This window comes from Lepisosteus platostomus, chromosome 10 (assembly GCF_059453375.1).
Source record: "Lepisosteus platostomus isolate fLepPlt1 chromosome 10, fLepPlt1.hap1, whole genome shotgun sequence".
Taxonomy (NCBI): domain Eukaryota; kingdom Metazoa; phylum Chordata; class Actinopteri; order Semionotiformes; family Lepisosteidae; genus Lepisosteus; species Lepisosteus platostomus.
This window is the reverse complement of record NC_142620.1, coordinates 32603350-32891707: the sequence shown is the minus strand read 5'-3', so window position 1 is coordinate 32891707 and position 288358 is coordinate 32603350.

Genomic DNA, 288358 nt, shown 5'->3' with positions numbered 1-288358 from the left:
TATCCGGCGTCGCCTTGTAAAACCGCCAGGGGGAGCTTAACCTCTCATGTACAGCATTTGAGCCTTTAATTTTGAACTGTGTATTACAGCATGTTAATCATCAGTCATTAAAATGTTGGTATATTTTATGAAAGCAAGATTGCTCAGTTGGACAAAAGTACACAACCTACCTTTATCAGAAATATTTATTCATCAAAGCCTTTACTGAAGATATTACTAATAGTATTAATAATGGATGACTTTGGACAAGCTGTATACTATAATTTCTTTAGCACATTTGTACAAGCACTTGGAATCTGTCCAAGCCATACTTTGTCAGGCATTTTGTTTTACTTCAACGGGGCATAAAAACTTCCTTGCTTTTAACAGGGCGTTTCATAATTTCTAGCTACGAAAATGATTTAAAATGCAACACCTATCATTCAACTAGAGCTTAAAATATCACAAGGAAAAATACACACCGGTATTCCATTTCTCCCTAAACATTGTAAGCTTCGAAGTCTTTAACTAACGTGATACCGGAGTCAACAAGCATACTTTTAGAATTTGATTAAAAGGGAATATAATATGGAATCGCGTATCTAAAGAATTTAATAACGGTATGATTATATCCGTGTACTGCGGCAGGACTGTGTAGGGCTGTTTCGCCTACCTGATCATGCGAGCTGTCTTGTAGCCTACTGGTCTAGGTGCGTGACTACCAACTGGCAGGTTGTGTGTTCGAGTCCAGCTGGTGCTGGACTTTTCATTTTTATTTATTTATTTTTTAATCGCGTAACATAAACATGTTACCGTATGCAAACTGTACTGTATACAGTATGTATATGTATATTTAATGTCTTAACTGTGCCCGTTTGCCTTACACTCGTTGGTTTAACGGTCCGGGTGTGGCAGGCTTCCAATGTCAACTCGACTCGATTAGAAGACAATGAACGTATTTTAGCCCTAAATGAATTAATAGCAAACATGGTTTACATAAAATACATTTTTCCAAGAAAGTTTATAATAATACGATCTATAGTTGAAATCTGAGCCTACTTTAAAAATAAAGGAAAAGCATTTTCAGAGAGCAATCACGCTGTGTTTATGTAGAAAAAGTGATTAGGTTTATGAGCAATCTAATTACTTATTCGTTTAAAACGCTATATAAAATAAAGTTTATTATTAATTTGCTGGACAGAGCGGTGAACATTATTATGCATAAGACAAAGATAACGATCCTGATCAGTTTAGAAATCTGTGTACGCTGTAAGGTTTTTACTTCTTAAACTTTTAAAATACACGTTTTGAATAGAAAGAAATCCTCTTCCTGGTAGTGTGTATAGCACACCAGCACGTCTTTTTTCTCCAATCAGAGGGGTGTCAGATGGTGTCAGCCAATCACCATTCTGCGTTGGGTAGCAACGGGTGACTGTTCTCAGGCGGAAGATGTAAACAGCTTAATGTTCGTGTTAAATAATTTTTTTTTTAATTCAATTAAACGGGCACAGTTAAGACATTAAATATACATATACATACTGTATACAGTACAGTTTGCATACGGTAATATGTTTATGTTACGCGATTAAAAAATAAATAAATAAAAATGAAAAGTCCAGCACCAGCTGGATTCGAACACACAACCTGCCAGTTGGTAGTCACGCACCTAGACCAGTAGGCTACAAGACAGCTCGCATGATCAGGTAGGCGAAACAGCCCTACATAGCCCTGCCGCAGTACACGGATATAATCATACCGTTATTAATTTCTTGAGATACGCGATTCCATATTATATTCCCTTTTAATCAAATTCTAAAAGTATGCTTGTTGACTCCGGTATCACGTTAGTTAAAGACTTCGAAGCTTACAATGTTTAGGGAGAAATGGAATACTGGTGTATATTTTTTTCTTTAAAGTACCAAGACCAGCCATATACTGTATGTTTACGTTCCAAAATTAATATCGTTTATGGCCTTCACACGCGTTACAGTATGCTCCTATTCTTTTTATGCTCAGCTACTAAGATTTCCCTTCAGTGGTAAAATTCCATATGAATATTCAATACTACAATGGGCACAGTAAAGACATTTACTGTAAATCTTTCTACGACAGACCAACGGACCACGAGTGCCCCTGTCGGTCAACCAATCATGTACTGCGGCACCCCGCATCATCTTGCATCACGATGCACGATGCCGTAGCCACTTACCTCCGGTACGTGTCTGTACCACGCACTTTGAATGGCTGCATCTGTATGCCTTGGGCTCCAACCAATAGTCCGACGTACTCCACTTGGGTCCTACACCACTGTCCCTTGGCAAGGGACAGTTTGGCCCCTGCACGGGAGAGCTTGGTCAAAACATGCCTGATCTCTGCCATGTGTTCTTCTCAGGTCTGACTCTGCATCAGAATATCGTTCACATAGACCAGGTTGCCCCGGGCGGCTGCATCACTCATGGCTTTGTGCAGGAATATATTGAACTCCACTGGGGAGTTGGAGTACCCAAAGGGGCATCGATTCCAGGTGAACTGCCTGTTTCCAAAGGAAAAGGCCAGTTTGTACTGGTCTGTTGGTTCTACCTTAAGGGTCCAGAACCCATCGTCCAAATCCACTGTGGTGAAATATTTCGCTGTTGTCATCTTGGCTAACTCCTGATCTAGGTAGATCATTGGCCATCGTGACAAACTAACCTATTCAGCTGCCGGTAGTCAATGGTCAAACGCCACTTACCATTGGGTTTCAGCACCGGCCACAGTGGGGAGTTATAAGTGGAGTAACACACTGACACTGTGACTGACAGCTCCCTCGAGCTGAGGCATGTTGTCAACCCTGCTGGCTTTAGTGGAGAACACTGCTGTTTTAGCAGATTTGCGCTCCGATGAAGCAGAGACTTCAGCTCCCCAGGCTTTCTGAGCCAACCTTCTAATGTTCATTAGAAGCCATTAAAGCCATTTTCATCGCTTTTGCATCAGCATACATCACAATCATTTTCCTGACTGAGGGATGCAGATTAGCAATGAATAAACCTTTGAAATTCACTTTCTCTTTGCAACCCTCTTCATTTCGCCCTGCAAAATAAGTGCGCCTAAGCCTCTCATAATAGTCGCGAGGGGCTTCAGCTTTTTTGTGCTTAATATGGTACGCAGCGGCCACAGAAGATATGGGATCAATAAAAGCCGAAAATTCTCAGATCATTGCCTGACATAGCTCTTCAAAGCTATTACAGACCTCTGGTCCTTGTCTGGACATCCACTTGTGGACCGCTCGGTTGGTAGTTTTTCTTACTAACATAGCCTTTTCCTGCTCTGTCACTTTGGCATAAACTGCAAAGTGTATTTCAGCTCATCGATGTAGGTCTCCACATTATTCCCTCACACTGACGGGTCAAACCTTTCTACATCTTTTGCTAGCTGTCTCAAGGAGTGGAGGTTAATTTTTACTGCTTCTCCGCGGGCAGGGAGACGGCATCTATGCCTGGATTGAATCGCCCTTGCGTCTTGCGCAGGACTCGGCAACCTCCCCCATGCCGACCCGACTACAGACCCTGGCCGAGAGAAACCTCCTCCCGGCACGCTGGGTGAGCGCTCCGAGCTCCTAGGTGGGCTGGCATGCAGGTGGGATCTAGCCTGTTTCGCTTCCAGTACGGCAGTATCTAGCTCCTTTTGTAGTCTCTCTCTCTCTCATCCCGACCACGCACAATCTCCTTTTGCCTTTCCTGGCTGAGCTCATTTAAACTCTCAATTTCTTTTTCCTGCAAGCTCGTTTCCAGGTCTCTCCTAGCTACCTCAGCCACAGTTTCTCTAGTAGACAGGTCATCTAATTTACTTAAAACGTCCTTGAGTCGGTCTTCACTTTCCTCATTTTTCACTCTCTTTTCTTTGATTACAGTGCCTTGCGAAAGTATTCGGCCCCCTTGAACTTTTCAACCTTTTGCCACATTTCAGGCTTCAAACATAAAGATATACATTTTTTATTTTATGTGAAGAATCACCAACAAGTGGGACACAATTGTGAAGTGGAACAAAATCTATTGGATTTTTGAAACTTTTTTAACTAATAAAAAAATGAAAAGTGGGGCGTGCAAAATTATTCGGCCCCCTTGCGTTAATACTTTGTAGAGCCACCTTTTGCTGCGATTACAGCTGCAAGTCGCTTGGGGTATGTCTCTATCAGTTTTGCACATCGAGAGACTGAAATTCTTGCCCATTCTTCCTTGCAAAACAGCTCGAGCTCAGTGAGGTTGGATGGAGAGCGTTTGTGAACAGCAGTTTTCAGCTCTTTCCACAGATTCTCGATTGGATTCAGGTCTGGACTTTGACTTGGCCATTCAAACACCTGGATACGTTTATTTGTGAACCATTCCTTTGTAGATTTTGCTGTATGTTTGGGATCATTGTCTTGTTGGAAGATAAATCTCCATCCCAGTTTCAGGTCTTTTGCAGACTCCAACAGGTTTTCATCCAGAATGGTCCTGTATTTGGCTGCATCCATCTTCCCCTCAATTTTAACCATCTTCCCTGTCCCTGCTGAAGAAAAGCAGGCCCAAAGCATGATGCTGCCACCACCATGTTTGACAGTGGGGATGGTGTGTTGAGGGTGATGAGCTGTGTTGCTTTTACGCCAAACATATCGTTTTGCATTGTGGCCAAAAGTTCGATTTTGGTTTCATCTGACCAGAGCACCTTCTTCCACATGTTTGGGGTGTCTCCCAGGTGGCTTGTGGCAAACTTTAGACGAGACTTTTTATGGATATCTTTGAGAAATGGCTTTCTTCTTGCCACTCTTCCATAAAGGCCAGATTTGTGCAGTGTAAGACTGATTGTTGTCCTATGGACAGACTCTCCTACCTCAGCTGTAGTTCTCTGCAGTTCATCCAGAGTGATCATGGGCCTCTTGGCTGCATCTCTGATCAGTCTTCTCCTTGTCTGAGCTGAAAGTTTAGAGGGACGGCCAGGTCTTGGTAGATTTGCAGTGGTCTGATACTCCTTCCATTTCAAGATGATCGCTTGCACAGTGCTCCTTGGGATGTTTGAAGCTTGGGAAATCTTTTTGTATCCAAATCCGGCTTTAAACTTCTCCACAACAGTATTACGGACCTGCCTGGTGTGTTCCTTGGTCTTCATGATGCTCTCTGCGCTTTCAACAGAACCTTGAGACTATCACAGAGCAGGTGCATTTATACAGAGACTTGATTACACACAGGTGGATTCTATTTATCACCATCAGTCATTTAGGACAACATTGGATCATTCAGAGATCCTCGCTGAACTTCTGGAGTGAGTTTGCTGCACTGAAAGTAAAGGGGCCGAATAATTTTGCACGCCCCACTTTTCATTTTTTTATTAGTTAAAAAAGTTTCAAAAATCCAGTAGATTTCGTTCCACTTCACAATTGTGTCCCACTTGTTGGTGATTCTTCACATAAAATAAAAAAATTATATCTTTATGTTTGAAGCCTGAAATGTGGCAAAAGGTTGAAAAGTTCAAGGGGGCCGAATACTTTCGCAAGGCACTGTATATCCAACTCCCCAGTGGAGTTCCAGCTGTTTAGCTAGATTTAAGGCGAAACTAGATAGGACCTGAACTGCATTCACAAAACCTCCTGTGTTAAGCTGGTTCCCTAACTTAGCTACCAAATCTAATTGCAGTGTAGCGGCGAGGCTTATTAATAAGACAGAATTAAGTGTTGTGGGCTTTCCCAAATGAGGCCTCATCTCTCTGTTCATCTCTGTGGTGCAGCCACAGAGAAACTAGTCATGCAGGCTGATTTAAGGTTCCTTTGATAAGGTTTCCTAGGACAGCTCCCAAAGGGGGATGCACTTAGCTAAGCCTGGCTATCATGATCAATGCTCATCCATTGGCGCCTATCTGTCTAGTGAGTGCCAGATGGACATCTGGACTGCATTCCTAAGTGTCAGGAGTAAGTGACTCTTATCTCACCTTGATCAACCAATCAGGGACTGGTAGGGCCGAGTAACCCACGTGGGACTCTGATACCCATGGAACTTTCAGCCAATCAACGAGCTGAAGTTCCTCCAGGTAAAAACAGGCAACACAGAGAGCCTGAGAGATTCAGTGGAGGATTCAGTGGAGAATTCTGTGGACTTTTCTAAAGGGAATTCAAAGGAGAATTCCAGGGCAGGACGGCCCAGGAGCAGAAGGCTCCCAAGGGCAGGACATTCTCGCAGCGCGCCTCCTGACCATCCTGAGACTCAGCCCGGACAACCATGGAACGGCCAGTGTGTCCGAGTGCCAGAACTTTCCTTTGTTCTAAGAGTCTAGAGCGGAGGTTGCCAGAGAGTAACCAGAGGATTCACCCGAGGTTAGCACCAGCAGCAGGCCTCGTAAACAGGTCGGAACTGTGGACAGCTGAATCACTATTCAGAACTAGCTCTTCATCAGGAACGAACTGGTCCTCTTCCTGACTTGCTGGGACCCACAGTCATCTTTTCTCCTGTGCACAAACTGTGCTAGTTAAAGCCAACACTAACTAGCCGGTCAGTGAACATCAGCAGCGCACCGTCGCAAGCCGCACAGCACAGCCTGGCACCGAGCCAGAGAGCGCGGATTGGACAGCAACAGCCTGCAACTGTTTCTTTGTGCCCGCAGGAGATCTGAATCCCCAGAGATTGGATGAGTATTCAACTTCAATGCATTACAGTTCAAGAATTCAATTGTTATCCCAACCAGTTGATATCAATTTAATTCCTAAGAGTTATGTACTTGTTTCGAGTATCTAATGTAGAAGTTATAACCAAGTTCATTTACGAAACGGTCTCAATGAATGATATACTGAATGTATGGCCTCTTGATATGTGTAACTCTTTGTAACTGACCGAATATACCTTTTGTATTCTGATAACCCTCTCGATAAGATCTGTTAGGTTTACATGCATATTATATATATTAATAAATGTATCCTCGTGTATTAGTACCTGTGTGTGCGTTGTTTGAGTTATGTCGCATGGTTGGATTCTAAAGCCACAAAAGAATCAACTTTGTGATTTACTGCTACGATTAATAATTGTCTCAGTAAATGCCCAAACCCTACAGAAGTGGTGCCTTCAGAGAGCCACTACATTTACATTTTGGCTATGGCAACATTACAGCAGCTTCTCAATATCATCAAAGTTCAACTTTTCGATACCGCTCCAGTAACCAGGATTGTCCTCGCTAGAAATAGTATCTATAAGCGAATCAATTTCAGACGTTTTAGTAGCCATTGTCATTATGTCGGAGAAACTTTAAGAGTATTACTTTTTTTCCACAAAATACAATATGGAATCTAAACACCCGAGCAGATGGATTTCCAATCCGCACACGTTACACTAGACGCTAAAGAGCAGGGGGATTTCTTTTCGCAGTTATCAGCACACCTTGTATTCTCATGTACAGGAACCGCGGTGCTGTGCTGAAATTGAACTCACAGCAGCATCAGTTATTCTGTGTGTTTGATTCTCATTTCACTCTAAAACTGCCCACCCAGAGATGCAAATAAATGTAGTGGTTTTATGATTTTACTGAGACAATTAATAATTGTAGCAGTAATCACGAGGTTCGTTGTGGCTTTTAGAAAATCAATCGTCAGAACAACTAACAACGCACACACACGGATTCAATACACGAAATACATTTATTAAACATGAATTGTGCACCAAACATATACCAGGCTGCCTTGATACAGGCAGCAGACCTTCCTGTGAGGGTTCTCAATATACAAGGTATATAATCTCGAAGAGATGCAAACACAAAGAAATACACAACAGAGAATATATTTCAATATATCGTTCGGCTATACCAAATCGCTAGTCAGTGTTATTACCCACTGTTACACTAGACTCGGAAGTAAATACATTACTCATGAATTAAATTGATAATAACTTGTGTTGAGGTAACAATGAAATTCTCGAGACGCAATGTAGAACATGGGGTTTACTTATCCACTATAGGGATTTGGATTACCCGGCACGAACAACAAACCAGCTGTTCCAGTGGTCATCCAATAGGTGTCTGTCTAGGCGTCCTCCAGCCAACCAATCAAGGTGCAGCTCGGAGTAGGACGGGTGGAGGAATCTAACTGCGGCGCGCAGGGCAGTCGTTGCTCCGAGGGAATCTACCAGCAGTCCGGCTGCCTAGTAGAAACTCTCTATGCACAGAGTGTGACCGCGGGTCCTCCCAAGTCACTCTTTTGCACGGGAAGAAACTGGTTCGTTCCCGATCCAGCGCTGCTTCTGAATAAGCTATTCAGGTTGTCGACAAGGGTCAACTGCTTTTGATCAAGCGGAGCATTCACGTTGGTCGTTGCAGAATTCTTGAGTATGTACGGGATTCTCGGCCTCGCGCTTATAACAAAGTCCAAGTCCCAGTGCAGACAACACCAGTTGTCACGTGATTGTCTCTGAGGGTGCGTGAAAATGGCCAAGGAGAGCCCCAACCTGAGCTTGTGCTACCTTTTTGACCAAGATACAGATGTGTGCTGATTGGTTTAGAGTTTGGTGGGCATGGGAGACCCACGTGGTATTACCACACCCTGCCAGTCCCTTATTGGTTGATCTAGGTAAGATATGAGTCACTTACTCCTGACACTTAGGAATGCAATCCAGATGTCCATCTGGCACTCCTCTAGACCGATAGGCGCCAATGGATGACCATCGATCATGATAGCCAGGCTAAGGTAAGTGCATCCCCATTTGGGAGCTGTCCCTTTTAAAAAGAAAACACCTTAAATCAGCCTGCATGAATAGCTTCTCTGTGGCTGCACCACAAAGTTGAAGAGAGAGATGGGGCCTCATTTAGGATAGCACAGCAACACTTAATTCTGTCCTATTAACAAGCATTGCCGCTTCAAGAGAAACACACTGACTTGAACCCTAGAAAACGACAAGTTTTAATTTCAGTGTTTAATTAATAATTATAATGAATTAATTTAGTTTATAAGCTTGTTATTTTAGTTGGTATTGTTACATTATTAACTTGGGTGTCTCCTCTTGCCAGAAAGCGTTAAAAGCACTATTGCATTTTGAGTGCTGTTTTTGACTTTTTTAAAATTGCAACCCATAAATAAAGCCATACGGATGATTTTAGGTCACATACCAACAGCTGGCAATATTTTCATGAATGTTCAAAAACATAATGACATGAGAAAGGGTTACCTGAAGGTTACCTGTGTAATTTGGGAAAAGCCAACAACACTTAATTCTGTCTTATTAATAAGCCTCGCCGCTACATATCCCCCCTTTTTGAAGGTCACGGGGTCCTGAGGCATTGTTGCCTTCAAAACAAAACAGAGTTAAGTGATGTCCCTTGCCATTAGAACATTAACCTTAAATGTTCACATTACTCCTCGAGAATTCATATCGGAACCATACCAGGAACCAGTTGGATCCAAACAGGATGAATAACATCTGGAGTATGTATAAACACGGTAGGAGACATTATCTCAGTCTAGGAATTACACATCAGGAAGTTCACTGTTAATATCTGATACCTCTGTGGTAGATATTTGGGGAGAAATCACTTCCTTTCTTTTGACATGCTACCTTTGACTCATTCATGCTACCCAGAGTACATCTTGATGCAAGAGTACAGCATTCAGAGTACACTGTCAGTCATGATCCAGCTTCCTGGCAGTAGTGTTACAATAACACCAGTTCCTGTTCCCAGCCCCCCGATAAACCACAACACCTGTGTTGGGTATCTGCTGGGGTGGTTTGGAGGTTTGTTCCATTAAAGCAAACTCAACTACCTGTACCTCTTCAGGGCATACTGTTTCGTGGATTTCTATCCAATTCAATAGTGTGGCACCTGAAGGCATCCACGACCTCAACTTTGGTCTTATGTTGTCTGGTTCTAGACAGTACAGTGTTAAGTTCAAGAGCACTGTGGCCTCCTCGGGAACTTGCAGGAAACCTATTTGGTTAGGTAGCTGCATTGTGGTAGCTGTATCATACCTGTCACAAGTCACAGTGTCAGTTAAATGTGGTGTGCTGACCGGCCATTTACGTCCCGCCTGCTCTTCATGGGGTTCATTAACCTCCCTCTGCTCGTTAGTAGCTTTACACCCTTCATTGGTGAATCGTTTAGACACAGCCAATGGATAGCTTTGGTAGCCGTACCCATCTCAAGATTTGGAACCGAATTCAATCTTGGATTGCCTTCTGGGTGAGCTATGAGCGATGGGGTTAATGTCACACACTCCTCTACTGAGAAGAGTGGAATCAAGTGGGTTGGGAATTGTGCCGTGGTTAGACTGGCTACAGTGGCACTAAACTCCCTTAACAGGTCTTGTGTCAACATTCTGGCCTGTTGCACACAAGCATAAACCCACTGTATAACACCAACAATCATGTCCACTGGTTGGGGAATAAGGTTTAAACCTGTTGCATAGGAAGTTGCCTGTAGGGTTTTCCCTAAGCTTTCCAACTTTTGCTGCTGTCGATACAGTCTGTCACTACCCTCTGGCATCTCTGACACCTGCCTTCTTGGGGCAGTCAGGGTGAGAGTGCCAGTAGCACACAAACCTACCAGAAAAAGACAACGTGCAACAGTGGCGGCAGCAATCAGTCCTCCCAAAAGTCTTTTCGGGTGGCTGATCCCAGTCATCTCCTTCTGAGTGACTGTTGCCTTTCTAAGCTGGCACAGCGTGTACATGGTGTCTTTCTCAGTATGCCCTGTGGCATCTTGGGCACCAACATCCTGGAAATCTGGGGAAATCTGACGCAGCTGCTGATGCCGCTCCTCCTTTTCCAGGGCATCTGCTTTTTCGATTTGTTCATGCCTGTGCTCTAGGAACCCTGCAGGGGGCGGTGCAGCGGTGGAGCATGCCTGACCCTCGGCTGAGTGGTCATCTGGAGCACCTGAGTGATCTGGGATTGTTATCCCATTCTCACTGTTCAGGTCCACCCTGCACACTTCCTGATTGAGAAATCCCTCTATCGGCATGTTTACAATTGTTCGCTGGGGGTAGGTGTAGGACACCCGCTCGCTCCCCCCTTCCCTTGCTAGGGGTTCAGGGAGCTGCCCCAGCACTGGGATAGCTAGTTCATTGTCTTTGAACTTACTATCACCCACCAAGCTCATGTCAGTGCAGGCGGGGATTCTGACACCCCTCTTTGCAATGTCCTGCACTGGCAGGCGGTTGACTTGACCATCCAGCTCCAGTCTGGCTGAACCACTGTTGGTCAGACTCAGACTGACAGACTGAGCTGGTGGCTGTAAGAAAACCGGCTCGGCTTTCATTCCCTGTCCCTTCTGGGGGACTGGGTGTGTTGGCAACCCTGCCGTTGAGGCAGGAACAATCAGGTCAGTCTCACTCACTACCTGGTAGTTGTGAGAAATAATGTTACCTGACTGCAGGTTCCCTGGGTCACAGCAGAGGGAATCGGCATCTGGGATCAGGTGTATCCACAGCGCAGTAGTCTCAGCGTCCAGCTGGACCTCCTGTCTAACCTGTGAATGTTGCACTAGGGGCACCTGGCGGTGGCCCCGTGACAGCTGCTCAAGCAGATCCTCACTAATAGAGGACCTCTCAGGGCTAAGGGCGAGGGCTACATCACCAACCTGCTCTCCTGCCATCTGGATCCCTTCCACCACTGCAGGGTGGTGTTCCTGACCCCTCTTGGGTGCCAGGGTGCACAGGGAAAGCTCCTTTTCATCTCCAGGTGGGGAGATCTGCTCCTCTTTAGGGATGTAAAAGGGGTGTGCTTTACCTGGTGGATCAGGCGGCTGCTTGGAGCACCGCTCCTGTGGCAGGGAGGCTGTTGTGACCTCAGCCGGGACACGACTTCCCTGTATATCCGGGGAACAAGAAAATATTTTTATTTCTTGTCCAGAGGGAACAGAAGGAATCTCCACATAGGCTTCTGTGTTCGGTGGGCACTGTGTGAGCACAGTCTGCCTCTTGGCCCCCCTTTCCTTCTGTACAGAAGGCTTAGGAGCCTTGACCTGTTTCCACACCTTGCCTTTCTGGCGATCCACCAAAGGTTCCACTCTGAGTCGCATGCCCTTTTCTTTTTCTACCCGTTTGAGCTTGCCGTGTGACATCAAACGCCTTTCAACCTCAGTGTCAATCAGTGTCTCACTGTGTAAGACATCTCCCATGGCAGCCTTGAGGTAAAAGCTTCTTGCTTTTCCTCTGTGTTTTACTGCCTGCTCTGTGACTTCAGGGGTGGAGTCAGCACTCACTTGGGAGTGGCTGAATTCATCCAGGCAGGAACCCTTCCGCTCAATCAGATAGACTGAGGGAGGGAGAGGGGGCGGGTCTCCGCCTCCTCCAGTGGAGAGTATCAGCTCATTCACGCTTCCGGCAGCCTTGGGGAGCGGTTGTCCCTGTCCTAATAAAGCTTGTTCAAGCCTGGCCAGGCGGGCGGCTACTGAATCCTTTTGTTCAGCCTTTTCTAGCCCTTTCCCTTCCCCGGTGTTCTCATGGCACTTAGGACGCTGGGTGCGGTCCTGTGTGAGTGCTTTGGAACGGGGCTTAGCCAGCTCAGGAGCCTGTGTTCCTTTGAGCAGGAGGGAGTTAACCCTGCTGGCTCTGACGGCAAACACATTCACTTTAACAGCTTTTTGCTCAGAGCGACTTTGGACATCATACTCCCAGGCTTTCTGCACGAATCTCTTAATATCAGTCATTTTCATGGTCTGTGCATCTGTATGCATTAAGATTATCTTTCTGACTGATGGGTGGAGATTCGTAATGAATAAACCCTTGAAATGTGTGTTCTCTTCGCAACCCTCATCATTTCGCCCTGCAAAATAAGTTCGTCTAAGTCTCTCGTAATATTCGCGAGGGGACTCTGCTCTCTCGTGCTTAATGTTAAGGGCGGCGGCTATCGCGGCAGTTGGGTCAATAAACGCACTGTATTCCTCGATAAGTGCTTGACACAGTTCCTCAAAATCATTACAGACGTCTTTCATCTGCCTAGCCATCCACTCATGTACAGCTTTGCTGGTAGTTTTCCTGACCAGAAACACTTTCTCCTGTTCTGTGGCGTTTGGCAGGTACTGCAGGTTATACCTGAGGTCCTGAATATAACTCTCGATATTATTCTCTGACACTGCGGGGTCAAATCTCTCTATGTCCTTCGCTAGCTCTCTCAGAGAATGGAGGTTTATTCTCCTAGCTTCTCTGCTGACGGAGATATGGAAGAGATCGTGGTCAGACCTGTCGCTGCTAGAGAGAGTGCTTAATAGCGACTCGAATTCAGACCTTTTAGCAACCATCGTTTAACTTAAAGAGTATTACTTTTAAGTACGAAATCACAGTTTTACCACAGAAAACCACAAGATCAAGTATGCAATCAACCTGGTAGATTGCAAAAGATCACAAAACAATCAAGCACTGCTTAAAGAGCAAGGGGAACTTTTCTTTTTTCCTTTCGGCTTTCAGCACACTGTATTGTCGTGTATGAAACCCGCGGCGTTTTATATGAATTATTCTGCTTGGTTGACTCATTTCAGTCTTGCCACGCCCGTCCAGGGATGCCAAAAATGTAATGTTGCCATAGCCAAAATGTAATGTAGTGGCTCTCTGAAGGCACCAGTTCTGTAGGGTTTGGGCATTTACTGGGACAATTATTAATTGTAGCAGTAAATCACAAAGTTGATTATTTTGATGGCTTTAGAATCCAACCATGCAATATAACTCAAACAACGCACACACACAGGTACTAATACACGAGGATACATTTATTAATACATAGAATATGCATGTAAACCTAACAGATCTTATCGAGAGGGTTATCAGAATACAAAAGGTATATATTCAGTCAGTTACAAAGTGTTACACATATCAAGAGGACATACGTTCAGTATATCATTCATTTAGACCGTTTCATAAATGAACTTGGTTATAACTTCTACATTAGATACTCAAAACAAGTACATAACTCTTAGGAATTAAATTGGTATCAACTGGTTGGGATAACAATTGAATTCTCGAGCAGTAATGCAGTGAAATTGAATACTCATCCAATCTCTGGGGATTCAGATCTCCTGCGGGCACAAAGAAACAGTTGCAGGCTGTTGCTGTCCAATCCGCGCTCTCTGGCTGTGTGCCAGGCTGTGCTGTGCGGCTTGCGACGGTGCGCTGCTGATGCTCAGTGACCGGCTAGTTAGTGTTGGCTTTAACTAGCAAAGTTTGCACAGGAGAAAAGATGACTGTGAGTCCCAGCAAGTCAGGAAGAGGACCTGAATAGTGATTCAGCTGTCCACAGGTCCGACCTGTTCACGAGGCCTGCTGCTGGTGCTAACCTCGGGTGGATCCTCTGGTTACTCTCTGGCAACCTCCGCTCTAGACTCTTAGAACAAGGGAAAGTTCTGGCACCCGGACACACTGGCCGTTCCGTGGTGGTCCGGGCTGAGTCTCAGGATGGTCAGGAGGCGTGCTGCGAGAATGTCCTGCCCTTGGGAGCCTTCTGCTCCTGGGCCGTCCTGCCCTGGAATTCTCCTTTGAATTCCCTTTAGAAAAGTCCACAGAAGTCCACTCTGAATCTTACTGAATCCTTCAGGCTCTCTGTGTTGCCTGTTTTTACCTGGAGGAACTTCAGCTTGTTGATTGGCTGAAAGTTCCATGGGCATCAGAGTCCCACGTGGGTTACTCGGCCCTACCAGTCCCTGATTGGTTGATCAAGGTGAGATATGAGTCACTTACTCCTGACACTTAGGAATGCAGTCCAGATGTCCATCTTTCACTCCCTAGACAGATAGGCGCCAATGGATGACCATTGATCATGATAGCCAGGCTTAGCTAAGTGCATCCCCCTTTGGGAGCTGTCCTAGGAAACCTTATCAAAGGAACCTTAAATCAGCCTGCATGAATAGTTTCTCTGTGGCTGCACCACAGAGATGAACAGAGAGATGAGGCCTCATTTGGGAAAGCTCAGAAACACTTAATTATTTCTTATTAATAAGCCTCGCCGCTACACCTGATAACTCTTGGGGTGCAACACTGGAAGTGAATTGCAGGATGCTGGAAAAACACAACTCAGTAGAAATGGCAAGCAGCTTGGGTGTGGGAGCACAGCATAAGCAGAGTTGATAATCTCCCAATGGATCTAGAAGACTTCCCTGAAGCATTTCTCTTGATCTGTGAATCTCTTTGGGCAAGACCCACCTCACAGGGGAATCTCAGGTGGTTGTCTCTACCTTAAGCACTGATGATGCTTAACATTTCAAGAAGCCACTGTCCTCCAAAGTTCATAAAGGACATTGAGGGTTTCCTGGAGTTCACTGGTTATTAAAGATTTATTAATTACATCACCACCTCTGGGCCCCTGTCATTGAACTCGCTACAAAAGGTAACCCAGACACAGATTAGAGGATGGATCAGTACCCTGATGCTTTCCAGACTATTACAGATCAATTCTGCCAAGTCTCAGTGTTGCAGTGCTCTGACCTTTTTCACCTCTTGAAGATGATGTATAGCTATAATGGTAATAGGCATAGCATAATATCTGTATATATAGTACTGTACCTGGCAAGCATTGTGGTGCAGTGCCTTTTTTTCATTTCCTTTTTTTCCTTCAGTTGGTTTAATTCAGGTTCAGTATATACGGTACACTGCACCACACCTTTACAGACCTTACACTCCATACCTATTGCTACAAATAGCATCTCAGGAACAGTAACAGCGTGTTGTTGATTCCATGTGAATATTGTTTTCAGATGTAATAGCAGTTAGTGTGGCCCAAACTTAAAAAGGAGGGAGATTTTCTTTGTTCAAGCCTAAGGAGTCTTGAGAGAGAGCACATTTCGTGTCATTGGTTTTCACTTGTGAAAAGAAAATGCCAGCCGAGTAGCATTTGGAAAAATGTTTATCTTTATAGTGACTGTTTTGGGTTGTGTGGGTAAATCTGGTTGTTGTTTACTGCTAGAATGATCTGAAAAGCACTTTTATATGAGCAATCCTGCTAACAGTACCTTTAGTTTTTACACGTACAGTATTTAGATCTCAAACAGTTTTCTGTTGGAATTAATTCTATTTAAATATAGTGAACACATTTTTAGAAGTTCAGCTTGCATTTTTCATTGGGCTGTTCTGAAACAGAAGTTATTTATAAAATGCTTAGTGTTATTTATCTCTGTGAAAACTGGTATCAATCACATGCAGGTGTAGCGGCGAGGCTTATTAATAAGGCAGAATTAAGTGTTTCTGAGCTTTCCCAAATTAGGCCCCATTTCTCTGTTCATCTCTGTGGTGCAGCCACAGAGAGACTATTCATGCAGGGTGATTTAAGGTCCTAGGACAGCTCCCAAAGGGGGATGCACTTAGCTAAGCCTGGCTATCATGATCAATGGTCATCCATTGGCGCCTGTCTGTCTAGGGAGTGCCAGTTGGACATCTGGACTGCATTACTAAGTGTCAGGAGTAAGTGACTCATATCTCACCTTGAGCAACCAATCAGGGACTGGTAGGGCCGAGTAACCCACGTGGGAACTGCAGTGGTGGAAGGGATCCAGATGGCAGGAGAGCAGGTTGGTGATGTAGCCCTCACCCTTAGCCCTGAGAGGTCCTCTATCAGTGAGGATCTGCTTGAGCAGCTGTCACAGGGCCAGGTGCCCCTGGTGCAACATTCACAGGTTAGACAGGAGGTCCAGCTGGACGCTGAGATTACTGCGCTGTGGACACACCTGATCCCAGATGCTGATTCCCTCTGCTGTGACCCAGGGAACCTGCAGTCAGGTAACATTATTTTTCACAACTACCAGGTAGTGAGTGAGACTGACCTGATTGTTCCTGCCTCAACGGCAGGGTTGCCAACACACCCAGTCACCAGGAAGGGACAGGGAATGAAAGCCGAGCCGGTTTTCTCACAGCCACCAGCTCAGTCTGTCAGTCTGAGTCTGACCAACAGTGGTTCACCCAGACTGGAGCTGGATGGTCAAGCCACCCGCCTGCCAGTGCAGAGCATCGCAAAGAGGGGTGTCAGAATCCCCGCCTGCACTGACATGGGCCTGGTGAGTGATAGTAAGTTCAAAGACAGTGAACTAGCTATCCCAGTGCTGGGGCAGCTCCCTGAACCCCTAGCAAGGGAAGGGGGGAGTGAGCAGGTGTCCTACACCCACGCCCAGCGAACGATTGTAAACATGCCGATAGAGGGATTCCTCAATCAGGAAGTGTGCAGGGTGGACCTGAACAGTGAGAATGGGGTAACAATCCCAGATCACTCAGGTGCTCCAGATGACCACTCAGCCGAGGGTCAGGCATGTTCCACCGCTGCACCACCCCCTGCAGGTTTACTAGAGCACAGGCATGAACAAATCGAAAAAGCAGATGCCCTGGAAATGGAGGAGCAGCATCAGCAGCTGCGTCAGATCTCCCCAGATTTCCAGGATGTTGGTGCCCAAGATGCCACAGGGCATACTGAGAAAGACACCATGTACACGCTGCGCCAGCTTAGAAAGGCAACAGTCACTCAGAAGGAGATGACTGGGATCAGCCACCCGAAAAGACTTTTGGGAGGACTGATTGCTGCAGCCACTGTTGCACGTTTGCTTTTTCTGGTAGGTTTGTGTGCTACTGGCACTCTCACCCTGACTGCCCCAAGAAGGCAGGTGTCTTAGATGCCAGAGGGTAGTGACAGACTGTATCAACAGCAGCAAAAGTTTGAAAGCTTAGGGAAAACCCTACAGGCAACTTCCTATGCAACAGGTTTAAACCTTATTCCCCAACCAGTGGACATGATTGTTGGTGTTATACAGTGGGTTTATGCTTGTGTGCAACAGGCCAGAATGTTGACACAAGACCTGTTAAGGGAGTTAAGTGCCACTGTAGCCAGTCTAACCACAGCACAATTCCCAACCCACTTGATTCCACTCTTCTCAGGAGAGGAGTATGTGACATTAACCCCATCGCTCATAGCTCACCCAGAAGGCAATCCAAGATTGAATTCGGTTCCAAATCTTGAGATGGGTATGGCTACCAAAGCTATCCATTGGCTGTGTCTAAACGATTCACCAATGAAGGGTCTAAAGCTACTAACGAGCAGAGGGAGGTTAATGAACCCCATGAACAGCAGGTGGGAAGTAAATGGCTGGTCAGCACACCACATTTAACTGACACTGTGACTTGTGACAGGTATGATACAGCTACCACAATGCAGCTACCTAATCAAAAAGTTTTCCTGCAAGTTCACGAGGAGGCCACAGTGCTCTTGAACTTAACACTGTACTGTCTAGAACCAGACAATATAAGACCAAACTTGAGGTCATGGATGCCTTCAGGTGCCACACTATTGAATTGGATAGAAATCCAAGAAACAGTAAGCCCTGAGGAGGAACAGGTAGTTGAGTTTGCTTTAATGGAACAAACCTCCAAACGACCCTAGCAGATACCCAACACAGGTGTTGTGGTTTATCAGGGGGCTGGGAACAGGAACTGTTGTTATTGTAACACTACTGCCGGGAAGCTGGATCATGACTGACAGTGTACTCTAAATGCTGTAGTCTTACATCAAGATGTACTCTGGGTAGCATGAATGAGTCAAAGATAGCATGCCAAAAGAAAGGAAGTGACTTCTCCCCAGATATCTACCACAGAGGTATCAGATATTGACAGTGAACTTCCTGATGTGTAATTCCTAGACTTAGATAATGTCTCCTACCGTGTTTATACATACTCCAGATGTTATTCATCCTGTTTGTATTCAATGCTGGTTCCGGTATGAATTCTCGAGGAGTAATGTGGACAGTTAAGATTAATGTTCTAATGGCAAGGGACATCACTTAACTCTGTTTTGTTTTGAAGGCAACAATGTCTCAGGACCTCGTGACCTTCAAAAAGGGGGGATATGTAGCAGCGAGGCTTATTAATAAGGCAGAATTAAGTGTTTCTGAGCTTTCCCAAATTAGGCCCCATTTCTCTGTTCATCTCTGTGGTGCAGCCACAGAGAGACTATTCATGCAGGGTGATTTAAGGTCCTAGGACAGCTCCCAAAGGGGGATGCACTTAGCTAAGCCTGGCTATCATGATCAATGGTCATCCATTGGCGCTTATCTGTCTAGGGAGTGCCAGTTGGACATCTGGACTGCATTACTAAGTGTCAGGAGTAAATGACTCATATCTCACCTTGATCAACCAATCAGGGACTGGTAGGGCCGAGTAACCCACGTGGGACTCTGATGCCCATGGAACTTTCAGCCAATCAACGAGCTGAAGTTCCTCCAGGTAAAAACAGGCAACACAGAGATTTCAGGAGGGTAAGATTCTGGAGAGGATTCTGTGGACTGTTCTAAAGGGAATTCAAAGGAGAATTCCAGGGCAGGACGGCCCAGGAGCAGAAGGCTCCCAAGTGCAGGACATTCTTGCAGCGCGCCTCCTGACCATCCTGAGACTCAGCCCGGACAACCACGGAACGGCCAGTGTGTCCGAGTGCCAGAACTTTCCTTTGTTCTAAGAGTCTAGAGTGGAGGTTGCCAGAGAGTAACCAGCAGCAGGCCTCGTGAACAGGTCGGAACTGTGGACATCTGAATCACTATTCAGAACTAGCTCTTCATCAGGAACGAACTGGTCCTCTTCCTGACTTGCTGGGACCCACAGTCATCTTTTCTCCTGTGCACAAACTTTGCTAGTTAAAGCCAACAGTGAACATCAGCAGCGCACCGTCGCAAGCCGCACAGCACAGCCTGGCACCGAGCCAGAGAGCGCGGATTGGACAGCAACAGCCTGCAACTGTTTCTTTGTGCCCGCAGGAGATCTGAATCCCCAGAAATTGGATGAGTATTCAACTTAACTGCATTACAGCTCGAGAATTCAATTGTTATCCCAACCAGTTGATATCAATTTAATTCCTGAGAGTTATGTACTTGTTTTGAGTATCTGATGTAGAAGTTATAACCAAGTGCATTTACGAAACGGTCTTAATGAAAGATATACTGAACGTATGTCCTCTTGATATCTGTAACACTTCGTAACTGACTGAATATATATCTTTTGTATTCTGATAACCCTCTCGATAAGATCTGTTAGGTTTACATGCATATTCTATGTATTAATAAATGTATCCTCGTGTATTAGTACCTGTGTGTGTACGTTGTTGAGTTATGTCGCATGGTTGGACTCTAAAGCCATCAAAAGAATCAACTTTGTGATTTACTGCTACAATTAATAATTGTCTTAGTAAATGCCCAAACCCTACAGAACTGGTGCCTTCAGAGAGCCACTACATTACATTTTGGCTATGGCAACGTTACATATTTGGCGTCCCCAAGCAGGTTTTCTTACACAGGAAAAGGTTGGATAATTAGACAATAGTGGATTAGGGGTGGCATGGTGGTGCAGTGGTTAGTATTGCTGCCTTGCTGCAATGGGGCCCTGGGACTGTCTTCTGACAGTCGCTGTTGTGAATGTCTGTAGATTGTATCTTATTTTTAGTTTTTGTTTTGTTTTACGTTAATTTTATAAGGGAGAGTGTCATAGATAAGACTCCCTTGCCCCCATCTTGATTAAAATACTTTTATTTTTTCACAATCTGGCAATGTCAGACAGAATTCACATTCGCTGTAGCCAAAGGGGCTTGCAGATCAGAAAATCAAGGAACGAAACAATTCTCGCGCCCGACTCCTCAATGGAATCGCTTTAACCTCCTAATGCGTCAAACACATTTACTGGCGTATTGAGATTTTTTTAAATACATTTTAGAAAAATGTAATCTATACTGAAAAGCTGTATTTATTCAATACCGCTTGATAGTTACATTAATAGAGATAACAATTCAAGTTGATACTGTTTAGACTTAATTATTTTAAACTGTATTACAACATCACAATGCACAATGCAACGTAAATCGCTACCTTTGTCTTGTGCATAATAATGTTCACCTCTCTGTCCAGCAAATTAACAATAGTAATAATAATGAACTTTATTGTATATAGTGCCTTTAAAGGTGGCTTCTCAAAGCGCTTTACGGGATAAAAACAACAATAACAACAACAATACTGTATTTCACTGCACTTTGACAGATCGTCTTTAAATCAATTGTTGTCAGAATTTCCAAGCCTCCAATCTAACAAGGGCTCTGAGAATGCCCCGTTGGCTTTTCACTGATAAACTTGTGTTAACAAAAACACAAGTTTGCTTAAGAGTTGTTAAACCGGTTTTTATCTGTTTTTCGGCACAGCCAGCCAGCTGTCGAGTGGTATTAAATGCAACTTTTTTGTATTTTGCTAAAATGTATTTAAAAATAAAAATGATTACAATTGGCATGCCTGTAGCTTTTTCACGAAACCTCCTAGAGTTACGAAAACACTTGCCTTGTGTCACATCGTGACTGTTTTCACAGCCTTCACTATGTCGTTTTTAAGCCATTTTTTTGACCACGCTCAAATATTCTTCTGTCCATTTCTTTGGAGGGGAAACACAGAAAGCCTTCAAATCAAATGCATTTTGAAGACCACGACTTGTGAAAATGTTCACAGCCTCCACATAAAACTATCAGTGAGCTAATTCTCTTTTTTTAAACCTCCGGTTTTTCATTGATGCGTAATCTCGCACTAACTGGAACCCGGAGGGACCGCTGCCCCCCCTCCAAAAACCCCGTAGTGTTACAATATCATTATATCTAATTTTTTATTTCTTTATAAAAATTTAAAAAATCGTTTGCGCAGCCTAAGAGGGGGGGGGGGGGTCTGCTCTCATTGACAGCTGACACTCCTCCATACACTCAAGTGAAAAATTGATAACGCCAATGTAAACGTCATATTTACAATTTGTTGATATAAAAATGTTAAGTTCTCTAAAGCTTTCTCAGTCAAGTATGATAGTTTACCCAGGGAGCTGTGTAAGCATGCGTAGGCAGCAAAAGAACAGCTAATCTGGGAAGATGCGACACCGAAGATATTATTAATAACTTTTTTAATCTGAAGGGAGATCTAAAGGGATCCCCACACGATACCAGTTCCTGCTTCTGGAGTGATTCAGACAGAAAGACAGTGATAAGTATTCGTTGTTATTAAAAAATGACAGATTCGAACATGTTGTGATATTTAGAACTATAAAAAAGTCAATTAATTGTCCATAATATTGCTATTTTATTTTTTCAAAGAAATGTTTGTTAAAAGAAAATTTGTGACACTAGCTGGAATTGAACAGCCGACCTCTCGCTTACATGTCAGGCACTTAGACCAACACACTACCCACACGGTCATATGATGAGTGGTGAAACAGCCAATGAATAGACATTGTATGTGTACAGTATATACTACTGTTTGTGTTGCAGTACATGAATATAATTATATCGTTATTAATTTCTTTAGATACTCGATTCCATATTATATTCCCTATTAATCAAATTCTAAAAGTATGCTTATTTACTCTGGTATCGAGCATCTTCGCAGAAAAGCTTAAAACTACCACTTTTCTCACAGAGTACTGTATACACATGTTATTTCACATGTTAGTTAAAGACTTTGATGCTTAAAATGTTTAGGGAGAAATGGAATACTGGTGTGTATTTTTTCTTTAAAGTACCGAGACCAGCCATATACAGTTTACATAGTACTGTATGTTTATGTTCCAAAATTAATATCGTTTCTGACCTTTACATGTGTTATGCTCCTATTCTTTTTATGCTACTAAAATTTCCCTTCAGTGGTAAAATTCCATATAAATATTCAATACTAAAACGTGCACAGTAAAGACATTTAAATCTTTCCACGACTGACCAACGCACCATGAGTGCCCCTGTCGGTCATTTTGGCCAACCAATCACGTACTGCGGTTTGATGCGTGATGACGCGTTATGACGTTGCCAAATGCCTGCAATACGTGTTTGTGCCGTGCACTTTGAATGGCTGCATCTGTATCTCATTGGAAGCAGGTTCCCAATATCATTGCAATACTCATATGTAGTTTTTACCAGGAAATGATTTCATTTAAGATGGTTGCAGCAAGGAGTACCTCATCATTTTGAGGATGTGACAAAAACTGGGAAAGAGGTCCTGGATCAGGATAGGAGCGGGTGGCTTTGAAGAGCCCTCAGTTCAGAAGCACAGCGGTGGTAACAGTGAGTCACGGTGGAAGTCCAAATAGCACAGCGAGTGCCAAATGAAACAGCTACAGTAGGTGGTGAATGTAAAGATATTGTATTATTAAAGGTAAGGGAGACAAAAACATATTCAGTAAATAAAAACAAGAAAACTGAAAATGGGTGAGAGAAGAGGCAGCCAGATGTGCCTGCATTCCCCCTCAACCAGAAAAGAACTCATGTCAGATTCAGCCATTTGTGAATGACTCCTGTATTAGTTGGAAGACTAATAAGACATGTGGATATTGTTACAAATGGGTTACAAATAACCGCTTACTTGTAAGTGATTTCTCTAGAATTTCCCAAGCAGTTGGTATAATTAGAGATACGTGAATTCCTTGTTTTCAGGTAAAGGTTTGGTGAAAAGAGTACTAATCCAGGCACACTTGGCTAAATAAATGTTTCTTACAATGACAAGACACAAACTACACTACATACAACAAAACATACCACACACAAGTTACTCTATGTACAGTATTTATAGACAAGGCGTAGAGGTCTAACATTCTAATCACCCAGAAAAACCCTTAGACTTCTACCAAGTATGACAGTCTAAAATAATGCCTACAAAGGCCAAATAAGAAATAAGCTGCCTTCTTAATAAATACAATACAACTTGCAGTTAAATATCTTTCTCTGCACCCTGGATGCCACAAAATAAATGGGAGCCTATCTCCCTATTCTATAAATGCACCCTAAACAGAAAAGACACTTCTAACTGAGGTATTTTTTACCTTGGAAACCCAAGTTCCTTAAAAACACAGAATAGCAAGCTCACTCTAGCAAGGTTCAAATACTTAGCTCCAGTCAGGTTTTGTTTGAACGATCATGAAGTAAGGGCTCTACTGGCACAAACTTCAAGTTCCAACTCTTCTCTTGTCTCTCTTCTCTTCTCCCTCTCCCTGTCTGTTCTTGTCCACTTCTTGTGGTTTCTTGGTGGCCCCTCCATTGGGGCCCTCTTTTATGAATGCCCCATCATCTCATATCTGATCACCTAATCTGCGCAACCTTCTTGTTCACAGCTCCCTTGACCACCATCAGCAACCATCCATACCAGGCAGTTTCCCTTGCAACAGAGCTCGCGGTATCACCTGCAAGTACACATCTAACACCATACTCATTCAAGGCCCCTCGGGACAATTCCAGATCACCCAGATGGCATCTTGTACTTGCAGCAACCTTATTTACTGTATCTCTAAATGCCAAGCCATCTACATTGGAGAAACAGGAAGGAGACTCGGAGACTGTTTCAGACTGTTAAGGCTGTGAAGATTAAAGATCTCTCCAAGCCCATTACTTCCCATTTCACCTCTGACAGCCATGACCACTCTAATATCTCCGTCCGTGTTCTCAAAGACAGTTTTCCGAACTCATACATCAGAAAGACTACAGAAACCAAAATTATCCTGCTAGGATCACACCTTCCCCCTTCTCTTAATGACAGACTACTTTTCTTCTAAATTTTCTCCATTCATTGGAGGTTTCATTTCACACCTCTCTACACCTATTCTGACTTCACACCTCTTGATTGGCCTCTCTTTCTGTCCCCTGCTCCCGCCTCTTGCTCCTTCTCTCTCCCAGCCTTTGTTCTCCTGCTTCATTACCTTTGCTTACTGCCTTGTCTTTCTCACACCTGAGAAACGGACAAAACATTGTGTTTTTCTTTCTTTTTTTTTCAGCATGGAATAAACCTATTACTTGTACTTTTGCAGCCTACACATGCTGACGCAGCTACCCACCTAAACTATGTGTTTATCTGTCTGCCTGTGATGGAGTGATACTCTGTCCAGGGTGTATGCTGTCTTGTGCCCATTGCTTTTCAGGATTTGCTCTGGGTCCTCCTTCACCCTGAATTGAAAATGAAAAATAATAATTATTATTATTACTAATAATTATAAATAATATGACACCCAAAGAAGACTCCACAGCTGAAACATTGTTTCTTTATTTTCTTCTCTTCTTTTCTTCTCTTTTTAGCATGGAATAAACCTTTACTTGTTCCTTTGCAGCCTACACATGCTGACGCAGCCACCTACTTGAACTATTATAATAATAATGGAGAAAAGAAGAGGACGAGGACAAAGAAGAAGAAAGTTCCTTCTTTTTAGTCTTTACTGTTAAGGGCCACAACACTCAATTCAGTGACTGTGGTAGTATTATTTTATTCTAATGTGAGTGTGCCAGAGAAAACAATCTGTATCATATTCAGGGTCCTGTTTTGACTAGAAATGCTGTATAATTGTTTACTACACTTATTAATCCACAGATCACGTACTGTACGTTGTTCACAGTTTAGCATCTGGGCAAGCATAATCTCACAGCTGTGCTAAAACTCTCTATGTTAAGATGTCTCAGTTTTGTTGAACTCTTTTGTTCCAGCTCATAAAGTGCAATATATATATTAAAATAAAAAATACAAATAATCCCAATCTATTTAATTTAAATTTTATTTTAGCAGAAACAGATTATACATATATATAAACGTGAGTGTTAAAAAATGTATTGTAAAACATTTTCAGAAATTACATTAAACATATAAAGCATATGAAATATAAATACTTTATCTACTGTATGCTTTGTTAATTATTACAATAACAATTACATTACAATTTATTAAACTTCTTAAATACAGTATTATACTATAATTTAACCTAAATCATGTTTTAGCCCAAACAGTACTCTAAATTCAGAGGTGATATATATATAGAATGAGTACAGAGATAATAAACACAAATTTGAGCTCTTTATTTTTATAATTGCCTTCCTGTGTGTTCAGCTGTAATACTTCTAAAAACAGTCATGACATTTTATTATCCATTATGTTACTAGTGTGATTCCCCCAGGAAAATGAAGCGGTGTTTTAGATGTTACAGACCCAAGAGATAGAGTGTGACTGTCCAGCGGGAGCCTGCTGCACCTGTTGGATCGCTGCACAGGGCACCAAATTCCATAGTTATCTTTAGTTCAGTAGACATCTTAGCATGGAGGAATCCAACCATTCAGGCCATGCGGAAAAGTAGAGGTTGGGGCGTTCCAACTTGAGGGCACAAGGAGCTGGCCAATTCGAGGTGCACACCCTTAGGGGCGTTTCCTGTACAGACCAGACCAGGCTTGTGCTGTCAGTACTATCTCCAAAAAGGTAGTCCTCCAGGGAAGCACTTGGAAGAGGACAGAACCCAATTTCCAGGCATCGTCTGGCCAGAGCCAACAGAGACATCCTTTCAGCTACCGGAATTCTCCAGTCCTCTCTCAGATACTGGAATCCTCCAGACAGCACACAACAGGCAAAGTTCCTAGGTAGAGACTACAAAAACTGAAAACTAGGAAGAAGAAGGATTCCTCTGGGGTGCTGGATGGTGGCTCAGGAGTGTAGTGAAGGATCACCGAGGAGAGGCTGAGCAGGGTTTAATTACACTCAGTGCACCTGCTATCAAGAGGTCTCTCATTAAAGCATGCTCTGCATTTGTTGTCTCCATGGCAATCTGGGCAGAGCAAAGGCATTACTGACAGCCACTGCAACTGTAACGTGCCCCACTATAGCACAGTAAAACTGCTGAGCCAGACGGGGCAAGTATAACACATTAAGAAAGTATTGAGACTGAACTTGAAGTAATGGAGAGTTTATAAATTTCTAAGTACACAAATTATGCCACATATATATTCATAAGATTTTAAACAAAGTTTACCTTTAGTTTGACTGCTCTGGGGGGGGAGTGTTTTGTATGTATATTCTGTAAAAAGAGTTAATATTTCCAATATTTCCAAAACAATGACTGTCAATGAGCAGTACAGGAAAACACCATATAAGATGAAATTAAGAAAAGGGGAGAGAACAAGAAGGAGAAAAGGACAATAATAAGGGGCAATAATAATGGGGTGGAGTGGTGGCACTGTGGCTAAGGATCTGCCCCTGTGGCTGGAAAGTCGCTGGTTCAAATCCTGCAGCTGGCAGAAGGATCTTACTCCAGTGAGCTCCTAAGCAAGGCCCTTACCCTAGCTGCTCTAGTGGTGCTGTATAAATGGCTGACCCTGTGCTCTGACCCCAAGTTTCTCTCTCCCCACCTGTGTGTCTCATGGACAGCAAGTAGGGGTATGTGAAAAGACAAATTTCTAAAGCAAGAAATTGTATATGGCTAATAAAGTGATCTTATCTTAGTAATAGAGAGAAGAGAGGAGTTGGAACTTAAAGCTTGTGCTGGGTGATCATGATCATCCAAACAAAACCTGACTGGAGCTAAGTATTTGAAACTTAACTCTAGAGAGAGCTTGCTTTTCTGAGTTTTTAGGAACTTGGGTTTCCAGAAGATGCCTCAGTTAAAAATGTCTTTACTGCTCAGGTGATACTAAATGATACTAAAATTTTTAGACTTGGGAAATAGACTTTTATTTATTTTGTGGAATCTGAGGTGCAGAGAGAGAGATCTAACTGCAGGTTATATCTCTTATTTGGCCTCTATGGGCATTAAGATTTTAACCTCTTCAAACTTGTCCAACCTCAACACAATATGAAAATTGCCCTGGTTAAAGATCTTACAATTTTCTTTCAATTTTACAATCTTGCAATTGAATTATGGTGCTCTTTCTATCCTTATTCTCCTCAACATCAGTGCTGCTTTTGACACTTAACCATGACATCTTACGTTCTCATCTTGATGTGTTTGGAGTTTCTGATACTGATTTTAAATGGTTTAAGTCTTACCTCACTGATCAAAGTTCATTTGCCTCTCTCAGCTGTTTCAGTTCTGAAATTGGACTCATTAAGTGTGTTGTTACTCAGTGCTCGATACTGTCCCCCCTGCTTTTCAATATTTACATATTCTCACTTGGCCAGCTATAAAGATCACATGGTCCAAATGATCATTTCTATACTGATGATACTAAAATCTACATCCATACTAAATTTGACACTGAAGTCGCTGTACCTGCTCTCTATTTGCATTGCTGGCATAAAAACATGGATGATTCCATATTTCCTTAATTCAAATTGCAACAAAAATTATGTCATGCTTATAGGTACCCACATCAACTGTGTAAAGCCAATGCAGTAATCCTATATGTGGATGGTACTGTACTTGAGTTTCAATCTAAATTGAAGAACTGATCCTGACATTCAAACATGATGTGCAATATATTGTAAAAAAATAATTTGTCCACCTCATAACATAACAAGAGTAAGTCCTATATTATTGCTGTTGCTGAAAGCTGGTCAACACTTTTATTTTGTCTTTAATTGATTACTGTAATGCCCAAACTACAGTTTGTCCAGAAGTTGTCAGCACAAATCCTGACCAAGTCTAGTGCAAGTGATCACATTACTCCTTTATTGGCATCATTGCACTGGCTTCCTGTCAGGTTTTGTGTCAACTTCAAAATCCTCATGCACACCTATAAGGCCCTAGATGTCTTGGCACCTCAGTATATGTCTAAGTTACTATAGTCCCCCCCACCTCGCAACCTTCAATTTATGTAATTCTGGTTTCCTGTATGCCCCTCAGGCCCATCAAATCTAAACTCAAAATCTTCTTTTTGAGATTTTTCTCTTCTAAGATGTTTTTTTTTAGAAAGGCGTTTATTTAACTGGTTCTGTGTCGGCCCCTTTACTTTCCTTCTGTATTCAAACCCTCACTGTAACTTTGTAATTCTGCTATTTCCTCTTGCTGTGTATTTTTTTTCTTTCTGTAAAGAGCTTTGAGAAACCACTTTTAAAAGTGCTATATAAAATAACGTTTATTACCATTATTGATACAATTGGTTATTCCAAATTGAATGGATATAAATTAAAATTGACAATTAAAAATTTAGAAAGTAACACCCAAACATGATATTTGACCTTATTTCACCTTTTTTAGCCTATTAGAGTAACTTAAGCAGTGTAACGCTATCATATTTTTAACCATGTCTTCATGGTTAAACCAGCAGGTAGATACATCTGTTCTGACCAAATTATCCTATTCTCCTCTTCACATGTCCAGATGGCACCCAGGCTGGGCAACATCTGAGTTGGTGGCGGCATCACTGCCATGGATCCAAGAGGGACATCATGGATATAGTTATCGTTTGGAGGATTTTGCTGGTCTACATAGTACTGACATACAGAAGACATGATGGATGGATTAATACCCTTATTCATTTATTCCTTTTTTTGAATTGTATAATGTTATCATGCCCCAAAGGGATAGGGCAGCCAGTTGACCTTGGACCCCTAAAGGTTTTTTTTTCTCCATACTAAGGAGTTTTTGGTTCCTCTCCTCCGTTGTCTTCTTGTCTTTTCTGTTCTGTATTCACAACATGCATGGTCATTTTCTTTGTTAAGCGACTTGGGACAACCTTGTTGTGAAAGGTGCTATGTAAAAATAAATTAAATTGAATTGAACACAGAGATGACTAATTCTAACTTAATATTTAGGATATTCTATATCTATATCTTAATATTTAGGATTCTTTTTTTTAGATGTGGAGATGTAGAGAGGTGTGTTGCTTATTGTGGAAGTTTATTCATAAATACAACAACATACTATAATAAATCTACAGTATTTTAAATAAAAATAAGAATGGCTATAGAAATCTAAATTGGGCTTTATTTGTTCCATTTATCATTGAAGAGAGATTACTGTTGTAAGAAATGAATTTCACACTCTTTTGCTATGAAAATGATTTAGCACCAATAACTACCCTTGAGCAACAAAGTAATAGGGTGAACAGATCTGTTTTTTAAGGAAAAACCTTCTGTCTCTCATTACATTTTTACCCTTATTTTCTTTTTATACAGTTTATCTTCCTTCATGTTCCTCCTAGAACTGGGATTTCCATCAGAATCATAAGTTCACAAGAAAACACATACAGTATTTTCACAATGATGAGCAGCACTGTTTCTTCTCCAACCAACAACTGTTTTTCTACAATAAACATCAAAGCAAAAGTAATTCAAATTGACAAGAGAATTTTAGTTTTATTTTTACTAAAGTCTAAGGTTTCTTTTTCTATTTAATAACAAAATATACTTTTTGTATATTGCTTTAGTAACAAGCATAATAGTTCGGCAAAGTCCAAAATCCAAAACTGGATTTTGCTAACACCATGGTTGTAATTAACAAAGGCTAAGACTGAATTAAAATTAAAACTACACCACTAATCTTAAAGCATTGTTCCTATACAGCATAGTAGCTATTAATTTAATTTAGGCTTTTTCTTTTTCCCTGCCATCAGTTCTGGATTTGCAAAATTGCAAACCTTTGATTTTATCCAGGCCACTGCAATAAACATACTAATGGAAATCTTGGCATACCACTTAAGGAAAAATAGCTCTTTTAAAGCAAATAAAAATAACAGAATAATGTGATTTATTGTCATACCCTCCTGATATTGACATTTCAATATGGAATTGTTACATATTGCACAGAGTATTTACAGATGCAGCCATTCATAGTGCGCGGCACAGACACTTACCGCAGGCAATTGGCTACGTTATCGCGGATCATACCGCGGTACGTGATTGGTTGACTGACAGGGGCACTCATGGCACGTTGGTAAGTCATAGAAAGATTTAAATGTCTTTACTGTGCCCGTTTAAGTATTGAATATTTATATGGAATTTTACCACTGAAGGGAAATCTTAGTAGCTGAGCATAAAAAGAATAGGAGCATAATGCGTGTGGAGGCCATAAACGATATTAATTTTGAAACATGAACATACAGTACTACAGTATGTAACCTGTATACAGTATGGCTGGTCTCGGTACTTTAAAGACAAAATACACACCAGTATTCCATTTCTCTCTAAACATTTTAAGCATCGAAGTCTTTAACTAACGTGAAATAACGTGTATAAAAAGTGGTAGTTTTAAGCTTTTCTGCGAAAACGCTCGATACCGGAGTAAACAAGCATAATTTTAGAATTTGATTAATAGGGAATATAATATGGAATCGTGTATCTAAAGAAATTAATAACGATATAATTATATTCATGTACCGCAACACAAGAATAGTACACACTATACAATGTCTGTTGATACTGTATCTGTAGGGCTGTTTCACCACGCCTCATGTGACCTTGTGGGTGGTACTGTGGTCTAGGTGCCCGATTTGTTAACTACAGGTTGGGTGTTCAAATCCAGGTGGGGCCATGACTTCTGTTTTAACAAACAATTCTTAAAAAAAATAAAATAGCAATATTATGGACAATTAATTGACTTTTTATATTTCTAAATATCACAACATGTTTGAATCTAAGTCATTTTTAATAACAATGAATAGTCACCTTCTTTCCTACTGACAACGGTTCCTGCTTCTGCTTCCTGCTTCTATCGTGTCGGGGGGATCCTTTTAGATCTCCCTTCAGATTTAAAAGGTTATTAATCATATCTTCGGTGTCGCGTCTTCCCAGTGTAGCTGATCTTTTGTTGCCTGGTTAACTATCACAAAGCTTTAGAGAACTTAACATTTCTATTATCAACAAATTGTAAATACGACGTTTACATTGGCATTATTAATTTTTCATTTCACTGTATGGAGGATTGTCAGCTGTCACTGAAACCAGACCCCCCCTCTTAGGCTGGGCAAAGGATTTTTTAGATTTTTATAGAGAAATGGAGGCTGTACAGTATGCGTTACAATATAAACATTTACTGTCAAACTTTAAATCAACAATTGATTTAAAGATGATCTGTCAAAGTGCAATGAAATACAATATTATTGTTGTTGTTTTTTAGTGTTGTTTTTATCCCGTAAATTGCTTTGAGAAGCCACCTTTAAAGGCGCTCATAAATTGTGCTAGGAAGAAAACAGATAGATGTTCTGAAAGGTCACATATAAACAGGTTTTCGATGGACAGAATGATAGTGTAACGTATTCGAGTTCGGATAGGACTGACACAAAAACTCAGACTTGCAGAGTTAAAAGCTGCCTTTATTTTCCTCTCCGTCACCACCTGCCAGCGAGCTCTCCCGTGCCCCGACCAGAGAGAGACACACGACAAGCCTGAGGGAGGGCGAGTGAGAGAGAGAGGAGGGGGGGAGGGTGAGAGACAGCTGCACTGGTCAGCGGCCTTCCTATACCCCGCCCTGACCACTTCCACTCCTGTCCTGCCCCTCACCGTGTACCCCAGCCAGGCACTCTTCAGCCGCTGCCTGGGGCGAATGCACTACAATAGATTAGCATACTGTAGAGGAAAACAGTATAGGCATCGTTGATATGAGGACTTTTGAAACCAAATTTCCCAAATTAATATATGCTTTTCTATATTTATTGTCAATTAATTGTCCATAATATTGCTATTCTATTTTTTCAAAGAAATGTTTGTCAAGAGAAAAGTCATGTCGTTTGCTGGATTTGAACACCCAACCTGTAGTTTACAAATTGGGCACCTAGACCACAGTACCACCCACAAGGTCACATGTGAAGTGGTGAAACAGCCCTACACATATAGTATCAACAGACATTGTACAGCGTGTACTATTGTGTTGTAGTACATGAACATAATTATATCGTTATTAATTTCTTTAGATACGCAATTCCATTTTATATGGATCGGAGATTCTAAAAAATTACTGTACTTTGCATGATTGGAAACAAATGCGTGAGTGGATCAATGAAATGCTGTGGTGTTACTTTTACAAAGACGGTCAATGAAAAAAAAAATGTGGACCAGGGCAATACTTTGCGTTTACAGCTTGTCCAAGGTCATTCATTATAAATACTATTAGTAATATATTAGTAGAATTTACTGATTTAATCATTTTAACAGTAAACTGTGTGCGTTTACTTTGGCTATTAGGAATCAACCAACAGAATAGCAAACAGTCTGCACGAAACATAAGTCATAAGTCTGGATACAAACGGCAGCTCTTCACGTTAGTTATTAAGATATAACAGATAGCAAGATTAAGAAAGAGACCCAAAAACAAGGTTCATTCATTTAATATAAACTTTTAAACTTGTTAATCAGTCTCATTAAATATATTCAACACTCTGATTCTCATAAGTAAATACTATAACATAGATAAATTAAATTGATATCAACATGTGTTAGGATAGCAATTGAATACTCAAGATTGAAAACATTGAACATGGAATTGTATTCATCCACAAAAGTAGTTACGTAACCTCCGCACAGATGGATAAAGGAACAGCTAACAGTGATGGGGTCTGTAAAGCATTGACCAATCCTTCCTCTTCTGGCTTGATGCCAATCCAGTCCTGGTGCAGCTCAGACTTATAAGGGGGAGAGAGACCAGTCCTGCTGTAGCAGTTTAGTAGGACTTTAGGGTTGGCTGAACCAGGACAAAGTTCTTACAAAGGTGACTGCTTGTCAGGGCAAGACACAAATGGGGGAAACTTGGTTTGCTCCTGACATAGTGGCTACTTCTGAATAATGATTTATTCAGGCATGCTGAAGAAAGTCTAACCATATTGCTCTGCTGATCAAAAGGATTGCACGTTGGTAGCTAGGTTGTGTTTTCTTTCTTCTTTTTTTCAGCATGGAATAAACCTATTACTTGTTCTTTTGCAGCCTACGCATGCTGACGCAGCTACCCACCTGAACTACTATATATTTTAAATGATGCCTTACTATTGAGCATTTAGCTGTTCAGAACATAGTGGTCACTCAGAAAACAGAGGATTGGATCATAAAGTCAAACTTAACAGAAAGTCAAACTGTTTCCTTTTTCAAGGAATATACAACTAAATATACAAATACAACTAAAGAGATGTGTAATAAACATGGACACTGATGTTAGACCCATCACTGCATTTCTCGATGAGATTCCACAAGATGTATTATCAAATAAGCACAGGTTGTGCAGCAGATATTTCAACCCAGAAAAGGGATTCAGAAATGTATGCTGACTGAACACTTTCAAATCAGCTGTTCCGGCTATGGCTAGAATTGTTACTAGAATTTATCTTTTAGGCTTGATTCACCATAAAAGAACCACCAATGTTGTAGGCATCCTTTCACGAGGCACCAGTAAATGTAGGGGTTTTGTGCTTAACTGGGACAATTATTAATTGTAGTCACAAAATTATTCTTTGACAGCTATTAGAATCAACCTTGCAGGATAACTCAAACAACACACACACACGGATACTATTACACGAGAATACGTTTATTAATCCATAAAATGTGTATATAAACATAACAGATCTTATAGTGAGAGTTAGCAGAATACAAAAGGTATATATTCAGTCACGAAGAGTTACAAGCCAAAAGGGACATACATTCAGTATATCATTCATTTAGACCGTTTCATAAATGAACTTGGATACAACTTCTACACTAGATACTCAAAAGCAAGTACATCACTCATAGGAATTAAATTGATATCAACTCAGGTTGAGGTAACAATTGAATTTTTGAGCTGTAATGCAGAACATTGAATACTCATCCAATCTGTGTGGATTCAGATCTCCCATGGACACAAACAGCGGCAGGCTTGTTGCTGTGTCCAATCGGCACTCTCTGGCTCGGTGCCAAGCAGTGGTGTTGCGGCTGGAGAGAAGTGGGAGAGATTCCTGTTGCAATGCTCTAGCAGTGGGCTCTCTGAAGACCGGCTAGTTAGTTCTGGCTTACTAGCAGAGATTCTGCACAGGAGAAAAGTGACTGCGGGTCCAAGCAGATCACACTCTCTAGACAGGAAGTAGACCGCTTTGTTCCTGATATAGCGCTAGTTCTGAATACTGATTTCAGCTGTCCACAGTTCCAACCGTAGTTCATTTGCTGATCAGGTGAGCTTTCGCTGGAGGTTCACAGGGCTTGCTGCTGGGCTAACCGCAGGTGGATCCTTTGGTTACGCACTGGAAACCTCCGTTCTCGACTCTTAGAACAAAGGAAAGTCCTGCTACTCAGACACACTGGCTGTTACGTGATTGTCCAAGCTGAGTCTAAGAAATGTCTAGAGGCGTTGAGTGGAGAATGTCCAGGAGGCGCCCGGAGGGACTCTGTACTGCCTGTTTTACCTGGAGGAACTACGGTCGTTCATTGGTTGACCCACGTGGGGTTAACATCCCCTACCAGTTCCTGATTGCCTGATGATGAGTAACAATGCACTCTGACCTTAGAGTTAGAAACAACTTGGGATAAGACTTTCCTTTGGAATCTCCCAGACAGTCAGGCGCCAGAGATGACCATTTATTAGGCTTGCTGAAGAATCTCAGCATTGGGAGTTTTTCCTTATCAGGACACTCTATCAGCTAGAAAAACACCTTAAATGTGAACCAAATGGAATGGCCTCTCTGTATCAAGCACCACTGAGATGAAGGAGAGGGGGACTGGCAAGGAAGCAGCAAACTTAATTCCTGTACTTTAATAAGCCTTGCCGCTACAATGTTAATGATAGAGCACTTTTGCAAAACTGATTGACCTGGGGTGATTGACCTGGTCTCCTGACCTGGCTTGAGAGAATTTTGAATAGACACCTGCAGTTGTATGTGACACCACAGAAACAGCTGAAAGGACAACATCATCAAAATTGGTTGGACTCAGACTATAAAAACCTCTGTAAAACTGTTGCAATTTGGGGCACTGTGGGAAATACACCTTTAGTGTGTCTCCTTCAGTATTCTCTGGAAGTGGCCATTTTCGTTACAATCAAACTAATTTTGTGTACTTGGTAGTTTCATTGTGATGTGAGATGTGCTCATCATTACCAATTCATTATGACCCAGAAATGTAAAAATAGTGCTATAGTTCCCCTTTAAGTCCCAAAGCATGGACAACAGTTGTTGCAGTCACGTGGTTCTGTTGTCAACCAGCCAAATTGTTTCAGTGGAGAGAATCAAGTTAGGAGAGATGAACACTGCTTTTTACATAGGGAAATTCCAGTTGTTGACTGGTTAAGAAGTCACCAGGTGGGATGGGTCTTCAATTGATTGGTAATCTTTTGGATGATTAACCATGACTTTAAGATCATCATCCAGATGTGCCTATGGCTCTCAGATAGACAAACTCATCTCCTTTACATTCTATAATCCCACACACAAACAGCACTAGATCATTCTGTGGATGAGATCACAGACAGGGACCTCACACATTACATAAGCATAGTTCACTGGCCAAAGATGATCGACAGGTAGCACTTGTGGTGCTTTAGATGTTAGTGAAACAATTGCTTTATTTAATCTGTTTCCCTGCTGTACTTCTAAATCCACTTGATATGGAATCTTATTATGGGACTACATATCTAAAGGGATATTTTGTAAGATTAAATTAAAAATAACAGAAATAAAATGTCTCTGAACATCATAAACAACATTAATTTATTAATATAAACATATTATACATACTGTATACACAGTAGTTGATAGTGGTTGCACAAAATTAAAAATAATAAAATACACAACAGTATTCCACCTTTTTCATTAACATTTTCTTTAACTTGGTCACTTACTGTGAATATTTTGGAAAATGTTTGACATACTCGTTCTAACCATATAAAGCTACATATATAAAGCTAGGATACATTTATTAATACATAGAATATGCATATAAACCTAACAGATCTTATCGAGAGGGTTATCAGAATACAAAAGGTATATATTCAGTCAGTTACAAAGAGTTACATATATCAAGAGGACATACGTTCAGTATATCATTCATTTAGACCGTTTTGTAATTGAACTTGGTTACAACTTCTACATTAGATACTCAAAACAAGTACATAACTCTTAGGAATTAAATTGATATCAACTGGTTGGGATAACAATTGAATTCTCGAGCAGTAATGCAGTGAAGTTGAGTACTCATCCAATCTCTGGGGATTCAGATCTCCTGCGGGCACAAAGAAACAGTTGCAGGCTGTTGCTGTCCAATCCGCGCTCTCTGGCTCCATGCCAGGCTGTGCTGTGCAGCTTGCGACAGTGCGCTGCTGATGCTCACCGACCGGCTAGTTAGTGTTGGCTTTAACTAGCACAGTTTGTGCACAGGAGAAAAGATGACTGTGGGTCCCAGCAAGTCAGGAAGAGGACCGGTTCGTTCCTGATGAAGAGCTAGTTCTGAATAGTGATTCAGCTGTCCACAGTTCTGACCTGTTCACGAGGCTTGCTGCTGGTGCTAACCTCGGGTGGATCCTCTGGTTACTCTCTGGCAACCTCCGCTATCGACTCTTAGAACAAAGGAAAGTTCTGGCACTCAGACACACTGGCCATTCCGTGGTTGTCCGGGCTGAGTCTCAGGATGGTCAGGAGGCGCGCTGCGAGAATGTCCTGCCCTTGGGAGCCTTCTGCTCCTGGGCCGTCCTGCCCTGGAATTCTCCTTTGAATTCCCTTTAGAAAAGTCCACAGAATTCTCCAGAATTCTACTACAGGCTCTCTGTGTTGCCTGTTTTTACCTGGAGGAACTTCAGCTCGTTGATTGGCTGAAAGTTCCATGGGCATCAGAGTCCCACATGGGTTACTCGGCCCTACCAGTCCCTGATTGGTTGATCAAGGTGAGATATGAGTCACTTACTCCTGACACTTAGGAATGCAGTCCAGATGTCCATCTGGCACTCCCTAGACAGATAGGTGCCAATGGATGACCATTAATCATGATAGCCAGGCTTAGCTAAGTGCATCCCCCTTTGGGAGCTGTCCCTTATCAAAAGAAAACATCTTTAAATCAACCTGCTTGATTGTTTCTCTGTGGCTGCACCACAGAGATGAACAGAGAGATGAGGCCTCATTTGGGAAAGCACAGAAACACTTAATTCTGCCTTATTAATAAGCCTCGCCGCTACATGAGCATAAAAATAACAGGAGCATGACATCTCTTAATGTCACAGTATTAATGTAGGAACATAAATATATTACGCATACTGTATATGGCTGGCAATGGTAGCTTAAATAAAAAATACAAAAGAGTACAATGGCCTGGCTCAGATTTTTGGTGCCTTTTGTTAGACCACAGCTTTTCAACTAAATAAAAACAAAATTAAGTGTTCATTATTCGTTAATCAAAATAAGCTCTTCAGTATGAACCATTAAAAATCAATCTTAAAACTTTAAATTAAAGAACTCTTAAAATGCAACAAAGGTACAGATACTGTTTTTAACATGATCTATTATAAAAGTAAGAAAATCTGTTACTTTTCTCTACTTCAAAATGACTTTGTTTGACGTGACTAAGACATACAGATGCAGCCATTCAAAACAAGCTGGTGATACCGCATTATTTTCCGGTGTGCTTGATGCAGTATACCGCAAGTTACGCTATTAATACCGTATATTCTCGCATAGCTCTGCATGATACCGCAAATAATATAATAGTATCCTGAATTTCCGCAAGGTGGAGCTAATAATGCTCAACCTCTCACGTTTGAGCTGTCGCCATCAAAGTCTTTAACGAAGATATTACTAATAGTATTTACAGCATAATGAATGACCTTGGACAAGCTGTAAACTCAAAGTATTGCCCTGTTCCACATTCACTATGCCTTTCACATGCTCATAGAAGATATTGATTTAGGAACATGTATACTGTACTGTATACAGTATGTATATGTATATTTAATGTCTTTACTGTGCCCGTTTAAGTATTGAATATTTATATGGAATTTTACCATAACGTGTGTGAAATCCATAATCGATATTAGTTTTGGAACATAAACATACAGTATGTAAATTGTATATGGCTGGTCTCGGTACTTTAAAGAAAAAATACACACCAGCATTCCATTTCTCCCTAAACATTTTAAGCATTGCAGTCTTTAACTAACGTGAAATAACGTGTATAAAAAGTGGTAATTTTAAGCTTTTCTGCAAATATGCTCGATACCGGAGTCAACAAGCATACTTTTAGAATTTGATTAATAGGGAATATAATATGGAATCGCGTATCTAAAGAAATTAATAACTATATAATTTGGTCTCTGTCAAAGCGCAATGAAACCTATAACTTGATTTTTATGGACGCCCGGTCCCGCCAGGGATTAAAGAAAAACATGGAATCGCGTATCTAAAGAAATAACAGTATACAGTAACTATGTTCAAATAGTTGGTCAAAAAAGGGAAATTTTAGTAGCTAAGCATAAAACGCAGAGGAGCATAACGAAGGTCATAAAGGTCATAAACGATATTAATCTAGGAACATAAACATATTATGTAAACTGTATGTTGCTGTTATTGGTATTTTAAAGAAAAATACACACCAATACTCAATTTCTCCCTACACAGGGAGGAACAAGCTGCCCAGCCTTGTGGAATGCTACAGAACCCCAAACAGGCAATACACACTAGCCAAATATTTGACCAAGATATCCAGACACAGCTGTATGAGCTCCACCAGTAAAACGCAAAGTATTACGCTGGTCCACACTATTTTTAATGACTTTATTTCTTCATCGACAAAAAGTAACACCCACCACAGCATTCCATTGATCTAACTAACAAGGATGGGACATTAGCTAGCCAATATGATAAAGGAATAACTTTTTTGTTTATTTCTTTAGCACATTTATTTGAACATTTCCATCGATTGTACAAGCACTGAAAAACTGTTCAATCCCTAGTTCATCAGGTATTTTCTTTTTCTATAACAGATATAAAAACTCCCTTGCCTTTAACACTTTTATCATTCAACGAGAGCTCAAAATATCACAAGGATCCTCAAGAGATCAACAAAGACAATAGAAAAAGATATGTGTACTGTATAAGATACTGTCCATGGGAATCCAAGCTTTTTTATCCACGCTAAGTAGTCTTTAAACTTTCTTCATTACACAGTGAAGTCAAAATTCTGGGATGTGCCTATATGTACACTGGGCAAACGTTCCGAGGTGAAATTCTTCCAGGACGGGGGTACCTTTAAAGCGGAGACGACGGCACCGAATATTTTTGGTGCGCCCTCTCTTTAAAGCCCTGGCCAAATATGAAGACAGGACGTACACTTATAATTCAAACTGAATTAAAAACTACACATCGCAGTTACCATGGTGGTGCTTGTGATCACTGCGTTTAACCAACAAAACAGGGCGAAAAATCAGTCACATGACTTTGGGGCTGAGTTTCAAAAGCTTAACCTATCAGCAAGACAGGAAAGACATTTTTCCAAGAAAGTTTAGCCTTTGTCACTAATGAAACCACTAAATAAAGACATAAATATAGAAATGGACAATGAATTGACTTTTATATTTCTAAATATCACAACATGTTCGAATCCAAGTCATTTCTAATAACAATGGGTAAACTGGGTAAACTATCACAAATTTACATTTGCGTTATTAATTTTTCACTTGAGTATATGGAGGATTGTGAGAGCAGCCCCCCCCTCTTAGGCTACATTTTTATTAAGAAATGGAGGCTGTAAGCATTACAATAAAAACATTTACTGTCAAACTTTAAATCAACTGTTGATTTAAAGACGATCTGTCAAAGTGCAATGAAACACAATATTATTGTTGTTGTTATTGTTGTTTTTATCCTGTAAAGCGTTTTGAGAAGTCACCTTTAAAGGCGCTATATAAAGGCGCTGATTCTTATGGAATGTGTTTTCTTTCTTCGTTTTTTTTCAGCATGGAAAAACCTATTACAGTACTTGATTCTTATGGATGCCTGGTTCTGCCGGGGATTCAAAATAAAACATGGAATCACGTGTAGCAGTATAAATATATCCATGCACAAACAGTAGCATGTTACATTATTAATTTGGGTGCCTCCTCTTGCCAGAAAGTGCAAAATTGCATTTTGAGTGCGGTTTTTGACTTTTTTTAAATAACAACCCATATATAAGCTGATACTGTTTAGAATTATTTTAAACTGTATTACAGCAGCACAATGTGCTTTTTCACGAAACGTAGAGTAACGGAATGTCTTGCGTTGTACAGCTTTTCATCTAAATATATTTATCACTTACACCTGACACTTGAGGTGCCCGACAAAAACCGGTTGAACAACTCTGTTGGAGGTTTGCAGATCAGATCAGATTCCCTTCCCTCCACAGAAAGACAGACTTATTAGTCGCCATTCACTGCGACTCCAATTTCAGGCATAAGCGATAGATCCCAGTTTAGCCGATCTTGTTACAGCATGTTACAGTTTACTCTTATTAACCATATTAATTTTAAGTGCTTAATGCTATTTTTTGACCACGCACGAATATTCTTATGTCCATATATTCGCAAGGGAATCAGTGCGAATTGTAATACTAATTAAATGACCGTGGGCACTTTCCACCCCCTCTGACAGCAGGAACATAACCCATTCTCAGCTCAGCAGCTCATTACAATATAGGGTGTTTGAATCTTTTGCTACCTTTTGCTGCCTCACAAAGCTTTAAAGAACTTAACATTTCTATTATCAAAAAAATGGAAATACGACGTTTACATTGGCATTACTAATTTTTCACTTGAGTGTATGGAGGATTGTCAGCTGTCACTGAGAGCAGTTAATTTAATGTATTTTTTGATTCACAATCAGACAAATGCAACATAAATTGTTATCTTTGTCTTCTAAGTATATTAGTAAACTTTCAGCATAGCTTTCTCCCTGTTTAGATTTATTTTTCTTGGGATTTTGGGATCAAACGTGGAAAGATTAGATTAGTAATCATTTTTATTTTTTAAATACATTTTAGAAAAGTGTAATCTATACTAAAAAGCTGTATTTATTTAATACCACTCGATACTTATATTAATGGAGTTTAGTTGATACTGTTTAAACTTTTAATTATTTTAAATTGTATTAAAGCATTGTATACATGCTTAAAAGAGGAGAAAACGCAAGCCTTCTTCAGGTGTGAGGGTCTTCTGCTCAGAATGAAACGCTAAAATGTAATGTAGGCTCTGAATGGGTTCAATTATGATTTGGGTTTGATTAAGGTCGCTGCCTTTCATCCAAAATCCTGCTTGAATCCTTCTAAACTAAAAATTAGACACGAGAAGGGGCTCTGGTGAAATTTATCTTTTTTTAATTTATCTTTTTTTGTGGAAAAATATCTTACCCGCTGCAATCCGGGCACAGAAGGATTAAAAGAAGCCAGACAGCCAGGGGGAAGAGTGAGTTCTAAATAAAGAGGTATCCAGGTAACAGTGAAGGTAACAGCCGCAGACGTGGCCTACTTAGCCCGCCAGGGTTACCCTACTCTCCCGGAGGAGAACCACCGTGAGATAGCGCTCCAGGTGTTTCTCTGGGCCCTGGCGCCGACTGAGGTGCAGTGCCACGTGATGCTGGCCGCGCCGGTCTTCTTGGAGCAGGCCCTGGCTCTGGCTGAGCAGGCTGATGCCGTATTCGAGGAGACCGGTGGGCACCAACAGAGGGGCGCACGGGGAATCAGATGGGGAGGAGGAGACGCCCAGCGCGGCGATGCTGGGGGAGCGACGATGGCTGGTCATCTGCCACAGCTGTTGGGAGAGGGGACACATCGCACAGGAGTACCGGGCGCTGGAGCCCCGGGGACTCCGGAGGCCATCGGGAAATGAGTGCGGGGTGGCCTAAAGAGGGGAAGGCTGCCGTTGAACAACTCTACCCCCACTCCGGAAAGCCAGAAAGAGGGCTTCACCCCACCTGCTGCCGTGGGAAGGGTTGGCCACAGCCGGGGCTTATTTCTTCCCTGCCTCATTGAGGGAAGACCCTGCCAGGCCCTCGTCAACACCGGTTCGACCATCACCCTGCTGCGGCCTGGTATCCTGCCGGGCACCAAGGCAGCCGGACCCTCAGGGTGCTCACCGTGCACTTTGGGGCTGCGAGGGTGAAACACCCCTTCTACAGTACCTTGCCCCAGTCCGTGAGGACTATATCCTGGGGTTGGACTGGTTGCAGCAGGTGGGTGGTTATTATCAACAAATAATAATCAACAAATCTCAATATCTTGTACGAATTATTCAGAATACAAACCAAAAATAGCCCACAAACTCTCTCAAATTCCTCCAATTATCATAATCCCGCCCCTTATGCACAACCAAACCCTCCTCCCATCCCAGTTTATCCTCTTTATCATAAACAAAATCCACCTCAATTTTCAACATAAAGCATTACACAAAATTAATACCTCAACACTCTATACTCAACAAGGATAATTCTCAAACAGCCAGAACATGTAACTCCACATTCCCAAATAGACCTCATTTCAATAGCCCCGCCAGTTATGCAAAACCAACATCCCTCCCCTGTTCTCTCTCTCCGCTGGCGTTTGTAATCGTTTTAATTTTAAATAAATTTTAACAAAGTCATGTATTTTAAAAATCTTAAGATTTCTATATTTATGTCTTTATTTAGTGGTTTCATTAGTGACAAAGGCTAAACTTTCTTGGAAAAATGTCTTTTATGTAAACCATGTTTGCTATTAATTCATTGAGGGCTAGAATATGTTCATTGTCTTCCAATGAAAGAAGCGTTCCTTTCGCTGTAGTTTGGTTGACATTAGAAGCTTGCCACACCCGGACTGTTACACCAACGCATTAGCATGTTAAAGCGATTTCATTGAGGAGCCTAGCTTTCTTAACTAGTAAGTACTGTACTTACTGGGTTTTGGAGGGGGGGAGGTGTCTTTCACTGGAAATTTCGCCCCCTTCTACTTTGAAAATAACTGTGAAACCGGTTTAATTCCACAGCCAGCACTCCCGCAGAGAGGGGGGTTGTACTTGCAGTGCATCGATATAGATGGGAAAGCCAGAGCCGACTGCTACGCCGCCCACATGTTATGCTCTTCCTTAATGTCTAAGCCGGAACACATCATTATATCTCATTTTGTATTTCTTTAAAAAAAATATCGTTTGCCTAGCCTAACAGTATTGTTGTTATTGTTTTTATCCTGTAAAGCGCTTTGAGGAGCCACCTTTAAAGGCGACATATACAATAAAGTTCATTATTATTACTATTGTTAATTTGCTGGACAGAGAGGTGAACATTATTACGCAGAAGACAAAGATAGCGATTTACGTTGCATTGTGCATTGTGCTGCTGTAATACAGTTTTAAATAATTAAAAGTCTAAACAGTATCAGCTTTATTTATGGGTTTTAAATATAGGCGATTTAAATGGAATTTAAATCAATATAAATGTGTATATTGTAACGCATAGGTGACTATTCATTGTTATTAAAATGACTTAAATTCAATCATGTTGTGATATTTAGAAATATAAATTTGTTTGGTGCGAGTGAGGTTTTATTTAATCTCTGACCAAGGGAAACGTTTCATTTTTTCAAAGAAATGTTTGTTAAAAAAAAAGTCATGGCTCTGGCTGGATTCAAGCACACAACGTGTGACGTAGGAGGCAGGAGCCTAACCCACAGCGCCACTGGCAAGGTCACATGAGGAAAAAGTGTTGAAAAAGTCCTACAATCATTATCAACAGACATCTTACAGCGTGTACTATTCTTGTGTTGCGGTACATGAATATAATTATATCGTTATTAATTTCTTTAAATACGCGATTCCATATTATATTCCCTTTTAATCAAATTCTAAAAGTATGCTTGTTGACTCCGGTATCACGTTAGTTAAAGACTTCGATGCTTAAAATGTTTAGGGAGAAATGGAATACTGGTGCTATTTTTTCTTTAAAGTACCGAGACCAGCCATATACTGTATGTATATGTTCCAAAATTAATATCGTTTATGGCCTTCACACACGTTGCAGTATGCTCCTATTCTTTTTATGCTCAGCTACTAAGATCTCCCTTCAGTGGTAAAATTCCATATAAATATTGAATACTAAAACGGGCACAGTAAAGACATTTAAATATTTCTACGACTGACCAACGCACCACGAGTGCCCCTGTCAGTCAACCAATCACGTACCGCGGTATTTTGCATCGTGAAGCATGAGGCCGTAGCCAATTACCTCCGGTATCTGTCTGTGCTGCGCAAATTTGAATGGCTGCATCTGTAAACCACTAATGGAGGTTGGTCTGAAGTGAAGATGTAACCAAGAAAAAACAATCAAGTTACTTTTATCCTAGGCAATGATGGGAATATTAATGTGTTCATGGTCTCTACTGATTGGAAGATAATGCTGGGTGTCTAAACCACATTGATTAACATGAAAGCTGCAGTTGTTTGCCTACATTTTAATAGGAGAGCTGAATTAACAAACTGGAGACCTATGTAATCTCACAAAAGACAATTCTAAAACAATTTCATTATAAACAAGCTTTAAAATGTAAAATAAACTAGTAAAATAAAAAACAACAACTTTGGCATGCCCTTAACTAAAAAACAAAACCCAATAATAATGATACAACATAAAACTTCAGTAAAGGACATGAAGCAAGAAAACAAATGTCAAAGAGGATATTGAAAAATAAAAAAACTAAAACTAAAACAGTTTGTATCTTACACTGAAACAAAACAACAATAACAACTGAAGACAAAAAATGTTAGGATATAAAAAATACAAAACTTGTTAAAGACATAACAAAAGTACCAGACATTAACATTTTGCAATAAGCATTAAATAAATCAGTCAACATAATATTCAGTCCAGTTCCTTATGTAGTGTGCTCTCTGGCTGGGTGCCAAGCTGTGCTGTGCGGCTTGAGAGAAGTTCCTGCGATGTGCTGCTCTCTGAAGACTCACTAGTTAGTGTTGGCTTTAACTAGCGAAGTTTGTGCACAGGGGAAATTTACTATGGGTCCCAGAGGGTCAGGAAGAGGACCGGTTCGTTCCTGATGAAGCTAGTTCTGAATACTGATTCAGCTGTCCACAGTTCCGACCTGTTCACGAGGCTTGCTGCTGATGCTAACCTCGGGTAGATCCCTTGGTTACGCTGGCAACCTCCGCTCTCGACTCTTAGAACAAAGCAAAGTTCTGGCACTCTGACACGCTGGCTGTTACGTGGTAGTCTGGGCTGAGTCTCAGAATGGTCAGGAGGCGCACTGCGAGAATGTCCTTTCTGCTCCTGGGCCATCCTGCCCTGGAATTGTCTCGCACCCCTGGAATTCTCCTTCAGGCTAGTCCTCTGTGTTGCCTGTTTTTACCTGGAGGAACTTCAGCTTGTTCATTGGCTGAAAGTTTCATGGGCATCAGACACCCACGTGGGTCACTTACTCCTGACACTTAGGAATGCAGTCCAGATGTCCATCTGGCACTCCCTAGACAGATAGGTGCCAATGGATGACCATTGATCATGATAGCCAGGCTTAGCTTAGTGCGTCCCCATTTGGGAGCTGTCCCTTATCAAAAGAAAACATCTTTAAATCAGTCTGCATGAATAGCTTGAAGAGAGAGATGGGGCCTCATTTGGGAAAGCACAGCAACACTTAATTCTGTCTTATTAATAAGCCTTGCCGCTACACTTACATCCTAGATTATCAAGCCAGTCGCTGGTTGGTCCTTTTTAACCAGACTCCATAAACAGTACCCTCATGTGAAGCCAAATCATTACAGACAGCTTTGATCTGCCCAGCAAAAGAGAAGGCCTGGTTTTCTTAAACAGCGTTAGGTCAGAGTGATATTGCTCTGGTCCAGATCAGTGCCCACTGTCTCCTGTTTGCAATGCAACTCCCAGATGACCTCAAATTGATGCTGTCCAACCTTGCTGCTAGAATTGGAAGAAGTGATAGTCAGGCTGGTGTTGTCTGGAGACAAGATGGGTTCGGTATCCTGCCTGTGTTCCTGCTGTTGTGCGAAGAATGTTTCAAGGATGAAGTCCTGGTTCTGTCTGTGACACTGATGCAGACAGAATAACTTGAACTTGAACTTAAAATTGAACTTTATTGCCATATGTAACCGGTACTGGTACAATGGAATTCTTACTTACAGAAAGTCTCTCGATTGTAAAACAAGTGTAAAAAACAAAACAAATTGCAAACAGTGCATCAAGACAATGTACAAACAAACAATAGACAATGTGCAAGTAAACATGTAGACAGTTTGAATGTAAACAATACAGACGTGTAAACAATGACTGGAGATGTGCAATAGATAAGAAATCATAAAGAGGTAGATGGTGATGGTGTAGGTGTGGTCCGAGGGGGATGGCTAAATGTGTTCGCCAATCACACTGCTTGTGGATAGAAGCTATTGAAGAATCTAGTGGTAAGTGTCCGTATGCTCTTATATCTCTTGCCTGAGGGCAGTGGGGTGAAGAGCTCATGCCCGGGGTGGTGACTGTCCTCTGTGATGGCCAGAATTCTACCACGGCAGCGGTCCCAATAGAGCTGTTTAATCTCGGTGAGACCGCAGCCGATGATCTTCTGGGCCATATTGACCATTCTCTGCAGTGCCTTTCTTTCTCGCGAAGAGGTGTTGCCATACCACACGGTGATCCCGTTGGTGAGGACGCTCTCGAAGGTGCAGCGGTAGAAGTTCACCAACACATGTATTGGCATCCCCCATCGCTTGAGGCACCTCAAGAAATAAAGGCGCTGCTGAGCCTTCTTCATGATAGAGTCAGTGTTCACAGTCCAGGTTAGATCTTTAGAGATGTGAATTCCCAAAAACCTAAAGCTGGCGACTGTTTCTTTTTTATCCAGATGGGATAGGGCAGTGTGTATGGCAATGGAGATTGCGTCATCTGTGGATCTGTTGGGCTGGTAGGCAATTTTGTACAGGTCCAGTTTATCTGGAATGGTGTCCTTAATGTTCCCCATGACTAGCCTCTTTAAGCACTTCATGATAACAGGGGTTAGTGCCACCGGGCGGTTGTCATAAAGGCAAATTGTCCTCAGTATTGGGATGATGGTGGTTGTCTTGAAGCAGGAGGAGACTACAGCTTGGGCAAGGGACATATTGAAAATGTCTGTGAATACACCTGCCAGTTGATTGGTGTAGGCGCTGAGTATGCGATTGGGTATGCCCTCAGGTCCAGAAGCCTTGCGTGTGTTCACTTTTAGCAGAGATCTCCTCACCTCATCTGCAGAAAGCGAGAGCACCTGGTCAGCTGTGGAGGGTGAAGCTCTGTTGACTGGTTCTGTGTTGCTGGCTTCAAAGAAGTTGGATGAAGGTGAGATTTACTTTCAGGTATTGCTCCTTCAGTTGCAAAGGCCCCTTGCTGTGGAGCTGGTGACTGTGTGGCAGTCTCTGTTTCGAGCAATGGGTTACTGAGCGCTGTCTTTAGTGTAGTAGAACATTCTACTGTGGATTGTTCTAGCCCTGACATTTGATCATCCAGAAAGACCAAAGACTGGACATTTCCCGTGCTTATCAATAGTAAAACAGCTCTTTCATGTTTAGAGAGCAACTCATTCTACCCTATTTCTGTTTTACCTATCTGGACAGGTGTAGGCTCACACAACTCCTTTTTGCTGACCACATTGACTGAAATATCTGTCTGCTCCTCTAAAGCTACTGATCTCTCCTATGATCTCACAGTAATTACTTCTACTTCTTCCAAATTTAAACACCATTTATCTAATTTATACCATAGTTCTTTGAGAATTATATTTATTTCATTTTCTAGCTTTTACAAGCTACTTTTCATTTTGGGTTACTAGTCTTTTTTCTGAGTTATCCATTTTTTCTAACCTGTTAAGAAACTGCTTGAGAAGATCACTTTATTGGCCAATTACAATTTATTGTATTAAGAATTAGTCTTTTTACACACCCTGACTTTCTCTCCATGAGACACAGACATAGAGACAGGGAGAGATGCTTGGGTTCAGAGCACAGGGTAAGCCATTTATACGGCACCCCTGGAGCACTTGAGGTTAAGGGCCTTGCTCAGGGGCGCAACGAAGTAGGATTCTTCTGCCGGCCACGGGATACAAACCAGCAACCTTCCAGCCACAGAGCCAACTTGCTGCCATATCTTAATTATATAGGCATTAAGTATATCCATATCTTTTTTTTCTGTCAATGCCATCTTTAGGTTAAAGCAAACTGTTGCTCAAATATAAAATCTACCTCTGTAAATTGTTATTCTTCTCACATAAAACTGTTTAAACCAGAGAATCCCATACTGACACCAACTGTTACAAAAGAGGAGTAACGAAAATGGTAAAAATCAGGATTTGACCAAGTGGTTTAGTCATAAAGTAAAATAATTATTCATAACCCCAACTTGTAAGTGATTTATCTAGAATACATTCGAGCTGCTGGTATAATTAAAGGCTTTTTGTTCTCTGGTGCATCTTTGATGAAAAGATAAATAATCCAGGCACACTTGGTATGACTATACTACCTACAACTACAACACTACACTATACACAACAAAACATACAATGCACTAGGAAAAAGTAACAGGTTTATTCCATGCTGAAAAGAGAAGAAATAAAACAACGTTTTAGCGGTAGAGCCTTCTTCAGGTGTGAGAAAGACATGGCAGTAAGCAAAGGTAATGTAGCATATGAGAATCAAAAGCTGGGAGAGAGGAGGAGTGGGAGGTGGGAGCAGGGGACAGACAGAGTGGCCAATCAGGTAGTGCAAAGTCAGGATAGGTAAAGAGAGGTGTGAAATGAATAGAGAGAATTTAGAAGAAAATTAGTCGTTTAGAGAAGGGGAAAAGTGTGATCCTAGCAGTAGGAATTTTTAGTGTGTTTGGGGTGAAATGAGCTATACAGGAGATAGTTGTGTGAATCAGTGGGTTTATAGTAGAGGAAATGGGTACAAACTCCAAATAGATAGCACTCCAGGCCTGAATTAAACTCTGGGCCCCAGCCCCATGAGGCGGTAATGTTAACCACTGTGCTGCCCCTACTATATCTTCTAGAAAAAAATAAATGTTACAATGATTTTTATCCTAGCTATATAAGAGATACTTTAATAAATTACTACTGATTTCTAAAAATATATTTAGAATCACATGTTAGGTTTTGAGGTTAGGCACTTCCCTGAGGTGAATTTGAGACAGAGTGATATCTGAATGACTAAACCCATCACTGTCAAAATACTGTACCACTATCGCTGTCAGCTAGCGATATAATGCAGGCTACACCATCTGTACTGTTACTACTTTTTAAGCCTTTTATTTATGATATTATATAATTGTAGTTCAAGTGGGTGGCTGTGTCAGCATGAGTAGGCCGCAAAGGAATAAGTAAAGGTTTATTCTGTGCTGAAAAGAGAAAAAAAGAAACACAACATTTCAGCTGTGGAGCCTTCTTTGGGTGTGAAGAAGTTCCACCAGAAGAAGAACCCAAAGCACTCGAAGAAGGCTCCGCAGTTGAATTATTGTGTTTCTTTTCTTCTCTTTTCATCATGGAATAAACCTTTACTTATTCCTTATACGATTGTACTTTATTGTTTACAATTACAGAAATGTGTCTTGCATTAAAAGCAGCTACAGTATGTTTTGCGAACAGAAGCTTACAAAACATACAAATAGTACAAGTAAACATTTCACTACATAACAGACATCTACACATACATTTTACACTACTACTATTGGAATCTACAGAACTACACTACAACCCTGTAAATGTACTGCCCACACAATTACGCTTATCCCATATACTGTAATTACATGTTGCATCTTTACTTTTACACATAATACACTTATAGCACATGACTATAAACCACTGCTCAATTATTGTGAACTAATTTATTTTCTAATATAAATATACAGATGCATCCATTCAAAATGCACGGTACAACCCCGTACCACAAGCAATTACCCACAGGTCACTACATTGTACCGCGGTACATGATTGGCTGGCCAAAATGACTGACGGGCACTCGTGGTGCATTGGTAGTGAAAAGATTTAATCATTTAATCTTTTTACTATGCAAGTTTTAATCTGCTTATTATTGAATATTTATATGGAATTTTACAACTAAAGGGAAATTTTAGTAGCTGAGCATAAAAAGAAGAGGCGCATAATGCATCTGAAGGTCATAAATGATATTAATTTAGGAACATAAACATATTATGTAAACTGTATGTGGCTGGTATTGGTAGTCTAAATAAAAAATACACAACAATATTCCACTTTCTTCCTAAAAATTTTAAGCATCAAAGTATTTCATTTGGTTGCATGTTGCTATTTTGGAAATGTTTTTTACATGCCCCTTCTGACTATTTTAAGTTTACTTACTTTGCAAAAAGTTATAATGTTTTAACCTTTTTTGCGTATGCGCTCGTTATTGCAGTTATCAAAAGCATACTTTTTAGAATTTGATTAATAGGGAATATAATATGGAATCGTGTGTCCAAAGAAATTAATACTAATATAATTATATTCATATACTGTAGCTCAAATTATCACAGTAGTACAATTTCTTTGTATACATCTGCTTTAGTTTCACTCCTTCCCACGTGATTACCATGTAATGGATTAAGCGTGTAACTTGTATGCCTCAGGACGGTGGATTGAACCCAGCAGTCACCATGAGATTTCTATTGACAAATTAAAAATTATTTGAAAAACTAAAATAGCAAATACACTATATTGACATTTTTTTATATTTCTAAATATCACAACATGTTGGAAGCTAAGTCATTTATTAATAACAACGAATAATTTCAAACTGCTACTACTGTTGTTATTACTGATAATAAATATTATCGACACTATATTGAATTTGTTGGTATTTCTAAATATCATAAAACGTTCAAAGTTAAGTGAGTTAAGTGATTACCATTTTCCATGAATATTTGCACTCATTATCGCAAGAAACTCATACTTTTTGGAATTTAATTATTGGTTTATATAATATGGAATCGCTTATCTAAAGAAATTAATAATGATATTAATTTAAGAATCTAAATATATGTATATGTATATTTAACGCCTTCTCGCGTTATGAAGTCACTTGCGCATGGGATCCGCTTTAGTTTCCCTGAGATTGCTCAAAAACGATATTCATTTAGGAACATAAACATATTATGTAAACTGTATCTGGCTGGTATTGGTAGTTTAAATAAAAAAATACACACCAGTATTTCACTTTCTTATTATACATTTTAAGCATCAAAGTCTTTCATTCGGTTACATACTGTGGTTATTTTGGAAAAGTTTTTACGTGCTCCTTCTGATTATATTAAATGTATATACTTTGTAAAAAGTTAGAATGTTTTAACCTTTTCTGCAAATACGTTTGTTATTGCAGTAAACAAACGCATACTTTTTAGAATATGATTAATAGGGAATACAATATGGAATCATGTATCTAAAGAAAACAATAACGATATAATTATATGCATATACTGTAGCTCAAATTATCACAGTAGTACACTTTCTTTGGAAATGTCTGCTTTAGTTTCACTCCTTCCCACATGATTATGTCTGTGGTGTAATGGGTTAGGTGTGTGCTTTCTGAGCTGTAAGTTGGTTGTTCAAACCCAGCTGTCTCAATTAGTTTTCTTTAAACAAATAAAAACTTTCTTTGAAAAACTAAAATAGCAAATATTATGGACACTATATTGACATTGTATTATTAGAATTGTATTAATACGGGATATGATATGGAATCACATATCTAAAGAAATTAATAACAATATAGTTACATTCATATACTGTAGCTCAAATCCTACTAAACTAAAAATTAGACACAAGAAGAATATTATTGGACAATGTTGTGAGGCTCTGGTGGAATTTCTCTGTAAACTGAAGAGTTATAGAGGAGACATGTTGTGTATCGCCTCTTTTTACATTTGTAAAAAAGACAATTCCGATGTTAATGCAACACGGAAGATATTATTAATAATGTAGCGCTTTCGGGTTCACATATGTATGCGCCCTACCAGCTGGAGGAGCTAACTAGCCCCTCACCCAACAGGGAACAAGTCAGTCGAGCTACAGTGAGATCTGCCCTCACCCCCCAACAGAGCAGGTCGCTGCTATTCACATGAAAGGTACTGACGTCACCACGCTGACAAGCTGGCTTGCACAATACCTGTAATACAGCGTATGCGTTACTGAAACTGAAAGTTTAGCCTTTGTCACTAATGAAACCACTAAATAAAGTCATAAATATAGAAGGCCCTACATTACAAACTCCAAGCGTTTCATTTTGTCTATTTTTCAATATCAACAGCAGTGTAGTTACAAGGAAAGCGTGTTTAATTAAATGCCTTTATTGATTCACAATCTGACAATGCAATGTATCAAGTGGTAGTAGTGGCAAGATAATATTGGATACAATATTATTTTGCAAAAATTCAGATATTTGTCAACATATTTACTAAAACTATGCATCTCAATATTTATGCATAATTAAAATATTTATGATGAAGGTGGAAGGTTGTGTACTTTTGTCCAACTGAGCAATCTTACTTTTATAAAATATACTTTTTCATGTTTAACGTTTAACAGGCTGTAATACAGTTTAAAATGATTAAAAGTCTAAACAGTATACAGCTTGAATTCTTAACTCTATTCATATATCTATCAAGTGTTATTAAATACTGTATATACAACTTTTTTGTATAGATCACACTTTTTTAAAATGTATTAAAAAATAAAAACGATTACAATCTAATCTTTCCACGTGTGATCCCATGAGGAAGTACAATACACTCCTGCTTTGTTTAACGATGGTATGAAAAATAAATCTAAATGGTGAGAAAGCAATGCTTAAAGTTAATTAAGGGACTTAGAAGACAAAGATAATGATTTGTGTTCCACTGTCAGATTGTGAATCAATAAAGGCGTTTAATTAAACACGTTTGCAATTTTAATCAAAATGTGGGTAATGGGGACTCCTTATTATTTCTCTATTTTTATCAAAACCCTCAACTCGTTCAACATTTTGACATGTTCCTTGTAACTACACTGCTGTCAATATTGTAGGAATAGACTAAATTAAATGCTTGGAGTTTGTAATGTAGGGATTTCTATATTTATGACTTTATTTAGTGGTTTAATTAGTGACAACGGCTAAACTTTCAGCTTAGTAACACCCTATGGCCGACATTACAAGTACATTACAAGCCGGCTTGCCAGTGTGGTGAGGTCACTGCCTTTCCTGTGAATAGCAGGGACCTGATCTGCCAGAGGTGAGGACAGATCTCTCTGTAGCTCAACTGGTGGATTCCCTGTTGAGTGATGCTGGGTCCCCGGGTTTGATCCCTCAGTGGTGTAGGGTGCATTCCCACGTGAGCACGAAAGTGCTACATTATTAATAATATCTTCCGTGTCGCATTAACATTGGAATATTAATAAGTGTAAAAAGAGGCGAAACACAACGTGTCTCCTCTATAACTCTTCAGTTTACAGAGAAATTCTGCCAGAACCTCACAACATTGTCCAATAATACTCTTCTTGTGTCTAATTTTTAGTTTAGCAGGATTTGAGCTACACTATATGAATATAATAATATTGTTACTAATTTCTTTAGATACGCAATTCCATATTATATTCCATATTAATCAAATTCTAAAAATGTCAATTTAGTGTCATTATTTGCTATTTTAATTTTTCAAAGAAATGTTTATTTGTTAAAAGAAAACGCATGGCGATAGCGGGTTTGAACGCCAACTTCCAGCACAGAATGTACACGCCTAACCCATTATCCAACAGCCATTTCCAAAGAAAGTGTACTACTGTGATAATTTGAGCTACAGTATATGAATATAATTAGATTGTTATTAATTTCTTACACGAGTATGAAAAGTATGCAAAAGCATAAAAGTATGCTTTTGTCAACTGTGATAAGGAGCGTATTATATGTTTATATTCCTAAATTAATGTCGTTTATGACCTTCAAACGCGTTATGCTCCTCTTCTTTTTATGCTCAGCTACTAAAATTTCCCTTTAGTTCTAAAATTCCATATAAATATTCAATTCTAAGTGGATTAAAACATGCAGAGAAAAGAGATTAAATGATTAAATCATTTCACTAACAACCAATGCACCATGAGTGCCCCTGTCGGTCATTTTGGCCAGCCAAATCACGTACAAATCACTGTGGGTAAGTGTGTGTGGTACGGGGTTGTACCGTGCATTTTTAAATGGCTGCATCTTTAATCATTTAAACTGAATATGAATATTTCCCTTTAGCAGGCAGTAGCTGCTTATTTCCTTTGCCTGCTAGGGTATATGAGTTAACACCAATCAGAATGGAGGTGAATATTGGACCAGACATTTCACATACAGACACTGTATTTGCTTAGGAACTCCAATTCCCATAAAACCTATTGGGCGGATTCCTGACTTCTGTGTCATGTCTCTTATTGTGGCCTCTTACTTTGTTCTCATATTGAAAATCACTTAGAGAAAACTCTTTTAAGGGCACCAAATAAAATAAAGTTCATTATTGTTTATTATTATTTTTTAGAAGACACTGGTGAATTTAAAACAAGTCAAAATCAGGATTAATGTTAAAAATCTCATTTTGGTCTAGTTTGGGACTAGACTCTGAAGTCAGTCTTATTTTATTTTTTGACCTGAAGAAAAAAGAAAGTAGGAATGAACAGAAAAGTGAGGAAGGGCGCCCAAGAAATTCGGACATCTTGCATAGCGTCCATCAACCTAAAGAAACCTTTTTACTCAGGATTTGGGGAAAAATAAAGTGTTAATAAATGTGACATTTTTTCCTTGCTTGAAACCATCACTTATAATGCAGAATCTGGACACACACACTGACATTTGTTTTCCAAAAACAATTAACCTCCCAGTATGTCTTAGGATTGACAGAACATAGAACATTCAAATCACACCCCAGGAACTGAAGCCTTTCAATCGAGCAACTTTCAATGGCACAAACTGAGAATATTAAACTGAGGAAGAGGGGCAGGAGACAGTTACTTAATGTATTATATTGACACTCCATAAAAATATGACAACACTGATTACAGATCCAGCCATTCAGAGTGTACAGGGGCTGGGGGAGAACCGCAGCTTTTTAGAAATACTCAGTTCTGGGGCTGCACTACTTTGTAAAGCACCAAGTGGAGCAGTGAAAGCTTAATATGGCATGTAGAGCATTTGGGCTGTCACCAGAAAACACCTGGTTTTGAATCCTGATCAATACTGAGGGACAATCTTTTACCAATTATAGAATTTAAGTTGTATACTGTTTAGACTTTAATTAATTTTAAACTGTGTATTACAGCATTTTAAATATTGAACTAATTAAAAAGCAGGTATATGTTATAAAAACAGGTTTGCTCAGATGGATATATAAAAAAGAATGTATTATTATACCGTAGCTTGTGAATGTGATATGCCTCCTTCAGGTTCAAGGTAAATTTTGGTAGCTGAAATTAAAAACAGTAGTATAAGGTAATACATACCTAATGTAGGTACACATACACAAAGTAGGTGAATTTGATAAACAGTTAATGTTACTTAAAGAATTTGAAATCTGATTGGCATTATACCTCTCATGTAATTTAACAGAAAGTCATCTTGCTCTTACAAACGGCTGTTAAGAGTTTGTGTTAACACACTTTACCCGTTTGAATGAATTTTTATTACCTTTATCACCTTTGTCTGTCTGGGGTGTGGGGGTTGTATCCCTTCCTCAGTTTAAAATCCGCAGTAAACCGAGAGACTACAAGCCGCTATCGATAAAACATCTGTCCTGTGACATTTCTCAGACTGTTTCAAAGTTAGGCGCAGAGTAAAATCTTCTAAACTGAAAGCCACGATGGACACCAGAATTACCCGTAATACAAACTGTAGTACCGTAATACATAGGACCACTACAAACTTAAACAACCCAAGTGCAGTACGCATGAACAAAGAAAAACAATATCAGCTCCACAAAACAAATCAAAGATCCGATCCTGAATAAGCCCCCAAATATGGTATATCCCCATTATAGTTATAATAATAATGATAATAATAATAATAATATAACATTACTTTATTAACCCTTTACAATTTCTTGCATTAGGAATTATCTTTTCGCATACCCCAGCTTACTCTCCATGAGACACACAGACAGGGAGAGAGGTCAGAGGGGTCAGAGCACAAGGTCTGCCATTGCACAGCGCCCCTGGAGCAGTTGAGGTTAAGGGCCTTGCACAGGAGCCCAATGGAATAGGATTCCTCTGCCGGCTGCAGGATTTGAACCGGCAACCTTCCAGCCACAGGTGCAGATCCTTAGCCACAGAGCCACCGCAGCCTATGGTAAGGTAAAAGTGGAAAGCTGATTTTTTAAACATTTTTTAAAGAAACTCAAAAATAAGAAACAATGACATGCCCCTGCCTAACTTAGACATTGCATGACTTTAAAAGCTTTCAAAAACATTTCTAGATATATTATAATCAGTTAATCATTACTTATTCTGCACAAAAAAACTGGTGAAAAAACTGGTGATCAGCTTAGAATCTTTGTGAACACTGTAAGTGAAATTAATTTTGCAAACGCAACATGAAACGAATGCACAAAAAAATCACGTTCTTATCTTAAAACCAGGAATCGAAACCAGGAATTACTTGGCTAAAGCTGCATCAGTGACTACTGGGAATGTGTATGGATTGAGAGTGAAATTACAGCTCACTTCTCTTCCCCCTACTGCAAGTGATAATGTGCTAGCTAGCTGGCACAAAACAATCCCTCCTTTCCGAGTATCCTGGAAATGGTGTGGAGGTTCATTCATTCATATTACTAAAAGACCTACTGATCTGCTTTTTTAGAAAGGAAACTTTGTTAGAAGAAAAACTCGTACCCTAAGCAGGTATTGAACTTAAATCTCCTAGATAGGGACCTATTGACAAACCCGGTTCACGGACTAGCCACTGGGAAACATGGCTGAAACGAACAAAGAAAAAATAAAACGTTTACAAAGAAAATGGACTAAGGTAATACTACCAGCTATATAAATATATTATATTTAGATCCTCAAATTATTATCGTTATTAATTTCTTTATTTACATGATTTCATATTATATTCTTTATTAAGCGGATTCTAAAAGTACACTTTTTTTACTGAAATAATGCCAGCAAGTATTCATAGAAAATGTTAAAACATTATAGCTTTTTACAAAGTATAAAAAATTAATATAGTCAGAACAAGCATGTCAAAAGTTTTCCAAAATAAAAAGTGACTGAGTTAAAGACTTTGATGCATACAATGTTTATGAAGAAAGTGGAATACTCTCTATATACAGAATGTATAATATATTTATATTCCTAAATTAATTGTTTCTGAGGATATAATGTTCAGAGACATTATGCTCCTGTAATTTTTATGCTTAGCTACCAGAATTTCCCTTTAGTTGTAAAATTCCATATTAATATTCCAAATTTAGGGGCTCTAAACATACACAGTAGAGAGATTAAATGCAGCAACAGTGTCACTAACAACTAATACACCAAAAGTGCCACCTGTCGAAGCAGTACGAACTCTATGGTTTTAAACTCACTGCAGGACAGTATGTTTAAAATATATTTTGAAAATAAAAATCTAAAATAAAATAATCTGTTTCCTAATTTATTTTTATTGATATTAACGTTAAGAATTTAATATCAATAAACTAATATAGATTAGTTTAATACATACTGTACGTGTATGTGTACCTGAAGAAGGCACATTGTGCTTGCAACTATAAAAATAAATTAGTTTTCATATGTCCTTGCTTTGTGAAACAGCCAGACTTTTATTTTTATTATGAATTTAATATTCAACATACTGTAATATGTATAGCCAAAACAATATAAAAATTAAAAGATGATGTCCATGGGGCTTGGCATTGGACGGGTTTCGAAACTAGACATTTTCACAATTCAGGGACTGACGAGGTTACCATACGTCATAATAATTTAAAAGATAAAATATGGTTTTAAGTATGACAGAGAGTTGCTGTTTAAACCTTAACAAGTGAAAATTAAACAATTGCATTTTCTTAAAAGAGGCTTTAACTAGCATGTCGTAATATTTTGTAGATGTCTCAATATTGTTTAAAAAATGAAGAAGTAATGTGTTTCATTGTGTTGTAGCGGTGAGGCTTATTAATAAGGCAGAATTAAGTGTTTCTGAGCTTTCCCAAATTAGGCCTAATTTCTCTGTTCATCTCTGTGGTGCAGCCACAGAGAAAGAATTCATGCAAGCTGATTTAAGATGTTTTCTTGTGATAAGAAACCAGCTCCCAAAGGGGGATGCACTTAGCTAAGCCTGGCTATCATGATCAATGGTCATCCATTGGCGCCTATCTGTCTAGGGAGTGCGAGTTGGACATCTGGATTGCATTTCTAAGTGTCAGGAGTAAGTGACTCATATCTCACCTTGATCAACCAATCAGGGACTGGTAGGGCCGAGTAACCCACGTGGGACTCTGATGCCCATGGAACTTTCAGCCAATCAATGAGCTGAAGTTCCTCCAGGTAAAAACAGGCAACACAGAGATTCAGATTCAGAAGGGATTCTGGAGAGGATTCTGTGGACTGTTCTAAAGGGAATTCAAAGGAGAATTCCAGGGCAGGACGGCCCAGGAGCAGAAGGCTCCCAAGGGCAGGACATCCTCGCAGCGCGCCTCCTGACCATCCTGAGACTCAGCCCGGACAACCACGGAACGGCCAGTGTGTCCGAGTGCCAGAACTTTCCTTTGTTCTAAGAGTCTAGAGTGGAGGTTGCCAGAGAGTAACCAGCAGCAGGCCTCGTGAACAGGTCGGAATTGTGGACAGCTGAATCACTATTCAGAACTAGCTCTTCATTAGGAACGAACCGGTCCTCTTCCTGACTTGCTGGGACCCACAGTCATCTTTTCTCCTGTGCACAAACTTTGCTAGTTAAAGCCAACACTAACTAGCCGGTCAGTGAGCATCAGCAGCGCACCGTCGCAAGCCGCACAGCACAGCCTGGCACCGAGCCAGAGAGCGCGGATTGGACAGCAACAGCCTGCAACTGTTTCTTTGTGCCCGCAGGAGATCTGAATCCCCAAAGATTGGATGAGTATTCAACTTCAATGCATTACAGCTCAAGAATTCAATTGTTATCCCAACCAGTTGATATCAATTTAATTCCTAAGAGTTATGTACTTGTTTCGAGTATCTAATGTAGAAGTTATAACCAAGTTCATTTATGAAACGGTCTTAATGAATGATATACTGAACGTATGTCCTCTTGATATATGTAACACTTCGTAACTGATTGAATATATATCTTTTGTATTCTGATAACCCTCTCGATAAGATCTGTTAGTTTAAGGCATATTCTATGTATTAATAAATGTATCCTCGTGTATTAGTACCTGTGTGAGTGCGTTGTTTGAGTTATGTCGCATGGTTGGATTCTAAAGCCATCAAAAGAATCAACTTTGTGATTTACTGCTACAATTAATAATTGTCTCAGTAAATGCCCAAACCCTACAGAACTGGTGCCTTCAGAGAGCCACTAACATTACATATTTGGCGTCCCTGAAACGGCTATGAATCACTACATTATTTGGCGTCCCTGGGTGGGCGTGGCAAGACTGAAATGAGTCAACCAAGCGAATAATTCATATAAAACGCCGCGGGTTTCATACACGACAATACAGTGTGCTGAAAGCCGAAAGAAAAAAAAAGTTCCCCTTGCTCTTTAAGCAGTGCTTGATTGTTTTGTGATCTTTTGCGATCTACCGGGTTGATTGCATACTTGATCTTGTGGTTTTCTGTGGTAAAACTGTAATTTCGTACTTAAAAGTAATACTCTTTAAGTTTAACGATGGTTGCTAAAAGGTCTGAATTCGAGTCGCTATTAAGCACTCTCTCTAGCAGCGACAGGTCTGACCACGATCTCTTCCATATCTCCGTCAGCGGAGAAGCTAGAATAAATCTCCATTCTCTGAGAGAGCTAGCGAAGGACATAGAGAGATTTGACCCCGCAGTGTCAGAGAATAATATCGAGAGTTATATTCAAGACCTCAGGTATACCCTGCAGTACCTGCCAAACGCCACAGAACAGGAGAAAGTGTTTCTGGTCAGGAAAACTACCAGCAGAGCTGTACATGAGTGGATGGCTAGGCAGATGAAAGAAGTCTGTAATGACTTTGAGCAGCTATGTCAAGCACTTATCGAAGAATACAGTGCGTTTATTGACCCGACTGCCGCGATAGCCGCCGCACTTAACATTAAGCACGAGAGAGCAGAGTCCCCTCGCGAATATTACGAGAGACTTAGACGAACTTATTTTGCAGGGCGAAATGATGAGGGTTGCGAAGAGAACACACATTTCAAGGGTTTATTCATTGCGAATCTCCACCCATCAGTCAGAAATATGATCTTAATGCATACAGATGCACACACCATGAAAATGACTGATATTAAGAGATTCGTGCAGAAAGCCTGGAAGTATGATGTCCAAAGTCGCTCTGAGAAAAAAGCTGTTAAAGCGACTGTGTTCGCCGTCAGAGCCAGCAGGGTTAACTCCCTCCTGCTCGAAGGAGCACAGGTTCCTGAGCTGGCTAAGCCCCGTTTTAAAGCACTCACACAGGACCGCACCCAGCGTCCTAAGTGCCATGAGAACACCGGGGGAGGGAAAGGGCTAGATAAAGCTGAACAAAAGGATTCAGTAGCCGCCCGCCTGGCCAGGCTTGAACAAGCTTTATTAAGACAGGGACAACCGCTCCCCAAGGCTGCCGGAAACGTGAATGAGCTGATACTCTCCACTGGAGGAGGCGGAGACTCGCCCCCTCTCCCTCCCTCAGTCTATCTGATTGAGCGGAAGAGTTCCTGCCTGGATAAGGTCAGCCACTCCCAAGCGAGTGCTGACTCCACCCCTGAAGTCACAGAGCAGGCAGTAAAACAGAGAGGAAAAGCAGGAAGCTTTTACCTCAAGGCTGCCATGGGAGATGTCTTACCCAGTGTGACACTGATTGACACTGAGGTTGAAAGGTGTTTGATGTCAAACGGCAAGCTCAAACGGGTAGAAAAAGAAAAGGGCATGCGACTCAGAGAGGAACCTTTGGTGGATCACCAGAAAGGCAAAGTGTGGAAACAGGTCAAGGCTCCTAAGTCTTCTGTACAGAAGGAAAGGGGGGCCAAGAGGCAGACTGTGCTCACACAGTGCCCACCGAACACAGAAGCCCATGCGGAGATTCCTTCTGTTCCCTCTGGACAAGAAATAAAAATATTTTCTTGTTCCCCGAATATACAGGGAAGTCGTGTCCCGGCCGAGGTCTCAACAGCCTCCCTGCCACAGGAGCGGTGCTCCAAGCAGCCGCCTGATCCACCAGGTAAAGCACACACCTTTTACATCCCTAAAGAGGAGCAGATCTCCCCACCTGGCGATGAAAAGGAGCTTTCCCTGTGCACCCTGGCACCCAAGAGGGGTCAGGACCACCACCCCGCAGTGGTGGAAAGGATCCAGATGGCAGGAGAGCAGGTTGGTGATGTAGCCCCCACCCTTAGCCCTGAGAGGTCCTCTATTAGTGAGGATCTGCTTGAGCAGCTGTCACAGGGCCACCGCCAGGTGCCCCTGGTGCAACATTCACAGGTTAGACAGGAGGTCCAGCTGGACGCTGAGACTACTGCGCTGTGGACACACCTGATCCCAGATGCTGATTCCCTCTGCTTTGACCCAGGGAACCTGCAGTCAGGTAACATTATTTCAACGACTACCAGGTAGTGAGTGAGACTGACCTGATTGTTCCTGCCTCAACGGCAGGGTTTCCAACACACCCAGTCCCCCAGAAGGGACAGGGAATGAAAGCCGAGCCGGTTTTCTTACAGCCACCAGCTCAGTCTGTCAGTCTGAGTCTGACCAACAATGGTTCAGCCAGACTGGAGCTGGATGGTCAAGTCACCCGCCTGCCAGTGCAGGACATCGCAAAGAGAGGTGTCAGAATCCCCGCCTGCACTGACATGGGCCTGGTGAGTGATAGTAAGTTCAAAGACAGTGAACTAGCTATCCCAGTGCTGGGGCAGCTCCCTGAACCCCTAGCGAGGGAAGGGGGGAGCGAGCAGGTGTCCTACACCTACCCCCAGCAAACGATTGGAAACATGCCGATAGAGGGATTCCTCAATCAGGAAGTGTGCAGGGTGGACCTGAACAGTGAGAATAGGATAACAATCCCAGATCACTCAGGTGCTCCAGATGATCACTCAGCCGAGGGTCAGGCATGCTCCACCACTGCACCACCCCCTTCAGGGTTCCTAGAGCACAGGCATGAACAAATCGAAAAAGCAAATGCCCTGGAAAAGGAGGAGCAGCATCAGCAGCTGCGTCAGATCTCCCCAGATTTCCAGGATGTTGGTGCCCAAGATGCCACATGGCATACTGAGAAAGACACCATGTACACGCTGCACCAGCTTAGAAAGGCAACAGTCACTCAGAAGGAGATGACTGGGATCAGCCACCCGAAAAGACTTTTGGGAGGACTGATTGCTGCCGCCACTGTTGCACGTTTGCTTTTTCTGGTAGGTTTGTGTGCTACTGGCACTCTCACCCTGACTGCCCCAAGAAGGCAGGTGTCAGAGAGGCCAGAGGGTAGTGAAAGACTGTATCGACAGCAGCAAAAGTTGGAAAGCTTAGGGAAAACCCTACAGGCAACTTCCTATGCAACAGGGTTAAACCTTATTCCCCAAACAGTGGACATGATTGTTGGTGTTATACAGTGGGTTTATGCTTGTGTGCAACAGGCCAGAATGTTGACACAAGACCTGTTAAGGGAATTTAGTGCCACTGTGGCCAGTCTAGCCATGGCACAATTCCCAACCCACTTGATTCCACTCTTCTCAGTAGAGGAGTATGTGACATTAACCCCATCGCTCATAGCTCACCCAGAAGGCAATCCAAGATTGAATTCGGTTCCAAGTCTTGAGATGGGTATGGCTACCAAAGCTATCCATTGGCTGTGTCTAAACGATTCACCAATGAAGGGTGTAAAGCTACTAACGAGCAGAGGGAGGTTAATGAACCCCATGAAGAGCAGGTGGGAAGTAAAAGGCTGGTCAGCACACCACATTTAACTGACACTATGACTTGTGACGGGCATGATACAGCTACCGCAATGCAGCTACCTAATCAAACAGTTTTCCTGTAAGTTCCCGAGGAGGCCATAGTACAGCGTGGTAACTTAACACTGTACGGTCTGGAACCAGACGATATAAGACCAAACTTGAGGTCTTGGATGCCTTCAGGTGCCACACTATTGAATTGGATAGAAATCCAAGAAACAGTAAGCCCTGAAGAGGTACAGGTAGTTAGTTTGCTTTAATGGAACAAACCTCCAAACCACCCTAGCAGATACCCAACACAGGTGTTGTGGTTTATCGGAGGGCTGGGAACAGGAACCGTTGTTATTGTAACACTACTGCCGGGTAGTTGGATCATGACTGACAGTGTACTCTGAATGCTGTACTCTTGCATCAAGATGTACTCTGGGTAGCATGAATGAGTCAAAGGTAGCATGTCAAAAGAAAGGAAGTGACTTCTCCCCAAATATCTACTACAGAGGTATCAGATATTGACAGTGAACTTCCTGATGTGTAATTCCTAGACTTAGATAATGTCTCCTACCGTGTTTATACATACTCCAGATGTTATTCATCCTGTTTGTATCCAATGCTGGTTCCGGTATGAATTCTCGAGGAGTAATGTAGACATTTAAGATTAATGTTCTAATGGCAAGGGACATCACTTAACTCTGTTTTGTTTTGAAGGCAACAATGCCTCGGGACCTCGTGGCCTTCAAAAAGGGGGGATATGTAGCGGTGAGGCTTATTAATAAGGCAGAATTAAGTGTTTCTGAGCTTTCCCAAATTAGGCCTAATTTCTCTGTTCATCTCTGTGGTGCAGCCACAGAGAAAGAATTCATGCAAGCTGATTTAAGATGTTTTCTTGTGATAAGAAACCAGCTCCCAAAGGGGGATGCACTTAGCTAAGCCTGGCTATCATGATCAATGGTCATCCATTGGCGCCTATCTGTCTAGGGAGTGCGAGTTGGACATCTGGATTGCATTCCTAAGTGTCAGGAGTAAGTGACTCATATCTCACCTTGATCAACCAATCAGGGACTGGTAGGGCCGAGTAACCCACGTGGGACTCTGATGCCCATGGAACTTTCAGCCAATCAATGAGCTGAAGTTCCTCCAGGTAAAAACAGGCAACACAGAGATTCAGATTCAGAAGGGATTCTGGAGAGGATTCTGTGGACTGTTCTAAAGGGAATTCAAAGGAGAATTCCAGGGCAGGACGGCCCAGGAGCAGAAGGCTCCCAAGGGCAGGACATCCTCGCAGCGCGCCTCCTGACCATCCTGAGACTCAGCCCGGACAACCACAGAACGGCCAGTGTGTCCGAGTGCCAGAACTTTCCTTTGTTCTAAGAGTCTAGAGTGGAGGTTGCCAGAGAGTAACCAGCAGCAGGCCTCGTGAACAGGTCGGAATTGTGGACAGCTGAATCACTATTCAGAACTAGCTCTTCATTAGGAACGAACCGGTCCTCTTCCTGACTTGCTGGGACCCACAGTCATCTTTTCTCCTGTGCACAAACTTTGCTAGTTAAAGCCAACACTAACTAGCCGGTCAGTGAGCATCAGCAGCGCACCGTCGCAAGCCGCACAGCACAGCCTGGCACCGAGCCAGAGAGCGCGGATTGGACAGCAACAGCCTGCAACTGTTTCTTTGTGCCCGCAGGAGATCTGAATCCCCAAAGATTGGATGAGTATTCAACTTCAATGCATTACAGCTCAAGAATTCAATTGTTATCCCAACCAGTTGATATCAATTTAATTCCTAAGAGTTATGTACTTGTTTCGAGTATCTAATGTAGAAGTTATAACCAAGTTCATTTATGAAACGGTCTTAATGAATGATATACTGAACGTATGTCCTCTTGATATATGTAACACTTCGTAACTGATTGAATATATATCTTTTGTATTCTGATAACCCTCTCGATAAGATCTGTTAGTTTAAGGCATATTCTATGTATTAATAAATGTATCCTCGTGTATTAGTACCTGTGTGAGTGCGTTGTTTGAGTTATGTCGCATGGTTGGACTCTAAAGCCATCAAAAGAATCAACTTTGTGATTTACTGCTACAATTAATAATTGTCTCAGTAAATGCCCAAACCCTACAGAACTGGTGCCTTCAGAGAGCCACTAACATTACATATTTGGCGTCCCTGAAACGGCTATGAATCACTACAGTGTCTTTTTTAAATAAATAGGCAATTCAGTGTTTAAAATTTCAACTTGTCTTTCAAGAAATGTATTTTAAAAGTTGTTTAATAGATTGTTGTGCATCTGTTCTATGCTTAGCAAATACATAAACATGGAAAAGTACCAGGGAATTTGATTTATATGTTTTGTTATGATCACTATACTAAGTTGACCTACTGTAAGAAGTTAATAACAAATCTTTAAATGTTTTTACAATTATACATTCACCCACCCATGCCTTTTCAAACTGTTTCATCCAGTAGAGGTTGCAGAGGGGCCAAAGCCTAGACGGGACATCATCGCATCGAACACAGTATAAGATAGATAAAAAGGAAAAAAAAATACTGCTGTTATCATTGTTAGAATGTTATATAAACAACATATTATAAAAACATTTTATCATAGTTGTTGTGGCAAAGGTGTGGTTTCCTTGAAGAAAAACTACTGTACAGCTCCAATGCACCTTAGAATACACAACCGCATACAGTACTAAGTCATTAAAGTCACAACTAACTTCTTATTTTAAAGGAGATTATTTGGCTTTAAATATGATGTTTTTAAAGCCTCTATGTATAATATTTTTATCAGTCAAAATCTAAAATCAAATTATCTGTTTTCTTTTTACTATTTACACACTCTTACTAATAATTCTGTATACTGTTGTAGTGTCCTCTCACGTGGCACCAGTAACGTAGGAGTTGTGCATTTACTGGGACAATTCTTAATTTTAGCAGTAAGTCACAAAATTATTATTTTGATAGTATTAGAATCCAACCTTGCTGGATAATTCAAACAACACACACACACACACGGGTACTAATACACGAGAATACATTTATTAATACATAAAATTTGCATATAAACATAACAGATCTTATAGTGAGGGTTCGCAGAATACAACAGGCATATATTCAATCACGAAGAGTTACAAATACCAAGAGGGACATACGTTTAGTATATCATTCATTTAGACCATTTCGTAAATGAACTTGGTTACAACTTCTACACTAGATACTCAAAAGCAAGTACATCACTCTTAGGAATTAAATTGATATCAACTCTGGTTGAGGTAACAATTGAATTCTCGAGCAGTAATGCAGAAAGTTGAATACTCATCCAATCTGTGTGGATTCAAATCTCCTGCAGATACAAAGAAGCAGTGGCAGGCTTGTTGCTGTCCAATCGGCGCTCTCTGGCTCGATGCCAAGCAGTGCTGTTGGCTTGCGACGTGGTGGGAGAGATTCCTGCGATGCGGTGCGCTGCTGATGCTCTCTGAAAACCAGCTAGTTAGTGTTTGCTGAAACTAGCAAAGTTTGTGAACAGGAGAAAAGCAGGTCCCAGCAGGTCAGGAAGAAGACCGGTTCGTTCCTGATGAAGCGCTAGTCCTGAATCCTTAGCTGTCCACAGTTCCGACCTGTTCACGAGGCTTGCTGCTGATGCTAACCTTGGGTGGATCCTTTGGTTACGTGCTGGCAACCTCCGTCCTCAACTCTTAGAACAAAGGAAAGTCGTGCATTTGGACACACTGGCCGTTACATGGTGGTCCGGACCGAGTCTGAGGATGTTCAAGAGGAGCCCTGAGGCTGAATGTCCAGCAGGCACGCTGCGAGAATGTCCTGCGCTTGGGAACTGTGCTCCCTTGGGAACTGTTCTACCCTTCTGAACTGTTCTGCAGGAACTCTGTGTTGTCTGTTTTGCCTGGAGGAACTGCAGGTCGTTCATTGGTTGAAAGTTTCATGGACATCAGAGACCCACGTGGGGTTAACCTGCCCTACCAGTTCCTGATTGGCTGATGCTGAGTATCCATGCCCTCTGACCTCAAAGTTGTAAACAAACTTTGAATCAGACTCCCTTGGAATCTCCCAGACATTAAGGCGCCAGATAACATTTGTTAAGGTTGCTGGAGAATCTCAGCACTGGGGAGCTGTTCCTTATCAGGACACTCTATCAGCTAGAAAAACACCTTAATTGTGAACCAAATGGAGTGGCCTGTCTGTATCAAGCACCACTGAGATGAAAGAGTGGGACTGGCAAGGGAGCAGAAAACTTAATTCCTGTATTTTAATAAGCCTCGCCACTACACTGTATTAAATTTAAAAAACAAAGAAATCTGTTAGTGTCAAAGTACAATATGATTAGTGCAGGAAAGCACTAATGGGTTAATACATATTTACAGATGCAGCCATTCAAAATGCGTGGGCGATACCGCATTATTTTGCGGTACGCTGTACGCAGTCTACCGCAAGCTACCGGTAAATACCGCGAGTTACCGTAAATTCTCCTATAATACGACAAGCAAAATAATAGTATCCGGAATTTCCGCAAGGTGGAGCTAATAAAGCTCAACCTCTCATGTTTGAGCTGTGGCCATCAAAGTCTTTAACGAAGATATTACTAATAGTATTAATAATGAATGACCTTGGACAAGCTGTAAGTGTAAACTCAAAGTATTGCCCTGGTCAACATTCTTTTTTTCATTGACCGTCTTTGTAAAAGTAACACCACAGCATTTCGCAATCACGCATTTGTTTCCAATCATGCAAAGTACAGTAATTTTTGAAAATCGATTCACCATGCCTTTCACATGCTCATAAAAGAGATTGATTTAGGAACATAAACATATTACCATATGAAAACTGTACTGTATACAGTATGTATATGTATATTTAATGTCTTAACTGTGCCCGTTTAAGTATTGAATATTCATAACTAATTTTACTACTGAAGGGAAATCTTAGTAGCTGAGCATAAAAAGAATAGGAGCATACTGCAACGCGTGTGAAGGCCATAAAAGATATTAATTTTGGAACATAAACATACAGTATATGGCTGGTCTCGGTACTTTAAAGAAAACATACACGAAACATGGTTTCATTATGACCAGAATTGGTCTTGAGATATTTTTAACTTGATTTACAGTGTTTGAGAGGTATGTCTTAACACCGATACTACAGTGCGTAAATACTGCTCACGTATATGTTTCTAGGTTTATATTATGCATTTCATACGGTCAAATTACTTTTGAGCAACTAATAAGAAGCGCGAAACGGTATGCGTTTTAGTTTCGTTTTGTGCTGGGACTCTGCCGTGGATTGAATGTCGCCGTTGATTGATTAGAGATATCAAGTACATACAAGTCATTTTTTAAATGTTGTAGTTCGTCTTGTAAAAATGTTACGAGTACATCATCTATCAACAATTACACAGGTTATGTTTCCATATTGCGGATTTTGGTTACGTAATATTATTTTCTAGATTTCACGTTGTGAATATATGATTTGGGCAAACAGAGCCGCAAAGAAGTACATTATGGGTTGTTGTTTTTTTTTTTTGCAGTTTTATCTAGAACAAGCGATGCTTAAACCTTTGTCTGATTCTTGTGAAACTATCCACACGACAGTTACAGTACCTAGGAGTTGACTTCAGTGATGTCACTGATGGGATGTTTCTAAAAATCCATCCTCTGTAAAACGTCTTCTCTAGTTGTCCTGCATATGTATTCTCTAATGAAGCTGTGTGTTCTGAGCCTGGATCTCTACATTTCTGTATGAACCAGCTTAGAGGGCTAAAGACAGCTTGTGTTTAAATTGAGTGTAAGGCAATTTATGCTTCTAAAGTCATGGTCAGCATTTATTATTGTACTGTGGTGTAAACTTGTTCTGTGCCTAGTCACATTATTTTATAGCGTTTTTATAGCGTTATTAAATCCGGTGGCGCTGTGTGTTAGTTTCCTGACTCCCATGTCACATGGTCTGTGATTGAATCCCATGGAACTATGACTATTTTTTAACAAACATTTCTTTGAAAAAATGAAACGTTTCCCTTGGTCAGAGATTAAGGTCGCTGCCTTTCATCAAAAACCCTACTTGAATCCTTCTAAACTAAAAATCAGTGTTAGTGAGTTCTAAATAAAGAGGTATCCAGGTAACAGTGAAACGGGCAGACAGTCTGGGGAGATCGCCCGTTTTCCATGTAAATAGTTCCCTGGTTCCGCACCCCTTGGTGTTTCTCTCGCTCTCTCTCGGGTCACCTGATCATTAGCTCGAAAGATTTGAGTGCTTTGTGTATATTCTAATGGTAATGGGGGCAGGGTGTGTGGGAACAGGTTTGGTTGAATTTGCATTGGAGATCTATGTTCTTCACACCTGAAACATTTTCTCTGAAAGCATACTAATTAAATGACCGCAGGCACTTTCCACCCCCACTGCCAGCAGGAACATTCCTATTCTTAGCTCAGCAGCTCATTACAAACCGGATTTTTTTACACAGCGATACAGCTTTGCGTTGTGAATCTGTTTTTCTGTGTTTACAAAGAAAGTGGAATACAGTGATACTACCTGCTATACAGATACATATGTTTAGATATTTAGACCCTTAAATTAATATCATTATTAATAATAATGATTATAATGATAATAATGATAATCGGCCAGTGAAAGCTCTGTTGTCCTTCACATCAATGCCTGAAACATTTTTTTCATAATGTCGACATACACAGTCGTGTAACTGACAGTTTGAGGTAGCCTATCGTGTGAATTTCGCTTTGTTGCTGATAGGTTAAGCTTTCGAAACTCTGCCCCAAAGTCATGTAACTCGTTGGTTAAACGCAATGATCACAAGCACCACCATGGTAACTGGGATGTGTAGTTTTTAATTCCGTTTGAATTATAACTGTACGTACTGTCTTCATATTTGGCCAGGGCTTTAAAGAGAAGGCGCGCCAAAAAATTTCGGTGCTCTCGTCTCCGCTTTAAAGTTACCCCCGTGCTGGAAGAATTTGACCTCGGAACGTTTGCCCAGCGTAGTTATAGTGGACATAAAAACAAGAGTTCGCTGGCATTATATAATTATACGAATTACATGAATATAATTATATCTTATTAATTTCTTGAGATACGCGATTCTTTTAATACAGTCTTTGCTGTGCTCTAGAGGATCCTTGTGATATTTCGAGCTCTGGTTGAATGATAAGTGTCGCAGTTTAAATCATTTTCGTAGTTAGAAATTATGGAACGCTCTGTTAAAAGCAAGGGAGTTTTTATGTCCGTTGCAGTTCTTTTGCAACATTAATATAATTATATCGTTATTAATTTCTTGAGATACGCGATTCCATATTATATTCCCTTTTAATCAAATTCTAAAAGTATGCTTGTTGACGCCGGTATCACGTTAGTTAAAGACTTCGATACTTAAAATGTTTAGGGAGAAATGGAATACTGGAGTGTATGTTTTCTTTAAAGTACCAAGACCAGCCATATACTGTATGTTTAAGTTCCAAAATTAATATTGTTTATGGACTTCACACGCGTTGCAGTATGCTCCTATTCTTTTTATGCTCAGGCACTAAGATTTCCCTTCTGCTTTGTGTAAGGATGGTATCAAAAGCAATCTTAAGTGGTGAGAAAGCTGTGCTCAATGTATTTAAGGGACTTAAAAGTAAAAGGAGATGCTTCATATTGCTTGACTAATTTTAAAAACTAAGTTATAAATGCAGACGCTCCCTCGGTGCGCTGCTCTGGTACGCCGGCTCTTACACAGTGCCTGTCGGCCGTAAGCGTTACAATATACATACCCAACACTGCTTGTACCCATCTGTCATGCAAATAAAACATCTTGAATTGAATTGAATTGAGGGGAGAGGGGGGGAATACTAAAGCCAATACTGGCTCAATACCCTCAATGGGCTTTGACGTGCTAATGCATTGGTTTAACAGTCCGGGTGTGGCAAGCTTCCAATGTCAACTCGACTCGATTGGAAGACAATGAACGTATTTTAGCCCTAAATGAATTAATAGCAAACATGGTTTACATAAAATACATTTTTCCAAGAAAGTTAATAATAATACGATCTATAGTTGAAATCTGAGCCTAAATATAAAGGAAAAGCATTTTCAGAGAGCAATCACGCTCTGTTTATGTAGAAAAAGCGATTAGGTTTATGAGCAATCTAATTACCTATTCGCTTAAAACGCTATATAAAATAAAGTTTATTTAGAGATGAATGATCAGTGTCGCAGTTTAAATAATTTTCATAGGAGGGCTTGGACAGATTCCAAGTGCATTTTTGCAATTTACGTTGCATTGTCCAATGTTCTGTTGTAATACAGGCTAGAATACAGTTACAGTAGTCTAAGCTTTATCAGCCTATTTAAAATATTTTTTTTGAATCCCCGGCGGAACACACTCCATAGGAATCAGCGCTTTTATACAGTATATCGCCTTTAAACACATATATTTAAACACGCGTTTACGATTTAAATGAAAACGCGATTCAAATCAATATAAATGTATATTTTGTAACGCATAGGTGACTATTCATTGTTATTAAAAAGACTTAAATTCGATCATGTTGTGATATTTAGAAATATAAATTTGTTTGGTGCGAGTGAGGTTTTATTTAATCTCTGACTAAGGGAAACGTTTCATTTTTTCAAAGAAATGTTTGTTAAAAAATAAAGTCATAGTTCCATGGGATTCAATCACAGACCATGTGACATGGGAGTCAGGAAACTAACACACAGCGCCACCGGATTTAATAACGCAATAAAAATGCTATAAAATAATGTGACTAGGCACAGAAAACGTTTACAGCACAGTACAATAATAAATGCTGACCATGACTTTAGAAGCATAAATTACCTTACACTCAATTTAAACACAAGCTGTCTTTCTGTATGAACCTCTAAGCTGGTTCATACAGAAAATGTAGAAAAGCATTAGCCTGATTATGATTAAAAAACACATAATTAAACACGCGTTTGCGATTTAAATCAGAACACGATTTAAATCAATATAAATGTTTATATTGTAACGCATACTGTACAGCCTCCATTTCTCTATAAAAATGTACTCTGTTGCACACACACACACAATAGAAGCAGGAACCGCTGTCAGAAGGGAAAAGGTGACTATTCATTGTTATCAAAAATGACTTAGAATCGATCATGTTGCAATATTTTGAAATATAAAAGTCAATTGATTGTCCATAATATCGCTATTCTATTTTTTCGAAGAAATGTTTGTTAAAAGAAAAGTCCAGCACCAGCTGGATTCGAACACACAACCTGTGCGTTGTTAGTCACGCACGTAGACCAGTAGGCTACAAGACAACTCGCATGAACAGGGAGGCGAAACAGCCCTACACAGCCCTGTCGCAGTACACGAATATAATCATACCGTTATTAAATTCTTTAGATACGCGATTCCATATTATATTCCCTATTAATCAAATTCTAAAAGTATGCTTTTTGACTCCGGTATCACGTTAGTTAAAGACTTCGAAGCTTAAAATGTTTAGGGAGAAATGGAATACTGGTGTGTATTTTTTTCTTTAAAGTACCAAGACCAGCTATATACTGTATGTTTATGTTCCAAAATTATTATCGTTTATGGCCTTCACATGCATTACAGTATGCTCCTATTCTTTTTATGCTCAGCTACTAAGATTTCCCTTCAGTGGTAAAATTCAATATCTACAACGGGCACAGTAAAGACGTTTACAGTAAGTCTTTCTACGACAGACCAACGGACCACGAGTGCCCCTGTCGGTCAACCAATCACGTACTGCGTCATCTTGCGTCATGATACGCGACACCGCAGCCAATTACCTGCGGTACATGTCTGTACCGTGCACTTTGAATGGCTGTATCTGTAGGCACAGCAGATTCTTGAGAATTGCAGTAATAGTTGTACAAATATTTCAGATATTGAGATATAATACCCCTGCCAAAATGTGTTATCATGCCAATGGAAAGTGGTTCATTGTGGAACAGATAGTAGGATAGAATAGGAATGATTATACTGTCTATTGAGTGTAATTAGACATCTTTAAAACAGATGAGATGTTGACAATTACAGGATTTAAAACATTATTTTGTAAGTAATTTATAAAAAATTGAAGATCAGATGTTTTTAAATATATTAATGCAAAATAAATGCAAAAAACTGTAAAAGATTTAATTCAATATTTTCAATAGGTATCAAACACAATCAAATGAATAATTAAGATAAATTTTGACACTGTCACATTAACAAATATGCAATGCTGGTATCAGGTATTAGCACTCTCCTCTCTAACACACCTCTAACTAGACTATATCCATTCTCCCTGTCCAGCAGAAGCCAGCTGGTGAAGTTGGTCTAGTAAAGGTTGTGATTTGTTTATTATATTAGCAAACTGGTTCCTCAGATATTCTATTGGACTAGTTTCATAAAGTGATGTTATTTCCCATGTATAACAGCAAGCAGGACCAATCCCATTCAATGGTAAATAAAAAATAAATACCTCTATTCCATAAGATGCCACCTCCCAAACAATACAGTCATTTTATCTCTCAGCTGTCAACATGTTACCTCTGAATGAGCATGGGGATGGTGAGCTACAATCATTCTGCTAATTTGAGGGTAATGTCTTCCAGTTGGAATTTCTTGTGTTCCAACCACCATTATCATAACAGGATTATACAAACAGGTCAAATAGCTGTGATGGTCCAGTACTACTATGGTAACCCTCTGCCTTCCAGAACACGGCCTGCTCCTTACATACCCAGTTCCCTGCCTTCTGTGGACTAGTTTAATGATTGTTGAATCAGATGTGTTAAAATCATGTTTTTTGGAATTGTTATTTTGCATTCTTAATCAAATTATCATTCTTAATAAACTCTATTTGGCAGTTTTAAAAACTCAGATTGTTAATTTAATGTGAAAACTACATTACTTAATTATAGTTTTTTGTCATATCAATGTCTACAGCTAGTCATTTAATCAACAAACATATCTGAACAGTGTTTAAAAAGTATTCTTCAGCTGGAGTCAGATTAGAGTTCCCTAAAAATTAGCAAGCTCTCTTAGCAAGGTTACAATACTTAGCTCTCATCTGTTGTTTTTTTTTTGTGGATGATCTGGATGAGTACCTATCGCCTGGCACACCTCATCTGTGTCTTTTGTTCTGTCTTCTCTTTTTTATCCTACAATTGTGACACTGTTAAGCATTTATCCAAAACTTAATTAACTAAGGTAAACCAGAAGATTCTTTTGAACAATGTGTCTCACACTCAACACAAATAAGCATACATCCATTGGTTTGAATCATTTTTTATCCTACAATTGTGACACTCTTAAGCATTTATCCAAAACTTAATTAACTAAGGTAAACCAGAAGATTCTTTTGAACAATGTGTCTCACACTCAACACAAATAAGCATACATCCATTGGTTTGAATCATTAGGAAGTGGAAATATTGACATTAGTTAGGTGTTACCCATGATGTCCAGATTCCTAAAGACACCTCCACCTCCACGGGGTGGAGCAGTGGCTCTGTGGCTCTGGATCTGCACCTGTGGCTAGAAGGTTGCCAGTTCATATCCCACAGCCAGCAGAAAAATCCTACTCCATTGGGCCCCTGAGCAAGGCCCTTTACCCCAACTGCTCCAGGGGCACTATACAATGGCTGACCCTGTGCTCTGACCCCATGCTCTCTCCCTGTCTGGGTGTATCATGGAGAGCAAGCTGGGGTATGCAAAAAGACAAATTCCTAATGCAAGAAATTGTAAAGGGTTAATAAAGTGATATTATTATTATTTATCACCTACCTCAGCATGTAACAATATTATATTATATAACACACTTTGTTAATGTATCTAAATTCAACATCTTCTTACAAAATGAGGTCACCTGAGATCAATTAAATTCTTCTGTAAAGCCTTTGCTATATAAAAATAAAAATATTATATAAAAATACTTACAAAAGGCAAATGTACAGATGCAGCCATTCAAAGTTCGCAGTACAAACCCGTACCGCACGCATCTACCCACAACCCACCGCAGTGTACCGCGGTACGTGATTGACTGGCCAAAATGACCGACAGGGGCACTCATGGTGCATTGGTCGGTAGTGAAAAGTTTCAATCATTTAATGTCTTTACTGTGCACATTTTAATTCGCTTAGTATTGAATATTTATATGGAAGTTTACCACTAAATAGAAATTTTGGTAGCTGACCATAAAAATAACAGGAGCATAACGCCTTTGAACGTCATACAATCTATTGTTTTAGGAATATAAAGATATTATACATACTGGTAGCTAAAAAAAATACAAAACAGTTTCCACTTTCTTCATAAACATTTTATGCATCAAAGTCTTCAACCCGGTCACTTACTGTGGTTATTTTGGAAATGTTTTGGCATGCTCGTTCGGATTATATTAAGTTAATATACTTTATGAAAAGCTATAATGTTTTAACCTTGTCTATTAATACCTGCTGTCATTATTGCAGTAAAAAACAATAGGGTATATAATAGGTAACTAAATATGTAACTAAAGAAAATAATAATAATAATAATAATAATAATAATAATAATAATAATAATAAATGGATCTAAATATAATATATTGTAACAAATGGCGAGTTGCAAAAATGGTGAAAATCAGAGATTGACCAAGCGGTTTAGTTAATAAGTGAAATCATTATTCATAACCCCCACCTTATAAATGATTTCTTCAGAATATACCAATGCACTACCTGACCCTCTGTCTTTTTTAAATTAAGCAGCCATCTTAAGGAAGAATGGTCAGAGCAGTGGGTGAAAGGCTGGCTGTAGATGTAGGAGTAAAAATGGGGGATAGCTTTTACCACAGCTAGAAGCTCACACCATGTAACACAGTAATTTTTCAGCACGCCTGAATTATGCCACTATCCACTCCCAAATGGGACCAGGCTGGGATAGTACCCCTGCAATACCATTATTGCTGGCATCTGTGTCCAGGATGAAAGGGAGCTCTGAATCTGGGTAGGCCAACACTGGTGATTCATCAAGGGCATCACACAGTTGTTCAAAAGCAAAATCCTCATTCCAATGGAAACAAGCTCCTTCTCATGTGAGACAAGTGTCCTGCCATAGATAGCATTTCTTCAAGGTGAAGCTTGAGACATGCATTTCTTATGCGGTGCATGACCGATCTTAAATTGTGCAGCACCTCATAGATTAAGGATGCATACTCCAGCAGATCATCCAGGTACACCACAAACTCTGACATGGGCATGCTACTTAGGGCCTTTTCTATCAGCCTTTCGAAAGTAGCTGGGGAATTTCACAGTCCAGAAGACATGACAGTGTATTGCCATAGTCCCTGGCCTATAGAAAAGGCAGTCTTTGGACTGTCCTCTTTTACGAATAATTAATTTTGAACCTATTTTTAGATTTACTAGAGTGTTCATAATTTTTAAATAACATTACTCAATGTAAATAATTAATATAATCTTGAATTTTCATGACCAGAATTAACTAGAATGATTACGTAAATTATTGGGTGTGTACAGGTCATGTGAGGTGTTTAGAGACGTGGCTCGTGTATATAAAGGGCGACCAACCGAGTCGAAGGGAAGATTCTGCAGTCTTTAGGAACACTTTGCTTATGGACAGGATTTGTGTCTATTTTCGAGGGATATTGAATTTTGCTGCTTGTTTTACTTATTTTGGTGGACATACAAATGGAAAGGAAAATCCTGGGAACAACATAATGTACAGAAATGTGATGGAAATGCATTTATGGACAAGGACTCTTAGATAAGTGAACTTTTGTTTGTTCTTTTTACTCAATATAAGTAATGGTTATTATAATTATTTTTGTTATAGTAAATAAATGTGTAAATACAAAAAATAAACAATTGCTGACTGCTTTTATCTTTCTGTATCGTAACACTGCTGAGCCCAACTCAACTTGCCAGTAGCAGACTGCAGGGGTAGATCAAGAAATGTCAATAGGCTTGATCACAGTGGCTGCCAGTTTGTTTTCTTTGCTTCAACTCGCCAGGTGGTGGGGAAGGATATTGATGGTGTGCTGAACCAGGTTTGTATGAGTGCAGTCTTCCTCTTTGCAGCAAATAACCTTCACCATTTTTTGTATTTATTGTTTGATTCTATTCAAGCAGGACCAATCCACATCCCTTGCTGCTCTGCTCCATGCTGTAGCTTGTAGATTGGCTTGTAGAGTGACCCTGGAAACCAACAACCATGATGGTTCACTGCAATCCCGAGCTGTTGTACTGGTACTTGGAGGGAGATGTAACCCATTGTTATGAGCTTGAGGTGCATTCAGTTTTTCCATTGTCTCTGCCCTCATGGTACATTTTCCGACCTGGTTTCTAAAGGAACTGGAAGGCCTCCACCAGGTCATAAGGTAACGACATGTCTAGGTTGCTAGGTTCCAGGCATGGGGCTGCAGGCAAGGCTCTGACAGGTTATCTAGGCTCCAATCCATCATAGCTCAGGATCCAGGGGAGGAGGCTAGGAGTCATGCCTTCTCCCCTAGAGGGAGTTCTTCTCTTCCATCTGTACCAGGCATCATTACATAAGAATAGGTAAAGGTTAATTACTTGCTGAAAGTAAAGAAAAGAGACACAATGTTTTGGCTGGGGTGTAAAACAAATCCTATCTTGAGTATGGTGTTTGGTCCATACACCACACATATGCTCCAAAACATCTGGTCCATGGCCTCATCTCAGTAATTTTGATGAGAGTAAGTTTAGAGAGACCATTCACCACTGGATGACCTGTGTTGAAAAAAACAGGACAGCAACCAGCATTCCTAAATTTCCTGGAGGGTTAAGCCACTGAATGAGGCCTAGCTCTGGTCCAGAAATCCTCACAATTTGTATAGGGAAATGGGATACAGCACATTGAAAGTAAGAATGATTCCCAACCCAATCACCCAATAAGTGCCCACTGAAACAGATCTTGTTTCAATGATCTTTGATGGGGGCTCTGCTATACAAAACTAGTTGCAGCCAAAGCCTCCAGTGAGTCTGGCTGACTGGTATTAGAATGTGGTTGCCTTGTGGACTTGTCAAGCCATGGTTAATAATTCAATTAGTGAATCCAACTTTAGAACAGCTCTCTTTAGGCAGATGGGAGTCATGTACTTGAGTTTCTTGATAACAGACTGTCCATTGTAGCAGCAATGCTTATTAATAAGACAGAATTAAGTGTTGCTGTGCTTTCTTAAATGAGGCCCAATCTCTCTTTCTCATCTCTGAGGTGCAGCCATAGAGAAGCTATTCAAGTGTTTTCTTTCCAGTAAGGAGCAGCTCCCAAATGGGGATGTGCCCAGCCATGCCTGGTTATCAGGACCAATGGCCATTTCTGGCATCTATGTGTCTGTGAGATTCTTAGGGAAATCTGGATTGCAGTCCTAGATGTCAGAGGTCATTGTTACTCATCTCTCACATTGATTAACCAATCAGGAACCTGCCAGACGTGGTAACCCCACGTGGGTCTCCAATGTACACTAAACTTTCAACCAATCATCACCTGTCTCGGTTCTGGTTTAAAAGACACTGCACAGATCAGGACTTTACTTCTCCAGCCACATCCGCGCACCCTCAGAGACAATCACATGATGGCCAGTGTTGTCTGTATAGGGACCAGAACGTACGTATGAATTCAAATTACTAGCCACCAATGTGGACGCTGCACTTGATCCCCGAAGTATACATTTGGATTCTTGTCGCCAATCTGAATCATTTTTATTTAGCACTAGCGCTACTCCGGAAGCAAACTAAGTTTCTTCCACCCTAAAGAGTGACTTGCTTGGACCCGCGGTCACCCTCTGTTCATAGAGACTCTCTACTAGTCAGCCAGACTATTAATAGGTCCCTGAGAGAGACACTGTCTGTGAGCCCCTAACAGATTTTTCCTTCCTTCCTTCTTCCGACTCGGTCCTGCACAATTACTGGCACCAAGCCAGCATCATGCCAATTGGACAGAGTTTGCAACAGAGCCTGTCAGCTGGTCTTTGGTGTCCGTGCCTGGAAATGCGAATCCATATGTGGATAAGTAAACCCAATGTTCAACACTGCATCTCAAGAATTCAATTGTTACTTCAACACAAGTTGATATCAATTTAATTAATGAGTAATGTATTTACTTTGAGTAACTAATGTAGAAGTGGTATTAATGAGACTGATTAACAATATACAGATGCAGCCATTCAAAATGCACGGTACAAACCTGCGGTACGGTAACCTACCCACAAGGTAAGTGATTGGCTGGCCAAAATGACCGACAGGGGCATTCGTGGTGCATTGGTTGGTAGTGAAAAGATTAAATCATTTAATGTCTTCACTGTGCACATTTTAATCTGCTTAGTTTTGAATATTTATATGGAATTTTACCAATAAAGGGAAATTTTAGTAGCTGAGCATAAAAAGAAGAGGAGCATAACGCATCTGAAGGTCATAAACGATATTAATTTAGGAACATAAACATTACTGTATGTACGTAAACTGTACTGTGTATGGCTGGTCTTGGTAGTTTAAAGAAAAAATACACACCAGTCTTCCATTTCTCCCTAAACATTTTAAGCATGAAACGGTACCCAAATATGCGATTGCTGTATAGAATGAATTTTAATTTAAAAAAATTATTTGACACAAAAATTAAGCTGTTTACATCTTCCGCCTGAGAACAGTCACCCGTTGCTACCCAGCACAGAAACACAGCCACTAACTAGTAAAGAGAGGACATTAGTTAGCCAATATGATAAAGAAATAAATGATTATTTTGTTTATTTCTTTTGCACATTTATTTGAACATTTCCATCGATTGTACAAGCACTTGGAAACTGTCCAATCCCTAGTTCATCAGGCATTTTCTTTTACGCTGCGGGCATTCTCCCGGTCTGGCGCCGATCTGCGTCTTCTAGTATGTAATGCCAGCGAACTCTTGTTTTTATGTCCACCATAACAGACAATCTCCTTTGCTTTTAACCGAGCGTTTAATAATTTCCTAAAATGAAAATGTTTCACTTTATTTCCCTCACGGGATCAATAAAAGTATCTATCATCTGTCTAAACTATGGGACAGAATTCTGGGGTCTCCCCATACCAGAAATTATGGTAGGGCTTCAGAATGGTGATTGGCTGACACCATCTGACACCCCTCTGATTGGAGAAAAAAGACGTGCTGGTTTGCTACACGTACATACTGTACCAGGAAGAGGATTTCTTTCTATTCGAAACGTGTATTTTAAAAGTTTAAGAAGTAAAAACCTTAAAGCGTACACAGATTTCTAAACTGATCAGGATCGTTATCTTTGTCTTATGAATAATAATGTTCACTGCTCTGTCCAGCAAATTAATAATAAACTTTATTTTATATAGCATTTTAAACGAATAAGTAATTAGATTGCTCATAAACCTAATCACTTATTCTACATAAACACAGCATAATTGCTCTCTGAAAATGCTTTTTCTTTTTATTTAGGCTCAGATTTCAACTATAGATCATATTATTATAAACTTTTATGGAAAAATGTATTTTATGTAAACCATGTTTGCTATTAATTCATTTAGGGCTAGAATATGTTCATTGTCTTCCAATCGAGTCGAGTTGACATTAGAAGCTTGCCACGCCCGGACTGTTACACCAAGGCATTAGCATGTTAAAGCGATTTCATTGAGGAGCCTAGCTTTCTTAACTAGTAAGTACTGTACTCCTTGGTTTTGGAGGGAGGAGGTGTCTTTCGCTGGAAATCTCGCCCCCTTCTACTTTGAAAATACCTGTGAAACCGGTTTAATTCGTCACAGCCAGCACTCCCGCAGAGAGGGGGGTTGTACTCGTTAATGTCTAAGCCGGAACACATCATTATACCTCATTTTGTATTTCTATAAATAAATCGTTTGCCCAGCCTAACACTATTGTTCTTATTGTTTTTATCCTGTAAAGCGCTTTGAGGAGCATAGCTTTCTCACCACTTAGATTACTTTTTGATACCATCCTTACACAAAGCAGAAACTTCATGTATTTTCCGATGACATACAAGTGGAAAGTTTACAGATTTTAATCGTCTTTTTTCTAAACCAGGGAAAATCGGATCATGTTTCTCTATAACAATAATAAAAAACTTTATTTTACATATCACCTTTAAAAGTCACCTTTAAAAGTCTCAAAGCAATACAGTAGATGTAAACCACAGATTACAAAGTAAATACCTATACAAACGCAAACGCGTTTTTAATCAAATGCTTTTATTCATTCAACAGAGAGTTAAACCTGGGCGTAACAGCTGTTCCTTTTTCTGATCACTCGCTCTCTGGATAAACGTCTCGCCTGCCCTGTTCTTTGTTTTCCTAATTTGCTGATTATGCCTTCTGCGATCCACTCCTGCCCTCACGCCTAAAGAAGACTATTTTAAATTTCTTTGCGCGGTCCATTGTGCAATTAACCCTTGTATGTGCTGTCCTTAAGGTGATATCACATAAAGGTGATATGTAAAATAATGTTTTTTTATTATTGTTATAGAGAAACATGATCAGATTTTCCCCGGTTCAGAAAAAAAGATCTAAAGTATACTAGTTTGTCACTAGTATACTTTTAATACAGTCTTTGCTGTGCTCTTGAGATCCTTGTGATATTTCGACCTCTGGTTGAATGATAAGTGTCGCAGTTTAAATCTGTCTCTCTCAATTTAATTCAAGGTGCTTTATTAGCATGACAGATGGGTACAATCAATGTTGGGTATTTACTTTGCTTTGAGATGCCACTTTTAAAGGTGATATATAAAATCAAGGCTTTAACTTGCTTTAACTACAGAGTTCTTGTGTCTGTCCTATCCGAACCCGAAAGTATCACAATATGTATCTTTATAGCAGGTGGTGTACAGCTTTTTAGTATAGATTACACTTTTCTAAAATGTATTTAAAAAATAAAAACGATTACAATCTAATCTTTCCACGTTTGATCCGAAGATCCCAAGAAAAATAAACCTAAACGGGGAGAAAGCTATGCTGAAAGTTTATTAAGACAAAGATATCAATTTATGTTGCATTTGTCTGATTGTGAATCAAAAAACACATATATTTAAACCCGCTTTTGCGGTTTTAAATATAAACATACAATATATGTTTATATTGTAACGTCTAGGTGACTATTCATTGTTAATAAAATGACTTAAATTCGATCATGTTGTGATATTTAGAAATATACATTTGTTTGGTGCGAGTGAGTGCGAGTTTTTATATTACAAACACAAACGTGTTTTTAATAAGATGCTTTTATTCACTCATAATCGCAATTTCAGGAACACTAAAGGAGGACTAAGGGAATTGTCATCTGTTGTTGAATATAGTACTAAAAATAAGATACACTCTACAGACATTCACAACAGCGACTGTCAGAAGATAGGACACAGCGGCTCAGACACCCGCTGAATGGAAAGGGGCACTTTAATGTTCTGTATGGCTAATACTAAAGCCAATACTTTAATATTCTTTTCTGTATGTTTAACAATAGTGGGTACTGGCCTAATTTGGCCCTGCTCCCGTTGTTAGGTGTTAATGTGTTGTTGTTAAGTGTGAATTTGTACCTGTTTCCCTGAGGTCTGGCTTTTTTTCTGGAAAACCATAACTCTGGTCTTGTCCAGATTGACTGTTAGCGCCCAGGTCTGACAGTGCTGCTCCAGCAGTGCCAGGTTCTGCCGCAGCCTCTGTTCTGTGGGCGACCGCAGGACCAGGTCGTCTGCAAAGAGCAGGAACTCGATTTCTGTAATTAATGCAGATCAGTAAATCAAGGGACAAAACAATTATTGAGCCCAGCTCCTCAATGGGCTTTGACGTGCTAATGCGTTGGTTTAACAGTCCGGGTGTGGCAATGTTTTTTTATTATTGTTATAGAGAAACATGATCAGATTTTCCCCGGTTCAGAAAAAAATGATCTAAAGTATACTAGTTTGTCACTCTTCTCATCCCCTCTTTGCTAAATGGCTTTTGAATAGAGTCACATGAAGAGAGAGGTGAAACAGCCCTACACAGCCCTGTCCCAGTACACGAATATAATTATATCTTATTAATTTCTTTAGATACGCGATTCTTTTAATACAGTCTTTGCTGTTCTCTTGGCCATCCTTGTGATATATCGAGCTCTGGTTGAATGATAAGTGTCGCAGTTTAAATAATTTTCGTAGTTAGAAATTATGGAACACTCTGTTAAAAGCAAGGGAGTTTTCATGTCCGTTGCAGTAAATTAATATAAATGAATATAAATGAAGTAAATGAATATAATTATATCGTTATTAATTTCTTTAGATATGCAATTCCATATTATATTCCCTTTTAATTTAATTCTAAAAGTATGCTTGTTGACTCCGGTATCACGTTAGTTAAAGACTTCGATGCTTAAAATGTTTAGGGAGAAATGGAATACTGGTGTGTATGTTTTCTTTAAAGTACCGAGACCAGCCATATACTGTATGTTTAAGTTCCAAAATTAATATCGTTTATGGCCTTCACACGCGTTGCAGTATGCTCCTATTCTTTTTATGCTCAGGCACTAAGATTTCCCTTCAGTGGTAAAATTCCATATAAATATTCAATACTTAAACGGGCACAGTTAAGACATTAAATATACATATACATACTGTATACAGTACAGTTTGCTTACGGTAATATGTTTATGTTCCTAAATCAATCTCTTTTATGAGCATGTGAAAGGCATGGTGAATCGATTCTCAAAAATTACTGTACTTTGCATGATTGGAAACAAATGCGTGATTGCGAAATGCTGTGGTGTTACTTTTCCAAGACGGTCAATGAAAAAAAGAATGTTGACCAGGGCAATACTTTGAGTTTACACTTACAGCTTGTCCAAGGTCATTCATTATTAATACTTAGTAATATCTTCGTTAAAGACTGTGATGGCGACACTCAAACATGAGAGGTTGAGCTTTATTAGCTCAACCTTGCGGAAATTCCGGATACTATTATTTTGCTTGCGGTATTATAGGAGAATTTACGGTAACTAGCGGTATTTACCAGTAACTCGCGGTAGACTGCGTAAAGCGCATCGCAAAATAATGCGGTATCGCCAGTGCATTTTGAATGGCTGCATCTGTAGTATAGCCAAATGGTATACTGAAGTATATTCTTTGTTTGTATCTCTTTGTGTTTTGTATCTCTTTGTGATTATACAGCTTGCATTTTGATAACCCTCACAGTAAGATCTGTCATCTGTATCCAGGCAGACTATATGTTATATGTTTTATTTGCACAATTTATGTATCAATAAATGTATCTCATGTATTGAATCTGTGTGTGTGTCGCTGATCGATTTACTTTGTAATAGCCATATAAGAATCACCTCGTGGTTACTGCTACAATTGATAAATTGTCCCAGTAAATTAACAAGACTCCTACACCATGTAGGCTGTCTAGTTATATTTTCTTTTGCATTTCGTTTTGTAGTTCTATTATTTTTTCCCTAATTCTAACTCCATCATTATTTTTAGCTAGTGAAGATTCTACCTCTCTGGCCTCCTCTGCATTTACATGATCCTTGCCACACCACATGCCATACATAGCCTTTAATATCTAACTCCTGAAGGAAGCTTTATACAATTTAGACATAGAGTGTCAGCAGTTAACAAACCTATCTTTTGCACACTGTCCATTTGTCTCAATATTCACCAAAACGGAAATCAGGTATACAGACTTGTATATTAAAAATCACACCAATCAATTGGATGAATGTTTCACACTGAATGGTAAATAATTTGCATGCTGTAGGCATATGGATAACATATAATGGATATTTGTAATAAATTTGCCACAGGTATAAAAAAATTAACTGAGATGTTAATGCCAAAAGTAAAAAACTGTTAAAGCCTAGGGACAATATAAAAGATTCATTCTACAAATCAAAAGGAGCGTAACCATTAATTAACTTCCACAAAGTCAGGATTCTTCATAAAACCAATATCTCAGTTCTGCTTGAAAATATAAAATGGATATATCAGAATCGTTTAACAAAAAATAATATGTCAGGCAAATGTTTGTATAAACACACATTATTGAGAAATTCAATATTTTATTGCAATCTGGACAAAAATGGGTTATAAACATTCATAACAAAGGCCAAACGCTAAGGCATTATTTTAATAACTGTTGTAGAAGTGAAGCTGGACTGTCACTACAGGCAAAAAGTGAGTGAGCAGGTAATGAAGCTTTACTACAGAGGTCCTAACCTCACTCTGGGAATCACTTAATGATGCTGGATGACATTGGCCTGAGATAGTCCGTGTTTATATCTAAGGTGAAATTGTAAGTGGAATCATGAAGCTGAAGAGGTCATTTTACTGTTAAAATGATAAGAGCCACAAGGTATGGAAGCATTCCTAATTAGATCTTATGATGCAGAAATAGACATAATATTGTGTCCATGGCAACACACTTTACTTAAGAGCTACAGATGCAGCCATTCAAAATGGGTGAGGTATTTCGCGGCATACCGCGGTGGGCGTGTCACAGTATCACGCAGTATCACGCGGTATCACGTGTGTCACGTGTGTCACGTGACTAACTATCCGGCGTCGCCTTGTAAAACCGCCAGGGGGAGCTTAACCTCTCATGTACAGCATTTGAGCCTTTAATTTTGAACTGTGTATTACAGCATGTTAATCATCAGTCATTAAAATGTTGGTATATATTATGAAAGCAAGATTGCTCAGTTGGACAGAAGTACACAACCTACCTTCATCAGAAATATTTATGCATCAAAGCCTTTACTGAAGATATTACTAATAGTATTGATAATGGATGACTTTGGACAAGCTGTATACTCAAAGTATAATTTCTTTAGCACATTTGTAAAAGCACTTGGAATCTGTACAAGCCATACTTTGTCAGGCATTTTGTTTTACTTCAACGGGGCATAAAAACTTCCTTGCTTTTAACAGGGCGTTTCATAATTTCTAGCTACGAAAATGATTTAAAATGCGACACCTATCATTCAACTAGAGCTTAAAATATCACAAGGAAAAATACACACCGGTATTCCATTTCTCCCTAAACATTGTAAGCTTCGAAGTCTTTAACTAACGTGATACCGGAGTCAACAAGCATACTTTTAGAATTTGATTAAAAGGGAATATAATATGGAATCGCGTATCTAAAGAATTTAATAACGGTATGATTATATCCGTGTACTGCGGCAGGACTGTGTAAGGCTGTTTCGCCTGCCTGATCATGCGAGCTGTCTTGTAGCCTACTGGTCTAGGTGCCTGATTACCAGCTGGCAGGTTGTGTGTTCGAATCCAGCTGGTGCTGGACTTTTCATTTTTATTTATTTATTTTTTAATCGCGTAACATAAACATATTACCGTATGCAAACTGTACTGTATACAGTATGTATATGTATATTTAATGTCTTAACTGTGCCCGTTTAATTGAATTTAAAAAAAATATTTAACACGAACATTAAGCTGTTTACATGTTCCGCCTGAGAACAGTCACCCGTTGCTACCCAACGCAGAATGGTGATTGGCTGACACCATCTGACACCCCTCTGATTGGAGAAAAAAGACGTGCTGGTGTGCTATACCAGGAAGAGGATTTCTTTCAATTCTAAACGTGTATTTTAAAAGTTTAAGAAGTAAAAACCTTACAGCGTACACAGATTTCTAAACTGATCAGGATCGTTATCTTTGTCTCATGCATAATAATGTTCACCGCTCTGTCCAGCAAATTAATAATAAACTTTATTTTATATAGCTTTTTAAACGAATAAGTAATTAGATTGCTCATAAACCTAATCACTTGCTTTTTCTTTTTATTTAGGCTCAGATTTCAACTATAGATCGTATTATTAATAACCATAATAACAACCAACCAACAAAAACAACCATATAAACATAATGGTGGTGCTGGACCTTCCAGTTTTATTTATTTATTTTTTAATCGCGTAACATAAACATATTACCGTATGCAAACTGTACTGTATACCATATGTATATGTATATTTAATGTCTTAACTGTGCCCGTTTAAGTATTGAATATTCATATCTAATTTTACCACTGAAGGGAAATCTTAACATAAACATACAGTATATGGCTGGTCTCGGTACTTTAAAGTAAAAAATACGCACCAGTATTCCATTTCTCCCTAAACATTGTAAGCTTCGAATGAAACCACTAAATAAAGACATAAATATAGAAATCTTAAGATTTGTTTTATTTAATGTTGGTAGCAGGATGAACTGTCAGAGTGTATATTTTGTCGCAAAGTTGCTACAAGATGTTAACAGTGAAAAAGGTATTTAGAAATGAGTTATTTCAAGATGAAAAAGAAAACATACACGAAACATGGTTTCATTACGACCAGAATCGGTCTTGAGATATTTTTAACTTGATTTACAGTATTTGAGAGGTATGTCTTAACACCGATACTACAGTGCTTAAGTACTGCTCACGTATATGTTTCTAGGTTTATATTATGCATTTCATACGGTCAAATTACTTTTGAGCAATAAGAAGCGCGAAACGGTATGCTTTTTACTTTCGTTTTGTGCTGGGACCCGTGGATTGATTAGAGATATCAAGTACATACAAGTCATTTTTTAAATGTTGTAGTTCGTCTTGAAAAAATGTTACGAGTACATCATCTATCAACAATTACACAGGTTCTGTTTCCATATTGCGGATTTTGGTTGTGTGTTACTGTAGTTTCCTGACTCCCATGTCACATGGTCTGTGATTGAAACCTGTAAAACCGGTTTAATTCGTCACAGCCAGCACTCTTCAGGTGTGAGGGTCTTCTGCTCAGAATGAAACGCTAAAATGTTTGTGTATATTCTAATGGTAGTGGGGGCAGGGTGTGAGGGAACAGGTTTGGTTGAAATTGCATTGGAGATCTCTGTTCTTCACACCTGAAACATTTTCTCTGAAAGCATTTTCTTCGCAGTTTAACCGATCTTGTTACAGCATGTTACAGTTTACTATTATTAACCATATTAATTTTAAGTGCTTAATGTAAAATGTTGTAAAAATATATTTTCATTGTTCAAATATACATTAAGTCTGACTATCATATAATAAGTTAAATACAAAACTAAAGAAAAAATAGGGTTAAATATAATTCAAAATATTTTGCTAACAATGTTAACTGTTTATGAATAATAAAATGTATTAACTAAGGAGTAGGATGGCACAGTTGTTAGTATGTTTTTTGTTTTGTTTCTTTTTCATAAATACAACAGTAGTACCTGATGTCTCAGTGGCTTTCAAAATTAAATTATGCATGCAAACCTGTGAACTAGAAAGATAACTAAGATTTTAATACTAATTAAATGACCGCGGGCACTTCCCACCCCCCCTACATTCTCAGAGTAGAACAGACTAACCTTCTAATGAAAGACGGTCCACCCCCCACGGACAGGAAAAGTGCCCACAGGCACTTAAACTTAATATGGTCAGTAACGGTAAACAGTAACATGGTAAGAAGGAGCACGTACAAACGTTTTCGAAATTACCACATGTAAGACTCTGATCCTAAAAATGTTTAGGGAGAAAGTGGAATACTGGTGTGCTTCCAGAAGAATCAGTATGGCTCAGAGATTAAATAAAACTTCACAGACATTAACGAAGAGCATAACGCGTGTACTGTATGCACTGCAAGTACAACCCAACTCTCTGCAGGAGTGCTGGCTGTGACGAATTGAACCGGTTTCACGGGTATTTTCAAAGTAGGAGGCGAGATTTCCAGCGAAAGACACCCCCCCTCAAAAACCCAGTAAATACAGTACTTACTAGTTAAAGGCTAGGCTCCCGACTACGGCGAAAGGAACCCTTCTTTCATTAGAAGACAATGAACATATTTTAGCCCTGAATGAATTAATAGCAAACATGGTTTACATAAAAGACATTTTTCCAAGAAAGTTTAGCCTTTGTCACTAATGAAACCACTAAATAAAGACTTAAATAGAAAAATCTTAAGATTTTTAAAATACATGACTTTGCTAAAATTTATTTGAAAATAAAAACAATTACAACCGCCAGGGGAGAGAGAGAACAGGGGAGGGATGTTGGTTTTGCATAAGGGGCGGGGCTATGGAAAGTAGGTATGTTTGGGAATGTGTAGTTACATGTTCTGGCTGTTTGTGAATTATCGTTGTTGAGTATGGAGTGTTGAGGTATTGATTTTGTGTAATGCTTTATGTTGAAAATTGAGGTGGATTTTGTTTATGATAAACAGGATAAACTGGGATGGGAGGAAGGTTTGGTTTTGCATAAGGGGCGGGATTATGATAATTGGAGGACTGTGCGAGTGTAAAATGGTTTGATTATTTGATTTTGTATTGTGGTTGTTATCTATGTTTTTGGTTGGTATTATGTTTATATGGTTGTTTTTGTTGGTTGGTTGTTATTATGGTTATTAATAATACGATCTATAGTTGAAATCTGAGCCTAAATAAAAAGAAAAAGCAAGTGATTAGGTTTATGAGCAATCTAATGACTTATTCGTTTAAAAAGCTATATAAAATAAAGTTTATTATTAATTTGCTGGACAGAGCGGTGAACATTATTATGCATGAGACAAAGATAACGATCCTGATCAGTTTAGAAATCTGTGTACGCTGTAAGGTTTTTACTTCTTAAACTTTTAAAATACACGTTTAGAATTGAAAGAAATCCTCTTCCTGGTATAGCACACCAGCACGTCTTTTTTCTCCAATCAGAGGGGTGTCAGATGGTGTCAGCCAATCACCATTCTGCGTTGGGTAGCAACGGGTGACTGTTCTCAGGCAGAACATGTAAACAGCTTAATGTTCGTGTTAAATATTTTTTTTAAATTCAATTAAACGGGCACAGTTAAGACATTAAATATACATATACATACTGTATACAGTACAGTTTGCATATGGTAATATGTTTATGTTACGCGATTAAAAAATAAATAAATAAAAATGAAAAGTCCAGCACCAGCTGGATTCAAACACACAACCTGTCAGCTGGTAGTCACGCATCAGACCAGTAGGCTACAAGACAGCTCGCATGATCAGGCAGGCGAAACAGCCTTACACAGTCCTGCCGCAGTACACGGATATAATCATACCGTTATTAAATTCTTTAGATACGCGATTCCATATTATATTCCCTTTTAATCAAATTCTAAAAGTATGCTTGTTGACTCCGGCATCACGTTAGTTAAAGACTTCGAAGCTTACAATGTTTAGGGAGAAATGGAATACTGGTGCGTATTTTTTTCTTTAAAGTACCAAGACCAGCCATATACTGTATGTTTACGTTCCAAAATTAATATCGTTTATGGCCTTCACACGCGTTACAGTATGCTCCTATTCTTTTTATGCTCAGCTACTAAGATTTCCCTTCAGTGGTAAAATTCAATATCTACAACGGGCACAGTAAAGACGTTTACAGTACAGTAAGTCTTTCTACGACAGACCAACGGACCACGAGTGCCCCCGTCGGTCAACCAATCACGCACCGCGGTATCGCGTGTCATCTTACCTGCGGTATCTGTACCGCGCACTTTGAATGGCTGCATCTGTAACATGTCAAATATGCGATGTGTAAGTGAAGCAAAGCGCATTACATTCTCATGATGTTAAATATTGTAGTATCCAAATTATGGAGTGATTACTGGAGAAAACAATTTTGCACTCTAATTGCTTTTATTGCATTCAGTATAAAACACTATTCATCAATAGGATTGTTAGATCTGTAATGAAAGGGATAAATTACATTACATTACGTTTTTGAAAATATACGATGGACTCCATATCACCAATGTTCAGAGAGACATCAGATTTGGCCTACATTGTTCTATATTAAAACTTTTAATTATTTCAATCATGCCAGCAGCCACATCACTCTGCAACTCACAACTGGCAACCCACTGAGGCTAAGCAGGTGTGAGCCTGGTCAGTACCTGGATGGGAGACCTCCTGGGAAGAACTAAGGTTGCTGCTGGAAGGGTGTTAGTGGGGCCAGCAGGGGGTGCTCACCCTCTGGTCCATGTGGGTCCTAATGCCTCAGTATAGTGATGGGGACACTATACTGTAAAGAGGTGCCATCCTTTGGATGAGAAGTAAAACCGAGGTCCTGACTCTCTGTGGTCATTAAAAATCCCAGGGCGTTTCTCGAAAAGAGTAGGGGTGTAACCCTGGCGTCCTGGCCAAATTTCTAATTGGCCCTTACCAATCATGGCCTCCTAATAATCCCCCTCTCTGAATTGGCTACATTACTGTGCTCTCCTCCCCACTGATAGCTGATGTGGGGTGAGCGTTCTGGCGCACTATGGCTGCCGTCGCATCATCCAGGTGGATGCTGCACATTGGTGGAGGGGAGTCCCCATTACCTGTAAAGTGCTTTGAGTGGAGTGTCCAGAAAAGCGCTATATAAGTGTAAGCAATTATTATTATACCATATCTGTGCTCAAGTTACCCACAAAATCCATGTGGGTCTTTTATCTGTTAATCTCTATAATTTACAGAAATTATACCAATTCAAATTGCATTATCTGAGGTTTGCAGCTTTATAAATGAAAGTATAGATTCTGATGAAGAAAGTGTAGATCATTTAGGATTTTATCAGATGAAACGTAACAATCTGAATGATAGATTAAGAAATGTACAAAAACTCAATCTTGGCAGTTATTTCTGGAAAACGCAAAAATGTAGACTGTATTGTAATTGGGATACCATCATTTTAAAGGACAAAATAAATATCAGATTTTGTAATACATTATTATTATTATTATTATTATTATTTTAAGTTTATTATTTTATAGTTTAAAGTGGACTTTATCAATTGCTTACTGGAAACTGTCATCAGTGAGACAGAATGACATTTTTTCTTGAGCGAATTCAGCCATCTTTTTGTCTGGAGATATTTCAACTGCTGCAATGAACTTGCCTTATTTTTAGGAGATATGGTGGAGATTTGGCAACTGAATTAAAGTTTCTGTCTCATCTGCGCCCCAGTGAAGTGAACACTCCATTTGTACTGCAGTATTTGGTCAATAAACATATGAAATCCACGTTTCCAGACACAGTGATAGCATGTCAAGTGTATTAATTCCAGTTGCTGTCCCCAGTTCTGAACGCTCATTTAGGAAACTGAAATTGATCAAAATTATCTAAACCATGTCACAGGAAAGACTGTTGGAGACTCTATGGAGAACAGCACCACAAGGCAGGTGGATTTTATTGATATCATCGCTAAGTTTGCTGTGACGAGTTCAGTTGTAAACTTTTAAATAACTAGTTACTAAGTATCAAGTTCAATATGTTAGCCTGTTTGAATTCTGCTTTCTTGCTCTGAGTGCACTGGCAGAGGGAGAAGGAAGCCGGTGGGCTCTTGTATTTACTAGCACCCAGGCCCAAGTATGGGTTGTGCCAGCACTGGCTGTAATTGTAAAACAGTCGTAAATATCTAACATTATATATAATATAAATAACATAATTTAACCACTTGTGTATATTATGGCTTAGCATGCTGGCAATACGTGACCACCATTTAGCGATATTATATGTGACATGACAGGAAAGCTAATCCAGAATGTATTATAACTACCTAATTACCTTTCATGTCATGGGTAAGTGGCTTGTGTTTGGTCCTCTTACGAGGACACAGAGGAAGACCCATCTACAAGAAGTGTCTTATACCGATATCCGAAAAACCAAACCCAAACCCAAACCAAACTAAAAAAGAGAAAAAGCGAACTGAGAACGAGCCATTGCCGCTGTGTGCTGTGTGCTGTGTGCTGTGCGTTCTGAAGTGTTATCAAACGAGGCTTTAAAGCCAAACAAAATACGTCTCTGTAGCTCGACATCCAGCATTTGATATGTGGCAAAGAGCACAAGTCCTCTCAATAAGTGAGCCAGAAAGAATGTGTGCGTGTTTACTGGCGGGCTAGTTGCAGGCTATTGGGTGACTGTGCATTCCTGCATCCATTGGAAAATCTACGTGTTGAATATAATGTAAACGATGGGGAGTTAACAAATACTTCTGTTTTATAATTGTTCTGATAGTTATTGTGTTTATTTTTGTTTCTCAATGTCTTCATAAGTTCACTGGCACAGAAGTGTAGTGGCAAGGCTTATTAATAATACAGGAATTAAGTTTCTTGCTCCCTTGCTAGTCTCACTCTCCCTCATCTTAGTGGTGCTGGACACAGAGAGGCCATTCATTTTGGTTCAGATTTAAGGTTGTCCTGATAAGGAACAACTCCCAAGGCTGAGATTCTCCAGCCACCCTAATAAATGGTCACCTCTGGCGCCTTACTGTCTGGGAGATTCCAAAGGAAGCTCTCATCCCAGGTTGTTTACAACCCTAATGTTGTCTAAACAAGGAGTGAACTACGGCCGGAACTTTCAACTGATGAATCTCAGTATTCATGACTAGAGCTACATCGGGAACGAACGGGTCTTCTTCCCATCTAAAGAATGTGACTTGTTTGGACCTGCAGTCACTTTTCATGTGCACAAACACTGCTAGTTCAGCCAGGACTAACTAGCCGGTCTTCAGAGAGCCACTGCCAGCGCGCTGCAGCAGGAATCTCTCCCTCCTTCTCCCACGCCGCACCACGACTGCCTGGCACCGGGTCAGAGGACACAGATTGGAGGCAGCAACAGCCTGCCACTGTTTCTTTGTGTCTGTAGGAGATCTGAATCCACATAGATGTCTTTATCGGTATACCACGTGGCATCCTTTGCAACAATGTCCTGGAAATCTGGGGAGATCTTACACAACTGCTGACACTGCTGATGCTGCTCCTCCATTTGCAGGGCATCTGCTTTTCTGATTTGTTCATGCTTGTGCTCTAGGAACCCCACTGGAGGTAGTGTGGCCTGTCTGACCCTCAGCCTGTCTGACCCTCAGCTGAGTGGTCACCTGGAGCACCTGAGTGAACTGGAATTATTATCCCATTCTCACTGTTCAGGTCCACCCTGCACACCTCCTGATTGAGAAATCCCTCTATCGGCATGTTTGCAATCGTTCCCTGGGGGTGGGTGTAGGACACCTGTTCACTCCCCCCTTTCCTCGCTAGGGGTTCAGGGAGCTGCCCCAGCACTGGGATAGCTAGTTCACAGTCATTGAACTCACTATCACTCACCAGGACCATGTCAGTGCAGGTGGGGATTCTGACACCCCCCTTTGCCATATTCTGCACTAAAAGGCAAGTGGCTTGACCATCCTGCTCCAGTCTGGTTGTATCCCCATTGGTCAGACTCAGACTGACAAACTGAGCTGATGGCTGGAAGGAAACCTGCTCAGCTTTCCTTCTCTGTCCCTTCCCAGGGACCGGGTGTGTTGGAAACCCTGCCGTCGAGGCAGGAGTAATCAGGTCAATCTCACTCAATACCTGGCAGTTCTGAGAAATAATGTTACCTGACTGCAGGTTCCCCTGGGTCACAGTGGAGGGTATTGGCATCTGGGATCAGGTGTGTCCACAGCACAGTAGTCCCAGTGTCCAGCTGGGCCCCCTGTCTAACCTGTGAATGTTGCACAGGGGTCACCTGGCGGCGGCCCTGTGACAGCTGCTCAAACAGATCCTCTTTAAAAGAGGACTTCCCAGAGCTAAGGGACAAGGCTACATCACCAACCTGCTCTCCTGCCATCTGGATCCCTTCTACCACTGCGGGGTGGTGGTCTTAACCCCACTTGAGTGCCAGGGTGCACAAATAAAACTCCTTTTCATCACCTGGTCTACTTCTGATCTACTTCTCTTTAGGGATGAATAAGGAGTGTGTTTTACCTGGCGGATCAGGCGGCTGCTCTGAGCACAGCTCCTGTGGCAGGGAGGCAGTTGGGACCTTGGCCGGGGCAGGACTTCCCTATATCCGGGAAACAAGAAAATATTTTATTTCTTGTCCAGGGGGAACAGAGGGAATCTCCGCATGTGCTACTGTGTTCTGTGGGCACTGTGTGAGCACAGTATGCCTCTTGACCCCCCTTCCCTTCTGTACAAAAGGCTTAGGGACCTTGACCTGAGCCCACAATTTCCCTTGCTGGCAAACCACCGAAGGTTCCACTCTAAGTCAAATACCTTTTTCTTTTGCTACCCATTTGAGCTTGCCATATTAACCCAATGACATCAAACACATTTCAGCCCCAGTGTCAATCAGTGCCTCCCTGTGTATGACGTCTCCCATGGCAACCTTGAGGTAAAAACCTCTGGCTTTTCCTCTCTGTCTTAACTTCCCCAGAAGCCGTCTAGAGCCTGCCTGCTCTCTGACTTCAGGGGTGGAGTCAGCACTCGAGTGGGAGTGGCTGACTGGGGGGGGGAGGGCTGGTGGGCCACTGCCTCCTCCAGTGGAGAGGGGGGCGTGGCCTGTTCTCCTGAAGTGGAAAGTTTTAGCTCATTTACTTTTCTGGCAGCCTTGGGGAGCGTTTGTCCTTGTCCAAATAAAGCCTGATCAAGCTTGGCCAGGCGGGCGGCTATTGAATCCTTTTGCTTAGCCTTTTTGCTAGCTTTCTCTAGCTCTTTCCCTCCCCCGGTGTCCTCACAGTGTTTAGGACGCTTGGTGCGATCCTATCTGCCTGCTTTGTGCCGTGGCATTGCTGGCTCAGGAGCTTCCACTCCTTCGAGCAGGAGGTAATTAACCCTGCTGGCTCTGATGGCAAACACAGTCGCTTTACTAGCTTTTCATTTGGAGGCACAGTGGACCTCATACTCCCAGGCTTTCTGCACTAATCTCCCAATATCAGTCATTTTCATGGTCTGTGCATCAGCATGCATCACGATCATTTTTCTGACTGACGGGTGGAGATTGGCAATGAATAAGCCCTTGAAATTTGCGTTCTCTTCACAACCCTCATAATTTCGCCCTGCAAAATGAATTTGTCTAAGTCTCTCATAATATTCGCACGGGGACTCGGCTCTCTCGTGCTTAATGTGATGGGCAGCAGCCATGCCAGCAGTCGAGTCAATAAACGCACCATGCTCTCGGATCAGGGCTTGCCACAGGTCCTCAAAGTCATTACAGACCTCTTTTGTGTGCCTAGCCATCCATTCATGTACGGCTCTGCTGGTAGTTTTTCTTACCAGCAGCATTTTCTCCTGTTCAATGGCGTCTGGCATAAACTGCATTGTGTACCTGAGTTCATGAATATAACTCTCAACTTTATTCCTTGACACTGCAGGGTCAAATCTCTCTATGTCCTTCGCTAGCTCTCTCAACTAGTGGAGGTTTATTTTCCTAGCTTCTCTGCTGATGGAGAGATAGCAGAGACTGTGGCCGGGGGGCCTACACCTTAATTGACTCGACTCTCTACCCCACAATGACCCAGTTACAGATCCCGGCCGCGAGAACTCTCTCTCAGGCGGAGCCCTTAGATCCCGGCTAACCGAGTGCTCCAGACTGCTTAGCAGTGAGGAACGCCTGTGCTGAAGCTGCTGTGCTCCCCACAGGACAGCATCCAGCTCCTGTCTTAACGAGTCCTTTATCCTTACTGACGCGCAACAAGTCCTTGCGCATTTTACGGTTGCATTCGTATAAACTCTCCAATTCCCTTTCTTTTCCATACAGGCTAGCCTCTAGTTCTCTCTGAGCTTTCTCAGCTACAGCTTTCTCAACGGACAAGTCCTCTAGTTTCGCTGAAAGCTCTTCGAGTTGGCTTTCACATTGTTCATTTTCTTTCTCTCCTATATATCTCAAGTTTACCCTGAAGCTTCTGGAACTTCAATAACTCCGACAAGGTCAATTCAAGCTGTTTAGTGAGGTTTAAAGCAAAACTAGATGCGACCTGCATTGCATTCACAGAACCTCCTGCACTAAGCTGGTTCATTACCTTGGCTATCAGGTCTACCTGAAGCTTTTCAACTTCGTCAAAATTCAATTCCTCAATACTGTGCCAGTAGTCAGGATTGTCGTTGCTAGAGACAGTGCTTATTAGCGACTCTAATTCAGACTTTTTAACAACCATCGTTATTACTCAGGAAGACTTAAGAGTTTTACTTTTAAGTATGAAATCACAGTTCTACCACAGGGCACCACAATCTTTAATATGCAAGCAACCCGATAGATAGCAAAAGGGCACAAAAATCAAGCATTGTAGCTTAAAGAGCAAGGGGAACTTTTTTTCAGCTTTCAGCACACTCTGTATTGTCGTGCACAGAAGAATAATTACTGAATTATTCCGCTTGATCAACTCATTTCAATCTGAACCATCCTCACACATCCTCATTAATGTAGGGGTTTTGTGCATTTACTAAATGTAGCAGTAAGTCACAAAATGATTCTTTGATGGCTATTAGAAAACCGACCTTGCGGAATAACTCAGCAACGCACACACACGGATACTAATACACAACAATACATTTATTAATACATAAAATGTGCATATAAACATAACAGATCTTATAGTGAGGGTTAGCAGAATATAAAAGGTATATATTCAATCACGAAGAGTTACAAACCAAGAGAGACATACATTCAGTATACCATTCATTTATACCGATTCGTTAATGAGCTTTGATTACAACTTCTTCACTAGATACTCCAAAGAAAGTACATCACTCATAGGAATTAAACTGATATCAACTGGGGTTGAGGTAACAATTGAATTCTCGAGCTGTAATGCAGAATGTTGAATACTCATCCAATCTATGTGGATTCAGATCTCCCACGGACACAAAAGACAAGCGACAGGCTGTTGGTGTGTCCAATCAGCATCCTCTGGCCCGGTGCCAGGCAGTCCTGGTGTGGCTTCAGGTGTGGAAGAAGGAGGGAGAGATTCCTGCTACGGTGCGCTGACAGTAGCTCTCTGAAGACCAGCTAGTTAGTCCTGGCTGAACCTCGGGCGGATCCTTTGGTTATGCATGGATGACCTCCGGTCTCGACTCTTAGAACAAAGTAAGGTCCTGGCACTCAGACACACTGGTCATCATGTGATTGTCTGAGATGAGTCTGAGAATGTCCCGGAGGGGCACCTTCTGGGCCCTGTACTTCCTCTTTTATCTGGAGGAACTACAGTCGCTCATTGGTTGAAATTTCCATGGGCATTCAAGACCCACGTGGGGTTACCCTGCCCTACCAGTTCCTGATTGGCTGATCGAGATGGAGGATGAGTAACAATGCTGGTTGAGAGAGACTGGCAAGGGAGCAGCAAACTTAATTCCTTATTAATAACCGTTTCCGCAACAGAAGGCTACCCCACGTTTTTGTAAAAAATATTCAGTTCCCTTTGATTCCGCTTGTTCAGTTTTGTTTTTGTCGAGGCTAAAGGTAAGTTTGAGAGATATCATAATTAAGAAAGAGCTGTACTGGTGCCTTAGTTTTTACAATATTTTTATTTTTTTATTTGTTTTGTGAGGTGCTGACTGGACTCCTTTTGTAATCAATAAAAGGTCTTTGTAAAGTCATGTTTGTAGCTTGTACAGTATATTTGTATTTTCTCTTAATACCGGTTTCAATTAGGCTACTGCTGAGGTATAGCGATTATCCGTTTCAAACGGTGAGGATAGCCTGGTCCTTGTATGGGCCACGGAAGATTTTATAGTCGGTCATATGGGCCGGGTGCTGTAATAGGTTGGGAACCTCTGTCTTAGAGTATATAATTCTGCTATATATTTGAAGGAATCCAGTTATATAAAGATATACCTTAGTGTTCAAATTTATGCACAAATTAAGAGATAAGGAATCTTATTTCCTGCTTCTAAAGCTTTAATGAAATATCTGTGGCCTAATGGATAGGCCTATTTTAATCTATCACATTAATTCTTTAATATGCAGGATATTATTGTTCTATCATAATGGCTGTAATTACTTCTGTTTAATAATCTCTGTCAATCCTAAAATTGCACACTTGCAAAATACTGTATCTTACACCAAGGATCATTAATTGCAAATGTTATGTAATTTAGCTGGAAAAAATAAGATAGAGTTTAGGTATTTAAATGTGTTTAAATTAAATTTTCTGGGATCAGTTAACCAGCTTATAACAATTTCACAGAATAATTATTGCTTCTATACAATTCTCTATTATAACATTAAGAAAAGCTTGAAGGTAAAAGTCTGGAGAATTGATTTAATAAGATCATTGTATATGTTTAACTTGTAATTCCTTGTAAAGACTTGTAAAGACATTTGACATTTACTAGTAAAATGGCATTTATTCTTCATAATCATCCATCCCTTTAAAATCTTATTTAGGCTACAGTTTGCTTAGCAAAATAACTCCTAAGACATTTTCACATCTGCTTCTTTAAAATTGAATGTACATACATTCTAAAACACTGCATTAAATAAACAGAAATCTTTTTTAACTCTTTCTTTCTGAACACGTTGACTTTTAGGAACAGTGTATGTAGTGTTAGAGCTTAACATCATAAAATATGCTACAGCAAAAAAAAATGCTTTTTAAGAAAAACAATTTGTTTATGAAGAAGATAACTAGGAGTAATTGCCAATTACTAAGCCATATGAAACCAAGATGTTAACCATGGAGGGAAAAAAAAAGTTTTGGTTTCACTCTCACATATCCAAAATACATCACTTCATATTAGCAATTAATGACTCACATTTTCACTATGACATCTAAACTAATACATTCCTGGCAGCCTATGCAAAACAATATATAATTTGACTGCCTTCCCTAACGTGTGGAGTAAAAGCAACGAAAGAGTGCTGCCAGATTCCAGTGATAACAATTTATCTTATTAGTGTTTGACATATTATGTTAAGAACCTTTTTAAAATGGCATCCAGTCTACAAATGCATAATTCTGTCAGTGTTTTATGCTCTCTCGTGAGAAACACACCTGAAGTAAAAACAATTGATTATTACTTGCTTTGTTTAAAAAATCAGTACAGAAAATTCAGAAACCTTGCACTTATTTGTGTTAAGAATGTTGAGAAAGTCTGAGTTAACAATTGTTGATGAGCACAGATGAGCGGTGTACAGAAACACACCATATAAGATCATACTAAGACTAGAAGCAGAGAACAAACAAGTACCAGGGAAGAAGAAAGAGACAATAAATGAGTCAGGAGGAGCTGAGACTTGAAGCTTGCACAAGGTGAGACTCCCTACTTCATGATCATCCAAATAAAACCTGACCGGAGCGAAGTATGTGAGCCTTGCTAGAGAGAGCTTGCTATTCTGTTTTTAGAAAACGTTGGTTTCCTGGGTAAAAGATTCCTTGGTTAAACATCTTTCCTGTTTAGAGTTCATTTTTAGAATAGGGAGATATGCTTCAATTTAATTTGTAGCAGAGATGCAGAGATTGATATAACTGCAGGTTGCATTGCATTTAGTTAGAAGGCAACATATCTCCTGTGTGGCCTCTGTAAACAGTTGTTTAACCGAGTGTGCATGGAGTATACTCTTTTCAGCAAAGCTGTGCCAGAGAATAAAGATTTCACATGTCTCTAATTATACCAACTGACCTGGTATATTCTGGAGAAATCACTTAAAAGTTGGGGATTATGATTAATTATTTAACTTATTGACTAAAAGGAAACCATTCTGTCAATTCATGATTTTCACAATTTCCGTAACCCTCCATTTGTAACAGCATATAAACTCAGAGAGCTTTTTTCTTCTAGATCTGGTGGATTGTTACTTAATCCCTTGATGAGCTGGATGGCTGTATATCTCAAGGTAGATGATGGATATCTTGGTATTTAGATTTTTTTAAGTTGTAAATATGAAATAGACATTCATTGTATAGTACATTACACACAGCACTTTAATATATCTTTTTATTAGGTCAATTGTACTTCCTTAGGAGAAAGAGAAAGACACTAATTAGTTGATCCCTTCCAACTGAACTTGTGAAGAGCATGACATTTATTCAAATAAATTAATTGAGCTCTTTTTCCCCTGTCTGCTGCATTCTGACTTTTAAAATAACAAATAATTACAATTGTCTCTTTTTAAAAAATCCACCGTGGTTTATAAAAAAATATATATATATTATACTAGAGAAAACTTAAATAGTAAAGGAATTACTGCTACGTTCTCAAAAAATGAGGGAGTTCTCTGTGTTTATTTAAAACTAAATAGAATTTGTTATTACTATTAAATAGCAGTATATTGAAAAGTTATTTGTAAATTTCAATAAAGACAAAAAAAACATCATTCAAAACAGATGCCTAAATAGCAGATGGGCTATTACTGTTATGTTTCACATCCCTCCTCTAGAGGGCGCTCCTACCCCTTTCTGTTGTGATTAGTTTTTATTATTTCCTGGTGCATCTCGTCTGGTTTTTGGTTAAAAGCCTTGCGTCTCTGCAGTTTCAGGTTCAGTATTGGAAGATGGAGGCCACAAGGCTTGCCTATTCCCCCAACTTGCGGGTAGCCTGAAGGCAGGCCTTATTCCCCGATGTCCTGACTGTCTGGGTCCGGGATTCAGAGCATCTGGTTATGCTTTTAGTTACTGTTTCTGTTTTTAAAAGTTTGTCTTGGGTGGATCTCCCAGCCTTTGGACTACGGACTGTGCCCCGACTTCCATATTTGGGAATTCCTTGGACTTGGTTGCTTTGGAATTTCCCCCCACGCACCTGATTACTACAGTCATCACCCCCTGTCTGTCAACCCATCCTAACCCCACTGTACCTTCCTCAGTTGTCGTTCTCCAGTCATTTCCTATATTAACCCTGGTTTTCCTCTATCACACATTTCAGTCATTTCCGGATCATACCGTCTGATTAGAGTCTTTAATAACGTACTCCACGGGAGTCAGAACTGGATCCTGTGACAATTACAGGATGTGAAATTATGGAAGAACTCTTAACCACCTAACTTGTAAAGCAAATGTGTTAGCCAAGGGATGCATTAGATCTGTGCTTTCTTGTAAAAAGTGTAACTTACATATGATCAACAGGCATATTCTCAATGACACTAAGTTGACTCTCTGTTATACCACACAATGAGCATCATTACTACAGGGATTACTGCAACAACTCAGTCAAAGTTACTAAACTTTTCTCAGTTTGTTTGTCTACCCTAGCACATCCTGTCTGAACTAATGCTGACTTCAGTTATCTATAACATAGTGTTGATACATTAATATTGGGACATTAATATTGATGAAGATGCAAGATGACCATTAAAAAATAACAGATATTAATCTGTAAATTGTTTGAGAACAGCCTTTCATGGGCTCAGAATCTTTTTCAGTCTTGAACAAAAGAGATTAAAAAGCAACTTGATACAAGTATTAAAAAATAAGATACAAATGAACATTATATGGACATATTTTTTAAAAGGAAAGGGAGAGGCACTTTTTACACAATCTGTTCCTGGGATCAATTTTCTACTAGGATACAAATGAACAAGGTAGTTCAATTAGCCTAAACATATGTGCCAGATTTAAGGGGAGAAATGGGGGAAATATTTTTCTGAGTCTGTGGTTGCTGAGCACAGTCACTACAAACAAGATGACAACCTTGTTTAGACAGCATTCCAGAGAAACCTCAGGGGAAATAAGATGCTGCTGGAAGACAGTTGGTCAGGTGACAGTTTAAAAATCAAGAAGTGAAGGCTTTCTGTATCAGTCAAGTATGTGAATCTGCTATCTGAAGGCCAGCAGGCAGATATTCTGTGTATGTAACTCATCAGAGGGAGAAGGACTGAGTGTGGACCTAAAGAACTTGTGAGTTTTGTGAACACAGAAACTGTGTTAAGAATTTCTGAAAGTTCTGAGATGAGTCTGAGCAGAAATTGAGTTTTAGAGCTTTAGTTTGAAGAGTTTTAGAAACCAGTACGCAGATTCACTACCTGCCTGTGATACATTTTAAAGTTCTAGGGATTTTGTGAGAAAGTTTAGTCAGTAGATCAAAAAGGAGCTACAGATGCAGCCATTCAAAATGCACGGTACAGACACGTACTGCGGGTAATTGGCTACATCCTCGCACATCGTGACGCGCTATGACGCGAAATACCGCGATACGTGATTGGTTGACCGACAGGGGCACTCGTGGTGTGTTGATTGGTTGTAGAAAGATTTAAATGTCTTTACTGCGCCAGTTTTAGTATTGAATATTTATATGGAATTTTATTACTGAAGGGAAATCTTAGTAGCTGCGCATAAAAAGAATAGGAGCATAATGCGTGTGAAGGCCATAAATGATATTAATTTTGGAACATAAACATACAGTATTACAGTATATGGCTGGTCTCGGTACGTTAAAGAAAAAATACACACCAGTATTCCATTTCTCCCTAAACATTATAAGCATCAAAGTCTTTAAGTCTTTAGTAACCCACAGGTTGTGTGTTCAAATCCAGCCAGTGCCGCGACTTTTTTTTTAAAAAACATTTCTTTGAAAAATAGAATAGCAATATTATGGACAATTAATTGACAATAAATATACAAAAGCATATATTAAATTTGGGAAATAGTTTTAATATGTAAATAGTTCCCTGGTTCTGCACCCCTGGTTTCTCTCTCTCTCTCGCTAGTTCACTTGCTCGCCGCTCTTGCCTCTCTCTCTCTCTCTCTCAATTCAATTCAAGGTGCTTCATTAGCATGACTGATGGGTACAATCAGTGTTGCCAAAGCAAATAAAATAATGAACTCCCTTGTTTTTAACAGAGCGTTTCATAATTTCTAACAACAAAAATTATTTAAACTGCGACACTTTTATCATTCAACTTTTATCATTCATATGTTTAGATATTTAGACCCAGCGCGGCACCGAGAGAGGGAGGAGGTGCGGAGCTCAGCCATACAGAACAAACGTTGTGCTGCCTGGCGCGCTTAATGGCACCAATCTCGTCTGCATTCATAACTTAGTTTTTAAAATTAATCAAGCATCTCTTTTTACTTTTAAGTCCCTTAATTATCATTAAGCACAGCTTTCTCACCACTTAGACTACTTTTTGATACCATCCTTAGACAAAGCAGAAACTTGTTGTACTTTCTAATGACATTACAAGTGGAAAGATTACAGATTTTAATCGTCTTTAATTTTGTTACATTATACATTTTAGAAACGTTTCATCTATACAAACACCACAAAACTATTCCCGATTGTATTTCTGAATGTTATGTTACACTTAGTTCACTGTTTTAAATACATCTAATTAAGAAAGTTACAGTATGTGTTAGCATAAACTATTAGTAATCAATAATATTAAATTTAGCACTGTAATAAGTTGTTTCACTTTCCCCCGCATCTTGTAAAATATATTTTCATTGTTGAAATATACATTAAATCTGACTATCATATAATAAGTTAAATACAAAACTAAAGAAAAAACAGGGTAAAATATAATTCAAAATATTTTGCTAACAATGTTAACTGTTTATAAATAATAAAATGTATTAATTAAGGAGTAGGATGGCACAGTTGTTAGTATGCTTTTTGTTTTGTTTCTTTTTCATAAATACAACAGTAGTACCTGATGTCTCAGTGGCTTTCAAAATTAAATTATGTATGCAAACCTGTGAGCTGGCCTTTGATACTGGCCATGTAATACTCTGCATTGTGGAATAATAGTTTATTAAGGATAGAGAAAGCACAGAAAATAGGCAGTTGGATTGATCAGATTAGTATGAAAAGCCATTTAGCAAAGAGGGAATGAGAAGAGTGACAAACTAGTATACTTTAGATATTTTTTTCTGAACCAGGGAAAATCTGATCATGTTTCTCTATAACAATAATAAAAAACTTTATTTTATATATCACCTTTAAAAGTGGCATCTCAAAGCAATACAGTAGATGTAAAAACAGTTAAAAGGACCACAGATTACAAAGTAAATACCCAGGCAAACGCAAACACGTTTTGAATAAAATGCTTTTATTCATTCGGCAGAGAGAGAGAGACATCCAACAGAGAGAGAGAGACACTAATAGTATTAATAATGAATGACCTTGGACAAGCTGTAAACTCAAAGTATTACGCTGCTCCACATTATTTGTAACTGTCATTTTAAATGAAAATACTTTATTTTTTCATTGACAAAAAGTAACACCATAGCATTTCGTTGATCTAACTAACAAGGACGGGACATAAGATAGCCAATAGGATAAACGAATAAATTACTTTTTTTGTTTATTTCTTTAGCACATTTATTTTACCATATCCATGGATTGTACAAGCACTGAAAAACTGTCCAATCCCTAGTTCATCGGGCATTTTCTTTTAGTATAACAGACATAAAAACTCCCTTGCTTTTAACAGAGCGTTTCATAATTTCTAACAACGAAAATTATTTAAACTGCAACACTTATCATTCAACCAGAGCTCAAAATATCACAAGGATCCTCAGACTGTACAAAGACTGTATTCAAAGATACTTGTATCAGATACATGAGAATCCAAGCTTTTTTATCTACACTTTCTTATCTACGCTAAGAAGTAGTCTTTAAAATTTATCACACAGTAAAAAGTCAAATTTCTGGGGTGTCTGTATACCAGAGATTATGGTACCGCTTCAGAAGGGTGTCAGCCAGTCAGATTCCAGGACCGGAATTATCTGTTTTATGATCGAGAATATGATATGTAATCACGTATCTAAATAAATTAATAATTATATTAATTTAATGATCTAAATATCTAAATCTATGTATCTATATAGCTGGTAGCATTACTGTATTTCACTTTCTTTGTAAACAATTTTTGTTAACACCCGAATCGCAGGTGGATTCTGTTTTTTGGTCTGTTATGGTCTGTAGCTCAAATCCTGCTTAACTAAAAATTAGACCCTAGAAGAGTATTATTGGACAATGTTGTGAGGCTCTGGCGGAATTTCTCTGAAAACTGAAGAGTTATAGAGGAGAGAGGTTGTGTATCGCTTCTTTTGACACTTGTAAAAAAAAAACATTCCAATTTTAATGTGACACGGAAGATAATGTGGTGTATTGGTCGTTAGTGAAAAGATTTAATCATTTAATCTCTTTACTGTGCACATTTTAATCCGCTTAGTATTGAATATTTTTATGGAATTTTACCACTAAAGGGAAAGTTTAGTAGCTAAGCATAAAACGCAGAGGAGCATAACGAAGGTCATAAACGATATTAATCTAGGAACATAAACATATTATGTAAACTGTATGTTGCTGTTATTGGTATTTTAAAGAAAAAATACACACCAATACTCAATTTCTCCGACAGTATATTGACATTTTTTATATTTCAAAATAACACATGTTCGTACTGTATGAACAGTACACAGCGTAACCGCAGGTTGAATTGTAGGGCGCAAATCCACCCGAGCCCAAAAGCCCAACAGATTAATGTGCATTCGCCTGGCGCTGCACGGTTTTCATCACTCTCTGTGGGAGTGCTGGCTGTGACGAATTAAACCGGTTTCACAGGTATTTTCAAAGTAGAAGGGGCAAGTCTTCCAGCAAAAGACATCTCTCCCCCCTCCAAAACCCCTTTTTTTTGCTTACAGTAGTAGTACTTAAGTACAGTACAGTAAGAAACTGGAATTAACTGAAGTAACTGCCAGACTGAGAGACCTATGTAAACATAATTCTGCCCAGTACTTCCTCTGCATCCTCTGCAGCAAGAAATGTTTTGCGATGAGCTCCCAACTGTAATGTTCTCCTGATCAAAGAAACAATATACTATAGTTGGATATTTTTCAATGTCACTTAGTATCCCAGAATATCAGCAGCTACAAATTACAGTTAAAATAACTTTCTGAGTCTTCCTCCTGAACTGAGTCAGACATTTTATGCAGTATGTTCTTTTTGGAAAGCTGTTTTTACCACAAGGCTAAGAGGAACCCTACACTCTTTTTATCCCGTGGCATCATTTGAGAGAGGCATCTAAGCATCCTAATTTGGATGCACATATATTCAGTTCTCGCATTAACCCTCAGGAATTAAGTTTTTTTGAAACTATTGTTTGGTTAAGAGTAAATCAGAAAATTTGTGTCTTTCAAGTCTATGAACATTTATGTAATTGTATGAGACTTGTGAAAGCACTGTCGCACATTCTCAAGAAACCTCTGGGTGAATGAGATGCTGCTTTATCACTTTATCAACAGTGGCTGTTGCTTGAATACAAATCTGGAGGGTAGAGAGCAGAACCTCCCTCTATGTGCTATACACAGGAGGGAGAAAGACTGACCATGGACTGAAGAACTAGTGAGTTTGTGCAAAATGCTTAGATGGTGTAGAGTCTTAGAGAGAAAGTGAGATACTTTGTATTTTTTGCAAATTTTGCAAATTTTATGAAGAGTCTCAGTGGAGAGAGACTGTTTTGAGAATTGTTTGAGGCTGCTGTTGGGCTAGGATATTTGGGGACTTTGAGAAGAAGTTTAGGCAGAAACTCAGAGGAGCTTAGGCTTTTGTTTTGGTTGCTTTATGGTGTTTTTTCCCCCTGCACCGTAAATAAAAGACACTATGGTATTTTTTAAACCTTACAACGGTTTGTTTGCCTGGATCTGACTGCACATTTTAATAATAAGTATAATTCCTTACACTTTTATAACACTTTTCTTGACACTTAACTCAAAGCACTTTATAGGTAATGGGGACTCCCCTCCATCAGCACCATTGTGCAGCACTCATGTGGATGATATGATGGCAGCTATAGGTTGGGAGGAGAAGTGATCACAGAGTAATGAAACTAATTAACCCTGTTATGTAATTGATTATCCATTGGTATAGATTTACAGTATCTAGATATTTATTTACATTTGTAATGGTTTTTTTTTTACATTTTATTATTTCATTAATAAATATTGTATTTTTGAATCCATATGTATGCCACTGTTCTAATTTGATTCTTAATAGCCCTAAGGAAACCCGTGGGTTTACTGTCCCAATTTCTGTTTTTCAGTAAATTCTAGTAACTCTGGTCCTAGTAATTCTAGTAATTAACTTTGTGTGGCATCTCTCCAGGAAAGTTTATTTAATCTTTTAAATACCTTCTGACTTTACATCAGAGGTGAATTTGGTTCTGTATGCTACCTTTATAGACTGGTGCCCTGCCCAGGGCTTTGTCCTTTGCTTCCTAGATAGACTGCAATCATTGAAAGATTACTTGTAACTGTCTTTTTTAATCACTATGGAATTTCATTAATCACAAGAAAGGATGGTGAATGCCATTTTTTCTTCTACAACTAATAAACAAATAAGCAAACAGAAAAGATAATTCATTCATGGTGTAAACAAGCACTGTACCAAATATTTAATTGACAATGGGATAAAAGCAGAAAAGGCTGGTTCTTGTTGTCCTCTTAACCATGAGTATTTGGATAATTATTCCATAGATTGATCCTGCAGAGACAAGAGTAATTGGCATGGACACAGTATTCTTCAGCCAACAGTGCGAAATAGCTTGCTTTTGCTGTCTCATGAGATTTTACAACAAAATACAGTAATCTAATTTATGAGATAACATATTTTTTCTTCTTTCCTTCTGTTTTAATAAGAAATAAAGAATGGATTCATCCATCATCTGTGTGTATACATCTGTACAGAACTCAATCCCTGCATCTTGGGAAGTTGTCAAGATGAAGAGTTGATTTTTTAAAACCTTGGGGATTTCCTCAGACCTGAGCTCTCTTCTTTTAACAGGGCCGGTTGGTGTAGCAATTAGTCTTGTTCAATGGACAACCTGACAGACTTAATATGATTCATTTCTTATTAAATAGATTGCAAATACTTTTTGATAGTGCTCTATCTAGCCGGCAGTTACAAATTGTTCACCATTCAAAATAATTCATGATGCTGACATGTAAGTTCAGTTGCAGTTCAGAACAATATTTTTTTTAGCTAAGATTTGTTGATATACAAGGTAACTAGTTTGTGAAATACTCACAATACTATAAGACTTCTGTACCTTTATAACATTTTTACTAAATTTTGTTGTATACGTATTACTTTGCTTACCATGTAATTCATGTAATTCATAATTCTTGTAATTCATATTATCAGTTTCTGCATCATCATTACTATGATTTACTGTATCTGTATCATCTAATATCACATTATGTTTAATTGTCTCTCAATTCTATCTTAATATCTTACATTTCTAATTTTAATGCATAGCTTTGTTATTACTACATACAGAGATATTACAGATGCAGCCATTCAAAATGTACGGTACAAACCCATACCGCACGAAACTACTCATGTTATATGTATACGTTTGTTGTAAAATGTAAAAGCAAGCTATTTTCAATACTGTTAGCTAAAGAATACTGTGTCCATGCCAATTACTCTTTTCTCTGCAGGATCAATCTATGGAATAATTATCCAAATACTCATGGTTAAGAGGACAACAAGAACCAGCCTTTTCTGTTTTTACCCCATTGATTCACCCATGATTTAAAAAATTAAAAAAACTATTGCACTTTACACTTAGTTTAAACTACTGAGTGAACTAGTTTAATACAGGTGGGTAGCTGCGTCAGCTTGCATAGTTTGCAAAGGAACAAGTAATAGGTTTATTCCATGCTGAAAAGAGAAGAAAGAAAACACAATGTTTCAGCCGTGAATATTATTATTATTATTATGAATATTGTCTTACATATGGAATCTAGTATCTAAAGATATTATAACAATATTAATTTAAGGATCTAAATACTGTATATATATTTATATAGCTGACAGTATTACTGTATTCCACTTTCTTTGTAAACACGTTTTATTAAAACCCGAATCGCAGTGGGTGAGAAAACACAGGAAAAAATAACCTTTTATGCGCGAAAAACGGGTGATTTTTCTTCCTCGTGATCAGCTTAGAATTTGAATCTACCTGGACATAAAGTAAATAGTCTCGTAACTTTAGAAGGTCAGCTGTTAAGCATACTGTAGGTTTTGATAACACAATACAGCTTTGTCAGTGAAAAAAATTACCGCTGGCTTTTCCTTCCCCTCTACATTCTCAGAGTAGAATAGGCGAACCTTCCAATGAAAGACAGTCCCCCTTCCCACCACGGACAGACTGACAAACGTTTTCATGGCCTTCACTCCAATTGTATATATTTTAATGCAGTAATACTACCAGCTACAGATGCACCCATTCAAAATGCACGGTACAAACCCATACCGCACACAACTACCCACAAGCCACCGCAGTCTACCGCGGTAAGTGATTGGCTGGCCAAAATAACTGACAATGGCACTCATGGTGGATTGGTCAGTAGTGAAAAGATTTAATCATTTAATCTCTTTACTGTGCACGTTTTAATCCACTTAGTATTGAATTTTTATATGAATTTTTACCACTTAAGGGAAATTTTAGTAGCTGAGCATAAAAAAGAAGAGGAGCATAACGCATCTGAAGGTCATAAACGATATTAATTTAGGAACATAAACATATTACTGTATGTAAACTGTACTGTACAGTATATGGCTGGTCTTGGTAGTTTAAAGAAAAAATACACATTCCATTTCTCCCTAAACATTTTAAGCATCAAAGTTTTATGAAACGGTCCCCAAATATGCGATTGCTGTATAGAATGAATTTTAATTTTAAAAAAATATTTAACACAGAAATTAAGCTGTTTACGTTCCTCCCCTGAGAATATAGTCACTCATTGCTACGCAATGCAGAAACACAGCCATAGGTAACTAGCAAAGAGAGGACATTAGCTAGCCAATATGATAAAGGAATAAATTATTTTTTTAATTTCTTTCAAATTTACATTTCCATCGATTGTACAAGCACTTGCATTTTCTTTTCACTTCCACTGGCGCCGGTCTGTGTCTTCTAGGATATAATGCCGGCGATTTGGGTTTCCAATAACGCCGCAGAAAACTCTTGTTTTTATGTCCACTATAATGGACAATCTCCCTTGCTTTTAATTTCCTAAAATGAAAATGCGACAGAATTCTGGCGTGTGCCTATACCAGAGATTACGGTACGGCTTCAGAATGGTGATTGGCTGACACCATCTGACACCCCTCTGTTTGGGGAAAAAAGACCTGCTGATTGTCCTACACACCAGGAAGACAACAGCATATGCTGCTTCTATTCGAAACGCGTATTTTAAAAGTTTAATTTTGAAGTAAAAACTTTACAGCGTACACAGATTTCTAATCTGATCAGGAGGAAGAAAAATCACCCGTGTTTCGCGCATAAAAAGTGGTTCTTAACTATCGAAACCTGTTTTTATTTCCCCTGGCAATCTACCTGAATGCCGAACTGCAGTATTGTGTTGATAATACGAGAGAGAGAGTCCCGGTTACCCCCATTTTGATTTAAATCGCAAATGCGTGTTTAATTAAAAGTATTTTTTGATTCACAATCAGACAAATGCAACATAAATTGTTATCTTTGTCTTCTAAGTATCTTAATAAACTTTCAGCATAGCTTTCTCCCAGTTTAGATTTATTTTTCTTGGGATTTAGGGATCAAAAGTGGAAAGATTAGATTTTAATCGTTTTTATTTTTTAATACATTTTAGAAAAGTGTAATCTATACTAAAAAGCTGTATTTATTTAATACCACTCTATACTAATATTAATGGAGTTTAGTTAATACTGTTTAAACTTTTAATTATTTTAAACTGTATTACAGCATTGTTCACATGCTTAAAAGAGAAGAAAGAAAACACAAGCCTTCTTCAGGTGTGAGGGTCTTCTGCTCAGAATGAAACGCTAAAATGTAATGTAGGCTCTGAATGGGTTCAATTATGATTTGGGCTTGATTGAGGTCGCTGCCTTTCATCTAAAATCCTGCTTGAATCCTTCTAAACTAAAAATTAGACACAAGAAGAGAAGAGGCTCTGAAATTTCTCTTTTTTTAATTTCTTTTTTTTTCTTGGAAAAATATCTTACCCGCTGCAATCCGGGCACAGAAGGATTAAAAAAAGACAGGCAGGGGGGAGAGTGAGTTCTAAATAAAGAGGTATCCAGGTAACAGTGAAACAGGTGGACAGTCTGGGGAGATCGCCCGTTTTCCATGTAAATAGTTCCCTGGTTCCACACCTCTTGGTGTTTCTCTTTCGCTCTCTCTCGGGCTGGCGGGCTTGTCTTGTGTCTCTCTCTCATCTGGGCACGGGAGTGCTGCTGGAAGGTGTTGACGGAAACACCTGATCATCAGCTCGAAAGATTTCAGTCCTTTGTGTATATTCTAATGGCAGTTGGGGCAGGGTGTGTGGGAACAGGTTTTGTTGAAATTGCTTTGGGGATATATGTTCTTCACACCTGAAACATTTTCTCTGAAAGCATTTTCTTCCCAGTTTAGCTGATCTTGTTACAGCATGTTACAGTTTACTATTATTAACCATATTAATTTTAAGTGCTTAATGCCATTTTTTATGTCCTTATCTTCGCAAGGGAATCAGTGTGAATTGTAATTCTAATTAAATGACCACGGGCACTTTCCACCCCCTCTGACAGCAGGAACATTCCTATTCTTAGCTCAGCAGCTTATTATAACCTTTTTTTTTACACAGAGACACAGTGTCGCGTTGTGAATAGGTTTTTCCGTGTTAAAAAAGAAAGTGGAATACAGTGATACTACCTGCTATATAGATACATGTTTTTAGATATTTAGACCCTTAAATTAATATTTTATTAATAATAATGATAATAATGATAATCGGCCAGTGAAAGCTCTGTTGCCCTTCACTTGAATGCCTGAAACATTTTACCGAACACAGGATTTTACACTATATTCCCCATTATAAAATGGATAATTCAGGTCCTGAAGTCTGATTGCCTGACATACATTCGAAGAAGTCCTATATTTTCCAATATAGGCACATCCCGGAATTTTGACTCACTTCTTAGTGTAGATAAAAAAAACTTGGATTCTCATGTACACTATCTGATACACATATCTTTTTCTGTTGTCTTTGTTGATCTCTTGAGGATCCTTGTGATATTTTGAAACGCTCTGTTAAAAGCAAGGGAGTTTTTATGTCGGTTACACTAAAAGAAAATGCCCGAAGAACTAGGGATTGGACAGTTTTTCAGTGCTTGTACAATCGAAGGAAATGTTTAAATAAATGTGCTTATAAACAAAAAAAGTAAATTATTCCTTTATCATATTGGCTAGCTTATGTCCCGTCCTTGTTAGTTAGATCAACGAAATGCTGTGGTGTTACTTTTTGTCGATGAAAAAATAAAGTCTTTTCATTTAAAATGACGGTTATAAATAATGTGAACCAGCGTAATACTTTGAGTTTACAGCTTGTCCAAGGTCATTAATTATTAATACTATTGTTATTGAATATATACCTTTTGTATTCTGCTAACCCTCACTATAAGATATGTTATGTTTATATGCATATTTTATGTATTAATAAATGTATTGTCGTGTATTAGTATCCGTGTGTGTGCGTTGCTGAGTTATCCCGCAAGGTCGGTTTTCTAATAGCCATCAAAGAATCATTTTGTGACTTACTGCTATAATTAATAATTGTCCCAGTAAATGCACAAAACCCCTACATGAGCAATCTTGCTTTTATAAATTATACCTAATTTTTAATGTTTAATGATTAACATGCTGTAATACACAGTTTAAAATGATTAAAAGTCTAAGAGTATACAACTTAAATTCTTAAGATTGTCCCTCAGCAGTGACTGGAATTAAAAAAAACTGGAGATTTTCTGGTGACAGCTCAAATGCTGTACTTGAGACGTAAAGCTTTATTTGCTCAATCTGGAAGTTTTACAAGGTGCTTCAGGATACTATTATCCTGTTTTAATAAAACAAACTACATGATGCGGTATATTGTGCCACATCCACCAGGGTTTAAAGCAGTGTACCTCATTTTGAATGGCTAGATCTGTATATTGTCAAATTTTGAAAATGTAGGCGAAAAGATTATACTTCTGGGAATTCCTGTAGCTATGTATATTGAATTTTTTGAAAATGGATACTTCACCCACCTTGAGACATTGGTGGAATTTCTGTCATATTGCACACCAGAAAAAAAGAATATACAATGTAAAGCATCAACCTCAAAATTAAAAAAAATATATGTGGGGACCAGTTGTAACTAATATCAGGATGATTAAAAAGAAGATGCATGACTTTATAATTAACCTATTAATCCTACTTAATTATGTTTCTTTTAAAAGTGTACATACATTTTAAATGTTATAGAATTATTTATTAAATGATAGTTGAACAATTACTGTATACTACTGATGAAATTTGTTATATATGATCTTAGTTCCTTGTGATGATCTTGTAGACATTTCTGATTGTTTTATTTATAAGTGTATATATTGACCAATTAGTTGAAATACGATTGGGCTGTCTTTTTGTGTGAGTAATGGATAGGGTGTGGCGGTGGGTTTGAGCAAGATTAAATTAAAAAATAATTAAATAAAAGATCATTTACATAATAATTTACTATACTGGATACAGTAAACTGGATTGATTGAATTTAAATAATCTTATTGGTGGAAAAGGGCATCATATCAATTAAAACATTTAGAAGAGCAAACTTTTGCTTTGCTGCTTATACGTTTCAGCAAGTCTTGCTCTAGCCAATCAGGTATACGGTGTTACATACATAATGCCCTGATGAACAATTCAGTATTCCATCAACATGTAGTAGATAGGAAATGCTGAAGTTTATTTTAGAGATCATATAGCTTCTCAGAATCATTTTCTGTGAGGCAAACATACTTTTATATATAATTAATAAATACGAGTTCTCTGATTAATCTGTGCTATTTTGTTCATGTAAAAATGAGCAAAAACAATTAAACTTTCTTTGTATTTCTTCCATAAGCAAGTTTTTTTTTTAAAAAACTGCCTAATCAGTTTCTGATAAATTTGAACCTCAGTTAAAAGAGATTAGAAACTAATAAAGCCCCAGGCAGCAGGCAGATTGTGAGTTGTGCTACTGATGTGGTTACAGTTGTGATAGTCTATGCTTAGGCAACAAAAGGAAGGTTGTGTAAGGAATGTGATGCAGGCTTCCAGCTCTTTGCACTATGGAATAATTTGAATTTATCAAATCAAATAGTCATGGCTAGGCTCCCATGGTCCAGACAAATTGTCAGGCAAAAAAGTGTTTAAAATACATTGTGATGCTCTTAAAGTATATAATAAAGCAATGAAGGTGACACAGGAAAAAAGGTTAGAAGCTAAGCACTTGTAGTATACTACAATGAACTTAGTACAGTGTATATTTTGTTTATTTTGTTAGCATTAAATTACATATTTTTTTGTCAATATGGTTACCCATTGTTATATACAGTAACCTGATCTGCTGTAGTAACCCAGCTGTTATTCAATAAAAGTTGCTCACAAGCAGCAAATGGACAGAATCATTCTCTAGACAGCTTCAAACTCCACTGTGCCAAAAGACTATATCTTCAGCTGTGGCAGAATTGTACACTGTCTAGGTTTCAAGAGGGTAACATCACTTCTGCACTGAGTTCATCCTACGGATAAAATGACAAGTCCAAAGTGGAAAGGATTGTGGTATTTAAAATTAGTATTAAAAAGAAGATGCCTTTTTAACATGTTACTGACAGTGGTGGCTTAAAGATTAATTAAAAATGCTTTACACTGATGTTATGCAAATATGTTAAGTACTCCATCACCTTCATTGCCCCTTATACAGTACAGCCATTCTGCCAAGATAACCTTTTAATGAACTTTGATTAGAACAAGTATACAGTATGTATGCATTTGCACCATTTCACCCTCCCAACCCTTGGCCATAAATCTGTTATTTCATATGTAATCAGTTTTAGCATCTAACCTGGTTGATTGTTACATTTTATTAAACTGAGTTTAATAAATAAAATACAACTTGGGGGTGAATGGAAGATTGAATAGGCATTGTAATTACTTCTTTCTCTGAATTCCTCTTAATTTGCTCCTTATTAATTTAAAGCAGGATATTTAACGTGAAAGTGTAATAAGAAAAAAGACCTTTATAAAATGAAAAGCACTGACTACCACTGGCTTAATTCCACAATGCTACACCTAATGAGAGTTAACCAGGCTTTGCAAATTTTATAAGGCAGCTAAATGAAAAATTCTAACACAGTATTGCTTCTTCTGGGATTTCCAAGAAACAAACTAGGCCAGAGGGACAATCTTTATTTCAAATTATGCTCAAAAACACAAAAATATTTAAATGCTAATATTATAAGCTCACAAGCATAATGTGATAAACTGTTTAGTTATCAGAAAGAGTGTTTAAACTATTCCATAATGCTCATAGGTACAAAGTTAAACTTATATGCTGAATAAACATTTTTCCTGTTTATTCAGTCATTTCAAACATTTGGAGATGGATTGAATCAAAAGGTAATTGTGAATAAATGAATAAAGTCTGCACCTTGAGATACTCACACAGGTGTAAACCTTTGGATAACATCAAATGGATTTGGCATCAATAGTGGGTTATTCATCAGGAAAACATGACAGTGCTCATAAACGTCATTATATTTCCTTTTAGGTTTTTTTTTTCATTTTATAACTACTTTTTATTTGTTTACTATTGGTGAATGTTCCAACAGTAACTGGAATGTTGCGGTCCTGAGGTTTTAGAGCAGTGGCAAAGGGTAAGCTGAGCTCAAGGTGTGGGTTCACAGATGAGCCTCCCTCGGAAGTCTTTGGATATGCAATTGAGAGATGATTAAGTAATAACACAGGCTGATGGCTGATTAAAAATGGAGCTGTATGAATAATGCAAGCTGAACATAGGTTGCAAAAAGGCTTGCTTGAATATAGTTGCAGCTATATTACCCTGCAACTCATAACTGGCAACCCACTGAATCTAAGTGTGAGCCTGGCCATTACTTAGATGAGAGACCTCTTGAGAAAAGCTGAGGGTGCTTCTGGGAGAGGTGTTGGTGGAGGAGTTTTACTCCTCATTGAGGAGTAGGAGTTGTTTAAAAATGTGACAAAAACGGTAACACTTTACAATATGGTTGCAATATTAAAGGTTTATAAATGCTCTATTAATGATGAACTGACAAGGATTCATAGTTTATTGAAAATGAACAAATTATTAATTAAGGGTTAACAAAGGTGTTCTTAGGCCTTTATTAACTCTGATTTTCATGCTTTGTAAATGTTTTCGTAAAAAGGATCTAACACAAACTCATACTTTATGGAAAGTGAACAACACATTAACAAATGTACATTTTTGTTTTGCTAAAAATGAATTCTCTGCTCTGTGGAAGAGCAATTCAAGCTGTCTCTGGCACACCTAAGTGCTTTATAGAATACCATTTGAAGAGATCTACAGTTTACTTATCTACAAGATCACAACTGAAGATATACTAGATATTTTTGGTAAATGTAGATGTGTTGAAGAAAGTGTATATTCAGCTCCAGGCCATCCAGGACAGTTGTAGAACTGCAGTATGTTATTTTATGTAGGTGCTGTTACAGTATTCTGTCAATTATAATTCATCATATATATAGTTCATCAGGGGGCTGGGAACAGGAATCGGTGTTATTCTAACACTGTTGCTGGTTAGCTGGATCATGACTGGCAAGGTACTCTGGATGCTGTACTCTCACATCAAGATGTTCTTCTGGTAGCATAAATAGGTCAAAGTTAGCATGTCAAAGAAAGGAAGTGACCGCTCCCCAAATATCTGCCTACTACAGAGGTATCAGATATTGACAGTTAACTTCCTGATGTGTAAAGCTTAGACTGAGATGATGTCTCCTACCTTGTTTATACATACTCCAGGTGCTATGATAAGCTAAGCGATAACTTGTCATCTGTACTAGCAGATGTTATTCATCATGTTTGTTTCCAATGCTGGTTCCTGAATGAATTCTCGAGATATAATGTGGACATTAAAGGTTGATGTTTTAATCATACAAGGGACATCACTTAACCCAGTTTTGTTTTGAAGACGTCTCAGGACCTCGTGACCTTCAAAAAGGAGGGATATGTAGCGGCAAGGCTTATTAAAAATACAGAAATTAAGTTTGCTGCTCCCTTGCCAATCTCTCTCTCCCTCATGTAAGTGGTGCTGGATACAGAAAGGCCATTCCATTTGGTTAACATTTAAGGTGTTTTTCTAGCTTATATAGTTTCCTGATCAGGAACAGCTCCCAAAGCTGAGAGTCACCAGCCACCCTAATAAATGGTCATCTCTGGCACCTTACTGTCTAGGAGATTCCTTGGGAGAGTCTCATCTCATCCCATTGTTACGTATCATCCACCTCAAACAGCCAATGAGGATCTGGTAGGGCAGGGTAACCCCACGTTGGTCTCGAAACCCCACGTAAGCCTCGTGAACCCACCACGAACGCTCGCCTGACCAACAAGTGAACTACGGTCGGAACTGTGGACAGCTGAATATCAGTATTCAGGACTAGCGCTACATTGGGAACAAACCGGTCTTCTTCCCGTCTAAAGAGTGTGACTTGCTTGGACCCGCAGTCACTTTCTATGTTGCTGAGTTATCCTGCTGGGTCAAATTACAATGAATAATTGTCCCAGTAAATGCACAAAACCCTTACACAATACAAACCCAACATGAACACTGATTGTTATTTGTGGCTGATATATATGACAACACCAAGAAGGTATTGATTCCATATTCCCCATTATTAGAGTAGTTATCCTTACACCTAACAGGCACACTGTCAGCCCCCCCTCAGGAAGCCTGACAGACACAAATAACACAAATAATAAGTCTCTGGTGCAGTACCTAAGTGCAATGCATGGATCCAGTAATCTCATCCTGTCACTCTGATGGAAGAGTCGGTAGTCAGTAGCACTTGATATGGTCCCTCCCAGCGTGGTTGCAATGTCTGTTAGAGTATCCTTTTCACCCACACCCACTCGCCAGGTATCAGCCCGTGTCCTCCCTCTATTGGAGGTCCCCAACCATCCAGCACCTGTTCACGAGCTCCATGCACCGCTTCAGTTAACAACCTACAAAACTGCAATAGAGAATTAGATAGCAAATTCAATGATTCATTAGCCAGATTTGTCCCTCCAGAAAGTTTTCGTTGGTTGGCCCATGATGATATCAAACACTAATCAATAGAATCAAAATATTAAAATGTTGGGAACAACTTATAAGTGCAAATGGTAATAAAATCTCAAACCTAAGAACAGAGGGATGCATTAAGAGTAATATAAATGTAAAACTTTGGGTTATTAGATTTTTATATTGAGAAGTGGGGGGGTAGTATTCTCTCTGCAGTCATATTTATCTTTATTAGCCCAGCAAGACACTTCTGTCATGTATGCCTTTGTGTGCTTATGAAATTCTGCATCCAGTGTGTATTATTGGTACTTTTCTTATCTAATTAGATAAACTTTAGTATTGTTGGCACACATAGCATAGCATAACATAGCAGGAGAAGGCCCTGTCACCCATACAATGTAGACGGGCTTGGGGGACAGTAAGGAGGGCAGAATTTGAAGAGCGGAGGTTGCGAGGTGGGGAGTAGGGCGATAATAGTTCAGACAGGTATTGAGGTGCCAAGCCATGTAGAGCCTTATAGGTGAGCATGAGGATTTTAAAGTCTATGCGGAATTTGACCAGAAGCCAGTGCAAGGACTCCAGGATAGCAGTAATGTGAACACTTGCACTAGACCTGGTCAGGATTCTGGCTGCTGAATTTTGGACATACTGCAGTTTGTTCAGAGTAGATTTACATACCCCAGCAAGTAGAGCATTGCAGTATTCAATTCGAGAGAATACAAATATGTTGATCAGCTTTTCAGCCACAGTTAATGATAGCATAGGGCTTAGTCTTGCGATATTTCTAAGGTGAAAAAAAGATGTTTTGACAGTATGCTGTACAGGTGGGTCGAATGTTAAGCCAGAATCGAATATAACCCCATGTTTTTTCAATTTTGATTGAAGCTCAAGTACAGAGCCATCTACAGATAGGGTTACAGGACTGGCTTTAAGAAGTTGATGGGGGGTACCAATAAGCATGACTTCAGTCTTGTCACAGTTAAGATGAAGGAAGTTTTGAGTCATCCAAATTTTTATGTCAGAGATGCAATTAGATAGAATAGAGACACCCACATCAGTGTCAGGTTTGGTATGGATGTATATTTAAGTATCGTCAGCGTAAAAATGAAAGCTGAGGCCATGTGATCTTAAAAGCTGACCAAGTGGGAACATGTAAATGCTGAAGAGCAAGGGGCCCAGTATTGAGCCCTGGGGGACACCAGACTTGACGAGACCAATTTCAGACCTGTACCCATTGAGAGAGACAAAGTGACAGCGATCAGTGAGGTAAGATTTAAACCATTTGAGGGCAGTGTCAGAGACTCCAAACACAAGACACAAGACAAGAAAGTAAGATGTTATGGTCAACAGTGTCAAAGGCAGCACTGAGATCAAGAAGGATGAGTATGGAAAGAGAACCAGAATCAGAAGACCAACATCTCTAGTCTTTTATCCTGCAATATCTCAGCCAACACTTAAATCCCCAAAAGCTGCTTGTGTTAATTTCTTTAAATCACAAATATCATATGTAAATACTGGCCATTTAATACTCTGCATTGTGGAATAATAGTTTATTTTAAAGGGAACTAGAGAAACTAGGAACTAGAGAAATCAAGAAAGGCTTTTGCTGAGCTACTGTAAGAATAGGAGGGGGTGGAAAGTGCCCGCAGTCATTTAATTAATATTACAATTCGCACTGAATTGAACCCATTCAGAGCCTACATTACATTTTAGCGTTTCATTCTGAGCAGAAACCCTCACACCTGAAGAAGGCTTGCGTTTTCTCTCTTCTCTTTTAAGTATGTATACAATGCTGTAATACAATTTAAAATAGAAGTTTAAACAGTATCAACTAAAGTCCATTAATATAAGTATCGAGTGGTATTAAATAAATACAGCTTTTTAGTATAGATTACACTTTTCTAAAATTTATTTAAAAAATAAAAACGGTTACAATCTAATCTTTCGAAGTTTGATCCCAAAATCCCAAGAAAAATAAATCTAAACGGGAAGAAAGCTATGCTGAAAGTTTATTAAGATACTTAGAAGACAAAGATAACAATTTATGTTGCATTTGTTTGATTGTGAATAAAAAAATACATTTAATTAAACACGCATTTGCGATTTAAATCAAAACGCGATTTAAATCAATATAAATGTTTATATTGTAACGCATACTGTACAGCATCCATTTCTCTATAAAAATTTAAAAGATCGATTGCGCAGCCTACGAGGGGGGGTCTACTCTCAGTGACAACTGACAATCCTCCATACACTCAAGTGAAAAATTAATAATGCCAATGTAAACGTCGTATTTACAATTTGTTGATAATAGAAATGTTAAGTTCTCTAAAGCTTTGTGATTGTTTACCCAGGCAACAAAAGACCAGCTACACTGGGAAGATGTGACACCGAAGATATGATTAATAACATTTTAAATCTGAAGGGAGATCTAAAGGGATCCCCCCCGCACACACACAATAGAAGCAGGAAGCAGAAGCAGGGACAGTTGTCAGAAGAAAAGAAGGTGATTATTCATTGTTATTAAAAATGACTTAAATTCGATCATGTTGTGATATTTAGAAATATATAAAGTCAATTAATTGTCCATTATATTGCTATTCTAATTTTTCAAAGAAATGTTTGTTAATAGAAAAGTCACAGCCCCAGCTGGATTTGAACTAGCAACCTGTGGGTTATTAATCCAGCACGTAGAACGCTAGGCTACCAGCAAGATCACATGAGCAGAGGTGAAACAGCCCAACACATACTGAATCAACAGACATTGTACAACGTGTATTACTGTGTTGCAGTACACGAATACAATTAATCATTATTAATTTCTTTAGATTCGCGATTTCATATTATATTAGCAGAAAAGCTTAAAACTACCACTTTTTATATACGCTATTTCATGTTAGTTAAAGACTTCGATGCTTAAAGTGTTTAGGGAGAAATGGAATACTGGTGTGTATTTTTTCTTTAAAGAACCGAGACCAGCCATATACTGTATGTTCATGTTCCAAAATTAATATTGTTTATAGCCTTCACACACATTACAGTATGCTCCTGTTCTTTTATGCTCAGCTACTAAGATTTCCCTTCAGTCGTAAAATTCCATATAAATATTCAATACTTAAACGGGCACAGTAAAGACATTTAAATCTTTCTACAAGCGACCAACGCAGTGCCCCTATCGATCAACCAATCACGTACGCGAGGACGTAGCCAATTACCCGCGGTACGTGTCTGTGCCGCGCACTTTGAATGGCTGCATTTGTAGTTCACACCTTCCCCCTTCTCTTAATGACAGACTTGTTTTCTTTGAATTCTCTCTACTCATTTGCAGGTTTAGTTTCACACCTTTCCTCGCCTCTCTTGACCTCGCACCATTTGATTGGCCACTCTGCCTCTCCCCTGCTCCCACCTCCTCCTCTCTCCTGACTGTTGTTTTCCCATGCTATATTATCTTTGCTGACTGCCCTATCTTTCTTACACCCAAAGAATGCTCCACAGACGAAACATTGTGTTTTTTTTTCTGTTTTCAGCACGGAATAAAGCTATTACTTGTTCATTTGTGTATGGTAGCTTAGTTAAGCTTTGTCCATTATCTATTTGCCCTGAGTTTGTCAGTTCCAATACTCCAGAAAAACAATTATTCTATCAACCTCCCCCTCAAATCTACTTATTCTACTGTAATACAAATTTGGCAGCAGTTACCAGATATGATTATCACAACACAGGATGTAGAATGTGAAGCCTGGTGAAAAGCAAGAAAGAAAAACAGAAAGGACCATCTTTGCCCTGCTCATTAAAGAGAACACTGTTTGCATGCCATTAATGTTGGAGATTGGACTTTAGTCACTGGCATTTAGGAGTGAATCAAGGTTTTCTTGCCAGTGTATATCACCCTGATGGCCAGTGATAGTAGCGCAGACATAATGAACGTAAGAATTGTTGTGTTGAGAAGGCCAAATAATAGGGAAGTCTACATGTTAAGGTTTGGCCAGAATTTTTTAGTTTCTACAGAAGTTGTAGAGAAATTACACTAGCTTCATAAAGAATGAATTGTAGTGTTTGGTGCCAACCTGATTGCAAGGAGTTACATTGATCAAGTCCTGAGACCTCAGCAAACCTTTCCCAATACGACATTTGAGCAGGACAACGAATGCCTTTATGATGCTCATCTAAAAATAACTTTCCAGCAAGATGAGAATGTGACACTTTTTCTGTGGATTTCTTACCAGACATGGACACCATTGAAGATTTGTGAGATGAGCTGATATTGTGATAAGATTGTGCAGGCTGTACAAGAAGGGGACAAAATCCCATAAGGCATCTTCCATAACAAAATGCAAAGAATGTATAAACACATATAGATTGCATGGCTTCTAAGAGTGGTCATACATGGTACTGGTATATCACCCTGCAACTGGCAACACCCTGAAGCTAAGCAGGTGTGAGCCTGGTCAGTATCTGGATGCAAGATCTCCTGGAAAAAACTGAGGTTGCTGCTGGAAGTGGTGTTAGTGGGGCCAGTAGGGGGCTCACCCTGCAGCCTGTGTATATACAGTATATGTATGTGTAATGCCCCTGTATAGTCACTGGGCTACCCTTTAGATGAGACATAGAACCAAGGTCCTGACTATCTCTGGTCATTAAAAATCACAGGGTGTCTTTTGAAAAGAGTAGGCATGCCACCCTGGTGTCTAGGAAAATTTCCCTTTGACCATTAACAATCATGTCCTCCTAATAATCCCCATCTATGAATTGGCTTCATCACTCTGTTGTCCTCCCCACTGATATGTGATGAGTGTACTGGTGGATTATTGCTGCCATCAATTAGGCCATCAGCATCAGGTGAATGCTGCACTTTAGTGGTGGTGGAGGGGAGTCCCCATTATCTGTAAAGAGCTTTGAGTGGAGTGTCCAGAAAAGTGTTAAGTGTAAGCAGTTATTATTATTATTACTGGTATTTACAGACCTCCTGGTGGTCTTCTCTGTTAATGACAAATATTAATCATATGAAATTACCTGTCATGTGTTTATCTGCTATTTAAATGATACTTGGTGTGCAATTTTTTCTTTCATAAATGAATCCTATTTTTGTAATACACTCTTTTTAACTCCCGATGAGAGAACGTAAATCGTGATCAAATAATCTCAAGAGATGTTTGAATCTAGAACCTTTGAAGGATAAGACAATGTACTGTAGGATGAGAGTGACTTTCTTGTGCCTACTGTAGTTTGAATGTAGTACATTTACTAAGGTAAGAAGGCATGATATCAATCAAAAAGCAATTGCTACAAGTACTGGCAGTGAAATAAATATAATTGACATCAGTAAGGAGTACCTTTTTTATCATTGTAAAAAGGAGATTTGGAAAAGCACAATTGATGTGGCTAGCTACAAACTGATTACTGGTTTTAAAATTACTATAACCTAAATTATCTTCAAAGGGCTTCAAAGAAGCTGTATGCATTGTATAACATTAATGTCACATTTTGATTTTTGTATTTTTTTATGTTTTCACTACTTATCTGTGTATTGCAGAAAGGAGAAAAAAATTGTATATCCTGTTTCAAAGTGATTACAAATACATTTATATGGTAGAGGTAACAAGCCTTTGACACCTTACCTTTTGCAATTGATTTGGACAAACAAAAACTCCAGTTTGTTTAGCTATAGGTGTGGGTATTTGTTCAAAGTACCATGAAAATTTCATTTCTTTTTTTCTTTTAGAAATATTCACGTTTTTGTGATATTTTATAATGGATAGTATAATTTTGATATTAGGTACAGCAGTCAGTTTGTAGAAGCACTTGTTTTCTCTGCAATGACGTACTTGCTTTTAGGATTTTATTGGTTATACTCTCCCTTTGGGACTCTCTGCCTACAAATATAACTTTTAACAACTCTACTATCCATTTTCACAAGGTTCTATGGACCACAAAATTTAATGGGACTGTGATGGACTAGCATCTCTTTAGGGTGTATCCTGCCTGGTGCCCGTTGCTTGCCAGAATAGACTTAGCTCCCCTGTATAAATAAAGTGGATGGAATATTCTATAGGATTTAAATTAGTAATTTTTTATACAGAGATGAATATGTTGATAAAAATCTAGTGCATACATTGTTGCATGCCATTACCATCTTCTCTTTTAATTTGCATCATCCTTCTTAAATTTCCCAAATTGCACTGCCATCAGTCCAAACAGCACAGGTAATTACCTAACAGAGGACAGAAACAGATTTCAGCTATGACATTTACATGCAAGACATCTTCTCCAATATTTTTGGCTAAATAATTTGCTCACATGCAAGTGAACTTCTAATATCTCTTAATAATACCTTTTGTATTATATATGGAGACAAACATTATCATGATTACTACAATTTCTGAGGTATAACAGCTCCCAATAAATAGATGTGTTAAATATCTTTTGAGTCATTTGCAACACTAATATTTAGCAGAAAACTCTTGGCTGATGGCCAACCCCTGGTCATACAGTAGGACAAAGAAGCTAGGACTCCCATTCATTTTGAGATGTTAAGCAAGTGACAGCTAGACAGTTTGAGATGGGAGGGAGAGAGAATCCAAAAGAGAATGCACTAGAGAAAAAATATTAATGTTAATAAATACTGTAATATTTATTTTCAATTTAAAAGTTACTGCCTGACATTAGGAAATATTCCAAGCTAAGGTACCAGGAATGAGAATATAGCTGGTGTAATACCTCTCTCATCTCCATGTCATGAAGAATTGAGAATTGAAAATGTGTTGAACTCCAAACAACAAATGTAGAAATGAAGGAAAAAGCATTAAAAAGGTAAGAAAAATACATTATTGGTCACTTGGACACTAACACCTGCAGCCAAATAAACAAAAAGCTGGAGAAGTGCTCATTCAAGTATATCTGTATTTAGCATGAACGTGTTGTAAGCATAAGATGATTCTTTTGTGGTAGCAATGCCTATTAAATCAACAGGTGTTGCTGTGGCTCTCCAGTTCGGTCCCTCTCTATGATCTGAGAAACAGAATGACCTAATGGTTTTTGCATTTGAGAAAATAAGGAAGTTAAAGTTAAAGTTCATGATTAATCATCCAAAAGACGTGCGGTGTAAGTCTCTTATAACTTGCTTCTTTTCACTGAATCAACCTGACTGGTTGATGATAGAACTGCCCTGATTATTGTCTAAGATTTTGGACAAACACCAAAATAGAGAGCCCTACATAAGACAGAATTCTGACTGAGGTCTTGCCTTGCAGCAATATCTCGCATCCACCTACAGATGCAGCCATTCAAAATGCGCGGTAAAAACCCGCGATACGGTAACCTACCCACAAGCCACCGCGGGGCACCGGAGGGTACCGCAGGGCAAGTGATTGGCTGGCCAAAATGACCGACAGGGGCACTCGTGGTGCATTGGTTGGTAGTGCAAAGATTTAATCATTTAATGTCTTTACTGTGCACATTTTAATCCGCTTAGTTTTGAATATTTATATGGATTTTACCACTAAAGGGAAATTTTAGTAGCTGAGCATAAAAAGAAGAGGAGCATAACGCATCTGAAGGTCATAAACGATATTAATTCAAAACATTACTGTATGTATGTAAACTGTACTGTGTATGGCTGGTCTTGGTAGTTTAAAGAAAAAAAAACACACCAGTCTTCCATTTCTCCCTAAACATTTTAAGCATGAAAGTTTTATGAAACGGTACCCAAATATGCGATTGCTGTATAGAATGAATTTTAATTAAAAAAAAATATTTAACACGAACATTAAGCAGTTTACATCTTCCGCCTGAGAACAGTCACCCGTTGCTACCCAACGCAGAATGGTGATTGGCTGACACCATCTGACACCCCTCTGATTGGAGAAAAAAGACGTGCTGGTTTGCTATACCAGGAAGAGGATTTCTTTCAATTCTAAACGTGTATTTTAAAAGTTTAAGAAGTAAAAACCTTACAGCGTACACAGATTTCTAAACTGATCAGGATCGTTATCTTTGTCTTATGCATAATAATGTTCACTGCTCTGTCCAGCAAATTAATAATAAACTTTATTTTATATAGCTTTTTAAACGAATAAGTAATTAGATTGCTCATAAACCTAATCACTTGCTTTTTCTTTTTATTTAGGCTCAGATTTCAACTATAGATCGTATTATTAATAACCATAATAACAACCAACCAACCAAAACAACCATATAAACATAATACCAACCAAAAACATAGATAACAACCACAATACAAAATCAAATAATCAAACCATTTTACACTCGCAAAGTCCTCCAATTATCATAATCCCGCCCCTTATGCAAAACCAAACCTTCCTCCCATCCCAGTTTATCCTGTTTATCATAAACAAAATCCACCTCAATTTTCAACATAAAGCATTACACAAAATCAATACCTCAACACTCCATACTCAACAAAGATAATTCACAAACAGCCAGAACATGTAACTACACATTCCCAAACAGACCTAATTTCCATAGCCCCGCCCCTTATGCAAAACCAACATCCCTCCCCTGTTCTCTCTCTCCCCTGGCGGTTATAATTGTTTTTATTTTCAAATAAATTTTAGCAAACTCATGTATTTTAAAAATCTTAAGATTTTTCTATTTATGTCTTTATTTAGTGGTTTCATTAGTGACAAAGGCTAAACTTTCTTGGAAAAATGTCTTTTATGTAAACCATGTTTGCTATTAATTCATTCAGGGCTAAAATATGTTCATTGTCTTCTAATGAAAGAAGGGTTCCTTTCGCCGTAGTCGGGAGCCTAGCCTTTAACTAGTAAGTACTGTATTTACTGGGTTTTTGAGGGGGGGGGTGTCTTTCGCTGGAAATCTCGCCTCCTACTTTGAAAATACCCGTGAAACCGGTTCAATTCGTCACAGCCAGCACTCCTGCAGAGAGTTGGGTTGTACTTGCAGTGCATACAGTACACGCGTTATGCTCTTCGTTAATGTCTGTGAAGTTTTATTTAATCTCTGAGCCATACTGATTCTTCTGGAAGCCAGTTTCCGCCAGGGAGTAAAAAAAAAAACACACTATGGTATTCTCTCCAATGCAGTGCAGTTAAAAACATACCTCTGATGCATGCTGCTCCTAAATGAATATCGTTTATGACAATCAGAAGCTTTATGCTCCTTTTCTTTTTTCCAGTGGATTGAACAGGGAGAGGCATTTCATGATGTACTTTTCACTGATGAAACAACAGTGGCTCTGGAACAGTTTTCAACCAAGTCGTTTTATAAAAAGGGGAGATATGTACACGTTACTGAAGCTAAAAGTTTAGCCTTTGTCACTAATGTAAACACTAAATAAAGACATATAGAAATCCCATTTTTAGGATCAGAGTCTTACATGTGGTTATTTCGAAAACGTTTGTACGTGCTCCTTCTTACCATGTTACTGTTTACCGTTACTGACCATATTAAGTTTAAGTGCCTGTGGGCACTTTTCCTGTCCGTGGGGGGTGGACCGTCTTTCATTAGAAGGTTAGTCTGTTCTACTCTGAGAATGTAGAGGCGGTGGGAAGTGCCCGCGGTCATTTAATTAGTATTAAAATCTTAGTTATCTTTCTAGTTCACAGGTTTGCATGCATAATTTAATTTCGAAAGCCACTGAGACATCAGGTACTACTGTTGTATTTATGAAAAAGAAACAAAACAAAAAACATACTAACAACTGTGCCATCCTACTCCTTAGTTAATACATTTTATTCATAAACAGTTAACATTGTTAGCAAAATATTTTGAATTATATTTAACCCTATTTTTTCTTTAGTTTTGTATTTAACTTATTATATGATAGTCAGACTTAATGTATATTAATGTATATTTGAACAATGAAAATATATTTTTACAAGATTTTACATTAAGCACTTAAAATTAATATGGTTAATAATAGTAAACTGTAACATGCTGTTACAAGATCGGTTAACTGCGAAGAAAATCGTTTCAGAGAAAATGTTTCAGGTGTGAAGAACAAACCTGTTCCCACACACCCTGCCCCCACTACCATTAGAATATACACAAACATTTTAGCGTTTCATTCTGAGCAGAAGCCCCTCACACCTGAAGAGTGCTGGCTGTGACGAATTAAACCGGTTTTACAGGTTTCAATCACAGATTGGGACTCAGTAAAGTAACACACAGCGCCACTGGATTTGATAATACTGTACCTAACCAAAATCCGCAATATGGAAACAGAACCTAATTGTTGATAGATGATGTACTCGTAACATTTTTTCAAGACGAACTACAACATTTAAAAAATGACTTGTATGTACTTGATATCTCTAATCAATCCACGGGTTCCAGCACAAAACAAAACTAAAACGCATACCGTTTCGCGCTTCTTATTAGTTGCTCAAAAGTAATTTGACCGTATGAAATGCATAATATAAACCTAGAAACATATACGTGAGCAGTACTTAAGCACTGTAGTATCGGTGTTAAGACATACCTCCCAAATACTGTAAATCAAGTTAAAAATATCTCAAGACCGATTCTGGTCGTAATGAAACCATGTTTCGTGTATGTTTTCTTTTTCATCTTGAAATAACTCATTTCTAAATACCTTTTTCACTGTTAACATCTTGTAGCAACTTTGCGACAAAATATACACTCTGACAGTTCATCCTGCTACCAACATTAAATAAAACAAATCTTAAGATTTCTATATTTATGTCTTTATTTAGTGGTTTCATTCGAAGCTTACAATGTTTAGGGAGAAATGGAATACTGGTGTGTATTTTTTTCTTTAAAGTACCGAGACCAGCCATATACTGTATGTTTATGTTAAGATTTCCCTTCAGTGGTAAAATTAGATATGAATATTCAATACTTAAACGGGCACAGTTAAGACATTAAATATACATATACATATTGTATACAGTACAGTTTGCTTACGGTAATATGTTTATGTTACGCGATTAAAAAATAAATAAATAAAACTGAAAGGTCCAGCACCAGCTGGATTCGAACACACAACCTGCCAGCTGGTAGTCACGCACTTAGACCAGTAGGCTACAAGACAGCTCACATGATCAGGTAGGCGAAACAGCCTTACACAGTCCTGCCGCAGTACACGGATATAATCATACCGTTATTAAATTCTTTAGATACGCGATTCCATATTATATTCCCTTTTAATCAAATTCTAAAAGTATGCTTGTTGACTCCGGTATCACGTTAGTTAAAGACTTCAAAGCTTACAATGTTTAGGGAGAAATGGAATTCTGGTGTGTATTTTTTTCTTTTCATGATAGGTGTCGCATTTTAAATCATTTTCGTAGTTAGAAATTATGAAACGCCCTGTTAAAAGCAAGGAAGTTTTAATGCCCGTTGAAGTAAAACAAAATGCCTGACAAAGTATGGCTTGGACAGATTCCAAGTGCTTGTACAAATGTGCTAAAGAAATTATACTTTGAGTATACAGCTTGTCCAAAGTCATCCATTATTAATACTATTAGTAATATCTTCAGTAAAGGCTTTGATGCATAAATATTTCTGATAAAGGTAGGTTGTGTACTTTTGTCCAACTGAGCAATCTTGCTTTCATAAAATATACCAACATTTGAATGACTGATGATTAACATGCTGTAATACACAGTTCAAAATTAAAGGCTCGAATGCTGTACATGAGAGGTTAAGCTCCCCCTGGCGGTTTTACAAGGCGACGCCGGATAGCTAGTCACGTGACACACGTGATACCGCGTGATACCCCGGTGGGCGTGTCGCGGTATGCCGTGAAATACCTCACCCATTTTGAATGGCTGCATCTGTATCTACTACTGTGTGTCCACTTTATCACTGGAGTGATATGATTGGACTTTTGTCAACATGCCTGAATAACTCGTTATTCAGAATAAGCTGCTATGCCGGGAGCAGAGTTTCTCTTCTTTTGTGACTTACCCTGACAAGCAGTTAGCCTTCTGCACAGACTTTGTGTTACGAGCACAGCCGGCACCAATTGACCCTAATTATTCTATCTGCTCGTCCCTCACTATTTAAACCCTCCGTTCACTCCTAGTCTGTCACGATCGCTACTCCTCCTCTTAAGGGCGCTCCAGCTCTTTCTCATTCTGCCTCATTCCCTGCACTTGTTCCTTATTCCAGCCCCTTTTCAGTTCCCCCTTTATAAGCCAGACGCTGACTTTGTTCGGGGCTCTACATTGAATCCCGTTTCATGTGTGCCCAGGTCCTGCTGCATCTGGCTCCATTATGTTTTTAACTTTCTGTTCCTGTTCCCCCGCCGGTCCTGACCTGGTTCCCGTTTTTAATCTTCTGGATGGAAAGACTGGCCATGGACTTATGCCTGTGTTTTGGATTCCCCGTTTGGACTCCTTCTTGGATTGTTTGCCCCGGACTCACTCCCCCTGGACACCTGGACACCAAGGACACGCCCCCTGTCTCCATTCCCGTCTCCTGCATGACTTTTCCCCCAGTGTTTCCTCACTGTTCTGGATTGTGTTGTCTGCATAGGGCCCAGAAAGAACTGTTCCATAACATAGTCCTCACTCGGTATTAGGAATCTATCTGCCATCTGAGCTTGCATCGTCCTCAAACCTCTGGCTACCATCACACAGACCTTTCTAGCTTTGGACATTTTGACTATCCTTTCATCTCAACCCTTTTTTGGATTTGTTTGCCTCACTGCCTTCTCTTACCAGACTTCAACCACTAGCCTGGAACTACTGACCACTCTGCTGCATCGCTCCTCTCGAACTCGTAAGCCATCAGACTCTCTCAGTTACCTGCACAGAGTTCATAACTACTGTCAAGAAAACTCTTCACTCGGGTTAGGTGTGGTCAAGCAGAGTACTTTATTCATGCACATGAGGAAGATATAATCATGCAGACCTTAGAGCAGTCTCTCATACATGTCTGTGAAAAATCCTACCCCCCTGAGATGGTAAATGCAATAAGTTTTATAAAGCAAATTCACACAGGAAAGCTCATTCTAAATTTCCACTTTAGGAGATTCCCCAGGAGAAGGAATCTTTAGGAGATTTTCATTTACATTTCTTTGTAATTGACCATGTTATTCTTAAGAAGCAATTTTACCTTGTATATAGACAAATGGAAGTAAGTAAACAGAAGGTGTGAAATGAACTAGACATCTTGCAGTTGTAGCATTAATGCCAAAAGGTCAAATAATATGCTTGAATTATCCTTTTATACTGTTGTATAAAAGACATATGAGCAAAGGCAAATAGTCACTATATTATATATTTAATAAAAAGGCAAATGCTAAAATTCTTTCTCATTCCCCCTTTTTGTCCTTTTGAGGACAACTACACACTTTTACACTTATAGCACACATTTTAAAAAATGCTTCATCTTCATCTTCACTTTCATAAGGTTGCAGCAGAGGCGGAGGTATTTAGACCAGCATAAGATTAGTTACTTTGATATAACATAATGAGCATAGTTTCTTTAAACACACGACTACAACAATAATAATAACCAAAATCAATATCCCAAAGAAAATATACTCCACTAGGGTAGCACCCCAGTGTCTGAATAAATTCTTCATCCAACTACCAATTCTCCAACCATCAGAATTATAGTTATGATACTTCTTAACTCTTCCTCTATGTGCTCAGCCAGGTTGTTAATATGTTCAGAATTGTCTGGAATATAGGTGCAACACTCAGAACCTATCACAGCACACGTACTGCCCTGGGCAGCCAAAAGGTAGTCCAGTGCCATATGATTCTGCATTGCAACAGTCCTCAGTGCCACCAATTCCGCATTTATTGCTCAAAGACCCTCGGACATCTCATTTGCCAATCTCTCCAATGAATCACCCATGCTTATAGCTTCACGGGCCAGCTTTGCCACTCCATACTGTGGAAAAGGCAATAGCAAAGAACCTTTCAGTTTCCATGATCTTCCTTTTATGGCGAGCAGGATTAGACTGGAAAGGGCTTTGCTTCTGTAACCTGATATGGGGCACCACATATCCTAAATAACACGATCCCAAGCATCCCTCGGGCAGCCAACAGTAGGCATGCTCCTTGCAAATCCAAAAAGTACCATTCAGGGATGGCTGAGGTGTGGATGCTTTAAAGCTAGTTAACATAAAGGTATTATTATCACCAGGAACATATTGACAGGTGACTGTGGGCTGGAGCCCAGCATAATTACAGGGGGTTTACAGGACAGGTCAACAGCTGAGTAATAGCTTTTGGAAAAATCAACACATTGTCCCCCTGCCTCAACTGTGCCGGATTTCAGAACAATTCTAGCTGAAGTTGTAAAATTTCTCTTTGTTCCATTCCTGCCAAACATCTTATTATGAACAAACAAACCACAATAATCATTTGCATCTAGGGGAATTACTCCCTACTGCATTTTGGGGCACTGCTGTGCAAACCAACATGAACTTTGATTCTCTCTGCTCGCATAGAAATGTGACAAAGCTAAAAATGAATTAATCCCATGCACTCCCTTATCATGGATGTGCTCTTCCATTTGCGGTTTCATTGATCTTTCTGTCTGTACTTAATTCGTGTCCGCCCATCGTCTTCTTCTGGGTCTCTACTCAGGGCCTGTGATGTACCTGGTGGCACGGGACTGGTGTCATCTGCTTCAGGGCCTCCTGATCTGGCCAGCGGTGGTTCCCAAGTCAGGGGACAGTTTAAGGTGCTGTTATTTGCAGTTTCATCTGCCCCTTCCCACAGGATGGGAAAACAAATAACGGAGACCAGACCACAGATGAAAACTAAGCAGTGAAATTTGGGGTGATAGGGTCCTGATTGGAGTCTCTGCCGTTCCCTCCCTCCAGAGGTAGGTGGGCCTTCTTGTAGTGAGACGTGAATCCAAGTCTTCTTGCCCTGACATTTTACCATGGTGTGGGTGGCGAGTAGTACCTGGAAAGGGCGTTCCCCCCTAGGTTGCAGCTCATTCTTTCGTCGGTGGTCCTTGATGTAGACGAAGTCACCAGCTGAAAGGAGCGAAAGTTTGGTTACTGGTTCAGCCTGCGCTGCTTGCACCTGCGAATAAAAAGCCTTGACTGCTCAAGTTGACCAATGCAAAAGGACAACATTGCATCATCCATTTGATGAATATCCATTTCCTTCAATGTTAAGGGAGGAGATACTGGCAGTCTCATTGGCCTGCCCATTAAAACCTCACGTGGCGAGAGTCCAGTCCTTCTGTTAGCATAGGACCACATGGCCATCAATACAATTAGCTAATTTGCTTTTCAGGATTCCATTTTGTCTCTCCACTGCTACTGTAGACTGAGGGTGATATGGGCAGTGTAGGTGCTGTTTTATTTGTCAAGCCTTACACATTTCTTTCATGATTTGTCCAGTGAAGTGAGTTCCTCGGTCACTAGAAATTGTCCCTGGGATCCCAAATCTACACACGAGATCTCTCATTAAGACTTTTACTATCAGCTGTTCTGCAAGGGTAGGCCATGTAGAAAACATATCCACAATCACTAACGCATATTTGTACCCACAACACTTCAGCATCTCAATAAAATCAATCTGTATATGTACAAAAGGTCCCCATGGTAGAGGGTGTGCCGAGGTAGCAACTTTTGGACCCTTTCCTGGGTTATGCTACTGGCAGATTACACATTGCTTGCACAGCTGTTCTGCTACACTGGTGAATCCAGGGGCAAACCACAGAGTTTGCACCATTTGACACATCCCCCCTTTGCCCATATGGCCCACGCCGTCCGCCAGGCGAACAAGCCATGGGAATAGGGAGCGGGGTGCCACCATGCAGCCGTTGTGGGAGACCCACATCCCCTTAGCAGCATTATAACAGCAGCCAGAGCCCACCCAAGACTGTTGTTCCCTCTCATCAGCAGCCACCTGCAGCGCAGGCACATCACTTTAGGATGGAGTCTGAGTGTGCTCCAACAAAACATTTTGGGAAACCACTATAGCTGAGGAGGAAGTGGCCGCTGCTTTGGCAGCCAAATCTGTTTGGGCATTTACTTTGGAGACCACATCTATTCCTCCTGAGAGCGCTTCACACAAGTGAAATAGAAGCTGGTAAAAGAATAGCAGTTAGTAGATTTGAAATCAGACTAGCGTGTTTGACATGGGTGCCAGCTGAAGTAAGAAACCCTCACTCCATCCGCAGTGTGCCAAAATCGTGCACTACACCATAACCGTATCATGAGTCAGTAAAGATAATAACATATTTTCCTTTCGCTAAGCAACATGCATGGGTAAGAGCAAACAATTCATCTTGTTGAGTAGAGCACGAGGGTGGCAATTTAGCAGTTTCAACAACTTCAATGTCTGTACAAATTACATACCCCAAGAGTAAAGAGGAAGAGCCATCTACATAAAAGATCAGTTCAGGGTTAGGCAACAGGCTGTCCTGCAAATCAGGACATGGAGAAAGGGTGCGAGCGAGCACATCCTCACAGTCATGAGCCTCCCCATCCTCCGAGGTAGGGACGAGAGAGGCTGGATTTAAAAGAGTGCAATGCTGAATAGTGATATTTGGTGCAGTGAGTAGCTAAAGTTCATAAGAAGTTGCCCGCGATGCAGACAGGTGTTGAGTAGAAGATCTAAGGAGGACAGCACTGACAGAATGGGGAACACAGAGAATCAAGGGTGAGCTGAGTACTAAAGATTCAGAAGTCTGGACAGCATGAGCTGCAGCTGCGACTGCATACAGACATGGAGGGAACCCAGATGCTACTGGATCAAGTTTAGTACTGTAGTAGGCGATAGGACATTGCTTACCTTCATGTTTCTGTGTTAAAACAGACTGAGCAAAACCTCAAGTTTCATGACAAAACAGATCAAATGTTTAAGAGTAATTAGGCAGGCCTAGAGCGGGCGCCTGAACTAGTGCTTGCTTCAAATCCTTAAAAGTCTCTTCTGCCTCCGCATTCCACTGTAAAGGCTCTTGGCTAGTCAGAAGACTGATATCTAGGACAGTAGCTAAGACAGAAATGTCCAATATTCACAGATGGCAATAGCCAGCCATACCCAGAAAAGTTTTCATTGTTTAATGGCGATTGGTTTTGGCATTTTCGCAATGGCCTGAACACGTTCTGGCAAGAGCAGGAGAGTGTCGCCACTACGAAGATGACCTAGACAAGTGACAGTGGTTTTACAAAACTGCAACTTGTCCTTTGATGCCTTATGACCTTTATTAGCCAGCACTGTTAAAAGATTCAGCGTATCTTTAATGCATGCTTCTCTAGAAGGTGAGGCAATCAATAAATCATCAACATACAGGACAAGGTAGAATCTTCCGTCAGCACCACATCACTCAGGTCTTCTTGCAGGGCTCTGGGGAACAGTGTAGGGCTATCAGTGTACCCCTGTGGCAATACAGTCCAGGTATACTGCTAGCCTTGATAGGTGAAAGCAAATAAAAACTGTGAATCTGGGTGGATAGGAACAGAGAAGAAAGCTGAGCACAGATCGACGACGGAATAATGAGTAGTGAATGCTAGACAAAATAGTAGTGGGGTTAGGTACCACAGGGTAAGCAGGAATAACACACTCATTGACAGCACATAAGTTCTGCACAAAGCGCCACTTCTCTTTTCCTGGCTTCTTAATTGGTATGATAGGAGTATTGCAAGGACTAACACAGGGCACTATAATGCCTTGCTGCAAAAGGGACTGAATTACTGAAACAATGCCCTTCTCTTCTGCAAACTTTAGCGTGAATGGCGGTCTTCTGGGCAATGGTCTATTGGGATCTATTACAACTCTAATAGGGTCCCTAGCTTTAATTCTTCCTATGTCATTCGAATGAGAAGGCAACAGACAGTCAGGGATAGAACTCAACAGAGTTTGCTCATCACTACTAAAGCATTCAATTACTGCACCTCGAAAGCAGGCGGTCAATTTTGCTAATTTGTCCTAATTCTATGCTGTGTTTCTCACTTTCTTTCAATCACGTCAGCATATAGCCAATCTCCTTAGCTTCATGACATTGAGCTACTCGCAGAGTCACATATGGAGTTACATTTTTTCTACTTCAATACCCATTCCTTCTTTACCAATAAAAACTGATGAAACGATCAGAGCATAAGAGCTACCTAAATATGGAATAACATTTTTCTCATACTGAAGATCTCAACATCCTGCATCAAAGAAAGCTGTACAGTGCAACTGTTCAAGCCATTTCTCCAGCTTCACATGCTGGTCTGTGCACCACTGCTCTATCTGCTGAACGTGAAAGAGAACCTAATACATTAAGCTGTTTAAAACACAAGAAATATCTGAACTTGTGGCTTTCCACCAATATACTCTATCTTCAGTACTCTTTTCTAGAAGATACATAATATAAAATCTTGCTGATTTTCTGATGTTTCTAAATAAATCCCGTCAGGAGTGCATTTAATTGTGCACTGATACTGTCACGATTATAGTCCCCCCTCCTTAAGGGTGCTCCAGCCCTTTCATTTTAGACTTAATTCTGTGCACCTGATCCCTTTTCCCAGCCCACCTTAAAAGCCAGGCGCTGACACTCATCCTGGCTCTGCATCTGGTTTCCGCACCGTGCGAGTTAAGGTTTTAATCTCTGTTCCCATTCCCTGTCCACCGTATCCGACCCGGTTCATGGTTTTAATTCCTTGTTTGGATGGATCTCCTGGCTATGGACTTATTCTTGTGTTTTACCCTCTATGGATTACTTCTGGATTGTTTGCCTCTGCCACACCTTCCCCGTGCACCAGCGCACTTTGGACACGCCCCCTTGTTTTCAGCCCTGCATGACCTTTTCCTAGTGTTTCCCACTTCTTCGGATTGTGTTGTCTGCATAGGGTCCGGAAAGAACTGTTCGTTACAGATACTTACAGAGTAGATCTCTTCCCAACAAGTTCACTGGAGCGTCAGCAGCCAAGAGGAAAGCATGCTTCTCAGAAAGAGGTCCTAGCTCTATAGTTATAGGTTCTGCTAAAGGGATTGGGTTAGAAACACCGGAAAATCCTACTGTGTTAAGAACATCACCAGATAATGGTAAAGTCAGAAAATCTTTTGTTCTGATACAAGATTTAGTGGCACACGTGTCAACTAGAAAAGACAGTCATTTTTCTGCCACGTTGAGATTAACAATAGGCTCAGTGTTAGCATTAGAGGTAAGTATGGGGAGTGACAGAGTGGTCATGCTCAGGGTCTCCTATTTTTCTTAAAAATGTATTTTGCATGGTCCACAGTGTAGGTTACCTGCTTCTGCTCCAGGCCGATAGGGCACTCTGGGTCGATATAGGTTGGGACCTCCTGGACCTGATTCGGACAATTCTGTGCTCAGTGGCCTAATTCTCCCCATAATTGACAAATACCTTTCCCTATCTGTCTTGGGTAGCTACCACGACCTTTTCCTCATCCCCGAGCTCCATACTGGACTCGGTTTCTCATATTCTCTAATTGCAGAGACATTAATTTAATTTGTGCATCATCCTCTTTCAGCTTCATCTGCTAGTACAATGTTGTACAGTAGGCAGTAATTCCTTACTGCCTTTAGATTTCCAATCTATTGCAATTCTCGTCACTTCAGCCTTCAATTTCGGCATCAACCCATTAACAAACGCAGGACCTAGAGGACTATCAGCCTCCAATTCCCTCAACCCAGAATGTCTGACAAAAATACAATGTTAATCTTTTGAGACATTCATTAACATCTTCTCCAACCTTTTGTTTACATTGATTGTCGACCAATCTACACATTGAGGACAGATCTTTTCTCTTGCGGCATCATTCGGCTCGCTACCTGGCCAAAGAGCCTCCTGTTTAAGAGGGCGCAGTAAACCTTTAGGAACAATATGGTCTAGCATCAGAGTTAGATCACCGCAAGTAGGCTTATGACAATCAATTACAAGGCTTAACTGTCTCCTAAATTCTTTAGGATCATCAGGCAATTTAGGAAAAGACTTAACTAATGCAAATAATTCACTAAGAGACCAAGGTCGATGCACATATACTGGAATTCCTTCTGGATCTGGAAAAGCGCGGTTTGGCAATTTGCGAACCAAGCCATTAGTCCATGAAAGCCCTGAACCCCCTTGATGTTCTCCCACTGTACCAGACCCTGGTCCTTTGTCTGATTCTGCAGATCGAGGCTGCTGCAACTGTTGAACTTGACGTTGCCCCGTTTGTGAGTGCGTATTTGCAGCCGGAGGACCAATTACAGTTTCCCTTCGCCAGCAGAATAGGCTGGTGGACGTGCACTGGGAGAAGCCTGTGGAGGTGGACGCTGTGGATTATAATGTGGAAGGCTCCAATCATCATCATCGTGCTCAGAGGAAAAAGGCTATGTCTCTGGACTGCTTTCTAATTTCGGTGGAGATTTTTTCTGTTTAGTACGCATGGTCATGACTTTAGCTGCAGCTTGTTGTTCTTTATTTTCAAGACTAGCCTTTTTCAAAGCTTCCCAACGCTTCTGTGATTCTTCTTTCCATGACATATAAGTTTTCCAATTCACTTTCTTTCCTTTCTTCTCCTTCTCTTCTAACATTTCTTTTAAACATTCTATTTTATCTCTGTCGTATGTCCCTTCTTCAGGAAATCTCTTTTTCCTAATTCCACTTTCCCACTGTCCATTCTGACCACTTACAAAGGTACTTTGTAGTTACGGGCCCGTATTTATCATATATAAATCGTGCTCAAGTTCCCTTTTGAGGGACTGGCACATTTTGAGAGCACTGATTATTTCCCATATTTGCTTAGAAACTGACTATATTGCTATATATAGTCCAAATACATTCGTCTCCTACACAAATGTTAATAAGTTCCTTATAAGTAATACACGTGGTTCGTGAAATAATTCTGCAGTTTCCTTCTCTATTTTCTATATACTTACATTTTTGTTCTACTTTGCATATGCAAGTATCTATTGATCTCTCTAGAGCCTCTTTCGGGTTGATAAATATTTGTCTTTACACTGTAGCGGCGAGGCTTATTAATAAGAAAGAATTAAGTGTTCTGAGCTTTCCCAAAGAGGCCCCATCTCTGTTCATCTCTGTTCATCACAGAGAAACTATTCAGGCAGGCTGATTTAAGGTTTCCTCTGAAAAGGGACAGCTCCCAAAGGGGGATGCACTTAGCTAAGCCTGGCTAACATGATCAATGGTCATCCATTGGCGCCTATCTGTCTAGGGAGTGCCAGATGGACATCTGGACTGCATTCCTAAGTGTCAGGAGTAAGTGACTCATATCTCACCTTGATCAACCAATCAGGGACTGGTAGGGCCGAGTAACCCACGTGGGACTCTGATGCCCATGGAACTTTCAGCCAATCAACGAGCTGAAGTTCCTCCAGGTAAAAACAGGCAACACAGAGAGCCTGAGAGATTCAGTGGAGGATTCAGTGGAGAATTCTGTGGACTTTTCTAAAGGGAATTCAAAGGAGAATTCCAGGGCAGGACGGCCCAGGAGCAGAAGGCTCCCAAGGGCAGGACATTCTCGCAGCGCGCCTCCTGACCATCCTGAGACTCAGCCCGGACAACCACGGAACGGCCAGTGTGTCCGAGTGCCAGAACTTTCCTTTGTTCTAAGAGTCTAGAGCGGAGGTTGCCAGAGAGTAACCAGAGGATCCACCCGAGGTTAGCGCCAGCAGCAGGCCTCGTGAACAGGTCAGAACTGTGGACAGCTGAATCACTATTCAGAACTAGCTCTTCATCAGGAACGAACCGGTCCTCTTCCTGACTTGCTGGGACCCACAGTCATCTTTTCTCCAGTGCACAAACTTTGCTAGTTAAAGCCAACACTAACTAGCCGGTCAGTGAGCATCAGCAGCGCACCGTCGCAAGCCGCACAGCACAGCCTGGCACCGAGCCAGAGAGCGCGGATTGGACAGCAACAGCCTGCAACTGTTTCTTTGTGCCCGCAGGAGATCTGAATCCCCAGAGATTGGATGAGTATTCAACTTCACTGCATTACTGCTCGAGAATTCAATTGTTATCCCAACCAGTTGATATCAATTTAATTCCTAAGAGTTATGTACTTGTTTTGAGTATCTAATGTAGAAGTTATAACCAAGTTCATTTACGAAACGGTCTAAATGAATGATATACTGAACGTCCTCTTGATGTGTGTAACACTTTGTAACTGACTGAATATATACCTTTTGTATTCTGATAACCCTCTCGATAAGATCTGTTAGGTTTATATGCATATTCTATGTATTAATAAATGTATCCTCGTGTATTAGTACCTGTGTGTGTGCGTTGTTTGAGTTATGTCGCATGATTGGATTCTAAAGCCATCAAAAGAATCAATTTTGTGATTTACTGCTACAATTAATAATTGTCCCAGTAAATGCCCAAACCCTACAGAACTGGTACCTTCAGAGAGCACACTACATTACAACACCAATTACCCTAGCTTCACATTTCATGAGCATAATTTTCAAATCTCTTTTCTTTTTCTCTGCCGGAACTCTAACCCAGGCTTAGTCTTTTATTTTCCTCCTTCTGGGACTCTAACCCGGGCTTGGTGGGACTTTAACCGACCTACAATAGTGAGAGTCCACCTGACCACACAATAAAACTTGGGTAACGTACCCTGTTAAATTAGGAAAATCCCTTCTACGATTAAGCGAGAACAGTATCCACTTATGGAAATTCAAAAGGATCCCTTACCTCTTATGGCGAGCTCTGTGGTCTATTGTCGCCCACTCGCTGGGAGAAATTCCCTCGTGTAAGGTGTGGTCAAGCAGAGTCCTATATTCATGCACATGAGGAGGATATAATCATGCAGACCTCAGAGCAGTCTCTAATGGAGGTCTGTGAAAAAACCTACCCCCTGAGATGGTAAATGCAATGAGTTTTATAAAACAAATTCACTCATTCTAAATTACCATTTTAGGAGATGTTTTTCTCTATTACAAAACATTTCTTTGTAATTGACCATGTTACTCTTAAGAAGCAATTTTACCTTGTATATAGACAAAAGGAAGTAAGTAAACTGAAGGTGTGAAACTGTGGTTATAGCATTAATGCCAAAAAGTCAGCTTAAAGGTAGCTTACTGTTGTTAAGTAAAAAGCCATATGAGCAAAGGCAAATAGTCACTATATTATATATTTAATAAAAAGGCAAATTCTAAAATTCTTCCTCATTACTTGCCGTAACAGAATACTGAGCCCAAATAACATGAACCCCTCGGGTCAGAACAATCCCTTTTTGGTCCTTCAGCAACATTCCCAAACTTTGGGTCAGCTAACAGCAGCTGTACTGCAATTAATAAATCATCTGGCCTGACCTCCGCCTCTCCAACCGCTCACGGCCACTGGCCCCCTCAGCTCTTGCTGCACCTGCTAGCCCTCTACCACTCCCCACCCTGGATATCTTTGGCGATGACTCTGCCAAGTGTCAGGGCTTTCTGACTCAGTGTTGGATGTCTTTCCAGCTCCGCCCTGACTGCTTCCCCTCAGACTGTGAAAGAATCAGATATATTGTCTACCTCTCCGGTCGAGCCCTGGCCTGGGCTACAGCCTTCCTCATCCATAATGTCCCTTAAATGGCGGATGTCATCCGGTTCCAGGCCACCTTACAATCTGCCTTCGGACAGCTCTACCCTCATCACCTCGTTGCACACATCTCCATCCTCACCCAGGGAACTCGCCCCCTGCAGGATTATATTTCCAAATTCCACTCCTTGGCCCCCCAGACAACATGGATCAGGACTCATTCAACCTTTCCACCGGGGGTTATCTGAGGAATTGAAAGAACACCTTTTCCACCTCTCCCTCGATTTTGCCTCTCTGAATGCCTTTCTTTCCCTGGTCATTGAAATTAATATCAGGCTCCAGGAACGGAGAGCTGACTGACACCTTCCTGCTGCCCCTACACCTCCTCCTCGATCTTCCCTACCAACTGATGGAGGTCGCAGACTGTCATCGGAGGAGAAAATGAAGCGCCATCACGAGGGTTGCTGCAAGTACTGTGGCTCATCTGACCATCTTCGCACTCGCTCCCTCCAACCCCCGGCACTTCATGCAGTACTTAATCTCCCAGGGTCTGTATTGCCTCCACCTTGCACCAAACCTCAGGTTCCTCTCCTACTGCAAGCCTGTCATGGGGCAAATCTCTCTGCTCTCCTTGATTCAGGTGAACTTTATAAACGCCGCTTTGGTCAGGGATCGTAAGATTCCGTGTGTCTCAATTTCACCTCCCCTCCAAGTCACCTCCCCACTCTTCCCTGGGTGTATCTGCTGGCAGATGGCACCACTCACCCTTGCCATCGGTGCCACTCATCAGGAACGCATCAAGTTCCTGCTCCTGAAATGCCCCTCTCACTCTCTTCTCCTAGATCACCCATGGCTTCTTAAATATGATCCACATTTCTCCTGGTCCCCCAAGGAGATCCTGGCCTGGGGTCCCCACTGCCTCAACGTGCGCATCTCCACAGCCTCCATCTCCCTTGATGCTCCTCTCGGTATTCTGCCCCAATACAACGATTTGAAGCAGGCATTTAGTAAACAGAGGGTCCTTTCTCTTCCGCCTCACCGCGCCTGCGCTATGGATTTAATTCCGGGATTTAATACCACCAGAGGGGTGGAACAGAAAGGAACAGAAAGCTCTAGAGGACTACATCCAGGACTCCCTGGCATCAGGTTTCATTCGTCCCTCGTTGTCACCAGCCTGCGCCATTTTTTTTCGTGGAAAAAAAAGGTGGGTTCCCTCAGACCCTGTGCCGATTATTGGGGCCTTAACAGTATTACAGTCCCAAACCGCTACCCCCTTCCTCTTATATCTTCGGCTCTTGTATCCCTCCGTGGAGCTAAAAGTTTTTGGAAAACTGGATCTATGAGGCGCCTATAACCTTGTCTGTATTAGGGAGGGGGATGAGTGGGTAACTGCTTTTATGACAACTCACAGACACTACAAATGTCTTGTCATGCTCATTGGCTTAGTCAATGCCCCCTCTGTGTTTCAGTCATTTATGAATGATGTTTTTCGGGACATTCTACATAAATATGTGTTGGTTTACTTAGAAAAAGGATGTGGGAATGGATTCTGACACCCTGACCCCTCCCTGCCTTTAGTGGAAGAGGTCAATGACTCTGCCTACAGAGTTGGTGCCATCCTCTCCCAACGGCATGGGGTGAATGACATTCTGCACCCCTGCGCCTTTTTCTCCAAGAAATCGCCTGCTGAGACTAACTACGACATGGGTAACAGAGAACTACTGGCCATCAAAATGGCACTGGAGAAATGGAGGCATTGACCGGAGGGCGCCCAGCATCCCTTTACCATCATGACTGATCATAAGAACTTGGTTTACATTCAGGCGGCCAAGAGACTAAACCTTCTCCAGGCCAGATGGTCTCTCTTCTTTTCTTGTTTCCGTTTCACTATCACCTACCTTTCCGGCTCTAAGGTGGCCGTTGCATTGTCTTGCCTCTAAGACCCTACTGAACAAAATACCTCACTGGGACCCATAATTCTTTCTGACAGTATCATTGCTGCTTTCCACTTACCCATCAATCATCAGGTTAGGCAGGCCTTAGTCAACAACCCGGCCCCTGCAGTGCCCTCCTGATAAGCTTTTTGTTTCCCCCCATGTTTCCTCATCAGTCCTCCAATTGGGTCATGACTCCCGCTCTTCTGGTCTCCCTGGGATTCAACTTACCTTGTAGTTGCTATCATGGGACTTCTGGTGGCCTGACATGGCCAAGGACATTAAACAATATGTATTGGCCTGCCACACATGTGCCCACTCCAAGACGCCCCGTTTTAAGAGGTTTGGACTCCTTCACCCCCTCCCCATCCCTAAACGTCCATGGTCCAATCTTGCCGTGGATCTCATCACTGACCTCCCTCGCAGTCAGGGTAACACCACCATAATGACTGTAACTACGCTCGGCAAATGTTCCAAGGTCAGCAAGGACAGCAACGAAAATTTTTGGAGCGCCCTCTCTTTAAAGTCCTGGCCAAATACGAAGACAGTACGTACAGTTATAATTCAAACTGATTTAAAAACTACACATCCCAGTTAACATGGTGGTGCTTGTGATCCTTGCTTTTAACCAACGAAACAGGACGAAAATTCAGTTGCATGAATTTGGGGCTTAGTATTGAAAGCTTAACCTATCAGCAACAAAGCAAAATCTACACATAGGCTACATCAAACTGTCAGTGACACAACTGGGTATGTTGCTTAAGCCACTCCTATTTGGCATTTTAGTTATGGAGGAGGGAAGACGCCCCCCCCGGTGCCTGACTTGTCACCATCTTTAACTGCTCTGGTGAGAAAGACCCTGAGAAAGTGAATCCAGAGAAAATGCTTGTGTGCCCTGGTGGTAAGGGAAAGCAAAACATCAGTAGCTACTGCGAGGAATGAGGGATAGATGTAGAGTTATAATCTTAACTAAACCAAAAACTAGATGTTTAAATCTTGACGAACAGAGCAATGATGGAGATCTACAAATTTTCTGGAGCCAAAAAATCAAATAGGAAACAAATGGTTTTTGATATCTTAAATCACAATTTCGACCTAAGTCTTAGAAATGAACATGAAAAATAATATTTTCAGAGAGTAATTAGTTTGTATGTACAGAATATCATTAATAAGAAATCCCACTTAAGAAAAACTGAAAGGGAAGATTTTGACCACCAGATCTTTGCTCTGCCCCTAGTAAGAAAGGAGAGCAGTGAAATTTCAGCTGCAGAAGATGCACAGCAAACAGCTAGCACTAGCTCTGCTTGTGATGTAAGATCAGAAACGAGTTAATTAAGTGATGTAAAGTGCACTAATGAGGTAGTTAGTGAATTAGGAGCACAGTTTAAAAATGCACATAGATTAATGGAAGAATGCAGGAAACTAGATGAAAAAGCCAGGTTAGACAAGAATAAAAAGAGAGAGGACTTATGTTTTATAAGGCTGAAACTGAAATTCAAGCTCTCTCTAATAAATTATGCAGGGCAAATGAAAAGTTAGGACATGGAAGTGTTAGGAATGTGAATAAAAGGCTTAGACGTAGGGATACTAAAATTCGAACACTTGAGCAAAATGTTGTGGAGTGTGGTACAGTTCTGGCAGGGAGAATATGAAAGCTTCAAAACAGATGGACAGGTTAGTGGGTCACAATATTAGCATGTATGAAAAAGGAAAGTATAGTGATGCTGTGAGAGAGGCTTATATGGATTCAGTAGCAAACATGGGCGTTATTGAACAAAAGGCTTCTCAGACAGTCAGACTAATTTTGGATAAATTGGTAGGTATTCAGGTAGATAGATTACCAGGGGAAAGTTTTTGTAAATATCTTGTGTTAGAAGTGAGGCCAGTTTCTTTGCAACATCTGAAAGAAAAACTGTTGCAAGAAAGTAATTTAACCCTTGCCACATATGGGACCACTAAATATGGAACTGCAGGGATTTCTTTCCAGTATAATAATAATAATTGCTTACACTTATATAGTGCTTTTCTGGACACTCCACTCAAAGCACTTTACAGGTATGGGGACTCCCCTCCACCATATGCAGCATCGACCTTGATGATGTGACGGCAACCATAGTGCACCAGAACACTCACCCCACATCACTTATTAGTAGGGAAGAGAGCAGAGTAATGGAGCCAATTCATAGATGGGGATTATTAGGAGGCCATAATTAGTAAGGGCCAATGGGATGGCCTACTCTTTTCGAGAAACACCCTGGGATTCAGGAGAGTCAGGACCTTGGTTTTACATCTCATCTGAAGGACAGCACCTGTTCACCGTATAGTGTCCCCATAACTATCCTGGGGCATTAGGACCCACATGGACTGCAGGGTGAGCACCCCCTGCTGGACCCACTTACACCTTTTCCAGCAGCAACCTTAGTTTTTCCCAGGAGGTCTTTCATCCAAGTACTGACCAGGCTCACACCTGCTTAGCATCAGTGGGTTGCCAGTTGTGAGTTACAGGGTGATATGGCTGCTGATAGCAGAATGCATTTAGGACTCAGAGAGCAGACATCAGGTTCAGCTCAGTGTATATTTGACACAGTTAGAGTGATGGTGCAAGATGTTGTTAACAGTGGAAGCAGGGATTCGTATGCAACACGTTCTGAGAAGGAAATTTTCTGCAAAATTACAAATCTAATTGGCGACAGAGCAAGTACAGAAGAAAAAATGAAAAGCTGGTGCAGTACAGAACTGATATCTTGCCTGAAATTGTAAATGGATTTGATGACCTCAGTGAAACAGACAAGGCTAGGATCGGAGTTATCAATGAGTTGTTCTGTGGATTGTATTTAGACAAAGGCATTTGCGGAGCGGTCGCTTTGTGGCTAAGGATCTGCTCCTGTGACTGGAAGGTTGCTGGTTCAAATCCTGCAGCCGGCAGAGGAATCCTACTCTGTTGGGCCCCTGAGCAATGCCCTTAACCCCAACTGCTCCAAGGGTGCTGTACAATGGCTGACCCTGCACTCTGGCCCCAAGATTCTCTCCCTATCTGTGTGTCTCCTGGAGAGCAAGGTGGGATATGCAAAAAGATGAATTTCTAATGCAATAAATTGTATTGGGCTAATAAAGTGATGTTATGTTATGCATTTAATTGATGGCTTGGTACATCAGGCAAATGTTACAGTTTCTGTCTGGGAAAGAATGATTTTTGGTGGTGAAAAGGTGGGCAGTGTTAGTTTAGATTGGATGCATAAACAGTAGGAGAGAGCGTTACTGTAAGAGTGATTAGATCAGTGTGGAAAGCCGTCCATGAAAGAGGGTGTGAGAAAAGTGGCAAATCTATACAGTTTAGATCTTTTTTGTTGAGTCAGGGGAAATCTGATCATTTCCCTCTGGTTCCCTTTAAAGGAAACCAAATTAATGCAATGTTCCACAATGCAGCTGGAGTTTATTTTTTGCATGCTGAATTGTTAGAATTCATGTATGATATACGTAATGAAAACAAATTAATAGTAGCAGTGTTTGAGGATTTGAGTGTAGGTCAGCTTATTGCAGGATGCAGAGCACTGGGAATTATTTGTAAATTTGTGACAGAGCCTTTGTGGAAATCTCTGGGAAAAAAGAGCATGTTTTAGAAATGAATGCAAGATACAGGGAGCTGGTGTGCAAACTGAAAGAATGGCAGGCTGATAGCAGTAAGTTAGTCAGAGGTGAGGTATGCTTGTTTACTGACATAGAGGTAGAATCTGGACCTGTTCTGCAGAAGCTAACAGAACAGAGGAGACAAACGTAAACTGTGAGAGGGATTTAAAAATCTTTGACAATTTGCTTAAATTAATTATTTACTTAGTTAAGGCCAGAGCAACAGCATTAGCTGTTGAGGATATGATTATGATCAAGGAGAACAGGTCTTGGCAGTGGCTTGAAAAACTAGATTCTGAAAAGAAGGCAGAAGTTTTATCTCAAGCTTGAGAATCAGTTAAAGAGCAGAGGGCTGTGTTTTGTGAGAGGATGGCTAGGATAAGAGATGCCAGGTTGCAGACACTTAGAGAGAAGAAGGAAAAAAAGATAGAAAAAGAAACAAGAGATATAAGGACAAAGAAGTACAGATGCAGCCATTCAAAGTGCGCGGTACAGACACGTACCGGACGTAATTGGATATGGCGTCGCGCATTTTGACGCAAGATGACTTGGGGTACCGCGGTACGTGATTGGTTGACCGACAGGGGCACTTGTTGGTCTGTCGTAGAAAGATTTACAGTAAACGTCTTTACTGTGCCCATTTAAAGATTGAATATTCATATGGAATTTACCACTGAAGGGAAATCTTAGTGCCTGAGCATAAAAAGAATAGGACCATACTGCAACGCGTGTGAAGGCCATAAACGATATTAATTTTGGAACATAAACATACAGTATATGGCTGGTCTCGGTACTTTAAAGAAAACATACACGAAACATGGTTTCATTATGACCAGAATCGGTCTTGAGATATTTTTAACTTGATTTACAGTATTTGAGAGGTATGTCTTGACACCTGTAGTGATTCATAGCCGTTCAGGGACGCCAAATATGTAAGAAAACCGGCTCAGGGACGCCAAATATGTAACGTTGCCATAGCCAAAATGTAATGTAGTGGCTCTCTGAAGGCACCAGTTCTGTAGGGTTTGGGCATTTACTGAGACAATTATTAATTGTAGCAGTAAATCACAAAGTTGATTCTTTTGATGGCTTTAGAGTCCAACCATGCGACATAACTCAACCAACGCACACACACAGGTACTAATACACAAGGATACATTTATTAATACATAGAATATGCATGTAAACAGATCTTATCGAGAGGGTTATCAGAATACAAAAGGTATATATTCAATCAGTTACAAAGTGTTACACATATCAAGAGGACATACGTTCAGTATATCATTCATTTAGACCGTTTCATAAATGAACTTGGTTATAACTTCTACATTAGATACTCGAAACAAGTACATAACTCTTAGGAATTAAATTGATATCAACTGGTTGGGATAGCAATTGAATTCTCGAGCTGTAATGCATTGAAGTTGAATACTCATCCAATTTCTGGGGATTCAGATCTCCTGCGGGCACAAAGAAACAGTTGCAGGCTGTTGCTGTCCAATCCGCGCTCTCTGGCTCGGTGCCAGGCTGTGCTGTGCGGCTTGCGATGGTGCGCTGCTGATGTTCACTGTTGGCTTTAACTAGCAAAGTTTGTGCACAGGAGAAAAGATGACTGTGGGTCCCAGCAAGTCAGGAAGAGGACCGGTTCATTCCTGATGAAGAGCTAGTTCTGAATAGTGATTCAGCTGTCCACAGTTCCGACCTGTTCACGAGGCCTGCTGCTGGTTACTCTCTGGCAACCTCCACTCTAGACTCTTAGAACAAAGGAAAGTTCTGGCACTCGGACACACTGGCCGTTCCGTGGTTGTCCAGGCTGAGTCTCAGGATGGTCAGGAGGCACGCTGCGAGAATGTCCTGCCCTTGGGAGCCTTCTGCTCCTGGGCCGTCCTGCCCTGGAATTCTCCTTTGAATTCCCTTTAGGACAGTCCACAGAATTCTACTGGATCTTTTCCTTCTGAATCTTACTGAATCTCACTTGTTGAATCTTACTGAATCTCGTTGAATCTCCCTTTCTGAATCTGAATCTCTCAGGCTCTCTGTGTTGCCTGTTTTTACCTGGAGGAACTTCAGCTCATTGATTGGCTGAAAGTTCCATGGGCATCAGAGTCCCACGTGGGTTACTCGGCCCTACCAGTCGCTGATTGGTTGATCAAGGTGAGATATGAGTCACTTAGTCCTGACACTTAGTAATGCAGTCCAGATGTCCAACTGGCACTCCCTAGACAGATAGGCGCCAATGGATGACCATTGATCATGATAGCCAGGCTTAGCTAAGTGCATCCCCCTTTGGGAGCTGTCCTAGGACCTTAAATCACCCTGGGAATAGTCTCTCTGTGGCTGCACCACAGAGATGAACAGAGAAATGGGGCCTCATTTGGGAAGCTCAGAAACACTTAATTCTGCCTTATTAATAAACCTCGCCGCTACACACCGATACTACGTAAATACTACGTATATGTTTCTAGGTTTATATTATGCATTTCATACGGTCAAATTACTTTTGAGCAACTTATAAGAAGCGCGAAACGTTATGCCCAGGGCGTTTTAGTTTCGTTTTGTGCTGGGACTCTGCTTTAACTATGTCGCCGTGGATTAATTAGAGATATCAAGTACATACAAGTAATTTTTTAAATGTTGTAGTTCGTCTTGTAAAAATGTTACGAGTACATCATCTGTCAACAATTACACAGGTTCTGTTTCCATATTGCGGATTTTGGTTACGTAATATTATTTTCTAATTTCACGTTGTGAATATATGATTTGGGCAAACAAAGCCGCAAAGAAGTACATTATGGGTTGTTGTTTTTTTTTGCAGTTTTATCTAGAACAAGCGATGCTTAAACCTTTGTCTGATTCTTGTGAAACTATCCACACGACAGTTACCTAGGAGTTGACTTCAGTGATGTCACTGATGGGATGTTTCTAAAAATCCACCCACTGTAAAACGTCTTCTCCAGTTGTCCTGCATATGTATTCGCTAATGAAGCTGTGTGTTCTGAGCCTGGTTATCTACATTTCTGTATGAACCAGCTTAGAGGGCTAAAGACAGCTTGTGTTTAAATTGAGTGTAAAGTAATTTATGCTTCTAGTCATGGTCAGCATTTATAATTGTACTGTGCTGTAAACTTGTTCTGTGCCTAATTACATTATTTTATAGCTTTATCAAATCTGTACATTGTCTGCCGATAATGTTTCTGTAGTGCTTTTTCAGCAAACAGCATGTAACTGCGCCGGTGGCGCTGTGGGTTAGGTTCCTGACTCCCATGTCACACGGTCTGTGATCGAATCCCATGGAACTATGACTTAATTTTTTTGAATTTGTTAGGTGTTAATGTGTTGTTAAGTGTGAATTTGTACCTGTTTCCCTGAGGTCTGGATTTTTTTCTGGAAAACCATAACTCTGGTCTTGTCCAGATTGACTGTCGGCGCCCAGGTCTGACAGTGCTGCTCCAGCAGTGCCAGGTTCTGGCGCAGCCTCTGTTCTGCGGGCGACAGCGGGACCAGGTCGTCTGCAAAGAGCAGGAACTCGATTTCCATAATTAATGCAGATCAGTAAATCAAGGGACAAAACAACTATTGCGCCCGGGTCCTCAATGGGATTTGACGTGCTAATGCGTTGGTTTAACACTCCGGCTGTGGCAAGCCTCTAATGTCTCCCGACTTCGGCAAAAGGCACCCGCCTTTCATTGGAAGACAATGAACATTCTAGCCGTACATGTGAATATAGCATAAATCCAGAGGGTCCAGAGGCAAAAGTGCCTTGCCTTGCAATCTCCGGGAAACCATTAGTAGCATGGTGAATCTGAGATTCTCAACCCTTACTGCGTGCGCCTGGAAAAGAATTCATGATCGGATCAACGAAATGCTTCGTAGAAGGAGGCGCTCTTTTCCTCTAGTCTAACAGTCTGTCCACAAAGAAAACATTCCTGTTAGACAAGAGGAATTGAAAAAAAACAATTACTTTTGTCAATAGAAACCGGTGTATGTGTCTCTCTCTGCTGGATGTCCCTCTCACTCTCTGCTGAATGAATAAAAGCATTTTATTAAAAACGCGTTTGCGTTTGTCTGGTATTTACTTTGGTCCCTTTTAACTGTTTTTCCATCTACTGTATTGCTTTGAGATGCCACTTTTAAAGGTGATTTGTAAAATAACGTTTTTTATTATTGTTATAGCGAAACATGATCAGATTTTCCCTGGTTCAGAAAAAAAGATCTAAAGTGCTACACCTAACTTTCTTAATTCGATTTATTTAAAGCAGTGAACTACTGTAGGTGTAACATAACATTCAGAAATACAATCAAGAATAGTTTTGTGGTGTTTGTTTAGATGAAATGTTCCTAAAACGTATAACGTAACAAAATTAAAGACGATTAAAATCTGTAATCTTTCCACTTGTACTGTATGTCATCGGAAAGTTTCTGCTTTGTGTAAGGATGGTATCAAAAAGTAATCTTAAGTGGTGAGAAAGCTGTGCTCAATGTATTTAAGGGACTTAAAAGTAAAAGGAGATGCTTCATATTGCTTGACTAATTTTAAAAACGGTGCCGCGCCGGGTGTAAATATCAAAATACACATTCGATCCCGGGCAGAGGCCGAAGAGCGCCCGGCGCTATCGTTATTAATCATATCATTATTAATTTCTTGAGATTCGCGATTCCATATTATATTCCCTTTTAATCAAATTCTAAAAGTATGCTCCGGTATCACGTTAGTTAAAGACTTCGATGCTTAAAATGTTTAGGGAGAAATGGAATATTGGTGTGTATGTTTTCTTTAAAGTACCGAGACCAGCCATATACTGTATGTTTAAGTTCCAAAATTAATATCGTTTATGGCCTTCACACGCGTTGCAGTATGCTCCTATTCTTTTTATGCTCAGGCACTAAGATTTCCCTTCAGTGGTAAAATTCCATATAAATATTCAATACTTAAACGGGCACAGTTAAAACATTAAATATACATATACATACTGTATACAGTACAGTTTGCTTACGGTAATATGTTTATGTTCCTAAATCAATCTCTTTTATGAGCATGTGAAAGGCATGGTGAATCGATTCTCAAAAATTACTGTACTTTGCATGATTGGAAACAAATGCGTGATTGCGAAATGCTGTGGTGTTACTTTTCCAAGACGGTCAATGAAAAAAAGAATGTTGACCAGGGCAATACTTTGAGTTTACACTTACAGCTTGTCCAAGGTCATTCATTATTAATACTTAGTAATATCTTCGTTAAAGACTGTGATGGCGACACTCAAACATGAGAGGTTGAGCTTTATTAGCTCCACCTTGCGGAAATTCCGGATACTATTATTTTGCTTGTCGTATTATAGGAGAATTTACGGTAACTAGCGGTATTTACCGGTAACTCGCGGTATTTACCGGTAACGCGCGGTAGACTGCGTACAGGGTACCGGAAAATAATGCGGTATTGCCCGTGCATTTTGAATGGCTGCATCTGTATACATACTGTATACAGTACAGTTTGCATACGGTAATATGTTTATGTTCCTAAATCAATCTCTTTTATGAGCATGTGAAAGGCATGGTGAATCGATTCTCAAAAATTACTGTACTTTGCATGATTGGAAACAAATGCGTGATTGCGAAATGCTTTGGTGTTACTTTTACAAAGAGGGTCAATGAAAAAAAGAATGTGGACCAGGGCAATACTTTGAGTTTATACTTACAGCTTGTCCAAGGTCATTCATTATTAATACTATTAATAATATCTGCGTTAAAGACTTTGATGGCGACAGCTCAAACATGAGAGGTTGAGCTTTATTAGCTCCACCTTGCGGAAATTCCGGATACTATTATTTTGCTTGCCGTATTATAGGAGAATTTACGGTAACTAGCGCTATTTACCGGTAACTCGCTGTATTTACCGGTAACTTGCGGTAGACTGCGTACAGCGTACCGGAAAATAATGCGGTATCGCCCGCACATTTTGAATGGCTGCATCTGTACTAGCGGTAGAGATAGGAAAGTATGGGGGACTTTGGAAAAGTGAGGAAGAAATAGATGAGCAACTGAGGAATTTAGATGAGGACAAGCAGCTTCCTGCAGTTACAGCACAGTTGAAGTTTAGGAGATTTGTGATAGTAATGAAAAATGAAAATTGAGTTTTCAGTTTTTTAAAGGAATGGAAAAGGCTTAGTCTAGAACAGCTGATTGCTAACTTAAAAAGTGCTGTCTGCAGGCCAGAGGAAATCCCAGGTACATCTAGAGAAGACAAAGATTATTGTTTGGCACCGTCAGAACGTATTGTTGAAGAAATGGCAGAGATTTTAAGAGAGGCCGTTAAACAGTATTTTAAGGCTAGAGATCTAGTTAGAAAAAAGTTTGGTATGGAAAGATTAAGAATTCCAATGCTAATTAAACTAGAACACTTGTTTGGAAAGAGAGTTATATATGCTTTTGATGAGAAAGGTAGGAAGATGTGGTACAAGGGCACTAGATGTCCAGGAGTATATTTTTAAAATAAGATATGATGGATTTAGAAAAATGTGGTGGTTTGCTTTGTGGAAAGATTATATGGATAGTTATTTAGAATTGCTTCCTGTTAGTGCAGAGGACTTTGTAGGCAAGAAAGTAGAGCACATGTTTGTGAGTAGTGAAGATGGGAGTGAATGTTGGTGGCCAGGCAGGGTAGTCTGTGTAAATAGAACAGGAGACTTGTTTGTTGTGGATAATGTAGAGGAGGGTGATGATAAATTTAGTGGCATAATTGAGTATTCATTGTTAGATGATTACATAGATAATGAGGTAAGGATTGTTGCTTAGGTTTCTTAAGTTCCAGGCTGTTGCTAATGTTACACTGTGTGTCACATGCAGATCATTTTGAGGAATACGAATGGGAAACATCTTGTAGCCAATGCTGATGCGCCAGGGAGGCTGGTGAAAAGCTGATCCCTGGAGCCAGCAATATGAAATTAATCCTCTATACATAACTGTTGATGTAACTTCCCCATGCCTTCTGATAGGTGGTTTCCAGCACTGTACAGATGCAGCCATTCAAAACATGTGGGGTATTTCGCAGTACGTGCGGTGGGCGTGTCGCATTAAACGCAGTATCACGCAGTATCACACGGTGTAACGCGTCATAAGCTGCTGAGCTAAGAATAGGAATGTTCCTGCTGTCAGAGGGGGTGGAAGTGCCCGCGGTCATTTAATTAGTATTACAATTCGCACTGATTCCCTTGCGAAGATAAGGACATAAGAATATTCGTGCGTGGTCAAAAATGGCATTAAGCACTTAAAATTAATATGGTTAATAATAGTAAACTGTAACATGCTGTAACAAGATCGGCTAAACTGGGAAGAAAATGCTTTCAGAGAAAACGTTTCAGGTGTGAAGAACATAGATCTCCAATGCAATTTCAACCAAACCTGTTCCCACACACCCTGCCCCCACTGCCATTAGAATATACACAAAGCACTGAAATCTTTCGAGCTAATGATCAGGTGACCCGAGAGAGAGCAAGAGAAACACCAAGGGGTGCGGAACCAGAAAACTATTTACATGGAAAATGGGTGATCTCCCCAGACTGTCCACCCATTTCACTGTTATCTGGATACCTCTTTATTTAGAACTCACTCTCCCCCCTGCCTGTCTGACTTCTTTTAATCCTTCTGTGCCCGGATTGCAGTGGACAAGATGTTTTTCCATGAAAAAAAGAGAAATTAAAAAAGAGAAATTTCACCAGAGCCTCTTCTCTTCTTGTGTCTAATTTTTAGTTTAGAAGGATTCAAGCAGGGTTTTAGATGAAAGGCAGCAAACTTAATCAAGCCCAAATCATAATTGAACCCATTCAGAGCCTACATTAAATTTTAGCTTTTCATTCTGAGCAGAAGACCCTCACACCTGAAGAAGGCTTGCGTTTTCTCTCTTCTCTTTTAAGCATGTGTACAATCCTGTAATACAATTTAAAATAATCAACTAAACTCCATTATTATAAGTATCGAGTGGTATTAGATAAACACAGCTTTTTAGTATAGATTACACTTTTCTAAAATGTATTTAAAAAATAAAAACGATTACAATCTAATCTTTCCACGTTTGATCCCAAACTCCCAAGAAAAATAAATCTAAACGGGGAGAAAGCTATGCTGAAAGTTTATTAAGATACTCAGAAGACAAAGATACTGTATCAATTTATGTTGCATTAGCCTGATTATGATTAAAAAACACATATAATTAAACACGCGTTTGCGATTTAAATCAGAACATGATTTAAATCAATATAAATGTTTATATTGTAACGCATACTGTCCAGCCTCCATTTCTCTATAAAAATGTACTCTGTTGCACACACACACACACAATAGAAGCAGGAGAATTTACGGTAACTAACGGTATTTACCGGTAACTCGCGGTATTTACCGGTAGCTTGCGGTAGACTGCGTACAGCGTACCAGAAAATAATGCGGTATCGCCCGCGCATTTTGAATGGCTGCATCTGTACCTCGATTTTCGACTTAAAGCATTACTGCTTACTGGGTTTTTGAGGGGGAGGTGTCTTTCGCTGGAAATCTTGCCTACCTCCACTACTCAAGCCCCTCCCTCCCGGAGTGCTGGCTGTGACGAATTAAACCGGTCTCACAGGTATTCAAAGTAGGAAGTACAGTGTTAAGTGGTAGCTGGGCTACTCCCTCAATAGAATCCCTTTAAGGAAAAGCATTTTCAGAGAGCAATCACGCTGTGTTTATGTAGAAAAAGCGATTAGGTTTATGAGCAATCTAATTACCTATTCGCTTAAAACGCTATATAAAATAACGTTTATTTAGAGATGAATGATCAGTGTCGCAGTTTAAATAATTTTTGTAGGAGGGCTTGGACAGATTCCAAGTGCATTTTTGCAATTTACGTTGCATTGTCCAATGTTCTGTTGTAATACAGGCTAGAATACAGTTACAGTAGTCTAAGCTTTATCATCCTATTTAAAATAATTTTTTTTGAATCCCCGGCGGAACACACTCCATAGGAATCAGCGCTTTTATACAGTATATCGCCTTTAAACACATATATTTAAACACGCGTTTACGATTTAAATCAAAACGCGATTCAAATCAATATAAATGTATATTTTGTAACGCATAGGTGACTATTCATTGTTATTAAAAAGACTTAAATTCGATCATGTCATGATATTTAGAAATATAAATTTGTTTGGTGCGAGTGAGGTTTTATTTAATCTCTGACCAAGGGAAACGTTTCATTTTTTCAAAGAAATGTTTGTTAAAAAATAAAGTCATAGTTCCATGGGATTCAATCACAGACCATGTGACATGGGAGTCAGGAAACTAACACACAGCACCACTGGATTTAATAACGCAATAAAAACGCTATAAAATAATGTGACTAGGCACAGAAAAAGTTTACAGCACAGTACAATGATAAATGCTGACCATGACTTTAGAAGCATAAATTACCTTACACTCAATTTAAACACAAGCTGTCTTTCTGTATGAACCTCTAAGCTGGTTCATACAGAAAATGTAGAAATGCATTAGCCTGATTATGATTAAAAAACACATAATTAAACACGCGTTTGCGATTTAAATCAGAACACGATTTAAATCAATATAAATGTTTATATTGTAACGCATACTGTCCAGCCTCCATTTCTCTATAAAAATGTACTCTGTTGCACACACACACACAATAGAAGCAGGAACCGCTGTCAGAAGGGAAGATATGTTCAAAATATCGCAAATATCGATCATGTTGCGATATTTTGAAATATAAAAGTCAATTGATTGTCCATAATATCGCTATTCTATTTTTTCGAAGAAATGTTTGTTAAAAGAAAAGTCCAGCACCAGCTGGATTCGAACACACAACCTATGCGTTGTTAGTCATGCACCTAGACCAGTAGGCTACAAGACAGCTCGCATGAACAGGCAGGCGAAACAGCCCTACACAGCCCTGTCGCAGCACACGGATATAATCATACCGTTATTAAATTCTTTAGATACGCGATTCCATATTATATTAGCAGAAAAGCTTAAAACTACCACTTTTTCACACGCTATTTCACATGCTAGTTAAATACTTCGATGCTTAAAATCGTTAGGGAGAAATGGAATACCGGTGTATTTTTCCTTTAAAGTGCCGATTCCTGGAATCTGACTGGCTGACACCCCTCTGAAGTGGTTCCATAAAATCTGGTATATGGAAAAGAAAGCGTTGATAAATACAAGTGTCTTTTAATACACTCTTTGCTGTGCTATTGAGGATCCTTGTGATATTTTAAGCTCTAGTTGAATGATAAGTGTCGCATTTTAAATCATTTTCGTAGTTAGAAATTATGAAACGCCCTGTTAAAAGCAAGGAAGTTTTTATGCCCGTTGAAGTAAAACAAAATGCCTGACAAAGTATGGCTTGGACAGATTCCAAGTGCTTGTACAAATGTGCTAAAGAAATTATACTTTGAGTATACAGCTTGTCCAAAGTCATCCATTATTAATACTATTAGTAATATCTTCAGTAAAGGCTTTGATGCATAAATATTTCTGATAAAGGTAGGTTGTGTACTTTTGTCCAACTGAGCAATCTTGCTTTCATAAAATATACCAACATTTTAATGACTGATGATTAACATGCTGTAATACACAGTTCAAAATTAAAGGCTCAAATGCTGTACATGAGAGGTTAAGCTCCCCCTGGCGGTTTTACAAGGCGACGCCGGATAGTTTCCGGCAGAGCGTCAAATGACGCGCGATTAACCACGTGACACTGCGTGATACCGCGACACGCCCACCGGGGTATGCCGCGAAATACCTCACCCATTTTGAATGGCTGCATCTGTATGTAAGTTTAAAATCCAACATAGGCTTATTGTTTAACAATGATAACTTGAAATAAATACACTCACCCAAAGGGCTCCTTGATAAATGAGAGCTCTACAGCTGATCACCTCTTTTTGTGAGAGCTTTAAAATCTGTTGATAGCTGTGTTATGGCAATTTGTAATACACAGCCCAAGTGGTGGTCACTCAGCTGTGATCTGTAACGTGATTTGTTGATGTTCATCAAGCTGAATGTTTGCTCACACAAGTAGATCAAAATAACACTAGTATCTTTAGTGCTGCTTGTCGAATATGGGGAAACCTGGCCTCATTCAGTGATGCAGAGAATTCATCCAGCTTTACAGAATGAAACATTTCCTTCAGAGTTACGTCACACTGCAGATCTATCAGTTCCAGCTGCAATTCTTGTGCTGCCGTCTCTTAGTTGAAAGTCAGAGGACACAAAACCAAACTTTAGAGACCTCTTAATTTTAACAAAGTCAGCAAATCAACGGGAAAATTCTCCATGCAAGTCTATGAGGGACTTGCTGTATCTTAGTGCTTGAGCATGTGACACGTCTAGTAGCCCAAGAGTGGGGAAATGAGCGAACGAGTGGCTGATCATCTGTTTTGAGAACAAGGTGAGCTTAGGTCTGAATGTAGTCACATTCAAGTACACTTCTGGAACAAAGACACCTTTTCCTTGCAGTTTCACGTTAAGCTCATTCAAGTGAACGAAAATGTCTACAGTGAACGCAAAGTTGCAGAGCCATCTGAATCTCTGAGCCATGGCTTTCCCTACGCTCTCAAAAATGGAGTCAATCTCCCCTCTCAGCTTCCAAATTCACTTGAATACTTTTCCCAAGTTGAGCCAATGAACATTTGAATGATATAGTAAGTCAGGGTGATCTGTGCCAAGACCTTCAAGAAACTGAATGAACTGTCCACTCGCATATTTTTTCACAGGGTTTCCTGATGAATGATGCAGTGATAGCTGTGTTATATTACCTGAGAAATATTACCTCCACCGCAGGGTCATTTTCTTTCACATTGTCCTGAATTCTCTTCAATAGTCCAGGATTTTTCCAGGTTAGATTTGAAGATCTGTCTGTAGTAACATTAACTAATTTGCTCAACGGTAGCTTCATTCGATCAATACAACCAGACACCTTGTCATACAAGTCTGAGCCCTTCATTGTTCCTTTAATAGACTCCATTGATAAAAGTTCCACTGTAATTTCGAAACTGTCATTAATTCCCCCGACAAAAATTAGAAGCTGTGCAGCGTCCTTTATATCAGTACTTTCATCCAATGCAATTGAATAAAACATGAAGTTCTCTATTTTCTTGTTCAACTCACAAGAAAAGTCTTCACTGATTACCTCAATCTGACAGGTAACTAACTGTTCTGCATGATAAACTTATTTTCTCAAATTTGCTCTTGCTCTCTGGACAAAGAATATCTGTGGTTTCTATCATACACTCCTTCAAACACTCCCCTTCAGAGAACAGCTAGCTTTGTTTAGCAATTTTATATGCAAGCAGGTAGCTTGCTTTTGTGCTGGCCTTTTGGATGGTAGAAGGGTGGAAAAATACATTTTGCTGAGCCTGTAAACTAGCAGCTAGTTTGGAAGCTCTATTAGCCAACTCTTCGCATGACAGATTGCTAGCATAGTTAGCATGTTTGGTAGAAAAATGCAGACTGACATTGCATTCTTTGAACACTGCAACACTTTCCTTACAAATTAAACATACAGATGCAGCCATTCAAAATGAGCGAGGTACACTGCGGTACAATGCGGTGGGCATGTCGCAATATAAAGCGTCATATGTATCATATCGTGTCTTACCGCAATATACCACATGCGAATTAATTATGTTAATAGTATCCAGAATCACCTTGTAAAACCGCACAGTGGAGCTAATAAAGCTTAACCTCTCATTGGAGCTGTCACCAGAAAACACCCCTTTTTTGAATCCTGATTACTGCTGAGGGACAATCTTTATGCAATTAAGAATTTAAGTTGTATACTCTTTAGACTTTTAATTTTAAACTGTGTATTACAGCATGTTAATCATTATAAAAGTTTTTATATTTTATAAAAGCAAGATTGCTCAGTTGGACAAAAGTACACAACCTACCAATTTTATCATAAATATTTTAATTATGCAGAAATATTTTATGCATCAAAGTCTTTACCGAAGATATTACTAATATTATTAATAATGAATTACCTTGGACAAGCTGTAAACTCAAAGTATTACCCTGGTCCACTTTCTTTGTAACCATCTTTGTAAACTAAAATACTTAATTTTTTCATTGACAAAAAAAACACCACAGCATTTCGTTGATCCAATCATGTATTAGTTTCCAATCATACAGAGCAAGTTTTGAGAATCTCCGATTCACCATGCCTTTCACTTGCTCATAAACGATATTCATTTAGGAACATAAACATATTATGTAAACTGTATATGGTTGGTATTGGTAGTTTAAAGAAAAAATACACACCAGTATTCTACTTTATCCCTAAACATTTTAAGCATCAAAGTCTTACATGTGGTTATTTTGGAAACTTTTTTACGTGCTCCTTCTAACCATACTTAGTTTATATGCTTTGTGAAAAGTGATAATGTTTTAACCTTTTCTGTGAATTTGTACATTATTGGCATAAACAAAAGCATACATTTAGAATTTGATTAACAGGGAACATAATATGGAATCGTGTATCTAAACAAATTAAAAACGATATTATTATATTTATATACTGTCTGGGGGAATAAACTGAAGAGTTAGTTAATGTGACACAGAAGATAGAATTAATAATGTAGTGTCTTCAGGCTCACACCCTACCAGGTGGGGAATTGAACCCAGGCCTCCAGCATCACTCAACATGGATGCAGCCAGTCAAGCTACAGTGAGATCTGCCTTCAACCTTGACGGACCAGGTGCACGTTATTTATTGAAGCACAATTGAGTTCAAAGAAGCAAGTCTGTGAAGGCCTGGGTAAAGTTAGCTTGAAGTTTGAAAAGGATTTTGGCACGCCTGTAGCATTTTTACTAAACCTCCTAGAGTTACGAAAACACTTGCTTTGTGTATAAAGTACATTGTGAATTTTTTCACAGCCTTCACTATGTCGTTTTCATGTCCGTTTTTTGACCACACATGAATTTTCTTATGTCGATATCTTTGCAAGGGAAACAGAGCAAATTTTTATTACTTATTAAATGAAAGCAGACATTTTTCCTCCCCCTCTACATTCTCAGAGTAGAATAGGCGAACCTTTTAATGAAAGACAGTCCCCCTTCCCCCCACAGACAGGAAAAGTGCCCGGAGGCACTTAAACATAATATAAAATTAATATGGTCAGAAGAAGCATGTAAAAACATTTCCAAAATAACCACATGTAAGACTTTAATGCTTAAAATGTGTACGGAGAAAGTGGAATACTGGTGTATATGTTTTCTTTAAAATACCAATTCCAGCCAAATACAGTTTGTAATGTAGGGATTTCTATATTTTTGTCTTTATTTAGTGGTTACATTAGTGACAAAGGCTAAACTTTTAGCTTCAGTAACGCGTATGCCGTATGGCAAACATGTTTGTAATGACAATATAGTGTCGATAATATTTATTGTCAGTAATAGTATCAGTAACAGTAGCACACTTCTTATGGGTGCTTGACCAGGAGCCAGACTGGTCAGGGCCCACACCAGAGACCAACCCAAACGTAGAGTGCAGGGCAGACTGCAGGAAGACCGGTCCAAAAAGTACGGTAAGTGGCTGCCTGCTTCTAGTGGACTGGAGTAACTGCAAAAGTCGCAGCAGTGTTTGGCTGTGTTGTTTTTACGCCATTTTTTTTACCATGCACAAATATTCTTATGTCCATATCTTCGCAAGGGAAACACAGAAAGCCTTCGAATCAAATGCATTTTAAAGACCTCTACTTGTGAAAATTTTCACAGGCTGTACATAAAACTATCAATGAGCTAATTTTCTTTTTGTAAACCTACAGTGTTTCATCGATGCATAATTATGCACTAACTGGAACCCTGTAAGCACGTGAATAAAGCTTTGTTTGATTTCTGAAACCCTTTCTTTATGTCCTGTTTTCATTTAGGTAAAGGTCAACTATATACACAATACTGCTGACAGCAGGAATATTCTTATTCTTTACTCGGTAGCTTATTAAAAACAGCATCCATGATGTTCAAACCAATTTTTTACACGGAAGACTGACACAACTTTGTGTTGTTTTTTCTAATAAAACGTTTGTCAGTCTGTCCATGGGGGAAGGGGGACTGTCTTTCATTGGAAGGTTCGCCTATTTTACTTTGAGAATGAAAAGGGGGAGGAAAAGTGCCAGTGGTCAAATCTACAGTATGCTTAAGAACTGTAAAACCGGTATAATTCCAAACTTAATTTTTGGCAATTTAACAGATGCCTCAAGCCTTTGAAAGGCTTCTTTGAAAAACTAAATTAGTAAATATTGTAGCATTTGCAGGTTCTTTTCAGAACTAAAGAACAGTGGAGACGCGATTAACCAACCAAGCACTAGCTTTATTTAACAACCACACAAAACCAAACACAGGATATACACACACATGAGGAGACTGACGGAACACGTACACATCTTTAGGGTGGTAATTACCTAACAACACACTATACTTTTACAGGACTACACAGGGCACTAGAACTACTAGGACATTATTTACACAGGTAGGGTCAGCCGCTGGTCATCGTGCTGACCCTCAGACTCCGGCTACCACTCCCAGCATGCCCAGCGGTACTACGAGCGCCTAGGGGCGCTTCCTCCTCACCACCAGGCGAGGGCATTACAATATTATGGACACTATATTGACATTTTTAGAATTACATTAATAGAGAATATAATATGGAATTGTGTATCTAAAGAAATTAATAATTATATAATTTTATTTATATACTGTAGCTTAAATTCTGCTAAATTAAAAATTGGACACAAGAAGAGTATTATTGGACAATGTTGTGAGACTCTCTTGAAATTTCTCTGTAAACTGAAGAGTTAAAGAGGAGACACATTGTGTATCGCCTCTTTTTACACTTGTAAAAAGGAACATTCCAATGTTAATGCGACACTGAAGATATTCTTAATAATGTAGCACTTTCGGGCTCATGTGGGTTTGCGCCCTACACCCTTTGGGACTGCTGTGTACATACAGTATGTTCACTGCTTAATACTGCTTAATATGAGTCTGTGCAAACAACCTGCATAGGTGATATTTAGAGATATATATTGTAGTATTTTTGGGTTCGGCGAGGACGGGCACAGTGATTCAGACACTACTCTTCTTGTTTTAGTTTAGCAGGATTTGCGTGATAAGCACATTGTTTAATGGGGATGACATTACCCATATCTTTTATCACTGTACAACATTAACTACCTTCAGACTGTGCTGAAAAATAAAGAGCCGTTTTTCATTCAACTAGTATCTGAGTCACTGTATCTGTCCTAGCTGAACCCGAAAATGCCACAATATTATAAACGGCTGAGCAAACTAATTTTTAAATTTTTAAAAAAGAATCAATAATGAGATATAATGATGTGTTCCTGTTTAACTTAGACATTGCATTATTTTAAAAGCCACTTTTTGTGCACGAAAAACGGGTGATCTTTCTTCCTCATGGTCAGCCTAGAATGTATGCTGTAAGATTAACTTTTTTCTCTTTTCTCACCCGCTGCAATTCAGGCACAGAAGGGTTAAAAATAGTCAGACAGGCAGAGGGAAGGGGGAGGGGTGAAACTGTTACCTGTCCCGGATAAAGCAGTAAGAAAATAGGTGGATTTACACCTGTGAAAAGCGTTCCAATTTTAATGCGATACGGAAGACATTACTCATAATAAATGATCTTGTACAGTCTGTAAACTGAAAATTTATAGAGCAGACACGTTGAGTAGTGCCTCTTTTTAGACTTGGAAGAACATTCCAGTGTTAATGCGACACTGAAGATATTATTAATAACCTTTTAAATCTGAAGCTGTTAACTCTACTTCACACCTGCATGTCAAGATCATGGTTCATCATGTATTAATGAGTCAAATTAAAAGTAAAACATGTTTACAAAGAAAGTGAAATACAGTAATCAGCTGAGGACTTGAACCAGGGCTTTCGGCATCACTGCTAGCTGTGGCAGCCACTTGAGCTAAAGGGAGATCTCTCTTCTGCCCAACAGCTGAGTTCTCTGCTAGCTATTCAGAGGGAAAGGCAGTGACGTCACCGCCCTGGAAAGCTGGCACAGTCTGTAATGTTGGGCGTATGTGTTTAATTATATTTAGATCTTTAAATTAATATCGCTATTGATTTATTTAGCCTCACAACATTGTCCAATAATACTTCTGGTGTCTAATTTTTAGTTATGCAGGATTTGAGCTACAGACCATAAAAAAACATGATTCACTTTTTTCACTATTAAATATTCACATACTAAACTTAATATGGTCAGAAGGAGCACTTTAAAATGTTTTCAAAATAACCACATGTAAGACTTCAATGCTTGAAATGTTTAGGGATTTTTTCTTTAAACCACCAATACCAGCCATATACAGTTTGTAACGTAGGGATTTCTATATTTATGTCTTTATTTAGTGGTTACATTAGTGACAAAGGCTAAATTTTTAGCTTCAGTAACGCGTACGCCATATGGCCAACATTACATAGATGTTTGTAATGACAATATAGTGTCGATAATATATATTGTCAGTAATAATATCAGTAGCAGTTTGAAATTATTCGTTATTATTAATACATGACTTAGCTTCGAACATGTTGTGATATTTAGAAATATACAAAAAAATGTCAATATAGTGTCCATAAAATTTGCTATTTTAGTTTTTCAAAGAAATGTTTATTTGTTAAAAGAAAACTCATGGTGATAGCAAGGCTTGAACTACAGACCTCAGACATATCTCTGGCGAATCAAATTGGTATTGCATTCGTGTGTCATCTAGCAGCCTGAAAAATGAAATGTATGAAAAAATGGCACCAAACAAGTTGGAAAATGGCGAATATTTATTTTTTACCTCAAGGGCCAGTTAAAACTGGCTGGCTGGCCGGATCCGGCCCGCTGGCCGTAGTTTGCCCAGGGGTGCTCTTGAGGGACTATAGAGGAATGCTTCACCTATAGCAAGAGGCACTCCATATTTTTAAAAAAGGTGATCAATGTTATTGAAATGTGTAAGTGGGATTGGGAAAAACAATTATAAGTTGAAGTAAAAGTAAAGATGGGGTTTAAATTAAGTCCTTTCTGCTTGAAGATTAGACTTCTAAGCAACAGGAGTTTATGGCAGGGAAGGGAGAACTGATAAGGATTCCAGATGCGAGCTAGGAGAGCTAGGAAACCCCCTGGGGACTTAATCCCTGACCATTTGGCCAAAAAGCTGTAAACTGGCCAAACACGTGACCTCCCCCTTTACCATAATAACAGTGACGTCAGAAGCGGAAAGGAAAGGATATGTAAACCTAAAGTTTGTACCAGCACCTTAATCAATATTTCGGTCTTGTTGTTTCTTGCGGGAAAGTAGACTTCGGCTTTATTGTTCCTTGCATGCAATAAACTCATCTGTTTAACTTCATCTCGGGATCCAGAACCTTATTCTTTCTGTTGCAACAATTTTGGCGTAGTCGGCAGATGCTCCAGAAGGAGCAGAACTTCCCACTGGCAGGAGAGACGATCAGCGTGCACATTACTAAGAGGTAAGGTCTCTTTTTAAAAAAAAGTCCAGACTCTCTCGTCTGACTGATGGGGAAGCCTCTGCTCCCTGCGAGAATCGCCTGAGATGATGGAGTTCCTGAATTCTTCTGGCCCGGGGAAGACACCGGTGTATGTAATGGGTGGTTGGCTGTAAGTCCAGAATTTGGTCTGGCAGGCGGTGATCCGCGGTATTGTGTATGGGTGTTTGAAATTAGTGTTGGGTGTATGCCTTAATTGCACGTGGAGTTTTTGAAAGGGTTTGGACCTTTACCGTGAGGCTCAGGACAGGTGTGGGCCTTAATTGTGCCCTGAGTTCTGAAGCTTGAGAGGTGCTTTGAATGCACGTATAATCCAGGATTAGGTCCTGAGAGCAGCTACGCCTTGATCGTGCACGGATAGGCGTGGCATGGTTTTTTTTTTTTTTTTAAGGGAACAGGAAAGACGTAGATTATACATGTATGTTTTTCGTGTTTTCCGCCGTTTAAAGGGAGCAGCAGAGACATAGATATAGATGTATGTTCCTGGTGTATTTCTTGTTTGTGAACGTATACACACGCACGACACTTACATAAACACACCTCATAATAAAAAAACAAAGCACTAAGTAGCAGGATTTAAAGGATGTTGAGATCCTAGAATAGCCCTGATTTAGTGCTTAAGTCCACCCAGGGGCAAAAGCAGTGATGCTGGCGTTCTGGGGATGGTGAATTACTGATCAAGGAAAGGAGTTCTCGAGGTCTCATTCCTTGCCTGTAAACAGTGCTGTGTAAGTCCTCTCTAAAGACTCAGAGAGGCATTTAGATCTGGAGGTAACAGACACCCATAGTTGAATAAATGCAGGAATGCACAGGTTTTTCAAGTGCAAGCATCCCCCTACTCTATAAGCTGTTACCTCACACACAACAAAGTAACTCTTAAAGAGACCGAACATGTGTGCTAACTGATGGTCTGAGAAAGTAGTGTTAGGGTCCGTTTATATATGGGAAAAGCTGAGTTTGTCAGAGAGAGTTTGGGGCAAAGACGTCTGTAAAGAAAGCATATGAGTATTGGCAAAAACACAAGGATGTAGCAGCCACCCTGGTGCGCGGCCGGCACCAGTGGTGGCAGATACATGAGAAAAAAAGAAAGAAATTGGAATGCGATTACTAAAAAGTGTGTTTACAGGAGAAAAAAACCCTAAATAAATAAATGAAAGAAAAGATACTTTTACTCGCTACGAAAGAGTATGAACAAAAGCGAAAAGAGGCAGTGAAGGAGAATCAGAAACTAAAGAAAGAATTAGAGCAGACAGGCAGGAAATGAAAATAATTGGGATCAATTCCCTCAGTGGCCATATGGAGATGGGGGATCTGATTGGGATGACTGAGTGAAGACTGATCAAGGACTCTCCTAATAAGGGAGGGCTCCCGCAGATCTTTACTCTCACCCAAAGTGGGAAAGGACTTGATGTAGCGGGGGCTTGAGCTGTTGATGACAGCGTTACTCTAACTCTGTCTTGCACCTCATTAAGGGAGTCCGCACTTGCACCTACCTTCCCTGATTCCCCCATACGATCAAATCCAAAACCGGAACATATTGACCGGTGGGCTAAAGAAGTACCCCATCTGAAATTAGGAATGCAGCGAACCTGGGTGCACTTCAGGAATTAAAAGATACATGTAGAAGTGAAACCAAATACAGCGCATTGTAGTACAAAGAGAAAAATATATTCTTGATCTGTAAGTGTGTTTTATGAATTTGTGTGCTGGCATGTACGTATGTGTGTGTGTGTGTAAGTGTGTGTGTGTGTGTGTAAAAAACCGCAGTGCGTAACTGAGTTTTGGTATACTAAATGACAGTGCGAATGTGTTTAGCCAGCCGGACTGGCTAGAGATGTAACTAGAGAGACTTGACGAAAATCAACTTAAAAAAGAGATTGGAAAATATGAAAGCGTCTGAAATCTATAAATACAGTACAGGTGGACTTAGATAAACAGTTTTTGTATTAATATACAATTAGTTGTAATAAGTGAACCAAAAGTTTAATTTATTTGAATGGCTTCAAATAAATAGGAAACCCCCTGGGGACTTAATCCCTGACCATTTGGCCAAAAAGCTGTAAGCTGGCCAAACACGTGACCTCCCCCCTTTACCATAATAACAGTGACATGAGAAGCGGAAAGGAAAGGATATACAGATGCAACCATTCAAAGTACGCAGCATAGACACGTACCGCAGGTAAGTAGCACGTCCTCGCACATCATGACGCGCAATATTGTGGTACGTGATTGGTTGACCGACAGGGGCACTCGTGGTGCGTTGGTCGGTCGTAGAAAGATTTAAATGTCTTTACTGTGCCAGTTTAAGTATTGAATATTATATGGAATTTTACCACTGAAAGGAAATCTTAGTAGCTGAGCATAAAAAGAATAGGAGCATACTGTAACGCATGTGAAGGCCATAAACAATATTAATTTTGGAACATACAAACATACAGTATATGGCTGGTCTCAGTACTTTAAAGAAAAAATACACACCAGTTTTCCATTTCTCCCGAAACATTTTAAGCATTGAAGTCTTTAACTAACATGTGAAATAACGTGTATAAAAAGTGGTAGTTTTAAACTTTTCTGCTTATTTAATATGGAATTACGTACAGATGCAGCCATTCAAAGTGTGCGGTACAGACACGTACCGCAGGTAAGATGACACGGGGTACCGCGGTGCGTGATTGGTTGACTGACAGGGGCACTCGTGGTCCGTTGGTCTGTCGTAGAAAGACTTACTGTAAACGTCTTTACTGTGCCCGTTGTAGATATTCAATTTTACCACTGAAGGGAAATCTTAGTAGCTGAGCATAAAAAGAATAGGAGCATACTGTAACGCGTGTGAAGGCCATAAACGATATTAATTTTGGAACGTAAACATACAGTATATAGCTGGTCTCCGTACTTTAAAGAAAAAAATACACACCAGTATTCCATTTCTCCCTAAACATTGTAAGCTTCGAAGTCTTTAACTAACGTGATACCGGAGTCAACAAGCATACTTTTAGAATTTGATTAAAAGGGAATATAATATGGAATCGCGTATCTCAAGAATTTAATAACGGTATGATTACATCCGTGTGCTGCGACAGGGCTGTGTAGGGCTGTTTCGCCTGCCTGTTCTTGCGAGCTGTCTTGTAGCCTACTGGTCTAGGTGCGTGACTACCTACTGGCAGTTTGTGTGTTCAAATCCAGCTAGTGCTGGACTTTTCATTTTTATTTATTTATTTTTTAATCGCGTAACATAAACATATTACAGTATGCAAACTGTACTGTATACAGTATGTATATGTATATTTAACGTCTTAACTGTGCCCGTTTAATTGAATTTAAAAAAATTATTTAACACGAACATTAAGCTGTTTACATCTTCCGCCTGATAACAGTCACCCGTTGCTACCCAACGCAGAATGGTGATTGGCTGACACCATCTGACACCCCTCTGATTGGAGAAAAAAGACGTGCTGGTTTGCTATACATACTGTACCAGGAAGAGGATTTCTTTCTATTCAAAACGTGTATTTTAAAAGTTTAAGAAGTAAAAACCTTACAGCGTACACAGATTTCTAAACTGATCAGGATCGTTATCTTTGTCTTATGCATAATAATGTTCACCGCTCTGTCCAGCAAATTAATAATAAACTTTATTTTATATAGCGTTTTAAACAAATAAGTAATTAGATTGCTCATAAACCTAATCACTTGCTTTTTCTTTTTATTTAGGCTCAGATTACAACTATAGATCGTATTATTAATAACCATAATAACAACCAACCAACAAAAACAACCATATAAACATAATACCAACCAAAAACATAGATAACAACCACAATACAAAATCAAATATATCAAACCATTTTACTCTCGCAAAGTCCTCCAATTATCATAATCCCGCCCCTTATGCAAAACCAAACCTTCCTCCCATCCCAGTTTATCCTGTTTATCATAAACAAAATCCACCTCAATTTTCAACATAAAGCATTACACAAAATCAATACCTCAACACTCCATACTCAACAAAGATAATTCACAAACAGCCAGAACATGTAACTACACATTCCCAAACAGACCTAATTTCTGCCCCTTATGCAAAACCAACATCCCTCCCCTGTTCTCTCTCTCCCCTGGCGGGGGATAAATAAATAAACATAAACGTTATATTAAATTTATTATATTTATTATATTTATAATAAAATACATTTATTATTTATTAACACGGGATAAATAAATAAACAACGGGTTTAGAAATGAGTTATTTCAAGATGAAAAAGAAAACGTACACGAAACATGGTTTCATTATGACCAGAATCGGTCTTGAGATATTTTTAACTTGATTTACAGTATTTGAGAGGTATGTCTTAGCACCGATACTACAGTGCTTAAGTACTGCTCACGTATATGTTTCTAGGTTTATATTATGCATTTCATACGGTCAAATTACTTTTGAGCAACTAATAAGAAGCGCGAAACGGTATGCGTTTTACTTTCGTTTTGTGCTGGGACCCGTGGATTGATTAGAGATATCAAGTACATACAAGTCATTTTTTAAATGTTGTAGTTCGTCTTGAAAAAATGTTACGAGTACATCATCTATCAACAATCACACAGGTTCTGTTTCCATATTGCGGATTTTGGTTAGGTATTATCAAATCCAGTGGTGCTGTTAGTTTACTGAGTCCCATGTCACATGGTCTGTGTTTGAAACCTGTAAAACCGGTTTAATTCGTCACAGCCAGCACTCTTCAGGTGTGAGGGTCTTCTGCTCAGAATGAAACGCTAAAATGTATGTGTATATTCTAATGGTAGTGGGGGCAGGGTGTGTGGGAACAGGTTTGGTTGAAATTGCATTGGAGATCTATGTTCTTCACACCTGAAACATTTTCTCTGAAAGCATTTTCTTCGCAGTTTAACCAATCTTGTTACAGCATGTTACAGTTTACTATTATTAACCATATTAATTTTAAGTGCTTAATGTAAAATCTTGTAAAAATATATTTTCATTGTTCAAATATACATTAAGTCTGACTATCATATAATAAGTTAAATACAAAACTAAAGAAAAAATAGGGTTAAATATAATTCAAAATATTTTGCTAACAATGTTAACTGTTTATGAATAATAAAATGTATTAACTAAGGAGTAGGATGGCACAGTTGTTAGTATGTTTTTTGTTTTGTTTCTTTTTCATAATTACAACAGTAGTACCTGATGTCTCAGTGGCTTTCAAAATTAAATTATGCAATAAATAACCACATGTAAGACTCTGATGCTTAAAATGTTTAGGGAGAAAGTAGAATACTGGTGTGTATTTTTTCTTTAAACTACCAATACCAGCCATGTACAGTCTGTAACGTAGGGATTTCTATATGTCTTTATTTAGTGGTTACATTAGTGACAAAGGCTAAACCTTTAGCTTCAGTAACGTGTACATATCTCCCCTTTTTATAAAACGACATGGTTGAAAACTGTTCCAGAGCCACTGTTGTTTCATCAGTGAAAAGTACATCATGAAATGCCTCTCCCTGTTCAATCCACTGGAAAAAAGAAAAGGAGCATAAAGCTTCTGATGGTCATAAAAGATATTCATTTAGGAGCAGCATCAGAGGTATGTTTTTAACTGCACTGCATTGGAGAGAATACCATAGTGTTTTTTTTTTTACTCCCTGGCGGAAACTGGCTCCCAGAAGAATCAGTATGGCTCAGAGATTAAATAAAACTTCACTCGCACCAAACAAATGTATATTTCTAAATATCACAACATGATCGAATTTAAGTCATTTTAATAACAATGAATAGTCACCTATGTGTTACAATATAAACATTTATATTGATTTAAATCGCGTTTAAATCACCTTTATTTAAAACCCATAAATAAAGCTGATACTGTTTAGACTTTCAATTATTTAAAACTGTATTAAAGCAGCACGATACACAATGCAACGTAAATCGCTATCTTTGTCTTCTGTGTAATAATGTTCACCTCTCTGTCCAGCAAATTTACAATAGTAATAATAATGAACTTTATTGTATATGGCGCCTTTAAAGGTGGCTCCTCAAAGCGCTTTACAGGTTAAAAACAATACTGTTAGGCTGGGAAAACGATTTTTTTTTAAGAAATACAAAATGAGATATAATGATATGTTCCGGCTTAGACATTAACGAAGAGCATAACGCGTGTACTGTATACACTGCAAGTACAACCCCCCTCTCTGCAGGAGTGCTTGCTGTGACGAACTGAACCGGTTTCACGGGTATTTTCAAAGTAGGAGGCGAGATTTCCAGCGAAAGACACCTCCCCCCCCTCAAAAACCCAGTAAGTACAGTACTTACTAGTTAAAGGCTAGGCTCCCGACTACGGCGAAAGGAACCCTTCTTTCATTAGAAGACAATGAACATATTTTAGCCCTGAATGAATTAATAGCAAACATGGTTTACATAAAAGACATTTTTCCAAGAAAGTTTAGCCTTTGTCACTAATGAAACCACTAAATAAAGACATAAATATAAAAATCTTAAGATTTTTAAAATACATGAGTTTGCTAAAATTTATTTGAAAATAAAAACAATTACAACCGCCAGGGGAGAGAGAGAACAGGGGAGGGATGTTGGTTTTGCATAAGGGGCGGGGCTATGGAAATTAGGTCTGTTTGGGAATGTGTAGTTACATGTTCTGGCTGTTTGTGAATTATCTTTGTTGAGTATGGAGTGTTGAGGTATTGATTTTGTGTAATGCTTTATGTTGAAAATTGAGGTGGATTTTGTTTATGATAAACAGGATAAACTGGGATGGGAGGAAGGTTTGGTTTTGCATAAGGGGCGGGATTATGATAATTGGAGGACTTTGCGAGAGTAAAATGGTTTGATATATTTGATTTTGTATTGTGGTTGTTATCTATGTTTTTGGTTGGTATTATGTTTATATGGTTGTTTTTGTTGGTTGGTTGTTATTATGGTTATTAATAATACGATCTATAGTTGAAATCTGAGCCTAAATAAAAAGATAAAGCAAGTGATTAGGTTTATGAGCAATCTAATTACTTATTCGTTTAAAACGCTATATAAAATAAAGTTTTTTATTAATTTGCTGGACAGAGCGGTGAACATTATTATGCATAAGACAAAGATAACGATCCTGATCAGTTTAGAAATCTGTGTAGGCTGTAAGGTTTTTACTTCTTAAACTTTTAAAATACACGTTTTGAATAGAAAGAAATCCTCTTCCTGGTACAGTATGTATAGCAAACCAGCACGTCTTTTTTCTCCAATCAGAGGGGTGTCAGATGGTGTCAGCCAATCACCATTCTGCGTTGGGTAGCAACGGGTGACTGTTCTCAGGCGGAAGATGTAAACAGCTTAATGTTCGTGTTTTAAATAATTTTTTTTAAATTCAATTGAACGGGCACAGTTAAGACATTAAATATACATATACATACTGTATACAGTACAGTTTGCATAGGGTAATATGTTTATGTTACGCGATTAAAAAATAAATAAATAAAAATGAAAAGTCCAGCACTAGCTGAATTTGAACACACAACCTGCCAGTTGGTAGTCACGCACCTAGACCAGTAGGCTACAAGACAGCTCGCATGAACAGGCAGGCGAAACAGCCCTACACAGCCCTGTCGCAGCACACAGATGTAATCATACCGTTATTAAATTCTTGAGATACGCGATTCCATATTATATTCCCTTTTAATCAATTTCTAAAAGTATGCTTGTTGACTCCGGTATCACGTTAAAGACTTCGAAGCTTACAATGTTTAGGGAGAAATAGAATACCGGTGTGTATTTTTCCTTGTGATATTTTAAGCTCTAGTTGAATGATAGGTGTCGCATTTTAAATCATTTTCGTAGTTAGAAATTATGAAACGCCCTGTTAAAAGCAAGGAAGTTTTTATGCCCGTTGAAGTAAAACAAAATGCCTGACAAAGTATGGCTTGGACAGATTCCAACTGCTTGTACAAATGTGCTAAAGAAATTATACTTTGAGTATACAGCTTGTCCAAAGTCATCCATTATTAATACTATTAGTAATATCTTCAGTAAAGGCTTTGATGCATAAATATTTCTGATAAAGGTAGGTTGTGTACTTTTGTCCAACTGAGCAATCTTGCTTTCATAAAATATACCAACATTTTAATGACTGATGATTAACATGCTGTAATACACAGTTCAAAATTAAAGGCTCAAATGCTGTACATGAGAGGTTAAGCTCCCCCTGGCGGTTTTACAAGGCGACGCCGGATAGTTAGTCACGTGACACACGTGAACTGCGTGATACCGCGACACGCCCACCGGGGTATGCCGCGAAATACCTGACCCATTTTGAATGGCTGCATCTGTATAAACCTAAAGTTTGTACCAGCACCTTGAACTATATTTCGGTTTTGTTGTTTCTTGCAGGAAACAGAACTTTGGCTTTATTGTTCCTTGCATGCAATAAACTCATCTGTTTAACTTCATCTCGGGATCCAGAACCTTATTCTTTCTGTTACAACAAAGGAAACCATCAAAGCATATGAACAAGAATGGGAAGTTAGAAGTTGTTGAAAAGTTTAGGGATGCTCATACAACCAAAGGTTAAACAAACTGCAAAGCCAGCATATGCCACAGCATTTGAGGTTAAAAGGCAAAATTTTAAATAATTACAAATGTCTGTTTTGAAAAGTTAACCTCCTTACCCTGCTTCTTTATTGAAAGAATGGCATGATCAATGCTTGAGCAGTGAAGAGAAAGTCAGAGCTGCGATTAGAGATGTTAATGTTATTCGGTTGGAAGAGAAGAGGCTGACATGAGGGGGGACACTGACATGATCATTATCAAACTCTTCATAGAAAAATGTTTGCAAATGACAAACCCAATGAGATTGATAAAGTAAATGGGAAAAGAAGGCAAATCAAATGTGCTAATCACAAAGCTTTTGTCAAGTTCAGTGATAAGTAAAGGGTTTAGAGACTGAAGGCCAGAGGTAGCTGATTGCTATTTTTTACAGAAGAAAAAACAGAATGTGAATCAACTGAAAGAATAGCCACTGAGTAAACAGTCTGGTATCAGGTTGTAATTAGGAGGTAATCAGAGTAACTGGGAGGTGAGTCTGCAAGACCCCAACTGCTGGATCGGACAAAGATGCGGCAAACAACAACAACAGGTGGGCAGACGCCGGGGGAGACGAGGCGGCGTACTAGCGCGACTACGAAGGCGTCCGCACAGAACACCACTGCCGTCTATTTTGTTAGCTAATGTTCAGTCAATAAGATAGATGAGCTACATTGTCAGATCAACGCGGAAAGGGACCTGAGGGAATGCTGTGTTTATGCCTTCACTGAAACCTGGCTGAATGCATGCGTCCCGGACATCGCCATCCAGCCAAAGGGGTTCACCGTTTACCGCATGGACAGAAACCACCAAGCAACCGGCAAACACAAAGGCGGAGGCGTTTGCTTCCTGGTCAACAGCAAGTGGTGCACCGACGTGAAGGTAATCTCTAAATCCTGCTCGCCGAATCTAGAACACCTGACCATAAAATGTCGACCCTTTTAATTGCAGAGGGAGTTTTCCGCCACTATTATCACAACCGTTTACATTCAACCTCAAGCCTGCGTGGAAGCAGCACACAGCCAACTCCACGACATTATCAACAAGCATGAAAACTCCCACCCAGAAGCCTTCTCAATTGTAGTTGGGGACTTCAACCACTGTAATCTGAGGAAAGTACTGCAAAAATACATTCAGCATGTCACTGTACTGACAAGAGGAGGCAATATTTTGGACCACTGCTACACAACAATAAAAGGAGCATACAAAGCGCTTCCCAAACCGAGTTTCGGTAAGTCGGACCACATCGCTCTCCTGTTGCTTCCTGAGTACAAACAGAAGCTGAAGACCTCCCCCATTACGAACAGGTCAGTGCGTTGTTGGTCTGAGGAGGCGGAAAGCAAGTTAATAGACTGCTTTGATAGAACAGACTTGGATGCATTTAGAGCTCCCGACACAGATTTAAATGAGTATACGGACGCGGTCACCAGCTATATTAAATACTGCACCGACATTTGTGTACCAGAAATGAAAATTAGGTCATTTCCCAATCAGAAACCGTGCTTCAACAACTACATTCGCAATAAAATAAAAGATAGATCCACCGCGTTCAAATCGGGGGACAAAGAGCTGTACAAGAAATCACGGTATGTATTAGAGGAAGCCATAAAACGCGCCAAACGGAGCTACAGAGTGCGGCTTGAAACGCAGTGCCCTGACACCCGGAGGCTGTGGCAGGGATTACAGTCAATCACAGGCTACAAGGGCTGCAGCCAAGAGATTGACACGAACAACGGATCCCTGTCTGACGAGCTGAACCACTTCTGTGCCCGCTTTGATGCTCTGAACACGGGCAATGCTGAGAAGACCCCAAATGTGTAGGGCGAGTTTGTTCTGAAACTCTCAGAGCAGGACGTGCAGAAGACTCTGAGCAGGGTGAAAATCCGTAAGGCTGCAGGGCCTGATGGGATGCCACCTCGCGTCCTGAGGACATGTGCAGCCCAGCTGACCACAGTGTTTACGGACATCTTTAACTCCTCCCTGTCACAGTCCATGGTCCCCACCTGCTTTAAAAAAAAAACACTATTGTTCCAACCCCCAAAAAGACAAAAGTGACATGCCTGAATGATTACCGCCCAGTAGCATTAACATCTGTGGTGATGAAATGCCTGGAGAAGCTGGTGTTGTCACACATCAACTCCTCCATCACAGAGTCCCTGGACCCCTTGCAGTTCACCTACCAGAACAACAGACAGTGGATGATGCTGTCTCCCTGGCTCTGCATACAGCCTTGGAACACCTGGACACTAAGAACTCGTATGTGAGAATGCTGTTTGTGGACTACAGTTCAACATTCAATTCCATCATACCCAGTCAACTGGTGACAAAGCTCAGGGGATTAGGTCTGTGCAACTCTGTCTGCAACTGGCTGCTGGACTTTCTTATCGAGAGACCACAGGTGGTGCGGATAGGCAATAAAACATCAACTCCACTCACCCTGAGCACCTCACAAGGCTGCTGTCTGAGTCCAAGGTTGTACTCCCTATTTACTCACGACTGCACAGCAAGACACAGCAACAACCGCATCATTAAGTTTGCCGATGACACCACTATAATAGGACTGATCAGTGATGATGACGAATCCACTTACAGGGATGAACTTGTACAGCTGCTTAGGTGGTGTCATAGCAATAACCTGGACTTGAACATAAAGAAAACGAAAGAGCTAATAGTGGACTTCCGGAGACACAGGCCATACACTCACAGCCCACTCAGCATTGATGGAACGGAAGTGGAAACAGTCACCAGCTTTAGGTTTTTGGGAATTCACATCTCTAAAGATCTAACCTGGACTGTGCACACTGACTCTATCATGAAGAAGGATCAGCAGCGCCTTTATTTCTTGAGGTGCCTCAAGCGATGGGGGATGCCAATACATGTGTTGGTGAACTTCTACCGCTGCACCATCGAGAGCGTCCTCACCAACGGGATCACCCTGTGGTATAGCAACACCTCTTTGCGAGAAAGAAAGACACTGCAGAGAATGGTCAATATGGCCCAGAAGATCATCGGCTGCGGTCTCACCGAGATTAAACAGCTCTATGAGGACCGCTGCCGTGGTAGAATTCTGGCCATCACAGAGGACAGTCACCACCCCGGGCATGAGCTCTTCACCCCACTGCCCTCAGGCAAGAGATATAAGAGCATACGGACACTGACCACTAGATTCTTCAATAGCTTCTACCCACAAGCAGTGAGACTGGCGAACACATTTAGCCATCCCCCTCGGACCACACCTACACCATCACCATCTACCTCTTTATGATTTCTTATCTATTGCACATCTCCAGTCATTGTTTACACGTCTGTATTGTTTACATTCAAACTGTCTACATGTTTACTTGCACATTGTCTATTGTTTGTTTGTACATTGTCTTGATGCACTGTTTGCACTTTGTCTTGTTTTTTACACTTGTTTTACAATTGAGAGACCTTCTGTAAGTAAGAATTCCATTGTACCAGTACCCGTTACATATGGCAATAAAGTTCAAGTTCAAGTTCAAATCTCCAGTCCGGGTCTGGGTAAAGAGAGGAGTCAGAAGTCATTTGGGGGCATGAGAGGTAGAATGGGAAGGGAAGGGTGGAATTTGTATATGTGGCATGTGGTTCATGAAAGAAACTACAAATCTGAAGGAAAGAGAAAAGAAGATTGAAAACTTAAAGTTGATACAGACTTGACATTGTCCAGGAAACAAAACAGGATAGCTGCAAAGATTTTTAGAGCAGCTAGGTGTAAGAGGATTTGCTGCTTAAGTTTGATGAAAGGAGACAGCAAATGGTAAGAGGAAAATACAAAAGGATCAGAACCAACAATAGATATTGTGTACATATATGAAGTGTGGGATTTCAAAGAGGAGGGTAGCACAGTGGTGAAATGGTTAATATTATTGTATGGGTTCAAATCTGAACCAGGGGTACTACAGATGCAGCCATTCAAAGTGCGCGGTACAGACACGTACCGGAGGTCATTGGCTACGGCGTCTCGCATCGTGACGCGCGATGACGCAAAATACCGCGGTACGTGATTGGTTGACCGACAGGGGCACTCGTGGTCCGTTGGTCGGTCGTAGAAAGATTTACAGTAAATGTCTTTACTGTGCCTGTTTTAGCATTGAATATTTATATGGAATTTTACCACTGAAGGGGAATCTTAGTAGCTGAGCATAAAAAGAATAGGAGCATACTGTAACGCGTGTGAAGGCCATAAACAATATTAATTTTGGAACATAAACATACAGTATATGGCTGGTCTCGGTACTTTAAATAAAAAATACACACCAGTATTTCATTTCTCCCTAAACATTTTAAGCTTCGAAGTCTTTAACTAACGTGATACCGGAGTCAACAAGCATACTTTTAGAATTTGATTAAAAGGGAATATAATATGGAATCGCATATCTAAAGAATTTAATAACGGTATGATTATATTCTTGTGCTGCAACAGGGCTGTGTAGGGCTGTTTCGCCTGCCTGTTCATGTGAGCTGTCTTGTAGCCTACTGGTCTAGGTGCGTGACTACCCACTGGCAGGTTGTGTGTTTGAATCCAGCTGGTGCTGGACTTTTCTTTTAACAAACATTTCTTTTAGAAATAGAATAGCGATATTATGGACAATCAATTGACTTTTATATTTCAAAATATCGCAACATGATCGATTCTAAGTCATTTTTGATAACAACGAATAGTCACCTTCTTCCCTTCTGGCAGCGGTTCCTGCTTCTATTGTGTGTGTGTGTGCAACAGAGTAAATTTTTATAGAGAAATGGAGGCTGGACAGTATGCGTTACAATATAAACATTTATATTGATTTAAATCGCGTTCTGATTTAAATCGCAAACGCGTGTTTAATTATGTGTTTTTTAATCATAATCAGGCTAATGCATTTCTACATTTTCTGTATGAACCAGCTTAGAGGTTCATACAGAAAGACAGCTTATGTTTAAATTGAGTGTAAGGTAATTTATGCTTCTAAAGTCATGGTCAGCATTTATTATTGTACTGTGCTGTAAACTTTTTCTGTGCCTAGTCACATTATTTTATAGCGTTTTTATTGCGTTATTAAATCCGGTGGCGCTGTGTGTTAGTTTCCTGACTCCCATTATTTAAACTGCGACACTGATCATTCATCTCTAAATAAACTTTATTTTATATAGCGTTTTAAGCGAATAGGTAATTAGATTGCTCATAAACCTAATCGCTTTTTCTACATAAACACAGCTTGATTGCTCTCTGAAAATGCTTTTCCTTTATTTTTAAAGTAGGCTCAGATTTCAACTATAGATCGTATTATTATAAACTTTCTTGGAAAAATGTATTTTATGAAAACCATGTTTGCTATTAATTCATTTAGGGCTAAAATACGTTCATTGTCTTCCAATCGAGTCGAGTTGACATTGGAAGCCTGCCACACCCGGACTGTTAAACCAACGCATTAGCACGTCGCCAGTATTGGCTTTAGTATTCCCCCCCTCTCCCCTCAATTCAATTCAATTCAAGGTGTTTTATTTGCATGACAGATGGGTACAAGCAGTGTTGGGTATGTATATTGTAACGCTTACGGCAGACAGGCACTGTGTAAGAGCCAGCGCACCAGAGCAGCGCACCGAGGGAGCGTCTGCATTTATGACTTGGTTTTTAAAATTAGTCAAGCAATATGAAGCATCTCCTTTTACTTAGTGCCTGAGCATAAAAAGAATAGGAGCATACTGCAACGTGTGTGAAGTCCATAAACGATATTAATTTTGGAACTTAAACATACAGTATATGGCTGGTCTCGGTACTTTAAAGAAAACATACACACCAGTATTCCATTTCTCCCTAAACATTTTAAGCATCGAAGTCTTTAACTAACGCGATACCGGAGTCAACAAGCATACTTTTAGAATTTGATTAAAAGGGAATATAATATGGAATCGCGTATCTCAAGAAATTAATAACGATATAATTATATTCATGTTGCAAAAGAACTGCAACGGACATAAAAACTCCCTTGTTTTTAACAGAGCGTTCCATAATTTCTAACTACGAAAATGCCAGGTGAAAGGATTTGTAAACATATTTTGTTAAAGCAAGTCAGTTTTTTCCGCAACACATAAAAGACATAAAGAAAGTTTATAATAATACGATCTATAGTTGAAATCTGAGCCTACTTTAAAAATAAAGAAAAAGCATTTTCAGAGAGCAATCACGCTGTGTTTATGTAGAAAAAGCGATTAGGTTTATGAGCAATCTAATTTCCTATTCGCTTAAAACGCTATATAAAATAAAGTTTATTTAGAGATGAATGATCAGTGTCGCAGTTTAAATAATGGGAGTCAGGAAACTAACACACAGCGCCACCGGATTTAATAACACAATAAAAACGCTATAAAATAATGTGACTAGGCACAGAAAAAGTTTACAGCACAGTACAATAATAAATGCTGACCATGACTTTAGAAGCATAAATTACCTTACACTCAATTTAAACACAAGCTGTCTTTCTGTATGAACCTCTAAGCTGGTTCATACAGAAAATGTAGAAATGCATTAGCCTGATCATGATTAAAAAACACATATAATTAAACACGCGTTTGCAATTTAAATCAGAACACGATTTAAATCAATATAAATGTTTATATTGTAACGCATACTGTCCAGCCTCCATTTCTCTATAAAAATTTACTCTGTTGCACACACACACACAATAGAAGCAGGAACCGCTGTCAGAAGGGAAGATATGTTCAAAATATCGCAAATATCGATCATGTTGCGATATTTTGAAATATAAAAGTCAAATGATTGTCCATAATATCGCTTACCTATTTATTCGAAGAAATGTTTGTTAAAAGAAGAGTCCAGCACCAGCTGGATTCGAACACACAACCTGTGCGTTGTTAGTCACGCACCTAGACCAGTAGGCTACAAGACAGCTCGCATGAACAGGCAGGTGAAACAGCCCTACACAGCCCTGTCGCAGTACACGGATATAATCATACCGTTATTAAAATCTTGAGATACGCGATTCCATATTATATTCCCTTTTAATCAAATTCTAAAAGTATGCTTGTTGACTCCGGTATCACGTTAGTTAAAGACTTCGAAGCTTACAATGTTTAGGGAGAAATGGAATACCGGTGTGTATTTTCCTTTAAAGTGCCGATTCCTTGAATCTGACTGGCTGACACCCCTCTGAAGTGGTTCCATAAAATCTGGTATACGGAAAAGAAAGCGTTGATAAATACAAGTGTCTTTTAATACACTCTTTGCTGTGCTCTTGAGGATCCTTGTGATATTTTAAGCTCTAGTTGAATGATAGGTGTCGCATTTTAAATCATTTTCGTAGTTAGAAATTATGAAACGCCCTGTTAAAAGCAAGGAAGTTTTTATGCCTGTTGAAGTAAAACAAAATGCCTGACAAAGTATGGCTTGGACAGATTCCAAGTGCTTGTACAAATGTGCTAAAGAAATTATACTTTGAGTATACAGCTTGTCCAAAGTCATCCATTATTAATACTATTAGTAATATCTTCAGTAAAGGCTTTGATGCATAAATATTTCTGATAAAGGTAGGTTGTGTACTTTTGTCCAACTGAGCAATCTTGCTTTCATAAAATATACCAACATTTTAATGACTGATGATTAACATGCTGTAATACACAGTTCAAAATTAAAGGCTCAAATGCTGTACATGAGAAGTTAAGCTCCCCCTGGCGGTTTTACAAGGTGACGCCGGATAGTTAGCCACGTGACACACGTGAACTGCGTGATACCGCGACACGCCCACCGGGGTATGCCGCGAAATACCTCACCCATTTTGAATGGCTGCATCTGTAGCTTTGTGGAATTTTGGTTCTTCACAAGTTTTCATGGGTTCCCTCTGGGTTTATTTCCCCCCAACATCCAAAGACAAACTGGTAGGTTAATTGAGATTGCCAGCTTGCACAAAACTACCACTGTGATGACTGGCCAAGACTAAACACAGTCTGCCAATTCATCTGTGTTACGACCCCAAGTGTCTAGGGGTAAAGGGGTGTAACATTTAGGATTATTCTTTTGGAAGCAGGTGGGTTTTGGTGAGGGACTAGGAAGTATGATAACAAGGGTAAGGAACTAGAGTGGTGCCAAAGGAAAGAAAATAACAAACAAAATGGAGCTGGCTAGGACAGTGAGGGAAAGCTAATCTGACTACAAAAGAAAACCCGAAACACACAGTCTTCGGCGTCTTCAACACCCTAGCTAACCTGCACGGACTACCCAAAACCATACAAGACAAATGGCACTCACCCGTACTAAACTAGTGTACTAATACAAAATCAACTAAGTGTGTAAAGTGTACCCAACAACCTAAACTAACCTTATGTACAAAAGTTCACACAAAAACACAAGTGAACCAGGAATACAAATAAGGGAAAACAAGCGTAATCAACAGGAGCAGGGAACAAAAGAACACAAAAGTTAAACATGTAACACTGGAGCAAGGTAATGGCAAAACAAGGATGAACACACAAACAAACGAAAGTACAAAGAAACTAACAAAAAAACAACAAAACAACAAAGCTGAAGCTGTACGAAAATACACACATACAAAGCAAAACAAACAACAAATGAAGCCGAAGCAATAACCAGAAGCGAAGCGATAACCAAAACCAAACGGGACCGAAATCAAACGAAAAGCCTCTCCTTGCTGAAAACCTCCATGTTATATGCTGAATAAGATGTGCTCTGATTGGCTGAGAGCGAATTGATGATGACGTCATACTGAAAGTGTGGTGTAATGGTGGGCCAATGGGGAAGGGAGAACAATCAAGGGTCAGCAGTGTGGACATAACAGGAAAAACACACACAGAACACACACTGGGACGTAACAATCTGTTACCATGGTGACAAAATTAAGATGATTCTCAATACCACTATTGTGCCATTAAGCCAGTACTTACCTAGTTCCAGCTGGTATTTAAGTCCAGAAGTAATATCGTTTGCTCAGTCATTGATCATTCAAAGGACTGATGTCCATGCAAAGACCATTTTCTCTTGAATATCTTTGGTGCCTTACTCTGTCTCTCCCAGCATAACCCCTGCCTGTCTGACAATAAATACACATTTTGCTTGAACCTTTAGTTTATCTTTTGCCAGTTTGCACTGCACATGTGCTGCATAGCCTCCTCCTGGATTTTTTCTGTCTCCTGGTTTCTGCCTCCTACAGGTCAGTGCAAAGAATCGGGGTGTGCCCTGTGAGGACTGGTGTCTCATGCAAGGTGTGTCATGCCTTGTGTCTGTTGTTTTTTCAGCTTGCCAGGATTACTTTCAACTCCCCCACAACCCTGCATTCGATAAAACAGTTAGAAGATAGATGAAAGAGAGAATTTAAAACAAATCAATAAGTCTTATATGATGTGCAAATAGTAATCAATTTCTTGGTGATGGCAAGAAAAGACCAAGAAAATGACAAGACATAATTGTGAGAAGTGAAAAAGAATGAGAGTCAAGAAGATTTAAGTATGTACTTTAGTCAACAGTTTAACTTTCAGTGGAGTAAAAGAGGACATGGGTGAGACTGATATTTGAACCTAGTAAAATCTGTAGCCTGAGCAAGAGGGCAATAGAAGACATTACGATGAGCAGAAAGAGAAATAGCCATGAAGAGGGAAAAATCCTCGGTGAGAGGAACTGTAAAAGAAGAATCAAAGGGAAATATTTGGAAATGTGCTTCCTGTGCTAAACGATTGGGGAGGAGAACTGTGAAATTAAAGGTTGGGGTAGGTAGGATAATAAAACTGAGAATGAGAACCTGAAAGAGGAACAGATATGGAGAAGGGAAAGAACTGGGGAATGCAAGCTATGTTGGATGCTAGAGGAGACAGATAACATTGTCGAAGACAAACCATTTTGGCACAAGAATCCACACATAAATCACAAAAAGTTTCAATAGAATGGTAATGAGGAGAAATGGTAGGATAATGGGGAGATAATCAAAATAGTAGGTACATGTGGAACGAAGACCAACGTAGAACCAAAGGGAAACACAAATCAAATGATCAGGTAATTAAGCACTTATACTTAATTGCTGGCAAAATCAGAAACAAAAAATAGAAGCTAACACATTAGTAGGCAATTATGATAATGTCTGAATCATAGAAACCTGGCTCACTGAAAATAGTGGAGATAAATGTAACACTTGTGAATACATGCTGTTCCAGAAAAGACAGAAAGAGAGGGAGATGAAGCACTATAATACATATATAAAATAATCATGTTCAGGTGTTTAAGCTTGAACAATCAAGACTTTCTTAATCTATGTAGGTCTGACTACATAAAAAATATCCCCTTAATATTTAGGAGTATGCTATACAGTGCCTTGCGAAAGTATTCAGCCCCCTTGAACTTTTCAACCTTTTGCCACATTTCAGGCTTCAAACATAAAGATATAAATTTTTTATTTTATGTGAAGAATCACCAACAAGTGGGACACAATTGTGAAGTGGAACGAAATCTATTGGATTTTTGAAACTTTTTTAACTAATAAAAAAATGAAAAGTGGGGCGTGCAAAATTATTCGGCCCCTTTACTTTCAGTGCAGCAAACTCACTCCAGAAGTTCAGCGAGGATCTCTGAATGATCCAATGTTGTCCTAAATGACTGATGGTGATAAATAGAATCCACCTGTGTGTAATCAAGTCTCTGTATAAATGCACCTGCTCTGTGATAGTCTCAAGGTTCTGTTGAAAGCGCAGAGAGCATCATGAAGACCAAGGAACACACCAGGCAGGTCCGTAATACTGTTGTGGAGAAGTTTAAAGCCGGATTTGGATACAAAAAGATTTCCCAAGCTTCAAACATCCCAAGGAGCACTGTGTAAGCGATCATCTTGAAATGGAAGGAGTATCAGACCACTGCAAATCTACCAAGACCTGGCCGTCCCTCTAAACTTTCAGCTCAGACAAGGAGAAGACTGATCAGAGATGCAGCCAAGAGGCCCATGATCACTCTGGATGAACTGCAGAGAACTACAGCTGAGGTGGGAGAGTCTGTCCATAGGACAACAATCAGTCTTACACTGCACAAATCTGGCCTTTATGGAAGAGTGGCAAGAAGAAAGCCATTTCTCAAAGATATCCATAAAAAGTCTCGTCTAAAGTTTGCCACAAGCCACCTGGGAGACACCCCAAACATGTGGAAGAAGGTGCTCTGGTCAGATGAAACCAAAATCGAACTTTTTGGCCACAATGCAAAACGATATGTTTGGCGTAAAAGCAACACAGCTCATCACCCTCAACACACCATCCCCACTGTCAAACATGGTGGTGGCAGCATCATGGTTTGGGCCTGCTTTTCTTCAGCAGGGACAGGGAAGATGGTTAAAATTGAGGGGAAGATGGATGCAGCCAAATACAGGACCATTCTGGATGAAAACCTGTTGGAGTCTGCAAAAGACCTGAAACTGGGACGGAGATTTATCTTCCAACAAGACAATGATCCCAAACATACAGCAAAATCTACAAAGGAATGGTTCACAAATAAACGTATCCAGGTGTTTGAATGGCCAAGTCAAAGTCCAGACCTGAATCCAATCGAGAATCTGTGGAAAGAGCAGAAAACTGCTGTTCACAAACGCTCTCCATCCAACCTCACTGAGCTCGAGCTGTTTTGCAAGGAAGAATGGGCAAGAATTTCAGTCTCTCGATGTGCAAAACTGATAGAGACATACCCCAAGCGACTTGCAGCTGTAATCGCAGCAAAAGGTGGCTCTACAAAGTATTAACGCAAGGGGGACGAATAATTTTGCACGCCCCACTTTTCATTTTTTTATTAGTTAAAAAAGTTTCAAAAATCCAATAGATTTCGTTCCACTTCACAATTGTGTCCCACTTGTTGGTGATTCTTCACATAAAATAAAAAAATTATATCTTTATGTTTGAAGCCTGAAATGTGGCAAAAGGTTGAAAAGTTCAAGGGGGCCGAATACTTACGCAAGGCACTGTATATTACTAAATTCAGATGTTGAATATATTTCAAAACTGTATAATGAAATTAATAATTTATATGCAAAAGTAGTTTTATGGAAGACTTCAACTACATAAATGGAACAGACTTTTAAGAATATAACAAGCAGAAACTGAAATGGGAGACTTGATTAATAACAGCTGTAGCGGCAATGCTTGTTAATAAGACAGAATTAAGTGTTGCTGTGCTTTCCCAAATGAGGCCCAATCTCTCTTTTCATCTCTGTGGTGCAGCCACAGAGAAACTATTCATGCAGGCTGATTTAAAGATGTTTACTTTTGATAAGGGACAGCTCCCAAATGGGGATGCACTTAGCAAAGCCTTGCTATCATGAACAATGGTAATCCATTGGCGCCTATCTGTCTAGGGAGTGCCAGATGGACATCTGGATTGCATTCCTGGGTGTCAGGAGTAAGTGACTCATATCTCACCTTGATCAACCAATCAGGAACTGGTAGGGCGGAGTAACCCACGTGGGTCTCTGATGCCCATAAAACTTTCAGCCAATGAATGAGATGAAGTTCCTCCAGGTAAAAACAGGCAACACGGAGAGCCTGTAGAACTATTTGAGTAGGAGAATCTCTAAGGAGAATTCCAGGGGTGTGAGACAATTCCAGGGCAGGACGGCCCAGGAGCAGAAAGGCTCCCAAGGGCAGGACATTCTCGCAGCGCGCCTCCTGACCATCCTGAGACTCAGCCCGGACAACCACGGAATGGCCAGTGTGTCCGAGTGCCAGAACTCAGAGGATCCACCTGACGTTAGCATCAGCAGCAAGCCTCGTGAACAGGTCGGAACTGTGGACAGCTGAATCACTATTCAGAACTAGCGCTTCATCAGGAACAAACCAGTCCTCTTCCTGACCTGCTGGGACCCACAGTCATCTTTTCTCCTGTGCACAAACTCTTGCTAGTTTCAGCCAAAACTAACTAGCCGGTCTTCAGAGAGCATCAGCAGCGCACTGTCGCAAGCCGCACAGCACAGCCTGGCACCGAGCCAGAGAGCGCGGATTGGACAGCAACAAGCGTGCAACTGCTTCTTTGTGCCTGCAGGAGATCTGAATCCCCAGAGATTGAATGAGTATTCAACTTCACTGCATTACAGCTCGAGAATTCAATTGTTATCCCAACCAGTTGATATCAATTTAATTCCTAAGAGCTTTGTACTTGTTTTGACTATCTAGTGTAGAAGTTGTAACCAAGTTCATTTACGAAACGGTCTAAATGAATGATATACTGAACGTATGTCCTCTTGATATATGTAACTTTTCGTAACTGATTGAATATATACCTTTTGTATTCTGATAACCCTCACGATAAGATCTATTAGGTTTACATGCATATTCTATGTATTAATAAATGTATCCTCGTGTATTAGTACCTGTGTGTGTGCGTTGTTTGAGTTATACCGCAAGGTTGGATTTTAAAGCCATTAAAAGAATCATTTTGTGATTTACGGCTACAATTAATAATTGTCCCCGTAAATGCCCAAACCCCAACAGAACTGGTGAGAGCACACTACATTTATTTGGCATCACCTGGGTGGGCATGGGAAGACTGAAATGAGTCAACCAAGCAGAATAATTCACATAAAATGCCACGGGTTTCATACACGACAATATAGTGTGCTCAAAGCCGAAAGGAACAAAAAAGTTCCTCTTGCTCTTTAAGCAGTGCTTGATTATTTTGTGATATTTTGCGATCTACCGGGTTGATTTGCATACTTGATCTTGTGGTTTTCTGTGGTAAAACTGTGATTTCGTACTTAAAAGTAATACTCTTAAAGTTTAACGATGGTTGCTAAAAAGGTCTGAATTCGAGTCACTATTAAGCACTCTCTCTAGCAGCGACAAGTCTGACCACGATTTCCGAAATATCTCCATCAGCAGAGAAGCTAGGAGAATAAACCTCCAGTCTCTGAGAGAGGTAGCGAAGGACATGGAGAGATTTGACCCAACAGTGTCAGAGAATAATATCGAGAGTTATATTCAGGACCTCAGGTATACCCTGCAGTACCTGCCAAACGCCACAGAACAGGAGAAAGTGTTTGTGGTCAGGAAAACTACCAGCAGAGCTGTACATGAGTGGATGGCTAGGCAGATGAAGAAAGTCTGTAATGACTTTGAACAGCTTTGTCAAGCACATATCCAAGAATACAGTACGCTTATTGATCCATCTGCCGCGATAGCCGCTGCCCTTAACATTAACCACATGAGAGCAGAGTCCCCTCGTGAATAGTACGAGAGACTAAGATGAACTTATTTTGCAGGGCGAAATGATGAGGGTCACGAAGAGAACACAAATTTCAAGGGTTTATTCATTGCGAATCTCCACCCATCAGTCAGAAAGATTATCTTAATGCATACAGATGCACAGATCATGAGAATGACTGATATTAGGAGATTCGTGCAGAAAGCCTGGGAATATGATGTCCAAAGTCGCTCCGAGCAAAAAGCTGTTAAAGCGACTGTGTTCGCCACCAGAGCCAGCAGGGTGAATCCCCTCCTGCTCGAAGGAGCACAGGCTCCTGGGCTGGCTAAGCCCCGTTCCAAAGCAGGTACACAGGACCGCACCCAGCGTCCTAACTGCTGTGAGAACACCGGGGAAGGGAGAGGGCTAGAAAAGGCTGAACAAAAAGATTCAGTAGCCGCCCGCCTGGCCAGGCTTGAACAAGCTTTATTAGGACAGGGACAACCGCTCCCCAAGGCTGTCAGAAGCGTGAATGAGCTGATACTCTCCACTGGAGAAGGCGGAGACCCGCCCCCTCTCCCTCCCTCAGTCTATCTAATTGAGCGGAAGGGTTCCTGCCTAGATGAATTCAGCCACTCCCAAGCGAGTGCTGACTCCACCCATGAAGTCACAGACCAGGCACTAAAACACAGAGGAAAAGCAAGAAGCTTTTACCTCAAGACTGCCATGGGAGATGTCTTACCCAGTGAGACACTGATTGACACTGAGGTTGAAAGGTGTTTGATATCATATGGCAAGCTCAAATGGGTAAAAAAAGAAAAGGGCATGCGACTCAGAGTGGAACCTTTGGTGGATCACCAGAAAGGCAAAGTGTGGAAACAGGTCAAGGCTCCTAAGCCTTCTGTACAGAAGGAAAGGGGGGCCAAGAGGCAGACTGTGCTCACACAGTGCCCACCGAACACAGAAGCCCATGCGGAGATTCCTTCTGTTCCCTCTGGACAAGAAATAAAAATATTATCTTGTTTCCCAGAAATACAGAGAAGTCGTGTCCCAGCCGAGGTCCCAACAGCCTCCATGCCACAGGAGCGGTGCTCCAAGCAGCCGCCTGATCCACCAGGTAAAGCACACCCCTTTTACATCTCTAAAGAGGAGCAGATCTCCCCACCTGGTGATGAAAAGGAGCTTTCCCTGTGCACCCTGGCACCCAAGAGGGGTGGCACCCTGCAGTGGTGGATGGGATCCAGATGGCAGGAGAGCCAGTTGGTGATGTAGCCCTCACCCTTAGCCCTGAGAGGTCCTCTATTAGTGAGGATCTGCTTGAGCAGCTGTCACAGGGCCACCACCAGGTGCCCCTGGTGCAACATTCACAGGTTAGATAGAGAGCCCAGCTAGACACTGGGACTACTGCGCTGTGGACACATCTGATCCCAGATGCCGATTCCCTCTGCTGTGACCCAGGGAACCTGCAGTCAGGTAACATTATTTCTCACAACTACCAGGTAGTGAGTGAGATTGACCTGATTGTTCCTGCCTCAATGGCAGGGTTTCCAACACACCTAGTCCCCCAGAAGGGACAGGGAATGAAAGCCGAGCCGGTTTTCTTACAGCCACCAGCTCAGTCTGTCAGTCTGAGTCTGACCAACATTGGTTCAGCCAGACTGGAGCTGGATGGTCAAGCCACCGCCTGTTAGTGCAGAACACGGAAAAAGGGGGTGTCAGAATCCCCGCCTGCACTGACATGGGCCTGGTGAGTGATAGCGAGTTCAAAGACAGTGAACTAGCTATCCCAGTGCTGGGTCAGCTCCCTGAACCCCTAGCGAGGGAAGGGGGGAGAGAGTAGGTGTCCTACACCTACCCCCAGCCAAAGATTGTAAACATGCCGATAAAGGGATTCCTCAATCAGGAGGTGTGCAGGGTGGACCTGAACAGTGAGAATAGGGTAACAATCCCAGATCACTCAGGTGCTCCAGATGACCACTCAGCCGAGGGTCAGGCATGCTCCAACACCCCCTGCAGGGCTCCTAGAGCACAGGCATGAACAAATCGAAAAAGCAGATGCCCTGGAAACGGAGGAGCAGCATCAGCAGCTGTGCCAGATCTCCCCAGATTTCCAGGATGTTGGTGCACAAGATGCCACATGGCATAATGAGAAAGACACCATGTACACGCTGCGCCAGCTTAGAAATGCAACAGTCACACAGAAGGAGATGACTGGGATCACCCACCGTAAAAGACTTTTGGGAGGACTGATTACTGCCGCCACTGTTGTGCATTTGCTATTTCTGGTAGGTTTGTTTGCTACTGGCACTCTCACCCTGACTGCCCCAAGAAGGCAGGTGTCAGAGATGTCAGAGGGTAGTGACAGACTGTATCAACAGCAGTAAAAGTTGGAAAACTTAGGGAAAATTCTACAGGCAACTTCCTATGCAACAGGGTTAAACCTTATTCCCCAACAACTGGACATTATTGTTGGTGTTATACAGTGGGTTTATGCTTGTGTGCAACAGGCCAGAATGTTGACACAAGACCTGTTAAGGGAGTTTAGTGCCACTGTAGCCAGTCTAGCCATGGCACAATTCCCAACCCACCTGAGTCCACTCTTCTCAGTAGAGGAGCATGTGACGTTAACCACCCCATCGCTCGTAGCTCACCCAGAAGGCGATCCAAGATTGAATTTGGTTCCAAATCTTGAGATGGGTATGGCTACCAAAGCTATCCATTGGCTGTGTCTAAATGATTCACCAATGAAGGGTGTAAAGCTGCTAACAAGCAGAGGGAGGTTAATGAACCCCATGAAGAGCAGGTGGGAAGTAAATGGCTGGTCAGCACACCATATTTAACTGTCACCATGACTTGTGACAGCATGATACAGCTACCACAATGCAGCTACCTAACCAAAACAGTTTCCTGCAAGTTCCCGAGGAGGCCATAGTACAGCTTGGTGACTTAACACTGTACGGTCTAGAACCAGACAATATAAGACCAAACTTGAGGTCATGGATGCCTTCAGGTGCCACATTATTGAATTGGATAGAAATCCAAGAAACAGCTTCATGCTTTCAATTTTATATTCTAAAGGTATAGATTTCAATCTATTAAATCCTATTAAATATGGTATATAAGCTATATTGTCTTCAATGAAATAACACCTTTGTAACTTTTGTCTTTGTTTTTTTATAATTACACTAAATAGAACTTTTTTTTTTCTTCAAACCGTTGAAATCTAACCTACAGTGAATTGCTCTTTGGATACACGGCACTTACTCTAAGCAATTTCGCCACCCACAGCTGTTGACACATGAACTTATAGGCTCTTTTTAAAGAGATGGAGAGGCTTTAGGCCTTAGTGGAACTAGACCCATTAATCCAAATTGTTCTCACACAGGCTTGTGGGGTGAGGAGTGGGGGTTGCTGTGTATGTCATTTCATTGACAATAAATGCTAGCAACAAGGCTACTAATTTAATCAACATATTTTAATTCACCCTTAGTATTAAACAGTGCAGTGCTTATACTACTAATGCTCAATTAGTATAAATACCAAATCCATAGTATATACAAATAAAGCTTTTAAAATGCACAAGGTGTCAAATGCACAAGTGCCGTGGTGTGGCAAACTATTTTTCAAATAATCTGATGCCATACTGTACTACTCTGTAAAATGTTCAGGTGACACAGTGAATCTTTAATGTACTGCAGCTGTGTGTTGCTGTCACACAATTCTTGTTTTAATAATAAAATTCCTTAAGCCAGTGTTTTTCTGCACTCATCATATTGTATGGTAACACCAATAGATTTTTTCTTTTTTTTAATTATATACAGTATACAGCATTATTAGTAATTGTTTATGCTACATTTTGGTTGTACTGGTGACAACAGACCACCAATGGTGAATTTGTCAGCAGTGGCAGGGAAAGAGCAAAACCAGTTAATGAGACTCATATAAAAATTTTAAGTTTCATCTATAAATTAAAATAATTTGGAAGTTCCATCAAGAGAATAAAGGAATAAACTACCAGAAGAACTGTCTGAACCATGTAAAAGCATATGTTTTATACAGTAGAGGTTATACTGTTTTCTCAACTTACAATATTGGGGAACAGGATCATGGGCAAGGAAGGTATCTAATTTTTTCTTCTTATAAAATTGTAATTTATGATCTTGAAAATACACATTACGAATACACAATTTTATTTATTCAGGTCTTCCACAGTTTAATTCATAGCCTTTACATAATCTACACATCCAGCCATTCAGAATATACAATGAGTAACACAGCATAATATGGTATACATACTGCATTACAAGGCCATCCTACATTATAAGGCGCCTTTAAAAATATTTTGTTGCAGAACTGTACTACTTTGTAAAACCGCAAGGTGGCACAGTGAAAGCTTAACATGGCGTTTGGAAGTATTTCGGCTGTCACCCGAAAACGCCTGGTTTTGCATCCTGGTCAATGCTCAGCACCATAGGGACAATCTTTTCCTAATGATAGACTTTAATGAATATACTATTTCAACTTGTATTCATTTTATACTGTTTATTACAGTATGATAAATATTAAATTAATATTTTAAAAGGTGGGTTTGTTTTACAAAACAACATTCCTCAGCTGTAAATGGGAGAAAAAAAGTTTACTATAGCTTGTTTTGAATGCAATGTGCTTAATTCAGGTTTACATCCACAATAAAATAATGTATATTTTGTTTCAATGCTAATTTTAGCAACAAATAATTAGGAAAAAAATACTTTAGATTTTTAATTCAAATGCTTTAGCTGTAATTCAGCACATTGCATTATGTAATTCACTGGTCAAACATGATCGATAGGTGGCACTTGTGGTGCATTAGATGTTAGAGAAATGATTGCTTCATTTAAACTGTTTCTCTACTGTGCATGTTTAAATCTGCTGAATGTGGAATATTAATATGGAATTTTACAACTAAAAGAAAATTTTGGTAGCTGAGCTTACAAATAACAGAAGCACAATGTCTCTGAATCTCATAAACTATATTAACAGTGTTACACTTTCTTCATAAACATTTTTTATGCACCAAAGTCTTTTTTATGCACTTGGTCACTTACTCTGGTTATTTTGGAAAAGTTTTGACATGCTCATTCTGACTATATTAAGTTTATATAATTTATACAAATCTATATTGTTTTAACATTTTCTATGAATACTTGCTGTCATTGTAAAAAAATGTACTTTTAAAAATCCACTTAATAGGGATTATTAATATGGAATCTCATAACTAAATAAATGAATAACAATATTAATTTAAGGATTAAGGAATAATATGTTTATATACTATTTCTTGTAGTAGTATTGTATTCCACGCTCTTTGTAACCATCTGCATCAATTTCTTATGTTACATGCTATGTTACTGAGTGGTGATTTGGTACAGTGACGTAAGTACATGCTTATCAACCAGAAGATCCTGTGTTTGATTCCTGGTTAGGGCAATTTGTTTCGTTTTTAACAAATAAAGACTCCTTCTCTAAAAATAAAATAGTAAATAATATGTACACTATATTGACATTTTTATTATTTCTATATATCACAACATGTTAAATATTAAAATGATATTAATAAATCAGAGATTTTATAACATGTCTGGTCATTATTAACTGCATTATTGGTATTAATAAAAAATAATTCCAACGGCTGGTATTTTGTTCATGGTCATTTATCACTGTTTTCACAACCCACACTTTCTTATTAAAATGCCTGTTTTTGAGACACAATGTTTCAGATGTGAATAACTTTGTGAAAAATAACACAGAGCCTTCGAATCAAAGGCATTTTAAAGGTCACGATATGTGAAAATTTTCACAGCTTTTATTTAAACAACATCTAGTACCAGGTTTCATTTTTAGAAACCTTAGTTTGAATACAGCGGATCTCTGGTGTAAACGAGTACATAACACGAGAAATACTATTCAATAGCTACAGCATGTATGTGAAATGCCTAACCGTATAAAGCAGAATAACACACATTCATTGGGTTTAACCTCACTCTAATTTGTGAAAGTCCTTCTGTATTATCTGTTTTTACTCAGATAATAATAAACTACTGTCACGCACCCCAATAGGCTAGGGGTATATGGAATTAAGGGAATTTCAGGCGTGCTGGAAGAAATCTTTTGTGTGGGGAAAAGGTAGTTGTAACGAATTATAATAGGTAAACAGAAGTGAAATATGTACAATTTGAATAGGTGACTAGTATGGGGGTAGAGGGAATATGAGTTGTGCCAAAGGAATGAAAATAACAAACAAAATGGAGCTGGCTAATAAAGTGAGGGGAAGCTGACCTAACTACAAAACAAAACTCGAAACACCCGGTCTTCGGTGTCTTCTAACACCCTAGCTAATCTTCACTGACTACCCAAAACCATACAAGACAAAAAGCACTCACCCGTCCTAAACTAGTGTTTCTAATATAAAGACCAACTATGTTTGCATGATGTACCCAACAAGCTTAACTAACCCTTTACACAAAAGTTCACACAAATACACAAGTGAGCTATGAATACAAATAAGGGAAAATGAGTGGATAGGGTACAAAAGAGCACAGAGGTTGATATAACATGTTTGGGCAAGGTAATGGCAAAATAAAGGATAATACAAACAAACAAAAGTACAAGGAGAAGAAGAACACGAACCAACAAACCCGAAGCTATACGGAAACAAAAACACAAAGCGAAACGAATGAAAATGAAGAGAGACTAAGCTGAAGCAAAACGAAAACGAAACAAAGCCGAAACTGAGCTGAGCAGAACCGAAGTCGAGCGGAAGGCTGCCTACGTTCTGAAAACCTCCAAGTTAAATACCAAAGAAGTTGAGCTCTGATCGAGAAGCTGATTACGAATAATGTAATACGGCAAGGTGGATGAATTAATGAACCAATGAGGAAGGAGGACAATCAAAGTCAGGAAGTGTGGAACATAGAATCAAAACAAACACACACAGACCACACTGGGACATAACACCCCCACCCATAAAAACAAACATCTAATGTGTGGACAAATGGAAAACAAAGAAAAACAAATCTTCTTTAAACTCTAGAAAGGGTGTCAGCCAACATATTTTCTGCCCCTCTCTTGTGGAGAATTTACAAATTATAATTCTGTATAATCAAAGACCAGCACATCAGTCGCTGTGCAGAAACATCAAATGGTTATGATCAGTGTAAACAATTACAGGTAGGTGGCTAGAGCCTACATAAACTTCAAAATACTGTAAAGTGAGAAATAACGCCAAAGCTTCTTTCTCAATTGTCGAGTAATTTAACTGATGTTTATTAAACTCCTTCGAAAGATAAGACACTGGATTGTCCAATCCATTCTTATCCTCCTGTAATAATACTGCTCCTGCTCTCGCAGCGCTTGCGTCAACCTCGAATTTAAATGGAAAAGAGTACAGGAGTACTACACAAAAGTGTTTTCAAACGCATGCTAACATTCTTTGGACCAGGTGAATGTTTTGTTCGGGCTAAGTAAACTCATAAGTGGGTTTACTACAGTTGAAATGTTTTTACAAAAACCTCTATAATATCCAGCCATACCTAAAAATCTACGAAGTGCTCTCCTTGTGGTAGGAACTGGGAACTCATTTATGGCGGATATCTTAGCTTCTATGGGTCGAACTTGACCTTGTCCAACCTCTTTCTAAGTAAGTCACAGTGGCTTTTCCAAAATCACATTTTGCAAGGTTGAACATTAGATTTGCCTTCTCTAGATGCTCAAACACAATTTTTAACAAGGCCACATGTCCTCTCCAGTCCACCAAATAAATAACTAAGTCATCCAAGTACGCATTACAATTTGGTACTTCTGCTAAAACTACAGATGCAGCCATTCAAAGTGCGCGGTACAGACACGTACCGGAGGTAATTGGCTAGGCGTCGCGCATCGTGACGCAAGATGATGCGGGGTACCACGGCACGTGATTGGTTGACCGACAGGGGCACTCGTGGTCCGTTGGTCTGTCGTAGAAAGATTTACAGTAAACATCTTTACTGTGCCCGTTGTAGTATTGAATATTCATATGGAATTTTACCACTGAAGGGAAATCTTAGTAGCTGAGCATAAAAAGAATAGGAGCAACGCGTGTGAAGGCCATAAACGATATTAATTTTGGAACATAAACATACAGTATATGGCTGGTCTCGGTACTTTAAAGAAAACATACACGAAACATGGTTTCATTTTGACCAGAATCGGTCTTGAGATATTTTTAACTTGATTTACAGTATTTGAGAGGTATGTCTTGACACCGATACTACTTAATACTGCTCACGTATATGTTTCTAGGTTTATATTATGCATTTCATACGGTCAAATTACTTTTGAGCAACTGATAAGAAGCGCGAAACGGTATGCCCAGGGCGTTTTAGTTTTCGTTTTGTTTTAATGCAGTGCAGTGGATTGATTAGAGATATCAAGTACATACAAGTCATTTTTTAAATGTTGTAGTTCCTCTTGTAAAAATGTTACGAGTACATCATCTGTCAACAATTACACAGGTTCTGTTTCCATATTGCGGATTTTGGTTACGTAATATTATTTTCTAATTTCACGTTGTGAATATATGATTTGGGCAAACAGAGCCACAAGGAAGTACATTATGGGTTGTTGTTTTTTTTTTGCAGTTTTATCTAGAACAAGCGATGCTTAAACCTTTGTCTGATTCTTGTGAAACCATCCACACGACAGTTACCTAGGAGTTGACTTCAGTGATGTCACTGATGGGATGTTTCTAAAAATCCATCCACTGTAAAACGTCTTCTCCAGTTGTCCTGCATATGTACAGATGCAGCCATTCAAAATGTGCGGGCGATACCGCATTATTTTGTGGTGCGCTTTACGCGGTCTACCGCGAGTTACCGTAAATTCTCCTATAATACGACAAGCAAAATAATAGTATCCGGAATTTCTGCAAGGTGGAGCTAATAAAGCTCAACCTCTCATGTTTGAGCTGTTGCCATCAAAGTCTTTAACGAAGATATTACTAATAGTATTAATAATGAATGACCTTGGACAAGCTGTAAACAAAGTATTGCCTTTGTCCACGGTATTTTTTTCATTTGCCGTCTTTGTAAAAGTAACACCACAGCATTTCACAATCACGCATTTGTTTCCAATCATGCAAAGTACAGTAATTTTTGAGAATTGATTCACCATGCCTTTCACATGCTCATAAAAGAGATTGATTTAGGAACATAAACATATTACCGTATGCAAACTGTACTGTATACAGTATGTATATGTATATTTAATGTCTTAACTGTGCCCGTGTAAGTATTGAAAATTTATATGGAATTTTACCACTGAAGGGAAATCTTGAACATATTTTAGCCCTGAATTAATTAATAGCAAACATGGTTTACATAAAAGACATTTTTCCAAGAAAGTTGAGCATTTGTCACTAATGAAACCACTAAATAAAGACATAAATATAGAAATCTTAAGATTTTTAAAATACATGACTTTGCTAAAATTTATTTGAAAATAAAAACAATTTAAAAACGCCAGGGGAGAGAGAGAACAGAGGAGGGATGTTGGTTTTGCATAAGGGGTGGGGCTATGGAAATGAGGTCTGTTTGGGAATGTGGAGTTACATGTTCTGGCTGTTTGTGAATTATCGTTGTTGAATATGGAGTGTTGAGGTATTGATTTTGTGTAATACTTTATGTTGAAAATTGAGGTGGATTTTGTTTATGATAAACAGGATAAACTGGGATGGGAGGAGGGTTTGGTTTTGCATAAGGGGCGGGATTATGATAATTGGAGGAATTTGCGAGAGTATAATGGTTTGATATATTTGATTTTGTATTGTGGTTGTTATCTATGTTTTTGGTTGGTATTATGTTTATATGGTTGTTTTTGTTGGTTGGTTGTTATTATGGTTATTAATAATACGATCTATAGTTGAAATCTGAGCCTAAATAAAAAGAAAAAGCAAGTGATTAGGTTTATGAGCAATCTAATTACTTATTCTTTTAAAACGCTATATAAAATACAGTTTATTATTAATTTGCTGGACAGACCGGTGAACATTATTATGCATAAGACAAAGATAATGATCCTGATCAGTTTAGAAATCTGTGTACGCTGTAAGGTTTTTACTTCTTAAACTTTTAAAATACACGTTTCGAATAGAAAGAAATCCTCTTCCTGGTACAGTACTGTATGTATAGCAAACCAGCACGTCTTTTTTCTCCAATCAGAGGGGTGTCAGATGGTGTCAGCCAATCACCATTCTGAAGCCCTACCATAATCTCTGGTATGGGGAGACCCCAGAATTCTGTCCCATAGTTTAGACAGATGATAGATACTTTTATTGATCCCGTGAGGGAAATAAAGTAAATCATTTTCATTCTAGGAAATTATTAAACGCTTGGTTAAAAGCAAAGGAGATTGTCTGTTATAGTGGACATAAAAACAAGAGTTTGCGGCGCCAGACCGGGAAAATGCCTGATGAACTAGGGATTGGACAGTTTCCAAGTGCTTGTACAATCGATGGAAATGTTCAAATAAATGTGCAAAAGAAATAAACAAAATAATCATTTATTTCTTTATCATATTGGCTAGCTAATGTCCTCTCTTTGCTAGTTAGTGGCTGTGTTTCTGCGTTGGGTAGCAACGGGTGACTGTTCTCAGGCGGAAGATGTAAACAGCTTAATTTTCGTGTTAAATAATTTTTTAAAATTAAAATTAATTCTATACAGCAATCGCAGATTTGGGTACCGTTTCATAAAACTTTCATGCTTAAAATGTTTAGGGAGAAATGGAAGACTGGTGTGTATTTTTTCTTTAAACTATCAAGACCAGCCATACACAGTACAGTTTATGTAAATACAGTAATGTTTATGACCTTCAGATGTGTTATGCTCCTCTTCTTTTTATGCTCAGCTACTAAAATTTCCCTTTAGTGGTAAAATTCCATATAAATATTCAAAACTAAGCGGATTAAAATGTGCACAGTAAAGAGATTAAATGATTAAATCTTTTCACTACCAACCAATGCACCACGAGTGCCCTTGTCCGTCATTTTGGCCAGCCAATCACTTACCGCGGTGCCCTCCAGTGCCCTGCGGTGTCTTGTGGGTAGGTTACTGTACCGCGGGTTTTTACCGTGCATTTTGAATGGCTGCATCTGTATTCGCTAATGAAGCTGTGTGTTCTGAGCCTGGTTCTCTACATTTCTGTATGAACCAGCTTAGAGGGCTAAAGACAGCTTGTGTTTAAATTGAGTGAAAGGTAATTTATGCTTCTAAAGTCATGGTCAGCATTTATTATTGTACTGTGCTGTAAACTTCTTCTGTGCCTAAATACATTATTTTATAGCTTTATCAAATCTGTACATTTTCTGTCGATAATGTTTCTGTAGTGCTTTTTCAGCACTCTGCATGTGACCTTGTCGGTGGCGCTGTGGGTTAGGTTCCTGACTTCCATGTCACACGGTCTGTGATTGAATCCCATGGAACTATGACTTTATTTTTAACAAACATTTCTTTGAAAAAATGAAACGTTTCCCTTGGTCAGAGATTAAATAAAACCTCACTCGCACCAAACAAATTTATATTTCTAAATATCACAACATGATCGAATTTAAGTCTTTTTAATAACAATGAATAGTCACCTATGCATTACAAAATAAACATTTATATTGATTTGAATCGCGTTTTGATTTAAATCGTAAACGCGTGTTTAAATATATGTGTTTAAAGGCGATAAACTGTATAAAAGCGCTGATTCTTATGGAATATGTTCCGCCGGGGATTCAAAAAAATTATTTTTTTAATCGCGTATCTAAGGAAAATTGCAGTATAACTTTGTTCATGCACATCATTATACAGTATCTCATTTTGTATTTCTATTTAAAAAAATCGTTTGCCCAGCCACTATTGTTTTTATTGTTTTTATCCTGTAAAGCGCTTTGAGGAGCACAGCTTTCTCACCACATAGATTACTTTTTGACACCATCCTTACACAAAGCAGAAACTGATTGTAATTTCCGATGACATACAAGTGCAAAGATTACAGATTTTAATCGTCTTTTTTCTGAACCAGGGAAAATCTGATCATGTTTCTCTATAACAATAATAAAAAACTTTATTTTACATATCACCTTTAAAAGTGGCATCTCAAAACAATACAGTAGATGTAAACCACAGATTACAAAGTAAATACCCAGACAAACGCAAACGCGTTTTTAATAAAATGCTTTCATTCATTCAACAGAGAGAGAGCGTAAAACCTGGGTGTAACAGCTGTTCCTTTTTCTGATCACTCGCTCTCTGGATAAACGTCTCGCCTGTCCAGTTCTTTGTTTTCCTAATTTGCCGAATATGCCTGCTGCGATCCACTCCTACCCTCACACCTAAAGAAGACTATTTTAAATTTCTTTGCGCATCCTTAAGGTGATATCACATAAAGGTGATATGTAAAATAATGTTTTTTTATTATTGTTATAGAGAAACATGATCAGATTTTCCCCGGTTCAGAAAAAAAGATCTAAAGTATACTAGTTAAGAAAAATAAATCTAAACGGGGAGAAAGCTATGCTGAAAGTTTATTAAGATACTTAGAAGACAAAGATATCAACTTATTTTAGTCAAAATTTTATATATCACCTTTAAAAGTGGAATCTCAAAGCAAAGTAAATACCCAACACTGATTGTACCCATCTGTCATGCTAATAAAACACCTTGAATTGAATTGAATTGAGGGAGAGAGGGGGGGAGGGCGAGCGAGCTAACCAGGACATAAGGCAAATAAGATACACTCCACAGACATTCACAACACCGACATATGAAACGTTTGCACATATAGTTAAGTTATTACTTGGTTTTCAAAGTGCAATGAAATACAATATTGTTGTTGTTGTTGTTCTTGTTGTTTTTATCCTGTGTAGCAGCAATGCTTGTTAATAAGACAGAATTAAGTGTTGTGGGCTTTCTCTGTTCATCTCTGTGGTGCAGCCACAGAGAAGCTATTCATGCAGGCTGATTTAAAGATGTTTCCTTTGATAAGGGACAGCTCCCAAAGGGGGATTCACTTAGCTAAGCCTGGCTATCATGATCAATGGTCATCCATTGGCGCCTATCAGTCTAGGGAGTGCCAGATGGAGTAAATGACTCATATCTCAGCTTGATCAACCAATCAGGGACTGGTAGGGCCGAGTAACCCACGTGGGACTCTGATGCCCATGGAACTTTCAGCCAATCAACGAGCTGAAGTTCCTCCAGGTAAAAACAGGCAACACAGAGAGCCTGAGAGATTCAGTGGAGAATTCTGTGGGAGAATTCAGGAGAATTCTGTAGACTTTTCTAAAGGGAATTCAAAGGAGAATTCCAGGGCAGGACGGCCCAGGAGCAGAAGGCTCCCAAGGGCAGGAAATTCTCGCAGAGCGCCTCCTGACCATCCTGAGACTCAGCCCGGACAACCAAGGAACGGCCAGTGTGTCCGAGTGCCAGAATTTTCCTTTGTTCTAAGAGTCTAGAGCGGAGGTTGCCAGAGAGTAACCAAAGGATCCACCCGAGGTTAGCACCAGCAGCAGGCCTCACGAACAGGTCGGAACTGTGGACAGCTGAATCACTATTCAGAACTAGCTCTTCATCAGGAACGAACTGGTCTTCTTCCTGACTTGCTGGGACCCACAGTCATCTTTTCTCCTGTGCACAAACTGTGCTAGTTAAAGCCAACACTAACTAGCCGGTCAGTGAGCATCAGCAGCGCACCGTCGCAAGCCGCACAGCACAGCCTGGCACAGAGCCAGAGAGCGCGGATTGGACAGCAACAGCCTACAACTGTTTCTTTGTGCCCGCAGGAGATCTGAATCCCCAGAGATTGGATGAGTATTCAACTTCAATGCATTACAGCTCGAGAATTCAATTGTTATCCCAACCAGTTGATATCAATTGAATTCCTAAGAGTTATGTACTTGTTTTGAGTATCTAATGTGGAAGTTATAACCAAGTTCAATTACGAAACGGTCTAAATGAATGATATACTGAACGTATGTCCTCTTGATATGTGTAACACTTTGTAACTGACTGAATATATACCTTTTGTATTCTGATAACCCTCTCGATAAGATCTGTTAGGTTTATATTCATATTCTATGTATTAATAAATGTATCCTCGTGTATTAGTACCTGTGTGTGTGCGTTGTTTGAGTTATATCGCATGGTTGGATTCTAAAGCCATCAAAAGAATCAATTTTGTGATTTACTGCTACAATTAATAATTGTCCCAGTAAATGCCCAAACCGTACAGAACTGGTGCCTTCAGAGCGCACACTACACCTGTAAAGCGTTTTGAGAAGCCACCTTTAAAGGCGATATATACTGTAAAAGCGCTGATTCTTATGGAATGTGTTCCGCTGGGGATTCTAATTTTTTTTATTTATTTTTTAATCGCGTATCTAAGGAAATCTCAGTATAACTTTGTTCATGCACAAACAGTGGCATGTTACATTATTAATACTGCTATTCCCTTTGATACCCGATTAAAAAAAAATAAAAAATGTTTTGAATCCCCGGTGGAACCGGGCATCCATATGAATCAAGTAACAGGTTTATTCCATGCTGAAAAAAAGAAGAAAGAAAACACATTCCATAAGAATTGACTGAGCTCTGCTCTGTACCACACAATGATCCCCCCAGAGTCTCTGCCCCGGGTTATTTGGGTTTTTAGACAGAGGGTAAAAAACTCTGTCTCTTGCTTGACCTCCCCCTCCCTGTGTATTGTCTGTTTTTTTGTTAACAAGGCTCGCCAGCTAATGTGAATCGAAACCTGTCTTTCTAGCTTTTAAAGTCGTGCGATGTGTAAGCCACAATTCAAATAGAGAAAAAAGAGCTGACTGACAAGATTTAAGATGTGGCTGTCAATGTTGGATTAAAAAAAACACATTGCCCGACGTTTGTTGCATTGCTTGAAAAATAACTTTATTTCGAGAGACTGGATAAGTAATTCAAGTGTTTTTTTTAACTTCCTGAAAAACAACTAATAATTTAACTATATGTGCAAACGTTTTATGATATGTCGCTGTTGTAAATGTCTGTGGACATGTGCTGGCTGGACAGGAGGCTCTACTGTACACAGAGAGGGGCGGGAGGAGGTGACAAGCCGATACATACTCTTAGAGTTTGATTAATAGGGAATATAATACAAAAATATAGTACTTAAAATAAGATACACTCTACAGACATTCACAACGGCGACTGTCAGAAGATAGGACACAGCGGCTCAGGCTCCCGCTGAATGAAAAAAGGGGCACTTTAATGTTCTGTATGGCTAATACTAAATACAGCAGACTTCATCTGAAATACGCGATTACAGCGCATATTACAAGGTATTATTGCCGTTTTTAATTTTAAATTCAATTATAATTATTTCTTCGTAGCCTGTTCTTCAAGAAAACACCGCACGGGCGAAACGATCTTCGAAATCTACCACCAGGAAAGTAAAAAAGAAAGCGGTAAGACGGACAAAAAGAAAAGTTTATTTTGACATCTGTTCCGCGACTGATGAATACTACTGTGTGACTTTATTTCTTACATGAATTATGTTATTTTGCCACAGGCCGTGGGTCTCTGCTCTCGGCCACTGGCCAGGGTGCCAACCTGTAGAAGCAGCACCTGTGTGGAGACTTTTCGGCAGCAGCGGGAGCAGTACGACGCATTACTGGGGAGGATTGGGAGGCTAGAGACACTCCTGAAAATGCAGAGGAAGGAGACAGTATGTTCCAGCAGTCAAACAGTTGAGCAGCTGTCTCCCGAAAAGTGCCTCTCCCCGCCGCGCAGGTTGCAATGCCTGGCGGAAGCTCTGCCCCCCGCAGAGCACACACCACCTCAGGACACTCCGTCCCGGCCTCTCCGCTCACCAACGCGCAGGAATTTGTTGATGCTGTCCCCGCCGTCTATCTCCCCCCAGGAAGCACTGTTTACAGAGCGGAATTCACAGGCGCCAGTGGGACGAATAATTCTCCCAGATATCCAACTGTTACCCATCACTCAAGAGATGGAGGGGGGGTTGTACTTGCAGTGCATCGGCATAGATGGGAAAGCAAGAGCCGACCGCTACGCCGCCCTCATGTTTCGAAATCTTGTGACTTTTGAAATTTACTGGGGGTGGACCACGTCTGTAAATTTCGATGGGTCCAGAGGCAAAAGTGCCTTGCCTTGCAATCTCCGGGAAACCATTAGTAGCATGGTGAATCGGAGATTCTCAACCCTTACTTCGTGCGACTGGAAAAGAATTTGTGATCGGATCAACAAAATGCTTCGTAGAAAGAGGCGCTCTTTTCCTCTAGTCTAACAGTCTGTCCACAAACAAAACATTCCTGTTAGACGAGAGGAATTGAAAAAAAAACAATTACTTTTGTCAATGGAAACTGGTGTGTGTGTCTCTCTCTGCTGGATGTCCCTCTCACTCTCTGCTGAATGAATAAAAGCATTTTATTAAAAATGCGTTTGCATTTGTCTGGTATTTACTTTGGTCCCTTTTAACTGTTTTTCCATCTACTGTATTGCTTTGAGATGCCACTTTTAAAGGTGATATGTAAAATAAAGTTTTTTATTATTGTTATAGAGAAACATGATCAGATTTTCCCTGGTTCAGAAAAAAAGATCTAAAGTGCTGCACCTAACTTTCTTAATTCAATGTATTTAAAGCAGTGAACTACTGTAGGTGTAACATAACATTCAGAAATACAATCGAGAATAGTTTTGTGGTGTTTGTTTAGATGAAACGTTCCTAAAACGTATAACGTAACAAAATTAAAGACGATTAAAATCTGTAATCTTTCCACTTGTACTGTATGTCACCGGAAAGTTTCTGCTTTGTGTAAGGATGGTATCAAAAAGTAATCTTAAGTGGTGAGAAAGCTGTGCTCAATGTGTTTAAGGGACTTAAAAGTAAAAGGAGATGCTTCATATTGCTTGACTAATTTTAAAAACTAAGTTATAAATGCAGTTATAAATCCCTCGGTGCCGCGCCGGGTGTAAATATCAAAATATACATTCGTCCCGGGCAGAGGCCGAAGAGCGCCCGGCTGGGGTGCGAGGGGAAGAGCAGGACAGGAGTGACAGGCGGGGTTTAGGAAGGCGTACAGTCTGGGCAGGTATAGATTGCACTTTTTTAAAACGTATTTGAAAAATAAAAACGATTACAATTTAATCCTTCCACGTTTGATCCCAAAATCCCAAGAAAAATAAATCTAAACGGGTAAAAAGCTATGCTGAAAGTTTATTAAGATACTTAGAAGACAAAGATGCTGTATCAATTTATGTTGCATTAGTCTGATTATTATTAAAAAACACATATAATTAAACACGCGTTTGTGATTTAAATCAAAACATGATTTAAATCAATATAAATGTTTATATTGTAACGCATACTGTCCAGCCTCCATTTCTCGATAAAAATTTACTCTATTACACACACACACAATAGAAGCAGGAAGCAGAAGCAGGGACCGTTGTCAGAAGGGAAGAAGGTGACTATTCATTGTTATCAAAAATGACTTAGAATCGATCATGTTGTGATATTTTGAAATATAAAAGTCAATTGATTGTCCATAATATTGCTATTGTATTTTTTCGAAGAAATGTTTGTTAAAAGAAAAGTCCAGCACCAGCTGGATTTGAACACACAACCCATGAGTTGGTAATCGGGCACGTAGACCAGTGGGCTACAAGGGAAGACGCATGAAGAGAGAGGCGAAACAGCCCTACACAGCCCTGTCGCAGTACACGAATATAATCATATCGTTATTAAATTCTTTAGATACGTGATTCCATATTATATTAGAAGAAAAGCTTAAAACTACCACTTTTTCACACGCTATTTCACATGTTAGTTAAATACTTTGATGCTTTGTTTAGGGAGGAATGGAATACCGGTGTGTATTTTTCCTTTAAAGTACCGATTCCTGGAGTCTGACTGGCTGACACCCTTCTGAAGTGGTTCCATAATATCTGGTATACGGAAAAGAAAGCGTTGATAAAAAAGCCTGGATTCTCATGTATCTCATACAAGTATCTTTTAAGACAGTCTTTGCTGTGCTCTTGAGGATCCTTGTGATATTTTGAGCTCTAGTTGAATGATAAGTGTCGTATTTTAAATCATTTTCGTAGTTAGAAATTATGAAACGCCCTGTTAAAAGCAAGGGAGTTTTTATGCCCGTTGAAGTAAAACAAAATGCCTGACAAAGTATGGCTTGGACAGATTCCAAGTGCTTGTACAAATGTGCTAAAGAAATTATACTTTGAGTATACAGCTTGTCCAGAGTCATTCATTATTAATACTATTGGTAATATCTGCGGTAAAGGCTTTGATGCATAAATATTTCTTATAAAGGTAGGTTGTGTACTTTTGTCCAACTGAGCAATCTTGCTTTCATAAAATATACCAACATTTTAATGACTGATGATTAACATGCTGTAATACACAGTTCAAATTTAAAAGCTCAAATGCTGTAAAAGCTCCCCCTGGCGGCTTTACAAGGTGATGCCGGATATTTTCCGGCATGACGTCAAATGACGCTATTAACCGCGTGATACTGCGTGATACAGCGACACGCCCACCGAGGTATGCCGCGAAATACCCCACCCAGTTTGAATGGCTACATCTGTATATTGACTAGCCCCTGAAATTTGCAGGTGCATCACGTAATCCAAATGCCATGACCATATACTACAAAAATTGATCAGGAGTTACAAATGCAGAAATTTCAGAAACCCTAGGAGTTAAAGGAACCCGCCAGTACCTTTTTAATAAATCTATTATAGTCACAAAACGAGTGGAATCTAAATAATCTATACAATTATCCTTTCTTAGTGTGTGTTAGTGTTTTTTCTTCATACCCTTGCCAGCAACTAGATTTGTGATCACAACATGATGGATACAAGAAGCTGAGATACTTTCTTGTTTTTTCTGATACTCGGACCTCTGTTTCTATCGGGTTGCAATGCTGATAGCTACAGAGGCATTGTCTACACGCGGGACCAGCTGATCGCGCTAACGTGTCCGGCTCTACTCACTGGAGAGAAGCCATCAGTTCTGGAGGAGCTGAAGAGGAGAAGCCGAGGCTGTAGGGCTGGTGTGACTCAAAAGGCGAAGAGAAGGAGATTTAAACCCTATCTTCCTTCGATCATTATGGGAAATGTGAGGTCCTTAGTGAACAATATGGATGAACTGGGAGCACTGGTGAGGAGTCAGAAGGAGTATAGAGAATGCAGTATTATGTGTTTCACCTGCAGGAACTTATTCCGGACTCAAACGTTACCATCGGCGGCTTTCAGACGGTGCGGGTGGACAAAAACACCGAGAGCGGTAAAGGGAAAGGAGGGGGGCTCACTGTGCTTGTCAACAACAGATGGTGTAATCCTGGACATATTCATGTTAAGGAGCGCGTCTGTAACCCGGACATTGAACTGGTTGCCATAGGACTGCGTCCATTCTATCTGCCGCGGGAGTTTACATGCGCCATCTTTGTTGTTGTTTACATTCCACCCACGGCAAACACACAGGCAGCGTGTGACGTCATACACACAGTCACAGCCAGGCTACAAACACCCTTGCGCTTTTATAGCTATTTCAGGGGACTTTAACCACGTCTCTATTTCCACCACTTTGCCTACTTTCCACCAGTTTGTTAAGTGCCCGAGAGAAAACAAAACACTGGACTTATTATATGCCAATGCTAAGGATGCATATAATTCCACAGCCCTTCCCCCCCTTGGCAGATCAGATCACAACCTTGTCTTGCTTACACCACTATACACGCCTATTGCCCAGCACCAACCTGCAACAATGAGAACTGTGAGGAGATGGACTCAGGAGGCTATGGAGGATCTACGTGGTTCTTTGGAGACTACCGACTGGGATGAGCTGTGCAAGCCACATGGGGACAACATAGACAACATGGTGGACGGTGTCACTGACTACATTAACTTCTGCGTAGACAACACCATCCCCACCAAAGACGTATACTGCTTTTCCAATAACAAACCCTGGATCACCAGCGACCTGAAGGGTCTTCTGAATGACAAGAAGAGAGCCTTTAGGAGGGGGGATAAGGAAGAGGTCAAGCTTGTACAGGGGGAACTAAAGCAGAAGTTAAGAGAGAGCAAGGATGCCTACAGGAGGAAGGTAGAGGACAAGCTATCAAGGAATAGGGTGAGGGACGTATGGAGTAGCATGAGAGAGATCACTGGCTTCAAACAGGCTGGGGTGTAACGGAGGGGAACCTGGAGATGGCCAAAGAGTTGAACCAGTTCTTTAACAGGTCTGATTCAGGCCCCTCTGTGGCTCAACACCCATCCCCCGACAGCCACATGCTCCCTAAGCCTCCATAGCAGCGACTGCCCAACATCTCCTCCATCCCCCCACAATCATGGCTGCTACAGCTACAACCCCCAACAGCTACTCACCCCCCATCCCCCACAGCTGCCACTCTCCAACACCTCCACCATTAACACCTGCAGCACTGAAAGCGCTATGAGCACCATCCCCCAGGCCAGGCTGGCCATCACGGCTGACCAGGTGAAGAGGAAGCTGAAGAGGTAAGGACCAGATGGCGCCTGTCCCAGATTTCTGAGGGCTTGTGCTGATCAGCTGAGCGGAGTGCTCCAGTGACTGTTCAACCTGGGCCTGCGCTTGGAGAAAGTCCCTGTGCTCTGGAAAACATCATGCCTGGTACCAAAGAAAGGGCGCCCCTCTGTCCTCAATGACTACAGACCAGTTGCACTGACTTCTCATGTCATGAAGACACTCGAGAGGCTGGTCTTATCCCACCTGTGACCCCTGGTTAGCTCATCACTGGATACCCTACAGTACCCTACCAGCTCAGTGTTGGTGTGGAGGATGCGATTATCTACATTCTGCAAAGGGCCTACTCACACCTGGACAAGGCTGGCAACACCATAAGGATTATGTTTTTTTGACTTCTCCAGTGCCTTCAATACCATCCAGCCCTTACTTCTAAGGAGGAAGCTGGAGGAGATGCACTATCTGACAGGCAGACCACAGTCTGTGAGACTTCAGAACTGTGTGTCTGAACTGGTAGTAAGTAACACAGGGGCTCCTCAGGGGACGGTTCTTTCTCCGTTCCTCTTCACCCTCTATACCTCAGACTTTAAATATAACTCAAAGTCATGCCACCCGCAGAAGTTCTCAGATGACTCTGCAACTGTGGGATGTATCAAGGGTGGGCAGGAGGAACAGTACAGAGAACTGGTCAGCAGCTTTGTGGAGTGGTGTGGGGAGAACCACCTGCAATTGAATGTAACAAAGATGAAGGTGGTAGATTTCAGGAGGAAAAAGGTCAACCTACTCCTGTCTACATCCATGGGAGTGGCGTGGAGATGGTGGACTTGTACAAGTACCTGGGAGTGCACATCGACGATAGACTGGAATGGTCTAAGAACATCGAGGCCGTTTAAAAGAAGGGTCTTTACTTCTTGAGTAGACTCAGGTTCTTCAATGTGTGTAGTAAGATGCTACATATGTTCTATCAGTCGGTGGTGGCGAGCGCCATTTTCTACGCGGTGGTATGCTGGGGCTCTGGGATTAGAGCAGTGAATTCTAACAGGCTGAACAAGCTCATCAGGAGAGCAAGCTCTGTCATTGGGTCTGGCCTGGACCCCCTGGAGGTAGTGGCTATGAGGAGAATGGTGTCCAAACTAGAGGCTATCATGGAAAACGTCTCCCATCCCCTCTATGACATGCTTGCAGAAATGAAGAGCACGTTCAGCAATAGACTGATTCATCCATGGTTCAACAGGGAGCGCTACAGGAGGTCATTCTTGCCTTCTGCCATAAGACTGTACAATGCATCCACCTTGTGTCTGGGCAGAGGCAACATTGACAGTGACCTGTTTCTGTATTGACCAGTAAACTGATAAATCTGTTCTTTGTCATTTCCCGTTACAACCGTTTTTGTGCAATATATGCCAGGGACCTGTGCAATACATTTATATTTATAGTCATATTGTGCAATACGACCTTTTTGTGTACTGTTCTGTTCTGGTTTGTTCTTTGTGTGTTCTGGACTGTGAGTAACTCTTCTTAGTGCACTTGTTTATTGTATTATTATTATTGTATAATTCGTTAAACTGTGTCTTGTGTTGTCTACGTTAAGCTGCCGTTGCACTGCAATTTCCCTCACGGGATCAATAAAGTATTTATCTAACAATGTACTTTTTACACACAGCAAGTGTTTTCATAACTCTAGGAGGTTTCGTGAAAAAGCTACAGACGTGCCAAAATCATTCTCGAACTTCAAGCTAACTTTACTCCGGTAAACAACTGATCATCTACTCTAAAGATTTCAGTGCTTTGTGTATATTCTAATCGCAGTGGGGGCAGGGTGTGTGGGGACAGGTTACTGTATTCACAGCCTTCACTGCTGTTCACAAACCAATAGCATTTAAACCACAGCACCCACAATGCTGCAAGTGTTTTACAGATGCAGCCATTCAAACTTCGCGGCACAGACACGTACCGCGGGTAATTGGCTACGGCCTCGCGCATCATGATGCACGAAGAAGCAAAATACCGCAGTACGTGATTGGCACTTGTGGTGCGTTGGTCGGCCTTAGAAATATTTAAATGTCTTTACTGTGCCCGTTTAAGTATTGAATATTTATAGGGAATTTTACCACTGAAGGGAAATCTGAGTAGCTGAGCATAAAAATAATAGGAGCATACTGTAACTGGTCTCGGTACTTTAAAGAAAAAATACACACCAGTATTCCATTTCTCCCTAAACATTTTAAGCATCGAAGTCTTTAACTAACGTGATACCGGAGTCAACAAGCATACTTTTAGAATTTGATTAAAAGGGAATAAATTATGGAATCACATATCTAAAGAAATTAATAACGATATAATTATATTCATGTACCGCAACACAAGAATAGTACACGCTGTACAATGTCTGTTGATACTGTTTCTGTAGGGCTTTTTCAACACCCATTATGTGACCTTGCCAGTGGCGCTGTGGTCTAGGTTCCTGACTTATACATCACACGTTGGGTGTTTGAATCCAGCTGGAGCCATTTTTTTTTAACAAACATTTCTTTTAAAAAATAATAATAAATAGGGTTAGTGTTAGGGTTACTGTCAAACTTTAAATCAACAATTGATTTAAGGACGATCTGTCAAAGTGCAATGAAATACAATATTGTTGTACATTATTAATTTGGGTGTCTCCTCTTGCCAGAAAGCTATAAATTGCATTTTGAGTGCAGTTTTTGACTTTTTTTAAATTACAACCCATAAATAAAGCTGATACTGTTTAGACTTTTAATTATTTTAAACTGTATTACAGCAGCACAATGCACAATACAACGTAAATCACTATCTTTGTCTTCTGCGTAATAATGTTCACCTCTCTGTCCAGCAAATTAACAATAGTAATAATAATTAACTTTATTGTATATAGTGCCTTTAAAGGTGGTTCCTCAAAGCGCTTTACAGGATAAAAACAATAACAACAATACTGTTAGGCTGGGCAAACTATTTTTTTTTTAAAAGAAATAAAAAATGAGATATAATAATTTGTTCCGGCTTAGACATTAACGAAGAGCATAACGAAGGTCATAAAGGTAATAAACGATATTAATTTTGAAACATCAACATATTATGTAAACTGTATGTTGCTGTTATTGGTATTTTAAAGAAAAAATACTGTAAAATCCTGGGTTGGGTAAAATGTTTCAGGCATTCATGTGAAGGACAACAGAGCTTTCACTGGCCGATTATCTAACTTTATTGATAAAACAAAAACAAAAACTATCCGACCAAACCAGAAAAAGAAAAAAAGAATCAAGAATAACGGACACAGCATGAGCCTGCATTCTCTCCTCAACCGTCCACACCACACTTTTCCCTGGGTCAGAGATTAAATAAAACTTCACTCGCAGCACTCTGTGGGAGTGCTGGCTGTGATGAATTAAACCGGTTTCACAGATATTTTCAAAGTAGAAGGGGGCGAGATTTCCAGCGAAAGACACCTCCCCCCCCCCCTCCAAAACCCAGTAAGTACAGTACTTACTTAAGGTAGTACTTCTCGCGTTATGAAAGCTAGGTGTTAGCATAAATTAATAGTAATCAATAATATTTAATCTATATATAATATAAATTTATAAATTGTGCTAATAATAAATTCTATTTTGAGAATGTAGGGGGAGGAAGAATGCCTGTGGTCTTTTCACTTACTGCAATATTATGGACACTCAATTGACTTAAAAAAAAATAACTTTTTTTTAACAGCTGGTACAGCACCCCACCGCGCCCACGAGCCAGCATTATATTCTCATGTATGGGTAGAATATGCTCATTTTCTTCCAATGAAAGACGGGTTCCTTTTGCCGAAGTCGGGAGACATTAGAAGCTTGCCACACCCGTACTGTTACACCAACAAATTAGCATGTTAAAGAGATTCCATTGAGGAGCTGGGTGCAATAATTGTTTTGTTCCTTGATTTTCTGATCTGCAAGGCCATTTGGCTGCAGCGAATGTGAATTCTGTCTGGCATTGCCAGATTGGGAAAAAATAAAAGTATTTTAATCAAAATGGGGGGTAAGGGAGTCGTCTCTATGACACTCTCCCTTATAAAATTAACGTGAAACAAAACAAAAACTAAAAATAAGATACAATATACAGACATTCACAACATAAACATATCTTAAAACATTTACATATATTGTTAAATTATTACTTTAAATATATACTTTAAGTTACTGAAACAGCCAGTTAATAAAATCGTTGCAATTTTGTTCTCGTTTGGAGGTGGGGATATTCTGACAACAATTCATTTAAAGACAATCCGTCAAAGTGCAATGCACTCTGCTCTCAGCAGCTGGCAAGGGTGCCAACCTGTAAAAGCAGCACCTGTATGGAGACTTTTCGGCAGCAGCGGGAGCAGTACGAGCGGGAGCAGTACAGGGGATGATTGGGAGGTTAGAGACACTCCTGAAGATGCAGAAGCCGGAGACAGTGTGTACCGGCAGTCAAACGCTTGAGCAGCTGTCTCCCGATGAGTGCCTCCCCCCACTGTGCAGGTTGCAATGCCTGGAGGAAGCTCTGCCCCTAACAGAGCACACACTGCCTCAGGACACTCCATCCCGGCTTCTCTGCTCACCACTGCCCAGGACCTGGCTGACGCTGGCCCCGCCATCTATTGCCTTCGTGTTTGGGGTGCTTATCATTCTCAGTGCATAACAAGGAAGATTAATAAACATAAACATAATCTCATGGTTAAATAGTCAAGTCTAGCCATGTGTGAGTCTAGTCTCACAGAGCTTCAACAACAGATGACAACTTGTGAGTTCGATTAAGAATGAATAAAAGCATTTAATTAATAACGCGTTTGCGTTTGTCTGGGTGCTGACAAAGTAAAAAACAATAACTTTTTTAAGTAATTGAAGAACTGTGTGTGTGTCTCTCTCTCTGCTGGCGTTTGTAATCGTTTTTATTTTTAAATACATTTTAGCAAAGTAATGTACCATAAAGGTATTGTGAGACATATTTGGGTTAACATGTTCAGTGTTCATTGTGTGGTAATTTGTTTGGTGCGAGTGAAGTTTTATTTAATCTCTGACCCAGGGAAAAGTGTGGTGTGGACGGTTGAGGAGAGAATGCAGGCTCGAGCTGTGTCCGTTATTCTTGATTCTTTTTTTCTTTTTCTGGTTTGGTCGGATAGTTTTTGTTTTTATTTTATCAATATCGTTTGATAATCAGCCAGTGAAAGCTCTGTTGTCCTTCACATGAATGCCTGAAACATTTTACCCAACCCAGGATTTTACAGTATTTTTTCTTTAAAATACCAATAACAGCAACATACAGTTTACATAATATGTTGATGTTCCAAAATTAAAATCGTTTATGACCTTCATGACCTTCGTTATGCTCTTCGTTAATGTCTAAGCCGGAACAAATCATTATATCTCATTTTTTATTTCTTTTTAAAAAAAAATAAAAATCTTTTGCCCAGCCTAACAGTATTGTATTTATCCTGTAAAGCGCTTTGAGGAACCACCTTTAAAGGCACTATATACAATAAAGTTAATTATTATTACTATTGTTAATTTGCTGGACAGAGAGGTGAACATTATTACGCAGAAGACAAAGATCTCAATTAACGTTGCATTGTGCATGGTGCTGCTGTAATACAGTTTAAAATCATTAAAAGTCTAAACAGTATCAGCTTTATTTATGGGTTGTAATTTAAAAAAAGTGAAAAACCACACTCAAAATGCAATTTATAGCTTTCTGGCAAGAGGAGACACCCAAATTAATAATGTAACATGCTACTGTTTGTGCATGAATAAGGTTATACTGCTATTTCCTTAGATATGCGATTCCATGTTTTTTTTTAATCCCTGGCGGAACCGGGCATCCATAAGAATCAAGTAATAGGTTTATTCCATGCTGAAAAAAAGAAGAAAGAAAACACATTCCATAAGAATCAGGGCTTTTATATATTGCCTTTAAAGGTGGCTTCTCAAACCGCTTTACAGGATAAAAACAACAATAACAACAACAACAATATTGTATTTCATTGCACTTTGACAGATCGTCCTTAAATCAATTGTTGATTTAAAGTTTGACAGTAACCCTAACACTAACCCTATTTTATTTTTTCAAAGAAATGTTTGTTAAAAAAAAGTCATGGCTCCAGCTGGATTCAAACACCCAACGTGTGATGTATAAGTCAGGAACCTAGACCACAGCGCCACTGGCAAGGTCACATAATGAGTGTTGAAAAAGCCCTATAGAAACAGTATCAACAGACATTGTACAGCGTGTACTATTCTTGTGTTGCGGTACATGAATATAATTATATCGTTATTAATTTCTTTAGATACGTGATTCCATATTTTATTCCCTTTTAATCACATTCTAAAAGTATGTTTGTTGACTCCGGTATCACATTAGTTAAAGACTTCGATGCTTAAAATGTTTAGGGAGAAATGGAATACTGGTGTGTATTTTTTCTTTAAAGTACCGAGACCAGCCATATACTGTATGTTTATGTTCCAAAATTAATATTGTTTATGGCCTTCACACGCATTACAGTATGCTCCTATTCTTTTTATGCTCAGCTACTAAGATTTCCCTTCAGTGGTAAAATTCCATATTAATTTTCAATACTTAAATGGGCACAGTAAAGACATTAAAAATACATATACATACTGTATACAGTACAGTTTGCATACAGTAATATGTTTATGTTCCTAAATCAATCTCTTTTATGAGCATGTGAAAGGCATGGTGAATCGGAGATTCTCAAAAATTACTGTACTTTGCATGATTGGAAACAAATGCGTGATTGCAAAATGCTGTGGTGTTACTTTTACAAAGACGGTCAATGAAAAAAAAAATGTGGACCAGGGCAATACTTTGAGTTTACAGCTCGTCCAAGGTCATTCATTATTAATACTATTAGTAATATCTTCGTTAAAGACTTTGATGGCGACAGCTCAAACATGAGAGGTTGAGCTTTATTAGCTTCTTCTTGCGGAAATTTTAGATACTATTATTTTACTTGCGGTACCACGTGGTATTATGAGGTACTATGCGAGAATTTATGGTAACTCGCGGTAGGCTTTGTCAAGTGCACCGCAAAATAATGCGGTATCGCCTGCTTGTTTCAAATGGCTGCATCTATACACACTAAGCAGACTAAGCACTAAGCACAGAAGAGTGTTACAGCTTCGTTTTTAAGCCATTTTGTTTACCACGTTTGAGTATTCTTTTGTTCATATATTCGCAAGGGAAACACAGAAAGCCTTCAAACCAAATGCACAAGTTGTGAAAATGTTCACAGCCTCCACCTAAAACTATCAGTTAGCTAATTCTCTTTTTTAACTAACTGGAACCCGGGAGGACCGCTGTGTACACACGTTCACAACGCGAGAAATACTGCTAAATACGGCTTCATGCGAAAAACCCGTATATCGCCATAGGAAGCATAACAGCGTAGCTTCCAATTACCCAGACTGTAAGCCAGTAATAAAGCTTTGATTTCTGAAACCCTTTCTTTATGTCCTGTTTTCATTAAGGGTAAGGGTCAACTATATACACAATAATAATTCCTATACTTTACTCAGCAGCGTCTTAAAAAAAGCACCCATGGTGTTCAAACGGATTTTTTTACACAGAAGACTGACACAGCTTAGCTTTGTGAATCTGTTTTTCTAAGAAAACATGTGTCCGTGGGGGAAGGTGGAGTGTCTTTCATGGAAGTGTCATGGAAATATAACTATCAAGGAAGCCACAAGAGAGAGTTCTCACCTGAGTAAGGTCTTTATTTCAATATTGCAATATTGGGAGCCCTGCTGCCACTTCGCCAAGTGCAACCAGAGACTCAATTTGTTACAAGCAGTACAGGGTTTTTATAAGACGTTGCACTGTAAAAAAGTTCAGCACTTGGTCCCTTCTAAAACTTCCCCTTTCTCTAAGAGAAAACAGATTACATCATAGAGCGAGAGAAGAAAAACTAGATTTGTTATTCAAAGCTTATCAGTTACTTTCAGCTAATTCTAATGACCCAGACAGCATATATTATTTTGGTACATTGTCTTCTAAACTAACCTAAACAGTGTACTTTGTTGATGAACTGTTTTCTAAAATTCTGCACGTACTGTAGCATAGCAGTTATATCCTTGAAATATTATCTAAAAGCACCAATATATTTTTTTTGTAAAGCTCTCTATATTTTTAAGAATCAATTAACTCATTAGATTTCCACTACAGAAGACTCGCCCCATTCTACTTTGAAAATACCTGTGAAACCAGTTTGTTTACAAACAATGAAGAGACAGACTCAGACAGTGGAGTGAAATTCGTCACAGCCAGCACACCGGGGGGGAGGAAGGGAGAGAGAGAGATGCGAAAACCACGCAGCGCCAGGCAAATACACGATATTAATATAGGGCTTTCGGGCACATGTGGATTTTGCGCCCTGCACTCTGCGGTACGGCTGTATACATACAGTACGAACATGTTGTGATATTTAGAAATATAAAAAATTTCAATATAATGCCAATAATATTTGCTATTTTAGTTTTTCAAATAAATCTTTATTTGTTAAAAGAAAACTCAGGGTTAGTAGAATACAACAGGTATACAGTATATTCAATCACGAAGAGTTACAAATACCAAGAGGGACATACGTTCAGTATATTATTCATTTAAACCGTTTCGTAAATGAACTTGGTTAAAACTTCTACACTAAATACTCAAAAGCAAGTACATCACTCATAGGAATTAAATTGATATCAACTCAGGTTGAGGTAACAATTGAATTTTCGAGCGGTTATGCAGAATGTTGAATACTCATCCAATCTCTGTGGAGTCAGATCTCCTGCAGGCACAAAGAGGCAGTGACAGGCTTGTTGCTGTCCAATGTCCAGGCAGTGGTGTTGCGGCTTGCAACATGGTGGGAGAGATTCCTGCTGCTGATGCTCTCTGAAGACCGGCTAATTAGTGTTGGCTGAAACTAGCAGAGTTTGTGTACAGGAGAAAAGTGACTGCAGGTCCCAGCAGGTCAGGAAGAAGACCGGTTCGCTCCTGATGAAGCGCTAGTTCTGAATACTGATTCAGCTGTCCACAGTTCCGATCTTCTGACGAGGTTTGCTGCTGATGCTAACCTTGGGTGGATCCTTTGGTTACGCGCTGGCAACCTCCGTCCTCGACTCTTAGAGCAAAAGAAAGTCCTGCACTCGGACACACTGGCCGTTACGTGGTGGTCTGAGGATGTTTAAGAGGAGCCCTGAGGCTGAATGTCCAGCAGGCATGCTGCGAGAATGTGTTGCCTGTTTTTCCTGGAGGAACTGCAGGTCGTTCATTGGTTGAAAGTTTTTTTTGGGGGGCATCAGAGACCCACGTGGGGTTAACCTGCCCTACCAGTTCCTGATTGGCTGATGATGAGTAACCATGCACTCTGACCTTAGGGTTGTAAACCAACTTTTAATAACACTTTCCCTTGGAATCTCAGACTTTAAGGTGCCAGGTAACCATTTGTTAAGGTTGCTGGAGAATCTCAGGAATTGGGGAGCTGTTCCTTATCAGGACACTCTATCAGCTAGAAAAACACCTTAATTGAGAACCAAATGGAATGGCCTCTCTGTATCAAGCACCACTGAGATGAAGGAGAGAGGGACTGGTAAAGGAACAGAAAACGTAATTCCTGTACTTTAATAAGCCTTGCTGCTACAGTACATATATGTACAATAATATGGTCAGAAGGAGCACGTAAAAACGTTTCCGAAATAACCACATGTAAGACTTTTATGCTTAAAATGTTTAGGGAGAAATGAAATACTGCTGTGTTTTTTTTCTTTAAATAACCACCAAGACCAGCCATATACAGTACAGTTTACATACAGTAATATGTTAAATTTTCCTTAATTAATATATTTTATGAGCATGTGAAAGGCATGGTGAATCATAGATTTTCAAGATTTACTTTGTATAATTGGAAACAAATGTGTGATCGGATCAACGAAATGCTGTGGTGTTACTTTTTGTCAATGAAAAAAAAAGTATTTTCATTTACAAAGACGGTTACAAAGAATGTGGACCAGGGTAATACTTTGAGTTTACAGTTTGTCCAAGGTCATTCATTATTAATACTATTAGTAATATCTTCGGTAAAGACTTTGATGCATAAGATATTTCTGCATAATTAAAATATTTATGATAAAGGTGGTAGGTTGTGTACTTTTGTCCAACTGAGCAATCTTGCTTTCATAAAATATGCCAACTTTTTAATGTATAATGATAAACATGCTGTAATACACAGTTTAAATTAAAAAGTCTAAAGAGTATACAACTAAAATTCTTAATTGAATAAAGATTGTCCCTTAGCAGTGATCGGGATTCAAAACTGGATGTTTTCTGGCGACAGCTCAAATGCTGTACATGAGAGGTTAAGCTTTATTAGCTCCACCTGGCGGTGATTCTGGATACTATTATATTACTGCGGTATTATACGGTATGACGCGATATGACGTGTTATGGCGCATTGTGATGCGACACGCCCACCACGTTTTACCGAGGCGTACCCTTGACAGCAACATGGAGAGGATACGGGACTTTTTAGAAAGGAGGAGTCCTTACCTCTTTTTAAAAACGGCTGCCTAACTTTTCCTCTCCACCTCTCTGTCGAAGTTCCCTCAGCTGAGAGTACCCTGCTCGCAGAGACAAAATTGTTGTGTCATACAAATGACCAAGTCCAGGTGTCTGTGTAGTAGAAGTCTCTTTATTTCATATGCATATGGGAGAATGGCTTGCAACCACCAAACTCCCCAAACAATACAATAATTTGTCTTTTATATATTATCCTAATGAATTATAAGACAACAATATATCAATATATGGTTATTAATCATATTTAAGTTCCAGACTAGACAAAAGTTAAATCCTTTCATATATTCTGGCCACACAACCAGCTTACTTCATACATGCCCTTTATCCTACTGACCAAGGACAGGCAGCACATTTATATATTTGAGAGCAAAGCCAACTTCAAGCTGCTAGACTGCATAGTTAGCAAAAATACAAAAAAAATATCATTATCGCACGGGGAACTCCAAGGACTAAAGCATGGTTTAGCTAATCCATTCTCAAGAAGGTAGTTTATTTCTTCTTTCATTATTATTATTTGTTTAACATTAACATACTAGGCATTTTGTTTTATAGGTTTTGCACCATGAATATCAATATCATATTGTAACACATTAGTCTGAGTGGGAATATCACCAAATAATATTAGAAACTGACTAAATTAATGATATCCTCACTTTGTGAATCTGACACATGACTAAGAAATGAGGGAAGGTTAATCAAAATATCAGAATTTGATAGAAGAGCACACTGTTGAAGTGCATTGCTCAAAATTATACCATCCTCATCAATCGTTTTTGTTTTAAAATGATCTATAATTGAACTGGCTATTACAGCCGATGAGACAGCGGACTCTGTAGTCTTGTCTACATCACTCTCTTCTAACATCTCTCTATTCACATAAGCCTTCAACATGTTTACATGACACACTTGAGCCTTTCTCTTGCTGTCAGGAGTTTGCATAACATAATCTGTATCACTACATTTTTCATCTATTGTATGCGCTCCAGAAAAACGTGCCGAAAGGACAAAACCAGGAATGGGTAGAAGAACTAAAATTTTGTCACCAGGTTTAAATACCGTTTCATGCCTTTCTGTACCACTCCTAATGTCTCACTTGCTAATGAACAAGCATTATGTAGGCGCTCTTGGAATTTACTTACATATGTTAGCACATTAGTTTTAGGATTTTCTCCAGTTTCTAACATTTTCTCTTTTAACACTTTTAATGGACCTCTAACAGTATGTCTGAATACAAGTTCTGTGGGATTAAAACCCAGAGATTCTTGTATAGATTATCTAACTGCAAATAATATTAGTGGAAACCCTTCATCCCAATCTTTTCCTGTTTCATAACACTACTTTCTTAACATAGATATCATTGTTAAAAGAGCTCCCTGATTTTCAGGATGGTAGCCACTTGACACTTGATATGTGATATCTAAAGACTGCAATACTTGTGAAAAAGTCTTGATAAAAAATGTGTGCCTCGATCACACTGTACTATTTTCGGTAAGCCAAATGTTGAGAAGAATTTAATGAGTGCCTTAATTAACACTAGAGACAGTAATTTTTCAAAGTGGAATTGCTTCCGGGAACCTTGTAGCAACACACATGATAGTTAACAAAAATTGATTTCCAGATTTAGATTTTGGTAACAGACCAACACAATCAGCAATGACATTCCCAAAAGGTTTGCCAATAGCTGGAATTGGATACAACAGAGCAGGTGGAATCCCCTGATTTGGTTTTCCAGTAAGTTGACATGTATGACATTCTTTACAAAATTGAACAACGTCAGACTTCAAACCAGGCCAAAAGAAATGTCTAAGGATTCGATTGTATGTTTTCATAATTCCCAAATGACCCAATAATTGGCAATCATGAGCAAGAGCAAGTATTTCTTTACGATAGCTTAATGGTATCACTATCAAAAATACTACATTCCAGTCCTATTCTATTGTAGAATTGGTACACCATATTCGCATAATTAACCCGTCTTCCACGAAATAAGTAATTTTCTTATATTTAGCTTCCTCAAGAATGATTACAGAAGAGAAACATTTAGCTAAAGTAGGGTCCACTTTCTGTGCAGCTATTAACTGTTCTCGAGATAATTTCCCTTTTATTTCATTATTCAGAACACTCAATCCAACATCTAATCTTTTAGCCGAAGACTAAAAAAGATTCTGACAAATCTACTAAGTCACCTAAATTCTTTGATTGACCACAAGTAACTACACATGTGTGAAACGCATGAGGAAATTGTTCTACTAGTTAATCTTGAGCATGAGCTTCCAGTTCATCCATTATTTCTAACACTGGCTTTACTTTTCCACGAGCCAGGTAATTTCCCAGTATAAAACATATACCTTTAATTAGTAATGAAGGTCGATTACCAACTTTCATGAATCCCTTAATTAAATCACAGTTTAAGTAAACTATACAAAGGTACCTTCACAATTCCCAATTTGTTTCCTTGAATTAATATGCTAAAGTTACAAGAGCTTTGTTCCGAAAACAACAATGTGTCAATCACGATGAAGGATTTCTCCTGTTAACGAAACTGATCCTTTTAAAATAAACAATTCATAACTGGGATTCGGTGTCTTTTTATGTTTCTGCTAAATGAGACAAATATAAAGTCAAATCAGTAAGGACCTCACAGTTTAATAACCAAGCACGAGGGTCTAAAACATTTTGCATAACAAGACCATCAAAGAAGCAGACCTTAAGCTTTGACTGGACATCACAGTATGTGTCGAACTGTGGAGTTTTTATGATTCCCTGAGAGGAAGGTTGAACAGAAGATATTCCTAAGGAGTAAGTAGTATAGTAAAGATATATACAGATGCAACTATTCAAAATGTGCAGTAAAACCCCGTACTGCCCCAAATTATCTGCTTTTTAGAGCGTAATACTGCAATACATGATTAGCTGGCCAAAATGACCAACAGGCGGCACTCGATGTATATTGGTTGGTTGTGAAATGATTGTTTAATTTAATCACTTTACTGTGCATGTTTAATTCTGCTTAATATTGAATTCTACAACTAAAGGGAAATTTTAGTAGCCCAGCCTAAAAAAAGGAGCATAACATATCTGAATGTCATAAGTGATATTAACTTAGGAACATAAACATATTATGTAAAATGTATATGGATGGTATTGGTAGTTTCAATAAAAAATACACATCAGTCTTCCAATTTCTCATTATATGTATCAAAGTCTTTCATTTGGTTGCATACTGTGATTATTTTGAAAAAGTTTTTACTTGCTCCTTCTGACTATATTATATACTTAAAAAAGTATATTAAAAGTTATGTTTTAACCTTGTCTATGAATACTTGCGCTCGTTATCACAGCAAAAAACGCATACATTTTAGAATTTGATTAATAGGAAATGTAATATGGAATCACGTATCTAAAGAAATTAATAATGATATAGTTATATTCATATAGCTCTAATTATTACAGTAGTACACTTTCTTTGTAAACATCTGCATCAAGTTGACTCATTCACCCACGAATACTTGGAAACTTGCCTGCCCTTTTCAGCTATAGCTTAAATTCTTAAATTCAAAGCGGCGCATTGGTGTAATGGCTTAGACGTGTGCCTTGCATACAGGAAATCAGGGGTGTAGCGGCGAGGCTTATTAAAATACAAGAATTACATTTTCTGCTCCCTTGCCAGTGAGGCCCCATCTCTCTCTTCATCTCTGTGGTGCAGCCACAGAGAAGCTATTCATGCAGGCTGATTTAAGGTTTTTTTGATAAGGGACAGCTCCCAAATGGGGATGCACTTAGCTAAGCCTGGCTATCATGATCAATGGTCATCCATTGGCGCCTATCTGTCTAGGGAGTGCCAGATGGACATCTGGACTGCATTCCTAAGTGTAAGGAGTAAGTGACTCATATCTCACCTTGATCAACCAATCAGGAACTGGTAGGGCCGAGTAACCCATGTGGAATTCTGATGCCCATGAAACTTTCAGCCAATGAATGAGCTGAAGTTCCTCCAGGTAAAACCAGGCAACACAGAGCTCCCAGAGATTTCCAAAAAGGAGAATTCCGGGGGATGAACAATTCCAGGGCAGGATGGTGCCCAGGAGCAGAAAGGCTCCCAAGGGCAGGACATTCTCGGAGCGCGCCTCCTGACAATCCTAAGACTCAGCCCGGACAACCACGGAACAGCCAGTGTGTCCGAGTGCCAGAACTTTGCTTTGTTCTAAGAGTTGAGAGCGGAGGTTGCCATAGAGTAACCAAAAGATCCACCCGAGGTTAGCATCAGCAGCAAGCCTCGTGAACAGGTCGGAACTGTGGACAGCTGAATCACTATTCAGAACTAGCGCTTCATCAGGAACAGACCAGTCTTCTTCCTGAACCCGCTGGGACCCACAGTAATTTTTCTCCTGAGCACAACTTTGCTCGTTAAAGCCAACACTAACTAGCGAGTCTTCAGAGACTGTTTTTTTGCTCTTGTGTTTGCAGGAGGTCTGAATCCCCAGAGATTGGATGAGTATTCAACTTTACTGCAGCTCGAGAATTCAATTGTTATAACAATTGAATTACTTACAGCTCGAGAATTCAATTGTTATAACAACCAGTTGATATCAATTTAATTAAGTAGAGTTATGTACTTGTTTTGAGTATCTAATGTAGAAGTTGTAACCAAGTTCAATTATGAAATGGTCTAAATGAATGATATACTGAACCCACTTCTCTTTGATAGCTTCTGTCACTTCCTTTACTGAAATTTCTTGGATTGGTCCACACACTACGTCTGCCTCCACTAGGTTCTCCCTCTCATTTTCTACATTTAACAGATTTTTGAAGTACTCCAGCCATCTTTGCTTGATCTGTTCTTCTTTAATCAAGACTCTGCCTTCTCCATCCTTGAGTACTGCCACCCGGATAATATCTTTTTTCTGTCTCGCTCTATGTTTAGCAATCTTGTAGATTTGGTCCTCTCCTTCCTTTGTATTAAGTTTCTCATACCATTCTTTCCAGGCTCTTTCCTTTGCTACACTTCTTTTTGCTACCTTCTTTAGTCTCTTATATTCTTGTAATTCTCCAGTGCCATCTCTCAGTCCCTTGTATGCTTTTTTCTTTTCCTTCAGTGTTTCCTGAACTTCCATATCCCACCACCACTCTTCATTTTCCCTCGGTCTGCCTCCTCTTCTCTTTCCACAAACCCTGGAAGCAGCCTCTTCTAGGATGTGGCTCATCTCAGTCCACTCTTCTTCAACTGAAGGCTCCTCTGTTTCCTCTGTGTTGTTTTTCATTTCTCTCACCAGCCTGTTGAAATCTAATTTGTTTTCTCTCAGTTTCCACACTTTTGTTCGTGCTGGGTGTTTCCTCTGCCTTATTCTTCGATCCTTCAATATTGTGATGTCCATCACCAGTAGCCTGTGTTGTCTGGTAACAGCCTCATAGGGCAGGACTTTAGCATCTTTGATTTTCGCTCTATCAATTATTCTCACTAATATGTAATCTATTTGGGTATCAAGGCCTCCACTCCTGTATGTCACCTTTTGCTCATAATTCTTCATGAACCCTGTGTTCCCTGCAAACAATTCAAGAGCTTGGAGTGTTTCTAGTAGCCTTCCTCCTTCTTCATTTCTCTCTCCTAGCCCTCTCTGACCATGTTCATCTGGATAATCTGGGCATTTCTCTCCTAAATGTGCATTGAAGTCTCCTCCAATTACCGAAGCAGAAGGCTCCCAAGGCAGGACATTCTCACAGCGCGCCTCCTGACCATCCTGAGACTCAGCCCGGACAACCATGGAACGGCCAGTGTGTCCGAGTGCCAGAACTTTCCTTTGTTCTAAGAGTCGAGAGCGGAGGTTGCCAGAGAGTAACCAGAGGATCCACCCGAGGTTAGCAAGCCTCGTGAACAGGTCAGAACTGTGGACAGCTGAATCACTATTCAGAACTAGCTCTTCATCAGGAACGAACTGGTCCTCTTCCTGACCTGCTGGGACCCACAGTCATCTTTTCTCCTGTGCACAAACTTTGCTAGTTAAAGCCAACACTAACTAGCCGGTCAGTGAGCATCAGCAGCGCACCGTCGCAAGCCGCACAGCACAGCCTGGCACCGAGCCAGAGAGCGCGGATTGGACAGCAACAGCCTGCAACTGTTTCTTTGTGCCCGCAGGAGATCTGAATCCCCAGAGATTGGATGAGTATTCAACTTCACTGCATTACTGCTCGAGAATTCAATTGTTATCCCAACCAGTTGATATCAATTTAATTCCTAAGAGTTATGTATTTGTTTTGAGTATCTAATGTAGAAGTTATAACCAAGTTCATTTACGAAACGGTCTAAAAGAATGATATACTGAACGTATGTCCTCTTGATATATGTAACTCTTTGTAACTGACTGAATATATACCTTTTGTATTCTGATAACCCTCTCGATAAGATCTGTTAGGTTTATATGCATATTCTATGTATTAATAAATGTATCCTCGTGTATTAGTACCTGTGTGTGTGCGTTGTTTGAGTTATATCGCATGGTTGGATTCTAAAGCCATCAAAAGAATCATTTTGTGATTAATAATTGTCCCAGTAAATGCCCAAACCCTACAGAACTGGTGCCTTCAGAGAGCACACTACACTAGGATTCTGCTAACCACTTCTTCGAGATCTTCCAAAAAGCTATCCTTTTCCTCCTGTGGTCTTCCTACCTGTGGTGCATATACAGAGATGATATTCCATAACCCACTCTCAAAAGCCACCTGTACATTGATAATCCTGTCTGAGTGTCTAACCACCCTCACTATCTTGTCTGCTAGGTCTTTGCACACTATTACACCCACTCCATTCATTTTTGTACTCTTTCCAGCGTATAGAATCTTGTATCCCTCTCCTAGGTGTCTTGAGCTGTTTCCTTTCCACTTGGTTTCTTGCACACACAAGATCTCCACTTTTCTCCTTGCCATAGTTTCAACCAATTCTCTCCCTCTCCCTGTCATGGTACCAACATTCCAACTCCCCACTCTCATTGACTTAACATTCCTTCCAGGCCCCTTCACCTTGTTTCTTTTCTGTAGCCCCCACTCTACAGTTTTCCCCACAGTAGCATAATTTCCATTAGTACCCTGTTGGGACACAGCACTAATGGCGGACGTTGTTAACCCGGGCCTCAACCAAACCGGTATGTGCTTTGTGTTCTTTGCAACCATGGTTTTGGAAAGATGGTTTTACGTCAGATGCCCTTCCTGACACAACCCTTTTAGTCGCCTCTTACGACAGGCAGGAATACCCAGGAGGTATTCTGATCCCCCTCCCGAGGGATGTATGTAACTCTTTGTAACTGAATGAATATATATCTTTTGTATTCTGATAACCCTCACGATAAGATCTGTTAGTTTTACATGCATAGTCTGTGTATTAATAAATGTGTTCTTGTGTATTAGTACCTGTGTGTGCGTTGTTTGAGTTATACCGCATGGTTGGATTCTAAGACCATTAAAAGAATCATTTTGTGACTTACTGCTACAATTAATAATTGTCCCAGTAAATGCCCAAACCCCTACAGAACTGGTGCCTCGTGAGAGCACACTACAGGGGTTTGAACCCAGCTCTCGGCATGAGTTTTCTTTAAACAAATAAACATTTATTTGAAAAACTAAAATAGTAAATATTATCAACACTATATTGAATTTGTTGGTATTTCTAAATATCACAACATGTTCAAAGTTAAGTGATTTATTAATAACAACTAAAAATTTCAAACTGCTTGTATTTTAAAATTGTATTTTGTCCGGGGTGATTTGTTACTGTTTTCACAAACTTCAATTTATTAAACGTCTATTTTTGAGACAGGTTGTTCCAGACCTCTGTTTAATTTCTAAAACTCTCTCTGTATCCCATGTTTTAACCTTTTCTATGAATACTTGTGTTCACTATCACATTTAAAAACCTCATACATTTTTGAATTTGCTAAATAGGGAATATAACAGAATTGCTTATCTAATTAAATTAATATTAATTTAAGGATCTAAATATACTGGTAGTATTAAATCCCCTTTCTTTGTAAACATGTTTTATTTTTAATTTGACTCATTCACACATGATTACTTTAGGACAATTTTAAGCTGTTCGTTTCAGCTGTGTTTCTGAACAGCCCATTGGTACAGCGGGTTTGTTGATGGGATTCTATGTAGGCAATCCAAGCTCAATACCTGAATCAGGCACCAGTTTTTCTTCTAATAAAGTTATTTACACCAAATTAACATTGTATTGTTTTTTTATAAATTATAACATATTCAATGTTAAATAATATTAATAATGAAATAAAAACGTGAATGACACAGAGCCTGCAAACTACAGATTTGAAGATCATGATTTGTTAAAAATTTCAAAGCTTTTATTTAAACAATATCTAGTATCTGGTTCATTTTTAGAAACCTTAGTTTGAATAAAGTGGATCCCAGGTGATTTGTTAAAATTTCACAGCTTTTATTTAAACAATATCTAGTATCTGGTTGCATTTTTAGAAACCTTAGTTTGAATAAAGCGGATCCCAGGTGGAAGTGACGTCATAATGCGAGAAGGCATTATGCTATATTTTTTATACATCAGTTGAAGCCTTCTGAAGTCTCTCAAAAACATAAAAATGTAACATAATATTGTGTGGCACAATGGGTAAACGATTCTTTTAATTTTAAAGAAAATAAATAATGAGAAAAAATAACTTGTCTGCCTAAAACACTGCATGATTTCAAAACCCATATGAAACGGGTTTAGATTAAAAACACGAAATCCACAAAAAAAGGGTGATTTTCCTTGTCATCAGCTAAGACTTTATTAACCCTTTACAATTTTTTGCATTAGGAATTATCTTTTCACATACCCCAGCTTGCTCTCCATGAGACATACAGACAGGAAGAAAGCCTGGTGTCAGAGTGCAGGGTCTGTCATTGCACAGCAACTCTGGAAGAGTTGGGGTTAAGGGCCTTGCTCAGGAGCCCAACAGAGTAGGATTCCTCTGCCAGCTGCGGGATTTGAACTGGCAACCTTCCAGCCACAGGTACAGATCCTTAGCCACAGAGCCACCGCTCTGCCCAACACGAAATGTTTGTAATTATTAAAACTTTTTTATTAAACATTTTAAAAACTTTAATTTTGTAAATGCAACATGCAGATAAAGTATAATCACATTCTCCTGTCTTCCCGTGGTGTAAAGGAAATTAGCAGGTGGTTGAGAAAAAAGTGCACAGCCCACTGAGCTCAGTCAGAGCAGAGGCGGCGCCATAAGGAGACCATTCTGCAGCTTGCAGTGTTTATGGCAATGAGCGCATCTGCCTTTCAAAATTAATAACGGAATGTAAATCATTTGTTTTGACTTGAAATCTTTTAATTATAATTAAACATAGCTTTCTGACAAGTTAGTTTTATATTTGAAACCATCGTTAATCAAAACAGGGGCTTATTGCACTTTCTAATGACATTACAAGTGGAAAAGTTATACATTTGATTAGTTTTTAATTTTTTTAAATACATTTGAGAAACATTTCGTCTACACAAATATCACAGACAATTTTGATTGGATTTCTGAATGTTATGTTGCATTTCAATATTTTTTATATACATCTAAATAAAGTCAGGTGTCAGGTGCATAAACTACTAGTTATCAATAATTAGTATTAAAATTCGCACTGTGATGAATTGTTTCACTTCTTCCACATCTTGTAAAAACATTAATTTACAAGACTGTGTTCAAACACACGTTAAATCTGACTATCAAAAAAACAGGGTTCTCTTTTTTTCTTTCTCTCCCTACTCTCTCTCACCCGCTGTGATTTGGACACAAAATGGGTAAAAATGGGAACAGGTCAGTCAGGCAGAGGGAAGGGGGAGGGGGGAAGCATCCTCCCACCTCTATGATTAAAATGCCAAAGAGAAATTGCTTGAGCGACATACAGAGCCGAAAACGTTTGGTGCTGTCTTCTCTGTTTTAAAGGTACACCCCTCTTACGTTTGCCCAGAACCTAACACACCAGCTAACACACAGAAGCAAACTGAACACAAAATGTACTTGTAAGAATAGCAATTACAGACATAAAAAAAAATATTTGCTTTATACTGTTATACTGTACAGTGTATTAAAACTAACACTCCATGGGCCCTACACTGTGAGTAATGATGCCCACTAAACCTCTTTCAAACAATTTCACAGGGCAAGGTCACGTAGCTGATTCACAGCTGGATACAATTTTATCTTGCCTCATGAAAGCAAAAATTCAGATATTTGTCAACATATTTACTAAAACGATCGATCTCAGTAATCTCACTGTACGTCCTGGTGCTCACTCAATGTTCACACTCACAGTAAAATAAAAAAAACAGTTTTCCACATTATCACCTTGCACCAGGGAGAAAGGAAAAGTGCCCGTGATCATTTTTTTCACTATCACTCTCCCCAACCCCAAAGGAAAAAGTTGACTAGATCCTGTTATAAGAGCAAGGTGACTTTCTGCTCAAATGTATTTGCAAGAATAGCAATTACAAACATTTAAAAACATACTCTCTTTATACTGTTATACTGTACAGTGAAAACTAACACTCTATGGGCACTACAATGTGAGAAACGCTGGCCACTAAACCTCTTTTCCACAAATTTCACGGGGGCAAGGTCACGTAGCTGATTCACAGCTGGATACAATTTTATCTTGCAAAAATTCAGATATTTGTCAATATATTTATGAAGCCTATTCTTCTCAGTAATCTCACTGTGTTAGTCTCACTGTACTGTGTGGTGTGTTAACACAAACTCTGCTTAAAGCTACAGTTCAGACAGATTTTAAATTCTTCAAGCAAAATTAGCTGTTTTTCAATATCTACTACTTTTAAAGCAGTACACAACTTCTCAAAAGGTATCTTTTGTCTATCATGCAAACTCAATAAAGGTTTATTTTTTATAAGTCTGAAATTTGAACGGTATGCCTCAGGGACTCATTACAGTATTGTAGCGAATAGGGTTCGTGCAGGAAAATTAAAATACCAACCCCCCTTCCAACCGGGTCTCGCCTCCCACTGTTCCAAAGCCATATGGCTTAAAAGTATATGTGAAGTATCTTTTCTTACTCCAGTTATTAATCCAAAGTATTTTAACTCGTCCGGCTATGTAAAAAATATAGCCAAAAGGATCGCCGTAAAGGTTAAATTCCAAGCTGAAAAGACAAGACTCAATGTGTCTTCTCTAACTCTTCAGTTTACAGCTCACCCATGGTCATTCATTATTAATATTGTAGTATTAATATTGAAAGGCAAGCATACAGATGGTAGAGGCTGGTTGCAGCATGGTAACAGTACAGCCCTCTACTTCCCTGCGCATAACTGTTGCTCAACCGGCAAAACCTCTGTTAACCTTGGTTCAAGCCTATGTGGTAAAGGATGAACCAGGACAACAGCAGCGAGAGCACAAACCCAAAAACCTGAATTTGTTATAACATTATAAATAATATATTCCATATTGCTTTTAAATTGGAATGTTTTTACAAATATAAGAAAAGGCAAAACACAACGTGTAAATATAACCCTTTTCCCTACTTTAACTTAAAGAATTTCATGAAGAAATCCTAAATCATTATTCATCCAAATACACACACTCAAACCATAGCCAAAAATAAGCTAATATAGTGGACTATTTTTATATATTCTCTGATCAGGCTTTGAACCCTCCTGGGTGCAGCGCACAACATGACAGTCCATTGCCTATTACCACTTAGTTACACGACTCCATATTAATATTACTATCAAGAGGTATTAAATCAGTACAACTTTCATGAAATTCAAGTATTTTAAACATTTAATTAAAAAGTAAAAATCTTACAGCATACACAAAGATTCTAAGCTGATCACAAGGAAGAAAAATCATCCGTTTCTTGTGCATATAAAGTGGTTTTTAACTATCTAAACCAGTTTTTTACAGCTTTTAAAGTCATGCAATGTTTGAGTTAGGCAGTAACGCATCATTGTATCTTATTTTTTATTTCGTTTTTAAAAACAAAAAAAGCGTTTGCCCATTGTGTTGATAAGCTGTTCCCTGATTACTGGCAATTGTAAAAAATAATCCTTCCCCTCTCCCTCGTTTAAAAATTTCCGTGAAGAAATCCTTAAACTAAAAAAAAAAATTAATCCAACTGGTTCCCTGTTGAATGATGCTGACGGACCAGGTTCAATTCCAGGGAGTGTACTATAAAGTATAGTTTATACTTTTTAACAAAAAAATCAAGTTACATTTTTGGCTGATTACTGGCTGCTGACATTTGGATTAAGACAAAATATAGATTTTCTCATTTCGGATGTAAACTTGAAATAGACACGTTCACAATAAGCTATAATATTGGACAATTTTTATGCATTCGGCTATATGAGAAACAAATCGAAAGTAATTCTCTGATCGCACTTTGAACCACCTGGGTGCAGTTCGCTACATTACAGTGCTCATTACCACTACAAAGACAATAGAAGTTTTTTTAAAAAGAAACAAATGTCAAAATGTTTCTAAAACATCCACATGTGATACTTTAGCTGCTTAGTTACACAATTCCATATTAATATAACTATCAAGTGATGTTAAATCACTACAACATTTATCTTTTTACAATAACAGCAAGTGGTGTTCTTACAACATATTCTTAGAAAATGATAAAATGTTTTTATGAAGTACAGAATATAGGCTTAATAATGTTAGAACAAGCATGTTTAAACCAGAACCCACTGTAAGTTAGCAAGTTAAAGGCTTTGATGCATAAAATATTAATGCATTATTAAATTATTTATGATGAAGGTGGAAGGTTGTGTATTTTTGTCCAACTGGGGAATCTTGCTTTTATAAAATATACAGACTTTTTGATGTTTAATGTTTAATATTCTGTAATACACAGTTTAAAATTATTAAAAATCTAAAGAGTATACAACTTATATTCTTAATTGGAAAAAGATTGTCTCTCAGCAGTGACCAGGATTCAAAACCGGAACTTTTCTGGCGATAGCTCAAATGCTGTACATGTGACTTTAAGCTTTATTAGCTCCACCTGGCGGTTTTTCAAGATGGTTCCGGATACTTTTATTATATTTCAATTAACATGCGGTGTGATGTGGTATATTGCGCCATGTCCACTGAGTTTTAACGCAGCATACTTCTCTCATTTTGTATAGCTGGATCTGTATGTTACCACAAACTCATTTGCTAACACACCCACTTGTAAGAGCAAAGTAACTTTCACTCAATTAAATCAACTACAATACAGTCAAATTCAGCTACTTTGCAAGCAGTACACAACTTCTCAAAAAGTACCCATTCCTCTCTTGCAAGAGGTTTTTTTTATAATTTTGAAATCTTTGATGATATTCCATGGCACACCATGATCTTACATGCACATGTGAAAAACAGTAGGGTTAATAATTTTTGTTTTAATAGTTTTTTTTTTAAATTTGTATCAGTTGTAACTGTTAATAAAATGTGGTATATAATTACAGTTCTACTGTTTACAGCTGTGATTGTTATACATGTGTGTACCAGTGATGTGTTTGCTGGGGTTACTTATGCGTTCAGTATTCATGTTTTCACATTGAAAAAATATGCATGTGTTGTGTTGATGTTAGTGGTTTTATAATAAATTGAATACATATTTTAATGAATTTGTGGTATAGTTTGTTATACTTATTGTAAAGTCACACTGTTATGCTATTGTAAAAAATCCAAGTGATGAGGTATGAGGATCCAATGCAGACGAAGAGGAATGTAGATACTGATACAGGTGTCCAATCCAATACGTTAGGCGAGTTCGTAGTCAAAGGCAAAAGGTAGTACAAAAGCTGAAGGAAGTATCTCGAGAGGGTTCGAAACAAAAGGCGAGGTAGGAGCTCTCTAAGAGAGGAATGAATACAGAGTAGCGAGAAGCGAGTCTAGATGGTTTAAATAGTGCTGCATGCCACACAGTAGAGTGTGTGCTGATGGATTAACACATGCTGAGGCGCATTTTATTATTAACTCGCTGCTGGCACTGGTTAACTCTTTTGTGGATTGATCTATGCTGGCTGGCGGTTGTGACTGCTATATACAGCAATTAGGAAAAAAAAAACTTACACATAGGACTTTTTTCACCCAGTCAGGATTTTTTTAGTTCTAAAATGCTGACCATGTGTATTAAATACACGAACAAAGACTACAATTCTTGACATGCCATACACGTGAATAACATGAAGTCATATCCACAAATATACTGAAACAGTAGTATACATGTCATTGAACTAAACTGTATACATAGTACATAATGTAAACATCGTAACTTCTGCATACCACATACAAGTTACTCTATGTACAGTATTTACAAACAAGGCATTTCACAGGCCTAACATTCTAATAACCCAGAAAACCCCAGACTGCTATTAAGCATTAAACTCATAATGCCTACAGAGGCCACAAGAGATAAGCTGCCTTCTAACTAAATACAGTGCAACCTGCAGTTAAATCTCTCTCTCTGCACCTCAAATGCCACAAAATAAATGGAAGCCTACAGTATATCCCTATCCATAAAAATGCACCCTAAGCAGGAAAGACGTTTCTAACTTTTACCCAGGACACCCAAGTTTCCTAAAAACACAGAATAGCACTCTCTCTCTAGAAAGGTTCAAATACTTAGCTCCAGTCAGGTTTTGTTTGGATGATCAAGAAGTAGGGGCTCTTGCCTGGCACAAGCTTCAAGTCCCAACCACTCTTCTCTCTCCTCTCCTTCCTTGCTTCTTTTATCTTCTTTCTCTGTCTGTCCTTTTAATGTGATCTTATATTGTGTGTTTCTGTACTGCTCCTTGACATTCATTAACCCACAACTTGCCTAGGCATGCTAAGATCAACTTTATGATTCTTTCTGCTCAAGGGATCCCCCCAGACTTCAGCAAACATCCTTTCTGGTTTGAAGCTAGAAGTGTTTACCCTTCCAAGTGTCATAAACTTTAGATAAAATCCAAGAAACACTTCTCAGTCACCTAAATATGTAACAAGACTGTAATATACAGTATAAATTTAACAGAAGTGTAAAAAGTACATAAATTAAATTCTATAATTGGAAAACAATTGTCCCTAGGTGCTCAGCATTGAGCAGGATTTGAAACCAGGTGTTTTCTGGCAGCAGTGCATGCTTACACATGCCACTTTAAGCATTCACTGCACAACCTGATCATTTATCAAAGTAGTGCAGCCCCAGAACATAATATTTAAAAAAGCATTGTTCAGTGCAGTGTGGTAGGGTGTTTACATCACAATCTGTTGCTTGGTGTGTTGTGCATTCTGATTGGCTGGATCTGTACATCTGCCTACTGAGTACAATGGACAGATATTACTAATTTCAGGTTATATATTGTTATTTTTATTTACTGTATATTTAAAGACCAAATCAAGCACTACAATTTTGTCATTTAAATTTAAAAAACGTATTACACCCAGCGCGTCAAGGATGTATGTTCCTAACCCAAATCAAATACACATTGTGACACTTAGAAGCATGTTAAAAGAAAGAACTCACACAATAAACTGAATGTTCCTGATGAAGTTTTAAAACAGGCATTGAATGAAAATTGCAGTCTTTGTATTGCAGTATCAAAAGGATGATTTTATACTGTGCGCTTCTGGTCCTCATAAAGAAAAAAAACATTATGTTCTAGTTTTTTATCTGGAAGTGCTATTGATAATTTTAAGCTTTAATGTCTTCAAAACAGACTGAATGAAATTCTAACTATCAATAAGCTATATAATGTTGTAAAGGTATTTTCTAACAGCTGTTTTATTGCACATCAGATATACAAAACACAGCTTCTTCCCCAGAGTGGTATGGAAAATATTTTATGATCCCTGAGTTGGGTTTTTATTTATTCAAACAGCCCAGCAAAGAAAACGGACCAAAGAATCACACCACAAAGATTTATCTGGCTGTTTATAGCAATCAAAGGTCAACATTGCCCCCTTCAGTTCAGCTGTGATTTATTCACTAGATTAATTGAAAAATCTAACACATTATAGTGCATTACACATTTAAAAAAGTACGTTGTTTATAATAACAATAATTATAATGTACTCTAGTTAAATGGTCTTTAAAACATATTTCACCTGGAGTGTATATTACTAATTTATTTTTAAAGTGCATATACATATTATAGTTCTCCTCTGAAGAAAACATATCTAAAATGACCCTCCAAATTATCATTAATTAATAAATTAGCAAACACAATTTAAAAACAATTTTAAATATTCAAATACAGCTTGCGTTCCCATTAACAAAACATTTTCTGTGAATGAAAACACAGTGTATGATGTATAGCTTTATGCTGTAAATAACTACTCCCATGGATACATGAACAGTAATTTAATTCAACTCATTTGTCACCAGTTCTCCAGTATCTAATTTTATTTATGCATATTAAAGAATATGTAGTTTCTGTAAAATATTATTTTATTCAATCTTAAGATATGTATGTGTGGTTGGTTTTATAAATACATTGTTTGGGGATCTAAAATATATTTGTTTTAATCTGCTTTAAAAAAGTAAACTTCCTAAAGAATGTTTTCTACTACAACTTTTTTTGCATAAAATATTACATTAATTTTATTGTCAGGAAACAATATCTTTATCTAATTTCTGGCTTGGGAAACACAAAGCAAAGAATGTAATTCAAAAGCTATTTCTAAGATTTATTTCTTATAATTTCTTGGATTGTTAATTATTTTTAGACCAGTCATTATAAAATGACAGAAGCCTTCTATCGCTCCTCCACACAATGTATTGGGTACTTAATAAGCTGTGGTTAGATTCCAGGCAGTTTTAGCAAAACGATAATATATTTTTACAGCTACTGTATACAGATCCAGCCCAAAAGTGCAAGGTACGCTGTGTTAAAAATGCAGAGGGCATAGCGCAATATACAGCATCATACCACGTGTAAATTGAAATATGATAAGCTTAACAATTCATGTAAAGCATTTGAGCTGTCGCCAGAAAACACCTGGTTATGAATCCCGGTCGCTACTGAGGGACAATTTTTTTCCGATTATCTCATCCTAGCGTTAATCCCGCATCAGCAGGGTCCACCTGCCATCAGAGTGGGGGGAGGAGAACAAAGTAATGTAGCCAATTCATAGAGGGGGATTATTAGGAGGCATAGGAAATTTGGCCAGAACGCCAGGGTTTCACCCCTACTCTTTTCGAGAAACACCCTGGGATTTTTAATGACCACAGAGAGTCAGGACCTCGGTTTTACGTCTCATCCTAAAGACGGCGCTTGTTTACAGTATAGTGTCCCCGTCACTATACTAGGGCATTAGGACCCACATGGACCTCAGGGTGAGCACCCCCTGCAGGCCTCACTAACACCTCTTCCAGCAGCAACCTTAGTTTTTCCCAGGAGGTCTCCCATCCAGGTACAGACAAGGCTCACACCTGCTTAGTTTTAGTGGGCTGCCAATTGTAAGTTGCAGGGTGACATGGCTGCTGGCATAATTTTTTTCCAATTAAGAATTTAAATTGTATACTACATAAGTATACAATTGTAAGAATACGTAGTAAGAACATCACTTGCTGTTGTTGTAAAAAGATAAATGTTGTAGTGATTTAATATCACTTGATAGTTATATTAATATGGAATCATGTAACTAAGCAGCTAAAGTGTCATAGGTAGACATTTTGGAAACATTTTGACATTCGTTTCTTTAAAAAAAAAAAACTTATATTGTCTTTGAAGTGGTAATGAGCAATGTAGTGAGCTGCACCTAGGTGGTTAAAGCGCAATCAGTGCATTACTTTTGGTTTCTTTCTCATATAGCCGAATGCATAAAAATTGTCCAATATTATAGCTTATTGTGAATGTGTCTATTTCAAGTTTACATCCGAAATTAGAAAATCTATATTTTGTCTTATCTTAGCTACAGAAGACCTCCTTCAGCACCAATGGGCAGCAGCCCTGTTATGCACAGGGGGGCAGAGGTTTGTACCATCACCGCGCTGCAACCGCCTTGTACCATCTGTATGCCTGCCATTCGTTACAATATTAATAATGAATGACCATGGACAAGTTGTAAAATGAAGAGTTAGAGAAGACACGTTGAGTCTTGTCTAATCATCTTGGAATTTAACCTTGGCAGCGATCCTTTTGGCTATGATTTTTACATAGTCGGATTAGTAAAAATAGATTGGATTAATAACTGGAGTAAGAAAAGATATTTCACACATACTTTGAAACCATATGGCTTTGGAACAGCAGTGGGTGAGACCCAGCTGGGAGGGGGGGTGGTATTTTGATTTTCCTGCACTAACCGTATTCACTACGTAATGACTCCCTGAGGCATACCGTTCAAATTTCTGAATTTGTAGAGTTTGCATGTTAGACAAAAAGTACCTCTTGAGAAGTCGTGTACTGCTTGCAAAGTAGCAGATTTTGACAAACGGCTAATTTTGCTTTAATAATTTAAAATCTGTCAGTACCATAGCTTTATTTAATTGAGCAGAAAGTCACCTTGCTCTTACAAGCAGCTCTGTTAAGCAGAGTTTGTGTTAACACACTACACCCTTTAAAAGTTTTAATTAACTTTGTCAGTGAAAAAAATGACCACGGGCACTTTTCCTTCCTCCCTGGTGCGAGGTGATAATGCGGAAAAGGTTTTTTATTTTACTGGGAGTGTGAACATTGAGTGAGCACTGGAGCGTACAGTGAGACTAACACAGTGAGATTACTGAGAAGAATAGGCTTCATAAATATATTGACAAATATCTGAATTTTTGCAAGATAAAATTGTATCCAGCTGTGAATCAGCTACGTGACCTTGCCCCCGTGAAATTTGTGGAAAAGAGGTTTAGTGGGTAACGTTTCTCACAATGTAGTGCCCATAGAGTGTTAGTTTTCACTGTACAGTATAACAGTATAAAGAGAGTATGTTTTTAAATGTTTGTAATTGCTATTCTTGCAAATACATTTTGTATTCAGTTTCCTTCTGTATGTTAGCTGGTGGGCAAACATTCTTCCACAAGGAGTGTAGTGTTTTCTCCACAAGTGGAGAAAACTGCACCAAACATTTTCGGCTCTGTATGTCACTCAAGCGTGTCCTCTTTGGCATTTTAGTCATAGAGGTAGGAGTTGCCTCCCCCCTCCCCCTTCCCTCTGCCTGTCTGATCTGTTCCCATTTTTAACAATTCTATGTCTGAATCGCAGCGGGTGAGAGAGAGTAGGGAGAGACAGAAAAAAATGAACCCTGGTTTAATTTTAAATTATATTTTATATAATTTTTTTTATTTTAAAAGTTTGTATTTTACATATTTTTGGATAGTCAAATCTAATGTATGTTTGAACACAGTCTTGTAAATGAATGTTTTTACAAAATGTGGAAATGCAACAATTTATCACATTTTAACGTGAATTTTAATACTAATTATTGATTACTAATAGATTATGCACCTGACACCTGACTTTACTTAGATGTATATAAAATATTGAACTGTGACATAACATTCAGAAATACAATCCAAAACAGTCTGTGATATCTGTGTAGATGAAACTTTTCTAAAATGTATTTTAAAAAATTAAAACGATAATATAATTATTATATTATATTTCCATGTGTAATATCATTAGAAACTACAATAATCCCCTGCTTTGTTTGACGATGGTTTCAAATATAAAACTAACTTGTGAGAAAGCTATGTTTAATGATAATTAAAAGATTTTAGCTGCAGAACAGCCTTCTTACGGCACAGCTTCTTCTCTGACTGACCTCAATGGGTGGCTATTTTCTCAGCTACCTGCTAAGTTGCTTCACACCACGGGAAGACAGGAGAATGTGATTGTACTGTATCTGTATGAACTGTGTGTTGCGTTTACAAAATTAAAGTATTTAGTTTTTAAAATTACAGTTTACACAAAGATTCTAAGCTGATCACAAGGAAATCACCTGTTTTTCGTGAATTTCTTGTTTTTAACTAAACCTGTTTTGTATGGGGTTTAAAATCATGCAATGTTTTAAGCAGACACGTTATTTTTTCTTATTTTGGATTTTCTTTAAAATTAAAAGAATGAGTTGCCCATCATGCCACACAATATTATGTTACATTTTTATGTTTTTGAGGGACTTCAGAAAGCTTCAACTGATGCATAAAAAATATAGCATAATGCCTTCTCGCATTATGAAGTCACTTGAACCTGGGATCTGCTTTATTCAAACTAAGGTTTCTAAAAATACAACCAGGTACTAGATATTGTTTAAATAAAAGCTGTGAAATTCTTCACAAATCGTGATCTTTAAACCTGTAAGTTGCAGGCTCTATGTCATTTGTTCGCAAAGTTATTGAAATCTGAAACATTGTGTCTCATAAACAAGCATTTTAATAGCAAAGCTTATGAAAACCGAAGAAAAAAAAAGACTGAAAAAGAAACAAGAAGCTTGAAATTATTATTATTAAATTAATACTGTTAATAATGACCAACTACATTATTATAGTTTCAGTGGTATTTTTAGTACCGCTTTGTTATTCTCAATTCTAATTACAATATATACGATTTCATTTTAAGGCTTGTGGCGTCTGTTAAATTACCCCTCTGAAAAACGTGTTTTAAATGAAACCAGTTGAATAGTTGACAATATTGACATTTCCTAATTCACGTTTTTATTTCATCATTAATATTACTTAACATTGAATATGTTATAATATATATATACAAAAAAACATGTTAATATAGTGTACAAAATAATTACTATTTTATGTTTTAAAAAGTATTTGTTAGAAGAAAAACTTGTGCCTGAAGCTGGTATTGAACTCGGATCACCTAGACGGAACCCCTATTGGCAACCCCACTGTATCAACGGGCAGCTCAGAAACACAGCTGAGACAAACAGCTTAAAAATGTTTCTAAAGAAATCATGTGTGAATGAGTCAAATTAAAAATAAAACGTGTTTACAAAGAAAGGGGATTACAATAATACTACCAGCTATATAAATACATGTATTTAGATCCTTAAATTAATAACGTTATTAATTTTATTAGATAAGCGATTCTATGTTATATTCCCTATTTAGCAAATTCTAAAATGTACGAGGTTTTTTACTGCGATAGCAAATTAAAGTATTCATAGAAAAGGTTAAAACATGGAATACAAAGAGAGTTTTAGAAATTAAACAGAGGTCTGGAACACCTTGTCTCAAAAATAGACGTTTAATAGATTGAAGTTTGTGAAAACAGTGACAAATCACCCCAGACAAAATACAATTTAAAAATAGAGGCAGTTTGAATTAGTTGTTATTAATAAATCACTTAACTTTGAACATGTTGTGATATTTAGAAATACCAATAAAATCAATATAGTGTTGATAATATTTACTATTTTAGTTTTTCAAGGAAAAGTTTATTTGTTAAAAGAAAACTCATGCCAAGAGCTGAGTTCAAACCCCCGATTTCCTCTATGCAAGGTACATGCCTAAGCCATTACACCAATGTGCCACTTAAGAATTTAAGCTGTAGCTAAAAAGGGCAGGCAAGTTTCCAAGTAATCGCTGGTCAATTTGATGCAGATGTTTACAAAGAAAGTGTACTACTGTAATAATTTGAGCTTTATGAATATAATTATAGTGTTATTAATTTCTTTAGATATGCAAATTCGTATTATATTTCCTATTAATTAAATTCTAAAAATTATGCATTTTTTACTGCAATAACGAGCACAAGTACTCATAGACAAGTTTAAAACAATATAACTTTTAATTAAGTATATAAATTTAATTTAGTCAGAAGGAGCAAGTAAAAACTTTTCCAAAACAACCACAGTATGCAACCAAATGAAAGACTTTGATGCTTAAAATGTTTATGAAGAAAGTGAAATACTATTGTGTATTTTTTACTTAAACTACCAATACCAGCCATATACACTTTAAATAATATGTTTATATTCCTAAACTTATTTTTATGACCTTAAGACACATTATGCTCCTCTTCTTTTTATGCTTAGCTACTAAAATTTCCCTTTAGTTGTAAAATTCCATATTAGTATTCAATATTAAGTGGATTTAAACATGTACAATAAAGAGATTAAATGAAGCAATCGTTTCACTAACAACCAATGCACCACCTGTCAGTCATTTTGGCCAGAAAATCATGTACTGCGGTATAACACACTAAACTATAGATAATTTCACGAGTTATAGGGTTTTACTTTGCATTTTTAAAGAAGAGAGGATGTTTGCTCAGAAGGGGAGGATCCTCTGATCAAAAACAATTGTGAAGTTTACCTTGGTATACTGAGGTAATTTAGTTGTGGGTTAATAATTGTCAATTAGCAGTACAGAAACACCATATAAGATCACATTAAGACCACAGAGAGACAGACAACAAGAAACACATTACAAGAAGAGAGAGAGGAGAGAAAGAAGGTCAGATGACAAGAGAGGAGTTGGAACTTAAAGCCTGCTCCAGGTGAGAGCCCCTACTTCATGATCATCCAAACAAAACCTGACTGGAGCATTTGAAGTATTTTTTTAGGAAACTAGGGTTTCCTGTGTAAAATATATCTTGGTTAAGGAAGTCTTTCCTACTTTGGGTGCATTTTTAGAATATGGAGTTACGCCATTTATTTTGTGTCATTCAGGGTGCAGAGAGATTTAACTGCAGGTTGTATTGCATTTATTTAGAAAGGCAGCTTATATCTTATTTGGGATTCATAGACATGAGATGATTACATTAAAAGTGCAAGACCTTTAAAATAATACGACATATTGTCTTTATTAGTTAAAAATCATCTTGATCAATTTATCACTATGTAGCGGCAATGCTTGTTAAAAAGACAGAATTAAGCGTTGGTATGCTCCTAAAAGAGGCCCCATCTTACCCTTCATCTCTGTGGTGCAGCCACAGAGAAAGAATTCATGCAAGCTGATTTAAGATGTTTTCTTGTGATAAGAACCAAGCTCCCAGACGGGGATGCAATTAGCTAAGCCTGGCTATCATGATCAATGGTCATCCATTGGTGCCTATCAGTCTAGGAAGTGCCGAATGGACATCTGGACTGCATTCCTAAGTGTCAAGAGTAAGTGACTTATATCTCACCTTGACCAACCAATCAGGGACTGGCAGGGCGTGGTAATACCACGTGGGTCTCCAATGCCCGCCAAACTCTCAACCAATCAGCACACATCTGGGTCTTGATCAAAAAGGGAGCGCAAGCTCAGTTCTGAGCTCTCCTTGGCCATTTTCGCGCATCCTCAGAGACAATCACGTGACAACTGCTGTTGTCTGCAAAAGGACTTGGACTTTGTTCTAAGCGCAAGGCCGAGGATCCCGTACGTACTCAGAATTCTACCAACGTGAATGCTCCGCTTGATCAACGGCAGCCTACAGTTGGACCCTCGTCGACATCCTGAATAGCTTATTCAGAAGCAGCGCTGGACCGGGAACGAACCAGCTTCTTCCCAGGCAAAAGAGTGACTTGTGAGGACTCGCAGTCACACTCTGTGCATAGAGACTTTCTACTAGCCAGCCGGACTGCTGGTAGATCCCCTCGGAGCAACGACTGCCCTGCGCGCCGCAGTCAGATTCCTCCACCCGTCCTACTCCGAGCTGCACCTCGACTGGTTGGCCGGTAGCCAGAACACGCCGACACAACGCTCATTGGACAACCGCTGGAACAGAGGCTGCAACAGAGCCTGTCAGCTGGTTTGGTGTTCGTGCCGGGAAATTCCAAATCCAAACACAGTGGATAAGTAAACCCCATGTTCTACATTGCGTCCGAGAATTCAATTGTACCTCAACACAAGTTGTTATCAATTTAATTCATGAGTAATGTATTTACTTACGAGTTTAGAGTAACAGTGGGTAATAACACTGATTAGCGATTTGGTAACCGAACGATATATATTGACATATATTCTCTGTTGTGTATCTCTTTGTGTTTGCATCTCTTCGAGATTATATACCTTGTATATTTATAACCCTCACAGTAAGGTCTGCCGCTCATATCCAGGCAGACTAGTATATGTTTGGTGCACAGTTTATATTCATAAATGTATCTCGTGTATTGAACCCGTGTGTGTGCGTTGTTAGTTGTTCTGACGATTGATTTTCTAAAAGCCCTAACGAACAACCTCGTGATTACTGCTACAATTAATAATTGTCTCAGTAAACCCATCAAACCACTACATTTAATGGCGTCCCTGTGCGGGCGAGTTTAGAATGAAATGAGAATCAATCGCACAGAATAACTGATATTGCTGTGAGTTCAAGTTCAGCACAGCACCGCGGCTATACGCAAATACCGGGTGTGCTGATAACTGCGTAAAGAAATCCCCCTGTTTTCTAGCGTTTAGTGTAATGTGTGCTGATTGGAAATCCATCTGCTCGGGTGTTTAAATTCCATACTGCATTTTGGTAAAAGGAAAAAAAAAAGGTAATACTCTTAAAGTTTCTCTGACGTAATGACAATGGCTGCTAAAATGTCTGAAGTGGAGTCGCTTATAAGTACTATTTCTAGCGACGACAATCCTGGTTACTGGAGCGGTATCGAAAAGTTGAACTTTGATGATATTGAGAAGCTGCAAGTAGATTTAGTAGCTAAGGTAGCGAACCAGCTTAACACAGGAGGGTCCGTGAACGCAGTTCAGGTCCTATCGAGTTTCGCCTTAAATCTAGCTAAACAGCTGGAACTGTCTTTGTCCGAGCTGACAAAGTTTCAAAAGCTTCAGGGAAAGCTAGAAAGATATAAGGCGGAGCGAGTTGAGTTGTTGAATATAATCAGAGAAAAGAGAGTGAAAAATGAGGAAAGTGAAGACAGACTCAGGGAAGTTTTAGGTAAATTAGATGACCTGTCTGCTAGAGAAACTGCGGCTGAGGTAGCTAGGAGAGACCTGGAAGCGAGCTTGAAAGAAACGGAAAAAGAAATCAAGAGTTTAAATGAACTCAGCCAGGAAAGGCAAAAGGAGTTAGATGCTTTCGTACTGGAAGCAAAACAGGCTAGATCCCACTTGCATGCCAGCCCACCTAGCAGCCCGGAGCGCTCACCCAGCGCGCCGGCAGGAGGTTTCTCCCGGCCAGGGTTTGTGGTCGGATCGGCATGGGGGAGATCGCCGAGTCCTGCGCGAGACGCAAGGGCGATGCAATTCAGGCATAGACCCCCTGGTCCTGATCACGGCCGTCTCCCTGCCCCCGGAGAAACCGTAAAAATTAACCTCCACTCCCTGAGGCAGTTAGCCAAAGATGTAGAAAGGTTTGACCTGTCAGTGTCAGGGAATAATGTGGAAACCTACATCGATAAGCTGAGATATACTTTGCAGTTTATGCCCGGAGCGTCCGAACAGGAAAAGGCTATGTTAGTAAGGAAAACTACTAGCCGAGCGGTCCACGAGTGGATGTCTAGACAAGGACTGGAGGTCTGTAATAGCTTTGAGGAGCTGTGTCAGGCAATGCTCGGAGAATTTTCGGCTTTTATCGATCCCATAGCTGCCGTGGCCGCTGCGCACCATATTAGGCACGAAAAAGCTGAAGCCCCTCGCGACTATTATGAGAGGCTTAGGCGCACTTATTTTGCAGGGCGGAATGAAGAGGGTTGCGAAGAGAACGTGAATTTCAAAGGTTTATTCATTGCTAATCTGCATCCCTCAGTCAGGAAAATGATTGTGATGCACACTGATGCAAAAGCGATGAAAATGGCTGACATTAGAAGGTTGGCTCAAAAATCCTGGGGAGCTGAAGTCTCTGCTTCCTCAGAGCGAAAACCTGCTAAAACGTCCGTGTTCGCCACTAAAGCCAGCAGGGTTGACGACTCGCCTCAGCTCGAGGGAGCTGAGGTTCCTGAGCCCTATAAGCCCCAGCGCAAAATAGGCAGGCAGGACCGCACTAAGCGTCAGAGCCGCCGTGAGCGCTACGGGGAAGGCAAGGGCTCAGGCAGAGCCTATCATAAGGCTGGACGAAGGGAGTCGACTGCAGCCCGCCTGGCCCGGCTTGAACAAGCCCTGCTTGAGAGATCGGGACAGGGTAAACCTTCCGCACCGAATGCCGGAGCTTAGGGGGACCACGCCCCTTCTCACTGGAGGAGGCGGGGATCCATCCCAAACCCCTCCCTCAGTCTATCTGATTGGGTGGGAGGGTTCCTGCCTGGAAGAAGGCTGTGACTCTGAGTTGGGCGCTGACCCCGCCCCTGAAGTCAAAGAAAAGGCAGGCTTCCAACAATTCTTAGGGAATCTCAGCCAGAAAGGCAAAGCAAGGCGTATTTATATCAAGGTTTCTCTTGAAAGCGTCTTAGATAGAGAAGCACTGATTGACACTGGGGCTGAAATTAGTTTGATGTCAGCCGATCTACTCAGCGAGCTCAAACGAGTAGCGAAAGGAAAAGGCATCAGACTTAAGGTAGAACCGTGTAAGAAAGATATTTCCAGCTATACCCAGGATCATGCCAGGATCACACACTGAGTGTGGGTGGCACTTAGGTTCGGGCCAATGAATGTGGTGCATCCTGTTTACATCTCTAGGTTTAAAACAGAGCCACTACTCATTGGCCAAGACCTGCTTGACAGGCTGGAGCCTCTGGTGGACTGCCAGCGTGGAAAATTGTGAGCTCAGGTCAAAAACCCTAAGCCTATCGTACAGCAAAAAGGGGGGTTCAGTGGTTATGCTGTGATCACACAGTGCCCACTGAACACTATAGCTGAGTTGGAGGTTCCACCTGGTTCCTCTGGACGAGAAATAAATGTCTCTTCTTGCTTTCCAAAACTACAGGGAAGTCCTGCCCAGGCCAGCACTCCCACGGTCTCCCAACTACAGGAGCAGTGCTCCGAGCAGCTGCTTGACCCGCCAGGTAAAGCACACCCCTTTTTCATCCCTGAAGAAGAGTGGATCTCCCTGTCCGGTAATGAATAGGAGTCCTTTCTGTGCGCCCTGGTACCTCAGGGGGACCAGGACTACCACCCCATGGTGGTGGGAGGGGTCCAGGTGGCAGAAGTGCAGGTTGATGATGTAATTCTCAGCCTCAGCTCTGAGAAGTCCATAATCAGTGAAGGTCTGTTCAAGGACCTGTCGCGAAGCCGTCAGGTGATCCTGGTGACGCAGTCACAGGTTCTGTGGTGGGCACCCCCACCTCATAGGTCCATTTGGAGCAAAGGAAGCTTTGTAGCTTCCATCTCCATCGGAAAAAGGAAGTTTGCTCACTACTTCCAGGTACCACCTCAGCTGACCCATTCGGTCTGTATTGGTGCAGACCTGTTGGTTCGACTGGGCGCCCAGCTGGACACAGTAAACAGTGTGCTGTGGACACGGGTGAACCCAGATGCCCACTCTCTAAGCGGCGACCCCGAGAACATTCGGTCAGGTCAGACGATTCCTCAGGCCTGCCAGGTTGTAAATGAATCGGACCTGATCGTTCCTGCATCAACAGCAGGGTTTCCGGTACGCCTTGTCCTGAAGAAGGGACAGAGAATGGATGCTGAGATGGTTTTCTTCCAACCATCAGCTCAGTTTATCAGACTGAACCTAGCAGTCTGTGGTACCCCCAGACTGGAACGGAATGGCCGAGCCTGTTGGTGCAGAACATAGCAAAACAAGATGTCAAAATCCCTGCTCGCACTGACATGGGACTGGTAATTGACGATGGTTTCTATGATTTCGAACTGGCCATCCCAGTACTGGGGCAGCTCCCTGGTCCCTTGGCCAGGGAGGGGGGAAACGAGCAGGTGTACTACACCTACCCCCGGCGGATGATCGCAATTATGCCAATAGAGGGATTCTGCAACCAGGAGGTGTGCAGAGTGGACCTTAGCGATAAGGATGAGATGGTTGTGTACACAGTACACACAGGTGTTCCGACGGACCACTCAGCCAAGAGTGCGACCCGGGATACCGCCATGCCGTCAAAAGCGGGGTTCCTAGAGCAGGTACAGGAACAGGTTGGTAAAGCAGATGCCCTGGAAACGGAAAGCCAGTGTCAGCAGCTGCGTCAGATCTTCCAGGATTTCCAGGAAGTGTTTGCACGGGACGCCTATGACTGTGGGGTGACGGATTTGCATTCCCACAGCCCCTGGCGCCCGCCCAACCTATGTCAGGCAGTATCGCATTCCCCTCACGGCATACGAGTCCATAAAGCAGACGTTGGATGCTCTACTAGAGCGTCAGATCATAAGGGAGTGTAACTCCACTTATAACTCCCCACTGTGGCCGGTGCTGAAACCCAATGGTAAGTGGCGTCTGACCATTGACTACCGGCAGCTGAATAAACAGGTTCCTTTGTCACGATGGCCAATGATCTACCTAGATCAGGAGTTAGCCAAGGTGACAACAGCGAAATATTTCACCACAGTGGATGTGGCCAATGGGTTCTGGACCCTTAAGGTAGAACCGACAGACCAGTACAAACTGGCCTTTTCCTTTGGAAACAGGCAGTTCACCTGGAATCGATGCCCCTTTGGGTATTCCAACTCCCCAGCGGAGTTCAACATATTTCTGCACAAAGCCATGAGTGATGCAGCCACCAGGGGCAACCTGGTCTATGTGGACGATATTCTGATGCGGAGTCAGACCTGGGAAGAACACATGGCCGAGATCAGGCATGTGTTGACCCAGCTCTCCCGTGCAGGGGCCAAACTGTCCCTGGCTAAGGGACAGTGGTGTAGGACCCAAGTGGAGTATGTGGGACTGTTGGTTGGAGCCCAAGGCATACAGCCACAGTCCAGCAGAGTCCAAGCTATCCAGAATATGAAGTCGCCCACTAACCTGTCTGAACTGCGCAGCTTTCTGGGAGTATGTAATTATTCCTGGCAGTTCATTGAGGATTACGCTGAAATAGCAAGGCCCCTCCACAAGCTGTTGCAGAAAGACGTGCCCTTTGAGTGGGGGCCTTCCCCAGAACAGGCTGTGATGGAGCTGAAGCGCAGACTAGGTAGTGCGCCGTGCTTGGCCTACCCTGACAAAAATAAGGTCTTCTACCTTGAAGCAGGGTTCTCAGAGCACTGCCTTGAGGCTGCTCTGAGTCAGGAATATGACCAAGAGCGAAGGGTGGTGGCGTATGCCAGTCGAGCCCTGAGCCCAGTGGAGCAAAAGTTCTTGGACTGCGAGAAGGCCCTGTTGTCTACGGTCTGGTCGGTAGAACACTTCCGTAGTTATGTTGGGGGACAAAAGATCATCATCGAAACCTGCCACCAACCTGTGACATTCCTGCATAGCCAGAGACTGAAAGCGGGCAGGGTGTCAAATAGCAGGATTGTGGCATGGATGATGGCCCTACAAGGCTATGAGATAGAGGTACGTTATGCACAGAGCAAGAAAATGTACCTGGGACAGGGCCTGGCTTTGGGCCAAGTGTGTCACGGCTGTGACACTGACATGGAAGCTCCAGAAACAATTCCCGCTGCTGAGCTACCGAACAATCATCGGTACTACGATGAGAACGTGGGCCAGAGCTTACCCATGGCCTATGTTGACGGTTGCTCTTTTCGCCACGAACAGCAGGTGCTAGCAGGGGTAGGAGTAGTCTGGCAAGACAATACTCCCTGTGGGCCGACCCGCTATAAGCTAGGACCAAAGACTAGTCAGTATGCGGAAGTAGCTAGGGTGCTGATCACCCTCCAGCAGGCCCTGACAAATGGCCTTAAACAATTTGTCATCTGTAGTGACTCGAACTACGCCCGACATAGCTTCGTGTCCCATCTTCCGTATTGGAAGGGTAATGGCATGAAAAATGCCCGGGGCAAGGAAGTAAAGAACAAAGAGTTGTTCCTGGCCAGTGACAAGCTCACTACCGAGGCTGGAATGATGGTTTACTGGAGGAAGGTGAAGGGACACTCCCAGGTGAAGGGACCCGACAAAGACGGGAATGATGAGGCCGACCGGCTGGCCAAATCTGGCGCCTTAGAGGGTGATCCCTGGCAGTTCCAGCAGGAATGGCTACCCCCAGAAACCGTGGCAGAGGTCAAGGCGGTCACCCGAAGCAGGGCTAGACAGGATGTCGGCGCTGACCCTCAATCTGTAGTGCTTGGGTCACAGGGTTTTAACACCTATCTTGCGGAAATGCAGAAACAGGACCCAGCAATTGGGCAAATGTATCAGCATATCGCTGACCCAGTGCGTCAACCTCTTTCAGAGCAGGTGCTGAGCCAGTCTCCAGAGCTGAAGGAGCTGGCAGAGGTGAAAGACAACCTAAAGATTATAAAGGGGTTGTTGGTTTGTGTACCAGTTACACAAGGTGTCCCAAAGTGGGTAGTTCCCCGCTGTCATCGGGGGGTCATGATCCAACACGCTCATGACGAACCCTGTGGGGGTCACCGGGGAATCAAGGCCACGTACGACACTATCCAGCAGGTGGCATTCTGGCCTCACATGGGCCAAGACATCGCCGCGTATGTAAAGGGGTGTCTGACGTGTAGCCAGTTCCAACCATCACGGCCCTTGCACCGTGCACCACTCCAAAAAAAGGGCATGACATTCCCCTGGTCCAATCTACAAATGGATTGGGTGGGGCCGCTGGTGAGGTCATCCAGAGGGAACAAATATTTCCTCACTGTTACGTGTGCATTCACAAAATGGATTGAGTGCCTCCCAGCACCCAAAGACACGGCAGAGACAACTGCAGTGCTGTTGGTGAACCATGTGTTCAGTCGATGGGGACTCCCCCTGACCGTGGACTCGGATCGGGGAACCCATTTCACAGCTACAGTAATGGCAACCCTGTGGAATATGCTTGGGGTCAAGGCCCAGTTGCATATTTCCTACCACCCTTAATCCTCGGGCCAGGCAGAAAGGGCAAACCGAACGGTGGTTAGTATGCTCAAAAAGTTTGTCTCCACCAGCAGTAGGGACTGGGACATTAAGCTGCCCCTGGTTCTGATGGCCATCCGAGCCACGCCCCATTGCTCTACGGGGGTCCCACCTTTTGAGATGATGACAGGTCGGAAGATGACTCTTCCCCTACACTGTCTTTATGGGGTGGAGGACCTGAGCACGACGGGGGCTGCTACAGCCCATCAGTATGTGTCAGACCTGCGAGCACATCTGCAGGCAACCTTTGCTTTTGCCCAGAACAATCTGGGAAGGAGTGCAGAGGGTAGGAAGGCATACTATGACCGAAAGGCAGTTAACCAGGAACTCCAAGTAGGAGACAAGGTCCTGTACTTCCAATTTGCCAAACCCACAGGGGTGGCCCGGAAGTTCTTACCCAGTTGGACAGGACCCCATGAGATTGTCGATAAGGTATCACCGGTAGCTTATCGAATTCGGATTGAAAAGGGAAGGCAATCTCTGGTCTACAAGTGGGTGCATCGCAACCACCTCCGGTTGTATCGCCCATCTCAAATGGCGCCGGAGGACACAGAATAGGGTTAAAAGTCTAAACCCGATCAAAGAGGGGGGTGCCCCTTTGTAGTTGCAGGTAGTTAGGTACTGTAGTGTAGGTCCTGCTAGGATAATATATTCAAAAATATAGCGGAACTGTACCATGTGCCTCATCTGTGTTCCAGAATGGGAATCCTAAAACTGCCACGGCTGGTCCTGACAGTACTGTGGATCGCCTCAACACAGCCCCTTGAAGTTGTGGAACCCGGTCCTCCTACCGGCATAGTCCTGAAGGACGCTCCCGGATTGTTGTTAACAAATTGCAGAACATATACTCAGCGAGTGTATGTACGGCTGGACCCACATGATGTGTTTCGGAAGGACATCAACATGAACAGTAGGGTGTCCTATCATGGTAGGCAGTGGGCTGGGGATACTGTATGGCATGCCCAGCTAGACACTATACACATGCTCCGCCAGCTGAGGAAGGCAACAGTCACCCAGGAGGAGATGACAGGCCTCAGCCGCCCCAAAAGGTTCTTGGGGGGTCTGATTGCTGCGGCCTCCTCCGTGGGTTCGCTATTTTCAGCGGGTCTGTTTGCTGCTAACACTGTCACCCTGACCACCCTGAGAAGGCAGGTGTCTGGGTTACGTAAGGAAATGCCAGAAATTTATGACAAGCTGTATCAACAGCAGCAGCGGCTGGAAAGCCTAGGGAAAACCTTACAGGGCACAATTTTAGCAGTAAACCTTCATGCAGCAGTGTTAAATAACACCCTCCACACCGTGGGCAGGATTGTCGACGTGTTACAGTGGGACTATGCTTATGTGCAACAGGTCAGAATGCTGATGCAGGATCTGCTTAGGGAGCTTAGTGCCACAGTAACTAGCCTAGCCATGGGACAGATTCCAACCTACTTGGTTCCACTGTCCTTAGTAGAAGAAGTACTGAAGATAACCACTTCCGAGATGGTGCAGCCATTGCAAGTACATCTTGCATACAGTCTAGGCAGTGCCATTCCCATACATGTCAACCCCGAAGCCAAGGAAATAGGTTTCCTGTTGAACCTTCCCATCGTGAGTAGCAAGGATATCTATAGACTCAAGTCTATATTGAACGTTGGCTTCTGGAGGGGGGACATGCATGTGAAGTTGACCACCCCACCGCTCGTAGCTTACCAGGAGGATGATCCGAATTTGTACCTTGTTCCAAACCTGGAACTGTGTATATCAAACAAGGATATCCACTGGGTATGCCCAAGTAAGCCATTCCTTAGGGACACAACTCAGAGGTTGTGTGGTATCAGAAAGGGGGCTGCCACTGAAAAGTGTAAAGCCACAGTGACGAGCAAAAGTGAGGTTAACGAACCCCAGGTTGAGCAGGTGGGAAAGAAATGGCTGGTCAGCACACCACAGTTAATGGTTACAATAACCTATGACAGACATGATACAGCTACCGAAGTGCAGCTACCCAACCAAACAGTTTTTCTACAAGTTCCTGAAGGAGCTATAGTGCATCTCAACGATTTAGCACTATATCACCTGGAGTCAGAACTGTATGAAACGGAACTCGAGATTGTGGACGCTTTCAGAGGACACAGCGTTGACTTGGATGAGAGAATCCAAGAGACAGTAAGTCTTGAGGGTGTACAGGTAGTCAAATTTGTTCTTAATGACACAAACTTAAAAACTACACTGGTAGGTCCCAAGCACAGTCGTTGTGGATCCTCTGGGGCGCTAGGAACAATAAATGTGGTCATCTTGACACTGCTGCTGGGTAGCTGGATCATGGCTGGGGTAATGTGTTGGATGCTGTTCTCTTGTATCAAAGCCTTGCGGGGTAGTTTGAATGAGACAAAGGGAGCAATGGTTTATCACCGAAATCAGGTAACCACTCCCAAACGTCTGCCTGCTGCAGAGCTATCCGATACTGATAGTGAACTGCCGGAAGTTTAAGGTCTAGGGCTAATGATGATGCCCGATGCCTCATTTCTATGTACCTTATAACTGAGAGCAGGTATACGCAATGTTCTTTCCAACACTATTTCCTGTACAAATTCTCGAGAGGTAATGTGAATATTGGGTGGTAGAATCCACCGGGGTACAACAGACATCACTTAACTCTTTTTTTTTTTTTGAAGGCAACAACGCCTCAGGACCTCGTGACCTTCAAAAAGGGGGGATATGTAGTGGCAATGCTTGTTAAAAAGACAGAATTAAGCGTTGGTATGCTCCTAAAAGAGGCCCCATCTTACCCTTCATCTCTGTGGTGCAGCCACAGAGAAAGAATTCATGCAAGCTGATTTAAGATGTTTTCTTGTGATAAGAACCAAGCTCCCAGACGGGGATGCAATTAGCTAAGCCTGGCTATCATGATCAATGGTCATCCATTGGTGCCTATCAGTCTAGGAAGTGCCGAATGGACATCTGGACTGCATTCCTAAGTGTCAAGAGTAAGTGACTTATATCTCACCTTGACCAACCAATCAGGGACTGGCAGGGCGTGGTAATACCACGTGGGTCTCCAATGCCCGCCAAACTCTCAACCAATCAGCACACATCTGGGTCTTGATCAAAAAGGGAGCGCAAGCTCAGTTCTGAGCTCTCCTTGGCCATTTTCGCGCATCCTCAGAGACAATCACGTGACAACTGCTGTTGTCTGCAAAAGGACTTGGACTTTGTTCTAAGCGCAAGGCCGAGGATCCCGTACGTACTCAGAATTCTACCAACGTGAATGCTCCGCTTGATCAACGGCAGCCTACAGTTGGACCCTCGTTGACAACCTGAATAGCTTATTCAGAAGCAGCGCTGGACCGGAACGAACCAGCTTCTTCCCAGGCAAAAGAGTGACTTGTGAGGACTCACAGTCACACTCTATGGATAGAGACTTTCTACTAGCCAGCCGGACTGCTGGTAGATCCCCTCGGAGCAACGACTGCCCTGCGCGCCGCAGTCAGATTCCTCCACCCGTCCTACTCCGAGCTGCACCTCGACTGGTTGGCCGGTAGCCAGAGGACGCCGACACAACGCTCATTGGACAACCGCTGGAACAGAGGCTGCAACAGAGTCTGTCAGCTGGTTTGGTGTTCGTGCCGGGAAATTCCAAATCCAAACACAGTGGATAAGTAAACCCCATGTTCTACATTGCGTCTCGAGAATTCAATTGTACCTCAACACAAGTTGTTATCAATTTAATTCATGAGTAATGTATTTACTTCCGAGTTTAGAGTAACAGTGGGTAATAACACTGATTAGCGATTTGGTAACCGAACGATATATATTGACATATATTCTCTGTTGTGTATCTCTTTGTGTTTGCATCTCTTCGAGATTATATACCTTGTATATTTATAACCCTCACAGTAAGGTCTGCCGCTCGTATCCAGGCAGACTAGTATATGTTTGGTGCACAGTTTATATTAATAAATGTATCTCGTGTATTGAACCCGTGTGTGTGCGTTGTTAGTTGATCTGACGATTGATTTTCTAAAAGCCCCAACGAACAACCTCGTGATTACTGCTACAATCCCATCAAACCACTACAACTAAATAACATTATTTGTGTCTAAAAATAGTACAATTTTTAGACCCACAGAAAAATTCATTAAGAATGGCATATTGAATTAAAAACATCTACATAAAAGCAGAAAATGCTGATTGTGTCAGATTTATGATAGCCATGATGCAATGTTCCAGCGCTTTCCCATAGTTGCTTATTTTAAAGTAGTTGCTTTGTGTATCCTAGAGTAATTAAGCAGTTGAAATTTTACATTACACAAGTGAAAATTAACAAAGAGCACATCTGGGTGTCCCAAAGGTTTAGTCATTATAAAGCCCATTATTTTTTTAATTACTTTTTCAATCTTTCAGCCCCTGTAATCCTGATGTATTTCTCAGGAGGCCATAGTTCTTCCAGTTTGAATGACTCCTCTACTCAAACTTTGAGATCTGATAGTCTGGACACATTGTCCTTTAAAATATATATTTTCTGACCCAATCTTCAAGGTGTATACCTCAGTAATAAAATATGAACAGAGAGTAAATGCCAAAAGCCAAAATGACTGCAAAGCCAAAAAAGGGATAGCATATTTAATGTGTGTATGTACGTAAACAAAAAAACAGTTTAAATCCATTTAATGCACAAGAGAATGATAAGAAGTGTAATCTGGTTCTTCTTATGTTGTCCTATTTATGATTTTCTTTTAAAGGCAGAAATATTTTTGGAAAAAAAGTATGTTCTGTGCAGTTGTTTATTAGCATAATCTTTATTTTTATTTGAGGAAGCATGCTACTGTATGTATAAGTAAACAAAACTTGCTTCCATAGGAATGTAGCATAACAGAAATTGACTTATTATTGAAGTTTATCCTATTATTTTAATACTTACTTTAACTCTAATTTTAAACTAGACTAGAGCACAGACTTAATTTTTATAACCTTATTTTTTTAATTTACAATTTCCAAGGTAATGAGTCAGATAACTACTGAAAGTACTGAAAGTTCATATTGCTCATAATGAACATCTTTTTATATCTTTAATTCATACAAAATGAAGAAGGAGCAGACATTTTTTCACCTTTTTCATATGGGAAATAATCTTTTATTAGTTGTTATTAGGTATTAATTTCTATAGAAATAATTTAAATATAAATGTGTAGGGGTTAGAATTAAGTGATATTAAATATTTAATAATCTAATAATCTTGTGTGTCTTTACCAAGCATCTTGGTGCCTCTCTGTGTAAGGCCCCTTTGATAAGAGACTTTGTAATGCTGTACCAAAGCTGAACAGTGTAATGATATATGACGTGGATGGATTTCATCAAGTCTATTTTCTCCCCAAAACCATGGATCAAAGGTCACTGTTTATTTTCCAAAAGGAAGTTCCACCAATAAGGGATCTGCAAGATGTGTACCAGAACTATACCTGATCTCTGCCAATCACCAGTTTATGATGTCATACTTCAAAAGCAAGAATCTGACTCTTTGGTTAACTCATTGGTTCCACATCTCTCTCCAACTAAACTGGCATTCTGACTTTTCCACTCACATGACTGTGAGCAGTCTGTGTCAGGACGTTTCTCCAAGACACCAGGATGAGAGGGTGAGTCAGTTAAGTAGAGAATTCTGCCCAAGATATTCTTTTTACAACAGAAGAAATCTTTTGTCTATAAACTAACTTGATTTACTTGATTAATTGATTATTGTATATTTAGTAACCATTTGTGAGACCATAAAATTATTATGTTTGAATGTTTCTTAAAAGTCGTCAAGAACTCTTGCAATTTACTGTTACAATTTCTCATTATTATAGTAAATTTAAAACCTCACATCACTACAAGTGCAACTGACCAACACCATCAAACTTATTATGCTGTGATCCAATGAAGTGAACACATTTTCTGTTTGAGAATGCAGATACTGTATTATCATTTTTTCAGGATTAGTACATTAAACACATCCCAGAAACATAGGCCAAACTGTGACTTTACTTATATAAGAACTTCAGGCTGAATTCCACTCAAAAAGTCTTATCAACTGTTTTTATTTAAGTTTTGCTTGGATTGCACAGTGAAACACCCAGTAATTCACATTTAATACCATTCATGCCAGTTTGGGATTTATGACTTTCTCTCCCTCACAGGGTGCCTTGTCACTAATAAAATAAAAACAGTTAATATGACTATATTCATAACTAAGATAAAACTGCTCCTTTTAATATACAGAGTAGCTTATGGAATTTCATAAATAAATTACCATTGCAAATAACCTCTTGTGCTTAGCTTTAATGTGATTTAGCATTCCAGAGAGATCGAAAACCTAAGTTATTTATACTGATTCTTGTTAGTTGACAAGTGGAAACTTGCAAAAGGTGTCTAAAAATGTAGGTCTTGGACTTTAATTCCCATTAGAAGATAACAACATCCATTTAGTTAATGACTAAATTTATTTTTTCTACAAAAGTTCATTGCATAATAACAATCTAGTGAAAATAATCCAGTGTGCCAGTATTCTATACTAAATCATTATGATCATCATCATCATCACCATTAGATGATTGAGGTACATACACCTCAGTGACTCTAAGCAGGTTATTGGTATTATTTAATGTATCTATATAACCATATATGTTTTTGCATTTAATCTAAATCTGTGACCCTTTAAACACTGTCAAAGCAGTATTGCCTGGCAGCTTCTGGAAGTGTTTCTAATCATAGAATGTATATATATCTAAGACATACAGTATCTTGTATTCTACATTTCCCATCAGGCCTGTGGATATTAGCATAAAAAGTGGGGTACAGCTTCATATAGTATATTTTTTTACCTTCTACACTAATTATCATTAAAAAGATGATCAAATGGTCTAGTTGCATTTCAGTTATTAAAGTCCAGCATATTAATATTGCACACAGCAGATTCAAGGCAACATTTGTGTCCTAATGAGCTGATGTGGTCATGGTTTTACCTTAGATACAGATATTAAATCGTAGTATTGAAGCGTTTCGCTTCCCCCACCAACAGTGAACCAGATCGTCACCCTTTGACCCTTCCCAGCTGCAGTTTCCCTTTCCTTCCAGAAGGGCTATATAAGGAGGAACCCTCAGGCACTCTCTCTCTCCCCCCTCGATGGGTTACCTCGCAACTGTGAGCTCTTCTTCCACCTTTCACCTGCCAGCGGCTAGCACGCTCTGTGCACCAAATAGGGCAATCAACTCCTCCCCTTGCTGCTGCAACTTGCCTGCTGTCTGCTCAATCTCTCCCTCTGTTCCCTCCGAGCCGACTGATTTGCCACAGTATTTAATAAAAGACTTTCTATTCAGAGACTGAATGCAATTTTAACTAAATACAAAACCTAAATCAAATAGGAGAAATAAGTCACTCAGCTTTTGTAGTTCTTAGCATGTCAATTAATATTTTATCCTACTTTTGATGTCAGAAAATCTACACAGATGTGTGGGGTTTTTTGGGTGTTCTGGTTTCTTCCCACAGACCACAGACAAACTGATAAGCTGATTTATTGGCTGATGTAAAATTGGCCTTATTGTGAGTGTGTGCATGTTTGTGTCTGTGTGTCCTACAATGGACTGGGTTTATTCCATCTTATGCCCAATGCTTGCCAGGATAGGCTCTAGGCCACTATGACCTTGAATTGGATAAGCAGCTTTAAAAGTGATGTAATTATGTGATGTAAAAGAAGATGTAAAGTATGACACTTCATATCAAGAAGCTGTAAATATCCCTTATATTTAAAGTACTAAACTGCTGGTCAATCCAGCAAAGCAAGCTCTTCCTCTAATTGATGAATGAGAAGAATTAGCATGCTTTCTCATTTATAGTCATTAGTTTTTCTTTCCTGAGGGTGGATAAACTCAAAAGCAAGTCCAGTCCCTGATGGCTGCACATTTCTCTGGCTTTCATTACACTTTACACATTTCATCGTAATCTTTATAACTTAATCAAATTTATTAGGTAATAAACCAGTTGCTAATTAAAATGTATCTTACAATTGACTAGACTGTGCATGTACAGTGCACTGTATGTCAAGGACAGGAGGCTGCCCTTTCCTAGTTTAAATTATCAGTTCATTTCACTTTCCAAAGAATGGTGAAAGTGGCATTGACCTTTGTTTTGTCAAACAAGATTCTAGAGGCTTTACAAAATTATTTTGCAATTAAAATTTTAGTAATATGATACATAATTGAGAGGCAGCTGTAGACTATTTCAATCAGTTTATTCTTTTAAACTTTTAATTGGTTTTAAGACACATTTGCTGTGGGTGATGTCTTCTAGAAAATCATTTAGTATAGATGCAGTCATTCAAAACGGATGGGGTACGCTGTGGTACAACGTCATTTCATGTCATACCGAGCTTTACCATATGTAACTTAGATTATGTTAATAGTATCCGGAATAACTTTGCAAAACTGCCAGGTGGAGCTAACAAAGCTTAACCTCTTATGTACAGCATTTGAGCTGTCACCAGAAAACACCCAGTTTTGAATCCTGATCACTGCTGAGGGACAATCTTTATTCAATAAAAATTTAAAGTTGTATACTCTTTAGACTTTTAAATTTAAACTGTGTATTACAGCATGTTAATCATTATACATTAAAAAGTTGGTATATTTTATGAAAGCAAGATTGAACAAAAGTACTAAACCTACCACCTTTATCATAAATATTTTAATTATGCAGAAATATTTTATGCATCAAAGTTGTTATCGCAGACATTACTAATAGTATTAATAATGAATGACCTTGGACAAACTGTAAACTCAAAGTATTACCCTAGTCCATATTCTTTGTAACCGTCTTTGTAAACAAAAATACTTTATTTTTTCATTGACAAAAAGTAACACCACACACAGCATTTCGTTGATCCGATCATGCATTCGTTTCCAATCATACAAAGTAAGTCGTGATAATCCTTGATTCACCAGGCCTTTCATGTGCTTATGAAAGATATTAATTTAGGAACATTAACATATTACTGTATGTAAACTGTAGTGTATATGGCTGGTCTTTGTAGTTTAAAGATAAAATCAGTTTAAAGATTAAAGATGAAAGATTAAAGTTTAAAGATAACACATCAGTATTCCATTTCTCCGTAAACATTTTAAGCATCAAAGTCTTACATGTGGTTATTTCGGAAACATTTTTACGTGCTCTTTATGACCATATTATTGTACGTTTATATACTTTGTGAAAATTGATCGTTTTAACCTATTCTGAGAATATGCTTGTTATCGGAGTAAACAAAAGCATACTTTTAGAATTTGATGAATAGGAAATATAATATGGAATCGTGTATCTAAAGAAATTAATAACGATATAATTATATTCATGTACTGTTGCACAAACAGTAGTATAAGACTTTCCAATAATATGTGTATATCTGTTACACTGTTTCGTGTATGTCTGTGGCGTGCTAGCTTAAGTGCCTGACTTATAAGGCTAAGGTCAGGTGTTCAAATCCAGCTATTGCCATGAGTTTCCTTTTAACAAATAAACATTTCTTTGAAAAACTAAAATAGCAAATATTATGGAAACTACTGTATATTGACATTTTTTATATTTCTAAATATCACAACAAGTGTGAAGCTAAGTCATTTATTATTAACAACGAACAATTTCAAACTGCTAATGATATTATTACTGACTAAATATTATAAACACTATATTGAATTTGTTGGTTTTTCTAAATATCACAAAACATTCAAAGTGAGTTAAGTGATTACCATTTTCCATGAACACCTGCGCTCATTATTGCAGTAAAAGAAACTCATACTTTTCAGAATCTAATTATTTAAGCAATAAGGTACGAGAGGCCGTGCTACTGTATGTCATGGATGTAGTCACAGTAAAAAAGGTGTTGCTAGGCCCGACGCGATGCAGAGGGCCGGCAACCCTTCTAACTGTGACTATATCCACAATATAGCACAGGCCTCAAGTGTATTATTGCTTTTATAAAACGGTCCCCAAATATGCGATTGCTGTATAGAGTGAATTTTAAGTTAAAAATGTATTTAACACGAAAATTAAGCTGTTTATGTTCCTCCGCCTGACAATATAGTCCCTCGTTGCTACAGATGCAGCCATTCAAAATGGGTGAGGTATTTCGCGGCATACCCCGGTGGGCGTGTCGCGGTATCACGCAGTTCACGTGTGTCACGTGACTAACTATCCGGCGTCGCCTTGTAAAACCGCCAGGGGGAGCTTAACCTCTCATGTACAGCATTTGAGCCTTTAATTTTGAACTGTGTATTACAGCATGTTAATCATCAGTCATGAAAATGTTGGTATATTTTATGAAAGCAAGATTGCTCAGTTGGACAAAAGTACACAACCTACCTTTATCAGAAATATTTATGCATCAAAGCCTTTACCGAAGATATTACTAATAGTATTAATAATGGATGACTTTGGACAAGCTGTATACTCAAAGTATAATTTCTTTAGCACATTTGTACAAGCACTTGGAATCTGTCCAAGCCATACTTTGTCAGGCATTTTGTTTTGCTTCAACGGGCATAAAAACTTCCTTGCTTTTAAGCCAGCGCACCTCACCGTACCAGGCCACCACTGCATCACACAGCTGCCAGCGCACCTCACCGTGCCAGGCCACCACTGCGTCACAACACACAGCTGCCAGTGCACCTCTACATACCCGACCACCACTGCGTCACATAGCTGCCAGCGCACCTCACCGTGCCAGGCCACCACTGCATCACACCACACAGCTGCCAGCGCACCTCACCGTACCAGGCCACCACTGCGTCACACCACACAGCTGCCAGCGCACCTCACCGTGCCAGGCCACCACTGCGTCACAACACACAGCTGCCAGCGCACCTCACTGTACCAGGCCACCACTGCGTCACACCACACAGCTGCCAGCGCACCTCACCGTGCCAGGCCACCACTGCGTCACAACACACAGCTGCCAGTGCACCTCTACATACCCGACCACCACTGCGTCACAACACACAGCTGCCAGTGCACCTCTACATACCCGACCACCACTGCATCACACAGCTGCCAGGGCACCTCACCATGTCAGGCCACCACTGCGTCACACATATTTCAGCGCCATATATTTCATGGATATTATGGAATATAATGGATGGATATCTTAGTTATCTTTCTAGTTCACAGGTTTGCATGCATAATTTAATTTTGAAAGCCACTGAGACATCAGGTACTACTGTTGTATTTATGAAAAAGAAACAAAACAAAAAACTAACAACTGTGCCATCCTACTCCTTAGTTAATACATTTTATTATTCATAAACAGTTAACATTGTTAGCAAAATATTTTGAATTATATTTAACCCTATTTTTTCTTTAGTTTTGTATTTAACTTATTATATGATAGTCAGACTTAATGTATATTTGAACAATGAAAATATATTTTTACAAGATTTTACATTAAGCACTTAAAATTAATATGGTTAATAATAGTAAACTGTAACATGCTGTAACAAGATCGGTTAAACTGCGAAGAAAATGCTTTCAGAGAAAATGTTTCAGGTGTGAAGAACATAGATCTCCAATGCAATTTCAACCAAACCTGTTCCCACACACCCTGCCCCCACTACCATTAGAATATACACAAACATTTTAGCGTTTCATTCTGAGCAGAAGACCCTCACACCTGAAGAGTGCTGGCTGTGACGAATTAAACCGGTTTTACAGGTTTCAATCACCGACCATGTGACATGGGACTCAGTAAAGTAACACACAGCGCCACTGGATTTGATAATACCTAACCAAAATCCGCAATATGGAAACAGAACCTGTGTAATTGTTGATAGATGATGTACTCGTAACATTTTTTCAAGACGAACTACAACATTTAAAAAATGACTTGTATGTACTTGATATCTCTAATCAATCCACGGGTTCCAGCACAAAACAAAACTAAAACGCATACCGTTTCGCGCTTCTTATTAGTTGCTCAAAAGTAATTTGACCGTATGAAATGCATAATATAAACCTAGAAACATATACGTGAGCAGTACTTAAGCACTGTAGTATCGGTGTTAAGACATACCTCTCAAATACTGTAAATCAAGTTAAAAATATCTCAAGACCGATTCTGGTCGTAATGAAACCATGTTTCGTGTATGTTTTCTTTTTCATCTTGAAATAACTCATTTCTAAATACCTTTTTCACTGTTAACATCTTGCAGCAACTTTGCGACAAAATATACACTCTGACAGTATGCTTGTTGACTCCGGTATCACGTTACTTAAAGACTTCGAAGCTTACAATGTTTAGGGAGAAATGGAATACTGGTGTGTATTTTTTTCTTTAAAGTACCGAGACCAGCCATATACTGTATGTTTATGTTAAGATTTCCCTTCAGTGGTAAAATTAGATATGAATATTCAATACTTAAACGGGCACAGTTAAGACATTAAATATACATATACATATTGTATACAGTACAGTTTGCATACGGTAATATGTTTATGTTACGCGATTAAAAAATAAATAAATAAAACTGAAAGGTCCAGCACCAGCTGGATTCAAACACACAACCTGCCAGTTGGTAGTCACACACCTAGACCAGTAGGCTACAAGACAGCTCGCATAAACAGGCAGGCGAAACAGCCCTACACAGCCCTGCCGCAGTACACGGATATAATCATACCGTTATTAAATTCCTGAGATACGCGATTCCATATTATATTCCCTTTTAATCAAATTCTAAAAGTATGCTTGTTGACTCCGGTATCACGTTAGTTAAAGACTTCGAAGCTTACAATGTTTAGGGAGAAATTGAATACTGGTGTGTATTTTTTTCTTTAAAGTACCAAGACCAGCTATATACTGTATGTTTATGTTCCAAAATTAATATCGTTTATGGCCTTCACATGCGTTACAGTATGCTCCTATTCTTTTTATGCTCAGCTACTAAGATTTCCCTTCAGTGGTAAAATTCAATATCTACAACGAGCACAGTAAAGACGTTTACAGTAAGTCTTTCTACGACAGACCAACAGACCACGAGTGCCCCTGTCGGTCAACCAATCACGTACCGCGGTATTTTGCGTCATCGCGCGTCAGGATGCACGACGCCGTAGCCAATTACCTCCGGTACGTGTCTGTACCGCGCACTTTGAATGGCTGCATCTGTACACATCGCAGAAACACAGCCACAAGTAACTAACTAACAAGAACAGGACATTAGCTAGCCAATATGATAAAGGAATAAATTACTTGTTTTTTGTTTATTTCTTAGCACATTTATTTGAACATTTCCATCGATTGTACAAGCACTGAAAAACTGTCCAATCCCTACTTTGTCAGGCATTTTCTTTTCCGCTAAGGGAGCGCTCCTACTGGTCCTGGTCTCAGTGCCTTCTAGGATATAATGCAAGCGATTTGTTAAAATTGGGTTTCCCATAACGCCAACACAGCGAACTCTCGTTTTTATGTCCACTATGTAACGTTGCCATAGCCGGCCCAGGGACACCAAAATGTAATGTAGCTCGCTCTCTGAAGGCACCAGTTCTGTAGAGTTTGGGCATTTACTGGGACAATTATTTATTGTAGCAGTAAATCACAAAATTGATTCTTTTGATGGCTTTAGAATCCAACCATGCGACATAACTCAAACAACGCACACACACAGTTACTAATACATGAGGATACATTTATTAATACATAGAATATGCATATAAACCTAACAGATCTTATCGAGAGGGTTATCAGAATACAAAAGATATATATTCAGTCAGTTACAAAGAGTTACACATATCAAGAGGACATACGTTCAGTATATCATTCATTTAGACCGTTTCGTAAATGAACTTGGTTATAACTGTTCACGAGGCCTGCTGCTGGTGCTAACCTTGGGTGGATCCTCTGGTTACTCTCTGGCAACCTCCACTCTAGACTCTTAGAACAAAGGAAAGTTCTGGCACTCGGACACACTGGCCGTTCCATGGTTGTCCGGGCTGAGTCTCAGGATGGTCAGGAGGCGCTCTGCGAGAATGTCCTGCCCTTGGGAGCCTTCTGCTCCTGGGCCTTCCTGCCCTGGAATTCTCCTTTGAATTCCCTTTAGAATTGTCCACAGAATTCTCCACTGAATCTTACTGAATCTCTCAGGCTCTCTGTGTTGCCTGTTTTTACCTGGAGGAACTTCAGCTCGTTGATTGGCTGAAAGTTCCATGGGCATCAGAGTCCCACGTGGGTTACTCGGCCCTACCAGTCCCTGATTGGTTGATCAAGGTGAGATATGAGTCACTTACTCCTGACACTTAGGAATGCAGTCCAGATGTCCATCTGGCACTCCCTAGACAGATAGGCGCCAATGGATGACCATTGATCATGATAGCCAGGCTTAGCTTAGTGCATCCCCCTTTGGGAGCTGTCCTAGGAAACCTTATCAAAAGAAACCTTAAATCAGCCTGCATGAATAGTTTCTCTGTGGCTGCACCACAGAGATGAACAGAGAATTGGGGCCTCATTTGGGGAGCTCAGAACACTTAATTCTTTCTTATTAATAAGCCTCGCCGCTACATATCCCCCCTTTTTGAAGGTCACGAGGTCCTGAGGTGTTGTTGCCTTCAAAACGAAACAGAGTTAAGTGATGTCCCTTGTCATTAGAACATTAACCTTAAATGTTCACATTACTCCTCGAGAATTCATACCGGAACCAGCATTGGGAAGAAACAGGATGAATAACATCTGGAGTATGTAAAAACACGGTAGGAGACATTATCTCAGTCTAGGAATTACACATCAGGAAGTTCACTGTCAACATCTGATACCTCTGTAGGCAGATATTGGGGAAGAGGTAACTTCCTTTCTTTTGACATGCTACCTTTGACTCATTCATGCTACCCAGAGTACATCTTGATGTGAGAGTACATCCAGTCATGATCCAGCTACCCGGCAGTAGTGTTGCAATAACAACAGTTCCTGTTCCCAGCCCCCCTGATGAACCACAACACCTGTGTTGGGCACCTGCCAGGGTGGTTTGGAGGTTTGTTCCATTAAAGCAACTAACTACCTGTATTTCTTCAGGGCTTACTGTTTCTTGGATTTATATCCAATTCAATAGTGTTGCACCTGAAGTCATCCAAGACCTCAAGTTTGGTCTTATATTGTCTGGTTCTAGACTGTACAGTGTTAAGTCACCAAGCTGTACTATGGCCTCCTCGGGAACTTACAGGAAAACTATTTGGTTAGGTAGCTGCATTGTGGTAGCTGTATCATGCCTGTCACAAGTCATAGTGTCAGTTAAATGTGGTGTGTTGACCAGCCATTTACGTCCCACCTGCTCTTCATGGGGTTCATTAACCTCCCTCTGCCCATTAGTAGCTTTACACCCTTCATTGGTGAATCATTTAGACACAGCCAATGGATAGCTTTGGTAGCCATACCCATCTCAAGATTTAGAACCGAATTCAATCTTGGATTGCCGTCTGGGTGAGCTATGAGCGATGGGGTTAATGTCACATACTCCTCTACTGAGAAGAGTGGAATCAAGTGGGTTGGGATTTTTGCCGTGGTTAGATTGGCTACAGTGGCACTAAACTCCCTTAACAGGTCTTGTGTCAACTTTCTGGCCTGTTGCACACAAGCATAAACCCACTGTATAACACCAACAATCATTTCCACTGGTTGGGGAATAAGGTTTAACCCTGTTGCATAGGAAGTTGCCTGTAGGGTTTTCCCTAAGCTTTCCAACTTTTGCTGCTGTCGATACAGTCTGTCAGTACCCTCTGGCATCTCTGACACCTGCCTTCTTGGGGCAGTCAGGGTGAGAGTGCCAGTAGCACACAAACCTACCAGAGAAAGCAAACGTGCAACAGTGGCGGCAGCAATCAGTCCTCCCAAAAGTCTTTTCGGGTGGCTGATCCCAGTCATCTCCTTCTGAGTGACTGTTGCCTTTCTAAGCTGGCGCAGCATGTACATGGTGTCTTTCTCAGTATGCCCTGTGGCATCTTGTGCACCAACATCCTGGAAATCTGGGGAGATCTGACGCAGCTGCTGATGCTGCTCCTCCTTTTCCAGGGCATCTGCTTTTTCGATTTGTTCATGCCTGTGCTCTAGGAACCCTGCAGGGGGCGGTGCAGCGGTGGAGCATGCCTGACCCTCGGCTGAGTGGTCATCTGGAGCACCTGAGTGATCTACGATTGTTATCCCATTCTCACTGTTCAGGTCCACCCTGCACACCTTCTGATTGAGGAATCCCTCTATTGGCATGTTTACAATCGTTCGCTGGGGGTAGGTGTAGGACACCTGCTCGCTCCCCCCTTCCCTCGCTAGAGGTTCAAGGAGCTGCCCCAGCACTGGGATAGCTAGTTCACAGTCTTTGACCTCACTATCACTCACCAGGCCCATGTCAGTGCAGGCAGGGATTCTGACATCGCTCTTTGCACTGCACTGCACTGGCAGGCGGATGACTTGACCATCCAGCTCCAGTCTGGCTGAACCACTGTTGGTCAGACTCAGACTGACAGACTGAGCTGGTGGCTGTGAGAAAACCGGCTCGGCTTTCATTCCCTGTCCCTTCCTGGGGACTGGGTGTGTTGGCAACCCTGCCGTTAAGGCAGGAACAATCAGGTCAGTCTCACTCACTACCTGGTAGTTGTGAGAAATAATGTTACCTGACTGCAGGTTCCCTGGGTCACAGCAGAGGGAATCGGCATCTGGGATCAGGTGTGTCCACAGCGCAGTAGTCCCAGTGTCTAGCTGGGCTCTCTGTCTAACCTGTGAATGTTGCACCAGGGGCACCTGGTGGTGGCCCTGTGACAGCTGCTCAAGCAGATCCTCACTGATAGAGGACCTCTCAGGGCTAAGGGCGAGGGCTACATCACCAACCTGCTCTCCTGCCATCTGGATCCCTTCCACCACTGCGGGGTGGTGGTCCTGACCCCTCTTGGGTGCCAGGGTGCACAGGGAAAGCTCCTTTTCATCGCCAGGTGGGGAGATCTGCTCCTCTTTAGGGATGTAAAAGGTGTGTGCTTTACCTGGTGGATCAGGCGGCTGCTTGGAGCACCGCTCCTGTGGCATGGAGGCTGTTGGGACCTCGGCCGGGGCACGACTTCCCTGTATATCCGGGGAACAAGGAAATATTTTTATTTCTTGTCCAGAGGGAACAGAAGGAATCTCCACATAGGCTTCTGTGTTCGGTGGGCACAGTGTGAGCATAGTATGCCTCTTGGCCCCCCTTTTCTTCTGTACAGAAGGCTTAGGAGCCTTGACCTGTTTCCACACTTTGCCTTTCTGGTGATCCACCAAAGGTTCCTCTCTGAGTCGCATGCCCTTTTCTTTTTCTACCCGTTTGAGCTTGCCGTGTGACATCAAACACCTCTCAACCTCAGTGTCAATCAGTGTCTCACTGTGTAAGACATCTCCCATGGCAGCCTTGAGGTAAAAGCTTCCTGCTTTTCCTCTGTGTTTTACTGCCTGCTCTGTGACTTCAGGGGTGGAGTCAGCACTCACTTGGGAGTGGCTGAATTCATCCAGGCAGGAACCCTTCCGCTCAATCAGATAGACTGAGGGAGGGAGAGGTTGCGGGTCTCCGCCTCCTCCAGTGGGGAGTATCAGCTCATTCACGCTTCCGGCAGCCTTGGGGAGCGGTTGTCCCTGTCCTAATAAAGCCTTTTCAAGCCTGGCCAGGCGGGCGGCTACTGAATCCTTTTGTTCAGCCTTTTCTAGCTCTTTCCCTCCCCCGGTGATCTCATGGCACTTAGGACGCTGGGTGCGGTGCCTTGCTCAGAGCGACTTTGGACATCATACTCCCAGGCTTTCTGCACGAATCTCTTAATATCAGTCATTTTCATGGTCTGTGCATCTGTATGCATTAAGATAATCTTTCTGACTTATGGGTGGAAATTCGCAATGAATAAACCCTTGAAATGTGTGTTCTCTTCGCAACCCTCATCATTTCGCCCTGCAAAATAAGTTCGTCTAAGTCTCGTAATATTCGCGAGGGGACTCTGCTCTCTCGTGCTTAATGTTAAGGGCGGCGGCTATCACGGCAGTCGGGTCAATAAACGCACTGTATTCCTCGATAAGTCCTTGACAAAGCTGCTCAAAATCATTACAGACTTCTTTCATCTGCCTAGCCATCCACTCATGTACAGCTCTGCTGGTAGTTTTCCTGACCAGAAACACTTTCTCCTGTTCTGTGGCGTTTGGCAGGTACTGCAGGTTATACCTGAGGTCCTGAATATAACTCTCGATATTATTCTCTGGCACTGCGGGGTCAAATCTCTCTATGTCCTTCGCTAGCTCTCTCAGAGAATGGAGATTTATTCTAGCTTCTCTGCTGATGGAGATATGGAAGAGATCGTGGTCAGACTTGTCGCTGCTAGAGAGAGTGCTTAATAGCGACTCGAAATGAGACCTTTTAGTAACCATCGTTAAACTTAAAGAGTATTACTTTTAAGTACGAAATCACAGTTTTACCACAGAAAACCACAAGATCAAGTATGCAATCAACCCGGTAGATCGCAAAAGATCACAAAACAATCAAGCACTGCTTAAAGAGCAAGGGAAACTTTTTTCCTTTCGGCTTTCAGCACACTGTATTGTCGTGTATGAAACCCGCGGCATTTTATATTGAATTATTCCGCTTGGTTGACTCATTTTAGTCTTGCCACGCCCGTCCAGGGACGCCAAAATGTAACGTTGCCATAGCCGGCCCAGGGATGCCAAAATGTATTGTAGCTCACTCTCTGAAGGCACCAGTTCTGTAGGGTTTGGGCATTTACTGGGACAATTATTAATTGTAGCAGTAAATCACAAAATTGATTCTTTTGATGGCTTTAGAATCCAACCATGCGATATAACTCAAACAACGCACACACACAGGTACTAATACACGAGGATATATTTATTAATACATAGAATATGCATATAAACCTAACAGATCTTATCGAGAGGGTTATCAGAATACAAAAGATATATATTCAGTCAGTTACAAAGAGTTACACATATCAAGAGGACATACGTTCAGTATATCATTCATTTAGACCGTTTCGTAAATGAACTTGGTTATAACTTCTACATTAGATACTCAAAACAAGTACATAACTCTTAGGAATTAAATTGATATCAACTGGTTGGGATAACAATTGAATTCTCAAGCTGTAATGCATTGAAGTTGAATACTCATCCAATCTCTGGGGATTCAGATCTCCAGCGGGCATAAAGAAACAGTTGCAGGCTGTTGCTGTCCACTCCGCGCTCTCTGGCTCGGTGCCAGGCTGTGCTGTGCGGCTTGCGATGGTGCGCTGCTGATGCTCACTGACCGGCTAGTTAGTGTTGGCTTTAACTAGCACAGTTTGTGCACAGAAGAAAAGATGACTGTGGGTCCCAGCAGGTCAGGAAGAGGACCGGTTCATTCCTGATGAAGCGCTAGTTCTGAATAGTGATTCAGCTGTCCACAGTTCTGACCTGTTCACGAGGCCTGCTGCTGGTGCTAACCTTGGGTGGATCCTCTGGTTACTCTCTGGCAACCTCCACTCTAGACTCTTAGAACAAAGGAAAGTTCTGGCACTCTGGCCGTTCCATGGTTGTCCGGGCTGAGTCTCAGGATGGTCAGGAGGCGCTCTGCGAGAATGTCCTGCCCTTGGGAGCCTTCTGCTCCTGGGTCTTCCTGCCCTGGAATTCTCCTTTGAATTCCCTTTAGAATTGTCCACAGAATTCTCCACTGAATCTTACTGAATCTTTCAGGCTCTCTGTGTTGCCTGTTTTTACCTGGAGGAACTTCAGCTCGTTGATTGGCTGAAAGTTCCATGGGCATCAGAATCCCATGTGGGTTACTCGGCCCTACCAGTCCCTGATTGGTTGATCACGGTGAGATATGAGTCACTTACTCCTGACACTTAGGAATGCAGTCCAGATGTCCATCTGGCACTCCCTAGACAGATAGGCGCCAATGGATGACCATTGATCATGATAGCCAGGCTTAGCTAAGTGCATCCCCCTTTGGGAGCTGTCCTAGGAAACCTTATCAAAAGAAACCTTAAATCAGCCTGCATGTATAGTTTCTCTGTGGCTGCACCACAGAGATGAACATAGGCCTCATTTGGGAAGCTCAGAACACTTAATTCCTTCTTATTAATAAGCCTCGCCGCTACAACTATAACAGACATAACCTCCCTTGTTTTTAACCAAGCATTTCATCATTTCTAAGAATGAAAATGATTTAAACTATGCGACACTTACCATTCAACGAGACCTCAAAATATCACAAGGATCCTCAAGAGCGCAACCAAGACAGCAGAAAAAAATAAGTGTATCAGATACATGAGAATCCAAGCTTTCTTATCTATGCTAAGAAGTAGTCTTTAAAATTTCTTTATCAAACAGTAAAAAGTCAAAATTCCAGGGTGTGTGTATATCAGAGAATATAGCACAGCTTCGAAAGTGTTTCAGCCAATTCGATTTCAGGACCGGAATTATCCGTTTTATAATAGTAGGCTGGGCAAACGATTTTTAAATTTTTAAAAAAATAAATAAATAATGAGATATAATGATGTGTTCCTGCTTAACTTAGACATTGCACGACTTTAAAACATATAAAAACAGGTTTCGAGAGTTAAAAACCACTTTTTATGCGCGAAAAATGGGTGATTTTTCTTCCTCGTGATCAGCTCAGAATCTTTGTGTACGCTGTAAGGTTTTTACTTCTTAATTAAATGTTTAAAATACACGAATTTCATAAAGACAATACACGTTTCGAAGAGAAAAAATCCCATTCTTTTCTCTTCCTGGTGTGTGACACTGATCAGCAGGTCTTTTTTTCCCAATCAGAGGCTCTGAAAATAGCGTACCGCCCACTGCGCTCCGTCAGAGAGGGGCGCGGCACCGAGAGAGGGAGGAGGCGCGGAGCTCAGCAGTACAGAACGAACGTTCTACTGCCTGGAGCGCTTATGGCAGCGATCGCGTCTGCATTTATAACTTAGTTTTTAAAATTAATCAAGCAATATGAACCATCTCTTTTTACTTTTAAGTCACTTAATTATCATTAAGCACAGCTTTCTCACCACCTAGACTACTTTTTGATACCATCCTTAGACAAAGCAGAAACGTCTTGTTCTGTCTAATGACATTACAAGTGGAAAGATTACAGATTTTAATCGTCTTTAATTTTGTTACGTTATACATTTTAGAAACGTTTCATCCATACAAACACCACAAAACTATTCTCGATTGTATTTCTGAATGGTATGTTACACTTAGTTCACTGTTTTAAATACATCTAATTAAGAAAGTTAGGTGTTAGCATAAACTATTAGCAATCAATATTAAATTTAGCACTGTAATAATTTGTTGCACTTTCCCCCGCATCTTGTAAAAATATATTTTCATAGTTCAAATATACATTAAATCTGACTGTCATATAATAGTTAAATACAAACTAAAGAAAAAATAGGGTTAAATATAATTCAAAATATTTTGCTAACAATGTTAACTGTTTATAAATAATAAATTGTATTAACTAAAGAGTAGGATGGCACAGTTGTTAGTATGCTTTTGGTTTTGTTTCTTTTTCATAAATACAACAGTAGTACCTGATGTCTCAGTGGCTTTCAAAATTAAATTTTGCATGCAAACCTGTGAACTAGAAAGATAACTAAGATATCCATCCATTTATAATGGTGGCAAAGTGGTTAGCATTGCTATCTTGGAGCACTGGGGTCCCAGGTCCCATCCTGTATGTGTGGGGTTTGCATGTTCTCTCTGGTTTACATGGTTTTTCTCCATATGTGTGATATGACTCCCTCTCGCACTCCAAAACATACTGGTAAGTTAATTGGTTTATGGGAAAACTGGCCCTGGTGTGTGTGTGTTTGTGTCTGTCTGTCCTGTGATGGACTGGCGCTATGTCCAGGGTGTATTCTGCCTTGTGTCCGTTGCTTACTGGGATAGGCTCCAAATCCTCTGTACTGGATAAAGAGATTAGAAATGGATGGAAGTAAAGGCACTGTGTGGATTGAACTATACACAGTGTTAGAAACCCACTATGAAATGGCAGCATCTCACTGAGAATAAAATATTTTATAGTGCTGGCTTAAGTAAACAGCCTTTCCACCTCTCTTGCACATCAGTATCCATACCTAGTTATTTAAACAAATTGCCTCTAATTATAAACATCTTAATATGCTGGCTCTGTGGATCCGCATCAGTGATGTTTGCCCATTCCTTCAATTCATGTGCATCCAACACACAGTTCAATGCTAGCAACTACACAAAATCTAAAATACAATCCTCATTTCAGTATCTATGTAAACATACAGTCTGTTAACTTCATCATCTTCATCAAAAGTATGCCTAACCCCATTAGGAAGTGTTCTTGTTATCAGTGTATTCCTCAGCTATCCCAAAATTATCTTCTTACCAACATCTCTAGTTTTTTATCCTGCAATAACTCAGCCAACACTTAAATCTCGAAAAGCTGCTTGTGTTCATTTCTTTAAATCACAAATATCATGTGTAAATACTGTCCATATAATACTCTGCATTGTGGAATAATAGTTTATTTTAAAGGGAACTAGAGAAACTAAGAACTAGAGAAATCAAGAAAGGCTTTTTTTTCTAGAATTAATAAATGCACATCCTGTTCACTGGGGAAATTAAATCCACACTGAGCAATCTTCAATATGTTCAGAATATGACAGCGAGAATCCTATCAGGGATGCATTACACCTGTTTTCAAGTCCTTGCATTGGTTACCTATCAGGTTTCGAGTCAACTTCAAAATCCTCATCCTCATTCAGTACCTACAGTATATGGCTTATTATCTGTCTACTCCCCACCTTTGTCCGTCTGACTCTGGTCTTCTAGCTGTCCTCAAGAACATCTACATTCTGTGGGTGACAGGGTCTTCTCTAGCTGCACCCCAGAGCTCTCAATTTGTATTCCCAGTGATATCAGTCACGTACCCTGAGTGCATTTAAATCTAACCTCAGAACCTTTCTTTTCAGAAGACTTAGTGTCTGTATCTGCTTCATTTTCTAATTTTGGTAGCACCTCTAACTGCTTATCTTTCTTATATGTATTTACTTTGTAATCTGTGGTCCTTTTATCTGTTTTTATATCTACTGTATTGCTTTGAGATGCCACTTTTAAAGGTGATGTACAAAATAAAGTTTTTTATTATTGTTATAGAGAAACATGATCAGTTTTCCCTGGTCCAGATAAAAAGATCTAAAGCATACTAGTTTGTCACTCTTCTCATTCCCTTTGCTAAATAACTTTTCATACTAATCTGATCAATCTAACTGCCTGTTTTCTGTGCTTTCTCTATCCTGCTAGATTTGCAATTATTCTGAACATTTTCTTCTTGAAATAACTCATTTCTAAATACCTTTTTTCACTGTTAACATCTTGCAGCAAAGCTGCGACAAAATATACACTTAGCACAGTTCATCCTGCTACCAACATTGAATAACAAAATCTTAAGATTTCTATATTTATGTCTTTATTTAGTGGTTTCATTAGTGACAAAGGCTAAACTTTCTTGGAAAAATGTATTTTATGTGTTGCAGAAAAAACTGACTTGCTTTAACAAAGTATGTTTACAAATCCTTTCACCTGGCAATCTACCTGAATGCCCAACTATCTGAGAAGCCCTCCATGAAACCATGGTTGCTATTAATTCATTTAGGGCTTATTGACAGAATTGCTGTTTTTTATGCATGCTAATTTTCTGATTCCTCACTCTGTTTCATGTTTATAGATAAGACTTTATTGCTCGTGAAGGGAAATTGATGTACATGATGAACATGTTTGCATGTTCTTTTGTAACATACACCTTTTTGTGATTTTTTTTGTATATCTAAGCAAGTGTTCCTGCATCCCTCTTCTGCACTTTAGTCATGGCTTTTTTTCTGTTTGCTTATATCAAAGCAACACCTGCTCCATTTCTAAAACTTTTTACTCATGTGCATTTTTGTATTTTTTACACCTCTAGCACTTTAACATCCTGAATTTTCATTTGCCTTAATTTGTAGAATGAACTTGAGTTTTAGCCTAAAGAAGTTTTCATTATCTTTTGTTTCTTGTCCTACAACTGTTATTATTGATCACCGAATTATTGTTCTTGACATGACTTCATTCAGCCTTTCCTGAACGTCTATGACAGGCAGAGAGAGTGCTGTTTCTGGTGCGATCTTTTGCAGCTGACATTTCACTGTTTTAAACGAACAAGAAATTAGATTGCTCATAGATCACTTATCCTATATAAACACAGCGTAATTGCCCTCCGAAAATCCTCTTTTTCTTGTTCGTTTTAGAGACCTTGATCAAAACTGATTTTAGATGTCAGAAAGGATTTCTTTTCTCTGTATTTCCTACATTGCTTTGTCGAGATTTTAACTTTATATCTAACTTTATATCTAGGCTCAGATTTCAACTATAAATCGTACAGTAATTAATAGCAGTAAATACTGATGTTTTGCGACCTCTTACCACAAAAATATATATGTTTTGTAGCTGGGATGAACTTTATTTCGTACGCGTAGCTACTGCGATTCGGACACGGACGGTTAAACATGGCGGCAAATCAGACACCCAGAGAGGGGGGGGGGCGTCTTCTCGCCTCCATAACTAAAATGCCAAATAGGAGTGGCTTAAGCGACATACACAGTCGTGTAACTGACAGTTTGAGGTAGCCTATCGTGTAAATTTCGCTTTGTTGCTGATAGGTTAAGCTTTCGAAACTCTGCCCCAAAGTCATGTGACTGATTTTTCGCCCTGTTTCGTTGGTTAAACGCAATGATCACAAGCACCACCATGGTAACTGGGGTGTGTAGTTTTTAATTCCGTTTGAATTATAACTGTATGTACTGTCTTCGTATTTGGCCAGGGCTTTAAAGAGAGGGCGCGCCAAAAATTTTCGGTGCCGTCGTCTCCGCTTTAAAGGTACCCCCGTCGCGGAAGAATTCGATCTCGGGACGTTTGCCCAGCATAATAATAGGGAATACATTATGGAATCAAGTATCTAAAGAAATGAATAATGATATTAATTTAAGGATCTAAATATATGTATCTATATAGCAGGTAGTATTACTGTATTCCACTTTCTTTGTAAACACGGAAAAACAAATTCACAACGTGAAGCTGTGTCACTTTTCTGTGTAAAAAAAAATGGTTTGAACACCATGGCTGCTGTTTTTAATAAGCTGCTGAGTAAAGAATAGGAATGTTCTTGCTGTCAGCAGTATTATCCAGCAGCCATATCACTCTGCAACTCACAACTGGCAACCCACTGAAGCTAAGCAGGTGTGAGCCTGGTCAGTACCTGGATGGGAGACCTCCTGGGAAAAACTAAGGCTGCTGCTGGAAGCGGTGTTAGTGGGGCCAGCAGGGGGTGTTCACCCTGCGGTCCATGTGGGTCCTAATTCCCCAGTATAGTGATGGGGACACTATACTGTAAACAGGTGCCGTCCTTCGGATGAAACATAAAACTGAGGTCCTGACTCTCTGTGGTCATTAAAAATCGCAGGCTGCTTCTTGAAAAGAGTAGGGGTGTAACCCCGGTGTCCTGGCCAAATTTCCAATTGGCCCTTACCAATCATGGCCTCCTAATAATCCCCCTCTGTGAATTGGCTACATTACTGTGCTCTCCTCCCCACTGATAGCTGATGTGGGGTGAGCGTTCTGGCACACTATGGCTGCCGTTGCATCATCCAGGTGGATGCTGCACATTGGTGGTGGTGGAGGGGAGTCCCCATTACCTGTAAAGCGCTTTGAGTGGAGTGTCCAGAAAAGTGCTATATAAGTGTAAGCAATTATTGTGTATATAGTTTTATGTACAGGCAGTGAAAAGTAGAGGTCTTTAAAATTAGGTTGTTTTTTTAATTCTTAAAAAATAAAGCAAAAACAAGATATAATGATGTGTTCCAGACATTGCAGAACTTTAAAAGCTATAAAAACAGGTTTCGATAGTTGATAACCACTTTTTATGCGTGAAAAACTGGTAATTTTTCTTCCTCCTGATCAGCTTAGAATCTCTGTGTACGCTGTAAGGTTTTTACTTCTTAATTAACATTTAAAATATATGTTTTGAATAGAAAAATCATATTCTGTTGTCTTCCTGGTATGTAGAACAGATCACCAAGTCTTTTTTTCCTCAATCACAGGCTCTGACAACAGTGTGCCCCCACTGGACTGCGTCAGAGGGGAGGTGGAACCGAGAGAGGGAGGAAGCGCGGAGCTCAGTATTGCACAATGGCAGTAAAGCACCAATTGCATCTGCATTCATAACTTAGTGTTTAAAATTAAACAACGTAGATCATTTTCTTTGACCCCTAAGTCCCTTGATTATCATTAAGCACAGGTTTCTCAGCACTCAGACTACTTTTGATACCATTGTTAGACAAAGCAGGAACTTATTGTACTTTCTAATTACATTACAGGTGGAAAGATTACAGATTTTAATCGTATTTAATTTTGTTATACATTTGAGAAAAGTTTCATCTATACATATGTAGCGGTGAGGCTTATTAATAAGGCAGAATTAAGTGTTTCTGAGCTTTCCCAAATTAGGCCTCATTTCTCTTGTTCATCTCTGTGGTGCAGCCACAGAGAAACCATGCAGGCTGATTTAGGGTTCATTTGATAAAAGACAGCTCCCAAAGGGGGATGCACTTAGCTAAGCCTGGCTATCATGATCAATGGTCATCCATTGGCGCCTATCTGTCTAAGGAGTGCCAGTTGGACATCTGGACTGCATTACTAAGTGTCAGGAGTAAGTGACTCATATCTCACCTTGATCAACCAATCAGGGACTGGTAGGGCCGAGTAACCCACGTGGGACTCTGATGCCCATGGAACTTTCAGCCAATCAATGAGCTGAAGATCCTCCAGGTAAAAACAGGCAACACAGAGAACAGAGAGATTCAGTAAGATTCTGGAGAGGATTCTGTGGAGTGTTCTAAAGGGAATTCAAAGGAGAATTCCAGGGCAGGACGGCCCAGGAGCAGAAGGCTCCCAAGGGCAGGACATTCTTGCAGAGCGCCTCCTGACCAGCCTGAGACTCAGCCCGGACAACCACGGAACGGCCAGTGTGTCCGAGTGCCAGAACCTTCCTTTGTTCTAAGAGTCTAGAGTGGAGGTTGCCAGAGAGTAACCAGCAGCAGGCCTCATGGATAGGTCGGAACTGTGGACAGCTGAATCACTACTCAGAACTAGTGCTTCATCAGGAACGAACCGGTCCTCTTCCTGACTTGCTGGGACCCACAGTCATCTTTTCTCCTGTGCACAAACTTTGCTAGTTAAAGCCAACAGTGAGCATCAGCAGCGCACCGTCGCAAGCCGCACTGCACAGCCTGGCACCGAGCCAGAGAGCGCGGATTGGACAGCAACAGCCTGCAACTGTTTCTTTGTGCCCGCAGGAGATCTGAATCCCCAAAGATTGGATGAGTATTCAACTTCAATGCATTACAGCTCGAGAATTCAATTGTTATCCCAACCAGTTGATATCAATTTAATTCCTAAGAGTTATGTACTTGTTTCGAGTATCTAATGTAGAAGTTATAACCAAGTTCATTTATGAAACGGTCTTAATGAATGATATACTGAACGTATGTCCTCTTGATATATGTAACTCTTTGTAACTGATTGAATATATATCTTTTGTATTCTGATAACCCTCTCGATAAGATCTGTTAGTTTTACATGCATATTCTATGTATTAATAAATGTATCCTCGTGTATTAGTACCTGTGTGTGTGCGTTGTTTGAGTTATGTCGCATGGTTGGATTCTAAAGCCATCAAAAGAATCAACTTTGTGATTTACTGCTACAATTAATAATTGTCTCAGTAAATGCCCAAACCCTACAGAACTGGTGCCTTCAGAGAGCCACTATGATTACATATTTGGCGTCCCTGAACCGGTTTTCCTACACATACAACACAAAACTATTCTCGATTGTATTTCTGAATGCTATGTTACCCTTAGTTCATTGTTTTAATACATCTAATTAAGAAAGTTGTGAAAGTGTTAGCATAAACTATTAGTAATCAATAATATTAAATTTAGCACTGTAATAAATTGTGCAAATAATAAATTCTATTCTACTCTGAGAATGTAGGGCGGAGGAAATATACCCGTGGTCTTTTCACTGATAAACTTGTATTAACAAAAACTACGGTATGCTTAAGAGTTGTTAAACCAGTTTTTATTTATTTTTTCAGCCTGCTAGAGCACCACAATTCATACTCAACCAAATCATAGATCACAGATCAGTCCCAGTGTGTGAGATCTTGCTGTTTGATCTGTGCTTAATCTTTGATCTGAGCTTTAATAGAAAGCTCTAGTAATATATTAATATTGAGTGGTATTAAATGTAACTTTTTTGTATAGATGACACTTTTCTAAAATGTATTTAAAAATAAAAACAATTACAATTGGCACGCCTGTACCTTTTTTACGAAACCTCCTAGAGATACAAAAACACTTGCTGTGTGTACAAAGTACATGTGGCTGTTTTCACAGCTTTCACTATGTCGTTTTTTAAGCCATTTTTTTTTCCACGCTCAAATATTCTTCTGTCCATATCTTTGGATATGTCTATATCTTTGGATATTACGCACTGACAGGAACCCGGAAGGACCGCTGTGTACACAAGTTCACAACGCGAGAAATACTGCTCAATACGGCTTTGTGTGAAAAACCCGTATATCACCATAGGAAGCAGAACAGCATAGCCTGAAATGGCCGAAACGTTGTGTTATCTTCTCTTTTCAGCATGGAATAAACCTATTACTTGTTCCTTTGCAGCCTATGCATGCTGTACGCAGCTACCCACCTATATTAAACCTATTTCACTCAGTAGTTTAAACTAAGTGTAAAGTGCTATGAGGAAAAAAAGTCTCTGCTGGAGCACATCTGCAATAGAAAGCAACCGGTTTGACATGTACAGTAAAATGTGACATCTCTGGAGTATATATCCAAGTGTGAGCTCATTTGCAAGGCTATTAAGGTTGATTGAGTTACTGTAACAGTCCGGGTTTGGCGAGTTTCTACTGTTCCCTGACTGTCTTGGCCAAAAGGAACCTGTCTTTCATTGGAAGACAATGAACCTGTTCTACTCGTACATGAGAATATAATATAAATACACCAAGGGATTGGGCTGAGTTCACATTACAAAAAAATCACGAGCCTGCACTACTGAAGCCATAGTATGGAGACAAAGACTTTTTATGGGAAGAGACATGGTGCTTCAGCTGCCTGTCTCCTTTAAACAAGAGATTGTGGCGTTACTTTTTGTCAATGAAAAAGTGTGTGTGTGTCTCTCTGTACTCAGCTGTACTGAAAAATAAAGCATGAATTTTTTCATTCAATGAGTGCCTGAGTCACTGTGTCTGTCCTATATTATAATGCAACAATATTATAAACGCCCCTTAGGCTGGGCAATCCAATTTTGTAATTTAATAATAATTGAGATGTAATGATGTATTCCTGCTTAACTTGCATGACTTTAAAAGTGATAAAAACAGGTTTAGATAGTTAATAACCACTGGTGAAAAACGGGTGATTTTTCTTCCTCGTCATCAGATCTTTTGTGGAAAAATGTCTTTCTTACCTGCTGCGATTCGGACACAGAAAGGTTAAAAAGAAAGTCAGACAGGCAGGGGGAAGGGTGAGTTGTGAAACTGTTACCTGTCCTGGATAAAGCGGTTAGAAAATAGGTTGATTTACACCTGTGAAAAGCATTCCAATTTTAATGCGATATGGAAGACATTATTCATAAAAAATGATCTTGTACGGTCTGTAAACTGAAAATTTATGAAGGAGACACATTGAGAATCGCCTCTTACGCTAACATTTGGAAGAACATTCCAATGTTAATGCGACACTGAAGATATTATTAATAACCTTTTAAATCTGAAGGGAGATCTAAAGGGATCCACACGGTATAGGTTCCTGCTAGCTATTCAGAGGTAAAGACTGTGACGTCACTGCGCAGGCAAGTAGACACACCCTCTAATGTCAGGTGTATGCGTTAAATATTTTTAGATCTTTGAATTAATATCGTTATTGATTTCTTTAGCCTCACAACATTGTCCAATAATACTCTTCTTGTGTCTAAGTTTTAGTTAAGCAGGATTTGAGCTACAGACCCTAAAAAAAAGGATTAACTTCTTTCACATATTGATGATAATCGGTAGCAGTTTGAAACTATTCGCTGTTATTATTAAATGACTTAGATTCAAACGTGATATTCAGAAATATAAAAAAGTCAACAGAGTGTCCATAATATTGCTATTTTAGTTTTTCAAAGAAATGTTTATTTGTAAACTCATGGCAATAACTGGATTTGAACACCTGACCTCACACTTATAAGTCAGTCACTTAAACCATCAGGCCAATGATGCAGTCACATGTCAAGTAGTGAAACAACCATACACATCTCAATAGATATGTGTATATACTACTGTTTGTATTACAGTACATTAATATAATTATATCGTCATTAATTTCTTTAGATACGCGATTCCATATTATATTTCCAAATTCTAAAAGTATGCTTTTGTTTACTCCGATAACGAGCATATTCACAGAAAAGGTTAAAATGATCAATTTTCACAAAATACAGATGCAGCCATTCAAAATGCGTGGGACAAACCCATACCGCACGCAACTACCCACAAGCCTCCGCAGTCTACCGCGGTAAGTGATTGGCTGGCCAAAATGACTGACAGGGGCACTCGTGGTACATTGGTCAGTAGTGAAAAGATGTAATCATTCAATCTCTTTACTGTGCACATTTTAATCCACTTAGTGTTGGATATTTATATAGAATTTTACCACTAAAGGGAAATTTTAATAGCTGAGCATAAAAGGAAGAGGAGCATAACGCATCTGAAGGTCATAAATGATATTAATTTAGGAACATAAACATATTACTATACAGACGCAGCCATTCAAAGTGCGCTGTACAGACACGTACCGGAGGTAATTGGCTATGGTGTGGCGCATTGTGACGCACGATGAAGCGCGGTATCGCGGTACGTGATTGGTTGACCGACAGGGGCACTCGTGGTCCGTTGGTCTGTCGTAGAAAGATTTACTATTGAATATTTATATAGAATTTTACCACTGAAGGGAAATCTTAGTAGCTGAGCATAAAAAGAATAGGAACATACTGTAACGCCTGTGAAGGCCATAAACTATATTAATTTTGGAACATAAACATACAGTATATGGCTGGTCTCGGTACTTTAAAAAAAAAATACACACCAGTATTCCATTTCTCCCTAAACATTTTAAGCATCGAAGTCTTTAACTAATGAGATACCGGAGACAACAAGCATACTTTTAGAATTTGATTAAAAGGGAATATAATATGGAATCGCGTATCTAAAGAAATTAATAACGATATAATTATATTCATGTACCGCAACACAAGAATAGTACACGCTGTACATTGTCTGTTGATAATGTTTCTGTGGTGCTTTTTCGGCACTCTGCATGTGGCGCGGTGGGTTAGGTTCCTGACTCCCATGTCACATGGTCTGTGATCAAATCCCACTGTGGAACCATGACTTTTTTTTAACAAAAATTTCTTTGAAAAAATGAAACGTTTCCCTTGGTCAGAGATTATATAAAACCTCACTCGCACCAAACAAATTTATATTTCTAAATATCACAACATGATCGAATTTCACTCATTTTAATAACAATGAATAGTCACCTAGGCGTTACAATATAAACATTTATATTGATTTAAATCACGTTTTGATTTAAATCGCAAACGTGGGTTTAAATATGTTTTTTTTTATTCACAATCAGACAAATGCAACATAAATTGATATCTTTGTCTTCTAAGTATCTTAATAAACTTTCAGCATAGCTTTCTCCCCGTTTAGATTTATTTTTCTTGGGATCTTGGGATCAAACGTAGAAAGATTAAATAGTAATCATTTTTATTTTTTAAATACATTGCGGAGTTAAAGCAAGTTAAAGCCTTGATTTTATATATCACCTTAAAAAGTGGAATCTCAAAGCAAAGTAAATACCCAACACTGATTGTACCCATCTGTCATGCTAATAAAGCACCTTGAATTGAATTGAATTGAGGGAGAGAGGGGGGAGGGCGAGCGAGAGAGCCAGGACAGACAGGCAAATAAGATACACTCCACAGACATTCATAACAGTGACATATCATAAAACGTTTGCACATATAGTTAAGTTATTACTTGGTTTTCAAAGTGCAATGAAATACAATATTGTTGTTGTTGCTGTTATTGTTGTTTTTATCCTGTAAAGCGTTTTGAGAAGCCACCTTTAAAGGCGATATATAAAAGCGCTCAATCTTATGGAATGTGTTCCGCCGGGGATTCAAAAAATTTATTTTTTTAATCACGTATCTAAGGAAATAGCAGTATAACTTTGTTCATGCACAAACAGTGGCATGTTACATTATTAATTTGGGTGTCTCCTCTTGCCAGAAAGCTCTAAATTGCATTTTGAGTGCGGTTTTTGACTTTTTCTAAATTGCAACCCATAAATAAAGCTGATACAGTTTAGACTTATTTTAAACTGTATTACAGCAGCACAATGGACAATGCAACGTAAATTGCAAAAATGCACTTGGAATCTGTCCAAGCCCTACTTTGTCAGGCATTTTCTTTTACTGCAACGGACATAAAAACTCCCTTGCTTTTAACAGAGCGTTTCATAATTTCTAACTACGAAAATTATTTAAACTGTGACACTTATCATTCATTCCATTCCATTCCATTATCAGTCTTCCATTTCTCCCTAAACATTTTAAGCATGAAAGTTTTATGAAACGGTACCCAAATATGCAATTGCTGTATGGAATGAATTTTAATTTTTAAAAAATTAACACGAAAATTAAGCTGTTTACAGATGCAGCCATTCAAAATGGGTGAGGTATTTCGCGGCATACCCCGGTGGGCGTGTCACAGTATCACGCAGTATCACGCGGTATCACGCGTGTCACGTGACTAACTATCCGGCGTCGCCTTGTAAAACCGCCAGGGGGAGCTTAACCTCTCATGTACAGCATTTGAGCCTTTAATTTTGAACTGTGTATTACAGCATGTTAATCATCAGTCATTAAAATGTTGGTATATATTATGATAGCAAGATTGCTCAGTTGGACAGAAGTACACAACCTACCTTTATCAGAAATATTTATGCATCAAAGCCTTTACTGAAGATATTACTAATAGTATTAATAATGGATGACTTTGGACAAGCTGTATACTCAAAGTATAATTTCTTTAGCACATTTGTACAAGCACTTGGAATCTGTCCAAGCCATACTTTGTCAGGCATTTTGTTTTACTTCAACGGGGCATAAAAACTTCCTTGCTTTTAACAGGGCGTTTCATAATTTCTAGCTACGAAAATGATTTAAAATGCAACACCTATCATTCAACTAGAGCTTAAAATATCACAAGGAAAAATACACACCGGTATTCCATTTCTCCCTAAACATTGTAAGCTTCGAAGTCTTTAACTAACGTGATACCGTAGTCAACAAGCATACTTTTAGAATTTGATTAAAAGGGAATATAATATGGAATCGCGTATCTAAAGAATTTAATAACGGTATGATTATATCCGTGTACTGCGGCAGGTCTGTGTAGGGCTGTTTCGCCTGCCTGATCATGCGAGCTGTCTTGTAGCCTACTGGTGTAGGTGCGTGACTACCAGCTGGCAGGTTGTGTGTTCGAATCCAGCTGGTGCTGGACTTTTATTTTAACAAACATTTCTTCGAAAAAATAGGTAAGCGATATTATGGACAATCAATTGACTTTTATATTTCAAAATATCGCAACATGATCGATATTTGCGATATTTTGAACATATCTTCCCTTCTGACAGAGGCTGCTGCTTCTATTGTGTGTGTGTGTGCAACAGTAAATTTTTATAGAGAAATGGAGGCTGGACAGTATGCGTTACAATATAAACATTTATATTGATTTAAATCGCGTTCTGATTTAAATCGCAAACGCGTGTTTAATTATGTGTTTTTTAATCATGATCAGGCTAATGCATTTCTACATTTTCTGCATGAACCAGCTTAGAGGTTCATACAGAAAGACAGCTTGTGTTTAAATTGAGTGTAAGGTAATTTATGCTTCTAAAGTCATGGTCAGTATTGTTGTACTGTGCTGTACTGTGTCACATTATTTTATAGCGTTTTTATTGCGTTATTAAATCCGGTGGCGCTGTGTTAGTTTCCTGACTCACATTATTTAAACTGCGACACTGATCATTCATCTCTAAATAAACTTTATTTTATATAGCGTTTTAAGCCAATAGGTAATTAGATTTCTCATAAACCTAATCACTTTTTCTACATAAACACAGCGTAATTGCTCTCTGAAAATGCTTTTCCTTTATTTTTAAAGTAGGCTCAGATTTCAACTATAGATCGTATTATTATAAACTTTCTTGGAAAAATGTATTTTATGTAAACCATGTTTGCTATTAATTCATTTAGGGCAAAAATACGTTCATTGTCTTCTAATCGAGTCGAGTTGACATTGGAAGCCTGCCACACCCGGACCGTTAAACCAATGCATTAGCACGTCAAAGCCCATTAAGCCAGTATTGGCTTTAGTATCCCCCCCTTCTCCCCTCAATTCAATTCAATTCAAGGTGTTTTATTTGCATGACAGATGGGTACAAGCAGTGTTGGGTACTGTATGTATATTGTAACGCTTACGGCAGACAGGCACTGTGTAGGAGTCGACGCACCAGAGCAGCGCCTGCAATTTTTATATTTATAACTTAGTTTTTAAAATTAGTCAAGCAATACGAAGCATCTCCTTTTTCTTAGTGCCTGAGCATACTGCAACGCGTGTGAAGCCCATAAACGATATTAATTTTGGAACTTAAACATACAGTATATGGCTGGTCTTGGTACTTTAAAGAAAACATACACACCAGTATTCCATTTCTCCCTAAACATTTTAAGCATCGAAGTCTTTAACTAACGCGATACCGGAGTCAACAAGCATACTTTTAGAATTTGATTAAAAGGGAATATAATATGGAATCGCGTATCTCCAGAATTTAAAGACCAGACAATCGCAAACTCGTTTTCAATAAAATTATTTTATTCATTCAGCAGTTTGTGAGAGGGACATCCAGCAGGGAGAGACACACACACCGGTTTTCATTGACAACATTGTTTTTTTTTCAATTCCTCTTGTCTAACAGGAATGTTTTGTTTGTGGACAGACTGTTAGACAAGAGGAAAAGACCGCCTCCTCCTACGAAGCATTTCGTTGATCCGATCACGAATTCTTTTCCAGTTGTACGCAGCAAGGGTTGAGAATCTCCGATTCACCATCGTACTAATGGTTTCCCGGAGATTGCAAGGCACTTTTGCCTCTGGACCCATCGAAATTTACAGACGTGGTCCACCCCCAGTAAATTTCAAAAGTCACAAGATTTCGAAACACGAGGGCGGCGTAGCGGTCGGCTCTTGCTTTCCCGTCTATGCCGATGCACTGCAAGTACAACCCCCCCTCCATCTCCTGGGTGATGGGTAGCAGTTGGACATCTGGGAGAATTATTCGTCCCACTGGCATCTGTGAATTCCGCTGTGCTTCCTGGGGGGAGATAGCCGGCGGGGACAGCATCAACAGATTCCTGCGCGGTGGTGAACTGAGAGGCCGGGATGGAGTGTCCTGAGGCGGTGTGTGCTCTGCAGGCTACGAAGAAATAATGAAAGAAAGAAAAGAAAGAAAATATAATTATCGAACGTGAGACTGTCTTTCTCTGACTTACATTCCCGAATGTCCCCCGCCCCGGTCAACAATCCTAGGAAGAACACGAAACAGCCTGTTAATAAAATTGTTACAATTTTGTTCGGTCAGTTCTTCCTCCCAGAATTTATAGATCGCATCGATCAGTTCCTGCTTTGTGACGGGCTTAGCGGTTTTCCGAATGTATTCTTTCAACGAATGCCAAACCATTTCTATCGGATTTAGATCTGGGGATTCGGCTGGAGTTTTCACCCAGTTCACTCCTTCTGCTATAAGCCTCGCCCTTGCTGCTGTGTGTTTCGGATCGTTGTCTTGAAAGAGACGGTGCCTTGATCCAAACTGCTCCCTGATATATGGGGGAGCATGCTGTGTGACCACGACTTCCTCGAAGAATACACGGTCCATAATTCCTTCGAAAATAAGAAGTGGTCCCGGGCCTCTTCTAGATATACCCCCCCAGACGTGAACCTTCAGTGGATGCTTGGGCTTTGGCTTGTCCACATGTCTCCCCTTTTTGCAAAATGCCATTGTTGAAAACTGTTCCAGAGCCACTGTTGTTTCGTCGGTAAAAAGTACATCCTGAAATGCCTCCCCCTGTTCAATCCATTGGAGCGCTTGCTTGAGTCTTTCCTCTTTGTTTTTTAGCCTTATCATGGGGCATGTGTTGGTTTTTCTGTATCTCCATCCAAGCCTCCTGCGTACTCTTCTTATCGATGTCGGGCTTATATTCGCACCGAGGTCAGCCCATAGCCGTCTTTGGACTTGCATCGCCGGTAGCTCATCATTTTCATCGGTCAGTTTGTCGATAGCTCGCACAATAGGACTTGAAAAAAAAAGAGATCAGCAGTTAGTTTTAAAAATAATGTGCGTAGTTGTATTTACATGCAAGAAAAGTATTTTTAGAAATTTATTTACCTTTGAATCGTCCTCAGTTTAGATTCTCTTTGCCTCCTCTCCCCTTT